The 239,685-nt window shown below is 41.0% G+C and overlaps 2 protein-coding genes and 1 non-coding gene across 8 annotated transcripts; 2 read left to right on the top strand and 1 right to left on the bottom strand.

Annotated features, from left to right (window-relative positions):
- Positions 1 to 9,610: 9,610 nt before the first annotated feature.
- mrpl53 (mitochondrial ribosomal protein L53) lies at positions 9,611 to 35,293 on the bottom strand. Its single transcript, XM_072571315.1, has 3 exons — positions 35,139 to 35,293; positions 24,818 to 24,930; positions 9,611 to 11,155 (listed from the first exon to the last, which is right to left on the bottom strand). The coding sequence occupies exons 1-3, from the start codon at positions 35,228 to 35,230 to the stop codon at positions 11,028 to 11,030; spliced, it is 333 nt and encodes a 110-aa protein (XP_072427416.1). The 5' UTR covers positions 35,231 to 35,293; the 3' UTR covers positions 9,611 to 11,027.
- Positions 35,294 to 35,501: 208 nt separating this feature from the next.
- On the top strand, positions 35,502 to 188,950 carry pag1 (phosphoprotein membrane anchor with glycosphingolipid microdomains 1). Of its 6 annotated transcripts, XM_072571317.1 has the most exons (8): positions 35,504 to 35,747; positions 115,046 to 115,084; positions 132,495 to 132,608; positions 146,984 to 147,195; positions 150,240 to 150,291; positions 155,752 to 155,845; positions 156,450 to 156,973; positions 185,005 to 188,950. In XM_072571317.1, the coding sequence occupies exons 4-8, from the start codon at positions 147,047 to 147,049 to the stop codon at positions 185,371 to 185,373; spliced, it is 1,188 nt and encodes a 395-aa protein (XP_072427418.1). In that variant the 5' UTR covers positions 35,504 to 35,747; positions 115,046 to 115,084; positions 132,495 to 132,608; positions 146,984 to 147,046; the 3' UTR covers positions 185,374 to 188,950. The 6 variants fall into 6 exon arrangements, with proteins under 6 accessions (XP_072427422.1, XP_072427417.1, XP_072427418.1 ...); XM_072571321.1 differs by lacking the exon at positions 132,495 to 132,608 and having other exon boundaries at positions 35,502 to 35,747; XM_072571319.1 differs by lacking the exon at positions 115,046 to 115,084.
- Positions 76,793 to 76,875, top strand: trnal-uaa (transfer RNA leucine (anticodon UAA)). The gene has a single exon. It is a non-coding gene; the product is annotated as a tRNA-Leu (tRNA).
- Positions 188,951 to 239,685: the final 50,735 nt, after the last annotated feature.

A 239,685-nucleotide genomic window follows, 5' to 3' on the forward strand; every position in this document is an offset into this window, starting at 1 on the left:
GATAGCGAGATGGAATTCCAGAGACTGGGGCCGAAGTCACAGAAAGCAAAGGAATTAAAATCAGAGCTGCACAAGAGGCTGGAGTTGGAGGAACACAGATATGTTAGAGGTTATGTAGGTAGGGAAGAGCAGGGCCACAGAGAAATTTATATCAGGAATGAGACATTTAGTCTTGGTAAAGGACGTTTACAACCAACAGAGACAGGGGACACTTTCTCACTGTACTCAAGGCTGAATGAAGATCTCACAGATGGGCAAACCTGTGTGGCCTCCAGTTTAGTTTATCATATTACAAAGTTAGAAATAGTTACATGTGCCCGTTTAATATGATATTGATTTATCTCATTGATTTTCCTCTTGTTTCTGAATTTGAACAATGATCCAAACTTCACATTATATAAATTATAATGTGAATACATGGGCTGCCTTTTAAATGAGGAATTAAATGACTCCCTGTTCAATTAGATGCAAAGTATTCTTGCCTCTTCAAAACGTCATATAATCTGACCAGTGCATATCCTTCAGTCATCACTACCATTGATCAAATTAACCGTCCTTTTGAGTCAGCTTGTTTGGGAGCCCTGCTGTGCAGAAATTAGCTACAACGCCTACTTACAGAATTGTTTGAACAATACCATGAAGCCCTGGGGCATCCAAATGACGTGAAGTCTAAGGACGGATATAACTGCAAATTGTTCATGGTTAGGTACAATGGTGGTGATTTTCAATTGTTGCATGCCTTGTACTCCAGTGTCAAGGGGACAGCTTGCAATTGAAAACAGGGGGAAGAGTGAAATATTCATCACCCATTGAACATCGGAGGCTTGTCCAATGTGATTTTTATGTTTTGAAAGAGAAGCTAATGCTCTTATTTGAAACAGGCAAGAGCCTGTAATCAATTGTCAGCAGCAAATGGCTCATCAACCTTTTGTTCATTTTGTGTATAAATACAACACCAGAAGATATCCTGACAAGATTATTGTAAACCGATAACTTTTCAAATTAACGCTCACAAATGTGTCTTAATATCACATCATAATTGAGTGGAAGTTGCACATTTTCAGTACAGGATTACCAAGTGCTCTTCATAGTACCTCTACACAATAAAACTAAAAGTTTAGAAATTTATTTTGGAAAACATTTAACAGAAGGTGATGCAAACTTCTTTAATAATACATGATTGGTCAACTGCCTGTGCCATTGCACACAGAAATAAAAAGCTGAAATGTCTGGAAAAAGATTGCATCAACTTTCTGAAATCCTGTGTGGGATATCACTGCACAGTTAAGCACCAGAGTAGACTATTAAAGTGGCACAAGTATTCCTGGTTTGTTTGAGGCAACTCACTTACAAAAAATTACAAGTACCAGATGAACATGTGCTCCCAGATAATGTGGCAATGAGGCAATTTGGTAACTTAATAAAGGAGCAGAACCCTCTCATTACTGAGCAACACTCAAATTATATTCAAACAAATTGTTAATTTCTGAGCAATCAACAGGTGGATCAATGCACCCTCTGTCTTTCAAAAATCAATTCCTGAATCCTTCACTTACTTGCACCAGTTGGTATCTATGCTGGAGCATTAGATTTGCAATCCTTCACAATCAGCTGTTCAAAATGTGCAATAATAAGTAATGAGATGTGGCTGGAAAAGTTGGCCATCTTGAGACAGTCATTTATCAGGACAGGGCACCCAATAATGACCTATGGGGTAGTACATGCTCTTCATCTTTTGGGTTGCCAGTAGGTCTGAAAGTGGGTGCTACAGGGCCACAATTTGGAATCCATCTGGGAAAGGTCTCCAGCAACCAGTGGCCCAAAGCGGGGATGCCAGCAATCAGAGATCCTGTACGGCGTGTGACAGCAGCCAGTAGTCAGAGCACAAGGGGGGGGGGGCCTTGTGCTGGTCTGCTGTGGAGAGCCCTTGGAAAGAGACTGTGATGTTTAACTTCTTGTTTTTTTCTTCTCTGAATTATGGTTACACTGTGTATAGCTGCAAATACATTTTTTTTCTTCATTTCTCTATACTGTAACTGAGGATTGTACCTAGATACTCTGTACTTAAGATGGCACCACGTGTTGGTGACATTGCTACACTGGAATTAATCTGGTTACTTAAGAAGCTGTCACTAGGTACCTTTGTACCGAACATGGTGCTGTAAGTGGCAACTAATAAACTTTTCACTGTACTAATTTCATAATTTGTGACATAAAGCTAATTCAGTTCAATTCAAGCTGCATTGGCAGGGGGTGATATATTAGCATGGATCAAGAATTGGTTAACAAGCAAGAAACAGAGTGGGAATAAATAGGTCTTTTTCTGCATGGCAGGCAGTAACTAGTGGTATACCACAAGATTAATGTTTGAATCCTAGCTATTCACAATATAGATGTAAATGATCTGGATGAGGGAACCAAATACAACATTTCCAAGTTTGCTGATGACACAAAACTGGGCAGGAATGTGAGTTATGTGGAGGATGTAAGGAGGCTTCAAAGTGATTTAGACACGTTGAGTGAGGGCAAATACAAGGCAGAGCCAGTATGACATGGCTAAATGTGAAGTTAGACACTTTGGTGTGAAAATAAAAAGGCAGAACACTATTTAAATAGTCATATATTATGAAGTGTGGATGTACAAAGGGATCTGGACAACCATCAATGAAAGGAGACAAGCACATGCAACAATCAATTCAGAAGGCAAATTGAACATTGGCCTTCCTTGAAAGTGGATTTGTTCAGTTGTAAGGGCTCTCATGAGACCATACCTGGAGTAAGCTGTGCAGCTGTGGTCTCCCTAAGAAAGGATCAACCTGTGTATAGGGACTTTTTCCAGAGGTTGACTTGACTGATACCTGGGATGGAATTACTCTCCTATTGGGAGAGATTGGTTTGAATGGGCTGTCACCACACAGCCTCAACATTGAATTCATCACATTTCCCCACCCCATCCCAGACCTTATCCTCCAACTCAGAATCGCTCTCCTGACCTGACCTTCCTGTTCATCTTTTCCCATCTATCTGTTCGACCCTTCCACTGACCTATTACAATCACCTCCTACCTGCATTCACCTATTGCCATTCCCCCTATCTTTCCCCAAGCCCCACCTCCCCTCCCTCTATTTATTTCTCAGCCCCCTTCCTCATCCCCAGTCCTGATGAAGGGTCCTGCCCAAAAGGTTGACTCTCCTGCCTCTCAGATGCTGCCTGACCTGTTGTGCTTTTTTAAGCACCACTCTCTATCTACTCTGGGGCTCTATTCAACAGAGTTTAGAAGGGTAAGAGGGGACCTGATTGAAACATGTAAAATTCGAACAGGACTGAAAGCAGCAAAGGTGCTTTTTTCTGGTTGGAAAGTGTAGAACAATTGGGGTATAGTCTCAGGATATGGGCTAGACCATTTAGGACTGAGATGAGGAAAAATGCCTTCACTCAAAAAGTAGTGAACTTATAGAATTCTCTACGGAAAGCTATGGAGGTTAGATCACTGAATACATTCAAGAAATAGAATTTTTTTTAGATTCCAAAGACATTAAGGGGTAAGGGAAGAAAGCAGGGATACAGCATTGAAATAGACGATCAACCATGATCACACTGAATGGTGGAACAAGCTCGACAGGCCAAATGGCCTACTCCTGCTCCTAACCTCCATGATGGGAAAAATAACTGGAAGTGTTTAACCTTATTTGGGCTTTCTGTGATTGTAGGCAAAAATAGAACTTTTACTCCAGTACTATCAGTACCAGGGAGTAAATCAACTCTATCCACCAATAGTCTGAACAACTATTGTCACTGTTCTGAAAAACATCACACTCCAATTACACTTTGTACAATAGTTATAGTCTTCATTTAGCCCATTCCCCTTTCTCCTGTTCAGAGATGCTTTAGGAACATTGAAAGTATAAGCAGGAAGTTTGGAGATCTTGCTCCTGACTTTGTGTTTTACTTTCCATTTGATTATTTAGCCATTTCTGTGTGAGATGCCTTTTCTGCAAGGCAGTGGCAGGCCTAACATCACTGCTATCGGCCTTTGCTCCTCATGTTCGGCTGACATCTCATCTCTTGGTTTTGTTCACTGCCGCTAATTGAACACTAAGCTTGCCTCCAGCCTTCAGTTCTGCCAAGTCTATTTAAAGGCAAGGCTAGAGGAGCAAAGCAGTTAAGGTTGAGACACAAAAAAAATCCATGTTGCTGATGCCAAGTTGAAAATGGTCCTTGAGGCGAATTTCAACTGGAACTCATGGGAAATAAGTTGGAGCTGGAGACAATTGCTAAGAAAAGAGATAAGGTTGTCAGAGTATTTTGGCAAACACCTCCAGATATCTACAAAAAAAAAGAGGTCAATGAGAAAATATTTACCACAGTATTTATGAATAATGTTGGAGACCTTCTTTCCAAATTTTCAGCCGTATATCAGAGTCGTGGGTGCACTGGGACATTGGACTAGGGATGTGGCTAATTCTGGAGATATTTGTGGAGGCGTCTCCTCTGGTATCCAGTACCATTATTGCTTGGATGTAAACTGAAATCAGAATGCTAATCCACAGTACAAATATCTTCATGGATATGAAGTTCCACATCATCTTCAAAGATTTACTGACCCATTTGTCAGTACAGCCATGCCTTCAAAACTTACAACTTTAATAATTTCCTCAGGCATCTCCTAATTCTTCTTTTCATTAGCATCTGCTGTCAGCCTTGTGAAATGATTCACTTCAATAAAAATAGATTATGGTTACTTTCCCCTGTAATTCCCCACTTTTTCTTTCAGTTTTAGCATTAAATGTTCATAAGAAAAATGAAAGATGATAACCAGATAATTTTTTAAAAAGTCCAAGTGTCATTTATTTTTCAAAAGGCCAACCAGATTGACTTTTTTAGGTAATCTTTCTGAAAATGCCAAAATATGATTCCCAGCCCCTCAACAAGGTTCCAATTACAAATACGAGGCAACTTTTCTTCCCCAATAATATTATGAATAGAATTAAAAGTCATGCAACACCAGGTTATAGTCTAACAGATTTACTTAGAACCACTAGCTTTCGGAGCACTGCTCCTTCATCAGGTGGTTTAAGTAGCAGCGCTTTGAAAGCTAGTGCTTCCAAATCAACCTGTTGGACTATAACTTGTTGTTGCGTGATTTTTAACTTTGTACACCCCAGTCCAGCACTGGCTCCTCCACATCATTGTGAATAGAGGCAGGGAATCATCTCTTTTTATGTTGTTGATTGACATGCCAGTTTTCTAGCACTATGCCAAAACAACAGAGGCTCCATCCTCCAGTGCCGTATCAGAGTGGAATTTTGACTGACACGCCAACTCTTCAGGCTAATTGTCGATAGATTCTATTTTTGGAAAGGAGGCGACATGGACTCGATACAATCTCAAAATGGTTTCTGGAAAGTCAGGTGACTTCAGTTTGCAGTTTCTGGATAGGGACAACATTCCTGGCAAGTTACTTAAAAATGCAAATGCAAAAATGCAAATTTCTAGGTGTGGACTGACTGCCCCATATCGCTTCAATGGAAAAGATTTAAAGAAACAACAACTCTTAGAATAGAAAATAAATTGAAATCAGTTGAAGGCTGGAATAGAATGACTGGTATGTACTGAAGAAAACCCAAGAAATGTTGGAATATTGCATGCAATTCTGGTCTCCTTCCTATCAGAAAGATGTTGTGAAACTTGGAAGGGTTCAGAAAAGATCTACAAGATGTTGCCAGGATTGGAGGATTTGAGCTATAGGGAGAGACTTAATAGACTGGGGCTGTTTTCCCCGGAGCGTCACAGGCTGAGGGGTGACCTTATAGAGGTTTACAAAATTATGAGGGGCATGGACAGGATAAATAGACAAAGTCTTTTCCCTGGGATTGGGGAGTCCAGAACTAGAGGGCATAGGTTTAGGGTGAAAGGGGAAAGATATAAAAGAGACCTAAGGGGCAACTTTTGCATGCAGAGGGTGGTACATGTATGGAATGAGCTGCCAGAGGATGTGGTGGCAGCTGGTACAATTACAACATTTAAGAGACATTTGGATGGGTATATGAATAGGAAGGGTTTTCAGGGATATGGGCCGGGTGCTGGCAGGTGGGACTAGATTGGGTTGGGATATCTGATTGGCATGGACAGGTTGGACCGAAGGGTCTGTTTCCATACTGTACATCTCTATGACTCTATAAATGGCCAGAGGATGTAGGGGGTGAAGGGGCACACAGGGCAAGAACTGAGGAGGCAGTGAGAGATGGGTATGTGTGGGGTTAAACAGTGGCAGTGTTAACATTTTTATTTTCTTTTATGATCTCACAGCAACAAATTGTGTGCCAATTTTGTCCCACCTTGGTGGGAACCACATGAAAACTCTCACAGTCAGAAGAATCTCATTGGCCTGTTGGGAGTTTGGTACCTACTCCTGAGCTATCCATCCTCGATCTGAAATCTGTATTCCTCTGTAAGATTATCTTCTAAAAGCCTGAAGATTGCATCACAACAGACCTATGTACAATACTTAATATGAAATTGCATCAGCAAACTCTAGAGTTTGATCATCAATGCCACCAAAATGTGGCCCTGGCTATTTGGCTTCAGAATTTTTTGTTTACTATTTGATTATTTAATATCACCGAGCTGGAAATTTGTGTTGCAGATGTTTCGTCCCCTGTCTAGGTGACATCCTCAGTGCTTGGGAGCCTCCTGTGAAGCGCTTCTGTGATGTTTCCTCCAGCATTTATAGTGATTTGTATCTACCGCTTCCAGCTGTCAGTTCCAGCTGTCCGCTGCAGTGGTCGGTATATTGGATCCAGGTCGATGTGCTTGTTGATTGAATCAGTGGATGAGTGCCATGCCTCTAGGAATTCCCTGGCTGTTCTCTGTTTGGCTTGTCAGATAATAGTAGTGTTGTCCCAGTCGAACTCATGTTGCTTGTCATCTGAGTGTGTGGCTACTAAGGATAGCTGGTCATGTCGTTTCGTGGCTAGTTGGTGTTCATGGATGCGGATCGTTAGCTGTCTTCCTGTTGTCCTATGTAGTGTTTTGTGCAGTCCTTGCATGGGATTTTGCTCATGCTGGGTATCGGGTCCTTCGTCCTGGTGAGTTGTTGTCTGAGAGTGGCTGTTGGTTTGTGTGCTGTTATGAGTCCTAGTGGTCGCAGTAGTCTGGCTGTCAGTTCAGAAATGTTTTTGATGTATGGTAGTGTGGCTAGTCTTTTTGGGTTGTGGTATGTCCTCATTCTGTTGTCTTTCCCTTAGGCATCTGTTGATGAAATTGCAGGGGTATCCGTTTTTGGCGAATACATTGTACAGGTGTTCTTCTTCCACTTTTTGCAGTTTTGGTGTACTGCAGTATATATAGGAAAGCCACACACATAGACCAAGTCCTAAACTACGAAAGCAACTACCCCAGCACACACAAAAGAAGTTGCATCAAGACACTGTTCAAAAGGGCCACAACACACTGCAGTACACCAAAACTGCAAAAAGAGGAAGAAAAACACCTGTACAATGTATTCGCCAAAAACGGACACCCCCATAATTTCATCAACATATGCCTAAGGGAACGACAACGGAATGAGGACATGCCACAACCCAAAGGACTAGCCACACTACCATACATCAAAAACATTTCTGAACTGACAGCCAGACTACTGTGACCACTAGGACTCATAACAGCACACAAACCAACAGCCACTCTCAGACAACTCACCAGGACGAAGGACCCGATACCCAGCATGAGCAAAACCCCATGCAAAATCCCATGCAAGGACTGCACAAAACACTACATAGGAGAAACAGGAAGACAGCTAATGATCCGCATCCATGAACACCAACTAGCCACGAAACGACATGACCAGCTATCCTTAGTAGCCACACACTCAGATGACAAGCAACATGAGTTCGACTGGGACAACACTACTATTATCTGACAAGCCAAACAGAGAACAGCCAGGGAATTCCTAGAGGCATGGCACTCATCCACTGATTCAATCAACAAGCACATCGACCTGGACCCAATATACTGGCCACTGCAGTGGACAGCTGGAACTGACAACCGGAAGCGGTAGATACAAATCACTATAAATGCCGGAGGAAACATCACAGAAGCGCTTCACAGGAGGCTCCCAAGCACTGAGGATGTCACCTGGACAGGGGACGAAACGTCTGCAACACAAATTTCCGGCTCGGTGAACAGAACCACAACAACGAGCACCCGAGCTACAAATCTTCTCCCAAACTATTTAATATCAAATCTGATATGACTTCTACATCTCTCATAATTGAATAGGTCAGTTCCTACTATGAGTCTTTAATTATTTTGTCTGTACGAAGAATAAGTTTTCCTACTATGATTACTACTGTTAAGTAGGGTAATAATGTTCAGCACTTGTATGTCGACATTCATTGAGAGAAGGGGGTGATGATAAACAATCAGAGGTAACACTCCATAATGGTACCGTAGGTTCACGATGGAAAGGGATAAGGTCCTTCAAATATTTCTTTTCCTCGCTTCCTAGAATCTAAGAAACAATTTTGCAGGAGAGCTTTAGATTCCTGAGGCATTGGAACTGGTTTTGGGGAAGATGAAACCTGCACACATTTGATGGATTTAACCACTGCAAAGTCAGGGAGTTTTGCTAATGCTGTTACTCAAAGTAACTTGGCAATGAATGAGAATCTTGTTACAGGTTCACAACCCAGCCTTTTCAGCTCTCTGCAATAAAGAATCCCACAAATTTACTACTCTCTGAAAGAAATTCTTCCTCATCTCTGGCCTAACTGGGTGACCCCTGAGATTACGCTCACTGGTCTAAGACTCTTCCTCAAGGAGAAAACAATCCCTCAGAATCTACCCTGCCAAACCCCCTAACAATCTTACGCATTTCATTATGGTATCCTTTCATTCTACTAAACTCCAATGAGTATAGGCCCAACTTATTCAACCTCCATACCCAGTATCACCTGCCCCTGGTGAAATGTCTCTGGACTGCCTCCAATGGCCAATACATCCTTACTCAGCTAATGGGACCAAAACTGCATAGTATTGTAATTGCAGCTTAGCCAGTACAAGTGAACAGCTTTAGCAAGACTTCCCCATTTATAAAATCCATTCCTTTTGAAATAAAGATCAATAGTCCACCTGCCTTCCTTATTACCCACAGAGGTTGATACAATCAGCATTTTCTCTAAAAGTTCCCAATCAGTGGCGAGAGACTAACTGAATTGCCACTGAACTACTAGCTCATTTCAGAGGGCAGTTAAGAGTCATCACTCATCGTAGGCCCAGAATTATATGAAGGCTAGAACAGGAAAGGATAGTGGATTTCCTTTCCCAAAAAGAAATTAGTGAAAAAGGTGGGCTTTTACAATGGTAGTAGCTTCATGGATACCATCAATTGCTCAATTGGCCAAATTCAAAGATGAGACAGGCTTAGTTCACCTTCTGGTGTGCCTAAGATGCAATCCATTAAATAATTTTGCTTTGCTACTACCTGTTAGAACATTAGCTAAGGAAACTTTCTCAAAAAACCTGACAACTACATTAGTCAATAATTTCAAATCTAATGTTGATCTTGCTTTTGTGTCCCTCTGTGCAGCCATAAAATTGTAAGCCTCACTCTGTCTAAACATCCTTTAATCTGTATGTCCTTGCATGTTATGATCGGCCTTAGGTACATGTGACAACAATAAATCAAATCATATGATCTGGTTACCAGGTACTAGCATTTGCATCAATGGAGCAATGATATTAACATACATCAAAAGCAGTCTTAGTCTGGGTCAATCCAGTACTTACAGAGAATATTCGCTTTTGGAAGCATAGCTACCCAACCTGAAGGAAGTCCTAGCAAAAGCTGCAAAATTGATAAACATTACAAAACTGGTACAAAATGGCCCTCATTTGAGTTCCATAATATTTGTTCCTGGACATTTCAGCCATATTCAGTTGGTTGCAGATATGTCTCTAAATCACAATGTTCTGGATCAAATTCCATTCAGGACTTGAACACAGAGGGAGCATTGCATTGATGGAAGTGTCATATTTGATGTAAGATGTTAAACTGAGGCATCATCTGCCTGGTTCATTTGAATATAAAAGATTCCACTCATTACTTACAAAAGGAGCAAAGAGTTATCTCCAGCATCCTGACCAATATTTATCTCTTAATCATAGTCACAAAAATGAATTGCTTGGTCGTTATCAGACTGTTGTTTGCGGGCATTTGGGGAGCACAAATCAACTATTACATTTCCTACACTATACTTTAAAAAGTAATCAATTGGTTACAAAACACTTTGCAACCATCTAGTGATTACGAAAAGCACTATACAAATGTAAGTTTTTTTTCCCTGTAAAATAATAGAAAATGAGTACGTCCAATTGTTCCAAGGAAGTTCAATGGTTGTTGCATAACAAGGTCTTTGGGAAATGATCCATGTACCCATGTTACTGCAGAAAAACTTTCATTGTAGTTCTCACATAGGTGAACATGGAAAACAAGTTCTTCTAGTTCTATTCATGAGAAGAAACACACCAAGTTTAAAAAAGCTAATAGTTTTTAGTATCTGAAGACAAATGGCTTAAACAGAAATAACTTTGTTGGCCTCAGTTATATTTCAAAATCACTGATACAGTCACAAAATGTCAGTACAACTCCTATGAGTGAAAAGTACCAATTAGTAAACGACAATATTGTTAAATTGACAGGATTTCAAGTGGTTAATGCAAGTATAATGTGCTATAAGGCAATAAATTAGGATTCACAATCACTTATTTTGATGTTACTGGCAGACTGCAACTCCCCATGTTACTGGGGAATATTTTTTGGTCTTACTTTTGAAAGAAATAATCTGTAAAATGCCATCTGGAAATGCAGCTGAATGATGAACTGAAAAGATGTTTTAAGATATTGATCAGTTCCATTTGCTACTTTTAAACTAAAATGGTCAAACATCAGTTAGCACTTGACCAGGCTTGATTTCCAAGCACGCTCATGAAGAAATGAATACATAACAGGAATATCCAATTTAATGTTAGTGGCTTTTTTTTGATGCCTTCTCATGTGCCTGAGGGTCCTTTGCAAAGCACCTCTCATCAAAAAATGACAGCATCTCCCTGCTTGTCAAGTTTGCTGCTTTCATGATCAATCTTTCTCCATCATCTGTAGAGAGAGAGAAAAAAATTATTTTTGTAAAAGTCAAAAAGTTATCATTACTACTTCAAAATAAACAAGCTGAACAGTGTTCATTCAAAAGAAACTGTGCATTCACATAATTTACTTAAATATGATCACAAGCATGCTTCAAACCTATGGAAAAAAATGAAATAATTTCATACATCGCCAAAATACAACTGGTACAATGATATATACTGCAAAACTGAACACTATACATGAATAATGCATATTTACTGTTGACTGCACCCTTAGGGTAGAAAAATGTTTAAAAATATCAAATTGTCTGTTCCTCATAAATTTCACAATTTTGTGTCAAGATGACACAACTCCCTCTAAATAATTTTTTTCTCTGCCATAGATCGCATAACAGATAAGACAGCTACAATGAGAGGTCACTAAACCTTAATTTGGTCTCACTAGCCACAGGCACACAATGATTTACAGAATTTCTAATGAGCTACCAAGAAGGGGTTTCTGCAATTAACAAATAATTTTAACTTCTGCATTCCAGACAGTTATAGATGACAAAAATCTAGGTGAGATTTTGAAAGTCAAAAGAATTTATTGTATGAATTATTATATTACATTTTAGAAGACTTTTTGAAATGCCATTAAACTATAAATGTGGATGCTGATTTCAGTACTAATGTCATGTTGTCCTGCTTCAGTCACAGGCATGCAGGTAACTAAGTGCTTATCACACTTATGTTAAACAGTTTTGTTTTGTTTCTGATATGACATTCTGCACTAGACCTTTACTTTGAACCAAACAACCATGCAATGGAGAAACAAGTGAAAGTTGATTGGGAACTTTTCACTGGTACTTTTTTAAACCTAGTTAAGAACAGGACTGAATGAGTCAACAATTTAAGCTCTATGCCTTTTCTTCTCACCTTCAACTGAGAAAACTACAGTATAGGACAATATGCGAGCTGGTAGTATGGAACAAATCCTCAATAAAAATACAAAGTTGAGTACGATTATGCATTTCTAATATTTTACATTTGTGTCAATAATATTGTGTCAATTCATCACAGCCACTGCAAAGACAAAAGAGTGCAAAAGTGCTATCAAAATGGCTGTGTGCAATAAGTGAAATAACACATAACCATGTACGACAATAGTGTACTTCCACGCCAAATCACCTTCAAACAAGATAGCCCAGTTACCATTCTTCTTAGAGAATAGAAAAGTAATTGTGATTATCTTAATCAACCTGCGTGGGCATGCTTTGACACACCACCAGGACAAGTGGGACACTACCACTCTGCTTCAGCTCAGCTATAACACATTGTTGAACATGAATTTCTTATGGTAAAGATTGTAGACTAGGAATGGGCCCTGAGAGAGTCAAGAAACACTGGAGAGTTCTGAAAGGAAGGAAAGTGGGATCCCCTCAGTGATTTGCTGTATAACCTATCACAAATGACCACGGTAATTTCAAATCTTCAAGTGTATTAAGCATAACTTATTTCCAATTTTAAGAAACACACACAGAATCCTGTGTCTTTAGTCGAAAATTAAGCAAATAAAATTTGTATAATATTTGTGTTTGAAAATCTTAGAAACTTAAATCCCAATTTATTTTTAAAATACTCTTTGAAAGAAGGCACGTTGAATGTTCTTGAAATCAAAGGGCAGCTTTTCAGTAAATAGGGGTGGGTGGTGGAGACTGGGAATGAGGTGGTGTGGTGTATTTTGGAATCCCTGGAAATGTTACCAAAGGGACATGTGCAACTATGCACACATTGCAGACAACTCTGGCCCAAAAATTACGAATGTAACAATATTGCTTGCAATGTCGAAAAATATTAGTAAAAGTTAATGATAAATAAACATACAAATTTGGTGACCTCAGAAATCTTCTTACATATTCGAGTCAAAGAGCTTATTTGACAAAATATTTTCTGAACTTTTGTTTTATGTGCTTTAACTCAAACAAATATGAATAGCATACTTTTCTTGCAAAAAAGACCAATTTGGGTTTGTAGTGATAGAATAAAACAGATTTGTATTACTTTCTGATTTACATTTGCAACTAAAAAAAATTAAATAGTGAACAGTAACGTTTATTTTTAAACCATCACTCTCAGAGTTTGTGTTGCTAAATTCAATACTCAGTATGACTAACCAATATAGAATAGCATCAACAAAGACAACAGGCTAAACTCTTAAAAGCAAAAAACCCTGGTGATCAAGCTTTATCATGCTCCGATAGGACTGCACCTTGAATACTATGCCAAGTTCTGGTCACTAAGAAACAAAATATATTGAAGTGTCACGGGCAGTGCAGAGCATTATTAGGCAATCTAAACTAATAGAGGATTTCCAGATTCTGACTTCAATTACACTGTAAATATTGTCATCACGTGGGATCCTGTCACCAGCTCAGGGCAACAACACAAGATCTCAAAGAACACAATCTATTTAAAGTTTTGTTCCTAGCCATAGCCATTTCCAAATTAACTTTCGAGCTTACTTGTAGGAGTACTTCACTCTGTCTCTATACACATGTGAAATATCCATTTAAGCACTCAGATATATTATGCTTCTTCACTCTCACTTGCTCTGCAAAATCATTCAAATATTTTATGCATTTATTTGTTGAGCCACATATTGAGCAGTGGCACTACTGAAATTAATTCTGTTTTTATGAAGTTACTTAAATACTATGGTTCTTGGTGCAGTTTTAATTTGCTGTTTGCATAAAGCAAAAATGCTTTTGCTGTGGCAAGCAGTTAAATGACAAAAGAAACATTCAATTTACCTTTAAAATCAGAAAGAAGAGCTGAAGAGCCTTTTTGATTGATAGGATATGGGCAGTAGGGGCAAATCGTAGCGTTTATTGATATTTCCTAATTACCCTCAAGAAGCTGGTGGCAAGCTGCCTACTTGAATAGTTGCATGCCAGGACAGTGAAGGAATACTCTCCAGTTGTCTGCAGTCATGCAGCTCCAATAACACTGAAGGAGCTCAATCATCAGCACCCTACCACCACCTTAAATATTCACTCCCTCCATCATTAGGACACAATGGCAACTTGCACACATTGGAAAGGATGCACTACAACAACTTCCCAAGCCTCCATCAATAGCATCTTCCCAAACGCATGTCTTCTACGACCAAGAAGAGCAACAGCAACAGGTGCAAGGGAGCTGTGCCATTTGCAAGCTCCTGTTTAATTCACACACCAAGCCGACTTGGAAATTTGGTGATTTCTTGGTGGATACATATATACCACACAGGCTACAACCAACCAACAAGGCAACTTAGTCTGGTATGCACATGATAGAAGCAAACTACAAATGGCCTATGAAAGCATAATTCACAACACTTTCTTTCTGCCTTTCAGTATTTGGAGACTGAGCACAAGCAATAATGCTTACCTACAAAGGGAAGGCTGCAAGCAACAACACATGCATAATGTTAATAACTCAGGAATCAAATGAAAATAATATGACTTTCTCATTTCAGACCACAAGAACTCCATTGTATAAATTGCTTGAGCAGATATTTATAATTTGTTAATATCACAAGATTACTGGGAGAGGTGGCTGAATTTAATTGGCTGGGGCAAGAACTCCAAAAGGAAAAACAATTCCTAATATAATCTGCAAAACTAACCTACGTTCAATGTTTCTAGTCCTCTACATCCAAAGGATCAATAGCCGCCATTTCCAGCAGGATATGACCACCAGACATATTGCCATCCCCTCTCTTATCGGCCTTCCGAAGGGACCACTCTCTCCAGGATACCTCCTCTACTCCCAACACCCACACTGCATCTTCCCATGCAATCACAGGTGTAACACTTGACCGTTTACTTTCTCCCTCATTATCCAAGGCCCTAGGGACACACATTCCAGGTGAAGCAATGATTTACCTCGACTTCACTCAATCTAGTCTACTGTATTCACTGCTCACAATGTTGTCTGCTCTACACTAGCAGGATGAAGTGCAGACCTGGCTACATTCTGTCCGCAAAAAGTGACCCTGAACCAACAATTCTGTCTCAGGTTTGCTGCAGTACTCCAGCAAAGCTGGAAGTATCTAAGTTTCCACTTGAGCACCCTGCAGCTTCAGGATTCAATACGGAACTCAATAATTTTAGGGCATGAGCATCTTTTCCCATGTCCTTACCCAACCCATACACTCCAGACCCTGTCATCACATGGGCTGCTACCACAACCATCCTGTTGCCTACTACTACAGGCTAATTCTCCCAAGTTGACCTTTATCCATTCCTTTGTCTGCCCAACTGTTGTTCTCTCTCTGGGCTCCATCTCTAGCTATTGTTTACTCCTCCCATCTACCGTCTCTCCACCTTCAGCTTACATACTGTGACAATGCTGTCACTTTAAGAGGTTATTTTGTCCTTTTTTTGGAGAGAGGTTGCAAGGCACAGGCAACGAACTGGCTACTGAAGACTACTTGAGTAAACAGGTAGGGAGGCCTGGGGCCTTGTTTATTAATGCAGACTGAATGGGTGTGGCCAGCTCATACAGATCAGGATTTCTGAGTAGCATCAGAAGCTACTGGGGTCTCAAAAAAATTGGAAGCTTCAGTAAATGTCTCCTGGCTGCTTCTGTCTCTGAATTTCCTCGATGTTTTCCTCCTGGATGGGAGAACTGCATATGAGAATCGGAAAGTGAAGTTTCCTTTTCAACCATGGAGTCTGTTTATGGGATATTATTATATTGGAATAGTTAATTAGTAACAGTTACTATATCAATTATTCTATTAAGTTTTGCAATAGAATTAGGTTATTCTAAATTTCTCTTTCTTTGGTTGAGTTTTAACAACAGCGTTTAAATAAATTGTGTTTTGCTTAATGGCAAGTAGCATTGACTAGTTGCATTGCATCTGGAACAGGCATTTTACATTTGCCTTTAAAATAAGAAAGGTTAGGGGCTAGGCTACCTTCTTAAAATATTTTGAGAGGGTCTGGTCTGGTCCAGTCCATAACAATACCAACCTGTTCCCAGCTACAATCAGTTCTGAAGAGGAGTCACTGGACCCCGAAACATTATCCTTGCTTTCTCTCCAGATGCTGCAAGACCTCCTGCAAGGTTCTAGCAATTTCTGTTTGCGTTTCTAATCTCCAACATCTACAGTTCTGTTTTTGTCCTTAGATCTCTGTTGCTCACCAGAATGGCCTGAAGGTTTGCCACTTCTACACTAATAGTAGACCAACCACTTCCCATCCAGTACCACCCTCTGCCTGTCTGCACATTTGCTCCCTGAGCAACTTCTCTTTTAACTCCCTTCACTTCCTCCAAGTTAAAGGTGTTGCTATGGGTACCCACATGGTTGCAGCATTGTCTATATTTTTGGAATATGTGCCTAATTTTTACTTAAGTATGTCAACAATCCTTTTTCTATTGCAGCAATGCTACCTCCTACACCCGCCCTGAGTCAGAAAATGTCATTTATTGACTTTGCTTTCATTTTCTCACCTTCACACGGTCTAGTTCAGATTTTCTTTCACACCCTCACCTTCTCAATCTTCATTTCTGGGGATAGGCTATCACAAAGTATCATCAGCCCACTGTCTCTCACTGCTAGCTCAAAACACTTTCTCACATCCTATATCATCTCAGGATTCCATTCATTCTCCCAATTCCTCACTCTCCATTTGGAAGGTTTTGATTACAGAACCTTCCAAACCAGCACAATGAATTTGTCTACCTTGCACCTCAAGTAAACATCCTGTCCCTACTATGACTGACATGGCCATCAACTGTGTCAGACCCATTTTTTGAAGTTCTACTTTCACCCTTCTCCATCATCCCTGATGCACAACAGAATTCTCCTTGCCCTAGTTTTCTAACCACTGGCTTCAGTATTCAATAGACCATCTTATGTCACTTCCACCAACTCCAGTGATGCCACCAAACATAATATGTCCTTCCCTCCCTTTTCAGTATTCCAAACAGACAATCCCTTCTGCAAAACCTCAGTCATCCTTAATGCCCCAATGTTTTCCCATTGCACCTTCTCATGCTGGCGCAGGAAATGCTTCACCTTATATGTCTTTTAGATCCACTTGCTCCATTGTCCACACCCAAGTTGTCCTTCCATTTTAATTTTCCACCTGGTTCTCAGGCTGGCATGTCTGTCTTCATCCTATTGCCCTATTTTACTGAAGTGCAGCACAAGCTCAAGAAACACTAAACTTTGATTAGGCACTGTGCAACCTTCTGCGCTCAATATTTGTTAATTTATCCACAGAATGTGGGCATCACAGTGGAGTGGGTTTGGAGTCACACGATTAGGTGAGACCAGGTAAGAATAGCAGATTTCTCTGTCAAAAGGACCTTAGTGAACCAGTTGAGATTTATAACAGTCGGTAGTGGTTACATGGTTGACATTAGGCCAGTTTTTTATTCCAAATTTTATTGAATTCAAATATCTTCTGCCAAGGTGGAATTCAGACTCGTGCTCCCAGAACATTAGTCTGGCATTCTAGATTATTAATCTAGCATTTTACAACGATTCTACACCTTGCCATTGAGTTCAAAAATATCAGAGCATAATCTCTATTTCCCCATTTTACTTCCTTTTCTTTGCATAGGTTAACCTTTAACATGTTTTCATGATTTTGCTTTCAGGTAGCAACTGTTCATTATTTTGTCTTTCATTTCTTCCGGGCACTTTTTTTTTTGTTTATTTGCTTCTCCTAATACCACTCCCTTTAGCTTTGCCCCATTAACTCTATTACCCAATGACAATTCTGAATTTACATCCTATCTGACCCTTTCTTTTGTTCTTTGTCCATTCTTTCTGATTTGACTGCATTGCTGAACACCAAGATGTGCACACAGTATACTGCAGATGCGCTACAAATTGAGATTTGTTGAAGGAGGCGGGAGAGAGGGATTGGAAACCTTAAAGGGGATGTGCATATCTGGACCAAGGTGGTTGGGTTGGCTCGGGGGGTGGGGAGCAGCATGATGAGAGACGGCTCCCTGGGTAGCTTTGCTGTCTCGCTGCACTGGGGATCCAGGTTCGCTTCCAGCCTTGGGTGACTGTTTGTGCAAAATTTGCACACGCTCTCCAGAGATCGCATGGGTTCCTGTCGGATCCTCCTTCGACTGGAACCTTTTAGTGTAGATGGTTTGAACGGAGCTGTTTTTGTTAGGTGTGTTCAGGAGGGTTTCATTACTCACTATGTAGACAGGCTGACGAGGGGAGAGGCCATTTTGGATCTGGTGCTCGGCAATGAGCTAGGACAGGTGTCAGATCTCGTAGTGGAAGAACACTTTGGTGACAGTGCCTCACATTTACTATAGCCATGGAGAGGGAAAGGAACAGCTACCGTGGGAAAATATTTAATTGGGGAAAAGGAAATTATGACACTGTCAGACAGGAGTTGGGAAGTACAGATTGGGAGCAATTGTTCCACAGAAAGGGCGCAACAGACATGTGGAGACTGTTTAAGGAGTCATTGTTGCGAGTGATGCACAAATTTGTTCCTCTGAGATAGGCAAGAAAGGGTAAGATTAAGGAGCCTTGGATTATGAGAACAGAAGAGCTTCTCGTCAAAAGGAAGAAGGCAGCTTACGTAAGGTGGAGGAAGTAAGTGTCTAGCACAGCTTTAAAGGATTACAGGTTTGCTAGAAAGGAACTCAGAAATGGACTGAGGAGAGCCAAGAGGGGACACGATAAAGGCTTGGCGGGAAGGATAAGGGAGAACCCAAAGGCAATTTAATCATAAATGAGGAACAAGAGAAAGATCAGGGAGAAGGTAGGTTCAGTCAGGGATAGCATAGGGAACTTGTGCGTGGAGTCTGAGCAGATAGGGGAAGCTCTAAATGAGTTTTTTTGATTTGGTTTTCACTAAAGAAAGGGACCTTGTTGTTAATGAGAACTTCGAGGAGCTGGGAAATAAGCTTGAACAGGTCAAGATTGATGAAGTTGATGCGTTGGAAATTTTGGCAAACATTAAGGTTGATAAGTCCCCAGGGCCAGACCAGATTTATCCTAGGCTGCTCCGGGAAGTGAGAAGGAGGTTGCTAAGCCACTGGTGAAGATCTTTGCTCCCTCACTCTCCACGGGATTTGTATCAGAGGATTTGAGGGAGATGAATGTTGTTCTTTAGGTAATAGGGAAATCCCTGGCAATTACAGACCAGTCAGTCTTACATCTGTGGTCAGCAAGGTTTTGGAAAGAATTCGGAGGGATAGGATTTATGACTATTTGGAAAAACATAGTGTGATTAAAGGCTTTGAGAGGGCCAGGTCATGCCTCACAAATCTTACTGAGTTCTTTGAGGAGGTGATGAGACAGATTGATGAAGGTCGAGCAGTGGATGTGGTGTATATAGAGTTCAGCAAGGCATTTGATAAGGTTCCCTGCCGTAGGCTCATTCATAAAGTCAGGAGATATGGGATCCAGGGAGATTTGGCTATCTGGATTCAAAATTGGTGGCCAACAGAAGGCAGGGAGTGATAGTAGATGGAAAGTATACTGCCTGGAGGTCAGCAGTGCCTGCAGGGCTCTGTTCTTGTGCTTCTGCTCTTTGTAGTTTTTTTATAAATGACTTGGATGAGAAGGTTGAGGGGTGGGCTAGTAAATTTGCCAATGAAGGTAGGAGGTACCGTTGATAGTATTGAGGGCTACTGCAGGCTGCAGTGCGACATAGACAGGATGCAGAGCTGGGCTGAGAAATTGCAGATGGAGTTAAACCTGGATAAATGCCAAGTGATGCATTTTGGAAGGTCGAACTTGAATGCTGAATATAGGATTAAAGACAGGATTCTTGGCAGTGTGGAGGAACAGCAGGATCTTGGTGTTCAAGTGCATAGATCCCTTAAAGTTACCACCCAAGTGGATAGGGTTGTTAAGAAAGCAATGATGGTTTGGCTTTCATTAACAGGGGACTCAAATTTACGAGCCGTTGGGTTTTATTGCAGCTCTACAAAACCCTGGTGAGACCACATTTGGAATATTGTGTCCAGTTCTCGTCGCCCTATTATAGGAAAGAAATGGAGGCTTTGGAGAGGGTGCAAAGAAGGTTTACCAGGATGTTGCCTGGACTGGAAGGCTTGTCTTATGAAGAGAGGTTGAATAAGCTCAGACTTTCTCTCTGGAGAGAAGGAGGAAGGGGGTGACCTGATCGAGGTATACAAGGTAATGAGAGGCAATAGAGTCGATAGCCAGACACTTTTCCCCAGGGCAGCAGTGACTGGTACGAGAGGTCATAGTTTTAAGGTGTTAGGAGTAGGGTGTAGAGGAGATGTCAGAGGAAGGTTCTTTACATAGACAGTTGTGAATGCATGGAATGCATTGCCAGCGGTGGAGGTGGAAGCAGAGTCATCAGGGATATGTAAGCGACTGCTGGATATGCACATGGATAGCAATGGATTGAGGGGTGCGTAGGTTAGGTTATTTTCTTTTAGGTTAGGAATAATCCTTGGCACAACATTGTGGGCCAAAGAGCCTGTTCCGTGCTGTACCTTTCTATGTTCTATCTTCCAATTTCATCCCGCAGTCCAAAGATATGCAGTAAAGGTGGACTGGACATGCTAAATTGCACAGAGTGTCCAGAGATGTAGAGGATAGGTGGATTAGCCATAGTAAAATTGCCCGCAGTATCTAAGGATGTGTAGACTAGGTAGAATTGCCATGGCAAATACTGGGTTACAGGAATAGGTTGGGGGGCTATCTATTTTTCTACTTCTCGCTACCATTGTCTCATGCTATGAACAGCTTCTAAAGCCTTTGCATTCATTCTTAAATAAGGTGCACAATACCTCCAATGTGATCTTGCCAATACACTGAAGCATTACCTCCCTATTTGTGTATTTAATTTCTTTCACAATAAACAACTGCATTCTATAATCTATAAAGATAACATATTAGCACGGACAGAAGACTGGCTGGCTGGCAGAAAGTAGAGAGTATGTACAAGTAATTTTCAGATTGGTATATGTGCCAACCAGGATTCTGCACGGGTCTGTAACAGGCTCTTAACTTTTCACAATTTATATCAATGACTCAGATGAGAGGACTGAAGACATGGCGACTAAATTTGCAGATAACACAAGTTAGGTAGGAAGCATATTATGAAAATAACATAATAAAGATGCAAATCAATAAAGACAGGTTAAGCTAGTGGGCAAAAATCTGGCAGATGGAGTAGAAAGTGGGAAAATGTAAAGTTGCTCACTTTGGTTGCAATAATTAAAAAAGTATTACTTCAATGGTGAACAACTACAGAATTCTGAGGTGCCAAGGGATTTAGATGTTCTAGTCCATGAGTCACAAAACATTAGTATGCAGGTATAGTGCATAATCATTAAAGCTAATAGGATGCTAGCCTTTATTACGAGGGGTATTTAACTTAAGACAGTTATGCTTCAGTTATACAGAACATTGGTGAGATCACATCTCGAATACTGTACACAGTTTTGGCTTCCTTATTTAAGGATGGATGCAGATGCACAGGATGCAGTTCAGAGGAGGATTACTATAATGATATCTAGAATAAGCAGGATTATTTTATGTGGGCAGTTTGGACAAGTTGGTTTGTTGCATTTCAGCTCAGAAGAGCTAACAGTAATTCCTTTGAAATTTATAAGACCCTGAATGGTCATGACAAGGTGGTCATGCAAAAGACCTGAGTGAGCTTAGAACAAGGGGACACAGTTTTAAAAGTTGACGCTGCACATTTAGGAGAGAAATGAGGATTTTTTTGCCTCTCAAAGGGCTGTGCAACTTTGGAACTCCCTCCTTCAGGTGGCAGGATCATTGAAATTTATGGATGAAATAGATAGATTCTCCCTCAGCAAGGGCATCAAAGGTTATCGGAAATAGACGGAATAAAAACTAATCAGCGATTATCTGTTTTGCTGCTGCTTTACACAACATCAACTGCCTTGATTTCTCCATCCCTCCACTCCAATCTCAGTCTCTCCAAACATGCAGCACTCCACTCTCTCCACTCCAATCCCTGTTTCACCACCAAACCCAATGACAAAAGTGGAGCTGTGTAGTCTGGAGGATGGACCTCTATGTTGCAGTGGTCAACTCTCCAATACCATGTCCTACCTGCCCATTGACTTCCAGTCCACCATGGCTCATTAAGCCATCATCACTCACACTGTCCATGATCTCATTGCACCAGTGATCTCCCCTCCAACTTTATAGTCCCCAGCCCTGCAATGTCCAGTTCTACCTGTTCCCCAAGATCCACAAGCCCAACTACCCCAGCTAATCCTTTGCCTCCACATGCTGCTACCCCACTGAACTCATTTCTTCCTATCTCAATTCCATTCTCTCCTTCTTGGTCCAGGCACTTCCTACCTACATCTGTGACACAAACCACACCCTCTACTTCTTTGGAGACCTCCAGTTCTCCAGTCCTCCTCTACTTTGCCGAATTAGTCATCACCATCAATAACTTTTCCTTCAACTTTTCTCATTTCCTCCAAATCCAGGGGGTGGTCATAGGTACTCACATGGGCCCTAGCTACATCTGCCTCTTTGTCGGTTACGTCAAACAGTCCATTCTTAGTATATACACAGATACTGTTCCCCAACTATTTCACTGTTACATTGATGACTGCATTGGGTGCTGCATCCTCCATTCAGGCTGAACTGATACAGTTCATCGACTAAGCCAACAACTTCTACCCTGCCTTCAAATTCACTTGGTCTATCTCAGACACCTCCCTTCCCTTTCTTCACCTCTCCGTTTCCATCTCTGGTGACAGTTTACGGACTGACATTAACGATAAACCCACAGACTTCCATAATTACCTGGACTACACCTCCTCCCACGCCATATCCTGCAAAAACTCCACCCCGTTTTTCGAATTCGTCCATCTCCGTTGCATCTGCTCTAATGAGGAAAAGTCCCACTCTCAAACATCCAATGTCCACCTATTTTAAACATGATCCTTTATCGCCCGTCATTCAGACGGCCCTCTATCTCACCTCCTCCACTACTCTAAACCAGCCCTCCCTGCACCTCCCACCACCACCAACCACAAAGACAGGTCTGCCTTGTTAGCTCTTGCCACTCCATAAGCCTCCGCATCCAATGTACTATCCTCGACTCCAATTAGACCCCAACACCAAGAACATTTTCCCCTCTCCAACCCTTTCTGCCTTTTTCATGGACCATTCCCTTTGTCACTCCTTTGTTCGAGCCACACTTCCCACCAACCACCCTCCACCCCCATACTTTCCCATGCAATGCAAAAGATGCAAAACCTGCCAGCACATCACGTCCCTCACCTCCATCCAGGGTCCCAAACAATCCTTCCAGATGAATACAGAGGTTCACCTGCATCTCCTCCAACATAGTTTACGGCATCCGGTGCTCCCGATGTGGTCTTCTCTACATCAGTGAGACCAAATGTAAACTAAGGGAACGTTTCGACGAGCTTCTCAGCTGGGTCCATAAGGGCCAGCCTGACAGCCTGGTCACTGCCCACTTCAATTCCCATCCCACTCCCTCTCTGACATTTCCATCCTCCGCCTCCATTATCACAGTGAATTAGAGGATCAACACCTTACCTCCCACCTGGGTAGCCTAGAGCCTGGAGGACTCAACATTGAGTTCTCCAATTTCAAATAACCTTCCAAACCATCCCCTGCCTCCACCCTTCCATTCCACCTACTAACCCTTCCTTCCAGCAACTAATTGGATTCATTCCTCACATCGACCAACCAGGTTGTACTGACAACCTGTGTCCACCTATCATTACCACACCACTCTGCCCCTGTCCCCACCCAAAACCATCCCGCCCCCAACCCCTTTACCCATATCTCCATATCCCCACCTCTGTTCCTGAAGAAAGGTTATACCCGAAACATGGATTTCTCCACCTCATGATGCTGCCTCGCTAGCTGTGTTCTTCCAGCCTCCTGCTTGTCTACTCTCACAAAATAGAACATTTTAAGTTGGGTTGAGATTATTGGCACAAAAATACTTTCTAATTTGACACAGTAAGTTGACCATTTTGTGAAATATTTCTTTTTCCTGAATGTTCGTGCTGTACTAATTCCCTTTGCATATGATACAAGTTATTTTGGCAGGAAAATTTCCTGTCAAACCATTATCAATGCTTTTGTTAACCGACAACCAAATGATGTTCTACTGAGGGAAAATGGATATTCCTTTTCTCATTATTCATCACATGCAAATAAATATTTGGCCTCGGCATTATACCTTACAAAGCATCAAAAACGTGGTAAGGTACAGAGTTTGGTGCATCACACTTACATAACCAGATAAAACTGATTCCAAACCAAAGAAGGAGACAAGTCTGAAAGACTGTCCTTAAAATTTTATTTTATGAGCAGTCTAAAGGGACAAGACACAAGAACAGAGGAATAGAGGTTCAAATAAGGACTTTTAGTGCTTAAGGCCTAGCCAGCTGCTTTAGTCAATAGCAGATGTTAATCAGTAGCTCAGACTGACAATCAGTTATGGAAAAATGATATGTAGGACATCAATCCCCAGATGGTAAAAGAGAGCTTGGATGAAAATTATGGAGTGCCTCTTTCAAAGCTGCATATTAAAGACCAAATCTGCAGACCCAAACAATTTACCATCTGGACTTCAAGGTAAGGAAATCTGGGTTTCCTTTTAATATTTTTGACCTTTAATAGACTCAAAGAGAGTTCAAAACTTACTGAATATGATTGATATAACAGGTTCTGTCTCATCATGCTTTATATCGGCTACAATCCGGCAATTGGAGTTTGTTAGACGTGCCTTTTCTGTTCCTATTGCAGCAAGAAATTCCCTATGAAATGTTGGAAATAAAAATTTAAGTGAACAAAAATTGTGCCAATAAAAACAAAACAGTCTTATCACACAATTTTTCCTGTTCAAGTGAGATATACACTTTCATAAAGTGGAATCATACATATACAAGGTGTCACATTTGCAAAACATTTCATTTTTTTCAAAAGAAATTGTTTCCCTTTGGCAGTTAGCAAAATTTTACTTTAATTCAGATTACTGGCCTCTGAAACACACTTAAGTGTTCATATAAATATGTGCAACAATGACCAATTGAGGATTTTAAAACATTCTTTCATTGGATGTACAGATTGTTGGATAGGGTCTTCATAAATTTCCCTTTTCCAATTGACCTTGAAAAAAAGTGACCTGCCTTCAACTGCTGCAGTCTTTGGAAGGTAAGTGCACACAGTGCTGTAAGGAAGGCAGTTCCAGGATGTTAACTCCATGACAGTGATAGAGCAGCAATACAACTCCAAATCAGGATGTTATGTGCTTGGAGGGGAACATGTAATTGATAGTGTTCCCATGTATCTGCTACTCCTATCCTTCTAAATGAAAGAATTCAAGGAATTTGGAAAGTGCTGCCTGGCTGAGTTGCTGCAGTAATTTAGATGGCGCACAATGCTGCCACAGTGCCTCAGTAGTGAAGGGATGAATGCCAAAAGTGGTAAGGAATGGGGAGGGGATGGGGTGCCAATCAAATGGGTGCTTTGTTCTCAATGGTGAGGAGTTCCTCAGGTACTGTTGTAACTGCACCCTTCAAGGCATGTGGAGGGTATTCCAACAGACTCCTGACTTGCTTTGCTTGCAAAACAGAAATTGCTGGAGAAATTCAGCAAGTCTAGCAGCATGTGTGTTGCTCTCCACAGGATTGATCCTGCTGTTTGTGGACAGGACACACATTGACAGATAGATGCTGTATTGGAACACCTTGACTAGGGGTGCAAATGGTTAGTGTGCCATAACGTCATACAGCATGGAAACAGACCCTTTGGTCCAACTCGTCCATGCTAAACTATTTCCATTCATCTCTGTTTCACCCATATCCCTCTAGTCCTTTCCTAATCTTGTACTTGCCCAAATGTCTTTTAAATGTTTTAATTGTACCTGCATCTACCACTTTCTCTAGCAGTTCATTCCATATATGAACCACCCTCTCTGTGAAAACGTTGCCCCTCTGGTTCCTTTTAAAACTTTCTCCTCTCCTCTCAAAATTATGCCCTCTATTTTTGAACTCCTGTACCACAGGGATACCTTTGAGATTCACCTTATCTATGCCCTTATGATTTTATAAACCTCAATACGTTCACCCCTCAATCTCCTCCGCTGCAGTGATAACTGTCCCAGCTTATCCAGCATCTCCTTAGAACTCAAACCTTCCAGTCCTGGTGACATCTTTGTAAATCTTTTCTGCACCCTCTCCAATTTAATATCATCCTTCCTACAGCAGGGCGACCAGAGCAATACATAGTACTCCCAAAGTGGCCTCACCAATGTCCTGTACAACTTCAATACAACACCCCAACTCCTATACTCAATGGTCTGACCAATGAAGGTAAGCATGCTAAATGCTTTCTTTACTACTTAGTTCATTGAAAGTTGCGTAATAGATGGACAACGTACCTGAGCCCCTAGATCTCTCTACAACACTCCCGAAGGCTCTATCATTAACTGTGTAAGTTGTGCCCTTGTTCACCTTACTGCCGATAAGTTGCAAGGACCATAGCCATTGCAGCATTCAGTCCCTTACCCGACTCTCATACTGAGTAAATTAGATTGGATTCGATTAGATTAATTCCCTACAGTATGGAAACAGGCCCTTCCACCCAACAAGTCCACACCGACCCTCTGAAGAGTAACTCACCCAGACCCATTCCCCACATTTACCCCTGACTATTGCACCTAACAATATAGGCAATTTAGCATGGCCAGTTCACCTGACCTGCACATCGTTGGATTGTGGGAGGAAACCGGAGCACCCGGAGGAAACCCACACAGACATAGGGAGAACGTGCAAACTCCACACAGACAGTCGTCCAAGGCTGAAATCCCTGTGCGGCAGCAGTGCTAACCACAGAGCCATCGCGCCGCCCCTTGAATTGGTTGAAGACTTCATCTGTGATGCTCTGGATATCAGAAGGACATCACCCACTCTTCTGAACAGGGTTGGTCTGAATTCACGGTCACAACAGCTTGTGGGATAAGCTGGATCATGAGATTGCAGATTACAGTTGAATACAATTCTGCATCTGATGGCCCACAGCCCCTCAGATTCCAGTTAAGGTATGTTTGAAAGCCATGCTATTTTGCCACACCACACAATAGAGGGTATCCTGAATGTAAAGATGGGGCTTTGTCTTCATAAGAACTGTGTGGTGGGCACTGTGATGATACTATGGCTGAGAGGTGTATTTTGTACTTGTTTGTTGAAAAGAGATTTAAGAGAGTTACTGATCTGTCTATTTGAATCCAATAAAGTAAACAGCTTGCGAGACCTTTAGGTTTTTTTGAAGTTGGAACAATAGAAGTAGCATGAGTGGGTGGAGTCAGGCTGTCAAGGAAGCAGGGTTTGAGGTTGTAACTTTGCTCATTTAACCACAATACACTGCAGCACCCAGGAACTACGAGCAGCAGAAGGAAAATACCTATACAGCGTATTCAAGAATAATGGGTACCTGATGAACACAGTCTATGGATTCTTAAACAAGAAGACACAACATGCCCAGAAACTCTAACCACACTATCGTACATCAAAGATATCTTAGAGATGACTACCAGACAATACTGACCCCTTGGCATCATGGTAGCGCACAAATCTACCTACACACTGAAACAACCTGATGAACATAAAGGACCCTACACCAACAACCAGCAAAACGAATATCATTTCCAAATTCTCTGCAAGGATTCCAACAAACATTACATTGGACAGACAGGCAGGTAACTAACCATCAGGATACACGAACACCACCTAGCTACCAAAAGACAAGACCAGTTAACACTAGTATCCTTACACACAGACGAATGAGGACACCACTTAAACTCGGACAATGCATCCATCCTAAAACATGCTAAATAGATACAGGCATGGGAATTCCTAGAGGCCCACCATTCAAACGGAACTCCATTAACAAATATGTTGATTTGGCCCCCATTTACTAACCTCTGAGAAAAAGAACCGGAAATGACACCACCCACCCTAACAGACCAAGACACATACATACAAAGTGGGACAGAACACTAGCGCTTCACCGGAGGCTCACTGATGATGTCACCTATTATGGTGATGAAATATCAGAGAACAAGCCTACCAGCTCAGCGAGCAAACTTACAACTTGAACCTCAACCTGAGCTACAAATCACAAAAATTGCAGAGTTTTAGTTTAGGTTTCAACAGTTGGGGTTTCAAAGTTGGTTATGGAAGGTGTCACATCTCTCTCTCAGCCACAGTAAAAAGCTGTAGTTAGAGTCAAAGATGTACAGCAAAGAAACAGACCCTTCAGTCCAACTCATCCATGCCAACCAGATAACCTAACGTAATCGAGTCCCATTTGTCAGCACTTGGTCCATATCCCTCTAAACCCTTCCTTTTAATATACTCATCCAGATGCCTTTTACATGTTGTAATTGTACCAGCTCCACCATATTCCCACCATTACATGCACCACCCTCTGCGTGAAAAAGCTGCACCTTTGGTCCCTTTTAAATTTTTCCCCACTCACCCTAAACCTATTCTAGTTCTCTAGTTTTGTACTCCCCCGTCCCCAGGGAAATGATCTTATCTACCTAGTCTATACATGCCCCTCATGATTTTATAAACCTCAAAAGGTCACGCCTCAGCCTCCGACACTTCAGGGAAACCCGCCTCAGCCTATTCAGCCTCTCCCTATAGCTCATATCCTCCAACCCTGGCAAAATTCCTTGTAAATCTTTTCTGAACCCTTTCAAGTTTCACAACATCCTTCCTACGGAAGAGAGACCAGAACTGCACACAATATTCCAAAAGTGGCCTAACCAATGTCCTGTACAGCTGCAACATGATCACTCTTCCTACCAGAATTTTTTTTTTGGTGTTCTTTTCTCCTGGACTGGACAAACACTACATGTGAGACAATTTATTTAACTGAATTTGCCTTTACCATGGCTGTGTTTATGGAGTGTTATTGTATTGGAACAGTTGCTGTTTAGTAGTTAAATTATTTATTATTCTGTTAAGTTTTCCACTAGAGTTAAAGTTGTTCTGATTCTTTTTTCTTTTGTTTGTATTTTAACTTTAAGGTAAAAATCAAGCGTGTTTTGCTTAAAACATAGTACTGTGACCAAATGAATTATGGTTGGAGGGTTCAAGGATGTTGCCAGGGTTGGAAGATTTGAGCTATAGGGAGAGGCTGAACAGGCTAGGGCGTTTTCCCTGGAGCATCGGAGGCTGAGGGGTGACCTTAAAGAGGTTTACAAAATCATGAGGGGCATGGATAGGATAAATAGACAAAGTCTTTTCCCTGGGGTCGGAGAGTCCAGAACTAGAGGGCATAGGTTTAGGGTGAGAGGGGAAAGATATAAAAGGGATCTAAGGAACAACTTTTCCATGCAGCAGGTGGTACGTGTATGGAATGAACTACCAGAGGAAGTGGTGGAGGCTAGTACAATTGCAACATTTAAAAGGCATTTGGCTGGGTATATGAATAGGAAGGGTTTTGAGGGATATGGGTCGGGTGCTGGCAGGTGGGATTGATTGGGTTGGGATATCTGGTTGGCATGGACGGGTTGGACTGAAGGGTCTGTTTCCGTGATGTACATCTCTATGACTCTAAATGAAACGCAGCAACTTACACTTGCCTTTAAATAAGAAAAGGAGGGGTTTTGTCTGGTACATCATATCACTCCTACTAATAATGTCATAGACATCTACTACAGATAAACTGGTAAAGGCAAGGTCATGTAAATTTTGCCATATTGTTAGTTTTCTGACCTCCTGATTGAAGCAAGTCTATTCTTTCAGACTTGATCGTTTAGTCAGTAGTAATGCCACCGAACCACACCTGATGATGTATTGAAATCCCCCAATGCTTCTGGATTTTGCGTTCCACTTTCAGTCCTATTGAACTGTTGGTATGACAGATATACCAAGGATGCTGTGATGATCGTCTTACAGTATCATAAGGTCTGAAATAGCTTGGAGACAAATGGAGAAATATAGAGTTAAAAATATTTAATTGGAGAGCCCAACCCTAGGTAAACTGGAATCAAAGACTGGCTGACAAAACTGTCACTGAACAATGGGCTACATTTAAAAAGATAGCTTGTGTACACCTGATGTACATTCTCAAGTGACAAAGGAACAGCAGCTAAAGACAGAGTTCCATGATGACAAGGCAGAGTGTAGAATGAAGCAGATAAAGGGTGTGTATGACAGGTGTCAGGTTGTTAATACAAATGAGAACCAAGCTAAATATAGAAAATTCAGAGGGGATTTAAGAAAGGAAAAACAAGGAATTCTGGGCGGCACAGTGACACAGTGGTTAGCACTGCTGCCTCACAGTGCCAGAGACCCGGATTCAATTCCCGAATGTGTGCAGTTTGCACATTCTCCCCGTGTCTGCATGGGTTTCCTCCGGGTGCTCCGGTTTCCTCCCACAGTCCAAAGATGTGCAGGTTAGGTGAATTGGCCATGCTAAATTGCCTGTAGTGTTGGGTAAATGTAGGCGAATGGGTGGGTTGCACTTCGGCGGGTCGGTGTGAACTTGTTGGGCCGAAGGGCCTGTTTCCACACTGTAAGTAATCTAATCTAGTAATCTAAAAAAACAAAGTCTGAAAGGAAAACTGCACTGACATAAAAAGGAATGCAAAGATTTTCTTTTGGCATTTCAATGATATGGGATAGTTAAAGGAGGAGCGGAGCCAATTTGGGACCAAAATGTGGATCTAGGATCAGATACTAATTAAGTACTTTGCATTCGTCTTTACCAAAAAAGAAGATATCACCGTGAATTAAGTGGTAGTTGAGATACCAGGTGCATTAAAAGTTGATGAAGAGGAGCTAAAAAAGATGACCGTAAAGACAAGTCACCTAGGATTGGATGGAATGTTTCCAGGAGCATTAAGAGAAGTAAATGCAAGAGCACATGAATTTGAAGCAGAATAAGCCAGTCAGCCCATCGAGCCTGTTCCGCTATGCAATAAGATGATCATGACTGCCCAATTACTCCACATTCCCGTCAAACACCGATAACCTTTCATCCCCTTGCTCATTAAGAATTTATCTATCATTGGCTTAAAAATAGGTGAGGGCTCTCCTTCTGCTTCCTTTGAGGAGCAGAGCTGCAAAGACAAATGATTCTCTGCAAGAAAGCATTTCTCCTTAGTGCCATCTTAAATGGTGACCAATTATTTGAAACAGCGATCCTGAATTCTAGATGATCGCACAAGAAGGAAATACCCTTTCGCATGTACCCTATCAAGATTCTGCAGGATTTTATATGTTTCAGTTAAGATGCCTCTTAAGTAAGGGTGAAAACTGTGCAATTCTCCTTAGATATTTATGGAGATGGAACCAGAGGATTGGAGAACTACAAAGGGCAGTTTAACTCTGTAGTGAGAAAATACTTAAAAACTTTGTATCTGTAATGAAATTAATAGCTACTTTGACAAGTGTAGTTTTATTAAGGAAAGACAATACAGACTTGTTAAATGTAAAGTGATCAGGTCTGATTGCATCTGTAGAGAGAGAAACCGAGTTAATATTGAGTTCAATGGGACTCTTCTTTGGAACTGAAGGGGTCAGGAAAAATTATGGGTTTTACGTTGCAAAACAAGGGGAAATGGGAGCAAATGAGACAGATGGGATAGATGTCCATACCAAAATGCAAAGGGAGTCCTAAACATCCTAAAGAAGCCATATTTGAATGAAGAGCAGATGTTAATAACATAAAATGGGTTAACTTTCCTGACATTCCTGATGAAGGACTTAAGCCCAAAATGTCGATTCTCCTGCTTCTTGGGTGCTACCTGACCTGCTGTGCTTTTCCAGCACCACAATTTTAAACTCTGCTCTCCAGCATCTGTAGACCTCACTTTCTGCTAACCTTCCTGACAGTAAATCCATATAAACAAGAAACTAATGAGATCAAAATGGAGTACAGAATTTATGATCTGAAGTTGTTAAAGTGAAATGTTGAATCTTGAAGGCTGTAAAATATCTAAGTGGAAAATGAGCTGCTACTCCTCCAGATTGTGTTGGGGTTCACTGGAATACTGTAATAGGGCCTAGGATAGAATTGGGAGCAAGATGGTATATTGAAATAGCAAGTGACTGGAAGGTCAGGGTCATACTTGCAAACAGAGCAGAGGCACTTGATAAAGCAGTTATCTGTATGGTGTTTGGTCTCAACAAAGTAGAAGAGTCAAATTGTGAGCAGTAGATACAATTGACTGAAAGTATAGCAATTGCCTGGACGTTACATGTGGAGCCTTGGACAATAAAGTTTTACACCTTCTACAATTACTGTGATTACATGACATGATGTCATTGAGTGAAGAGGGCTTGAGCATGAGAGAGGAGTGGACGGCCCCCTCAGAATGCTGACAGAAGAGGAGGGAAAGGAAGATAATTTTGGTGGTGACATCTCATGGCAGGAGGTGGTGGAGGATGATCCTTTGAATGCATGTCTGGTGGCCTGAAAGTGAAGACAAGGGCAACTGTGTTATTGCTCTCTATACTGGGATGGAGTGTAGCAGGCAAATGGTGAGGACAGAAGTATGGAAAATGGGTCACATGTGACTAAGAGTCTCACTAAACAGGATGGAGAAGAATCCTTCGTTCAGCATAAATTATACGTTAGTTTTAGTGGAATTTATATGATCGAGACAGATTCAAACATAAATCCATGTATTACAGTAGAGCTACCTTCAATCAGATCCAAAGTGGAATGACCAAAACATGATTCTTAAGCTTTAGACCTTTTAGAACTTGGCCTAAAGCTGCCAGAGTTATTTGAAAAGCTATAAGATTTAGGAGTAGAAGTAGTCTGTTCAGCTCTTCCCGTCTTCACCATTCAATGAAATCAGTATTTCACCATTTAAATACCATTCAGCTCCTCCATTCATCCTGCCAAAAGACACTACCTCACATTTCTCCACATTTAGTTCCATCTTCCAAGTTTTTGCCCACTTGCTTAACCTGTCTATACTCCTTTGCAGAATCTTTGCATCATCGTCATCACTTACCTTCCTACCTATCTTTGTGTCATGTGTAAAAATGGCTATAGTAAATTCATTTTCTTTATCCAGGTAAATAGTAATGGTCCCAGCCTTCATCACTAGTTACAGATTGCCAGCCTGAAAAGGCCCCCTTTATTCCAACTCTGTCTTCTATTAGTTAGCCAATCCTCTATCCGTGTTAATATACAACCTCCAATACTATGGTCTGTTATCTTATTAAACAGTGTAATGTGTGGCAATTTATCAAAAACTTCTAAAAATCTAAATATTTTACAACCACTGCTTCACACTTATCAATCAAACTTGTTATCTCTTCAAAGAATGCTACCAAATTCCTTGACGCTGATGTCTCATTCATGAAGCCAACCTTCTAGATAAGTCAGGAACATCTTTGGGAGCAATCAAATACACTTTAGAGTTGTTAGAAGTAGATGTGATTGTGTGTTAAAAGTGGATAAACATAATGGAAATGTCAATCTGTCAAGGAACTGGCAGAGTTAATGAATTATTTAAACAGCTTGCCATTCACACTTTTAAGAAACCTACAGTGTAAAAAGAATGTGACTGTTATTTCCCTGCCTGTTGGCATAAACCAGAGGACTGTTGCTGAAAGATTTGCACTGAATGATTCATTTCTCAATCTATAATCAGTTTAATTTCCTAACATTTCAATTTGATTGACAAGGACAAGTGTATATAAAATACTGAGGAAAGTAAAATATATTGAATTGGTTTTCAGCAACGTGACTTTTGAAACAGGAATTTATCAATAGGCACTTAGAACTTTACCTACTCCATCTCACATTGTGTACGGAGGTCTGCTCATGGTATATACTGGGTGAATCGGCATAGATGTAATGACAAAGTGTGATGAACAGAGTGACATCGGCGACCAAGCCGCCAAATCTTGGTAAATTCACTATTCATCTTCATTTTGCATGTGTGTGTCTTTTTACATTTTGGTTCAGTCCTCCATATTAGCTATACCAAACCTCACTTAATTTCAGATTACCCCTAAATTCCTCAACTGTAGTTCAATTTCTGATCTAAATGCTTTGCGTCACAAACAACGGTCCAAGCACATTTCCGTTCAGATCACCACTTCCATTCAGGCCAAAATTATTTCCTTAAATCCTACTGTTTTGCAGCCATCTTTCTTTTCATTTACCTACACAGATCTAATTCATCCCTGCTCTGGTCATAAGGCTCTTAGATTTAACCCAACATTTTTCTGAAAGGCCCTATATCACATCCACTGCAAACAGAATCACAAAAAGGCTACAGAACAGGAGATCATTCTGCCACTCATATCCATGGTGGCTCCCTGTAACAGCAGTAGACTTAGTGTCCTTTTCTTAACCCTGCAGTTTATCCTTTACAGATAATGCAAAAGGAGAGTTAAGGCTTCAGTTCAGTTTATAGTGCTTGTCAAAGCAAATGTTTCCAGCAGTTTCGTTTTTATTTCGGATTTCCAGTATATTGCTTCATTTAAAGAAAATTCCAACACGTGTACTGCTATTAACCTTCCACTGACACAATGAAAGCGACGTTAGAAACAGAAATTGCTGGAAAATCTCAGCAGGTCAGGCAGCACCCGCGAAGAGAAAGCAGAGTTAAAGTTGCAGATCCAGTGACCCTTCTTCAGAAATGGTGATAACTAAGAAAAGGATCACCGGACACGAAACGTTAACTCTGATTTCTCTCTACAGATGTTGCTACACCTGCTTAGTTTTTCCAGCAACTCCTGATTTTGATTCAGATTCCCAGCATCGGGAGTTGATCGGGTTTTTTTTAAATGAAAATGAAGGAGTTGTACTGATATTGATTTCCAATAGATCATTATGGAACCGCATTTTCAGTGCATTTGTTCCAAATACTTCATTCCCAGTTTATTGAGAAGTCAGCTTGTTTTTACCAAGGATGCAAACTATAGCGAACTAAGACTCAAAGTCACCGCAAATGGAGCTTTATTCTGAAGGCCTGTCCTACCTGGCGCCACGGACATTAGACTCGAAGGGACAGAACTGTACGATAATTTCTTTCACTGTTTTCAGGATGACGCTCCCCCTACCCGCCGCCATCTTAACTCCCAACGTCCGGGGAGGAGGGAAGGACAACAGGAGCCCGCGATGCGCTCTGGGAATTGTAGTCCCTTTCTCCTGCTTCACGTCAAAGTTGCGGCGAATGTCTGAGCTGCGTTCGGACAGGGCTCGGGACGTCATGACGTCAGCGCACACCCCCCACCCCCCCTCCCGCCACGGGAGCTCGTCTCCGTGTCAGAAAACGGAACCCTCCATGCAGGGCCGCGCCTGCGCGCTTCACCCCCTACTGGCCAGCTGTTTGTAGTGACTTGTGTCTCGCGCTGAGTGTGGGAGGAGCAAAGGTAGAGCCAAGGATCGCAGCAGTGTAGCTGCCGTGGAGAGCCTGGTGGGAACTAAATTATTGCAGCTCTGTGAATGCGTGATCTCTATTCTTCATACTGTATACATATAACAGTACGTTGCAAGTGACTGCTTTAGTTGCTTTTTGTGTTAAGCTCCAGCAACTCGAGTGAGAAGCAGCTGTGTGAATTAGCGGCTTCTTTCATCATTTTTCATGGTAAGTTTTTTTCTTGCAAAGTCTCCTTTGTAAACGTTTAGTTTCGCAGCCAGGTTTGTGAAATGTGGAAATTATTAATTGTGCACAACATCTATTAACTAGTAGCTAGAAAGTGTCATGGTTTGATGGTTGTACTCTTCACGCCGGGGATGTCCAGACTGTAATACTTTTGTCTCGTTGCCTTGAGCACAATGAGAAACTGACATTTGTAGAATAGCTCGAGGCTAAAAATGTTGGGCATTTGAAACATAAACCGTATAAAATATTAATTTGATAGCTTGATTTTTTAGTAAGTACAAAAATACAGTATATTCGCTTTTAGTAATGTATGAACTACCCAATTCACACGATTGTCTAAATAAATATTGTCGCGTTTTCCTTAGAAACGGTCAGTTGTCTATGTGACCTGGGTCCAAATCTGCTATAGTTTGTATAGTGTTGAATGTTACATGCACTGTAGAAACGTTTTATTTGCACTTGTTCTGAGGAGGTGTTTTCAAACATTAATTTAAACGTGTAATATTTAAAAAGAATACTTTCTTCACTGGTTTTTTACCAAAGGTAAAGATTTGGGATAAAGATTTCTTTGACCTCGTGTTAATTACCTGTCTTTATCTCATTCATAATGACTTTGGGATCATATGGTTGTGGAATGTGGCAAAACTGATCGTTTCACATGATTATGTGATAGGTATCACGTTATATGTTAATTAATTTGTTTTTGTGTAATAAAAACAAATGTTTGGCTGGAAATTGCATGTTTAACTGATTCCAGGAAATAAATGGCAAGTGATTTTGTAAAATCTGTCATTAACTAAAGATGGATTCAATGTTCCCAAATTATGTGGTTCAGTTTGGAAATTGTTTCCACAGTCAAGATCTAAATGCATTTTTTTCTCTTAAAATAGTTTTGAGTGAAATTGCTTGCAGATTCTGACTAAACATTTCCAATTGGCTGCATCATAGAATTAAAAAATATTGCATGCTCTTTCAAGTTATGGTGTGACAAAATGCTAACTACTGCATGCACACAATTAAAGTTCATTTATTTTGAATTATGTTGCACAGTAATAGGAGTAGGTCATTTAATCTATCAAGCCTAATCCGTTGTTCAACAAGATCATGCCTGATCTATCTGAACACTATTTTCCTGCGCTATGCCCATGTAGCTTGATATCTTTAATTTCTAGCATTTTTCCTTCATTTGAGGGATGTGGGCATCGCTGGATAATCAGCGCTAAATCAGCACTGACTCCTGATGAAGTGCTTTTGCCACACTCTTGACTCTAATCTCCAGCATCTGCAGTCCTCACTTTTGACTAATTGTCCATCCCTAGGTGCTCTTGAGAAGGTGGTCGTGAGTTGCTTTCTCAAACTGCTGCAGTCCACTGCTGTAGGTTGACCTACAATGTCGTCCGGAAGGGAATTCCAGGCTATTGACCTGGCAACAGTGAAAGAATGGTGATCTATTTCCAAGTCAGGATGGTGAATGGCTTGAAGGGCAACTTGCAGAAGGTCATGTCCCACATATCAGTGGTCCTAGCCCTTCTGGTGGAAGGGGTCATGGGTTTGAAAGGTGCTGTCTGAGGATCTTTGGTAAATCTCTGCCTTGCATCTTGTATATAGTACACACTGCTACTGCTGAGCATCGGTGGTGGAATGAGTGAATATTTGTGGATATGGTGCCAATCAAGCAGCTGTTATATCCAGGTTGGTGCCAAGCTTTTTGATTATTGTTGGAGCTGCACTTCCAGGAAAGTGGGGAATATTTCATCACACTCCTGGCTTGTACCTTATAGCTGATGGACAAGCTCTGGGGAGTTAGGAGTCGAGTTGCTTACAGAGTTGCAGTGTTCTTAGCTTCTGACCTACTCTTGTAGCCACTATGTTTGTGGTAAGTCCAGTTGACTTTCTGGTCAATGTTAACATCAAAGTTGTTGTTAGTGGGGGATTTAGTGATGGTAACATGAATGCCAAGGGTTAGATTGTCTCTTCTTGGTGATGGTTATAGCCTAGCATTTGTGTGGTGTGAATGTTACTTGTCACTTGTCACCCCAGCACTGGATATTGTCCAGATCTTATTGTATTTTGAACATGGACAGCTTTCAGTATCTGAAGAATTGCGAATGATGCTGAATATTGTGCGAGTATTCCCACTTCTGTCTTATGATGAAGGGAAGGTCATTGATGAAGCTGCTGAAGATGATTGAGCCTGGGGCAGTACTCTGAGGAGCTCCTACAGAGATGTCCTGGAGCTGGAATGATGATCTCCAAGAATCACGACCATCTTTCTATTTGCCAGGTCTGACTAACCATTGGAAAGTTTGGCCCTGGTACTCATTGATTCCAGTTTTACTTGATGCCACGCTTTGTTGAATATAGCTTTGATGTCAAGAGCTGTCACTCTCACCAAACTCTGGAATTTAGTTCTTTCATCCATGTTTGAACTCAGGTTATAATGAGGTCAGGAGCTGAGTGTCACTGAGCAGGTGCTGCTTGATAGCACTGATGACATCTTCCATCATTTTATTGATTATTGGGACACACCTGGGCAAGTTTCCATGTGCTGAGTAGATTCCAGTCTTGTAACTGTACTGGAAGAGCTTGGTTAGGGAAGCAGTAAGTTCTGAAGCACAAGTCTTCATTACTTTTTCCAAAATGTTGCCAATGTCCCTAGCTTTTTCAGTATTCAGTGCCTCCAACAATTTCTTGATATCACATGGAGTGAATTGAATTGTCTGAAGCCTGGTCTCTGTAATGCTTGGAGCCAATGGAGGAGACTGCAATGGATTATCCACTTGACACTCCTGGCTGAAGGTTGCTGTGAATGCTTCAGCCTTATATTTTGCACTGTTCTGTTGGGCTCCTTCATCACCTGAAAATGGGGAAATTTGTGGATCCTCCTCCTCCAGTGAGTTGTTTAGTTGTCCACCACCATTCATGACTGGATTTGGCAGAACTGCAGAGCAAGGATATGAGCCATTAGTTGTGAGATTATGTAGCTTTATCACTTGCTGTTTGAGTTTGGCAGGCATGTAGTCCCATTTTGGTAGCTTCACCAGGTTGACACCTCATTTTTAGGTATGCCTGGTACTGCTCCTGGCAAGCCTAACTACAATCTCCATTGAACCGCAGTTGATCCCCTGGCTTGATAGTAATGGTTGAGTGGGTATAATCTGGCCCATGACATGGCAGACTGTGCTGAAGCACAATTCTGCTGCTGGTTATGGCCCACAGTCCCTCATGGATGCCCAGTCTTTAGTTGCTAGATCTGTTTGAAGTCTGTCCCATTTAGTTCAGTGATAGTGCCATACAACCTGATTGACAAAGAGTACATCTTCAATGAGGAACTTTTGTCTCTACAAGAAATATGCGATGGTCCTTTTTACCGATATTGTCATGAACAGATGCATCTGCAGCTGGCATATTGCTGAAGATGAGATCAATATGCTGTTCCCTCTTGCTCATTCCCTCACCAGCTGCTGAAGACCTAATCTAGCAGCTATATCCTTTAGATCCTGACCAGCCCAATTAGTAGCGCTGCTGCTGAGCCACTGTTGGTATTGGATATTGAAATCCCCACCCAGAGTACTCAGAGTACCTCAGTGCTCCCTCCAACATATTGCTCAACGTGGAGGAGTACAGATTTATTGGCTGAGGGAGGATTGTTCGTGGTAATCAGCAGGTGGTTGCCTCACCCATGTTTAGCCTAAAGCCATGAAACTTCGTGGGGTCCGGAGTCAATGTTCAGGACTCTGACCACAACTTCCTCCTGACTGTATACCACTGTTCCACCACCTCTACTGGGTCTGTCTTCCTGGTGAGACAAGATATGTCAGGGATGGTGATAGTGGTTTTACCTCCTTCCCAAGATTCACAAGCCTGACCACCCTGGCCGACCCATTGTCTCAGCATGCTCCTGCCCCACTGAACTCATTTCTACCTACCTCGACACTGTCCTATGCCCCCTAGTCCAGGAACTCTCCACATATGTTTGAGACACCACCCACGCCCTCCACTTCCTCCAAGATTTTAGTTTCCTCAGCCCCCAACGCCTCATCTTCACCATGGATATCCAATCCCTCTACACCTCCATCCGCCATGACCAGGCCCTCCAAGACCTCCGTTTCTTCCTCTCCTGATGTCCCCAACAGTACCCTTCCACTGACACACACATTCGTTTGGCCGAACTGGTCCTCACCCTTAACAATTTCTCCTTCGAATCCTTTCACTTCCTCCACGCCAAAGGGGTAGTCATGGGCACATGTATGGGCCCCAGCTATGCTTGTCTCTTTGGCTAGGTAGAACAGTCGATCTTCCGTAATTATACCGGCACCAGTCCCCACCTCTTCCTCCGCTACATTGATGACTGCATTGGCGCCACCTCGTGCTCCCACGAGGAGGTTGAGCAATTCATCAACTTCACCAACGCATTCCACCTAACCTTAAATTTTCCTGGACCATCTCTGACACCTCCCTCCTCTTCCTGGACCTCTCCATCTCCATTAATGACGACCGACTTGACACTGATATTTTTTACAAACCCACCGACTCCCACAGCGACCTGGATTACACCTCTTCCCACCCTACCTCCTGCAAAAATGCCATCCCGTATTCCCAGTTCCTCCGTCTCTGCTGTATCTGCTCCCAGGAGGACCAGTTCCACCACAGAATACACTAGATGGCTTCCTTATTTAGAGACCACAATTACCCTTCCCACATGGTTAAAGATGCCCTTCATCGCATCTCATCCACGTCCTGCACCTCCGTCCTCAGACCCCACCTCTCCAACTGTAACAAGGACAGAACACCCGTGGTGCTCACCTTCCATCCTATCAATCTTCGCATAAACCAAATCATCTGCCAACATTTCCGCCACCTCCAAACAGACCCCACCACCAGGGATATATTTCCCTATGTGACTACCTGGTTAAGTACCCCCCCCCCCCCCCCACCCTCTCAACCTGGCACCTTCCCCTGCCACCGCAGGAATTGCAAAACCTGCGCCCACACCTCCTCCCTCACCTCCATCCAAGGCCCCATAGGAGCCTTCCACATCCATCAGAGTTTTACCTGCACATCTTCCGATATCATTTATTGTATCCGTTGCTCCCGATGTGGTCTCCTGTACATTGGGTAAACTGGACGTCTCCTAGCAGAGCACTTTCGGGAACATCTCTGGGACACCCCCATCAATCAACCACACCACCTTGTGGCCCAACATTTCAACTCCCCCTCCCACTCTGCCGAGGACATGGAGGTCCTGGGCCTCCTTCACCGCAGCTTCCTCACCACCAGATGCCTGGAGGAAGAACGCCTCATGTTCTGCCTCGGAACACTTCAACCCCAGGGCATCAATGTGCACTTCAACAGTTTCATCATTTCCCCATCCCCCATCTCACCCCCAGTTCCAAACTTCCAGCTCAGCACTGTCCCCATGACTTGTCCTACCTGCCTACCTTCTTTTTCACCTATCCACTCCACTCTCCCCTCCTCCTCCCCCCGACCTATCACTTCATCCCCTCCCCCACTCACCTATTGTATTCTATGCTACTTTCTCCCCACCCCCCACCCTCCTCTCACTTATCTCTCCACCCTTCAGGCTCTCTGCCTATATTCCTGATGAAGGGCTTTTGCCCGAAACGTTGATTTTACTGCTTCTTGGATGCTGCCTGAACTGCTGTGCTTTTCCTTCACCACTCTAATCTAGACTCTGGTTTGCAGCATCTGCAGTCATGTTTTTACAATGGTGATGGTGCCTGGGACATTGTCTATGAGATATGATTCCACAAACCTGACTATATCAGGCTGTTGCTTATCGAGTTTGTGAGTCACCTCCACTGATTTTTTTTTTTTGGCGCTAGGCCTCCGATGTTTGTAAAGAGGACTCTGCAGGGTCGATAAGGCTGCTTCTGCTGTTTGTCTTTTCTGGTGCCTCGGCCAATGCCAAGTGGTCCATCCTGATTTCATTTCTTAGAGACTTCGTAGGGATTGGTATAACTGAATGGCTTGCTGGTCCATTTCAGAGGGCTGTTGAATCACCCATACTGCTGTGAGTCTGGAGTCACATTTTAGGCCAGACCAGCTGAGAATGGCAGATTTCCTTTTCTAGAAGGACGTTATTTATCAATTTCTGTCTTGAATATATACAGTGAGCGAACTTCCACATCCCTTTGGTGCTGAGAAGTCTAAAGACTTGCCGTCCTCTGGGTGAAGAAATTCTTCATCTTTATCCTAAATGGTCTACCACCCATTCTGAGACTGTGTCCCAGGTTCCAGATCCTCCCTTGCTTGTCATCCAGGAGCAACATCCTGCATGAGCCATGTGAGAGTTTTGTACTATAATGTGTGCATCAGATGATATTTTAATGATGGAGAACTGGAAGTCAGTGATGTTTTGAGACTGTTCCCTCCGCCGCCCCCCCCCCCCCCCCCCACTACGACCCACCCTCCCATTCTGGCACTTTCCCCTGCCACCGCAGGAACTGTAAAACCTGCGGCCACACCTCCTCCCTCACCTCTATCCAAGGCCCTAAAGGAGCCTTCCACATCCATCAAAGTTTTACTTGCACATCCACTAATATCATTTATTGTATCCGTTGCTCCCAATGCGGTCTCCTCTACATTGGGGAGACTGGGCGCCTCCTAGCAGAGCGCTTTAGGGAACATCTCCGGGACACCCGCACCAATCAATCTCACCGCCCCGTGGTCCAACATTTCAACTCCCTCTCCCACTCTGCCAAGGACATGGAGGTCCTGGGCCTCCTTCACTGCCGCTCCCTCACCACCAGACGCCTGGAGGAAGAACGCCTCATCTTCCGCCTCGGAACACTTCAACCCCAGGGCATCAATGTGGACTTCAACAGTTTCCTCATTTCCCCTTCCCCCACCTCACCCGAGTTCTAAACTTCCAGCTCAGCACTGTCCCCATGACTTGTCCGGACTTGTCCTACCTGCCTATCTCCTTTTCAACTTTTCCACTCCACCCTCTCCTCCCCGACCTATCACCTTCATCCCCTCCCCCACTCACCTATTGTACTCTATGCTACTTTCTCCCCACCCCCACCCTCCTCTAGCTTATCTCTCCATGCTTCAGGCTCACTGCCTTTATTCCTGATGAAGGGCTTTTGCCCGAAACGTCGATTTTCGAAGCTCCTTGGATGCTGCCTGAACTGCTGTGCTCTTCCAGCACCACTAATCCAGAATCTGGTTTCCAGCATCTGCAGTCATTGTTTTTACCCTCTTTTGAGGTCCAGTCAAATCTTCCAATGAAGCATTTAGCCCAATTAACTTCCAAACGCATTGTGGTAGGGGTTTGAGGTTGGACTGGACCAGTACCATGCGAGAGTGTATTAGTGCCAGGTGCACCAAGAAAGCAAGTACTGTGAAAGCTGGAGATTTGAAATAAAACCAGAAAGTACTCGTGAAGAATCATTGGATTTGAAATTATATCTGTTTCTCTTTCTGCAGTTGCTGCAGATCTGCTGGGTTTCTCCAGCTCTGTTTTCTTCCAGGGACATCAGTAGTACATAAAAGCCTACGTTTAACAGACTGGTAGCCGCAGAAATGTTTGTGTGAAGTGTGGTCTAAAGGCTAGGTTTTTGAGAATTAAATATTGTAGAGAAGAGCACAGGAAAAAGTAGATTATGTGATACAAAAAAATTGATCAGATGTTGCCTTATCAATGATTTATCATTGGAATGACAAAGCTGAAAGGTGGCAATATTGAGAGGATGACTGTGAATATGAATAGAAGAGTTAACTAGTAGGGTGAGGTTTGGGCAAGAAGGGAGATTGTGATCTCTGGGAGAATGAGGAACATAGTTGAGATAGAAGGAGAAATCTTTCAGTGCAGAATCTGAGAGGAAATAATATATTTTTCTATTTTTTTTTAATAAACCTGGTGTGATATTTGGGCAGGTGATAAAGAGCAAGGATTTTAAAGTGAAATCCAATACTCAATGGAAGAAATAGGAAGGCAGAATAAGTTAGTGACTAAAATTAACACCAACACAGAACTGTTTGTGAGGGTCATCTATCTGAAGTTATAGTCGGGAGAGGAAGCTTCCTTAAGGGAATGGTCTCCTCCACCTGTCTGCTGTACCTCTGTTGAGATTGTGACATCAATGATCCATAACACATCTTGGCAAGGGCCTTGCTCACAAGTGAGTGTAGAAACTGGAGGTAGATGCATAAAGAGATATTGATCACCAATCCAGTAGCAGAATTCAAAGAGCCAAATCTGGAACCAGATTTATGGGAAGGAGGTTGGCAAGATTAAACCTTTGATAGATATGCAGTGCAGGAAGAAATTGGGGTATAATCATTTAAAGTTTTTGCTGGTAAACTGGCTGTCCTTGGTGAGACTTTTAGAAGATGCAAGAAAGGCACCAAAGGTAATTTTATGATTCTGTTCAATGCAATCAATGCCTGGGGAAGAAACAGGAGATGGAAGGAAGCAAAGGATCAAGGACTTCATTGGAGGACAGAGAAATAAATACAGACAAGATAACAGGTGGAATTAAAAAAGGAAAATATGGAAATAATAGGCTCAGATTCAAAAGGGAAGCCAAATAGTGCAATGGGGGAAAAGGTACAGTTGTTATGGTTTGAAATACATGAGGAAAGAAACTAGTCACCACATAGAGAAGGTGCAGACTTTGAATCAGAAGTCTGATAAACTTAATATTAGTAGTTGGGTGAATAGCAGATGTCATAAATGGATACCAAGAAAGTTGAGTGATGCCAGAGGCTATCCAACATTCAGGGTTTTGAAATATTAATCTCAAACAGTTTAAATACTTCCTCAGACCAAATTAAAGCAGCTGTTCTAGATTTCTAGGCTCATGCATGAAGACTAGACACCCACTGATGCCTAATTGATCTAATTAGTCTAAAATCAGGCAACTGCAAAGCGCTATTTCTCCAAACTCAAATTGAGGATCAAGCAATGCTTAAACAAAATCAGCTTAAGAGTTGTCTATTAATTTAAAGGTAAGCAATTTCTTTTAAAAATCAACTCTTCAGTCATGTTATGAAAGACTTCTGGGCAGGTAGGATTCAACCTGAAGCTTCTGGCCCAGGGGAGGGACGCTACCAACATGCCACAAGGCTCTAGAGAGAAGCAATTTGTAAGATTACTAATTAATTAAACAAAAACCTTTCCTTCTTAATCCAACTTAACCTTTTACATGGTTGCACTGTCCTCTATTAATGTCATTCTTTCATTACCCATATGGTGGAACTGCCCTTTCTTGGTTTCATATTTATCTTGTAAACTGTGAGAAAGAATAGCTTTTAATAGATTATTTTCCTGTTCCTATACTGCTGCCTGTAAGTGCCCCATAAATATGCATATTTCTCATCTAAGTTCTACCTCTTGGTTATGTCACCTGAAAACAGTTTCCACCTAAATGCTGATAAAACTCAATTCTATTTCACCACTTGATTGTTCCGCTGTCTATAAATTATCAGACTGCTTATCTAATATCTTGTACTAGCTGAGCTGAAAATTTCTCCAATTAATTATTGGAAAGAATGAAGCAATTGACTTCAGTCCTCATGACAGACTGTTCCCTATCCATTGGCTCCCTTTTTGTATTACTGCAACTATCTAAGGCTAAATCAAACTATTGTAACATTGGTGTTATATTTGATTCTGAGATGAGCTTTTGGCTAAATATTCTTGCCATTAATAAGTGTGCCTATCTACCTCTTTACCATTGGTGACTTCACCCTCATCTCAGCTCATCTCCTGCAGAAACCAGCATACTGCCTTTGATACTTCTATTCCAAAACCTTTCCCCACCAGCCTCCCAAGTTCTGCTCTCTGTATACTTTATCCAAAACTGTCCATCTGTCGTAACGCATCTACCAAGTCCTCTTCATCTATTCTTAATGAAATGTCGATTCTCCTGCTCCTTGGATGCTGCCTGACATGCTATGCTTTTCCAGCACCACACACTCTCCACTGATCTCCAGCATCTGTAATCCTCACTTTCTCCCCAATAACATTTGTGTTTACTGATCCTACACTGAGGGAATGCCTCAATTTTAAAATTCTTATCTTTGTTTTCAACTCTGTCAATGTCTCTCCTTTTCCTATCACTGTGATCTGTAAGCTAACAATTCTGGTCCTTGAGCATCTTCATTTTTAATTTCTCCACAATTTGCAGATGTACCTTCCATTGCCAAGGCCCTAGTCTCTGGAATTCCTTTCCTGGACCACTTTGTTTCTCTACTTTCCTCCTCTAAGATCCTCCTTTAAAAACTCTGGGCTGAATCTCATGTTTGTTTGGCCAAGAACGAGTTGTGTGGAATTTCTTGGACTGTTTTTCACCACCAGGCCCATCAAGTTTTTTTTACCATGTCTTACCAAACGCATTGCATTAATTACTTACCCTGCCCTAAGATATCTCCTGCATCAGATTACCGCTTCATTTTAGCAAACATCATTCCTACCATTCAGCAGATATTCACTATAAGACCTACACCCCTTGTGTCTATGCTATCTTTAAAAGGCTGCTGTGCATCTGGATGAGCACTGGTATTCTGAAGCTCCTCTTGGTCAAGGACAAAGTCGGGACACGGTAGAAAAGGAGAAGATGGCACTGTGCTTCTCTGATTAGGTCTTGGTGTCCTGGTGGATGGACTGGTGCAGAGGAGAGGTGTCCTATTCCCAGAGGGCATCACAGCACCAGATCCTTCCAGCCTGATCCCTGGTTATCGTCATCATCAGGGTGCGGAGGAAATGGCCAGCAGTGCCACTGAAGGTCAATGACCTTCTCCACTCCATCAGGGTAAGTGGCAGCTTCTCTCTGCTACCTTACATTCACTCTATCACTGCAACAGCACAAAAAGCCCCTGTTACTTCACTCACCTCTTCCCTTCTCTGTTGTTCCAGGAGAGGACAGCCTATAATAGGGTGGGGTGATCCTGTCTGGGGGCTGTTTGCCAACATTTGGATACTTACCCCTTACAAGGAGAGAATCCTGTCCGCCTAGGAGAATACTGAGATTGCTGTTGCAGGGATGCAGCAACATCTGTGTCCTGCCAAATGACTGAGTGTCACTACGCTTGTCACTGCATTGAATTAACCATGCTGTTAGTCTGATTCATTGTAGACTACTACTGACCACTGACCATGACACCACCTTTTCTCTTGTGACTTGGAGGCTTGGTCAATCTCTCCACTATCTCTGTGTAGGAATGCTGTCTCCCCAGAAATGCCCTCTAGAACCTCTGAGGACGAAATAACCGAGACTTCAGGAAGCGCTGGCAAAGTTGCCTCCTGCACTGCCCACCAGCCTCAGAGTGTGGCAGTGTGTGCTGGTGAGCAGTTTACAGTGACTGCTCCTCATCTCATTTGCAAGCAGGGGGAACATGGCATTAAACATTGTCCCTTCTTCTCTAATGTTTAGCTCCCTCGGTGCACAAAGGTGTAGCTGCCAATAGGGTGGCTGTTCCAGGAACATTCAACACAATGCTGAAGGATGACTAGGGAGTAGGCAGTCAGTGTGCATTGGACTGTGGCCCTTTGTGCTTCCGCACTTAAAGTCCTTCCCCCTTTTTCTATGCCTGCATTCTTCCTACCAAAGTTCAAACCTCGCACTTTTCAACATTGTATTGCATCTGCAATTTATTTGCGCACTCCCCTAGACTCAACACCACCTGTCCCTCTGGTAAAAACAATGACTGCAGATGCTGAAAATCAAATACTGGATTAGTGGTGCTGGAAGAGCACAGCAGTTCAGGCAGCATCCAACCGAGCAGCCACCTGTCCCTCTGCCTATCTTTGTGTCATCTACAAACTTAACCACAGTGCCCTTGGTTCCTTTGTCCAGTTTGTTAACGTATAACATGAGTAGTTATGGCCCCAATACTGACCCCTGTGGAACTCCACTAGCTACCAGCTGCCATCCTGAAAAAGACCTCTTTATCCCCACTCTCTGCCTTCTGTCATCAGCCAATCCTGTCAACATGCCCCTAAAACCATAAGCTCTCATGTTATTTAAGAATCTCCAGGGTGGTGCCCAAAGTCCTTCTGGAAATCCAAATAGATCATATTGACTGCTTCTCCTTTTCTAACATGCTCATTAAACAACTCCTCAAAGATTTCTAGCAGATTTTTCAGGGATGACTGCCCCTTGACAAAGCCGTGCTGACTCAGCCCTATTTTACCATGCAATTCCACGTGCTCCACGATCTCATCCTTAATCATAGATTCTAAAATCTTACCAACAACCGAGGTCAGGATAACCAGTCTGTAATATCCCGTCTTTGCCTCCCTCCCTCCCTTCCTAAACAGGGGTGTATATTTTCCATTGCCCAGCCCTCTGGGATCGTCCATGACTCCAGTGATTCCTGAAAGATCAACACCCATGCCTCTACAATCTCCTCAGCTATCTCCTTCAGAACTCTGGGGTGCAATCCATCTAGTCCAGGTTATTTATCTACCTTCGAGCCTTTCAGCTTCTCAGCACTTTCTCCTTAGTGATGGCCACTACGCTCACCTCTGTCCCCTGACTCTGTTCAAGTTTTTGTAATGCTGCGGTGTCTTTCACTGTGAAAACCGATGCAGAATACCTAATCGGTTCCCCTGCTGTTTCTTTGGCCCCATTACCACTTCAGTCTCACTTCCAGTGATACAATATCCATTTTTGCCTCTCTTACCTTTTTTAAAAAAAACTCTTACAATCTTCTTTTACATGACTAGTTAGCTTACCCTCATATTTCATCTTCTTCCACCTATTTTTTTTTTCAATTGTCCTCTGCTAGATTTTAAATATTGCCCAATCCTCTGACTTTCCACTAATCTCAGCATATCATATGCTTCTTCCCTCAGTTTGCTTCTGTTTTACAGGGGGATATGAAGATTATAGCATGAAAAAGGTTTTTAGACAGTAATTTGTTAATCTAATATTTATTACAAAAGTTGCTCAAATCAGTGCAGATATATCTCGGGATCCAGGAGTAAATGAGAGAATTTGATCATTTTTGCAAAATTTCACTGGAAGAAGCCACTGGGACATGTCAAATATCAACTGTGATTTCATTTTCCAACAAAACACAAGTCCTGGATAAGGCAGCAAATTACAGACAGATTAATCATCAGTATTTGAATGTATGCATGAGTTTTAATTATCGGATAAAGTTACTGACCAAATATGAGGAAATAATTAGTTGAGGAGCATTTGACTTTTCAAAGCTCATCATGGCAAGTTGTCAAGATTAATTGTATAAAGCACTTTGCAATTTGACCCTAAAAAATTACCATTAAAGTTGTTGTTAAAAATGCAGTGACATCACTACCCATTCCTGATAGAAATTAATCAGCCAAAATTATTTGGCTTGGCCAACATGTGAATGCAGTCACACAATATTGCTGACTCTCTTGGTGAGTTGAATAAGTTTGTACTATCTCACCAATGACTATTATCTACCAGTAGACCTTAAAATGCTGTTTGGGGATTGTATAAAGGATTGGTATGGGGAACAGTAACATTTGAGGCACAATATGAATATGGCTGCAATATCTAGAAATGGGACCTCCTGTCTGACAATGCAATGATTTGGATATTAGGCTCCAATAGTATTTCAAGATGGTTTGGAGGTGCACTGAAGAAGGAAGTTCTGAGAACAATGAGGAAGACTTTGGAATAGGTTCACTAGTAGGATTCATCTGAAGGTACTGATGAGAATAGACTTGGAGCATTCATGAGAACTAAGACTGCTGCCTAAGGAGAGCATGGAAGGAGTTCCCAGATTGAGAAGTGAAATAAGAGGGAATCTTGAGAAGAGGTTCTGGCTTTCAGAAGGATTGGGGAAATGGTTTCAGACATTTTTGGCAAGCTGGAATCTGACTGTATTCAGGGGAAAAAATGGACCAGCTTTAGAACATAGAACATAGAACAATACAGCACAGAACAGGCCCTTCGGCCCACGATGTTGTGCCGAACTTCTATCCTAGATTAAGCACCCATCCATGTACCTATCCAAATGCCGCTTAAAGGTCGCCAATGAATCTGACTCTACCACTCCCACGGGCAGCGCATTCCATGCCCCCACCACTCTCTGGGTAAAGAACCCACCCCTGACATCTCCCCTATACCTTCCACCCTTCACCTTAAATTTATGTCCCCTTGTAACACTCTGTTGTACCTGGGGAAAAAGTTTCTGAATGTCTACTCTATCTATTCCTCTGATCATCTTATAAACCTCTATCAAGTCACCCCTCATCCTTCGCCGTTCTAACGAGAAAAGGCCGAGAACTCTCAACCTATCCTCGTACGACCTACTCTCCATTCCAGGCAACATCCTGGTAAATCTTCTCTGCACCCTCTCCAAAGCTTCCACATCTTTCCTAAAGTGAGGCGACCAGAACTGCACACAGTACTCCAAATGAGGCCTAACCAAATTCCTGTACAGCTGCAACATCACCTCACGACTCTTGAATTCAATCCCTCTGCTAATGAACGATAATACTCCATAGGCCTTCTTACAAACTCTATCCACCTGAGTGGCAACCTTCAAAGATCCCACTATTCCTTTGGGAATAGTGGGACACAGCACACTTTCATACCAATCCTTCTCCAACTGCATCAATCTGCATTTAAATAGCACTTTTAATGTAATAAAGCACCACAGTATATTTCACAGAAGAATTATGAGGCAAAAGTTGACATTGAACTACACTCAGTAATATTAAGACTGATGAAGGAGGTTTGGAGGACCAACTACATTCCAAACTCTTTGCACCCTTTGCTGACCCACTTGCAAATCCTATTTTGTTCCGATCAAACTCTGCCCTACAGATTTGCGCATTACATGCTGGGTAATTTTGTCATATTCTTTCCTTAAAGTGTATGGAAGGAGAAGTATGAGCAAGGGATGCATATTTACTGATCTATACACCCACTATTTGTCAGGAGTGGAAACTTGATCAGTAACTGCACTAAGTGAAATATTGTTTATCATAGCTTTACTTAAGCACGTTACCTCAATACTCAAAGACTTCGCCCCAAAGCAGTGTCAGCTGTAGCTCAATTAGGAGCACTCTTACCTCTGAGTCAGAAGGTTGTGTGTTCAAGCTCTCTTCTGAGCTATGAGCAAAGAAAGTGAAGCTGATGTTCTGGTGCAGAAGCTGTACACCGTCCGAGATGCTGTATTTCAGTTAAGATATTAAACTGAGGCTCCATCTATTATGTCAAGTGGACGGACATGTCCCATGTCATTATTTCTAAGCAGAGTGGGTGGGTTACCTTTGGTTGCCTGGACAATGTGTATCCCTTGTCAACATTGCAAGTTATCTGGCCACTCTTTATTAACTTTGTGGCAGTTTGCACACTTTTGTTGCTATAAGACTAAACACTTTAAAACCACTTAGTTTGCACCAAAGACTTTGAGAAGCCCTTTGGTCACGAAAGATGCTATGTAATTGCAAATTTTCTTTCTATCTACTTTCACTCTTGGCCAGTTCTGGGATATTTATAAGAGTGGTATGATTTGGGATTTCAAGAATTTGATTTTTATCTTTGATTAATTGTCTAACAAAACAATTGCTACAACATGGTTTGAGTAGGGTGTCAATGGTGGATAGGTTGTTGGAGGGGATTCTGAGGGACAGGATTTACATGTAGTTGGAAGGGCAAGGACTGATTAGGAATTGTCAACATGGCTTTGTGCATGGAAAATTGTATCTCACTAACTTAAATGAGTTTCTTTAAGAAGTGAAAAAGAAGGTTGATGAAGGCAGAGCAGTAGACAATATCTATATGAACTTCGGCAAAAGTGTTTGGCAAGGTTCTGCATGGTGGACTAGTAAGTAAGGTTAGATCATATGAAGTCCAGGGGGACCTCACCAATTGGATACAAAATTGGCTTGAAAGTAGAAGACAAAGGTTGGTGGTGGAGGGTCGTTTTTCAGACTGGAGGCTTATGACCAGTTATGTGCCACAAGGATTGATGCTGGGTTCATTACTTTTCATCTTTTATATAAATGATTTGGATAGGAGTATAGGAGCCATGTTTAGTAAGTTTACAGGTGACACTAAAATAGGTGATGTAATGGACAATAAAGAAGATTATCTCAAGGTACAACGGGACCTAAGTCAGATGGGCCAAGGAGTGGCAGATGGAGTTTAATTTAGATAAATGTGAAGTGTTGCATTTTGGTAAGGCAGCCAGAGCAGAACTTATGTAGTTAATAGCAAGGTCCTGGCAAGTGTTGCTGAACACAGATACCTAGAGGTGCAGGTGCATAGTTTATTGAAAGTGGAGTCACAGGTAGACAGAGTAGTGAAAAAGGCATTTGGCATGCTTGCTTTCATTGGTTAGAACATTGAGTATAAGTTTGGGTTAGGGTTGTGTTTGTACAGGATATTGGTGAGGCCACTTTTCGAATATTGCGCACAATTCTGGTTGTCCTTCTATAGGAAAGATGTTAAACCTAAGAGTTTGGAGAAAAACAAGTTACAGGGATGTTGCCGGAACAGGTAAGTTTGAACTACAGGGCAAGACTGAATAGACTGCGGCTCTTTTCCCTGGATCATCGGAGGCTGAGGGGTGAAATTATGGAGGATTATAATATCATGAGCGGCATGGATAGGGTGAATAGCCAAGGTCTTTTCTGAGGGTAGGGGAGTCCGGAACTAGAGGATATAGGTAAGGTGAGAGGAGAAAGTTTTAAAAATGAAATGAGGGGCAACTTTTTCTTACAAGTATTGGTGCATGTGCGAAATGAACTTTCAGAGGATTGGTAGATGCAGGTACAGTTACAACACTTAAAAAGAAAAAAAAATTGGATAAATAAATGAATTGTAAAGATTTGAAGGGGTAAGGGCCAAACTGATGCAAGTGGAGCTAGGTCAGATTGGGATGTCTGGTTGGTGTGGGTGAATTGGACTGAAGGATCTGTTTCCATGCTATATGGCTGTATATACAACCTGGAAGTAGCTGTCAAGCAGTCAACTCCCTGATATTTACAAAATAATTAATAGAGCAAGGCTGCCACTTGGATTTGGAAGTTCCTGTTAATAATTGTGGTTTGAGAATCGTGCATATCCTTAAGAGGACTCCAGTGCAGATAAACTAATCCAGAAAAGGAATCATTTGGGTTCTAGAGTTGAACAGCCTAAAAGAGCCCCTTCAAGCCATCAAATTGAATTAGTTTTAACTTCAAGTGCATTTACAGGCCATTAATTAATTAAATAAGATCCTCACAGTGTGGAAGCAGGCCATTTAGCCCATTGAGTTCACATCAGCCCTCTGAAGAGCATTCCATCATCTGTGTAGTTTTGCTCTTTCATAGTTTGAAACTGAAGTACTTATTTTTAAACATTTTTCTTTTTATTGAGCAGTTTAAAATAATTGTTAGAATCGCACTACATAGCCGACATAAACTCATTGAACCTTCGACCAGCGTAATGTTTGAAATGGGTAGTGAGTGGCCTTCTGACTGGTTTAACTAAGACCTATATACTGTGCCAGATTCTGGGGATGGAGAAGAGCCAGACCAGCTGTGGAAATAAATATCTCACTGGAACATTCCATTAATCCAACACCCCTTCAGTTATTGTTCCCAGGGCAAGGTGCACTGCCTGTCATTTAGGTAAGCTTAAGTGCAAGTCTGGATGATTAGGCAGAATAAAAGAACAAAAATAGAAAATTGGAAAGAATAGTCAGCATACATTTCAAAGCGAAGGATCAAGCTTCACCAACTTTCTAACTATTTTGCAGTATTCAATAAAAAGGCCAGATGAGTGTAATGTACCAAGTGTAATATCTGTGAACTTTCAAAAGGCCTTCAATAAAGTGCTGCATGGAAGACTCATGGCTCTGGTCAAATTATATGGAGTCAAGAGAAATGTAGCAGAATGGATAGCAATCTGGTTACAGAAAATGAAAACAAATAAAATTTCAGAGTCGCTACTGTATCTAACAAGAAGTGAAAAGTAGTGTTCGACAATTACTGGTATTGGGGCGACCGATCACCGTTTGTAGAAATGATTTGAGTTCTTATGTCATCCTGATAATCATTTTATAGTGAATTAGAATAATTGAATTGTACATACAATATAGTACAAATCAAATAATTGACTCAATCAGCAACAGCGGTGTGTATAACTGACCACGCTAGCAGTTCATGAACAATGCATCAAACTACAGTATCAAATTTAGATCGATTGTTTAGCCATGCAATGCAGCATGTCAGCAGTTCAGAAATTAACATTTTATTGCAAAATACCAAGCGTACATTGCAAAAGGCAATTTTACAGAATCTGTACCAAATTTTTCAATATGCATGTTAAATCCATGGATAATTTTCCACAAATTCAATGCCATACTACTTTAGTGGATCCATTTCCCTGTGGGATACTTACAAATAATTTGCATAGACCTATACAGTTTATCCTTATTGTTTTACACATTCTCTAAATAATAACTGTACAACTGATTTTGAAATTATTTGTTCTAAACTGTATGACTGTCCTATTCCTGCAATCTATTGAATCATTATGCATGGGATTTGGAGGGTTTGGTGAGAGATGTAAATTGCTTAATATAAAATTACATAATTTAAGAGATGCATCAACTAAATAAAACAAAGTCATAAATATGTTGCAAAGAAAAACCCTAGGAAGAAACACAATTTCAGCACATCTATGAACTAATGTAAAATTGAATAACAGTGACACACAAAGCAAAATTAAAGCTCCCATCAGACTGTCCGTTGGAAGTATTTTCAGCAGGGATGATTAGCTGGAAACTGTGACCATACTTCCTACTCATTGCTATTGATTGGAAACATTACTTACGTGTGTTGAATTATGTGACTGGAATCTTGCTCACTAAAGATTAATTTGTGCATCATGAGAAGACCACCAATACTTAGTCTCCTGCCTTTAGCATGAGAATGAAACTAGAACACCAGTAGTTTCAGTATACTATCCCTCATTCCTCTGTTTAAGTTCATAGGGATTTATGACCATAAAAGTACTCTATACTTGAATGGTCTGTGATTTTTAGATCCATCAGAACCAACTGTCCACCTGTCAGTCATATTTCAATCATCATTTTGCATGAATTTCCAATGCACTGTTTACAATTGGTTAAGAAGTGACATAGATCTCAGAACTCAGGACTGATGGGGCGAGGGAATATAACCAAAACTGTTTTGATTTGATTTATTATTGTCACATTTACCAATATACAGTGAAAAGTATTGTTTTGCGCTAACCAGACAGATCATACCTTACATAAGTATATCAGGGTTACAGAACAATATGCACAATATAGTGTTACAGCTACAGAGAAGATGCAGAGAATGACCAACTCTTATATGAGGGGTCCATCCACAAGTCTGAAAAAGTGGGGAAGAAGCTGTTCTCAAATCTTGTATGTGTTTTCAAACTTTTATATCTTCTGCTTGATGGAAGAGGATGGAAGCGAGTATAACCGGGGTGGAAGGGGTCTTTGATTATGTTCCTGAGGCAGTATGAAGTACAGACTGAACTGCTGGAAGGAAGGCTAGTTTGCATAAAGTACTGGGCTGCGTTCACAACTCTCTGTAGTTTTTTTTGCAGACTTGGGCAGAGCAGTTGCCATACAAAGCTATAATACATTTAGATAGGATACTTTCTAGGGACAGCTATAAAGACTGCTGAGAATCATTGTGGACATGCTGAAGTTGCTCAGGTTTCTGAGAAGGTAGAGGAATGTGTGTGCTTTCTTGATTATAGTGTCAACATGGATGGACTAGGATAGATCATCAGTGATATTATGATTCCTTCTAATGTTCACACTGGACAAGTCAGCCCACAAAAACTGGTTTGATAGACAATTACTGTTCATTTTTACATTTTGTTTACTCTATGGTCAGTCACTGAACACATTCATGGCAGGCTGTCAATGTAATTTTAACACAAGAATATGAAATTCATTACACACAAAAGATCATTAACTATGTTACACTATGTAAGAAGAAGTTGAAATGATCTTATTACAAATCTCATAAACAAAGATTTAAACTTTTTACTCTCTGTAAAAACTTTACAGATACTCAAGCCTTGATGAAGGAAAATCCTGTCTGCACTTCAAAGTTCCTTGTTTAATTGGCATGGCAGTGAATAGTTTTTGGAACTTCGTTCTCCTATCTTCATTTGCAGCCCAAACACTTTGGGCTTTACATACACCCTCAGCTTCTAACGATTCTCTTTTGGAGTTTTCTTCCAAGCCACTCCGGCGTAGTCCATTAGCCTTAGTGGATTATGTTGCACTAACTACACGTTACACCTTTACTGAATTTGCATACTTCCTGACTTCCTGAATGGTTGTCTTTCTGTGATACTGAACCTTTATCGTGAGGTAACAGAATGTTTTATTCTTCTTCTACCTTTTGTTTCTAATGCACTGAACTGTTCACTTCAAACCATCACAGAACAAATCCAAAACAAAGGCAAACCTTTGTCTTCCCTTAACAGACACAATACAGAAAAAAATGGCAAATATCTACTACTACCACTTCAAAACCCAAATAACAAGATAATGAGCCATCAGCACATTGAAGAAAAATGAAACAGATTATAAGAGAACATCTGTAAAGTTGCAGAATGGACATATTGGCAAATAACATTCAATACAGATAAATGTAAGTTAATGTATTTTAGTAGGATATTCTGGGATATCACATTACCTGAAAGTTGGAAGTCTAGACAAAGGCCTTAGTCACTAAAAGTTGATTCACAGATTATTAAGGTTATTTGAAAAGTAAACCAACAACTAGGCTTCAGTTTTAAATCTGCAATGTTCCCTATATAACATGAGAACCTGGAAAGAGAAATTAGATGGTCAGTGGAAATAAATTGCATTGTGATATCTGGTGACGATACATACATAACTATTTGGGCAACACGATGGCTCAGTGGTTAGCACTGCTGCCTCACAGCACCAGGGACCTGGGTTCGATGCCAACCTCTGGCGACTATCTATGTGGAGATTGCACATTCTCCCAGTGTCTGTGTAGGTTTGCTCCAGTTTCCTCCCACAATCCAAAAAATGTGCATGTTAGGTGAATTGGCCATGCTAAATTGCCCAGAATGTTCAGGGATTGGGGGGAAGGGGTATATTGGGGACAATTATAGGGTAGGGGAAATGGGTCTGAGTGGGTTACTCTTCAGAGGGTTGGTGTGGACTTATTGGGCTGAAGGGCCTGTTTCCACATTGTAGGGATACAATTATTAAACAGCAGGAGAGTAATTGTAATTTGATTTTTTTCAAAATTATCTATATAGCAGGCTTGAGAAACAATTTTGAATTGTGGAATAAATGGAAGCACAGAAGTGGATACCCTTTGACTCTAACTTTTATATTATATACAGTGTATTCAAATGAGGTTCATGTAACTAGTGTATATGCATGTATTCAGCATGTAAGTACAGTAAGTATATTGTTTCTACTCCATGGAAATGGAACAGTTAATGATATAATGGACGATTTTTGAAATAAATGTAATGTTTATATGAAAATAGCAAATCAAGTAGCATCTGTGGAAAAAGTTTTAAGTTGCAGAATAATTGTCTTGCTTCACACCATGGCTGCAGTGTGTACCAAGCTGGTTATAAAAGGAAGCATACAATGCTGAAGAGGATTCAGAAGCAGAGAAATCTGGGGCTACATGTGTCCAAATCCCTGGGCTCTTGGGAGAAGCAGAGAAACTGGGTTATAAAATGCAAACATCTTGGGCCTTATTAATAAGGGCTTGAGTAGTAAAGTAAGGAAATTATGATAAACCTGGGTAAAATACTGATTTGGCCCCAACTGGAGTATTGTATCCAATTCTCAGCATCACACTTCAGGAAGGATGTAGAAATATTGGAGAGATGCAGAAAAATACCAGGCATAAGGAATTTAGGTTATTTTGATAGTTTGGAGAAGTTGGAGCTTTTCATGGAGGAGGTGAACAAAATAATTTGTGTACTGGTCAGTTGCATATAGGGAAGAACTGTTCCCATTGACAAAAGGATTGGTGACCAGAAGGCACAGATTTAAGCTAATTGTTGGTCTGGGTACACATCTATGACATCAAACTGAAAACATGCCCTCATTTGCATCACAGATTTGTGTCATAGTCAGAAAATAGAAAATGTAACCTCAACCTGTATCATAAAACTATCAGATAAATTTGTTACTTGCAATTATGAGATGTCTGGGATTATTTTGTTTGAGACCTAATACAGGTTGGTTTATTACAGTGTTATCTTTTGGGAAAGTGTTGTTAACTTTTGGTTCAGTGGGAGAGTCATGTGACATGCTGGCTTCTATCTCACAAGAAACCTGCTTGGTTTAATTGTTAAAGATCAGAAAAGTGTCAGGTTGTTTTAATGTGAGGGGGGTGCCAGATGATTACATTTGTTTCGAAATTCACAATGCGAAGACTAAGTCTCCTGAGATCCAGAAATATATTTTCAATATAATTTGGTATTTGGATGTGTCCCCTTTATTTCTTAGATGAAAAGCTGTTATGATCATAGCTTATTAATGTTTCTACTTGGAACCAAGATGAACATGTTTCTATTTGTCTCTGAAAAAGGAATTAAGGGGCCATTTTGAGATGAAATTGCAGGCTTCCCTATAAACTCAGAAATATTACAGAGAAAGGAAAACTACATTTTCCGATCATTTTATGGTCTGTGGCCAAGTGAAAGAAGGATAGTGGGGAAAAAAAAAGATTTCAGCCAGGTCACAACATTTTAGTAAAGGAGATGACGGATGTCTCATGAACCCGTGGAAGGCAGGTGGGAGCTCAAAACCAGTTTTGAAGTCCAAGTTTGTGAGAGTGGATGCTTTGCCCAGCTTGAGATAGACAGCAAACCATCAGGAAAACTTGCACGGTGAAAGATACTACCCCAGGAAAGAAGAACAGAATTAAATCATTTGATAACCATGAAGCACTTGGGTTGGTCAATGAGATGTTTACCCAACAGACTGAACACCATGACAAAATTGGAGTTTTCAGTTGTCAATCAAAGCAAAGGAGGCCAATTCTGTTGTAGCCTATGGAAAGAAAATAATATTTAGCTGAACTGTCACTTTGCATTTATCAAGTAACATATTAAAAATATGAAATATTGCCGCATGTTGTTCTTTTAGTTCAATAACTTATAAAAAGAAATTCACACTTTCAGGCATCAATGTCGATGGAGATCGTAACATACTTTTGAAATCTACCAGACAGATCCTATTTCAATTATTAAATATTTGGTAGATTATGTACGCATGAGTGAATGAATTAAAAACAACTAGATTTAGTTATTGAATAGTGAGGAGGAAAAGTTGGCAGCAGAAAATGTAGCAAACAAAATGTTTTTAAAAAACCACAGATTTGAGCAACCATCTTTTTATTTACTTGCATGAAAATCTACTCACAAAACAATGTTTAGTGCCTAAGAAGCCAAAATAAAAGTCAGCATTAAATGTTATTCTCATTACAGACAATTAAAACCAGTTACTAGTGTTGACATAGCATTATCACCCTGCATCCAGACTGTCTGAATTCTGGCTCTAAATCCTGCAGAGAGCTGGATTCTGTGCAGGCACCTGTTTCAAGTTTATGCTGTCAGTTTTCCATATGGATGCATATTATTGTATGCAGAGGCACCCTGTGATTTTAACATCTGGCAAGATGGAAGAGCTTGGTCAGGCTGAGTCACATTAGCAGCTTTGTTTTGCTGCTTTGATTTATGAAACGCTGAAATGTAATGGCTCCTGATGTTTGCAGGGCATACACTTTTTGTGGAGTTATTAGAGCATAGAGGAAAGACATTATTCAAGGGCCATAAAGAATTTCAACATTGAGAATTTTAAATTGGTCACATTGTGGGACAAAGGCCTGTGAAGGACGTTGAATAGTTGAAGTAGATATGGTTGCAGTTAATATATGGGCAGCAGTTTGATTTTTTTGTAGTTTTTTTTGTTGTTTTCATATTTTATTTTGGAATATTTGAAACAATATTATTGAGGAACGTGTCTTATGGCCAATTTTAACCTGGTTTATTCTTCTTTCCTGAGGAATATTTAGGTTGGTGTATGGCACCTGATTGAGATTCCATAAAATAAATGTAGCAAAAACAAAATAATTGCTGAAAAAGCTCAGCAGGTCTGGTAGCACCTGTGGAGAGAAATCAGTTAGCATTTCTGGTCCACTAACCCTTCCTCTGAATGGCCCTGAGGAAGGCTTATGTGACCCGAAACGTTAACTCTGATTTCTCTCCACAGATGCTGCCAGACCTGCTGAGCTTTTCCAGCAATTTGTTTTTTATTTCTGATTTGGAGCATCTGCAGGTTTTTTTTTCCAGTTTCTTTTATCATTCTCTGTTCTACTTTTTCCCCCCTCAATAAATTTGTTCAGGATTTTATAGCCTAAGCTTTCAGATTAGTTGATTTTATTGCACCACCTTTCAAAGTGGAGTGGATCATATCTGGATATTGGATATAGCTAGTAAATTAGTGATTTAAAGAATATCATTCAACCACTGAGATACTGAGGCAGTGAAGGCCAATCCATGCTTGTACAAATTGTCTTTAGCGCTCAATGCAAAGAAATTATTAGATTGTGTTCAGAATTGGATTTTACTTGTTTGTAGAATTTGACACCTGACTCTCTCAATCTGTGTAGCAATGTAAGTTATTGAAATAATAAGACGATATAGCTGGAACATTTAGTGGATCATCAACAGATCTTCCATAGGATGATGATGGACATAGATCATAGAACATTATAGCGCAATACAGGCCTTTTTGGCCCTCGATGGTTTCACAGGTTGGTGCAACAATCTGAAGCCCATCTAACCTACACTATTCCATTTTCCTCCATATGTCGATCCAATGACCATTTAAATGTCCTTAAAGTTGGCGAGTCTACTATTGTTGCAGACAGTGCGTTCCACGCCCCTACTACTGAGTAAAGAAACTACTGTGACATCTGTCCTTCAGCTATCACCCCTCAATTTAAAGCTATGCCCCCTCATGCTAGCCATCACCATCTGAGGAAAAAGGCTCCCACTGTCCATCCTATCTAACCCTCTGATGATCTTCTATGTCCTAGTAAAGTCACCTCTCAACCTTCTTCTCTCTAATGAAAACAGCCTCCAGTCCCTCAGCCTTTCCATGTAAGACCTTCCCTCCATACCAGGCAACCTTCTAGTAAATCTCCTCTGCACCCTTTCCAAAGCTTCCACATTCTTCCTACAGTGTGGTGACCAGCACTGTATGCAATACTCCAAGTGCGGCTACACCAGAGTTTTGTGCAGCTGCAGCATGACCTCATGGTTCTGATACATAGAGATGTACAGCACTTAAACAGACCCTTCGGTCTAACCCGTCCATGCCGACCAGATATCCCAACCCAATCTAGTCCCACCTGCCAGCACCCGGCTCATTTTCCTCCAAGCCCTTCCTATTCATATACCCATCCAAATGTCTTTTAAATGTTGAAATTGTACTAGTCTCCACCACTTCCTCTGGCAGCTCATTCCATACACTTACCACCCTCTGAAAAAGTTGCCCCATAGGTCTCTTTTATATCTTTCCCCTCTCACCCTAAACCGATGCCCTCTAGTTCTGGACTCCCCCACCCCAGGGCAATATTTGTCTATTTATCCTATCCATGCCGCTCATGATTTTATAAACCTCTATAAGGCCACCCCTCAGCCTCTGATGTTCCAGGGAAAACAGCCCCAGCCTGTTCAGCTTCTCCCTATAGCTCAAATCCTCCAACCCTAACGACATCCTTGTAAATCTTTTCTGAACATGTAAAGGTGTACATAAGGATGGAGCTATTTCCACTGCACCAAGATGATTTTTAATAAAACTTCTAAAAGCTATGCATGAGCTTGACTCAGTGACTAAGGAATGATTTATTCCTCTCTTGGGAAATTGACACAGATTTATCCTTTTAAAATTGTTGGAGGATACAGTTAAAATCTCTTCACAGGGAACAAGATGCTCGAATATGGAATGTCTTGCTACAGTTAACTTATTGAGGCTAGAACTCTCTTTTAAAGAAATACAAAGAATAGACAGACTTTTTTTAAGGAGTGAAACAGAAATTGAGGAGAGATTGGAGTAGTGAGACTAGTTCTGGAGTTGATGTGAACACAACTTATTGACCTTAAACTCAACCCAAGAGCTGTCTAATCAAATTGTAGCAATGTAGAAAGGGGCAGAGTTTGTGTGTTAAGAGTTAGGGTGGTGAGACCAAATCAGAGCTGAGCTGAGTTTTGCAATAGAAGTGCACAACAGAATGTCTCCTGTCTATGTCAAAGATTTATTTATGGTATGTCCTGTATGTTAGGTTAGTCCTATTAATAGAACCAAAGCAAGGCACTTCAGCCCCATTGGTTGCACACTCTGTGCCATACAGTACTTCCAGAATGCTTCTCACGTTGAGGAATTGTTAACTGGAGGAGCTTGAGCATTAATTTTCAGAACTTGCACAGCTCTAGCATTACTTTGATGCATTCTCAATGCTTAAAGCTCAGTGGATGACATGTTTCAGAAGGTGTTGACGCTGTCGCCTAAGCTATGCAGGTAAGGAGGGAATGGTGATGATGAGATGTGGTTGTGGACCATGATAATGCTAAGTTGAAAGAGATATGACAGATACTGGGGAGCAATGAGAGAAATTTAGAAACAGTTCATCAAAGGTAGAAGTCTCCAGATTATGACTGATGCCAAGTGCTACTAAGTTCAGAAATAGGAGAATAGTTCTAATTAATGCCTGGCTGGACAGATTGAACAGGAAGTAGGGCTTTAGATTAGTGAGGGCCTGGAACTGTCAGGCAGGTGGGATCGATGCAAGTTGGATGGGATGTACCTCCATGGGACCAGGAGCAATATCTTGGTATGAATGTTTGCAGGTGTTGTTGGAGATTTTTCGTTAGGTTCCCACAAACCTGCCAAGCTAAAAGAGGGTGAGCAGCAGAGGAAGAGGAAACAAACCAACAAAGGAATTTGGAGTGCTTAATTGTATATACTTCATTGCAAGATGCCTAGTAAATAAAGCCAGAAGTCACATGACACCAGGTTCTTATCTAACAAGTTTATTTGATATCACAAGTTTCTGAAGCACTGCTCCTTCGTCAGGTGAAGTGAAGACACACAGGCACAATTTATAGTCCGAGATTAAAAGATCATACAAATGATGAGTGGAATGTCAATAGGCTGAATAATAAGTCGAGAGTATGGTGCTAGAAAAGCACAGCTCGTCAGGCAGCATCCGAGGAGCAGGAAAATCGACGTTTCAGGCAAGAGCTCCTCATCAGGAATGAGGCTGGATCTTGCCTGAAGCATCAATTCTCCTGCTCCTCGGATGCTGCCTGACCTGCTGCGCTTTTCCAGCACCACACTCGACTCTAATCTCCAGCATCTGCAGTCCTCACTTCCACCTGAATAATAAGTCGCTGCAGGTGATCAAGAGTGTCTTCACTTCACCTGACAAAGGAGCAGCGTTCCAAAAGCTTGTGATTTCAAATAAACTTGGTGTCATGTGACTTCTGACGTTGTCCACCCAAGTCTAACAGTAGCACCTCTGCATCTAGTGAATAAAGTAAATGCACTCAGGGCATGGATCGCCTTTGGATGTGTAATATTACAGCTAAAGGCAAATGTTATGTGGGTCTTCACAATGGGAATGTTTTTTTTTACAAGAGCTAGAAAGTCTTACTACAGCTATGCAGGGCTTTTGTGAAAGCATACCTGGAGTATTGTGTGCTGCCTTTGTCTTATTACCTAAGAAAATATGTTCTCGCCAATGAGCGAATGCAGTGAAGGTTCACCAGACTGATTTCCGGGATGGCAGGTTTGCCAGATTCACTGGAGTTTAGTAGAGTGAGAGTGGAGCTCATTGATCACATTGAATGCAGGAATAATTTTTCCCATGGGCTCAGGGAACAGTAGTCTATTTCAGACTTAGATGAGAAATTTCCTCCCTCAGAGTGGTGAACCTGTGGAATTGTGGAGCCAAGTCGCTAAATATATTTGAGAATGAAAGGTGTCAGTGAGCAGGAGTATGGCAAGAAGATAGAGGATAAACTAGGATCATGTTGAATGGTGGAATGGGCTTGACAAGCCTAATGCCCTGCTTCTGCTCCTATTTTGTATATGACTATGCATGTGAAAGTGGTATGAGTGGGGCTAATATTGCTGATAGTAATTATGATTCCATTAGATCTTTTCTAGTTATGAAAAAAGACAAAGATGGAAGGCTAATTTTACACAGCTGTGATGGGATTTTGTGAAAATGACCTCTGAACAATTATATAAAAGTCCATCATTGTTAAAGGAGCAGGAGGGATTCACAAAGGAGATTGGGTAAGAACAAATAGGTTTCACAAAGAATACGGCTGAGGCTCCAAAATTTGATTTTCCCCTGGATGTCAGTTTTAATGTAACTGTCAGTTTTAATGTAATGAAGTATGTGTAATGAGTCAAGAAACTGTTTTTGCTTACATGTTGAAAATCTAAAATAATAGTGTGATAGGCAAGTGAATAGTCAATAAGTTATCAATTCAAACTTTCTAACCTTTCAACATATACCAAATAAAGGCCATATAATAGATAATTCATAATGCAATAAGTAATGGGTTGGGGCAATGTTGTCATTATAGTACCAAACATAACTCTGTGACCCAACCCAGTGTATTTTATCCCTCAAAATTACTTTGACATATTCAGTAGTAAGAACAATTTTTTTTTCAAAAATTACGTATTGCAGGATGTATTCATTTTCTCAGGATGTAAATAATGTACTATATTTTAAAACTGTGGTTACGATGAGATTTAATCTACTCCTTGCTGTGCAGTTAGAGGCAAACTATTCTGTTAAGTAAACCAGTTGCTTAAATAAGTTTGCTTGGTTCCAGTGATGATTGTGCACATCTAAATTGTGGCAATGCCTAAAATTGGAATGTTGCATGATTTGACTACATGAAGGATGTTATTATTGAATTATCATTTGCTAGATGCCAATGCAAATGAATAAACAGAATAAAATTAATGTGAGAAAAAGAACAAAGAAAGTTGCAGCATAGGAACAGGCCCTTCAGCCCTCCAAGCCAGCGCCAATCTAGATCCTCTATCTAAACCTGTCACCTATTTTCTAAGGATCTGTATCCCTTTGCTCCCTACCCATTCATATATCTGCCTAGATACATATCAAATGATGCTATTGTTCCCACCTTGACCACCTCCACTGGCAAAGTGTTTCAGGCCCCCACCACTCTCTGCGTAAAGAACTTTGCACGCATATCTCCCCAAACCTTTCCCCTCTCACTTTGAATTCATGACCCCTAGTAATTGAGTCCCCACTCTGGGTGCAAAAGCTTCTTGCTATCCACCCTGTCTATACCTCTCATAATTTTGTAGGCCTCAATCAGGTCACCCCTGAACCTCTGTCTTTCTAATGAAAATAATCCTAATCTATTCAACCTCTCTTCATAGCTAGTGCCCTCCATACCAGGCAACATCCTGGTGAACCTCTGTACTGTCTCCAGGGAATAAAATGTGCATTTTCTTCATTTAATATTTGCAAGAACTTGTGTTTTAAAGAGAGTCATTCAATCAACCATGTGCTCTTCAATGGGAATCATCCATTTGTCTGGGTCTTATGTTCTTTTACAAATATCTATCTGATTTCTTTTACACTACATTGTCATTTCATACAAAGTGGTTATTCAAGACATACTCAATTCTATGATTACCATTTGCAAGAAAATACTTCCACAGTTGCCTTTTCTCCACAAACTGGTAAAAAACCTCTATTTCTGCAGCCCCTCCATATTTCTCTGTAAGGGTTGGAGCAGAAATCGGTCATTCAATGAGACCATGGCTGATCTGTTTATCCTCAATTCCACTTACCTCCCTTTCCCTATAATCTTTGATTTCCTTCCTGATTTAAAAAGCTGTGTACCAGCACCTTGAATATACTTAATGACCTTACCTATCCAGTGCACTCTATGTAAAGAATTCACAGATTCACTACACTCTGAGATTGTGCCTTCCATTCCTGGATTCTTCCACAGGGAAAAACAAATTTTCTCCATTTACCCTACCAAGTCTGCTAAGAACTTGTATGTTTCAAAAAGGTCACTTCTCATTCTTCTGCACTGCAATAAGTACAGGCCCAACCTCCTCAACTATTCCTGATGAAGAGCTTTTGCCTGAAAGGTCGATTTTCCTGCTCCTCTGATGCTGCCTGACTTGCTGTGCTTTTCCAGCACTACTCTAATCTAGACTCCTCAACCACTCTTCATAAGACAGTCCTTTGATACATAGTGGAACTTCTTTAGATTGTCTCGAATTCCAGTCTTTCCTCTGATGAGGGGATGAAAACCCTTGACTACGTTCAAGGTGTGGACTGACTGGTGGCTTGTGCAGTTTTAGTAGGACTTCCCTATTTTTATGCACCACTTCCTTTGAAGTAACTATCAATGTTCCATTTGCCTTCCCTATTAACTGCTAAATTTGTAGTTAAGTTTTAATCAACTTGTTCACACCTTTGGAGCAGGTGGGAGTTGAACCCCACATCTGGTAGCTCAGAGTAGGAACACTATAATTACACTACAAGAGCCCTCAAAAAGGGTGTGATGATGGATATTTCATAATCAACCTGTTCAGATGTGTTATGATGCATGATCTGAACCAAGTGGGACCTGAACTTGGCTCAGAGGCAGGGATACTACCCATTGTGTCACAGGAGCCCTTGTGCTGAACTTGGTAGCATGCAATTCACACACAAGGACTCCCAAATCCCTCTGTTCTGTAGCTTTCTGTAGTCTTTCTCCATTTAAGTAATAGCTCCTTTTCTTGTTAAAATGCATAACTTCACATCTTCCCACATTGTTTCATTTGAAAAGTTTTTTTGCCACCTTGCTTAACCTGTCTGTATGCCCCTGCAGACTGTTTGTTATCCTGACTGCTTATTTTTGTGTTATATGGAAAACTGGCTGTAATCTATTCACTTGCCTCATCCAAGTCATAAATATATATTGTAATTTTTTGTGGCCCCAGCACTGATCCCTGTGGCACTCCACTAGTTGAAGGTGACCATCTTGAAAATATGCGCTGAAAAGGTGTTGCTGGAAAAGCGCAGCAGGTCAGGCAGCATCCAAGGAGCAGGAGAATCGACGTTTCGAGCATGAGCCCTTCTTCAGGAAGGCTCATGCCCGAAATGTCGATTCTCTTCCTTGGATGCTGCCTGACCTGCTGTGCTTTTCCAGCAACACATTTTCAGCTCTGATCTCCAACATCTGCAGTCCTCACTTTTTCCCATCCTGAAAATATCCCTGTTATACTAAATGTTTTCTATTAGTTAGCCAATCTTATTTCCATGCCAATATATTACCTTAAACATCATTGACTCATCTTAAGTCACCTAATATGCCTTAGCAAAAGCCTTCTGGAAAAACTAATACATTGCACCCAGTACTTCATTTTTATCTATCCTTTATGTTAACTCAAAGAACTGTAATAAATTTGACAAACATGATTTCCCCTTCGTGAAACCAAGCTGACGATGCATGATCACTTTATATTGTTCTAAATGTTCTGCTATTATCTTCTTTACAATTTTTCCAATAACCGAGGTTAAACTATAAGCATGTAGTTACTGCATATTAGCTCCTTCCCCTTTAAAATTAAAGGTGTTAGATTGGCAGATTTCCAGTCTTCTGGGATTTTTTCAGAATCCTGGAGGATTACTGTCACTGCATCCTCCAATCTCTATAACCACTCCCTTTAATAAGCTAGGATGTATCCCATCAGATTCATCTTCATAGCGTCATAGAGATGTATAGCATGAAACAGATCCTTCGGTCCAACCAGTCTATGCTGATCAGATATCCCAACCCAATCTAGTCCCACCTGTCAGCACCCGGCCCATATCCCTCCAAACCCTTCCTATTCATATACCCATCCAAATGCCTCTTAAATGTTGCAATTGTACCAGCCTCCACCACTTCCTCTGGCAGCTCACTCCATACACATACCACCCTCTGTGTGAAAAAGTTGCCCCTTAGGTCTCATTTATATCTTTCCCCTCTCACCCTAAACCTATACCTTCTAGTTCTGGACTCCCTGACCCCAGGGAAAATACTTTGTCTATTTACCCTATCCATGCCCCTCAATTTTATAAATCTCTATAAGGTCACCCCTCAACCTCCGCGCTCCAGGGAAAACAGCCCCAGCCTGTTCAGCCTCTCACTGTAGCTCAGATCGTCCAACTCTGGCAACATCCTTGTAAATATTTTCTGAACCCTTTCAAGTTTCACAACATCTTTCCGATAGGAAGGAGACCAGAATTGCACGCAATATTCCAACAGTTGCCTAACCAATGTCCTGTACAGCCGCAACATGACCTCCCAACTCCTGTACTCTATACTCTGACCAATAAAGAAAAGCATAGGAGAAAGTGGGGACAGCAGATGTTGGAGATCAGAGCTGAAAAATGTGTTGCTGGAAAAGCACAGCAGGTCAGGCAGCATCCAAGGAGCAGGAGAATCAACATTTCTGGCATAAGCCCTTCTTCAGGAATGAGGAAGGTGTGCCAAGCAGGCTAAGATAAAAGATAGGGAGGATTGCATTCCCAATGCCCCTCCCCCAAGTCCTTCCTCCCTACCTTTTTATCTTAGCCTGCTTGGCACACCTTCCTCATTCCTGAAGAAGGGCTTATGCCCGAAACTTCGATTCTCCTGCTCCTTGGATGCTGCCTGACCTGCGCTTTTCCAGCAACACATTTTTCAATAAAGAAAAGCATACCAAACACCACCTTCACTGTCCTATCTACCTGCAACTTCACTTTCAAGGAGCTATGAACCTGCACTCCAAGGCCTCTTTGTTCAGCAACACTCCCTAGGACCTTACCATAAAGTGTATAAGTCCTGCGAAGATTTGCTTTCCCAAAATGCAGCACCTCTCCATTATCTGAATGAAACTCCATCTGCCACTTCTCAGCCCATTGGCCCATCTGGTCCAGGTCCTGTTGTAATGTCATGGAGATGTAAAGCATGGAAACAGACCCTTCAGTCCAACTCATCCGTGCTGACCAGATATCCTAACCTAATCTAGTCCCATTGATAAGCATTTGGCCCATATCCCTCCAATCCCTTTCTATTCATATATCTATCCAGATTCCTTTTAAATGCTGCAATTGTACCACTGTGTCTGGCAGATCATTCCTCCACACACCACCCTCTGCGTGAAACAGTTACCCCTTAGTACCCTTTTATATTTTTTCCCCCCTCACCCTAAACCTATGCCCTCTGGTTCTGGATTCCCACACCCCAGATAAAAGACTTTGTCTATTTATCCTATCCATGCCCCTCATGATTTTATAAACCTTTATAAGGTCATCCCTCAGCCTCCGATGCTCCAAGGAAAACCTCCCAGCCTAATCATCCTCTCCCTATAGCTCAAATCCTCCAACCCTGCAGCATCCTTCTAAATCTTTTCTGAACCCTTTCAAGTATCACAACATCGTTCTGAAAGGAAGAAGACCTGAATTGCACACAATGTTCCAAAAGTGGTCCAACCAATGTCCTGTACAGCTGCAACATGACCTCCCTACTCCTATACTCAGTATTCTGACCAATAAAGACAATGTATAGGTCTTTAGCCCCCTATTGGTATTCTTTATACTTTTTCTATAGTGATGGTTATTGCATTTATTTCCTCTCATCTTTTTGCCCCTCTATTTAAGTTTTGTGAAATTTTATTACTGTCTGTGATTGTGAAGACTAATGGAAAGTTTTTAACTCATCTGCCATTCCTGGTTTCCCATTAATAGCTCCCCAGTCTCCTGCTTGAAGGGACTGGTTCAGTTAGGCTTCTCCTTTCCTTACCTAAATTTACCCAAAAATGACATAATTAGCAGCATTTATTGTCTATCCTGAATTGCTTTTGATGAAGTGATAGTGAGCTGCCTTTGTGAGCTGGTATAAGCAATGTGGTAAGAAAAGGGCCTATTATCTTTTTTGTGACACAATTAGTTCATATTTATAGACTGATCCAGCATTTTCAGCCTATTGCCCACATATTTTATTAAATTCCAGTTTATGGAAGCATCCATTTGTCAGTTCTTATAAACGGTAAGTCGAAAATGAGTAATTTACCACCTCAAGCTGTTTACTCGTGATAAATGGAATTTTGTGTATTAGAGAATCAATTGTCCATGGAATTTGGATAAAGACAATAATGTCATTGAGATTCTGATGATTCAAACTGCGAACGCTTATTTAATCAAGAAAATTAGTGCTTTTTAGCTACTTTCCAAGTATGGATGTCTTTTGGCATACAACAGCTTCTGTAGAAGTTTCAACAGTGGCCGTATGTTCTCCTCTGTCATTCTTGAAGATAATTCATTGATTTAAAAGCATATATTCTGTTGCTGCTATGTCTTAAAGCCTGATCTAATTTAATCTTTGTATTGTTTCTTAACACGTCCATGTTTCAGTTAGTCCAGCAGTTACTGTTAAAACCTGCCCAGTATCAATTTGTCTGAAAGCCTTGGCTCTCTGTTTTGCATGTGTTGTATATATTATTGCAAGTGCATTCACTTTGGGTAGTCACAAAGCAACTACTGTCTTCATTTTATTCAACTGAGTTAGTTCATTTTATGGACTGGGCAACATTTGCATGAGATTGCTTTCTGCTTTGTGTCTTCACACAGCTTTTAACTGCTAGTGATTGCTAGGACTTCACTGGCAGAGCAAATTAATGCCTCTACTGTGAAGTGGGGGTGAATAAGAAAAAAAATTGAATACCTCTCTGATTTTTCACATCACATAAACCTTTTTCAGTTTTCCTCTTTCTGTTTAGAGTATGCAGGAACGGCTTTATTGATGTCTTTAATACATATCAGCTCCATTTTCTTTTACACTTACCTGCAAACAAAAACTGTTTAACCTTTTGTAACAGTTATCTTAACCATGATTGTTGGGTTGTAATTACTTCGAGAGTAGACGACCTGGAGTTTGTTAATAACATGGGTTGAAATGCAAAATGTACAACAAACCCTGAAGTTGATTTTTAAAAAAAACTTGTTTTGCCCAATGATTTTCAATATCCAAATATCATCCTATCTATTCAATACAAACTTGTTGTGTCTCTATAACAACAAAGAACCGAAATCCTACTTCCTTCTCTACATATTGATTAGAACATAGTGGAGGATATTTTAAAATTGTTTTTACTTAAAGGCTATTTATTATAACGTTTGTATTACCTTCAATTGTGAGTGAGTGTGATTTTAGGCTTATAATGAAGCCCTGTAATTAGTGTTGCTTTTTATTCATTCACTGGATGATGCATTGCTGGCTAGGACCAGCCTTCATTGGCCATCCCAGAGGGCAGTTGCAAGTCAATTACATTGCTGTGGATCTGGAGTCACATGTAGGCCAGACCAGGTAATTTCCTTCCCTAGTGAACCAATGGGGTTTTTCCTGACAATCAATATTGGACTCATGGTGGTCATTAGACTCTTAATTCCAGATAATTATTGAATTCAAATTCCACTATCTGCCATGGTGGGATTCGAACTCTGTCCCCAGAACATTACTTGGGTCTCTGGATTTAAATCAGCAAAAGTGAGTACTGTTGATGCTGAAAATCAGACTCTAGATTAGAGGGGTGCTGGAAAAGCACAACCGATCAGGCAGCATCCAAGGAAAAGCACAGCCAGCAATAATACTGCTCGACCTTCTTCTCCCCATTGTCCATCATATTTTACTTGAACTGGATATCGGGGCTGGAATAGGGGTATCCCTGATGAGAACGTATTGAGGGTAAAACAAATGAGGATGGGAAGCTTAGAAAACAAATTTGCTTATTATTCTTGAAGCACAATACCCAATACCACTGGTGGAAATCTGCTGAGCACATAAGGACCAGGTAGGAAGTAGAAACATGTGTGTTGCAGATTTAAAAAAAAAACAAGCAGAGTATGCAGATGTTGAACAAGCTTTGGTTATGTTGCTTAGTTAAAAATGCAGGCAAAATCTCCTATCAAATGGCTGCAGCATATTCACTTTTATTGAGAACAATCATTTAGATCAGCAAAATGTTTCCAGTAATGATGGCTTATTACTCAGCATGGGAATGTGCAGAAAATGTTTTCCATTTAGGATGAAACTGTTGGCTTGTCTTTCCTCAGGGAGCGGAACACCCATCTCCAAGAAAATCTGTGGGACCATAATTTTATTGCTGGCTGGGCCAGCACTGATCAACTGTCCCGAGTTGCTCTTGAGAAGGCGGTGTTGAACTGGTGGCTGCCTTGAATGGCTGCAGTTCAGGCCATATTTAAAGGCTAAATCAAATTAAAATATAAAACCTACAGCATCAATGAACAATTGTGTGCTCTGGGTACAATAAGTAAAAACCATGTTTACTTTCCCATCACTGCCAACACGATGAGAATAGAAACGTTTACACTTTCTATTAATAGAGTCTTCTTGCAATTCTTTATCTCCAGTTTTTGGAGCTATTAAAAATGAATTTTAGTTTTATGTCCTTTTCAGATTAAATGTTGCTGTAAATAGAAACATGCAAGCTTCCAATTTTGTGTATGCTGACCATTAAGTTCCTGTGGTTAATGTGCATCTGGGAGTATGTGATGAACTGTTTGCATTGCTTCACAATGTGATATCAAACCTCCGCAACAAGCGATCTCTCTCTCTCTCTCTCTCTCTCTCTTTCTCTCTTTCTCTCTCACAATTCTGTCTCTCCTTAAATTGTGGTCTAGCCAGAAACAAAAAAAACACCAAGAGGGATCGATGTAAAACATAAATCAAAATAATATTCTGTATACTATGAGAGTTCATGGAGGTAAAGTAGAAGAGATGAATTGAGAAGTGTGTATTGAAAGAGGAAGTATTTCTGTCAGTATAAAAAGTTAAAAATAATGTCTTTATTGTGAGAACTGCTGACAACTGACTGAGTGGATTTTTTGAGCTGAATTGTCAGAGGAAATTAATTTGCATCAGCAGATATTTAGAATGGGTGACAGCGGGCTGGGCAAGCTTTTGATTTCTGATGTATTAACTTGCAGAATTGCAGAAGAAGAGCAGACAGACCATTGTGTCCGCACCAGCTCTTCAAATGAGCACAGAAACATAGGAACAGGAATAAGCCATTTGGCCCTCTTAAGCCTGGTCAGCCATTGAGTATGATCATGGCTGATAATCCAACCTAGTACCCTGTTCCTGCTTTCTGCTGCATACCTTTTTAATCCCTTTACCTCTCAGAATCAAATCTCTTCCTTCCTGAAAACATTTCAGTATTTTGGCCTCAACCACTTTGTAGCAAAGAATTCCACAGGCTCATCACTCTTTGGTGTAGAAACTTCTCGGCTCCGTCACTACTTCCAGCCCAGTTCTTTCTCCCCCATGATGCTCGCACTTATTACAGAGCATGTTTTGAAAATTTTTACAGAAGGCAAACTTCTGTGTAGCATTTGTTAATGCTGACCTACAGACAGAATAATTTTGGTTTGGAGGAGTGATCTGGGATGTCTTAACCTCTGAGTAATTTTAACAAAGGGGCAGGATGTACATGCATTTGGAAAGGCAAGGGCTGATGCCCGAAATGTCGATTCTCCTGTTCCTTGGATGCTGCCTGACCTGTTGCGCTTTTCCAGCAACACATTTTCAGCACTGATTAGGGGTGGTCAGCATGGCTTTGTGTGTTGGAAATCATGTCTCAAAAACTGAGTTTTTTTGAAGAAGTAACAAAGAAGATTATGGGCAGAGTGGTAGATGTGATCTATATGATCTTCAGTAAGGTGTTCAACACCATTCCCCATGGGAGACTGGTTAGCAAGGTTAGATCTCATGGAATACAGGGAGAACTAGCCATTTGGATACGCTTACTGGCTCAAAGGTAGAAGACCGAGGGGGGTGGTGGAGGGTTGTTTTTCAGACTGAAGGCCTGTGACCAGTGGAGTGCCATAAGGTTCAGTGCTGGGTCCACTACTTTTCATCATTTATACAAATGATTTGGACATGAGCTTAAGAGGTATAGTTAGTAAGTTTGCAGATGACACCAAAATTGGAGGTGTAGTGGACAGTGAAGAAGGTTACCTTAGATTACAACAGGCTCTTGATCAGGTGAGTCAGTGGGCTGAGGAGTGGCAAATGGAGTTTAATTTAGATAAATGTGCGGTACTGTATTTTGGGAAAGCAAATCTTAGCATGACTTAGACACCTTAATGGCAAGGTCTTCGGGAGTGTGGCTGAACAAAGAGACCTTGGAATGCAGGTAGATAGGACAGTGAAGGCAGCTTTTGGTATGCTTTCCTTTACTGGTCAGGGTATTGAATACAAGAGTTGGGAGGTCATGTTGCGGCTGTACAAGACATTGGTTAGGCCACTTTTGCAATATTGCGTGCAATTGTGGTCTCCTTCCTATCGGACCAATGTTGTGAAACCTGAAAGGTTTCAGAAAGATTTACAAGGCTGTTGCCAGGGTTGGAGGATTTGAGCTATAGGGAGAGGTTGAATAGTTTGGGGCTATTTTCCCTGGAGTGTCGAAGGCTGAGGAGTGACCTTATAGAGGTTTATAAAGGATGAGGGGCATGGATAGGATAAATAGACAAAATCTCTTCACTGGGGTCGGGGAGTCCAGAACTAGGGGCATAGGCTTAGGGTGAGAGGGGAAAGATATAAAAGGGAGCTGAGGAGCAACTTTTTCATGCTGCCAGAGGAAGTGGTAGAGTTTCGTACAATTGCCACATTTTAAAGGCATCTGGATGGGTATATGAATAGGAAGGGTTTGGAGGGATATGGGTCGGTTGCTGGCAGGTGGGACGAGATGGGGTTGGGATATCTGGTCGCTATGGATGAGTTGAACTGAAGGGTCTGTTTCCGTGCTGTGCATCTTACTCTATAACAAAATGGGATGGATCTGTCAGAATCCGAGGGAAGTTGATGTTTGCGATCGAGATTTGTTCGACTGCTTTGGTGGGACACCCTGCACTGTTTAGTGTTAGTCCTTTTTGTTTCACCTCCTGGGTCATCAGACTCTCGCCCCTATTTCAATTTCAGATTTCATTCCACATCACTGCCACAATTATTCACATAATCTATATTTCTCTTAGGCCTTTAATTTTTATGTTTCTGACCATTGTCTACTTTTAAAATCATTGGTACTACTACCTTTTTCTTACAGGCATTTGTCATCCCACTAATGATTCTGTTTGTGTTTTGATTCTGTTTAAATGTTTGTTCCTCTTTTCATTTGCTTTCTATTATGCGTCAGATTTCCGCCCAAAATATTAACCTGTCTATTCTCTCTGTATTTGCTGACTGACCTGCTGTAATATTTTCATGTTTCCTGGTTTAGTTCCAGCATTTCTTTGGTTGTTGCAATCCACTTCACTTATAATTTGACTTTTGTTTAATCTTCATGTAAAGACTTATTACAGTATCCCTATTGTATTCATTTACATTAACACCACAATATTATGTATGATCCGTGTCTCAATAAAGGCTTGTACAACACTTCTCTGAATCAGAGTTTTAAATTACAGTCCAGAAACTTGGTCTATAAATTTGGCTGCAAATTCAGTGAAATTGGGAAAGAATGATTGTTTTTTGGATGAGATATTAAATCAGGGTCATATCTGCTTGTTTTTTAAAATGCCATTCATTAGATGTGGGTGTCCTGGACTAAGCCAGCATCTATTGCCCTTCCTTAATGCCTTTGAAAGGGTGGAGAGAAAATTAGAATGCTACTTGAAAAAGAGCAGGGGTTTTTTCCTGTTCCATTACGGCATGGATTACGAATTACAGACAGATTCTGTACATCTGAGGCAGTTAGTTAACCCCACAAATATGTGATGTTCTGATAGAACAGTACTTGCCTGTGCTCTCACACTCTGTTTGATGGTCGTTCCGCTATAACATGACAGTTGTGTTCCTCTGAAACCTCGCGCTATAGAAAATCGCACTATGAGAAATCACGCTGTGGAAGATCACTAATAGAAAATCGCTATTCAGTGATTCAATAGAAAATCCCGTTCAGTGAAAAGTTTGCATTATCTAAACAAAGTCCACAATTCGCGAATTGCATTATAGCCAATTTACGTTGACAAAGCGTGCCGTATAGCAGAACAGCCTGTGTGTGTTGTACAGTGTTAAAAATTACACAACACCAGGTTATAGTCCAACAGGTGAATTTGCAAGCACGAGCTTTCACAACCACCTGATGAAGGAGCAGCACTTCGAAAGCTAGCACTTCCAAATAAACCTGTGCTGTGATTTTTATCTTTGCCCACCCCAGTCCAACACTGGCTCCTCCATATCATGATGTACAGTAACATCAATAAAGATAGAATCCAGACACACTGGAAGTCTGTAAAATCATAAACTTCAAAATGGTTTGTATTGCAATAAACTTCAGATATCTTACTTGAGGTCCCTGCCTCCTTACATCTAACCCCACTACTCTATCCAAGTAGCTGTGGTATATGTCATGCAATATAACAACACACGGTAAGATATTAAATGGCATCGTGTTTGCAGTACTTGGTTACTGTAAGATGCTGTCAAGTGTGTAGTAAAGGCTAGTCATGACAGCTAGTTAGTGGCAGCAAGTTCACACTAAAGGCTGAGAAGATGACAGCAACATGAGAGCTGTGAAAATTCCTTATTCCTAATCAGCTATCTATCAAACTGAGTTCAGAGCTCAAGTTGCAATTACAAAGCTAATGTGTTACAGCAACATCTGAGGACTTACAAACCTGTCTTAAGTATTGTGACTACACTACCTTATTCTGTTTAAAAACAAAACATATATAAGAGTCTGCTTTTAAGAGGCAGTCTTAAGTGTTTCTGAAACAACAGTTGTAAATCACGACTAGAAACAAATACAGCTTAAAAACACTTGTGTGTGAATTTTTTAAAAGGCTTGCCTGTCTCCAGTCATCAGACAGTTCCTCTATTGTGCTTTGCATGAAAACTCCAAAAAAATGTGTAAGATAGCTGGTAGTGTGGCTGGCTGGTAGTGTGGCCGAGCGGTCTAAGGCGCTGGATTTAAGCTCCAGTCTCTGACAGAGGCGTGGGTTCGAATCCCACCGCTGCCATTTCTTGTGGGCGGCACGGTGGCACAGTGGTTAGCACTGCTGCCTCACAGCGCCAGAGACCCGGGTTCAATTCCCACCTCAGGCGACTCTCTGTGTGGAGTTTGCACATTCTCCCCGTGTCTGCGTGGGTTTCCTCCGGGTGCTCCGGTTTCCTCCCACAGTCCAAAGATGTGCAGGTCAGGTGAATTGGCCATGCTAAATTGCCCGTAGTGTTAGGTAAGGGGTAGATGTAGGGGTATGGGTGGGTTGCGCTTCGGCGGGGCGGTGTGGACTTGTTGGACCGAAGGGCCTGTTTCCACACTGTAAGTAATCTAATCTAATAGCACTGAGATCTTTATCTTTGTGCCAAGGCTGTGTCTGTGAAGAATAGCAACAGGAAAAAACCTGAACATATGAAATAGACAAGGAGGAGACTTGTTCAGCTACTTGGCATGGTGACTCAGTGGTTAGCACGGCTGCTTCACAGTACCAAGGTCCCAGGTTCGATTCTAGCCTCAGATGACTCTGCAAACCGGCTACTCCGGTTTCCTCCCACAGTCCAAAGATGTGCAAGTCAGGTGAATTGGCCATGCCAAGTTGCCCATAGTGTTAGATACATTAGTCAGAGGGAAATGGGACTGGGTGGGTTACTCTTCGGAGGGTCAGTGTGGACTGGTTTAGCTACACTGTAGGGAATCTAATCTACTCAAACCACCTCCATCATTAAATCTCATCATAGCTGATCTGTTTCTGTTATGAATTCCATGTTCCTTCCTATTCCAGTAAACTTTCATTCCATTATCTAAAAGTGACCTATCCTAAAAATATTCAGTGATCCCAGCTTTACCAACCGTTTGAAGCGGAGTTCCAAAGTTGCATCACCCTCTGAGAAAAAAAAATGACTTTTCTACTCTCTCGCCTTCCCCCACCACAATTTATTTTACAACCCTGTCTACTTCCTTTGTTGTGTTGTTTGCAAGAACTCTGATCCCAGCATAGTTCAGGTATCGTCTGTCCCAATGCTCCAATGTCCCACGATCCCCAGCACTCCATGAACTGGAACCCAATTCTCCCACAGTCTTTGAACCACTTAATTGTCACTATATTTTTATATAACCAATACTAATTTGCTTGTGATTATATTAGGCTTTTTAATTTTGTGCCTCACTCCTCATGCTCTAGTTCTACCTGTGACATTGATAGCTCCATGAACCTTGATCACTAGGTCCTCCCCCTCCCCTCTCCAGCTCTGACCAGATATCCAGAGGACCATGTCAATCCCTTTACAGTACTGTACCCTACTGCTGCTGCATTCCTTGTTGCTGTCCTCACTTGAGGGCAACATGATAGCTCAGTGGTTAGCACTGCTGCCTCACAGCCCCAGGTCTCTGGTTCGATTCCAGTCTCCGGGTGACTGTGCAAACTACACACAGACATTCTCCCCCTGTCTGCGTGGGTTTCCTAAGGGTGCTCCAGTTTCCTCCCACAATCCAAAGGTGTGCAAGTTAGATGGATTGGCCATGGGAAATGCAGGGTTATGGGGATAGGGTAGGGAGGCAGACCTGGGTGAGAGGGTCAATGGGCTGAATCTACACTATAGCAATTCTATGAATGACTTCCTGTACAAAGAACAATACAGGAAAATGGGCCCTTCAGCGCTGCAAGTGTGCACTGACACATTTTTGCCCTTCCACACTAAAACTGTCTTCACTTACAGGATCCATAATCCTCTATTCCCTTCCTGTTTATGTATTCATCTAGGTGCTTCTTGAATGCTGCTTCCACCACCACTTCTGGCAGCACGTTCCAGGTACTCGCCATCCTTTATGTGCAAAACCTGCCTCGCAAATCTCTTTTAAACTTGCCCTCTCACACCTTGAACCTGAGTCCCTTAGTAATTGACCCCTTTACTCTTGGAGGGGGGAGGAGATCCTCATATTCTCCACTATATCCACACCATTCATAATCTTAAATCTCTGTCGTCAGTCGTCGTATCTACACTGTAGCCCCCATTCTCCTCATTCAAACAGGTGTTGGTAATCTGAAATTAAAACAGCAATTTCTAAAGAAACTCAGCAGATCTGACAGCATCTGTGGAGAGACAAGCAGGGTCAACATTTTGGGTCTAGTGACCCTCTTCAGAAAACCCAAACTTATTATCTTGCAGACTCTCTTTATTGCCTTTTTCTGCTCGGTGCCAGTTGTGCCTGACTGGACCTACCCAAGTTTACATAAATTATTATGCATAAAACTTCTGTTAGGTTTTATTTAAGACAGTAGATGCCAATTTCTCTATATATTGCCTATCAGTAGTTCAGTCTTTACATTCTGAAAAGTCTGCAAATCCCAACTATTAACAGTACTCTGAGTATGAGTGTAGAGCAACCTAGATGACCATCATTGCTGACGTGATTTGAAACTGCTGTATACAGTATTCCCATCTGGCAAAGTGGGAGCTAAAACTGTCTCTCCTTGAGTTGTGACTTTGGTTAATGCATTTGTTTCACAAGCTAGTAATTGCAGAACCACCTCGCAAATGAATGATGTGTAAGAATATGAAAGTGTAGCAAATTGAGGAAAGACTGGCAGTTTGAATCATTTATTTCCCTTCAGTCTTTACAATTTGCATGTTGAAATTGACTAATTAAGATAAGATGGGAAAGAAGCAAAAGATTCCTCTGAGCTGGCAATATGCCTGTCCATCATTCTGGTAAAGTCCAACATGAGACTTGCTACACTTATGTACAAAAGAAGTTTTAGCCACTTTGCATACATAAATAAGAAGATGTGTTCCTGGTTGATTCCTGAAGAAGGGCTTATGCCCGAAGCATCAATTCTCCTGCTCCTTGGATGCTGCCTGGCCTGCTGTGTTTTTCCAGCATGACGTTTTTCAACTGTGTTCCTGGTTGAGGCCTGCTCTTCAAAATTATCTTGCCCTGAGGGTGCCAGCACTTATTTCACTCAACAACTTCAGTTTTGCCTGTTACATGATAGAAACAATGTGTGATTTTTATGGTAGACTTGAATGTGGAGCATGAGTGTGTCTCCCAACACTATGTTCAGCTGGTGTGTTCCTATCATTCCGACAGCTGGTGAACCTTTTTTTGACCTCCACCATATGCTGCTGCTCAGGAAGTTGTTTTAAACCCTATATATGATAGTTGTGCAGCAAGAAATCTGCCTTTAGTTCTCTCTTCCCTTTCTTGAGGCTGTATCACTGAGATGAAGGGGAATGAATCATTTACTCTGCCATTCAGCGTGCTTGTATCTGTGCTCTGGTTTCCTGTATAACTATACTGTACAATATTAATCTTGTCCAGGATGAAAACATGATGATTTTGTTTGAAAAATCTTAGTGGTCAGAGTTGTAACTGCTTTGTTATGATGAAGATAAATCAAGGATCCTTTTGCTTCTGCAATGTGTTGTAAAATGGTACACAAGAACATAAGAACTAGGAGCAGGAGTAGGCCATCTGGCCTATCAAGCCTGCTCCGCCGTTCAATAAGATCATGGCTGATCTTTTCATGGGCTCAGCTCCACTGACCCACCCTCTGTGATAGCTGTTTTTGGTTGATTCCAAAACATTGCTGTAACATATGTAACATATGAACTTGAGAAAATACTGGTCTCATGTAAAAGTTGCTCCCCTCTCTCCAGGTTTTACCCAGAGTCCTCTGTCTTCTACTTGCCACTCTCCCTCCGTTCCTGACTAACCTGGTCACTGACACTATCCGTCTCTCTCATCCTCACAACTGCCCCTTATTTCTCCTGACCCTTTAGTCTCAGGCAGGAGAGTCTGGCAGAAGAGAAGCAAGACCGCTCAGGAGAGGGAAGTGATGAGCAGAAGAGAGCATCATGATGTGGAACAGGCTGGTGCTGATCAGGTTATGGTCACAGCATAAAAAGTGGTCAAACAGGAAGTCCTGAAGTGTGCTGTCATTCTTGGAAGGAATTTCAACTTTTAGAAATTATAACTCTGGTATAAGTCAACTCCAAAACTTGGGCCAAACATTTGGGTTTGAAAAATCAACTTTTCTTGATAACTACTGATAAAGAGTTAGATCGAAGGGTCTGTTTCTGTGCTGCACATCTCCATGACTCTCTGACTGATAACAGTAGTTATAGAGTCAGTGTGTCATGGAGATGTACAGCACGAAAACAGACCCTTCGATCTAACTCATCCATGCCGACCAGCTATCCTAACCCAATCTAGTTAAGTTTGCCAACACTTGGCCCATATCCTCTAACCACACCACCACACCTCCCCCCCCCCCCCCCCCCCCCGCCCCCCCATTTGTTTACCCATCTAAATCCCTTTTAAATGCTATAATTATACCAACCTTGAACCACTTCCTCTGGCAGCTCATTCCAAACTCTCACCACCCTCTGTGTGAAAATATTGCCCCTTAGGTCTGTCTCTCTTATATCCTTTTACCCTCATCCTAAACTTCTAGTTCTGGACTCGCCTACCCCAGGGAAAAGACATTGTCTATTTAGCCTATCCATGCCCCTCATGATTTCATAAACCTCTATAAGGGCACCCCTCAGCCTCCGATGCTCCAGGGAAAACTGGAGCTCCTATTCAGCCTCTCCCTATAGCTCAAATCCTCCAACCCTGGCAACTTCCCTGTAAATTTTTTCTGAACCCTTTCAAATTTCGAACATCTTTCCGATAGTAGGGAGACCAGAATTACATACAATATTCCAAAAGTGGCCTAAATGGAAAATGCTGTAACTATTCAGATCACACAATGCCTAGGGGGAGAAACATTGTTAATTGTGTAAGATTAATTACCTCTTGTCATTAAAGCTAATTCTTCTTCCTTGTCCTCATCCTTTATGCTGGAGTGGCACGGTGGCTCAGTGGTTACCACCACTGCCTCTCAGTAGCAGGGACTTGAGTTTGATTCCAGCCTTGGGCGACTGTCTGTGTGGAGTTTGCACATTCTCGCTGTGCCTGTGTGGGTTTCCTCTGAGTGCTCCAGTTTCCTCCCACAATCCAAAGATTTGTTGGTTGGGGGTGGGGGAGGGTGAATTGGCTGTGCTAAATTGCCCATAGTGTTCAGGAATGTACAGATTAGGTGCATTACTGGAGGTATGTGTAGAGGAATGGGTCTGGGTGGGAGACTCTTGAGTGCCGGTGTGGACTTGTTGGGCCGAAGGGCCTGTTTCCACACTAGGGATTCTAATAATCTTTTTCGGTCTGAATAATGTGCTCTTTCAAAAGTTCAAGCTGTGTGTAAGTCAGAACCACATTAGTCGCTTGTGATTCTTAAATAAGAGGGTCAGTAAAACTACATTAGTGTTATGTTATTATTGATTCTGTGGGTTTGTTTTTATATCTTGAGTGATTTGAATATGACTGTTAACTGTTAAAGTCAAGCTCCTTTCCATTTTAACTGTCGTCACTTTATATTTATATTTTTTTTTGCTTTAACTATCTTACAGATTTATATGATAGATTATGATTGCTTTGAAATGTTCTATGTTCCTCAGATCGTTTGTTTTTGTCACATGTAATTCTTAGGTATAGTTTTGTAGAGTTATCCAGCACGGAAACAGACCCTTCGATCCAACCAGTTCATGTTGACCACAATTCCAAACTAAACTAGTCCCACCTGCCTGCGCTTGGCCCATATCACTGAGAAGGGTTACACCGGAAACATCGACTTAGAGTGATAGATGTACAGCATGGAAACAGACCCTTTGGTCCAACCCGTCCATGCTGACCAGATATCCCAACCTGCCAGCACCCGGCCCATATCCCGCCAAACCCTTCCTATTCATATACCCATCCAAATGCCTTTTAAATGTTGCAATTGTACCAGCCTCCACCACTTCCTCTGGCAGCTCATTCCAGACATGTACCACCCTCTGTGTGAAAAAGTCACCGCTTAGGTCTCTTTTATATCTTTCCTCTCTCACTCTAAACCTATGCCTTCTAGTCTGGATTCCCCGACCGCAGGGAAAAGACTGCACCTCCTGATGCTGCCTGGTTTGCTGTGTTCTTCCAGCCTCCTGCCTGTCTACCATATCACTTCAAATCTTTCTTATTCATGTACCTATACAAATGTCTTTTAAACGTTGTAACTGTACCCACATCCACCACTTCCTCTGGAAGTTCATTCCACACATGAACCACAATCTGTGTAAACAAATTGCCTCTCATGTCTCTTTTTTTAATTCCTCCTCTTCTCGCCTTAAATATATGCCCTTTAGTCTTTAAATCCCCACCCTAAGGAAAAGGCACCTGCCATTCATATTTATGCCTGTCGTGATTTTATAAACCTCTATAGGGTCACCCCTTAACCACCTACGCTCCAGTGGAAAGATGCCCCAGCCTATCCAACCTCTCAAACCCACTATTTCTGGCAACATTCTAGTAAATCTGTTCATAGAAACATAGAAAATCGATGAAGTTAAGATCATTCAGCCCTTCAAACCTGCACCACCATTTAGTATGATCATGACTGATCATGCAACTTTGAAATCCCATTCTTGCTTTCTCTCCGTTCCCCTTGATTCCTTTAGCCGCAAGGGCCGTGCCCAGCTCCCTCTTGAATATATCTAACAAAGTGGCCCCAACAGCTTCCTGTGGGAGAGAATTCCACAGGTGTGCAACTCTTGATGAAGAAATTCTTCCTCATCTCAATCCTGAATAGCTTACCCCTTTATTCTTAGACTGTGACCTTTTAGTTTTGGACTTCCCCAACATCAGAAACATTCTTCCTGCATCCAGCCTATCCAGTCCCATCAGGATTTTCTCTTGAGATTCCCCGCCTTCTTCTAAATTCCAGCGAGAACAAACCCAGTTGATCAAGTCTTTCCTCAAAAGTCAGTCCTGCCATCCCGGGAGTCAGTTTGGTGAATCTTCACTGGACTGCCTCATAGAATGTCCTTCCTCAGACTAGGAGACCAAAGTGGTGCATAATACTCAAGATTAGGCCTGCCTCAGTCCCCTGATAACTCCAACAAGAATTCTGAACCCTCTCCAGCTTAATAATATCCCTCCTAGAACAGGGAGGCCAGAACAGGACACAGTACTTCATGTTGTTGTGACATTCAAAATTTATGGGGCAATTGTACATTTCAGAAATCAGCTTGTAATTATGTGAATAAATAATAAAGTCATGCTTGAATTTTGAGAACAGACATCAATCTTTGCCAAGTCTCTAAAGGAATGCTATAAAAGCAATGGGGGGAGTTTTGTTCAGAGTTTGTAAAGATTGAGGTGGGTGTTTGCCATCAATCAGTTATAGCAATTTTGCCTTGGAGTCAGAAGGTGTGGGTTGCAAAGACCTGAACACACAATCTCATCAGCAACACAGCTTTGCACTATTGTCTGTTGTATAATCAAAGAAGATATTAAATCAAGGCTCCGTCTGCTCTTATAAAATTTTGCAGAGCTCTGGAGAAAGAGAGGACCAATCAGAAGACCAGTGCTTTCAAAGACCTGGCTCAATTGTGTGTGCTGATTGAATTCATAAAATTGTGAACAGTTTTTAATTTAAAGTAGTGATGGATTGTTTTCAGTAATGGGCAAGAATAAGAAAGATAATCTTTCAGGGACTTCACAGCAAGTTTAAAATGTGTTCACATAGGGAATGGTTAGAGCAATTTTGTGCAGAAGACATTGCCGGCTCTTCAGAGGCATGAATATCACATCATTTTGGCCACGCGTTCTTTTAATGGTGAACACATTACACAGTTACAGACAAATGCATTTTACATTTTTTATTTAGACAGCTACCGCCACTCAATGTGAAACACTCTAATGTTGCACTTTTACCAAGACTTAGGTTCATCCTAGAATTCTCAGATTCAGCATATTCTGGTGTAACATCTGGACTTTTGAATTTTTATATTTTCACTTTTGAACAATTGTGGGCAGCATTTAACCTTGACCAGCTGATTGCCTTGAATACTGACACATAATGAGGTGCAGTAGACTCGACCTGTTCTCTAAGCCAGAATATTGTTGGGTACTGCTTGTCCTTTGTCATGACTTGCTGTGATAGAGCTGCTCACCGTTGGCTGGGTTTGCCAGATTCTGACGTGAAGGAGTTATTCTGGTTGAGCTGATTGTGATGACAACCCCTCTCCCTCTGATGAAGTCAATATTCCTGCTGATCGAGCAGAAGGAACCTCAACGCAATGATTAAAAAGCACCTGCATTCTGTCTTATTGATTTACTAACATTCGAAAAAGAATTTAAAAAACACATGCCTCATAGTATTGCGATTACAGACTCTAAAATGGTGTTGCTTACACATGATTTATTAATTCAAAATATACTTGGCCACATTGGAGTTTCAATTATCCACATATGACGTGAGGCTAATGTGTCAAACAATAGATGAGAATGTGGTAATCCCCATATTAAATCCCAAATGATGATGAATCTGTAATATCTTTTTCAAGCAGCTATATGATCTCCCTTTAACAGAGAGACATTAAAGGATTAAACAGAAGAGTGGGCTTAAACTTGGTGGCACATGGAGGGAAAGTCCATACTGAACGGGATGCTCAAATTTCAGCATTAAAATGCCTTGTGAATTTACTAACATCTGGCGCTCACAGAGGCTAAATTATAGATTATTAGAATGTATGTTTGTGTGAGTGCATGTGTGAATTCTGAGCTGCTGCTATGAACATTTTATGTCTCTGTTATATCCTATGTAAATACAACCTCACTCATTCACTCGTTGAAAATTGAGAAGTGCAGCTACCTGTCTCTGATTCATTGCTTTGCCTCTTTTGGCATTTCAGCAACACATTTCAGTTGCAGTCATTAAAGCAGTCTGGGTGAACATCAGGAAAAGCAATTCTGATCTGTCAGAAGATCCAGTGTAATTGATCGAATCCCTTTGAGTACAGTGCTGGTGTTTGTTCAGCCTCTACTGATTGAAGCACGCAGGTGCAAAATCATTAAACTGATGGATTTGGAGATAGAGAAGATGAATCATTGTACTGTTTCACCCACAGAGTGTGAACAGGAAGAAATGGCTTTGCATGAGGAGGAAAGACTAGATTTATTGCGATAGCGTTGCTAAAGAGAAATGAGGTATGTCTGGTGTGAACCTTTGTACAGTGTAAACATACACTGTCAAGGTGGTTTCTCAATTATTTGGTAATGTAGAATAAAATTATAATTTAGGAAGCACACCAATTCCCATACTTATTCTGATGCAAGAACTGAGATCATAATTTATTTTACCTATGTATGCTGTCAGAAGAAGGAGAAAATTAAGTGGCGCTCCGTATACTTTAGGTTTATAGTATGAAAATGCATGTACACATTATTTTATCAGAAAAAGTACTTGGATTATACAGTAAATCTCAAACACTCTTTCCATTTCTTAATGATTTTTTTTGTTGAAAACTGTTGAATTTGAGTTGCTAATATTCCTAAAATAATCGTGTCATTTCAGATGAACAGCATTAAAAATGTTGAAATAATGGGTTTTATTCAAATATTGACATTTGTTAGGATCCTGGGAAAAAAAGCTGAAATTTGAGAAGTTCTCAGAATTCAACTTACATTGGATCTGATCTTTATTTCCAATTTAGGACTGGAGGGGATAATGGATCCTGTCGAGGACTCTATCTATGTGGCAGCTACATTTCTTATTAAAAGTACAAAACGTGCTTATGCCATCTTCTAATTGCTTGCCTTTTAATTTGCTTAAATATTCTCCTTTGTATCAACTATAGTGCAGAAATTCTTCATGTTTCTAATTATGTAAAAAAAAGGATTTAAAAATAAAACATGGACAGAAAATGGTTATGGGTAATCAGTTTTTGTTCAGTACTGAGCAAAAGTTACTTCACCATATTCTTACTGGACCACAAGGTCTCTCTCTCTCTCTCTCTCTCTCTCTCTCTCTCTCTCTCTCTCTCTCTCTCTCTCTCTCTCTCTCTCTCTCTCTCTCTCTCTCTCTCTCTCTCTCTCTCTCTCTCTCTCTCTCTCCCCTCTCTGAGAGGAAGACGACTAGTGTGGTTTAACTTGAGGGTGACCATGCCTCAGGGGAGCTAAGAGGCTGAAAAGGAGAGTTCTTCATGTCACCCTCAGTTGGTGAGGGAATTGAACTCATGATTTTCGGCAGCGTTCTGCATCGCAAGCCAGCCGTCCAGCTAGTGGACCTCACTGACCTGCTAGTCAATCTGCTGGACAGCTGGTTTGTGATGCTAAAAGAATGAGTTTAATTCACGTACAGACAGAAAGTACCATGAAGGACCCTCCATAGAACAACTTTACATTTACATTACAGTTTTGAGCATTTCTCTAAAACAAGATTTTGAGCATTTGTGTGAAGTAGCTAGAAAGAGGACACTTTAAAAGAACAGATTAGTCATTAATGAGAATCTTGTGCAGCATTCCACAGCTGCAGAGTAATATAAAGAAGAATTGTAACTGTGGACTTTGCAAACCATAGTGTTATGACCTCAGCTGACAAGTTAGACAACAGACAGAAATCTGACATGACAGAACATATTTTGTTTTCTTTGGTTTTAACAAGGTAGTCTCTAACTGAACAGTAAGCACGCAATTCTGAAGATTTGATTTTAACGATGAAACAGAAGTTTATTATATAAAAGAAATGGAGATAAAATGGAAACACATGGTAAATTATAATCCCATTAATCCCAAAAGCACACCTTCACACCACTCACGCTTGAGAAAATTCCCTTCACTTTCACATCTATAAGCTTTAATTAACTGTGGCTTTAGTTTCCCATCTTAAGAATCTGCTTAACTCTTCCTTGAATCTTCATACAGGTTAGCTCAGATTTTCTCAGCTTTGTTTGGCTCCTTCAGGGTTGTAACCAGACATCGGGTCTGGAATTTACAAACTTAACTGTTCTGTTTCTTTAAAATTAGAAATCACACGACCCCAGGTTACAGTCCAACAGGTTTAATTGGAAGCACTAGCTTTTGGAGCGCTCATCAACCACCTGATGAAGGAGCAGCGCTCCGATAGCTAGTGCTTCCGATTAAACCTGTTGGACTATAATCTGGTGTCGTGTGATTTTTTTAAATTTTGTATGCCCCAGTTCAACACTGGCATCTCCAAATCAGTTCTATTTCTTAGCCATCTTCAGTTCTGCTTTAATTCTTAATCATCTCCTTTTGTCAGAAGCAACCCTCTAGCTTCAGCCAAACATTCTGTAAAATTATCAATCTTAAACCCCAGAAGTTTTATTCTAAGCTATGGGTATTTTTCCCCCAGTCAACGGGAGTAGGTCAATCTCTCATATTGTAAACTGAGAGCCGAATGCACAACTGTTTATTTGTTCACTCATAAACTCTTGCAATGAAAACTCATGCCTCTCAGCAGGTATTGAAGCTACATCTCCATGAATTGTTTGTATGCAGTTGATTAGGGCTGGCAGCCTTTCACAATGTGTGAAATGCAGGATAAGTGAGGTGCCAACCTTTTGGAAAGCAATCTGTTGTCAGGCAGTGATAGCAGTCTCTGAGAGAAGTGTTTTGAGCAGCAGCGCCTCAATGGTTAAAAGCCTCTCAGACTCTCATTTTCATTAAAAACAGTCTCTTGCTGTGCACTCTCCTTGGTGACCTCACTGAATTGCTGACCAGTCAGGGACATAATGCCTGAGCTGTTAAATCCAGAACTGAGGATTAGAGTTCTTAATTGAGAAAGAATTGCAGGTCAAGATTTTAAGGTGTTTATTGTTACAAGTGAACAAATGATTTGTGAAAACAAACATAGACTAATAATAATGAGTGGGTAACACACCAAACTAAAGCAAAGATAATTTCCCATTAATTATGTCGCTGAAATACGATGCATTTTACTTGTTACCATGCTCCCAGCAGATATGAAACATAGAGATATATAGCATGGAAGCAGACCCTTCAAACCCATCCATGCTGACCAGATCTCCCAAATTAATCTAATTCCATTTGCCAGCTTTTGGCTGATATCCCTCTAGTCACTTCCTATTCATAACCCAGATGCCTTTTAAATGCTGTAATTGCAACAGCCTACCATTTCCTCTGACAGCTCATTCCATATACGCACTGCCCTCTGCATGAAAATGTTGCCCCTTAGGTCCCTTTTAAATTTTTCCCTTTTCAACTTCTACCTATGCCCTCTAGTTCTGTACTTACCCATCCCAGAGCAAAGAACTTGACTATTCACTCTATTTGTCCCTAATGATTTTATAAACTATGGCCTCTGACACTCCAGGGAAAATAGCTGCAGCCTATTCAGCTCTCCCTCTAGCTCAAACCCTCCAACCCTGGTAATATCCTTGTAAATCTTTTCTGAACCCTTTCAAGTTTAACAACATCTTTCCTATAGTAGGAAGACCAGAATTGAACGTAGTATTTCAAAAGTGGCCTGACTAATGTCCTGTGCAGCAGCAACATGACCTCCCAACTCTGATACAAAATGCACTGACCAATAAAGGAAAGCATATCAAATGCCGCCTTCAGTATCCTGTCTACCTGCGGCTCCACTTTCGAGGAACTGTGAACCTGCACTCCAAGGTCTCTGTGCAGCAACACTCAGCAGGACCTTGTACTTAAGTGTATAAGTCCTTTCCTGATTTGCCCTACCAAAATGTAGCACCTCACATTTATCTAAATTAAACTCCATCTGCCATTTCTTGGCCCATTGGCCCATCTGATCAAGATCCCATTGTACTCTGAGGTAACCTTCTTTGCTGTCCACAACACCTCCAAATTTAGTGTCATCTATAAACTTTCTAAGCTCCTCCTATATAAATGATTTGGATATGAATATAAATATTGAAAAGCAGTGGACCCAGCACTGATCCTTGTGGCACATCGCTGGTTACAGTCCTCCATTCTAAAATGCAACCCTCCACCACCTTCCTCTGCAACCTACCGTTGAGCTAATTCTATGTGCAATGGCTAGTTCTTCCTGTATTCCATGTGATTTTAATGTCATTAACCAGTCCACTGTGAAGAACCTTGTCAAATGCCTTACTGAAGTCCATCGCTTTGCCTTCATCAATCCTCTTCATCACTTCTTCAAAAACTTAATTAACTTAATGAGACATGATTTCCACACACAACGCCATGCTGACTATCTGTAATCAGTCCTTGCCTTTCCAAATACGTGTAAAACCTGTCCCTCTGAATTCCCTCCAGCAAATTGCCCATCACCGATGTCAGGCTCATCGATCTATAGTTCCCTGATTTCTTTTTCTTGCCATCTTTCTTAAATAAATCCACCACATTAGCCTACTTCCATTCTTCCAGCACCTCACCTGTGGCTATCAATGATACAAATATCTCAGCAACCACTTCCCTAGCTTCCTAGAAAGTTCTAGGGTACACCTGAATTAGGTCCTGGGGGTTTAATCCACCTTTTATGCATCTAGCACCACCACCTCTTGAAAAGTGTTCATATTACAGATGTCACCATTTATTTCACCAAATTGTCTAGCTTCCATATTCTTCTCCATAGTAAATGCTGATGCAAAATACTTGTTTTGTATCTCCCCATCTCCTGTGGTTCCAAACTTAGGCAGCCTTGCTGATCTTTCAGGGGCCCTATTCTCTCCCTAGATCCCTTTTGTCTTTACTGTATTTGTCGAATCCCTTTTGATTTTCCTTAATCCTGTGTGCCAAGGCTATCTCATATCCCATTTTTGCCCTCCTGATTTCCTTCTTAAGTATACTCCTATTGCCCTTACACTCCTTTAGGGATTCACTTGATCGCTGCTGTCTATACTTGCTTTTTCTTGACCAGGACCTCAATTTCTCCAGCATTCTGTACACCTACCAGCCTTGCCTGAGCAGAAACATACCGTCACCGGATTCGCGTTACCTCTTTTTGTTTTGAAGGCTTCCTAGTTTCCATCTATTCCTTTACCTGCGAATATCTCTTGAAAATTAAGCTCAGTGCTCCTCTCAGTTCCTCAGTAGGGTGAGTTGTCCAGTGTCTTTGAAAGTAATAAGCTCAGTTTTCTGAATATCTGCAAATCAATTTTCAGCACCCAGGCCCATTCTGGCAATTCCTTGAGCTTTAAATCTCTAAGTCCCTTCTCTTCAAACAGTGAACCAATTCTCACCAATATCCTGCTTGGTGGCTATGATAGAAAGATTTTCCGCTACTTTTCACAGTTGAAGTTCCATTTCCTTGTCTCAGTCTCAATATCTGTGTCCAGAAAACTAGTTGCCTCTTTTGTTTCATGGTATGAAAACACTAACTTCATTTTCTACTGAGTTGGTTACAGATTACATGCATCTGCAGATTTGGTACGATCTTACAAGCCCCACCCTTGTCCCTCTATCAAAGAGACATTTTAAAACGTAACCATCTTAAAGTATCACATTCGTAATACTTATCACTGACTCTCTAACTAGAACAAATAGCCTTTCACTAGTTACCATGTAAAAAGTATTGCCATTTTAGCAATATTTGTTTAAATCTTCCTTCTGTTTCTATGCTCCTGTGATCCTAGTCAGAGTATAAGTATAGCAAGTTACTAGTGTATATAGTGCCTTACATAAGTGATTTGCAATGTTTGAAATATTCTTTGTTGAAAGCAAATACTGTCCAGACTGAAATCTGAAATACAAACAGAAAATGCTGGATAAACTTGCAGTTTTGACAGCAGGTTTCTCTTCCACAGATGCCTACTAGACATGCTGAGTTTGTAAAGCATGTTTTGTTTTTATTTAAGTATTTTTAATTACAGTTCTAAGGGAATACAGATGCATGATTTTTGTATAGCAAAATATAGGAACAATGAGAGAAATCACCCATGAAAGCTTTTTGGTAATGTTTAAGAAATAAATGCTAGTCAGGGGACCAGAACATATTCTAGCTCTTGACATCTGTTAGGAGATTGTTTATGTCTGTCTGAGACCAGATTGAGCCAGTTTGATGCCTCCTTGTAAAGATGGTACTAGGTCAGTATTGCAGTGAAACATTAAAGGAAATAAAAGCAGACTGGTATATGCTGATGGCAGCCTAAGGTGTTTTACAGTTAATTAAATATTTCTGAAGTGCAGTCATGTTGTAATGTTGATATGTTGAGTATGCCAAATCCTTTTACTCCACAATGTTCTGACTCAGTGGTGGGAGTGCTACCATTAAGTCAAAGTTGAACTTGTAGACCCTGTAACTTTAATCGTGCCAATGTATTCCAATATTGTGTTTCAGTTGCCAAATTGAAAGCAGACCATAGACTACTGGCTTGTGTGCATCACTTCCAATCCTTATTCAGTTCAAGTAACACTCTAGACAATTTGCATATCATGTGCACTCAATGAACAGTTGAGTTTCTGGGAGTAACGATATAGCCAAAAAGTAGGGAATCAATTTTTACATGAGTAGCAGTTTCAAGGAGTTGATATTCACTGTCTCCCATTATCTTGTTGTCAGAGTTACCAGCTCAGAGATTGTTTCTGCTAATAGTGCTGCCAAGAATGACATAAAAGGGATGTAGTGTGCACCAGTGAAGCAATGATCTTGACCATGTGTATTGATGATATGCAGTTATGAGGAGTTGAACAGCTGTCTTCAATGATGTGCTATTCTGTAATTCCATCCATGAGCAGATTTGCATCAGGTTGAATTTGACTTCTGTGGTACATGAATGGTAAATACAAAGGGTTTTAGACTTTTGACCGAGAATTGCGAGTTGCCTTTTACAACATTAGCCAATACTCAAGGACAGGTCTGACGAGCAGTCAAAAGGGAAGAACTGCAGGTGCTGAAAACCTGCAATAATGAAAGGAAGGGCTGGAAATATTTACATATCTGGCAGCGTCTGTGGCAAGTAAAATAGTTGGAGTTTCAACCAGATGGCCTTTCATCAAATAAAAGATCATCAACTGTAATGCCAAGTGAGATTTTGCTGGGGTAGTGGAAGTCCTGTTGTCAGGTGGTCATCACCTTTTGGGAAGGAAGTCAGACTTTCCCATGCTGTTGTCAGGAGGGAGCAAATAAGAGCCAACACTCTAGGAGGCAGCTAGTTAAGGAAGACATGAGGGGCAAATTTGTTATACAGAGGGTGGTTCGCGTGTGGAATGAAATTCGCGAGGAACTGATGGATGTGAGTAGAAGAATGGGAAAGGTTTGGAGGGATTTGGGCCTGGAGCAGGCAGGTGGGACTAGTTTAGTTTAGGATTATGATCGGCATGGACTGGTTGGACCGAAATGTCTGTTTCCATGCTGTATGATCCTATGACTCTGTTTTTGAATCCTGCTGTTATTTCTAAAGTTGCATTTATCAAAATATTAAAATTAAAAATGAATTTAATTATTTTGCATCTTAGACTTGTTGAAGTAACATAGTTATGTTTGTTCACACTCAAAATTCAGTTCAGAATTCAAAATAAGCAAGAATCTAATTGCTGTCCATATGAAAATGCTGTCACGGTTCTGTAACTTCTTTCTGTTTATCTTTTATTCTTTTTCTGATCTATTTCAAAATTAATCAATCTGAAAATGAAGCTATATATTTAAGAGTACAATTAAGAATGTGTGGACATCAAAAGCACGCATCAACTGAAGCTGCAAATAAATCACTGACAAAAAGAAACATTTTAATGAGGTTTTATTTACACAATGTAAGTGGTGTGAATGCTGACTGGATTGAAAGACAAAAATAAAATTTAATTCAGTTAGAAATAAAGAGCCTAATTCAGTTAATGTAGTTTTGGTAGAATACCTCTTCTATGACATGTAAATGATGAACTGTAAATTTGCCATTTAGCTCTCCTTTTTTAGTTTATTGAATGTTACAGTTTCGAAATATGTAGCAGCAAAGCTTTACTTTTAAACAAGATCAAAGGTTAGCTTATTTGACATTTATTGCTGTCATGCTTTCTCGTGCTCATTGCTCTCGTGCTTTCTCTCTCTCGGTCTCTCTGTCTCTCTCTCTCTTCTTTCTTCCCCCCCCCCCCCCCCCCCCCCCCCCCATCTGTCAAAGCAACTTATTTTTATGTATCATTACTGGTGAACAACCTAAGATGGCTGCTATTGCCATGTGACCTTTGGGAAAAGCCAAGTGGTTTTCTATTTAAGGCACTGGCACTTCTAAACCAGCCCTTTTCCTACCTGTGGTTCTTTGCTGCTGTTCTGGTCAATTCCAAATCTACACAATCACCGTGACTCATTATGAAACTTTATCTCATGGTTGAGGCTGTAGTGAAACATAAATTCATTGAGCTTTGTCTTTTGTCTTCTGATCTGCAAAGGATATCCACCTAAAGGGATTCTGTTCTGTCCTGTGAAGTTTATTAGTTTGTTTTGTTTCACTACTATCTGTACCTATAGTTTTCATGCTTCTTCTTGAGCTAATGTATTAATTAGCATGTTTCTTTCAAACAGGGCTGCGGCGTGTTGTTTTGTGCTTTACATACTTGACCTAAGACACAGTTAATTTTCCTTCTCAGGTGCCAGCATGATGGTGTATCAATTTTTTTTAAAAAAATCTCCTTTCAAAAACAGACTTTGATGAAGATGGCTGCCAAAGGGTCTAGGTATCTTTTACAACTTCAAACAGAATAACTATCTTATTGAAACTTCCAGATAGATTTTTGAAAAAAGAAAAATTTGGTCATGGGTGTAATACCGGAGGCTGGTATCCCATCACCCATTATTACAGTCCTTGACATTAATCCTGCTCCTTCTTTGTGAACAAAATCTCTGACACTCCTGATTAGAGCTGTCGGCCAGGTCTCCCTGACGGATCAGACTAACAGCCCCAATCAGGGAACTCCAGTATGAGGTCCACCTGGCTGACCTTGTTTAAATCACTACATTCATCCCCCTCTGAGTTCGAGGTCATAAGCTGGTTCTTTTTTTTTGTAGGCCCTCCTAGGGCATTTTAGTACTGAGTCAGGTTTTTCCAACTCTGCCTCTGATATGGCTGGTGTGTCATGCACAGTAGCTCACCTCTTGTGCCTAGAGCATCTCAGACGAAACTCATTCTTCTTCGGGTGGCAAAGGTGTGAAAGCAGCAACATCTGCCAAGACCATCTCAGATTCCAAAGTATCTTCAACACTCGACAGAGAAGGAGACTCCTGGGTTCTGGAAAGGCTGTTGATGAGCTGGGCATGTTTTGCTCCCAAAGTTTGCAGCTTTTATCTGCTCCACAATGCTGGTTCAGGACTGTTGCATCTACCTGAACCACACCTTTCATCAACCATGCCCCTTACCCATGCAGCGCCATTCTCATAATTCCTGCGTCAAACTTCATCCTCTGAAGTAAACTGTCCCTCTTACTTAGTGGAGTCTTCTGTCTGGTGTTCCTGATGCCATATCACCCTCACCCAGGTCTGGGAAGATCTGATTTAACCTGGTGTGGCACCTTCTCCCCATTAGCAACTCTGCTGGAGCTAGCCCTATAGTTAAATGAAGGATGGTCCTATAATTAAATAGGAGCTGAGACCATTTAGTGTCTAGTGAAGCTCTGGGCTGTTTCTTTAATCCTGCCCTTATTATGGCAGGATTAATAACTCTGGCAAAAGGTGTCTTCTCTCAGTCCAGGCCCAACATTGCTGTGGCTTCTAGAAGCCTGGTATGGTGGAATTGGCTTGACACCTGTCGAGATGATCTCCTGGTGTGGTGGTCATGTCCAAGAGGCGTGGTCTTGTCCCAGCTTGGAAGTCTTTGACAGTTTCCAGGTGTTCCAGCAGCCCAACGTGAAGGTCTAGTCCCGGCATAGACATCTCATCTTGGTGTGGTGATGTGGTCACAGTCCATGTTTCCAGTGTACCTTGAGCCCAAGAGCCATTAATTAAACTGTGATGAATTTTTATTTCTTTTACTTTTTTTTTACTTCTGTCATTAATTCAGGCGCTGTGGTATGGTGACTTGTAAAACCTTTCACTTTTTTTTTGTAAAAATTCACATAATAAATTTCTGTACTGTCCTGTTCTATGATGGATGGTATGGATCTGTCGTTATATGTCAAATGCCATTTGACTTTAGGAAATAGTCCAATTCCCTGCTGGTAAATGGTGGCCCATTCTGTGATTAACTTTTCTGGTAGTTCGTGTATTGCAAAATAAATGCATGCAGTTTTTTTTCTATCATCGTCCTCATGTTTGATGAATGAACTCTATGCAAGTCCAGCCAATTTGAGTGGGTGTCCACAATGGCTAGTAACATTGAGCCCATGAAAGGACCTACACAGCCAGCATGTGACCAAGTCCAAGGTTCACCTGGCCTTTCCCAGAAATGTGGGGAGCTGCTGGAGGTAGTGTTTGTCCTTGTTGGCACTCTGGGCACTGCCCCACTAATGCAGCTATGCTTATATCCAATCCTAGCCCCGGACATAACTTCTTGCCAACATCTTCATTTTGGGAATCCCTGGATGACCCTGATGGACTTTAGTCAGTATCTGGCAGCACACCTTTGCTTGGGACAATCAATCTTGCTTCCCAAAAATAATATGCTGTCCTCTACCACTAAACCATCCACTAACTTGATCAAATTTTTTGAGGAGGGGACAAAGATAATTGACAAAAAAGCCATTGATGCTGTCTACATGGACTTCAGCAAAAGTTTGACAAGGTCCCTCATGGAAGACTGTACATAATGTGTGATCACTTGGCATCAGGGGTGAACTGTCAGATACAGAACTGACTTAGTCATAGGAGACAGAGGATAGCGGAGGAAGGATGCTTTTCGGAATGGAGGGTTGTGATTAGTGGTGTTCCACAGGGATCAGTGTTGGGACTTCTGCCATTCCTGATCTACATAAATGATTTGGAGGAAAAGGTAGCTGGTCTAATTAGTAAGTTTGCGGACAATACAAAGTGAGGAGGATTGTCAGAGGATACAACAAGCTACAAATCAGTTGGAGGCATGGGTAGAAAAATTACAGATGGAGCTTAATCCAGACAAATATGAGGTATTTCATTTTGGAAGGTCAAATACAGATGGAAAATGTACAGTTAATGGCAGAAACCTTGGGGATATTGATATGCAGAGAGATTTGGGTGTGCAGGTCCATAGATCACTGAAGGTGACAGTGCAGGTAGATAAGGTAGTAAAAAAGGTCAATGTATGCTTGCCTTCGTTGGATGGGGCATTGAGTATAAGGATAGATAGATTATGCTGCAGCTTTATAGAACTTTAGTTAGGCTGCGTTTGGAATATTGTGTATAGTTCTGGTCACCACACTACCAGAATGATTGGATGCTTTGGAGAGGGTATAGAAAATGTTTACCAGGATCTTGCCTGGTGTGAGGGATTTTAGCTATGAAGAAAGTTTGGATAGACTGGGTTTGTTCTCATTGGAACAAATCAAGTTGAGGGGTGACCTATTAGAAGTTTATATGATAATGTGAATGGCATGGATAGAGTGGAAAGTATGAGACGTTTTCCCAAGATAGAGAGGTCAAGTACTAGGGGACACATGTTCAAAGGTGCAGGGGAGGAAGTTTTGCACACAGGGTGGTGAGTGCCTGGAATGCAATGCCAGAGGAGATGGTGGAAGCAGACATAATAGCAGCATTCAAGAAGCACCTGGAAGGATACATGAATTGGAAGGATACGGTTCCTGTAAGTGATGACAATTTTAACATGGAACGGCAAGATTTGTCGGCATACTCTTGGAGGACTGAAGGGCCTGTTCCTGTGCTGTATTGTTCTTTGTACTGTGTTCCAGTCTCTCTGGGTCCAAAAAGGTTTCAATTCTGGTTGGCCCTTCGCTTTCCCACATCACTACCAGCTGCTTCAGTTTTACTAGAATAGGACCTTTCTGTCTCCAAAGTGTGGCATTATCAGGTGTGTCTGAAAAATGTAAAACCATTACAGACTTTTCAAGTGACACACCAATGGTGGTACTATCTGCTGGTGGGAGGCAGCATTTGCTACTTAGCCTCCCGGATGGTGTTCCAACTTCTAATTATACGCACTTGGAGCTCACTGCTGAATTCAGCTCAAAGCTATGGGAGGCAGTGTCTTGCCCTCTTTTTAAACAGACCTAGCAGGTGTTTATGGTCTGTTATTAGTACAAATTTATGTCTGTAAAGATATTGATGGAACGTCCTGATTCCAAATATGACTGTCCAATCTTCCTTCTCTATCTGGGCACATATTATGTTCTGCATTAGCCAAAAGTCCTGGATTCGTATGCTATTAGGTGATCCCCTCCAGTCAGCCACCGATGAGTTAATTCTACCCTGATGCCGTACGGGGAGGCGTTGCATGTCAACATTGGATCTTACTTGGGGTCATAGTGTGCCAACTCCTTAGTGGATGAAAGCTGTTTCTTCACTTCCCTGAAAGCGATAGCTTGGCTTTGCGACCATTTCCAAGGCTGACCCTCTTCAAAGAGTTGATGATAAGGTGCCAGGATAGAGGCCAGGTTATGTATGAACTTTCCATAATAATTCACCAGCCCAAGAAATGAACGTAAGCTCCGGTACAGACATGGAGCGAGGGCACCTTAGATTGCCCTCACTTTATCTTCCAGCGGGTGTAGCCCATTCTCGTTGACTCTTGGTAGGTCACCTGGGGTGCCTGGATCACAAATATTTCCCTAATACACCCACTTGGGGAAACTTCTAAGGACAATGTCCAAGTTCTTAAGTGCTCCTTATTGGTCTTCCCTGTTATTAGCATGTCACCTAGCTAAATGGCAGCCTCGAGTGGACTTTGTAAAATGTTCTCCATCGTCCACTGAAAAAATGCACAGACTGACGATACTCCAAATGCAGTCTCGTATATTGGTACAAACCTTTTATTGGGTATTAATTGTAGCAGGCTTTTTGGGAATCCTCATCGAATTGCAATTGCAGGTACACGTGGCTCGTGTCCAGCTTTGTGAAGGACAGCCCCTTGCCAGCTTTGCATACATATCCTCCATGCGAGGCATTTATCTAGACGTGTAAAGCAGTTTACCACTTGTTTAAAATTCCCACTGAGGCGAACTGACCTGTCTGGCTTCACAATCTGTACAACTGGTGTTGCCCATTCCACAAACTGGACTGGTTTGATTATTCCTTTCCTTTCCAGCCTCCTGATTACTGCCTCTATTTTTGCTCATAAGGCAAATGACACTGGGCGGGCCTGCAGAATCATTGAATTGCTTCCTGGTCAACATGCAACATTGTCTTGGCACCTTTGATAGTTCTTCGACCTTCTTGAAAAGCTTCCAGGAAGCCATTTTCTAAAGGAAACATGTGAAGCCAATCTAGGTAAATCTTTCTCGACCAATTTTGTCCTGTCAAACTTGGGCCCAAGCCTTTCAACACAGTCAGTGGTAACTGAACCAGCTGCTTCTCTTATGAGGGTGTAGCTGAATTTGGACTTTTTGATCTGTAAAGGTTCCCCAGGATAGGTTCTACTAAAAAGTGGACGCAGGAACAATTCCTGTGGCAAATCACTGGTCACAGGCCTCCAGTCCTAAAAACAACCTCCACTACCACCCTCTGTCTCTTACCATAAAGCCAATTTAGTATCTAATTGACAAGGTCACCCTGAATCCAATGTGATCCAACTTCACTAATTAGTCTGCCATGTAGAACCTTATCAAAGGTTTTAGTAAAGTCCAAGTAAACAACTGTTCTGCCCTGAACTATCTTTTTGGTTACTTCCTCAAAAAACTCAACCAAGTTTGAGAGGCACGATTTCCTATGCACAAAGCCATGCTGATTATCCCTAATTGTTCCTTGCCCCTCCAAATGCATGCAAATCCTATCTTTCAGAATCACTTCCAACAACTTACCCACCACTAATGTCAGATTTACAGGCCTGTAGTTCTCAGGCTTCTCCTGACCCATCTTTCTAAAATAAAGGCACTACAGTAGCCACTTTCCAGTCCTCCAGCACCTCACCCATGGTCATAGATGATGCAAATATTTCTGCTAGGGGCCCTGGAAATTCCACCCTGATTTTCTCTCAACGTCATTGGATATACTCAAATCCCCTCTGAATCTCCTGCCCCTTACCCCAAAACTATGCCCCCTTGTGATTAACCCCTCAGCCAAGGGACTGGCCTGTTCACTCTGTTCTCTATTTACTCTGTCCATACCCCTCATAATCTTATACACCTCAACCATGTCACCCCTCAGTCTTCTCTGCTCTAAAGAAAACAATCCAAGCCTCTCTAGTCTTACCTCTTATCTCAATTTCTCCATCCCTGGCAACAGCATGGTGAACCTCCTCTGTACCCCCTCTAAGTGCTATCACATCCTTCCTGTAGTGAGGTGACCAGAACTACACACTGTACTGTGATCTAATCAATGCTCTGTTTAACTCCAACATTACCTCCTTGCTCCTAGACTCTATGCCATGACTGATGAAAACAACTGTCTCCTATTCCTCCTTAACCATCTTATTTAATTGCTCTGATTTCAGGGATTGGTGAATAATTGTCTCAAGACCCCTCTGTTCCTTAAAGTTACCCAGTGTCCTGCCATTCATTAAATACTCCCTCCTTTTGTTTCTTCTTCCAAAGTGTATCACTTCGCACTTATCAGGGTTAAATACCATCTACTACTGGTCTGCCCACCTGACCAGCCAATCTATATCTTTCCTGTAACCTACAACCATCATCTTCTTTGCTATTAACAACTCTACCAATCTTGGTATTATCGACAAATTTGCTTAACACTATTTTCCCCCCCCCCTCCATTTTCATCTACATCATTTATGTATATAACAAACAATAAGGGTCCCACTACTGATCCTTGTGGTACACTGCTAGACACTAGCCTCTAGTCATTCAAACAGGCTTCTACCACTACCCTTTGTGTCCTTTACTAAACATGTTTTTGATCCATCTCGCCAAGTTTCCCTCCATTCCATGTGCTTTAACCATTTCAATCAGTCTCCTCTGTGAGACCTTGTCAAAAGTCTTGCTAAAATCAATAGAAAGTACATCAACTGAACTTTCTTCATCCACACACTTCATCACATTTTCAGAAAATTCTAACAAATTAGTTAGACATTACCTCCCTCTGACAAGGCCATGCTGAATATCCCTGATTAACCTGTGCCTTTCCAAGTGGGTATTAATTCGCTCCTTCAGAATGTTTTCCAATAGTTTCCTTACCACTGACGTGAAACTCACTAGTTTATAATTTCCTGGTTCATCATTACTCCCCTTCTTGAAAAATGGAACCACATTTGCCATTCTCCAGTCCTCTGCACTTTATCCTGTGGCCAGAGAGGAATTAAAAATTTGTCATTGCCCTTGCAATTTCCTGCCTTGCCTCCCACAGCAGATGCAATTCATCTGGGCCATGGGACTTTTGTGTTTTTAAGCCCAAAAAAACCTCTCGAGACCTCCCCATTTCCTATGTCAAACTGTGCAAGTTCCCCAAAGTCCTTTTTCCTGAATTCTGTACCTTCGTTCTCCTTTTCCAGAGTGAAGACTGAAGTGAAATATTCATTCAACACCCTTTTCAATATCTTGCAACTTCACACACAGATTGCCCCCTTGTCCTTAATGGGCCTTTCTCTTTCCCTGGTTAATCTCTTTCCTTTAATGTACAGGTAGTTCTTCTATAACGCAACGGTTGTGTTGTTATGCAACCCTGCATTATAGAAAAATCACACTTTACAAACAAAGCTTAAAGTGTTGCTGATATAATCATGCTATAGCCAACACATGTTTTAGAAGTTTGTGCTTTAGAAACAGTATCCCCAATTCATCAATTGTGTTAATAAAATGCGCGTTATAGCAGAATGACTTGTATTTATAAAATATCTTAGGATTCACTCGTCCTATTAACAAGTCCTTTCACATGGGGACTTCCAAGATATTATCTCTCTTCATTGCAGTAATTGATGCTTGAATTAAAAGTGCTACACCACCAACCTTTTTACACCCTTCTCTATCTCACCTAAAGATCCTATATCATGGAATATTGAGTTGCCAGTCCAGCCCTTCCCTCAACCATGTTTCTGTGATTGCACTAGGAACATAGTTCTATGTTTTAATCCATGCTATCCATTCATTCATCAATTTTACCTATTACACTCCTAACATTAAAGACCATCCAGCCTTGTCTTATTGTCTTGATACTCTGCATAGCTGAACTCACTGTGACTTGCTTCCTTTGCTGTAGCATTGTGTCTGTTTCTTCAATATTCTGTGTCCCCTCCTGCTGCCAGACGATTTTAAACTTCTCCGAACAGCACAATCAAATCTACCTGCAAGGAAGTTGATCCCAGCATGGTTCAGGTGCAGGCCATCCCATTTGTACATGCTCCATCTGCCCCAGAAACAGTCCCAGTGATCCAAAAATCTAAAGCCCTCCCCCTTGCACCAATTCTTGAGCTATCCATCAACCGTGACTGCCTCTCTAAATGTGCTATCCACGTAATTCTCAGCCTCATGTCTTTACACACTGCTTGAGCTCCAATACTCTGACCTCCAGCCTCTGCTCTTGGGAGTACTTCCTATACCTGTGGCCATCTAGGACATTGGCAGTGTCCAGGACTCCCCACATATGTCACGTGACACATTCTACTTGGCTAGCCTCTCCTAACATCTCTTAAATTTACGATCAATGCCTTGGACTAGAAGTTATTAGACTTATTTTGTTAGACTTCCTACTCTGTGTCACTAAGGTCATGAAAATGTTAACTTATAACTGAGCTCCTGCTGCTCTAAATCCACAGGATAAGAAAGTGTAATTGTCATGTGCCCAGTACTCACCAACTTGGAGCCTTTCTCACCTTCTGACGTCAACCAAAGCCACACTGAAGATTCCCGCTGTGTTCCTGCAGCTTCCCAGATACTGTGTTCCCGCCTCCCAGCTATTGCTGCTCTGAGCTAGGTGCCCTGTAAAGACACACATCAATACTAAATAATGAAGCATCTAAAGAAGGGAGGAAATGAACACAATAACTATAACTAGAGAGTAGTATTAGGATACTTAATGGAGTTAAATGTCGTTAAGTTCCCGGAACCGAGGGCTTGCATCTTAGGATTTTAAAGGAAATAAGGTCCAGAGATAGTGGATACACCAGTAGTAACCTTCTGGAAATCTAGATTCTGGAAAATTCCCAGAAGGTTAGAAATTAGCGTCTTATTCAAAAAAGCTGGGGGAGATAAAACAGGTTGGTTAGTTTAACATCTGTTGTTAGCAAAGTGTTAGAGTTTATTATAAAGGATGGAATAGGAAAGCATTTAAAAATATGTAATGTGGTCAAGCAGAGTTAGTGTGGCTTCACGAAGGGAAAAGCATGACTAACATTTTTTTTACAGTCCCTGTGAGGAGGTATAATGTAGGTTAGATAAAAGGGACCCAGTAGATATAACATATTTGGATTTCTAAAAGGTGTTCAATAAGGTTTCACACATAAAACTATTAAATAAGATAAAAGCCCATTAGTATTAGGATAGTAGATTGGCATTGATACAGTTTTGGCTAATTAATAGAAAACAACACCGGGATAAAGTGGCAACCTGTAACTAATGAGAGAGCCACAGTGATCAGTGCTGGGGCTACAGTTATTTGCAGTATGTATTAATGATTTGGATGAGGAAAGTCAGTGTTCTTTGCCCAAGTTTACAGTCATCAGAAAAATAGTTGGGAAGGTATGTGGTGAGGATGATACAATGCACAACATGGGGCTTAAGACTGGTTAAATGAGTTGACAAATATAATGGTGTTGGAAAACATGAAGTAATGTGCTTTGACAGAAAGAATAGAAGTGATTTGTTATCCAAATAGACTGCAGGAGGCTGCAGCACAGAGGTGTTTGTCAATCCTTGTGCATGAGTCGTGAAAAGCTAGTATCTGGCTCAACAGATAATAAGGAAGTCATGATGAAGAGCGTATGTTCGCAATATTGATTCTCCTCCTCGGATGCTGCCTGACCCCCTGTGCTTTTCCAGTGCCACACTTTTTGACTCTGATCTCCAGCATCTGCAGTCCTCACTTCCTTTTAGGTAATAAGGAAGGCAGATGGACTGTTGGCCTTTCTTTCAAAATGAATGGACTATTAAAATAGAGAGGGCGTGCCAAAACTTTACAAGACAATAATTAGACCACACCTGGAATACCGTTAACACTATTGATCCTGTTATTATAGAAAAGATACTGGCATTGGAGACCATCCAGAACACATTCACTACATTGATTCAGAGTATGGAGGGTTTTTCTTATGAGGAGAGGCTGAGTAGATTGGGCTTGTATTCGCTGAGTTTAGAAGAATGAGAGGAGATCGTATTGAAACTTAGGATTCTTAATAGGACTGATCAGGCAGATGCAGAGAGGTTGCTCCCCTTGTGGGAGAGTCTAGAACCAGAGTGACAGCTGAGAATTTTTGAGAGTAGTCAGTCTGCTGGAGTTCATTATCACAGAGGGCTGCTGAGGCTGGGTTATGAAGTATATTAACAAGACTGAGATGGACAGGTTTTTAATGATTAAGGGAATCAAGGGTTATGGAGAAAAGCAATGAAGCAGAGTTGACAACTGTCAGATTGCAGTGATCTCGTTGAATGGTGAAGTAGACTCCATGGGCTGAATGGTCTGCTTCTGCTCCTATCTTTTGTGATTGACCCACAACACCTACCCATGCAATCTCAGGAGGCATATCATTTATCCTTTTCCTCCTCCCTCCTCATCGTGCAGTATGTCAAAGACTCCTTCCAAGTGAAGTTGCAATTTACCAGCATTTCTTTTAATCTTTGACAACCACCTGATGAAGGAGCGTCGCTCCGAAAGCTAGTGCTTCCAATTAAACCTGTTGGACTATAACCTGGTGTTGTGATTTTTAACTTAATAAAAGTGAAGTACTGTACTTGCAAGAGATCTGAAATAAAAACAGAAAGTATACAGAGAATCTCAGGCTGGTAGCATCCACGGAGAAAGAAGTGAAGTTACTGTTTTGAGTCCGATGACTCTTCTGAAGTATTAACACTACCCTGGACCTAACTCTCTTCTCCTGAAACACACTCTCTTCATTTTTTGTTCTATGATACCCAGAATCTGTAGTGTCCCTCATTCTTCCTTTTTATTCCCTATCGTTTTCATCCAGCATCCGTTTACAAAACATATTACATCACTTTTCCACTTCTCATCTCTGAAGAAAAATTATATTGGACTCAAAACATATTAATCCTTTATTCCTTCACAGATACTGCTACACCTGAGTTTCACCAGCACTTTGTGTTTATTTCCCTTTTCGAAAATCTGCAGTACTTTGCATTTGTGTGACGCTGCTTCTCTCCATCTCTGTCTCTGTGACTGTCTCTTTCTCACTCTTTTCTTTCCTTCTCACTCTTTTCTTTCTCTCTTTCTTTTCTTTTCTCTCTATTCCTTGATTTCCCTCTTCCCCCCCCCCCCCTCAACCGTTTTGGCTGTTTGATCTATCTTCTGCTGAAGACACATAAATTGAGAATCCATCGTCAGTCCCTCACTGTACATCAGTCTCTTGTCTGACATACTCATTTCCTTGGTGGGCATGCACAATTTTTCCCCTGTCATTACCAGGACCCACTCAATTGTACACCCCAGTGGCTCTCTGATGAAACAACATAAACTATTTCTTCATATTATTGTAAGGATACTCAGTCTTTTGTGAATTCCACTTGGTCCACAAAGTTAACTTTATTAACCTTCTCCAATTTCTATTGTTTGTGCTCCATCTCTCTCTGCCACATTTTAGACTAGATTCCCTACAGTGTGGAAACAGGTCCTTTGGCCCAACGAGTCCACACTGACCCCTCCGAAGAGTAACCCACCCAGAACCATTTCCACCAACATGCAAACTGCACACCATGCGCCCCCAATCACCCCTCTCTTCTCTCTTTTTTTTATTTCCCCCCCCCCCACCCCCCGCCAACAAAATCCGCTGCATCATCTCTTAATAATTTAATTATAGTAGAAGTAAGAGAGCCAGTTGAAAATATCAGTGAATTGTTAACGGTCAGAATGTTGGTAGATTCTTCCAGAATGTAAAATTGATCTGCATTTACATTGTGGAATACATATAAATTATTGCTATAGCCTGAACATGTCAGATGTCTTGGTACAACTAACACTTGTGTTATTCTGGGGTGATTGTGAGAGTTTTGAAAATGATCTGTGGATGGTTCAGCAATTTTACTAATATTGTGTGAGGAAGACTGTTCCTGAAGGCATCAAAGGCAATTAAAACCTGACAATGAGCAGTCACAGATTATTGCTTGAATCTTAATGCAAAGGCTTCTCACTTAGATGTTTGTCAGTATCCATAGAGCCTTTCTGATTTGCAGCTTCTCCACGTGCAGTTGTGTGGGAAAGTGATTAAGCAAGTATTGTATTAGGAAGTTCATGTGGAGTGGGGAAAAACAGAGTTCATGCTCATTAGTCAAAGAAAATTCTTGAGCGAATCATCTTCTGCAGTGGTTTTAGAAAATTGTTATGCTGTGCTTCAGCCAGATGTTTGAACTATTCCAAGGGATCTCTAGGGAAACAGTTTGCTTCCTTCAGCGACTATTATGGTATGGAAAATTACTTTAGTCTCAGTTCATTACATTCTATAATCCTATTTGTTTAATGTTATTAGACAGCTGCATCAGTCAGATATTATATTTGTTCTTACTGCATAACTTATGATTTTCATAGTCAATGTTTACCAAGCAGACAAGTGGATACATAACTGTAATTTATCTGGGTAGTGATAATCAGATAAAACCAATTGATGAACTTGTGCGTTGAATGAAACTATGTTTTACACTGTGGTGTTCTGCAGTGGCTTCGAAATGTGTGACACGTTTGTTTAATTGCAACTACTAATGCACATCACACATGCAGATCTACTTCATAATGGATTTTTCACAAGTCACAATGCATTCCTTTGTGGTTTGGTCTAATTAGTGACTGAGGGAATTTTACGCTGCTACAATATGTTCAAAGTCTTGGGTGATGAGGGGAGAAAAGTGATCAATTGTTTCGGTATATATGTTGACCCAGCTACTTAAGGTAGCTTATTTGTGCTGCAGTGAAATGTTTTGCATTCAATCTCAGACCAATAATTATGGTTTCTGTGGTCTCCAAAGTAGCTCCTCATCATGCAATATTTTAGGATGAGTTCTCATGCTGTAAGTTATTACATACTGTAAAAAATGAATGTATATATCCTATGATGTGAATTATAGTAGCAATGATATTAAAGGACCCACACATTGACATCGTCCATCGTGTCAAAATGAATTGAGACCTGGAACATCAAGAGCATCATTAGCAACCCTAGCAGCAAAAGACCTGAATATCGCACTGCTGTCATACCAGTGATCTCCAGTCTTTTGATGCCATGGCTCTGAATTAGAGACAGTGGGCAGGAGAATACCAACTCTCTATGATTGGTTTTGCCATAAAAAAAACAAACCAGGTGACCACCTCAGTGAGCTCCACTTTTGAATAAAGAAATGCCTCGTGACCCTTTGACCCATCCTAACCCAGAACCACAGTTAGTAGTATGTGCTGCTTGACCCTAGAAACAATGCATGAGGCCAAAGGGAAATTCTATTGCAGCCTTTATCAGTCATTGACCCATGTCCCAAAGGGAGACAAGCTGATTCTTGGCGACTTCAATGTCGAAGTTGTGAGGAAAACTGACCTCTGCAAAGCAGTGATTGGCAATGAAGGCGTTGGGAAACCAATAACCATTGCAATGCTCCTCCCGATGAAACGCCCAGAGTATAGTCTGGTCAAAACGAACAATTGTTTCATCAGGAGGACAAGTGCAAGATGACATGACAGCACGCTCACCGGAGACATTGGCAACCCCAGGGCATCAATGTGGACTTCAACAGTTTCCTCATTTCCCCTTCTCCCACCTCGCCCTAGTTCCAAACTTCCAGCTCAGCACTGTCCCCATGACTTTTCTGGACTTGTTCTACCTGCCTATCTCCTTTTCCACCTATCCACTCCACCCTCTTCTCACTGACCTATCACCTTCACCCCTCCCCCACTCACCTATTGTACTCTATGCTACTTTCTCCCCACTCCCACCCTCCTCTAGCTTATCTCTCCACACTTCAGGCTCACTGCCTTTATTCCTGATGAAGGGCTTTTGCCCGAAACATCGATTTTGAAGCTCCTTGGATGCTGCCTGAACTGCAGTGCTCTTCCAGCACCACTGATCCAGAATCTGGTTTCCAGCATCTGCAGTCATTGTTTTTACCCGATTAACTACATCATGATCTGAGCATGGGACTGCAAACATGTTCACATCACCATGTTATGACAAAAGCTAATGACTGGACTGACCATCTGGTCTACTTTATAGAATGTAGAACATTACGGTGCAGTACAGGCCCTTCGGCCCTCGATGTTACGCCGAACTTTCTCCATCTCCTTAGGCCAAATGTAGCAGTGGTGCCAGAAAATTCAAAGCTGACGGGTTTGAGGACTGTGTGAAGAAAGACCTACACAGTCAGTGCCTCACATCCAATCTGATGATGCACAATGAGCAGGACTGCAGAATGTCCAAAGCATCTGGTCTGCCCTTAAATCCACTAAAAACAGCACTTGCAAAGAGACTGTAGGTTTCTGTACAAAGAAGCTGGTTTGATGAGAATAACCAGGAGACCAGAAGCTGCGTAATCACAGTTGAAAGGTGTTCCTGAATTGGAAGCATGACCAAACTGTGAAGGAAAGAAGTACGTTGACAGAAAAATGAAGACCAAGCTCTAACGAAAGCCCATGGTTAAAGAAAAGAAAATATTTGGAAAAAACGCAGGAAACATTGCAACTCACTGACAGCCATGACATGCTTGGATCCTTCAGGATGTGGAGCTGCTGGTTTTGGACTGGGGTGGACAAAGTTAAAAATCACACAACACCAGGTTATAATCCAACAGTTTATTTGTAAATACTGTTGGAGTGCTCTGAAACCTTATACTTCCAAATAAAGCTGTTGGACTATAACATGGTGTTGAGAGTTTTAACTTTGGATACTTCAGTGCAGTCATGACCATCTACAGTCCAAGTACATAAGGACCTACTATTCAAAGTAAGAATGGAGTGGTGCTCAACAGTGTCAGGGAGTCAATCAGTGCTTGTTGTTAGGAGCACTTTGAGAATTTTCTCAACTGAGATTCACCTCAATGTAAGTGCCCTTATTCTCATCCCACAGCATGCTATTTGCCACCACCTCAGCACAACCCCAGCCCAACATGGGACGTTCCCTCCTGATAGTGGACAACCAACGTGAATACAGGTGCAGATGGAATCCCCACCAAAATGCCACAATAGAAAACATTCTTTGCCTCAAACCCAGTACCAAACTCGTGGTCTACCAAGCAATCATGTTACCTGACCTTGTGTGTGCATTGGAGATGTGGACAAAACCTCAAATCCTGAGAGAAATACCACCAGCAATGCCTCTGTAAAATCCTGCAAATGTAAAGGCAGGTAGTCACTTTAATATCAGTCTCCTCTCTTAGGCCACATATCCAGCAGCAAGGCACTGATTAGTATCTACAACTGCTTTGAGGCAAATTGCCTTACAGAAGACTTCCAAAACAAACTCTTTACTCTAAGCTCTGTTACAGCAAGCTGTTATCTGGATCATAGAAATGGTTACTGTCACCCAAACTGGAGAAAAAAGCATCCACACATGTACCATTAAGCTTGAGCACTTCCAACAGGTCTATGTAGATGCATAATATTCATGATTTGGAGATGCCGGTGTTGGACTGGGGTGTACAAAGTTAAAAATCACACAGCTCTAGGTTATAGTCCAACAGGTTTAATTGGAAGCACTAGCTTTTGGAGCGCCACTCCTTCATCAGGTGGTTCCATAATATTCATGTCATTGCTATCAGTCTGACACTGCTGTTGAAGTTGCCGATATGTTATGGACCAGATCAAACCCCCTGCAAATATATCAAGGGGATTGCCTACACCCTAACATTTATCTTACATAAATTGCTGTGTATCAATGTAATTTGATTGATTTCACTATTTGGCTTTAAGCAAAACTCACTTTATTCTTACCGTATATTTTTTTAAAAGTACAAACAAAAGAAAGAAAAAATGCTCTGCCTAACTTTATTGGAAAACCTAACAGAATACTAGATTATTTAACTACTAAACAGTATCTCATCCAATATCATAATACTCCATGAACACACCCTTGGGAAAGGCAAAGTCGGGAAACCGAGAGGGAGAGCTTCTGCAGCCAACTTGCAAGCTCTAACAGTTGTTGAATGCTAAACTAAAACCCTGTTTCTGTGGGAGCCTGACTCCACCCATTCAGGTTGCTTCTATTGTTCCAATTTTTAAAAAAAACCAAGGCCTCACAAGCTGTTTACTTTATTGGCTTGGAGATGACAGCTTAGTACCCATGGCTCTTCAAAAACAAACAGGAAGAAACACAACTCTAAAAGCCATAGTTTTGTCACCTATACAACAGTAATTGGATTATGTCTTACAAAAGATGTATTTGAAGATATTTCCAAGTGATAATATGGAATGGGATTAAATACTCTTTTAATAAGTAAAATATTCGCAGCCTGGAAGTAACATGATCAAAATTCTGCAAATAAATTTCCCCAACACTAAGTTGACTTCACATCTTCAGCAATTTATTGCAATTATATTAAACTTAATTCAATCTTAAAATCATTTAAAATTAATCTAACATAGAGAGGGCTGTCATTATAGCTACCAATGTCTCAGCAAATATCATCTTTGAAATATTTAGGCATCTTCATCCAGTGTATTCATCGTCGAATATTTATAAATTTCTCACACCCATAATTTTCATCACTTCTCCTAAATATTCAATGGTATTTAATGAAATTTAATTGTGTAGTACTTTTACAAAAATATACCCAGCATTCCATTAAATCTGCCCAATATTAAACAATCATCATGCTAAAAATGTTAATTTAAATGTTTCCTTACAGTCACTGTGTCTTTTCAAACTTAATGTTGCTGTTTCCTTTATCATACATTACCCCATAGCAGGTGATTGGCAGAAGTTGGAACGGCTTGCAGGAAATAGTCAGTATGCAGGTTAAATGGATAAAGAATTTGATTCTTGACATGCACAGCAACCAGGATATGGTCCTGTCTGGTGTTGATCATAGAGTCCTGAAAGTATTATTTTCATGCAGTGAGTTTTGCTAATCAAATGTATTTTGTTTTTTCCTTTTGGCTCAGATTTAAAATTAATCATTGAACTAGTAGCTTTTCAATCCTGTCAGTCAAATGCAATAAAAACTTTATGACAATGGAGAGAGGTCAGAAGTGGCAAGGGAATATGAAATTTAATAACTATTTCAAGAAATGTATTGAAAAATAATGAAGTATTTTTTTCTCAATCATTTTTAAACAATCAGAAAAACACGATTGACGTTCAGACTGGAAATCCATTTAAACTATAATGTGTGCTTTTAAGTAAGATATTTATTAAGGCCAGTCCAAGATATTTATGTGCTTTATAACCACAGTGGCTGCTGAAATTCTGTGACTTTGAAAACTGGCCATTTACACAATGAGATTTGAGAATCAGAAAAACTTAGAAAAATAATTTCTCAGAGTAATCACATCAGCAGTTGAGAGTCTACAGTGAAGCATGTTATGAAATGTCTGCAAAAGCATAAATCTATTGGCAAAACTACTTTTTTTTTGCACCATGCATTCTCCAGTTCTTGAATTATGTTAGATTGAAATTTGTATTTAATACAATGTACAAAGAATTAGTCAACCATTGCTGTAGTATAGAAAACCAGCATAAAATAGGAATCAGCCTTGGTGTGTAATATAGCAGTCAGGATGCATTGTGGGGATAATAAATCTAATACATTTTATGACTTTGTCTCCAATTTAAAGTTTGGTTGGCCAGTGTAGGAGATGTCCTATATTATGAGAATTGTAATCAAACTCTATGTATCAAATTTTAAACTGCTTTAATTATTGTAACCATTAGTTGCACTTAATGTATATCTTACCTCATGGTGATAGTGGAAGAGCTTTGTCCAACTAATTGACTTGCAGGTAGTGTTAAGTAGCTTATTGGGTAAAAGCAATGGAATTTTCACTTATAGCAATCTTTCAGGTTTTTCAAATTAATGTACCACAATTCCACATCAAGTATTCTTGCATTAGGTGTAGCATGTGTTTATATCTTTTGTAAAAAGGCTGCTTTTTTAATTCAAACAAAGAAGCACTTTCTTCTCTCATCAATGTATTTCCTTTTCATTTAGCATGCTAGCAACTCCCATGACCTGAATGAACAATTATCTGAATGTGTTAAATTGTGAACAATTTTGTGTCCTAAACTTTAAAGCCAGTAAATTGAATTAAATCATGCAGTCATTTTACAGCTCCTGGGTAGAGAGTTGATGCATTGATCACAATTTGGTTGTTCACATTGAAGTCCCAAAACTGGGTGGAAATGCACATCCGAAACTCAGGAGAGGTGGGAATCCCACTTGACTAGTCATCCTTAAACCAGGCTAATTTTGGGGACAAATAAAAATCGAAGAATTTCAGATGCTGGGAATCAAAAATAAAATCAACAATTGCTGGCGAACTTTGGAAAAAAGGTGTCTGGACCCGAAACCTTAACTCTGCTTTCTCTCCACAGATGCACCTGACTTTTGAGTTTTTCCAACAGTCTCTAGTTTTGGGTGACACTAGTTCAAATCCCAGCGTGATGGCTGGTAAAACGTAAATTCAATGAGTAAATCTGACATTGAAAGCTAATCTCAGCGTTGGTGATCGTGAAACCAGCCTCAATTGTCTCAATGCTTATACTCTTCAGAAAAGAATCTGCTATCCTTACCTGGTATGGCTCCTTTCAGACTACATCCTCACTATAGATGCAGGTCCTCCAAAATTTGCACCGATGCAGTATGTTTCAGGGACATCGAGAATTCATTCCATAGCTTTCTAATGGACTAGAACAAGGAAGGCAACCGCCTATCTCCATATCAAGTCAAGGTACAGGGGGCACCCATCCAAGTTACTAGAAGGAAACTAAATAAGTGGACCAGCATTGGAGGTGTTCACTGGGGTATATAAGTTTGTCCCCACGCGTACTTGTGTAATGCCTGATGAAAAAAAATGTTGAAGTATGAATTGAAATGAGTTATACAATTATTTCAAAACACCACTTGATTACACAAAAATTAAATCCAGTGAGGTTTGATCTGTAAAGTTGAGATACTTGAGACCACCTGTTATGATGGCCTTTGCGCATTCAGTTGCCATCACAGGGAAATGAAGGCTCCTGAAAATCAATCAGTGACCCATGCCTCTGAAAGAGTGATTTTTGGTTCTTCATCCTCTCCACTTGTGCTTCATGAAAGTCTGCTGATCAAAGAGTTGCCTATCTCCCTACCAGACATGTCAGTCTTTCATTGTTCGATCCCTCTGTAATGCCTTCATCAAGTGACGCTATTATATTTTTTGATGTAACTTTTTCTCCTTCTGTAGACATGGCTCACACAGTGACCTTCCCGACTGCAGCACTTTTCCCCTCTGTACCACTGGGTTGGACAATGTGAAGCAAACAACATACAGGAGTATTGTAAGACCTTCCCTAAATCTACTGAGGCACCAGAATACCATCTATAAGATTTTGGTGGACTGCTCAGTTATAGCCATGTGGCAGTGGTTATGTCTGTTCTTTGTCTCTGAGTCAGAGTTGCATACAGGAGTCAGAAGCCATGATCAAGTATATCTCCCCTGCCCACAGAATCTAGTAATGAGCATGGCCTGAAAGGCTGAGGTGATTGTGACTCTGTCTGTCTGTCTGTATGTCTGTCTGAGGATGTATTAATCATGAAAACTTCTGGAAACCTCAGACCACCGACATGAAGTGCTCTTGGTGCTCACGCACAATCTCTACATTGAGTGAGTGAAAGCCCTTTAATTCATAAGGCCACCTAGTTACTGTGAGGGAGTTTTGATGGCCACATGTGTGATTTCAATGACCTGCTGCACTGGTAAAAACTCGGTCTTGGACTTGCAGCTGATAGCCCTCCTAACCTAACAGGCCTGACCTGTTGTGGATTTGATAGGTAGACCAGTCTGCTGGTACACTCAATGCAGGGATCGGCTACTGACTGGAAAGCTCACCTAGATCTGCAGACAATCCTTGGAAAGAACTGTAGGCCAAGAATTGGCATGCCAATGCCACCTTTAAAGTAAGTCATTGGTTTGTTGCTACTTCTCAGTGCCCTTAACTCCTGTTCCATTATTCTACTTAATTCCATCACTAAACTAAAACAAAATGTTGTAGGTGGTGCTGGAAATCTGAAACTAAAAGAGAAATTACTGAGGAATCTCGGGAGGTCTGGCAGCATTGTGGACAGAAAACAGTTAGCATTTAAAGTCCAGTGATTCCTCTTCTGAATGTTGTGAAGAGGAGAGGTCGCTGGGCTCTTTCTGTTTATTTTACTAATCCTGTCATTACCCAACCAAATAGGTGTGGTCTGGAAACACACACTCCTGGACTATTCATCGAAGCTAAGCCTCTGTTGGTACACCTATAGAGCCAGCTACAGCCTTCTGTGAACAGGATGTCCTTATCCCAATGTGTCCTTCCTGTCCAGACTCCAAGGCCTTTCTCTGGCCACTAAAATACCCTGACTGCTGCAAAGTTGCAGCACGTAGCAACCAGCCCGTCTCTGGGCCACCTCGTCCTCATTGGATGAGAAGACCGATTCCAAACCTTAATCGCAGATGAGGCCTTCACTCCCTTGTTACTCTGACAGCTTTTGTTCTGCCTCCTTTTTGGATCTGGGAGAGATCTCTCCAGCAGCAGCAATTCAAATTGGGACTACCCTCTGCTGAGCCATTAAACCTGATAACTGGGCTTGGTTGAGAAGACGTGTGGCAAATACATTAACAGACCTACCATTTATCCATCATGACTGCTGACTGATTTCTCACCTAATTACACTTGGTGAATTGGCATGGTCTTTGACTGACCTTGTGTCTTTGCTAATATTGCAAATACCTGATAAAAGACTTCTTTAGCAGCACCTTATTTATGTGAAGTGCCTTCCTGTCTCCATTCGGTCAACTAGTGACCTGCTCCCTTTGCGAAAACAGGCTGATGGTGGAATAGGCTGGGGTGTCAGGTTCACGTTGCATTATTAACTGCCCTACCTTCAATGAAGTGTGGTGAACTTCTGCTGGTAAACTCTGAATTTACAAGTGCAAAGATAGTTGTGGTGAACCACTCTGATGGTTTGTCTGCTATGTAATCTTTATTTTTAGAATGCTTGCTAATTAGTTTATTTTTGTTAACCCACAGCTCCTATGAATTGATCTCCCAGTCAAGAGCCATACTGAGGTATGTCTGAGGAATTATATGCTTGTTGAAACCAGTTGACCTTTTTGGAAGTAACAATTCAACACTCTCCCAACCCCTGCCCCCACCTGTAGCTTCCATTAGCTTGTCCCTAAAAATAACGCAAATGACAAACCTGTATCATTTTTTTATTGCCAAGAATACACAACTCATTGAAGAGTGTATCATTCTTCACTTGAAGTTCAAGAAGGTGATGCTGTCACCGATTTCAAGTGGTAACAGTTTCAGCATGGTGTTTCAATTAGGATGGACTCCCACTTTAAATTCCAGTGGTGAAGCTCAAAGAAGCAAGTGCAATTATTACAATTAAAAAATGCAATCATATCAAGCGAATCATTTTAACTCCTCAAGCAAGGAAAGAAGAAACAATGTGTTCAGTGTAGCATCTTCCTAAAGATGAACCAAGAGCGAAAATAGAATCCCTGTGGATGAAATATTCATTTAGGTGTACAGAATTTACCAGGGCAGCAACATAACAGCTGCCTCTGCTTCAGTTCATGGATGTTTTGCAGTGTGTTTTGATCCAAAGCTGTTAACTCTACAGATATCCACTTTCATATAAAAATCCTTTTCACATCTGCTTGTGGGAACATATTGTATAGTCATTCCATGGGAACAGCTCATTAAATTATACTGTTCACAAGCACATGATTTATCTGTCTCATCCTAAGCATACTAAAATTGAAATTGCTAGTTTTGGAGGTCAGTTAATTTTCTTCCTTTGGCAGAGATAAGATGCTGTTTGAAACATGAAGTGTTGCTGGGTTACTTGTAATGGGTAGATTGACTGCAATACCTCCTACTAATTTGTTTCATCAGCTGCACTTAAATCTTCCTTTATCTATCTCCTCCTCTTGTCACTATGATTGTGACTATGTTCATGAAGGGACACCAATATGACTCTACTAACCATAAAATAGATTTCTGCTGTCTGCCAGCAACAAAGGAAATAATTGCAAGGTGAGTGTTAACTGCACCCCCCCCAGTCTCTGAAGTCTTTTAGAGTATGTGTGCATTTTCCCTATTTTGAGATGCACTGGAAACATGATCTTCTCATTTCCAGCAGATTTGGAGGAACTTTCAAAGGTTTTTTGTACTTTTACAGTGCATTGCTATACCTGATGCAGTTTTTTTAAAAAACTTATAGGAGTGTCAGACTCACTGTAACCCATTAAACCATGACCAAATCTGGCTAAACTCAAAACTTTATCATCATCGTCTGCCTACTCCAATTGACAGACTCACTGTGAACCTCGCCCAACCAAAGAACCACAACCCTATTTTAATGAAAAACAAGTCTGTGTCATTGCATCAAATCTCTTCTCCATTTTCCTCACAGCAGATAATCTACAGGGCAGGCAGGAAACAGTACAGCCTACGCTACCTTTTACCCAAAACCAAAGCCACTGCAACTTCAGCTGTAGAGATTTAGTATGCAGATGATGTTTCACTTAGAAACTGAGCCCGAGAGGGGATTGTTGACTTTGTGTCAGCATACGCAACAATAAGTCTTTCATGAAACACCGGAAAAATAAGTTTCAATTTCCAAATAGCTGCCGCAATACAGTACCTCGTTCCACTTTGATCAAAATCAATATATCTTGAGAGACTTCACTTGAAGTCGTCGGACATAGACAAGAAAATTCATCATTCTCTCTCTCTAACGTGCCAGCATAGCCTTTGACCAACTATGGAAAGGAGTATTTGAATCAGAATTTCAATTCCAAGATCATGGTCCTGGTTTAATGGGTTACAGTGATCCAGACACTCTTAAAACACTTGTCCGTTATCGCAATGCACTGTAAAAGTACAAACTTTGAAAGTTCCTCCAAAACTGCGAGAAAGAAACGCAGTCCGACAGCACTGCAAATGCCAATTTGCCCAACATTGAGATGCCAGTCACACAAAAACCAGTTCCATAGGTGAGACATGTTTGAAACTAAACTCATGAAGCAGCTGGTTTACTTGGACGTTAGTAGCAGGCAGAAATTCCCAGGACCATAGAGGAAATGTTTTAGAGATGTCCTCAAAGCATCCCTGAAAAGGTCATACATATCCTTGCTTACTCATATGGCCTTGCTTTGTGATCTACCTAAACGGGAGAAGGCTCAAAATTAGATTAGATTACTTAGTGTGGAAACAGGCCATTGGGCCCAACAAGTCCACACTGACCCGCAAGCCACCCTGACCCATTCCTTACCCCTTCACCTAACAATATGGCCAATTTACCTAACTTGCACATTTTTGGACTGTGGGAGGAAACCGGAGCACCCGGAGGAAACCCACGCAGGCACAGGGAGAATGTGCAAACTCCACACAGTTGCTCGCCTGAGGTGGGAATTGAACCCAGGTCTCTGGCTCTGTGAGGCAGCAGTGCTAACCACTATGCCACTGTGCCGCCAACTAATATGTCCAGAAAATGCATCAGGAGCATTAAGAGGAACAGTTGCAGAATCTGAGAGAGCACACAAAGGTTACGGGCCAAGTGCTGAAAAATGGGATTTGTTTGGATGGGTTGGTACAAATTCAATGGGCTGAAGGACATCCTCTGTGATATTTGACTCTGAGACTCCAAGTGCAAAATTCTTTATCACTTGCTCTGCACGTGGTAGAATCTACATATTGTATTTTGGAATTGTTATCTCGGAACACACAAAACCAGAGTTGAACCATCTTCCCAACAATCCGTAGAGACTGGTGAAGATGGAGACGAGGGATTTTGTCCTTTTTCATCTGGCCCTGGCAATCACTTCATTTAATGTGGCTTTTGGGATTTTCTATCACAAATCTAACCCAACAATGAGTCAAAAGTTAGCAGAATGATCCTTTTGTAGTCAGAAATTCCTTCCTCTTTATTGCTTAAGCCTGCATCATCACTTCCTCTCCAACTTTATCTTCTCCACAAGTGGCACTTGGATTGTTATATTCTCGCATTTGAAATTAATAAGTAAATCCTAGGAGTAGAAATGAACAAGATGACAATTATCACAGTATCACCTTTTGCATGACCAATCTGCTGTAAGCCCAATTTTCTACCCTTACCTGAGTATCTGTACAGATATTGGTTTCAGATACTTGCCAAATCCCTTCTTAACATTTTTAGCTTTTACTTGGCATTAGTAATGACAGAAAAACTGTGATGACGTGGAGGTGTCGGTGTTGGACTGGGGTGGACAACACGTAGACCTAGGCCCAATATACTGGCCAGTACAGCAAACAACGGGAACAAGCAACTGGAAGCAGTGGGAAAGGAACCAAATAAATTTCAGAAGACGCCGTACAGCAGCACTTCACAGGAGGCTCCAAAGCACTGAAGATGTCACCTAGTCAGGGGAGAAAAAGCCTCCAAATCAACTTCTCAGCTCAGCGAACATATCCAAAACCAGCATACATCAAGAAATTGATGGAATACTTTTCACTTTCTTGGAGATGGTAGGTACATTTCCAGCAGCATTCCTGAATCTTTACAATATCCAGGACAAATCATTTTGCTTGATTGGCACTACCTTTTAATTATCATTCCCTCTAAGTTGTTTCCACCCTGAGGGTCTGTTGATGCTGATGCCATTTGAGGATTGATTTCCAATTTGAGTTCGCTGCTGTGCACAAACCTGCACTAAGAGGCAATGTGGCTTCATCGTACAGTTCCTTTACCACCAACACACTGCTGCTACTGCTGCCTAGTCTAATTATTGCAGTATGTCAGGCAGCATCCGAGGAGCAGGAGAATCGACGTTTCGGGCATAAGCCCTTCTTCAGGAATGGGCTTATGCCCGAAACGTCGATTCTTCTGCTCCTCGGATGCTGCCTGGCCTGCTGTATTTTTCCAGCATCACATTTTTCAACTCTGGTCTCTAGCATCTGAAGTCCTCACTTTCTCCTAATTATTGCAGTAACTCACCATGATGGTTCCTTTGGCAGCACCATCTGAACCCTGGATTTCTACCACCTGGAAAACAAAGATATTTGAGAACACCATTCTCTGCAAGTTCCGATCCAAGTTACGCACATTCTGACGCGATAACAATCTCAGTGCTTTTTCAGTGTCATTGGATCAAAGTCGAATAGTTCCTTTCCTGGCAGCATTGTGGGTGTCCCTACACCAAAAGGACTGCAGCAGGCCAAGAAGGCAACTCGCCACCAACGTCTCCAGTGCAATTCGGGAAAAGCAACTAATGCTGCTGTAGCCACTGACATTCACTGCATTTTAAAATGCAACCTCTCTGCGCCATGAGTTGTCCTCAAGATTGGTATTTATCTTAATGGGTCATTATAGGTTAGTGCATCATAAACTCAAGCCCTGTTATTTGCGGAGGCAAAATATGAACTTTTTAAACATACATACACACTCGCAATTTGCCAATTTCAGACCAAGGTTGAGAGAAAGCAGAGACCAAGTTTCTGTTCTAAATAAAAAAATATTTATTATAATTAATTAGAACATAGAACAGTACAGCAGTGGAGCAGGCCCCCTTCAGCCCAACCATGACACTATTCCAAACTAATCCTATCTGCCTGCACATTGGTATCCCTCTATTCTCTGTTCATTCATGTGTCTGTCTAAATGTCTTTTAAATACTGCTATTGTAGCTGCTTCTAGTACCTCTCCTGGCACTGCTATCAGGCACCCAACACCCCCAGTAACTTACCTCATACATCTCCCTTTTGAACCTTCCTCCTGGCATCTTAAACCTTTGCCCCCTGGTATATGACATTTTGCCCCCCCTGGGAAAAAGACTGACTACCCAAATTTTGTAATTTCTGCCTTTCATAATTTTACATACTTCTATCAGGTCGTCCCTCAGCCTCTTATGCTCTAGTGAAAACAACCCAAGTTTGTCCAACCTCCAATCCAAACAACATCCTGATAAACCTCTTTTGCCAAAGCCTCCACATCCTTACAGAATTGCACACAATACTGCAAATGTGGCCTAACTAAAGTTTTATGCAGCTGCAACATGACTTAGCATATAGCTACAAGTAAACAGATGTAAACTATTGGTTTATAACATTGCTAATCAAAATTCTTACCTTCTTATAAACATGCACAAACACAGACAAACAAATAGGAGAAAAGAGATTATTGGCATAGGTAGAGAAAAACTGGAAAGTCACTTCTTTGGTCTTTTGCTTCACAATTCCGATGTTCAGATGATCCTACTTTGGCTTGCCTGGCCCTAGGTTTTCAACACCTTTCTTTGGAAGCTTCTGCTGGTTTGTAGGAAGTACAGAACGAGTGATTCACTTGGAAAATGTCTCCAATTTACCAATTCAAAAGTCACAGCCCACAGCAACAGCTGCAGGCAAGGTAACTGGTTCTTGTCAAGTTTAAACATTTCTCTACTGCAGAGAACAGTCTGGGGAGAACAACAGCTTATTCATTTGTATCTTTGTGTGTCTGTGTCACTGAAACTTGTTTGCAGATCTAATCTGCTTAGTTAACTGAGAACCAATCAATTTCAGTTTATAAAACAGCTCCTTGGATTCTTGGTCGCCTGTACGTTGCAGGAACTCGGAGCCATTAAAAGAATAGAGCTCATAGTGATGCTCATTTTCTTGCTGTGAAAATGTGCAGCCATTCTGATAAATCTATTTCCTTTCTAAAGAAAATAGATTTTTCTCCTGGCAATCCACTATTTTTAAAGACACTGAAATAAAAGATATGGTTCTCAGAAACCATCAATTAAAAATCATAAGGCCACAAGACCTGAAAAAAAGGAACTAAATTACTTTTAATTTTAAAAGACTCCCACAGTCCAGAGATGTGCAGGTTAGGTGGATTAGCCATACTAAATTGCCCATAGTGTCCAGGGATGTGCAGGCTAGGTGGATTAGCCATTGGAAGTGCAAGAATACAGGGATAGGGTGGAGGGGGTGGGATGAGATGCTCTTTGGAGGAATGGTGTAGACTAGATGGGCCAAATGGCCTGCTTCCACACTGTAGGGATTTGATGATTGTTAAATTCTACCCCCACCATCTCTGTCTGTAGTTGGAGGTGAATCATGGGATATCTGGTCGGCATGGACGAGTTAGCCCAAGGGTCTGTTTCCGTACTGCACATATCTATGACTCTAATACTGTAACAAGTAAATGTGTTGCTGTGATTCCATTGAGAGGTCTATTTTAAGCAATCTCAAAACTACACACAATGAAACTCTGAATATTTGTAAATTAAGTGGTCTTCTTCAATGTAATCTATAATGAATTTAGAAACTGATTGCATTCCATTGCTACAATAAGGCATGTTACTCAGAGGCTGGAGTTCTATTTCACGGAATAGTATTGCAGGTTCGGGATTAGTCAATAGGTAGAAGTCTTGGATCAACATTCCATCTCAGACATTATAGGTAAAAGTACACCGCAATATAGTTTTTTTTAAAAAAGCTGGATTTTAAAAATGACTTGAATCAGAAATGTTACCATCACACATCTCTACCAGCCTTAACTGAGACAAGAGTGGTAACTACAGTGTGATTAATCCTGCTGAGACTTTACCAAATTCATGAATTTATTATTTTATATTTTTAAAATTCTTGCTTCAAAAATCCAGCTGCTGAGGTGTAAGTATTTTTCTGTAGTTTGGTTTTTCTTGAGCAGTATTTCAAATTTAAGCCATCTGTTCATTCTCATTGCTTCTCCCAATCACGTACGATAGAATCCAACAACTCCCCTTCACAGCAAATGTGATTAAATATCCCATGGCTTCAGAGCTTGTCCCTCTCATGGAGGTCACTAATGCTGGTTGGAGTATATCTGCAAGTTGTGAGAATTCACTTCAATCAAATCAATGGTTATATTTTTAATGAAAATATGAATAAGAGTGGATCACCTTTACCTACGTGAAGGGTGGTCGATAATTAGCGGAAGCATTTTAACTTGGTACAAGTGCATTCACCATCACTTCGAAAACTTTTCTTTACTTCCAAGTCCAGTCCTCCTTCAATTTCACATGCCCCATGAAGTTTTGATTCTTTATCTGGCCTTTCCTTGCCCTGCTCCAATTTCTCCATCACGTCTGATCTGGCAGTCACCTTCTCTTCCAATGCTTCCACTATGTCTTCTGTTTTCTCTCTGCTAAGATTACCTGAGTGGATGACAATGCTTTTCATCGTGCCTGTCTGGCATTCTGCAATTAACCCTTCTCCTCATGACTAGAACTATGAAAGAGTCCCCTAGTCCTCACTTTACACCATGCCAATCCTTGTGTTTATTTAAGGTCAAGATAAATATATTGATTCTTGATCAGTTGGGAAATCAAGCAGTGTGGGAAACTGGATGTGAGGAATGCCAGATCAGCCAAGATCCTATTAAACACCACAGCAGGCCCGAAGGACCAAACAGCTTACTACTGTTCCTATTCCTTATTGTCTTACGGTCAGTCATGACTTTTGATGAATCATCTAATGTTGGTAAGGTTTGGGGAAGTCAGGAGGTGAATTACCCTCCGAACTGTTGTTAATCGCAGTCTGGTGGCCATCAGGATGTTGTTGGAAGGGGATTCAGTAATGGTACTTGCATTCAAGTTCAAGGTGAGTTGGTTTGATTCCGCCTTAATTGCTAGGTAATTTTGTTGTGTGAATGTTACTTGTTGCCTATTAGCCCTAACCTGATTGTTCCCATGCCTTGCTCTATGTGATCTTAACTGTGGTTTCCATGTCATTATACGGTAGTTACTAGTAATAGTTCTTTGCTATTCAGAGCTTCTCCCACCTTTTATTTTACTTGCCCCACAATAACCCCAAATTGTCCTTCATCGTCATTTTTATCATTCATTGTGAGCTTTCATAATTTTTTTCCTTTCATTCTTTGCTCCCCTTCTTTCCCTAGCTCTGCATTTTATTCCAAACTGGTTGATATGGCTTCCAGTTTGAAAACAGGCTGACAACCTGGAAATGTTAATCCTGTTTCTTTTTCCCTATGCACTGCTAGACCTTTTGAGTATTTCCAGCACATTCTGTATGTTCCTGACTTCTGGCATTGTTAATATTCTGCCTATCTTTTATCAGGTTATTGACCCACCGTTCTCAGGCTGTGGTCTGTGGCCTGTGATCCTTGTTTGATTAATAAATGAGCTTAGTTAATAAATCACCATTCATTAATGCATATGAAAAGCTTAGCTCACTGCATGATGATCCTTTATTGTTAAATTGTGAGAAAGAGATTCTGCATTTTACTAACACAGTAGTCCAGTGGCCAGCCTTGATGCTTTTAAAAGGTAGTTTTCATGGGAGGGTGAAGTTAGTCCAGTACTCAGTACAAATTGATAGTGATGAGAGGTTGCCTCCCAGTAGACATGATACTATGCTTGAGTTAGACTCAAATCTGGCTCTAAGTACCTATTGATATATATTTTTATTGATACTCTGTCAAAAAACATGACAGTGTAGCTTCATCTAGAATCATCAGACACAAGATTACTGAAAGAGAAATTGCAATCTTGTTGTACATGTAGTAAAAAAAATGACTCCACATATTTCCAAATGAACAGTAAATCTGTCAAGACTGACTAATGTCTTCAATGTTCAGAAAATGTAGATGGAAATTGCTTGGAGTGTACCTGAGGTTTTCTGATTTTTATTTGCATTGTACTAGGTACCTCTAAAGGTAGCATTTGTCAAAATATACCTGTTCAATAAACTTGTTTTTTTTGTGGTTCTTTCAGTGGGTTTTCAGTTTTGGATGACACTGAATTTTTAAATCAGCCTTCTGTGTGCAATATCTTCTGCCTTTGAAGATGTGGTATTTGAGAACTTGTAAACAAAGCAATCATCTCAGCAAATAAAGCTTCTCTCATTAGGTTAGCTTGATCAAAAACATTTATAAGTTTTAGAAAATAATTGCATTCCGAAGCAGTGCTGTGTAAATGCTATGGCAATTCCCAAACAGGCAACACCTTGGCTCATTACCGGTATTGACATTCTTCATCACATGAATCACCTTCTCCTCCAAAAAGGGATTTCGGCTTATATGGAGTCCATGCCCTTGTGAGGGGATGTGAGAATAAAAAACATGCTTTACCTTTTTTCAGATTGTAAGCAATGACACATCACTATTCGCGGATAGTAAAACAAAATCTTACAAATAACTGTAGCCAAAGGGCATTGAATAAACGGAAGATTGCAACTATACTCAATTAGTGGTTGCATTCCCATGATTTACGAGTAATCTGGGTAGCATTGAGTTCCAACCAGTCTCACGAGTCGTGTATTTTCACTAAACTACCAATTACTCATCGCATTTACAGTTGGTTGTGTCTTCTTCAGAGTTGATACTTAATTGTAGCTGACTTTCAGAACAGCACAGAGACGGGCCCTTCAGCCCATCAAGACCACGTTGCCACATGAAACCTTTCTAAACTTAGAAACCTTTTTCCTTTACCTAGTTCCTCTATTCCCATCTATTCCTGTATCTGTTAAGATGTCTCTTAGACATTGCTATTGTATACACCTGTACCACCTACTCCGGCAACCCATTCCAGGTACTTGCCACCCTCTGTGTGTTTTAAAAAAAAGACTTGCCTCTCACATCTCCTTTAAATTTTCCTCATTTTACTTTAAACCTATGCCCCCTGGTGATTTGATATTTCTACTCTGGGAAAAAGACTCCAGCTATCCATTCTATCCATTGCTTCTCATAATTTAGTAAATTTCAATCAGGTCGCCCTTCTTCCTTCAATGCTCAGCTGAAAACAAACCAAGTTTGTCCAATCTCTCTTCATAGTTAACACCCACCAAACCAAGCAACATCTTGGTAAACTGTTTCTGTACCCTCTCCAAAGCACCCACATCAAAAGTAGAACCAAATTAATTTTTAGACCATATTTTCAATGAATGTATCTGGGTTATTGCTATGTAAATTTCATAGTTGTCTGGATATGCAGTAATTTCTAGAATTTAATACCACTGGGTTGGAGCTATGATGTTTCGCTCCAGGAAGTTATCAAGTTCAAGAGTTCATTTAGGCTTAAGAGTTTGGCTGCCAGCAAATTTTCAGTACACTATTGTTAGTCTTGCAAATTATTTAACAGAGTTCTCTAATTTAAATAGATAAAACAGAAACAAAAGTCTCAATGTTAGATAAGGGTTGTTGCAACTCAGTAACATACCAGCTTCCATTGTCTAGCAGAATGAGGGAGACCATTCATTGTGTTAATAATAGAGATTCCACTATGCATAATTGATTTTCATTTTAATGTTGCAACTTTACAGAGACACTACATACGTTTATATAAAATGTTAAACTTAATGAGCGAACCAATATGACACCCATCAATATATGGTATGTTTTGAATTGAATTTTAAATCGTAACGATAGTTACATTTTATACTTTAGGCTTGATGGTAATAGTAAAGTGAGGGTCCATCAATAGACACATGTTGAGAATTCTTTTTCTTATTGGTGACAACCTTTGTGAATAGAAAGTAACTCCCAAGACACTGGAAACTGAGAGGCAGCTTGATGGTGGACTGCATAGGAATATTTTTAGGACGTATTTGATCTACAAGGATGTGTAATGTATGCTGGATAGTCAGTCAGCAAAATATAGAAGGCTGTGTGAGAAACGGGGTTATAATGGTAGGGGGCTTCAACTTCACTAATGTTAACTGTGATCGCCTTAGTATGAAAGGATTAGTCAGGATGGAATTTTTAAAGTGCAGCTAGGAGAGCTTTTTGTGCCAAAATGTTAATAGTCCTGCTAGAGATGGGGCAGTGTTGGACCTAATCTGAGGGAATGAAACCAGTCAAGTGTTTGAAGTTTCAGTGGGTGAGCATTTTGAGGGTAGTGACCATAGTTCTGTATGTTTCAAAGTCATTATGGCCCGTGCAGCAGTCTGAATGGAGGGAAGGCTGATTTCAATATCACTAAACAGAATCTGCCAAACGTAAACTGGGAAGTCGTCATTTGGGAAATGAGAGTCTTTATAAAAGAAGTAGTATAGTAAGAATTCAGGTCCAGTATGTTCCTCTGAGTGTAGGGCCAGGGCAGCAAGTCCAGGGAGCCCCTAGAAGTCAAAGGATATCTAAAGTTTGAAAAAGGAAAAGAAGCAAGCATATATCATGTACAGAACATATTAAAAAAAAAGGGGGAGGCACATCAAAAGTAGAGTGTAATGTGGCACGATGTGCCTTGAGAGGAGTTTGTTCAGTCGTGGTTCTTTGAAAGAGGGTTGTTGTCAATCTGGTACCAAGGTGTCTACTCTGCAGAAAGCTGAGTAAATAGCTTTGGGTTTTTGACAAAAGAAGCAGGAGTGGATGAAATCACACAGGCCTAAAGTTTTTGTCTTTGCTTTCAGTTATTGAAAATGGAGTTTTTGAAGTTTAAGCTGCTAGATACAGCTCTCTCTCTCTCTCTCTCTCTCTCTCTCTCTCTCTCTCTCTCTCTCTCTCTCTCTCTCTCTCTCTCTCTCCTTCTCTCTCTCTCCTTCTCTCTCTTTCTCTCTTTCTTTCTCTCTCTTTCTCTCTCTTTCTTTCTCTCTTTTTGTTAGAGGGAGATCCTGTCTGACTAATTGAATTGAGTTTTTCTTTTAAAAGGTGACTAAATATAATAAGGGTAATGCAGTTGATGTGGTTTACATGGACTTCAGTAAGGCCTTTGACAAGATCTCACATAAAGACTGGTCTAAAAAGTAAGAACCCATGGGATCCAAGGCAAGTTGACAAACTGGCAAAACTGGCTGACAAATAGGAGCAAAGGGTAATGATGGAGGCTTATTTTTGTCATTGGAAGCCTGTGACCAGGGTGGTACCACATAGATCAGTGCTCGGACCCTTGCTGTTAGTTATGTACATAAACACCTTGGGTATGAATGCAGAGCAATCTTGATTATCCGAACATTAATTATCCAAATTTCGTATTATCCGAACAAGATTTCAATGTACATGCATTTCAATTGAAGTAGGAAAATTCTATTCCTCATCCATTTAGTGCATTATTTTGTAAATTTGAACAAGAGTGTAGATGCAAATATGCTTTAATAAATAATTAACTTCAAATATGTACTCAAGACATGATGTTAGAGTTAAGTTTTACACATTTTATAAAAAGGCTCTCTGATACTTATTCTCCCCGAGGACAAAGGTTTGTGACTGTGAAGGCATGAGAACAACATATGTGCAAACCTGACCTGTATGCTCAAACAGCAACATCCCCTCTCAACATTGACTCGCTTCATTTTTGCAAACCCAACAATGTTTTTCTTCAGCTCATTCTCCAGAGAGTTAAGTCAAAAAGGCGTTTGCATTTCTTGTTTCCATTGCTTTTTCCTCCTGTTATCCCATGAAGGCTCCTTTATTACCAAACAACAAGTAGTTCAATATCTTTCAGCTGACAAGAATATTTAACGTCACTTTTTTTGTCGGGGGAGAGTGAGTTAGCACACATGAAAATGAACAGGAGGAAAACCTATGAGAGGGAACGTGAGGAAAACATTACCCACCGAACAAAAAATTGATGAGAGGATGGAAACTGAAGTCAGGGATAAAAATCTTCCCCCTCTCTCATGTTGCCCCTGTATTTTGCACCTCTCTCTCTCTGAGCTTGGCAGTTGCTGAGGAGGGAGGGACAACATTTGGTGAGTCTGGATGGCGGGACGCTGCTGAAAAGAAAGATGCTGGCTGCTGTCGAGGACTGGGATAAAACCAAGGATAACATCAGCGAAAAGTTTCACCGACTTCAGTTGAACTCTAGCCAAAAAGCGATTTTATTTGTAAAATGTCATGAATTTTTAAGTAGTATCCAGTGTTTGTGCACATTTTATTGATTGAATGAAATAAAAACTCTGTAAACATGCTTTTTTTTCATGTAATTATGTTCAGTATGGCTTCCTTTGGTTACGATCAGATCAGTTATCCAAACAATCAGTTATCCAAACAAAAAACTACCCGCCAGTCTGGTTCGGATAATCAAGGTTGTTCTGTAATTGGTAAGTTTACAGATGACATGTAAGCCGGGGGTAATGTTGACAATGAGGAGGATGGTCTCTGGCTGCGCTGTGACATTGATCAGCTGGTTAATTGGGCAGAGCAATGGTAGATATAATTTAACTCTGAGCGCAAAGTGATTCCTTTTTGGGAGATCTAATAAAAGTAGGATATGCACAAAGATTGGATAGGTTTCTAAGGAGCATTGAGGAACAAAGGGACCTTGGTATCCAAGTCCATAGATCCCTGAGAGTGTCAGCATATATAGACAAGGTAGTGAAGAAGACATACAGAATGTTTGCCTTCATTAGCCAGTGCATAGAATATAGGTGGAGTGAGGAGGGTTTATGGCAGCTTTATGAAACATTTTTTGGGCTGCAGATGGAATATTGTGTGCAGTTCTGTTCGCCACACTATGCAAAGGACGCAGTTGCACTGGAGAAGGTACAGAGGAGATACACCACGATGTTGCCTGGGATGAAAAGTCTCAATTATGAGGAGAGATGATAGGTTAGGTTTGTTTTCCCTGGAACAGAGGAAGCTGAGGTAAGGATCTGATTTGAGGTATGCAAAATTATGAGAAGAGTATAGATAGAGTAGGTCATGGGAACCTATTCACCGTGGCCGTGGGCATAAGTTTAAGGTAAGGAGCAAGTAGTTTAGAAGAGATCGGAGGAAAAAAAATGTTTTGCCCAGAGGGTGGTAGATATTTGAAACATGTTGCCAGAGAGTGTGGCAGAGGCAGATAGTCTCTCAACATTTAAGAAGCATCTGGTTGAGTATTTAAAATGCCTGGGCATTGCAGGTTATGGACCAAGTGCAGGTAAGTGGGGTTAGTGTAGTTTGGTTGGTAAGACATGGTGGGTAAAGGGCCTGACAATTAAAACGTCTGAATTAAAATTTTCACGTCTTCTTAAAAACTCCATTGGCTCCATCTAGTGGCAGTAATATGTTATTTAATTCTCTTGCATATCTAAGATGAAAAGAGGAATATGGATGTGTGGCCATACATCTATTTTTGCCCAGCACAAATAAAACCACAATTCACTCTTCATATCAGCTATTTGCATCTCAGTCACAAACCTTCAAAACAAAAGAACTCTAAACTCAATCCATTAACACTATGGGTCACTATCCATACTTGAATGTTCCCCTTGTTTCTTAATGATCAATTCTGAAAACCAAGTTAAAGTCAAATTCTTATCTGGTAGTTGAGCAGTTTTGGCCTGATATTTTCTGAGTTGTATTCAATTGAGCTAACACAATAAATAAAAAGCAAAAGCAGAAATTACCAGAGAAACTCAGCAGGTCTGTGAAGAAAGCAGAGCTAACCATTTGGGTCTGGTGATACTTCATCAGAATGTGATGCTGTGTTTCTCCACCAATTCTTGTTTGTTTCAGATCGTCAACAAATCTTTGTTTTGATTTAATATATTTTAGCATTTTATTTAAATCATTCATTTTCACTTCACAGTAACCTGGCACATTATGTTAATCTACAAAAAATACCAAAAAAACGTGTGGATGCTGTAAATCAGGAATGAAAACCTAAGTTGCTGGAAAATCTTAGCAGGTCTGGCAGCATCTATGAAGAAAAATCAGAGTTAACGTTTCGGGTCTGGAAACCCTTCCTCAGAACTGACCCAAAACATTGACTCTTGTTTTTCTTCACAGATGCTGCCAGACCTGCTGAGCTTTTCCAGCAACTTCTGTTTTTTGTTCCTGACGTTAATCTAGAAACTATCACAATCCCTTTCTGTTTCAATCTTAGCCATTTCTGTGCCATGGTATGTTTTGCAACTACTGTTCCTGTCATTGTGTCTATTTATGTGTAGACACTGCAATAGTTGTTCTGTTCAAGTTATGTGATGTTCATACATGTCATCAGAAATTACTGATCTGGTTAAAACAGCAAGCTGTTTAAAATGTTTAAAGCAGGCAATGTTATTTTGAATCTTAGAATGTTTTATAAATCCATATAATGTAAGCAGTTAGATAAGGAAAAGTGTATGTTTATTAATCATCATAAGAAAAATTTAGGGTTGGGCCAGATAACTTCGGTTAAATTAATACTTTGCACTTATTTATATAGAAAAGAAGCAGGTGATGTGAATTTTATGGCAAAGTTATAACCATTATGGTAAAAAAGGCAGACTAAAAGGGTTAATGTTGTGTAAGGCTCTGAAAGGGTTAATACTCAGGAATGGCTTAAGCTGTACCCATTATGGTGTCATTTGGACTAGCATCTCAAAGGAGTAAGATCTACTATCCAGGACCATCTTTTGTTTCTATTACAATGTCCGTCATATTAACATAACATTTACTTAATTTCTACCTTGCAACAAACTAGATCTTGATTTACTTTGATTACATTTCATTTATTGTAGTTATGTGTACCCAAGAACAGTGAGAAGCTTTGATTTGCGAGCAGTACAGGCAGATCATAGCAAACAAGGACATATAGATCATAAGGTATTTAGACAGAGCGAGGAATACAGGTTAGAACTGCACGGGAGGTGCACAAAGCAAGATCAACATTAGCAACATCAACGTTATTGAAATTAGAGAGTTCATTCTCTTTTTGTGTGTGTGTGTGTGTGTTCGTTCAAGCGTGTATCTTCTGCGTGATGGAAGCGATTTAGGAGAGCATTACCTGGGTGGGAGGGGTCTTTAATGATGTTGGCAGTCTTTCTGCAGCAATGACAAATGTAAATGGAGTCAATGGATGGGAGGTTGGCTTTGGTAATGGTCCTGAAGAAGGCCTAATGCCCGAAACATCGATTCTCCTGCTCCTTGGATATTGCCTGGCCTGTTGCGCTTTTCCAGCACCACGCTTTTCAACTTTGGTAATGGTCTGGATTGTGCACACAATGTTCTGCAGAACAGTTGCTATACTATGCCATTATGTACCCTGACCATTTGCTTTTTATGGTGCATCTATAGAGGTTGGTGAGGGTCCTTATGGACATGCCAAATTTCCTCAGATGCCTGTGGAAGAAGAGGCTTTGTTGCACTGCCTTGACAGTATAGAAGATAAAAGGCTCTTGTTAGACTCATCGCACCCAGCAGATCCCCATCTACAAGAGGATGGTGGCACTAAATCTGCCTCATGGTAAGCAGCAGCACAGAAGATCCGACAACATTGTGGTCAGCAGTGAGGATTGTTCACAGAACAGTTAGTAGGACTGATAGTTCATAGAACACCTGCTCCAGATAAAATGCATTCCAGGTTGCTGATGGATGTGAAGGCAAAAATAGAGCCCATTGGTCACCCTGTAATTGGGCATGTGGTAACTATAGCAACTGTAATGAAGTCATAGAATGAGTTCCCTGATTGGAGGCTGTTAATCTGGAATCAGGGAGCCCTGACTGACAAATAAGAACGGGAGTGTCAGATGTCCTGTTCACTCTGAGGGCTTGCTATGACAGAGCTGGATCAGTGTCACGGACTCTCCATGTGAAAATAAATGGTAACTTGATGGTGGCATACTGGCCTCTGCAGATTTATTTCAGTAAGGTAGTGCTTCTGTTGCTTGTTGAGTAATCCAGTGTTTTAAAGATCCTAATTCAGCAGGTCAAATCTGTCCCTGCAGATGCAGGATTTTGATTCAGCTAATTAAGAATTTTGTAGTAAACTGTTAAGAGAAATAGTGACTATGAAACAATTGAATTTTCATCAAATCTATTTAATTCAAGTCCTTAGGAAAGTTAGCTACTACCTGCCAGCTTTCTTATCTCGTTTATTTGTGCCTTCCAAATCGCGGCAATATATTTGACTTTTAATTGGATTCTGAAATTACCTCACATATTCCTCACTTATAGGGATAAGAAATAAATGCTAGCTTTAGAATTGACTTGTGATGCACTGGTAATGTCTCTACCTCTGGTCCTTAAGGCCTGGATTCAATTCCCACTTGCTTCAGAGATGTTTGTAATATACCTGAATGGGTATATACAATTATTTAAGGAGGGAAAGCACTGAGAATTAAGGGGAAAAAACAGCACCATTGCTACAAAGATATCAGGTGGTGAAGCAAATGGAAATTCCAACTTTAGGAGAACGGTCGCTGGACTAAAAAAGTTAATTCTGCTTTCTCTCCACAGATACTGCCAGAGCTGCTGAGTTTCTCAACAGTTTCTGTTTTTGATATAAAATGTTGCTCAGCCTTCATTTGCCATTGTTTAACGTGTACTGCTCATCTGTAATGATGCTTTGGTCTCCTGCTTAGACTGTGTAACATCACTACACAAGAACAGTCTTAATAAAGATGTATTTTGCAACTACTGCCATTTGTATCACTGAAGTCATCAGACTAATTCTGAGTTGAGATATGTTAAAAAGCTAGGTGTATTAGTCCTCACTTGAAACCTTTTGTTACTAATTAGTGAATAGGAAGATTAGTTTTGATTTGCAAATCACTTGTGTAAATGTTTCACCTGACCAGGTTTTTTTAATTTATTCATTCACAGGATGTGGGTGTTGCTGGCTAGGCCAAAATTTATTGGCATTCACTAATTGGCCAGAGGAAATTTAAGAATCAACCACGTTACTGTGAGCCTGGAGTCACATATAGATCAGACCAGGTAAGGATGGCAGAGTCCCTCCCTAAAGGACATGAATGAACCACATGGGTTTTTCCAACAATCGACGATAGATTCATGGTCATCAACAGACTCTTAATTCCAGACTTTTTAAAAAAAAATTGAATTCAAATTCCTCCATGTGTGAGCGTGGGTCCCCATTTCTGAGGAAGGGTCACCAGACCTGAAACATTGACTCTGATTTTTCTTCACAGATGCTGAGCTTTTCCAGCAACTTTAGTCTTTGTCCCCAGAACATTACCTGGGTCTCTGGATTACAGTGCAGCAATGATATCACTGAGCCATCACTTCCCCCAAGTCAGCTTTGCTGTGCTGAATTATATTTTAAAAATTCTTTTGGCAAGGCTTGCTGGGAACAGAGGGTTTGAGATATAAAAATAGACTGGAAAGGCTTGGACTTCTTTCACTGGAGCGTAGGAGGTTGAGGGATGACATTGTGGAGGTTTAGAAAATCATTAGCATAGATAAGATGAATGACAAGGGTCTATTCCCTGGGATGGAGAGTTCAAGACTAGGGAGCATACTTTTAAGATGAGAAGAGAAATATTTAAAAAGGAAATGGGACCAACCTTAACACAGACAGTTACCTCGTTGATTGTAACCCTACTGCGAATCCTCTTGCAAGGATGCCTGCCTTGAAGAAGTTTTCCTCTTCTCTCTACAAGAATCTCAGGGAGTCCCTCTCCCACTGCAACTCCCAGGTCATTTCCTCTGCCCTGAAGCTCTCCTCCCCCACTCACCCATTGTACTCTATGCTACTGTCTCCCCACCCCCACCCTCCTCTAGCTTATCTCTCCGCGCTTCAGGCTCACTGCCTTTATTCCTGATGAAGGGCTTTTGCCCGAAATGTCGATTTCGCTGCTCGTTGGATGCTGCCTGAACTGCTGTGCTCTTCCAGCACCACTAATCCAGAATTTGGTTTCCAGCATCTGCCGTCATTGTTTTTACCTCGTTAACACAGACAGTGGTTTGTGTGGAATTAACTGTCAGAGGAAGTGGTGGGTGTGGGTACAGATACAACATTTTATAAGATATTTGGATAAGTACATGAATAGGAAAAGTTTGGTGGAATATGGGCCAAGTACAGACAGGAGGGACTAGTTTAGTTTGGGAGCATGGACAGGTTGCACCGAAGGGTTTCCATTCTTTGTGACAAACAAATAGTGTGATTCCATGTGCAAACACTGGGGGGCAGTAATTCTTCTCGGTACAGAGTGTAGAAAGCTTTTTTTTGCTGTATGCAGTTTACCAGACTTTTAAAATCCGTTGTTTTTCGCCAATTTGAAATACTTATCCGGGAGGTAATGCAAAGCTACAGTACCTTCAAAATTTACTTATGCTTTTAGAGGTCATGAATAGCTAACACTGAATCTCTAACGTTCCTTACAAAATGTAATTAGGATCATTAAAATCATTAGTACCTCAATATACAAACAATTATATAATGTGCCTTTCAGCACTAACTGTCATGATATATGCTGCCATTGCCAATTCAAGTATGTAATAATGACAGCTTGCAAATGTAAATGCATTGCAAGACTGCAGCAACAGAGGTGTGAATTTTTTTGTGAAAAGTACCTTTGACCACAGGAAGCCCTAACTACTTTTAAACCATCACAATGCAACTGGTGAAGTATTTTAAAAGTATAGACACTATTGCGATGGAGAAAACATGATAGCCAAGTTTGCATGCAGCAAGATCCAGGAAACAGCATAATTATGATTAGATTTTATTTGTGATACGAGTTGTGAGGGATAATTCCCCTGTGTCATGGAATCACCTGTAAAGGCAGATATGTGACCGCATTTTACCATCTCATCACCACTAAAAATGCGCACACACTCTCAGCAGCTGAACTGGAGTGTTGAATCTGTTAAATGTTAGATTTAACATCACACAAGATGAGTCATGTGCAACACGTTATTCCGTTTAAAATCAGTATGGCAATAGCTGCTGGCAGTAACACACACTCACAAATACATCGTGTTTAACTGGGTTAGTGGTGCATCTAGCCGACAGCAGTAAGTGGAAGTTAATGATTTTCTTTTAAATAATGCTCCAAAAGGGATAATCAAAACACCAAAGTTTGAATGATGTGGAACAAAATAGAGATTTCCTATTTGGAAAAGAGAACCTTAATCCAAAATTTCTCTTGATCTGAATTAGTACTTCCCAAGAGTGATTTGAATACAGCTTTTTTTATTGTGGATCTGAAGCTGTGATGTTTTCCAGGTTTTCTGCTTGTAGCCAAAATCTGACTAACATTGAAGAATACTATTCAGGGCTATTTGTGAAAGAACTGTAGGAGTGAAATCCCGAATTCAGAGATTTGGACTGATAAACTTGCATTGTGTTCTATTTATAACTGCATTTCACAAATTAGAATGAGTAAATACAAGAATTTCTGTCATTACATTCCACAAATCCCAAACTTCCTCCAACCAACTGACTGTCTCCTGTCCTTTTGAAAAGGGACAAGCTCTCAATACCTCCCTGTTCAGCTTTCCAACTAGCGCATCACTACTGCCAGTGTTGCGGTGCTCAGGCACTCTCTCTGTTATCGGTCTTGAATCCTGTAGTACTTCCTACAAAAGTATGATGTGGAGATGCTGGTATTAGGCTGAGGGGGACAAAATCAAAAGTCACATGACACCAGGTTACAGTCTTCACCTGACGAAGGGGTTACGCTCCGAAAGCTTGTGATTTCAAATAAACGTGATCAACTGTAACCTGGTATTGTGTGACTTCTGACTTCATGAGAAGCTCATGGCTTACTTAAGTGTCTAAAATAGACCCCATCTGTGAAGCAGCTATCTATCACCTTTCCGAGTTTGATCACCATTTTCAATCCTTATCTACCTACCCCATGTCTTGGGCTCATAGAATCTCTACAGTGCAGAAAGAGGCCGTTTGGCCCATCGAGTCTGCATCGATATTCCAAAGAGCATCTCATCCTATCCAGGTAACACCACGTTTTCCATAGCTAACCTCCTAACCTGCACATCCCTGGACGCTACAGGGCAATGTAACATGCCCAGTCCCCACCTAACCTGCAAGGAGGTAAAGAGAGATGATGGAGGGTTGTTTCTGTAATTAGAAACCTGTGACCAGCAGAATCACGGAGATCAGTGCTGGGACCCCTTGCTGTTTGTTCTGTACATTAATAACTTAGATGTGAATGGAGAAGGTATAATAAGTTTGCAAATGACATGAAAATTGGGGATGTTGTTGATAGTGAAGTAGGTGGTCTCTGGCTACAGTCTGATCTTGATCAGCTGGTAAATTGGGCAGAACAATGGTAAATGGAATTTACTCCCAGTAAGTGCGAAGTATTTTGGAAGGCCTGATAAGGGAAGGATATACACAGTGAACAGCAGATCTCCAGGAAGTACTGAGGAACAAAGGACTTTGCTGTACAGGTTCATAGATCCCTGAAGGTGTTGGCATTGGTCAGTAGACAGGATAGTAAAGAAGGCATATGGGATGGTTTCCTTCATTTGCTGGGGTGTAGAATATAGGAGGAGCAAGGAATTCCTGTAACAACTTAATAAATCATTTGTTAGGCCACAGATGGAACACTGTGCAGTTCTGATTGCTGCACTATTGGAAAGACACGAAAGCATTGGAAAGGTTCCAGAGGAGGTTCACCAGGATATTGTCTGGAATGAAAAGTTTCCGTTATGAGGAGAGGCTGGGTTTGTTGCTCCTGAAGAGAGATCTGATTGACTTATACAAAATTATGAGGGACCTAAACAGAGTAGATCATGAGAATCTCTTTCTCGTGGTGGATGTGTTTCGACCAGAGGGCATAGGTTTGAATTGATGAGCAAGCAGCTTAGCGGAGATCTGAGAAAGAAAAATCACTCAGAGAATGGTAGACATTTGGAATGTGCTACCAGAGAGACTGGTGGAAGCAGGTAATCTCTCTACATTTAAGAAGCGTTTGGACAAGCACTTACGATGTCAGGACATAATAGGTCTGAGTGCAGGCAAATGGAATTAGTGTGGTTTGATGTTTGTTGGTTGCATAGACATAGTGGGCCAAAGAGCCTGTTTCTATGACTCTACTATTATCTATTTGGAGAGAAACTTCAAGATACTTCAGTGCAGAGGAATTGGGGTTCTTTATGCATGTGTTGCAGAAAGCAAGTGTGCGGAGAGAGCAGGTAGTAAGGAGGGTAAATGGAATTTTGGCATTTATTGTTAACAGAGTGGAATGTAAAAGAAGGGATGTGTTATTGCAACTGAACAAGACATTGGTGGAACTGCAGTTGATGTTCTGTGTTCAGTTTCCTTCCACTTACTTGAAGGATGGAATCGCTTTGGAGGCAGCTCAGAAAAAGTTCCCTAGATTAATTTCAAAGATGAAAGATTTGACTTTCGGAGGAGAGATTGAACAGTTTAAGCTTATACTTACTAGAGTTTAGAAGAATGAAAGCTGATCTAATTAAGGTATCAAAGTATTCAAGAGAATTGCCAAAGTGGACTTGGAGTGAAAGTTTATCCTTGTGTCTCCTTTAATTAGAATTGTTTTAAAGGGTTATTGGTTTGGGCAGAGTTGAGGCTGGGATGAGATTACCCATGATGGTCTTAAATGGCAGAGCAGGCTCGAGGGGCTGAATGGCCTACTGTTGTTCAGAGTTCTTTTGTTCTCACCTGAATCTGAAGTCACCATGTCAACACCAGAAAATGATTTCTTTTGTGGATCTGTAAAGAAGATTTCTAAGATTATTTTTTGTTTTTATGAAAACCATAAGACACAATGAAATCATGGCTGATGTGATAATCCTCAACTCCGTTTCCCTGCCTTTGTCCTCATTAACCTTGATCCCTTTACTGATGAAAAGTTGGTTTATCTCGGCCTTGATGACCCAACCATGACAGCCCTCTGTGGTAAAGAATTCTATAAATTCATTACCTTCTGAGAAAAGAAGATCTTACTTCTCTCTGACTTAAATGAGGAACCCCATATTCTGAGCTTATGCTTCTGGTCCTATACTCTTCCATAAGCGGGAAACAACATTTCTACATCTACCCAGTTAAGCCCCTGAGAATCTTCTATGTTTCAATAAGGCCTCATTTTATTTCTTTCGATAGCATGGGTGAGCTGCTGAATGCAGAAGAATGGGATTGTGGGAGATATAGCAGTTTGGATCAGTAATTGACTTGCTGAAAGAAGACAGAGGGTGGTGGTTGATGGGAAATGTTCATCCTAGAGTCCAGTTACCAGTGGTGTACTGCTGCAAGGGTCAGTGTTGGGTCCACTGCTGTTCGTTATTGTTCTAAATGACCTGGATGAGGGTGTAGAAGGGTGGGTTAGTAAATTTGCAGACGACATTAAGGTCGGTGGAGTTGTGGATAGTGATGAAGGATGTAGTAGGTTACAGAGAGACAGAGCTGGGCTGAGAGGTGGCAAATGGAGTTTAATGCGGACAAGTGTGAGGTGATTCACTTTGGTCGGAGTAAACGGAATGCAAAGTACTGGGCTAATGGTAAGATTCTTGGTAGTGTAGATGAGCAGAGAGATCTCAGTGTCCAGGTACACCGATCCTTGAAAGTTGCCACCCAGGTTGACAGGGTTGTTAAGAAGGCATACAGTGTTTTAGCTTTTATTAATAGAGGGATCACGTTCCAGAACCATGAGGTTATGCTACAGCTGTACAAAACACTGGTGCGGCTGCACTTGGAGTATTGTGTACAGTTCTGGTCACTGCATTATAAGAAGGATGTGGAAACTTTGGAAAGGGTGCAGAAGAGATTTACTAGGATGTTGCCTGGTATGGAGGGAAGGTCTTACGAGGAAAGGCTGAGGGACTTGAGGCTGTTTTCGTTAGAGAGAAGAAGGTTGAGAGGTGACTTAATAGAGACATGTAAGATAATCAGAGGGTTAGATGGGGGGACAGGAAGAGCCTTTTTCCAAGTATGGTGACGGCGAGCACGAGGGAGCATAGCTTTAAATTGAGGGGTGATTGATTTAGGACAGATGTCAGAGGTAGTTTCTTTACTCGGAGAGTAGTAAGGGTATGGAATGCTTTGCCTGCATTGGTAGTAGATTCACCAACTTTAAGTACATTTAAGTCGTCATTGGACAAGCATATGGATGTACATGGAACAGTGTAGGTTAGATGGGCTTAATTGGTATGACAGGTTGGCGCAACACTGAGGGCCGAAGGGCCTATACTGCACTGTAATGTTCTGTGTTCTATGTTACTGCCATAAGTTCATAAGATATAGCAGCAGAATTAGGCCAATCAGCCCATCGAGTCTGCCCTGCCATTCAATCATGCAATTATTCTCCTCAACCCCATTTTCTTGCCTTCTTTCCATATCCCTTCAACCTGTTACCAACTAAAGATCTGTCTAACTCCTCCTTAAATTTATTCACTGTCCCAGCATCCAACGCACTTTGGGGTAGTGAGTTCCACAGATTCACAACCCTTTGGCAGAAGTAATTTCTTATCAACTCTCTTTTAGATTTGCTACCCCTTATCCTGTCTTTATTTTGAATTCATAAATGACAGTGCCACAATGCGACCTGAAATCACAGTCCATTCTACTGGAAATGTTCAACTTTCTCAAGCAAAGTGAACTCTGTAATGCTTTAAGTGTTCGGGATGCCCACAAGTTGTCAGCAAAGCTTTTGTTGCACATGATATCTGCAGGAAAAATGTAATATAAAATATGGCTTAATGTACATTGACTTTTAACATTAATTTGAAGTATCCTTCAGAAGGATGATTTATTGTTAAGTTAACATGAATCAAGTGATAGATGTATTGTTGCATTTTGGAGAGTAATTCCTTTATTCCATTAAATCGAGCAAATTTGGAGCATGGGATCTCCCAGTCTGAGCAAGTCACAACAGTGAGTGCAACTTATTCAAAGTAACCAATTACTTAATGAAAACCTTTTTATTATAGTTTAACCAGCGTGTACTTGCTGGAGTAAAATCAGATGCTGCAGTACTGGGCTGTTAGGATTGCTTTGGAAGGATAAATTAAAATCAGCCAATGGCATTTATCATCCTTAATGACCACGTGGATCTAATAATGCAATCAGTTTAGGCATTTTTGTTGTCAACAACAGTTTTAAGTAGGTCAGTGGCATGCAGATTGCTGCCTCCTAATACTCCTCTATGGATTGTGTTGTATGTATGGCTGCAGAAACTTCATGAAAGATTTATTGTGGTGCCTTATGTATTTTATATTTTAAGTATGTTTAAAATACAATTGGTGTATGAATGTGACTAGTGTTCTCAAATGTTTACACATTACTTGGCGTCTGATTTGCCAGTCATGCAATATGACACAACAAGAATACACATTCAAGCAGAATTAACTCGATGTAATCCAAGGGCTGTTGGTCATTGGAAAGCCACAGGGGCCCCCAACCTTGAAGCTGAAAGGAGGCATAATTACTACTTATAGAGTAACAGCACAGAAACAGACCCTCCTGTCCAAATTGTCCATTCCAACCAAGTTTCCCTAACTAAACTAGCTTCTTCCCTTTATCTCCCTCTCCCTGACTTGTGTTATAATATTCGGTAGGGCTTCACACTATATTTTTCACTGAAAATGTGCATTCTTTCAAGTGCTTAACAGATCAAAATGAAAGCAAAACTTACTGTGCATGCTCAAAATCTGAAAATAAAAGAATGCTGGAGAAACTCAGCAGGTCTGACAGGATCTTTTGGAGAGAGAATAGGAACTTAGAAACATAGGAAATAAGTGCAGGAGTAGGCCCTTCGAGCCTGCATCACCATTGAATATGGTCATGGCTGGTCATGCAAACTCAGTATCCCACTTTCCCACTTTCTCTCTATTCCCCTTGACCCCTTTAACCACAGGGGTCACGTCCAGCTCCCTCTTGAATATGTCTAATAAAATGGCTCTAACAGCTTCCTGTGAGAGAGGATTCCACAGGTTCACAACGTTGAGTGAAAAAGTTCTACCTCGTCTCAGTCCTGAGTGGCTGACCCTTTATTCTAGACTGTGAACCTTAGTTCTGGACTTGCCCAACACCGAGAACATTCTTTCCACAATTAGGGGTAATCAGAGTTAATGTTTCGAGTGCAGGTTGACTCTCCTTCAGAACTGAATGATGCTGGAAAAATTTTTTAAAATACTTTTGATACAGACAGAGGTTAAGTACAAAACGCAAAGGAGTTCTTAATGGTGGAGAAAGAGAAAAAGTGATGTAAAGTGAGTGTAAATTAAAAGTGTGAAAGGGAATGATTGGTTCCTTGCTAGTAACAGCAAAGTAAAGAAGACCCAACCAAGACAAGGGGTCATGCTGGAGTGAATTTAAGAAAAATGGAGAATAGGCATAATACGATCAGGTTGTGAAGTTTTAAAATTCAATATCGGGACCTGTAAGCCAAAAATGAGGTGTTATTCTTCAAATTTGCATTGTGCTTAATTGAAACATTGTAGCGGGTTCAGGTTAGAAATGTTAGCATGTGAGCAAGATAGTTTAACGAAAAGGCAAGCAACTAGGGGTGGGGCGTGGGATAACGATCATTCCTACAGACACAGTGGTGATGTTCCTCAAAGCTGTCACTTTGTCTGCATTTGGTCTCGCCAGTGTAAAAGAGGTCACCCCAGGTTTAGCAGCATCTCTGGAAAGAACTCCGAGTTAACGTTTCAGGTCAAGTGACCTTTCCTCGTAACCAGACCCCGCTGAGCTTACGCAGCAACTTCTGTTTTTGTTTCTGATTTACAGCATCCGCAGTTCTTTCCGTTTTTAAAAGACGTCATGTGAGGAGCAAATGCAATAGACTAGATTGAAAGAAGTACAGGTGAAATGCTGCTTCACCTGGATGATGTTTTTGGGGCTTTGAAGGAGGTGAGGAAGGAGGAGGTGAATGGGCAAGTGAAGTTTCTCAATTGCACTGCTGCCTGTTGCATGGAAAGGTGCCAAGGAGGAGTGAGGAAGCTTTAGGACTGACGGAAAAGTGGACCAGGGTGTCACAGAGGGAACCGTCCCTGAGGAATGCCCACAGTGGAGTGGAAGATGTGTTTAGTGGTAGCATCCTGCTGGAAGTGGTGGAAATGGCAGAGGATGATCCTTTTGAATATTAGTGGAATGGAAAATAAGTACAAAGGGAACCCTGTTGTGGTTCTGAGAAAGAGGAGGGGTAAAGGTACACGTGTGGGTGATGGGTTAGACATTACTAAAGGCCCTGCCAAACGCAATAGGGCCGGAGTGGGTAGGATGAGGAAAAAGGAAGTCTTGCCAGAGATGGCATCATCAGTACAAATGTGAATTCAGAAATTGGAATATGTTTAGAGAGATATAAAATAACCCCAGTGCTTTCATCTGCAAAATTATTTGAATTTTAATTGTTTTTTATTTTGGTAATTTAAACTCTGATTCCAGCACATTTAAAAGCTGCTTGCAATGAGAGTATATTATTGGAGCAGGAGAGGGGAATGAAGACAAATTCTTTCATCGTTTGCCAAGGAAGAAAGTTTTGAACTTCTGCTTGTTCATATCCCATTGTCAGAACATCTTTGACCAAACTCTCCGCTTAACAAATCTGCGATGTTGTGAACCCACTAAAACAGTTACCAGAACAGCTGTCTTGGAACTTAAAGGTCGGAGGTAACTTCAGTTCTTTTGCAAAACATTCAGCCTTTGCTTTCTTCATTAGAAGCACATTCCTTTTGAAGGAAAACACAAGCTGGCACTAGGGTATTTTCAGTTTCAGAAGAGATTTATTTGCATAGCTAAAATAAGGGGAATTAATTCCAAATCCACCATAAATAATCCTACATAATAGCTTCGAACTGAAACTGCTTGTATTTGGAAGAATCTGTTGTTTATGACTCCTCATGCAAGATGTAATATGATCTGCATAATACGACAGATCAGTGCACCACTAATTCACTCCTATTTATCCTGTGTCAGATACAATGTAGGAATAGATCACTAAAAGTTAAAGGAGATGTTGCATTCTTTAGCAATGAAGCAGAGTGTTCAATCTAGAAAACATTTTGTTTTTTTTTAAAAAAGAATTGGTTAAGCAACGCTCAGACATTGCACCACAAGTTAATCTCTGAAACATTGATATAACAGCATTCTTACTAAAGTGAATCATTGACTCCCTTTCTTAAAGAACATGAGAATTAGGAGCAGCAGCATGTAATTCAGGCCCTCGAGCCTGCTCTGCCATTTGATGGCTGATCATGAAATCATGGCTGATTTCATTTTGGCCTCAACTCCACCTTCCTGCCCCCTCTCCATAACCCTTGAACCCATAATTAAGTAAAAATCTCTCTCTTTCCTCCTTCAATTTATTCAATATCCCAGCATCCATTGCACTCTAAGGTAATGAATTCCACATATTCCCAAGCCTTTGAGAGAAGTAATTTCTCCTCATCCCTGCTTTAAGGAAAAGGGCAGCAGACTTTATACTATGACTCTTGTTCAAGGGGGTTGTCCCACATGAGGACACATCCTTTCTACGCCTACTTTGTCAATTCACTTTTACATCTTATATACCTCAATTAGGTCTACTCTCAATCTAACAAATGTCAGAGAATTAGGCCTAAACATTTTACCAAATATCAGAGTTGGGCTAAACTGCACAGTTTGTCTTCATAAGACAATGTTATCCTCCTTACCAGCCAACAATTCTTGTATCATCTGCAAATTTACTGATCAACCCTTCTGCATTAATTCAAAATCATTTCTATATACTACAAAGAGCAAGGGTCCCAATACTCACCTATGGAATCCCACTGTACACCGGTGTCCAGTCACAAAACACCCCTCAAACATCACCCTCTGCTTCCTGCCAGTCAGACAATTTTGGATCCATCAGCCAAATGTCCTTTGATCCCATGGCCTTGTACCTTTGCTTACCAGTCTTCCATGAGACATTGTCAAAGGCCTTGCTGGAATCCAAGTGCCGTCACTGCACAACTGGTCACTTCTGCAAAAAAGATCAATCAAGTTGGTCAGCCATGACCCAACAAAACCAGACTGACAGTCCCTGATTAATCTCTGCCTCTCCATGCGAGGATTAATTCTGTCCCTCGGTGTTGTTTCTAATAGTTCCCGCATCACTGAGGTTAGGCTGACTGGCCTGCAGTTTCCTGGTTTATTGCTTGCTCCCTTTCTTGAATAACAGTATCATATTTGCTGTCCTTCAATTCTCTGGCAGCTCACCTGTAGCCAGGGTTTCTGGTAAGATGGTGGCAGAGTACAGCATCTGAACCTGGGACTTTTCCACTTATCTCTTCATATCTTTTTACACTTTTTTTTTTACATTTTCTACTTTTCATGAATATTTTACTTCCCTCTTGGACACAGTCGTGGAAAGCACATTGGTAGCAGCAGGTAGGCCCAGAATGCAGACTGGTAGTGGTCAGTGAGTGGACCCACAGCACGGACTGGTGGTGGTCAGTGTGTAGGCCCAGAGCACGGACTGGTGGTGGTCAGTGAGTGGACCCAGATCATGGACTGGTGGTGGTCAGTGTGTAGGCCCAGAGCGCGGACTGGTGGTGGTCAGTGAGTGGACCCAGATCATGGACTGGTGGTGGTCAGTGAGTGGACCCAGAGCGCGGACTGGTGGTGGTCAGTGAGTGGACCCAGAGCGCGGACTGGTGGTGGTCAGTGAGTGGACCCAGGGCGCGGACTGGTGGTGGTCAGTGAGTGGACCCAGATCACGGACTGGTGGTGGTCAGTGAGTGGACCCACAGCACGGACTGGTGGTGGTCAGTGAGTGGACACAGTGCAGACTTGTGATGCCATCAGGGGCAACTGTGGGTTCCCACCAGCTTCTGCACTGTTGAGGTGATCCTAATGCAAACTCATGAAGGTAGCAGAAGAGGTGGGTTTGGGCCCAGTAGGAGACCCGGTGACATCAGCAGCAGAGATGTTGGCCTGAAGCAGACTCATGGCCATGGCAGAGTCTGGTTTGGGCCATGTGGTATCCGGCACATTCGGTAATGTGTGCATTGGTGAGGTCCAGCATGGACTTATAGTGGCAGGACATCGGTGGAAGCAAGATGTCACTGAAGGGAGGCAACTTTCACAACAGCAGCAGCATGGTGAAGGGGATTTGTGCCTGACTACCAGGCCCCGTAGCCCATAGAGGGGCACTTAACAAGAAGGACTGTAAAGTTGGACACTATTTATTTAACCTTCTGCCTCTGTAATCTATGTTTTCGGGTTTTTTTTGTCTTTTAATGTGGCAATACTATACACCACATTACACTGTATTTTGTAATATAATACATGTGGCAATAAATGAATCAAATGATTGCTGGCGCCTGTTTCCTCCCTCGCTTTTTTTTATCAGAATGGGATACATTTCATCCAGCCCTTCTTAATAGTTTTGTGATTCATTCACGAGGACTCCCGGATCTCTCTGTACAAAAGCACTGTTGTTTCTTTTCATTCAGGTAATAAGTTGTCTGTCCCTTCAAATTAAATGGATAACCTCACAGCTATCCAAGTTAAAACTCATAGAATCATAGAATTCTTACAGTGCAGAAAGAGGCTATTTGGTCCATCAGATCTGAACCGACCCTCTAAAGAGCATCCCACACAGACGCACCTCCCTTAACTGCATCCTCCTAACCCTGTGTGGGGTCATTACCATGGTTGCCATTTGTCTAACCTGTACATTCCTGGACACTATGGGGCAATTGGCACAGCCAATCCCTGAGTTCAATTCCAGCCTTGGGTAATGTATGTGTGGAGTTTGCACATTCTCTCCGCGTCTGTGTGGGTTTCTGCAGAGTGCTCTGGTTTCCTCCACAGTCCGGCTGCCAAACTTTGACCCGTTTGCCTCACCTTTCCACATATATAGTTCATGATTCATTGTATGATATTTGCATCACTTGCCTTTTCTCATTGTTTGACTCTAATGAAAATGTGTCAATTGATAGGATATTGTTAACAACATGTATCTGTATCATGATTATTTTTGGAAAGGGCGCTTTGCAAGGCGAAGGAAACTGGAGCAGGAAACAAATGTACTTGCAATGAACACAAGTTGCTACATTAGAGTGACTGAATCTACAATACTTTCAGATACTTCAATACTTTCAGAGAGTCTTAGGGTACTACAGCATGGAAACATACCTCGTGCATGCCGACCAGATATTTGACCTCGTCCCATTTGCCAGCATTTGGCTCACATCTCTCTAAAACCTTCCTATTCATATACTCATTCAGATGCTTTTAAATATTATAATTGTACCAGCCTCCACCACTTCCTCTGCCAGCTCGTTCCATACATGCACCACCCTCTGTGTGAAAACGTTACTGCTCAGGTCGCTTTTAACTCTTTCCCTTCTCAGCATAAACAATATCTATTGTGTGGGTTCCTTCAAGCATGAAATGATCTGGCATGGATTAGGATGTGCATCTTTCTAGTCTAACTGGAAGAGCCTGGTTGAGTGGCTGATATGAACTTAATTGCATCATTGCAACTATTTACAAGTTACATAAATACAACCAACATTGTTATAAAGACAGTTCAAAGAATACCACCCCCAGGTATGACCCCCTACAAGCTCCCTCGTTCTTCTGTCAACGTTCTCATGACATCGTCGCAGTGGGTGGTGTTTGTGGTACATATTCGAGAATTAACCCCTTCAGATCCTTTTCAATACATGGTCGTGAGCAGCAAGAACCCTGACTGATTGCGTTCCCTCTCTAACTCCAGGAATTCAGGCTGGTGGAGACTACTTATCCAGTTTGAGAATGTAATAAAGCTCCTGGTGCAATAGCCTTTTCCCTCGGTCTTTCTTTGAAACCCCTCTCATCAAACCTTGGGAGTGCAAAACTCACCAGAAGTACTCGTCGCCACAAGTGGACAACTAGAAAAGCAAATTCAATTGACCATACCTGATCCAGGAAGACAGTCCAGAACTTGTGTGCAAAATTACTTTGGCTGCAGACAAACATTTGGATAATCTGTGAATAATTCGCTTTCCTGAATCTGAGTGTTAGTTGCCCAAAATATCCTTTTGAGGTTCTGAGTGCGTATATAATTCTTCAATAAAAATCATTGTAAATATTTGCACAGTTTAAATAATCTGTGAATAGTCTTTGTGACAGGATGCTTTGTTTGGCTAGGTTTACCAGATTTATTACTGGCTGATTTGTTTCTGATACTGAGGTATATGCAGTATGATTGGCAATGTCACCTTCAAAATTCAAACTTTGAGTGTGAGGGAGTGATTGAAGGAAAGTAATTAGTCCACCCCTCCTTAATTGTGTTGTAACAATTTTTAAGCACTGAAGATTCTTCATTGTGTATGTAAGAAAAGGTTACTCTTTTACTAGCCACCTGTCAATAATGCAGTTAATCAGGATTGTTTTGTGTTTTGTATTACAGGTACCACAGAACTCTTTCTACCCTGATGTGGTTGAACAACAGAAATTTGTTTCCTTTTCCCTAATGGCTCCAAATTCTGTTGATATTGTTGGTCGTGTGCCAGGGGTATTTGAAAGTGGACAACACCCAGTCATTCTCTGGGTTCTGCTTGCCATGGTCTGTGCTGTTTTGCTCCTGACCATTCTTGTTTTTCTATGCAGTAACTGCGACAGGTAAGAATGACACTTCACAGGGAAAATGGCTTGTGGTATCGTACTCTGTCATGTCACAAAGTGATGACAGTAACTGTCAAGCTATTATATTTCAAATGATCCCACACCAATTATAGTAACTGACGTGGAATTCTTTTGTTGTTCAAAAGAAATTTTTCAATTTTTTCCAATGCAATTAAAATGTGTGGCTCTCTGGATATCCAACATTCTCTAATCTGATGAGTTTTCATGGAACAGAAGCAGATTTTTTTTTTGAAGAGGGGAATATGACAGGCATTGTAATAATGAGGCAGTATGAGTATCAAGATGAATGAGCAAAGCAGGTTTGTGAAACATGGTAACTTGGCAATGGATCAAAATAAAGATGAACTTATCTTCAAATGAATAATAGGGATAATGCTTTGTGCCGTTTCAAGATTAAAATACTGAAATTCTGAAGTGGAGTTAATCTTTTTGTTCCTTCAGAATTTTTAAAACTACCTTTTGGATTTGTCTCAGTCTGGATTTCTGCCACGCTGAGGTTACAGTACATTTCTGGGTCTGATGCAGTAATGCATTACTCTTGGTGTCTTCCCCTATTTAAACACCTATTGTAGAATTTAGATCATAGTGAATTGAGGTAGTGGGCCAGAAATTCTGCCAGTTACTCCTCTTGCATCTATACCAGGCACCAGAGGACAATAGTGCTTTTGGAGTGGTGCTGCATCGTCAATGTGCAAGACGGGGAACAGCAAAATTTGATGTGTAAAGTCAAAATTGCAGTATGGCCTGATCATCAAATAGTTACTAAATAAAATGTTATCATATGCCTATGCTTTTTAATTAAGTTATACATTGAGCTTTTTCCCCAAAGGAATGTTTTGCTATTGTATTTCCTCCCTCAATTACGGTACAAAATAGCTTCTCCAGGAGCTGATATGCAACTATGTGACTGCAATGGGGAATGATGTTTGCAGAATGTGCTTCACTAGTTAAAGTCATAGAGATGTACAGCACGGAAACAGACCCTTTGGTCCAACTCGTCTGTGCCGACCAGATATCCCAACCCAATCTAGTCCCACCTGCCAGCACCCGGCCCATATCACTCCAAACCCTTCCTATTCATATACCCATGCAGATGCCTTTTTAAATGTTGAAATTGTACCAGCATCCACTACTTCCTTTGGCAGATCATTCCATACACATACCACCTTTTGCATGAAAAGGTTGCCCCTTAGGTCTCCTCTTTATCTTTTCCCTCTCACCCTAAACCTATGCCCTCTTGTTCTGGACTCCCCCACCCCAGGGAAATCCATGCTCTGATCAAGATCCTGTTGTAATCTGAGGTAACCTACTTTGCTGTCAACTACACCTCCAATTTTGGTGTCATCTGCAAGCTTACTAACTGTGTACCTCTTATGCTCACGTCCAAATCATTTATATAAATGATGAAAAGTAGAGGGCCCAGCACCGATCCTTGTGACATTCCACTGGTCACAGGCCTCCAGTCTGAAAAACAACCCTCCGCTACCACCCTCTGGCTTCTACCTTTGAGCCAGATCTGTATACAAATGGCTAGTTCTCCCTGTATTCCATGAGATCTAACCTTGCTAACCAGGGTCCCATGGGAAACCTTGTTGAATGCTTTACTGAAGTCCATATAGTCCATTCTGTCCTCATCAATCCTCTTTGTTACTTCTTCAAAAATCTCAATCAAGTTTGTGAAACATGATTTCCCACACACAAAGCCATGTCGACTATCCCTAATCAGTCCTTGCCTTTCCAAATACATGTACAAAGGGCTATGAAACTTAAGAAATAGAGCTGTTCCAGATATTAGTCAACATGTTTTGATAGAAAGAAAGCCAAAACATTTTGATTTTTAATGATTTCCTAAGAATATTCATTGCAGAATGAGCACGTGATCCAAATTTTAAGATGTTTGCTAAATTACAGGCAGCAATTATAACACTCAACAAGAAAGGGATGTCATCTACTATTTCGAGTGCAACTTATTTGCGTTATATGGAACCTTACCTGAAAAGAAATTGAAATCCTATGGATGTAGTAACCTACATGGATTAACACTAGGCAATATATTCAGTAACATTATGTGATAAGAGTTTGCCTCTAGCATGGTGTAATACCTGATGCATCAATGCTTATGTTATCTCTCATAACATTACCATAATATGCAGGTCCATTTTTTTAATTGAAGAATCCAATAGACATTTATTGCAACTAACTATTACATACAAGCATCAGCAGATGATTCACCTATATTTGTTCATGTGTTTCTAATGATGGAGGGTAAATAATGTGACATCAATCAACTCCTCAGCTTTGCAATACCTTGTAGCTATTCAAGTGAAACTAGAGTGCTTCAGGTTGTGAACATATTCATAAACTGCAGTAATACTGCTGTGTAACAATCAGGAAGTACTCTTAGAACAGAATCAGAAATACAATATCACCCTTTCATGGTTTCTTATCACTGTCATTCACGTGATAAGTTGCAACTTCATATTTTCTGTCCCGAAACTGAATTGGCAAATCAGTTCAGGCATCAAGCTGGATTATAGAGTATATCTCAACCTTTAAAATACTACTTTTACCTCTGCTCACAATTTATATCAGGAAATTTAGATAAGAAAACCTCTACTAATAGGTATCAAAATATAACTCAAGGTGTGATGGCCTCATGACTCACAGTGATTACAAAGTTTGCTGCAAGAGACAATTCCTGAGGATGATTTTTGGAGCAATGTTGACAGCTGCTTTTCTATTCTGTGGACTTGTGTTTTCAAGGCCATAAAGTTTTATTGCTGATTGGTTTAGGATCATTAATATAGCTAATGCATTCAAGTTGTACTTTGTGCTTTCTAATATAACATTCAAACAAGCAAATTTCAATTTAATGTGTGACACTTGTAAACATCACAGGTCAATGAGGAATGAAGGATGACTGCTGTTTTATTTTTTAAAATACAAGTTTTGTCTTGTTCAAATGCATGAAACACACATTTATAACTGATCTAATGATGCATATGCCTTTCCATTACCAGACACCTGAACATTGCCGAACAGAATGGAGACAATGAAAATCTAATGAGTGTGGTATGTGTCGTACAATTAGTAGCTCTGTATCAAAATCCAGCAATGTACTGTATAACAATATGGTGTCTTTAAAACAAATAAAAATAAGTATACCACTCTGACATCCTTTCACTTGTAAATGTTAACATACATTTTCCTAGGTGATTTTAGCTATTTTAATCAGAATAGAGAATTCTCCAAAAGCGTTTTCATTTCTCGTGATTTCATTGTTTCATGGAGCAATGCAGCTGACACCCCTTTTCATTAATACCACAGTTTGCGTCTGCGCTGTTTTATAAGAAAGTCAAAGTCAGTGTCTATATCCTTTCAGAATTTTGTATACCCAAAAATAGTTGAGCATTATCGTGTGTAGAAATGATATTCAACTTTTTAAGCAGTGAAAGGACTGACTGAGGATTCATTTCCATGAGGGGTTGATAACAGAAACTGCTTAATACCAGTGCCAGTTTTCTATTTCAAGAATACTCGAAATTGCTCTTCCGGTCAGTGTCCTTTTGTGCCCAGTCTTTCCTTTCCTCCTTATAGAACTATACTGCATGGAAGCAAACCCTTCGGTCCAATTAGCCCACGCTGATCATAATCCCATACTAGATCAGTCCCATCTACCTCCTCTTGGCCCATATCCCTCCAAACATTTCTTATTCATGTGCTTACCTAAATGTCTTTTAAACATTGTAACTGTACCTGCATTCACCACTTCCTCTGGAAGTTCATTCCACACACGAACCACTCTGTGTAAAAAAAAAAATGCCCCTCATGTCTTTTTAAAATCTTTCTCTTCTTGCCTTTAAAAATGTCCCTTTAGTCTTCAAAACCCCACTCTAGGGAAACAAACACCTGCCATTCATCTTATCTGTAATCCTCATGATTTTATAAATCTCACCCTCTAACAGTCACCCTCTATCTCCTATGTTGTAGTGAAAAAGGTCCAAGCCTGTCACACACTCCTTCAACCTCAAACCATTCCCGGCAGCATCCTGGCAAATCATCTCTCTCCTACCCCTTTCTTGCCTGTCTACCTTTCCTTCCTTCCTCTCCTTTCTGCTGTAACATTTGTAACACTTGTAAAGCAAAGGTTGTGGGTTCTAGGCCTGCTCCAGAAACTTGAACAAAAATCTCAGCTGATGCTTTAGATTGGTAGAAAGGAATAGTTGAATTGTTAGAGATGACACATGTCCTATAAGATATTAAACTGAGAACCAAAGCCTTTTCTGTATGCTTATTTGAATGTAAAGGTCTCCTGGACACTAATTTGAAGAAGGCCAGGGCAGGTCTCCATGGTGTCTTAGTTAACATGAAAAAACAGATTATCTGGTCATTGACGCATTGGTGTTTGTGTAAACTTGCTGTGTACAATTTGGCTCTAACATTTTCTACTTTGCAAAGGTGACTATACTTTAAAAGTACTTCTTTGGCTGTAATGTGCTGTGAGATATTCTAAGCAGTGCTCTTCATAGTGCGTACCCAAGTGTGATAAATTGACACAATTAACTTTGTGTGGGTGCAGATGGCTACAAGTGCAAAAAGCTGGAGTGACATTGGGAAAAGGCATAGATTGGTTAGCAGAACAGTGATCACAACAAAGAGAGAATCTGTCATTGGAGCTCTAGCAAGCAGTGGAAAGAGAAAACTCGGAGTGGAAGAGGTGTATGTGTGATTGGAGCAGGAGAAAGTGTGGGATGGAACAAATCTGTGGATGATGGAGCATATCAGTGGATGGCGGAGCAAGATCACATGACAGGAGCTATGACTATATTTGGAAAGTGCACAGAAAAAATGGCAAGAAGTCAGACAACACCTTGGAGCCTCAAAGGACCTGGTTTTCGAAGGAAAGAACACGCCAAATTCATCAGTCAAGAGTTGTCTTGAGACATGTTCGATAATCAGAGGGTTGGATAGGTTGGACAGTGAGAGCCTTTTTCCTCGAATGGCGATGGCTAGCACAAAGGGACATAGCTTTAAATTGAGGGATGATAGATAAAGAACAGATGTCACAGGTAGTTTCTTTACTCAGAAAATAGTAGGAGCATGGAACGCACTGCCTACAACAGTAATAGACTTGCCAACTTTAAGGGCATTTAAATGGCCATTGGATAGGCATATAGATGAGAAGAATAGTGTAGGTTAGATGGGCTTCAGATTGGTTTCACAGGTTGGTGCAACATAGAGGGCCGAAGGGTCTGTACTGTGGTTTAATGTTCTATGTCAGTCAACCTGGGCAACACTCCGGGTAAGTGCCACAGCAGTCAGTCAGCTTGTGAGGAGAGAGGCCACATGGCTGAATGTAATGGGACTAATGGGGTGTACAGTTGGAGTGAAGTTTGCACATTCTCCCCATGTCTGCATGGGTTCCCTCCGGGTGCTCTGGTTTCCTCCCACAGTCCAAGGTTAAGTGGATTGACCATGCTAAATTGCTAGAGATTAGAGTCGAGAGTGTGGTGCTGGAAAAGCACAGCAGGTCAGGCAGCATCCGAGGAGCTGGAGAATTTTCCAGCACCACACTCTCAACTCATGCTAAGTTGCCCATAGTGTCTGAGATGTGTAGGCTAAGTGGGTTAACCATGGGAAATGTAGGGTTACAGGATTAGGGTAAGGAGGTGAATGTGGTTGGCATGCACTTTGTAGAATTGGTGTGGGCTTGATGGAACAAATGGCCTGCTTCCACACTGTAGGGATTCAATGATTTATCATTGACCAAGCCATTTATAGCATCTTGTGAACTGTAGATTAATTGAAGTTGGCTTGGTTAATAGATGACAGTTAAGAGAACTGGGTAAATATGTTTTCATCCACTCTTTAGCATGACTTTTACAGTTGTTTAAGATCTAGATTCAGGATTTCAAGCTATAAACAATTCCCCCCCCTTACACCTTTCCTAACTCCTGAAAGTGCAGTGTTTTTTCAGAAAGGAAAAGTAACACTCCAAATCTATGCTGTGTTAGGAAAGACAGAATGGGATATATGAAGAGAAATAGAATGCAGTCAGTAAGTGGAGAGTTACAATGGGGCATATAGGAGGAGGAGGAGAGAGGTGGATTGGAACCAGGTGACGTGTGGAGGTGGATGAGAACTTGAAGGAGAGGGAGGACGAGAATGAAGAAAGCAGCATTCCCTCCAAGATGCCAGTTTCTGAGCCATGCAGCAATCTAGAACACTCCACAAGCTGGAATAAACTGGCAGCTTACAACAGTATAGAAATACAATGAATTGTAATATACAAGTTGCCCATAAATAACACACGGTGGTCAGAGGAATTTGAAACTCATCTAGTGCAAAAGGATTAGGTGAAACATTGGTTCTTGGGTCATGAAGAGAACTTTAGAAACTTGAACCCTTTCTTTCAGAGCATCCCTTTCCTTCTCCCAGACCCTTTTCCACTTCCATCAAGCAACAAGGAGAGAAAAGATCCTGGTGAGATTGTAGCATTTGGTCTGAAAGTCTTTTGCCTGGCAGCCAACTGTGCCAGAATATTGGCAACCTCAGGCACGCCCATTAAAACTTGGTTGTTCCAAGGTGGACAACCTTTTCACTCCAATTTTACTATAGAGCCACATAAGATATTCCTAAAATGTACACCACTATGGAAATAATCCTCCAGTCGGAACATCTGATCTGCTCACTGCTTTCTGGACATGTCTTCAAAAGATTTTCATTTACATTTGAGTTTTTGTCCTCCAGTAAACTGTTATCAGAGTAGTGCACAATTCTGCTTGTCTTGACTGAGGTGGGAGCACAGTACTAATGGAGTTGGGTATCAATTCCTGCTATTGAAACCCTGTAGCATTGTATGTGCTTTTACATTCCCATGAGCTCAATGGGATGTCTATGTACACTCACCATTATTAAGGAGGGCCTTAGATAGCAACCTCTGACATCTGCATAGGTGCAGTTAAGCACGAAAATTGAAAATGTTTCATCTGAGTTTCTGTACTGCTCTATAGGCTTTGCTCTAGCAGTACCATGCCAAGTGATTCTATTCCAAAATACTCTGAATGGGGTGAGTTAGTGATACTATGTGATGGATACTGATTCAAAAATATTTAGGACTTGTCCATACAAATGTAGGTGAATTTCCAATGGTGTGATTAAATTTTACTTGCTGCTAATCAACCTCTCTGGCCTTGGACATTTGGTTTTACAAAATGTGGAGTCTCCATAGCTTCACATTTCAATTGGAGGTTTCTTAAAATATTTTATTTTTTTCTGTCTTTAATCTCATTCTCAATCCCATCTTTATTTTCCCCTCATTATTTAGAATTCTGTGAACTTCTAGGTTTGGATTCTGTGTATTTCGATGAGAATACTTCCATCCGACTGGTTGGAGAGACATTCTGTTCGCCTCGTTTACACAGGCTCCTGTTTCCTACAGGCTTTGCAGTATTGCTTTGAATGTCCGAAAACTGTTAAGTCACAGTGAGAGAGCTCAACTAAGTGCGATGAATATCATGTGCTGTTCAGTTGCTGCTAAAATTGAAATTCCAGCAAATGCATATAATTTTTCAAAAGTTTTTTTTTAAATCTTGTCTCCCTCTTAATTTCTTCTGTTATTTAGCATGGGTACCATATTTTTCCAACCAAAATGGTGACCAAGTGATCTGTGTTTGGTATTTGGTGGAAAAAAAACTTCTTGCCAGTTATGAGGAACAAAAGAGGAAACAAATGATTCCATTCTCATTCTCTCTCTCTCTCTCTCTCTCTCCTTTTTCTCTCTTGTGTCACAGATTTAATTTTAAACTCTTTGTGTAAAATTACAAGTATGTATATCCTGGTGAATTGTGTGACTACACTGCTACTTCAGAGTTTTATTTTCATAGCAATTCTTCCTTGATCCTATTTGGTGTGATCATGCTGATTTGCATCCCAAAACTCTCTATTTTTACATTTATGTCCGACTCTCTTCAATTGCTTTGATTAGCAGTAGCCTGTTATTCTCCGTTTTAAATTTAACAACCTTGCTATTTCCAAAAGGGAGTTTCTAACTTTTATCACCCTTTGTGTTTAGAAACATTTACTAATTGTGAAAATGGTGACAGTTTCTTCTTTAAAGTTTTCCTTTTGTGGTTAAACGGTTTGTTTGATGAAACTTAATCTTACAAAATATTAATTTCCTATGAACAGCTCCACATATGCATCAATTAAAATAACCACATAACAGACAAGACCATAAATATACAACGTTTATATGGAAGTCAACTATCTAAGTTTTTGTGTTGCAAGATGTTTTCTTTCGTGCTTTATTTTGGGGGAATCTCTTTCAATTTTTTACAATTATAGTATGAAGATGAAATTAATTGTCTAAGGAAAAGCACCAGAGGAACTGCAAGAGTCAAGTTATTTTTGACATAGCTAATTTCAAAGCAGTTATTTTTGCTTGTTCAAAGTAATGTCTTAATGCAGATCTTAAATGTACTTCTTCATAAAATCAAGATCATGTTCCAATTTTGCTGATGTATTTTACAGCCTTCAGAGAAAAAGACCAACAGCTATTCAGTTACAAATTTTGGGAATGAGGTGCCAGTAAATGGACATGCTGACAGCCTTGCAAATGGAGACAGTAAGTGAGCAATTAGCATTTAGGTACATAGTGGCATTTAAAGTAATATTCCCTTTATTTGCTTTAAATAATCATAATGTGATCATGCTTGGTAATATTCCATTAGGTAGTATTTACAGTCAGTTCCGCTGTAACACAATAGTTCTGTTCTCATGCAATCCCATGTTATATGAAAATCGCGTAATAACAGCACCATTTAAACTAATTGGGCCGGAATCGCGTTATATCCAATACACGTTTTAAACGTACACACTATAGAAACAGTGTCCCCAGTTCGTCATTCGTGTTACAGCAAATTCGCATTAATGAAATGCATGTTATAGCAGAAAGACCTGTATTCCTTAAATAGTTCATAAGACCTAATAAATGCTCTTTTTGTAGAAATGTCACTTGTGTATTTGTTAAACAGTTGGGTCATTGCCATTTTCTGTTACTCTGATCACATTATATGAAAAGCATCACAGTGAAAAACCACCATCGTCACATTTCTTTCATGCTGTTAGATTTTGGAACAATTGTCACCAAAATGCAAATAATTCTACATGTCTCATAGCAACATTATCTTTTAAAATGGAATGATGAATAAATCATTTTATTTTGACAGTTCTTTCAGATGAGATTCCAAATAGTCATTCTTCTGAAAATGCAGGGCTTCCGATTTTGGTAAACCAACAAGAAAGCTCCTGTAGGACTTCAAAATGTCCCCAGAGTAGAGAACTGCCACAAATACCTGGGAATGATTCCATACCAAGCAATGAATCGACAACAGTGACTGAAAGAGAGACTGCTCATGGAGCATATGAGCCCTACGAAGTGCTAAAGGACAGTTCTTCGCAAGATATAATTGTTGAAGACTCTCTCTATGAAACTGTGAAGGAGCTAAAAGATGAATCTGGTAGCGTGGAAAATGAAATTTATTCTCGATCTGAAAATGTGGATTTGAATATTGTGGTACAGTGCCAAAATCCCAAACTTGCTGATGCTACTCCAGAATATGCAACAGTAAGCAAGGTGAAAATGAATCAGAGCACTTCAACAGAAGAGATGATGATTGGTGAAGATGAATCACCACCGCTTCCAGTAAAGGAACTGAGTGAAAATGAGAATGTGGATGGTAAAAGTACAGAGGTGAGCTATTTGATATTACTCCTTCATATCTGTTCTTCGAAATACTAAATCTCTCTCATTGGGTCAAGAAGGATCTACCAGATGGGGTTGAAATAACTCCACAGAGGCTGATATCCTGTCACCCTTTTATTTACACATGGACACTGGTCCAGCTCCCTCAGAGGCAGCTTTCAGAGAGAATAGAACCTGGTTCACTCCTGTTGATATGTCAGCCAGGGCTCCCTGATTGGGGCTGCTAATCTGATCCAATGAGAGAACCCATATTCTATGAGGCCCACCTGGATGACCATGTTATAATCACTACAGGGGTCTCTTCAACTTTAGTCAACAGTGTTGTTGACATTTTTACTTTTATATATGATTTTATATTTTAAAAAATGCATTGTTTGTGAACCTTTTTTCTGTATAATCTTCAAAGTACTTCATTTTCTCTATACCATTGCTGTGTTTCTTGCCCATTGATACCTATACTATTAAAAAAGACTTCTACCATGCCTTTCATAGGAAATTATTTTCTGAAACATAATTTAAAAGAACTTAAGTTCACTTTCAAATGAAAATGTAAACATTTTTGATTGACAAGCTCCTATCCAATAGAAGTCGAACTCTTTGTATTAAACAGCAATTAATCTTTAATCCTAGATCTTTAATTCACTATTTTACTTGTTTATGATCACCCTGATGGAAGGATGGATATTTTGCTAGTGGCAGTTTCTAATAAAGTGACTGGCAGGTCTCAGCTGATGTTGCTTACAATGAATTGCAGGGATATGGCCCAAGAATAGGTAGGTGGGACTAGTTTAGTTTAGGATTATGTTCAGCATGGACTGGTTGGACTGAAGGGTCTCTTTTCGTGCTGTATTACTCTAAGAGTCTAACTGGTTACTTTTGCCAGCACTGCAATGACCTCTGGAAGCATTGAGAATTAAGCCATGTGGGTGGGTTCATATCTGAACCCAAATCTTGGACATTTCCTCCTCCCGCCCCCTACCCCATCCTCTCCTCCTTTCATTATCTGAAGCAGACAATGTCCTCATCCTTCCCCAAACACCGGTAGCAGCAAAGTATCATTCGATGGGACATTATTCCAATTTTGCATGCTCCCATAGACTTTCTTACTTTTCAAACTGAGAAATAAGGGAGAACTTAGTATTATATGCTCCTGAAGGGCCACTGTTTGTATCTTTTGCAGCTTATCATGTGAAAAATCACTAAATAGACTAATCAGGAAACTCCTGATGAAGGACTTTTGGCTGAAATGTCGATTCTCCTGCTCCTTGGATACTACCTGACCTGCTGTGCTTTTCCAGCACCACATTCTTGACTCCAATATCCAGCATCTGCAGTCCTCACATTTGCCATTCTATTGTGATGCTCACAGTGGGCAGGGAAGAACGTGAACACATGATCTGATCAGAGTTAAAAATCTCTCAACACCAGGTTATAGTCCAATAGGTTTAATTGGAAGCACTAGCTTTTGGAGCGCTGCTCCTTCATCAGGTGGTTATGGACAATCACCTGATGAAGGGGCAGCGCTCCGAAAACTAGTGCTTCCAAGTAAACCTGTTGGCCCATAACCTGGTGTTGTGTGATTTTTAACTTTGGACACCCCAGTCCAACACTGGCGTCTCCAAATCATGACCTGATCAGATCATTGAACTTCTTACTCAATCTTCCACCACTCTATTCACATGTATGAAAACAAGTTTATTGCACCCTGTATGTCTGTACGTTACAGATTTACAATATGTGCCTTTAAGAGGGAGTTGTTCTGTCCTGGTCCCCTTGAAGACGGGTCATGTCGATCTGGTGACAAGATGTCTGCTCCATGAAAAGCAGAGTAAAACACTTTGTTTTGTTTTTAAAACACTAGACTAAAGAAGCATCAGTGGGTGAGGTCAGGCTCCCATAGACTCAGTGTTTTATTTTTGCTTTCAGGTGTTGAAGTTGGTGTTTTTGGAGTTGAGGCTGCTAGATCTCTCTAAAGACAAGAGGGCATTCTCTCTTTGTTGCTCAATTCATTCTGTTAGTGTTCCTTCTCTTGGTCTGGAGGAGGCAGCAAGTGAGAAATCTGTTTTGCTAAATTTACCTTTGCCAAAGGTGTGTTTATGGAATGCTATTATGTTGGAACAATTGATGAGTAGTAGTTAAATAATATATTATTTTGTTAAGTATTCTGATAGAGTTAAAGTTATGCCAATTTTTATTTTTGTTTGTATTTTAACTGGGATGTAAGAATAAAATGTGTTTTGCTTAAAGCCGAGTAGTTTGACCAGTCAAATCACATCTGGAACATAGCGCCTTACATTAGCCTTGAATAAGATAAAAGTTAGTGTCTAAGATATCACCTTGATATGTTCTGAGGGGGTTTGTTCTGGTCCATAACACAGATGGGGGCTATATAGTTGGAAGGGGTTAAGCTGGTTCCTCCTTCCTTTAGTTTCATCAAGAAGGAACTGCACTACCTCATAAGAAATGCAAAACCTTCACCTTACTGCATTATCCTGTGTGTTGGTCTTATTGTTACTGATATGACTTGCCCAACCGTACGCAAGTGAGATGGGAAGGGTTGGAGGCTATTGATATGCTAGAGACTAAGAAGCTGCTCCTCTGCCTTATCAGAAGACAATATTTTCTCTTCCATTGTAACCCCATTGGTTTGGTTTTGGCTTTTTCCTGATCACATTAGAAAATCAGGCAAAGAAACATCTATTTTGTTTTTGGATACATCCTAATTAGAATGGCTGGATTCCAGCATGTTTTGATTGAGAAAATAATAATATTTTCAGGGTTTTCTGTTGATCAGCCAAGCAGAAAATTCAAGGCCTGTGTGTTGGACTCTGCAACATGTTACCAAGGAGACCACAGCATTGAGCTATCCAACATTATAACTGAAATTAACTCTGCAACATTTACCTAGCTACCTGTCATGCACAATCAGTGATATCTGAAGGGAAATTCCTAACATAACATTCAACAAACATTTAGTGCAAATATAAAATGCACCTTCAGGTAAAAGAAAACTGAGAACAGCCATCCTCTCAATGGATTTCAGAAATGAAAATTGATTGATCTTCAATATATTGTTTGTGCAGTTTTCTTTGAGCTCATATTTGGCAGTTCAAGCTTTTGTTTGTTCCAGATAATTGGATTAAACAATTACCCACATCTTTAGGTATATTCTGTGCTGGAGTTTCCTGGACAGATGCCTCCTTTCATGAACTTTTCCAAGTGTCCTTGAGTCCAGCAGTGGAGAGAATGTGTGTGAAAAACCCGCTTCCAAGATGAAAAACATCTTGGCAGTCAGTTTGCTGTCAATTATTAACACTATAATGGGGAAGGTATATTATCTCCGATAAAGGGGTAAAGCTTAGAAGGGGCAGAAAATGATCATGGAGGTTTAAACAGACCCCCAAACTGCTACAGTAGTGCTGGGGAAGGCTTTAATCAAGAAGTTAATGATACAGCTATGGGTGACTTTAGTCTGCGTACAGTTGGGCAAATCATATCAGTAACAATAAGGCAGATCAGGAATTTCTGAAGTTTGCAAGAGATATTTTATTTGGATCAATATGTTGAGGGACCAATTAGAGGATAGGTCATCCTTGACTGGGTATTCTGTAATGAAGGAATAATTGACAACCTAACTGTGTGGGGCCCCTCAGGGAAGAGTGACCATAATATGAGAGAATTTTTCATTAAAATGGAAAGTGATGTAGTGGTCGGGATTAGGGTCCTGAATCTAAAGAGTAAACGGCGATGGTATAAGGCACAGGGGTTACTTAAAGGAATGAAGATGAATAGGCAATGGCAAACATTTAACGAGTGTAAGAAGGAACTGCAACAAGTATTCATTCCTGTCTGGCATAAAAGTAAAATGGGAAAAATGGTCTGATCACTGCTAACAAGTGGAATCAGGGATAGTTTTCGATCCAAATAAATGGCACATAGATTGGCCAAAAAGAGCAGCTGACCAGAGGATTGGGAGCAGTTTAGATTTCAGCAAAGGAGGACAAAGGGATTGGTTAAGAGGGGAAAAACTGGGAAAGCTAATTTGGGGAACGAAGAGGTGACAGACCAATTAAATACATATTTTGGTTTAGTCTCCATAAAGGATGTAATAAACCATTTCCCAAAAATGATGGAGAACATAGGTGTAGTGAGAGAGAAGAACTGAGGAAGTTAGTACAGGTGTACAATCCTTTATCCGAAATGCTCAAGTCCAGCTGGTTTTTTGGGAATTCAGAATTTTTTGAATTTTAGAATAAGTGGCAGTTTGATGATGAAAGTTTTTAAAAGCTTTCCGAAGAATAGACTTACTGAGAGTAAAACAGGCTTTGAAACAAAATTTGAGGCCTGCCAGTGCTGGGTCAAGCCCCCACACATCGCATCTGAGTGACCCGCATCAAGTGGGTGTGGACTTGGGTTAACTGTTTGCACGCCAAACAACCTTGTTAATGAGAGAAAAAAAAATCACAAAAATCCTTTGGACTTTGGAGCTTTTCAGATTTTGGGATTTCAGATAAAGGGTTGTCTACCTGTATTAGTAAGAAAATTATCTTGAGGAATTTGGGATTAAAAGCTAACAAATCTCCACACCACAGAGTACGTAAGGAAGTGGCCCTAGAAATAGCAGTCCACTCATCAAGATTCTATGACTCTGGAGCAGCTTCTATGGATTGAGGGTAGCTAATGTAACCTCAAAATTAAAACAGGAGAGAAAACAAGGAATTATAGATCGGTTCACCTGACCTCTGTAGTAGGGAAAATGCTGAGCTCCTTATAGAAGATTTAATAGCAGAGCACTTTGAAAACAGTGACAGGATTGGACAGAGTCAATGTAGATGTGTGGAAGAGAAATCATGCTTGATAAATCTGTTGGAATTTCTCGAGGAAATAACTAGTAGAATTGACAAGGTGGAGCCCGTAGATGTAACTTGGAGATAGTGAGGACTGTTGATACTGGAAAGTCAGAGTCGATAAAATATGGAGCTGGATAAAGCACAGCAGGTCAGGCAGCATCAGAGGAACCGTCATCAGGACTCCATGAAAGCTCCTGCCTGAAATGTTGACTCTCCTACTCTTCTGCTGCTGCTTGACCTGTTGTGCTTTTTCCAGCTCCATGTTTTATCAACTCAGAGCCAGTTGATGTAGTTTACTTGGTCTTTCAGTAGGTATTTGATAAGGCCCCATCTAAGATATTAACATGTAAAGTTAATGGGTATGGGATTGGGTTAGTGTGCGGATACAGAAGTGTTTGGCAGACAGGAAACCAAGAGTTGGAATAAATTGATGATAATTTTCTGAGTGGCAGCTCATGACCAGTGTCGGAAAGATGTTCCTGATGACCAGGAATCCTGAACTAGGGATCATAGTCTAGGCCATTTAGGACTGAGATGAGGAGAAATTTCTTCACTTGGAGAGTGGCGAGCTTATGGAATTCGCTACAACGGAAAGCAATGACGCCAAAACTTTAAAGGTATTCATGAAGAAGATGGATACAGTTATTGGTACTAAACAGATCAAATGTAATGGGCCAAAAGGAAGAACAGGGTACTGAGTAGGATGATCAGCCAATGGTAGAGAGATTTGAAGGGCTGAATGGCTGCCTCCTATTCCCATTTTCTATGTTCCTGTATCTATGTTTCTATGCGGTGTTCAGCGATTTTAGTATCTGACAGAACAGCGAGGCACTTTGACAGCTCCAGTGAAAAGGTAAGTACGCAAAATAAATGTGGGGTTAAACTGCCAGCTGGTTCAAAATGAGTTGTCAGATTGGTGAGGGGCTGGGGCTCGTGTGCCAGGTGGGTAGGATTCTAGGTGGGTAAAGTTGGCAGCATATCTGGTCAGTGAGATGCCAGTTGGGTGGCTTGCTCAGTATGTGAATGATTGCTTAGGATGGGAGGATGTAAGACAGCAGAGAGATTGGGTTCGGATCTTGGAGTTGGGGGCGGGGTGGGGGGGAGTGGAGGGGAGGAGAAACGTGGTGACTATTCATTCGAGGTTGGGTCTGGGGTGAGGTGAAGGAGGAGTCCAAGGCCCTTAGGTGGGAAGGGTTGACTTGTCCAGGATCTGCCAAACTTGCAGGCTAAGTAATGTTCAGTTCTTGAGGGGGAGTCTGTGAGGCCGGTGATGATGTGAGTCCATTCAAGGCCTAATTAGGAGTAAGGTTTGATAAGTGGTGGTGGGTCTAAGGGGTTCAGGTGTTACAGGGGTGGGATGGTCAGTTTGGGATAGGGTGAGCTCGGTGTTAGAACAGATGTTAGTGGGCGGCACGGTGGCACAGTGGTTAGCACTGCTGCCTCACAGCGCCAGAGACCCGGGTTTAATTCCCGCCTCAGGCGACTGACTGTGTGGAGTTTGCACGTTCTCCCCGTGTCTGTGTGGGTTTCCTCCGGGTGCTCCGGTTTCCTCCCACAGTCCAAAGATGTGCAGGTCAGGTGAATTGGCCATGCTAAATTGCCTGTAGTGTTAGGTAAGGGGTAAATGTAGGGGTATGGGTGGGTTGCGCTTCGGCGGGTCTGTGTGGACTTGTTGGGCCAAAGGGCCTGTTTCCACACTGTAAGTAATCTGATCTAATCCAGATCAGGAGATAGGGGCTAGTGGTGATGTAAAGGACATTCGTGAATCAGATGGGTTTTTCCATGGCCATCATTAGACATTTAATTTCCAGATTTTCATTTAAATTCAAATTTAAATTCACCATCTGCCATGACCCTAGAACATCATCTGGCTGTCTGAATTAATAATTTAGTGATAATACCACTCGGCCATCAGTTCCTATTAATCTTAATCATTACTGTTAATCTTAAATGGAGATGAGTCCCTCCAAATTCCCTCAAGTTTTAAAGAATTCTTGGAGGGTTCCAGGTTCAGGGGAATTGGCCATTGGAATTTTACATTTCCCAGACAATTTCCACAGAGTCAGTTGCTTCAAGAATTCCTCATGTTCTTGATGTACAACTCCCATTCTGGGCTGCAGAAATGACTGTGTCCATCAGAACGTTCACTCTGAGACAATTTTGACCATCATGCCTCCACATTTACGCAACAGTGCAACATGCTACAGTCACTTAGCTAATGTTTTTATTGTTAAATATCCAAACTTCAAACTGATTGTTTCACATTTTTCCCAGTCCCAAGTAATCCTTCAACATACACAGCTGGAATATTGGAGTTTTAAAGAGGTAATTCCACAGAATGGGAATCTTTGTGCCTAGAAGCTCGAACTGGAGCACAGGTCATTCATCCCTGGAAATTCATATTGACATTTATGTTCCACAAGTATAACATTCAGATCACTATTGTCACTCTCTTGTTTCTGTCTTCCTCCATCTTTTTCTTCATTCTCCCATCTGAAATAACTGCACAGAGGCTGGTATCCTGTCACCAAGTCACCTTTGATTTATTTGTGCACAGTATACTGGCTGTCACCAGCCAGCTCAGAGTCAGTCCCTGAAGTGGAATCCCCTGTTTATATCTGTCAGCCAGAGCTCTCTGGCCCAGGTTAATATCCCTAATAAAGGATCTCATGGTATGGAAATTACTTTGGCAGTTGTGTTGTAAGCATGCCTGGGGATCATATTACAGGGCTCCAGTAGCAGATAATGATAGTGAATTGTGATAGGTTAATTGAATCATTGGTAGATGAGCGAATGCTGAAGACAATGGTGCTGTAATGTGATAGGTTAAGTGTAATATAGGGAACCAGTGTGGCAGACAATGATTAGTGTAGAAAGACAAAGCAAGATGGCTTGATTGTCTATGCTAATATTATCCGATAAGCACGGGACCAACAATTGTGTAAACTGCAGATGAACAAAATGAATCTTGGCAGTCTGCAAAAATATTTTGCTGGCTGCCACAGCTTTGATTTTGCAAGATTGAAGTTTAATTTTGTGAAGGATTTTCTGCGTCTCTTGGTAATTTTTTATATAACATTGAGTGATTCTTCCACAACAATGGTCGGTAGATCCACCTGGTTCCAGTCACTACATTACACTATCCAATCTAATTGTCAACGTTAACATCATTTCCAGATCAGTCACCAATCTTAGAAATGAATTTCACAGCCTCACAATTTGTGAAGAAATTTCTCTTGCTCACTCTTCTAGATCTCTTACGTAAATTTAATCTACTTGGCTCTCAATCTAGATTCCTCAGTTGCTGGAACCAGTCTGCTTTCTACCCTAACCTATCATTTCAAGATGTGAAACCCACTCCACATTGTATCTAGAATCTATATTCTTTAAAATCCCAATCTTTCAAATAATCCAATTAAAAAAGGCTTCTTTGTAATTGATTTCTTACTGTAATTTCATGCACAATTTACTGCTTAAAAGCTAATTATACATTGCCAAATTATAACAAAACACCACCTATGACCTAGTTCATCTGGAAAGTTTAATATACATGGGAGACTTTATGGTTATGGCATTTCCTATAATGCTGTAATAAGGGCCTTGTATAAATAAATTGTGGAAATGTGTTCTGAGCTGTCTGATCGTTTGTTTTGATAGTCTGAACTATCTTTGATTTACAACATACTGCAAAGTATCTTTAACTAATTTGGAATTGTCTGATTATTAAAAGTGTACGGGTAAAATCACCATAGTCCCAGAGGAGGAGAGACAACTGGTGGGGCTTTAACTTGAGAGTCAGCACACTTCAGGCAAGGGGAGAGGATAACCATGAGGTCCTTCATGGTGTCCGATTTGGGAATTGAACCCACGCTGTTGGCGTTGCTATGCATTACAAACCAGCCATCAAAATTAGCTGACCCTATTACTGCTGGGAATAAATGTTGTGTGGGTTGGGCACTAATGCCTCACTTCTGGTGCTGTATATATATCTAAAGTGGAATGATGGGATTAACATTATCTTTGGCACCATGTAAGAGAAAGGAAATGTGAAATGGATACTGGGCAGACTCCATTTCATTCTTTCACAGTCAAAATAACCCTACCTCAACTTGATGCTAAACCAGTAATCCCATTCAAAGATGTCAAAGGATAGCTAGAATTGGAAATCGAAAAGTCACACTGAGGCAGTGAGGAGTTCTTTTTTGAGATTAGGATAATATCCTGTCTTCAAGAATGCAATATCTGACCTTTTTCTGATACTAATGGTGATTGTTACCAAGAATATTTTTCCTTCAAATAAAGCAAATTTCACACAAGTCATTTTTTTTATATAGTCTTGACGAACATCTTAAATGGAATAAATTGAGATTGAGGGTAGGTTTGACTTTAAATTGGCATTTTAAGAAACAAATTTTGTCTTTTTACAATAAGAATTTTCAAATAACTGAAGGAACCCTTGTTTGATAAATTTGCAGGGTTTCTGTCTGTTAAATCAAAGGAGATTTAACTTGGAAGCAGTGAGATCCTGACAAGGTTGAACATGGGGAAAATCAATGAACAAATAAATGCCTTTAGCCCCTGTTCACTTTGATGACTCTGAAAGCATTTATTGAGTGGTGCAATATATTTTAACTATGTTAACTGCTGCCTTCCTGCACATTTACTGTATTGAAGATTTTGCCATTATTTTTTTCTGTAAGTGCAAATCTGCCAATGCTTCAGAAGGTGTTTACTGAGCTCTGATAAATATTATTGTTCTCAAAGCTAAAAGCAGTAGGCCTTGTGAAATCATCCATCTCAGCTTTACCTATATTAATTATATTGAATGGGTCATAATTTTACAGGTTTTTCATGGTGACTCATATTCAAAAGCCTTTTTCTTACCATAGCATAAAATCAAATTGAAGAATTAGATTGCCCTTGGTTGTTAACCTGCATATTCCATTTGTTTGCTTTCAGTCTGAGACCCTTCAAACAAAAATACTGACTCAACCTGATGGTATCTTTATGAAGAACAGTATGCTACCACCATTGTGCTTCTTGTTACCACTTAACATCAACTTCATGATTTAACTGATAGATAATTGGGTACTTTTGTATTCATTGCCAGATCAGAAAGGTTAGAAAGGCCATGTGGCGTGTTTAAAACACTCCAGATCCACAAAATGTACTTGTTCGGGGCCAGCTAACTAACTTATGCATCCTAAAACCATTTATGTCTGTATGGGCAAATTGGGACCTTGGATTGGAAATGTTGCAGCCATTTTAGAGCTGCATTCATCCAGGCAAGCAGAAAGTATTCTATCACACTGTTGACATGTGCATTGCAGATATTAGACAGGCTTTGGGAAGTCATGAGGTGAATTACTCTCAGCCAAATTCCTTCTGATCTGGTCTTGTAGCCACAGTATTGGTATGGCTGATCCAGTTAAGTTCCACGTCAACATTAATATTCAGAATGTAGATGGTTTGGGTTTGAGTCATGGTACTACCATTTAACCATCAAGGTGAGATGGTTAGATTCTCTCTTATTGGATGTGGTCATTGTCTCAAATGAATGTTGCCACTTGTCAGGTCAAGCCCGAATGTTATACAGATCTTGTTACATATTGACATGAGCAGTTTTGGTATCTAAGAAGATGGTATGTAGTTATTGAGGGAGAGACAAAAAATATTTTGAAGGAACTGGATTAAACTTTTGGAAAAAAAAGACATTTGGAAAGATCTTTGGTGGGAGTAATGGGGTTAAAGAGACAGCCTTCTGTGCCAACATTTCTATAATTCTAAGAAATTGGTCCATTATCTCATCTGAGCTCTGGGATTGGTTTTTGATTTGATTTGATTTATTCAGGTCACGTGTACTGAGATACAGTGAAAAGTATTATGTTGCATGCTAACCAGACAAATCATACCTTATGTAGGTACATCAAGGTAATAGAACAGAATGCAGAATATAGAGTTACAGCTACAGAGAAAGATAAACTTTAATACATGAGAGGTCTGTTCAAATATCTGTTAACAGCAAGGAAGAAGCTGTTCTGAAATTGGTTGGTACATATTTTCAAAATTTTGTATCTTCTACCTGATGGAAGAGGGTGGAAGCAGGTATAACCAGGGTGGGAAAGGTCTTTGATTATTATGGCTGCTTTCCTGAGGTAGTGGGAAGTATAGATGAAGTCAATAGAAGGAAGGCTACTTTTCATGATGGACTGGGTTATATTTATAAGTCTCTGCAATTTCTTGTGGTCTTCAGCAGAGCAATTGCCATACCAAGCTGTGATGCATCCAGATATAATGCCTTCTATGGTGCATCTAGAAAAATTGAGAAGAGTCACCATGGTCATACTGAGTTTCCTGCTACTGAGAAAGGAGAGGCATTGGTGTACTTTCTTGATATAGATGGATCAGGATAGATCATTGTTAATATTTATGACCATCTTCTCCTCAGCACTTTTGATACAGACAGGGGCATGTCCTCCATTCCACTTCCTGAAGTCGATGACCAGAACCTGCATTGTGCTGACATTGAGGGAAAGATTACACCATGTTAATAAGCTCTTTATCTCTTGCCTGTAATCTGTCTCATTGTTTAGGATCTGACCTTCTGCGGTGCTCTCATCAGCAAATTTGTAGATGGAGTTAGAACTGAATTTGGCCACATAATTGCGAGTGTATAAGGAGCATATTAAGGGTTTTGTATTTTGCCTTTATGGGGCACCGGTTTTGAGGAATATTGTGGAGGAGGTATTGTTGCCTATCCTCACTGATTGCAGTCTGCAGGTCAGGAATTCAGAAAAGATTTACCAGGATGCTGCTGGGAATAGAAGGTTTGAGTTATTGAGAGAGAGGCTGGGATTTTTTTCACTGGAGCATTGGAGGTTGAGGGGTGACCATATAGCGGTTTATAAAATCATAAGGGGTAATGATAAGCTGAATGGCAAATGTCTTTTCCCAATGGTAGGGGATTTCAAGACTAGGGATGTATTTTTAAAGTGAGAGGCAAAAGATTTAAAAAGGACACGAGAGGCAAAGTTTTTAAAATGTGAGTGCTTTGAACGAACTTCCAGAGGAAGTGGTAGATGACAGGACAGTTACAACACTTAAAAGACATTTGGATAAATACATGAATAAGAAATGTTTTGAGGGATATAGACCAATGCACAGGTGAGACTAGTTTAGTTTGGAATTATGGTCAACATGGACTGGTTGGACCAAAGGGTCTGTTTCTGTACTGTATGACTCTATTAGTCAAGGATCCAGTTGCAGAAGGGAGAGCAGAATCCTGGGTTTCAGAGATTGGAGATGAATTTTGTTGAAATTATGATGTTGAAAGCGGAGCTAAAGTCAATGAATGTGAGCCTGACGTAGGTGTCCTTGTTATCCAGAAGTTCCAGGAATGAGCATGGAGCCAGGGAGATGGTGTCTGCTATAGACCTGTTGTGATGGGAGGTGAATTGTAGCAGATTGAGGTAGTCGAGGAGGCTGGGGTTGATGCCATTGCTAATCTCTTGGAGAACCTCATAATGATGGATGTCAGAGCCACTGGGCAGCAGTCATTCAGGCCTGTTGCCTGATTGTTATTTGGATCCGGGATGAAATTGACCTTTTTGAAGCAGGTGGGAACCTCCCTGTAGTGTTTTGAATGAGGTCAGACAGGTCAATCTCACAGCATATGAATTCCCTGATGAAGGCTGATAACCTTGTCCAATCAGGGAATCCTGGCTGACAGAGATGAACAGGAGTGTCAGGGATTCTGCTCCAACTAGGAGCAGTCTCTGGATCAGTGTCATGTACTATGCACATGTAAATACAGGATTAGTGGTGCTGGAAGAGCACAGCAGTTCAGGCAGCATCCAATGAGCAGCGAAATCGACGTTTTGGGCAAAAGCCCTTCATCAGGAATAGACTTGGTAATGGGATGCAGGTCTTCATGTTGTAATATGGAGAGGTTGTCCATATTAGAGGAGGAAGTGCTGGATGTCTTGAAGTGCACATGTGAATAAATCCCCAGGACCTGATCAAGTGTACCCTAGAACTCTGTGGGAAGCTAAGGAAGTGATTGCTGGGCCACTCGCTGAGATATTTTTATCATTGACAGTCACAGGTGAGGTGCTGGAAGACTAGAGGTTGGCGAATGTAGTGCCACTCCTTAAGCAAGGTGATAATGTCAAGCCAGGGAACAATAGACTGCTGAGCCTGACGTTGGTGGTGGGCAAGTTGATGGATGGAATCCTGAGGGACAGGATATACATGTATTTGAAAAGGGAAGGACTGATTAGGGATGTTCAACATGGCTTTGTGCATGGGAAACCATGTCTGACAAACTTGATTGAGCTTTTTGAAGAAGTAACAAAAAGGATTGATGAGGGCAGAGCTGTAGATGTGATCTTTGTGGACTTCAGTCAGGCATTCGACAAGGTTCCTCATGGGAGATTGGCTAGCAAGGTTAGATCTCATGGAATACAGGGAGAACTAGCCACTTGGATACAGAACTGGCTCAAAGGTAGAAGACAGAGGGTGGTGGTGGTGGAGGGTTTTTTTCAGACTGGAGGCCTGTGACCAGTGGAGTGCCACAAGGATCGGTGCTGAGTCCACTACTTTTCATCATTTATAGAAATGATTTGGATGTGAGTGTAAGAAGTACAGTTAGTAAGTTTGCAGATGACACCAAAATTAGAGGTGTAGTGGACAGCGAAGGAGGTTACCTCAGGTTACAATGGGATCTTGATCAGATGTACCAATGGGATGAGAATGGCAGATGGAGTTTAAATTAGATAAAAACGAGCTGCTGCATTTTGGGAAATCAAATCTTAGCAGGGCTTATACACCTTAACGGTAAGGTCCCTGGGAATGTTGCTGAGACCTTGGAATGCAGGTTCATAGCTCCTTGAAAGTGGAGTCCCAGGTAGATAGGATAGTAAAGAAGGCGTTTGGTATGCTTTCTTTTATTGGTCAGAGTATTGAGTACAGGGATTGGGAGGTCATGTTGCAGCTGTACAGGAATTTGGTTAGGCCGCTGTTGGAATATTGCATGCAATTCTGGTCTCCTTCCTATTGGAAAGATGTTGTGAAACCTTAAAGGGTTCAGAAAAGATTTACAAGGATGTTGCCAGGATTGGAGGATTTGAGCTATACGGAGAGGCTGAATAGGCTAGGGCTGTTTTCCCTTGAGCGTTGGAGGCTGAGGGGTGACCTTATAGAGGTTTATAAAATCATAAGGGGCAAGGATAGAATTAATTAACAAAGTCTTTTTCCTGGGGTGGGGAAGTCGAGAACTAGAGGGCATAGGTTTAGGGTGAGAGGGGAAAGATATATAAAAAAGACCCGAGGGACAACGTTTTCACGCAGAGGGTGGTACGTGTATGCAATAGCTGCCAGAGGAAGTGGTGGAGGCTAGTACAATTGCAACATTTAAAAGGGATCTGGATGGGTATATGAACAGGAAGGGTTTGGAGGGATAAGGGCCAGGTGCTGGCAGGTGGGCCTAGATTAGGTTGGGATATCTGGTCAGCATGGACAAGTTGGACCAAAGGATTTGCTGTACATCTCAATGACTCTCTGACTCTGTGTCTGCAAATACTCCCATTAGCTGGTCCATTAGGATCTTGTGGTCAAATTGCCCAGATCTCTAAATGTGTTGAAAAAGATGATGCTGTGTATCTTCCGTCTCAATACTTAAATAAACCCTTTGAGCATATTTTAAAACATACCACCAGGTGTTATGCCCTGCAGAAGATCCATTTTTGACTCCTCAACGGTTGATTTTTCCAGCAATCTCCACATATTCTCAAACTCCCGGGAATTACCAGAAATGTTTACTTGCATTCTCGATGCTTCTTCAATAGCGAACTTTACTGTGTTGCTTGCTAGAGACTAGTGTTCAGTATTACATGTGCTGCTTTTTATAAACCTATAAACCAAACTGAAAAGGAAAAGGCAGCTTGACTGTACAAATTCGCAAGAGACTAGGAAATAACATCAGTTTATTGTAGAAATGACTCCTCAGCTTCAGTAACAGACTTGAAGTGTTTTCAAACATCATTATTAGAGCACTTTTTCTCAGCCCCTTGATGGCCCCGTGCTGTTTCTCCTGAGATGTTGTGTATTTCTCTATAATGTGCATTTTGGCCAGCTCCCAAGTGAAATAATTGTAGTGAGTTGACTATATGAGTAAACTGCCACTTTTCTAAATGTGTTGACCTTCCACCTAACCCATCTGTCTGTCCACTCGAGCATGTTGCCAGTTTATGTCCTAGTCCCCAATCCCAGTAATGCCCCTTGTCAAAGCAGGACTGAGATGATACTTGACAGCACGTTTTTCAAATGTAGCTGGTGGCTGTTCACATGATTTTAACTGTTAGTGGCAGGCAGATCTGCATCACTATCCATTCTTGATGTTTTTATTATTTTGTTTGCCCAAGTGACTGTATTTTACATGGCATTTACTTTCCCGAACATTTCCTTTTATAATTGGTTTATTGTAACAATGCTTAAATTTGCTAATCGTTTCCTTAGGTTAACATTAGCCTTCCTGATCTAACGTGCAAACTTCATTGTAAACTAGCTGACTGACTTTCAGTGAGTAAAGATTTTGAAGAAATGAAACCAAACATTAGGGTTGTTCGTTTAAATGGTTGCAGCAGGGAGCACCATTGCTGCTCTTTCTTGGCATAGGTGTTCATCTTCCCCATAGACAGCAATATTCTTTACACAATGCACTCCCTGGTGTGAACACATTGTCTGTAAAATGGACAGAGTTGGATTAGAATATTTCTGTCATTTTGATTGTGTGGACCTTATAACTTGAACTGTACATGAAAATGTCTTGTTAATGAAAACTGCATGTTCTATTCATTTTCCCAGCTACTACATTCACAAAACTCTGCTTGCAAGAAAACATATTGGGATTCATTTGTATTTCCTCCAATTGCTCTCTTATTGATTAAAACTGAATGAAAATTCATTGGTCAGATATTTTATACATTTATATCTCAAATTCTGTACTCTATTGTACATTAAATGTAATCCTACAAGAGCTGACTCAAAGTGGCATTTTTGGCCTCCTGATAAATAATGAAGTTGAACAGTATGTTTGCAAAGGCAGCTATCACTATTACCACTGAGTTTGATATCTGGGGCAGGTGATATAGTGGATGTTAAATATTGATATTATTCGTTTTAATCAGTCTTCATCTCATAGTAGGTATTTGTCCCTTTTCATAATCGGTTTCATGTATTCTGGACTTTTAGCTACCAAACTGTAGCCTCAATGGATATTTGAAATCCTTTTAAAATACTCTGAGGTGATAAAGTATTATTTCCTCCTGATGATTTGTCTTTCAAGTGTCACCCTTGTTACGTTTCTGTTAGAAATCAAGCCCTGCTATTCCTGGAGTCATCACAAAAGTTAAGGATCTTAGAACACATGCAGAATTCCCCAATTTACCTGGCTTATAAATACCCATGTTGACAGAAACTCATTCAATACGAATTAATATTTATTGCCAATAGATAGATTCTAGCCACAGATAAACACTATGAATCATCAACATATAACACTAACTCCTTTTATAAACACCCCCTGTACTCATACCCAGAAAGATAGGAAAAGAAACCTGAGTGCTATGGGGCAGAGGGAAAGGCTGAAAAGGTGGTTGAGTGGTCCCTGTCCACCAGCTTTGCTGAGGTCATCCTATTCATTGAGGAGAAAGTGAGGACTGCAGATGCTGGAGATCAGAGCTGAAAATGTGTTGCTGGAAAAGCGCAGCAGGTCAGGCAGCATCCAAGGAGCAGGAGAATCGACGTTTTGGGCATGAGCCCTTCTTCAGGAATCTGAGGGAGGAAGAGAGCTTCTTCAAGGAAGGCATCCTTGCAAGAGGATTCGCAGTAGGTTAAAATCTTCTAGGAGAAAGTGAGGACTGGAGATCAGAGCTGAAAATGTGTTGCTGGAAAAGCTTGATTCCTGAAGAAGGGCTCATGCCTGAAACATCGATTCTCTTGCTCCTTGCTCGTTGGATGCTGCCTGAACTGCTGTGCTCTTCCAGCACCACTAATCCAGTAGTTGCTGTCTGACCCGCTGTGCTTTTCCAGCAACACATTTTCAGCTCTAATCCTACTGGTTTGTCAGAATTTCCTTCTCCAGGTACTTTCACTTGCTTGCAGGAGTGACAGGAAACTGATTCACACTAACAAAGTCTCTGGCTTACAGGTTAATGAAACACAGCTTACAGCAACTTCTGAGCGAAAATAAACTGGTTGACTTTCTGCAGGCTCGAGATGTTTTTAACAGCAAAGAAAAGAGTCAGTTCCAATCCTTTTGGAGATGCAATGGCTTCATCCTAATCATTCACACCCTCAAGCTATTTAGGAGCCAATCACATAGTTGTTGGCAGGCAGAAGGCCTTTGCTATTAATGTTTGTGCACATCCCTTGACTCCAGCTGGTCTGTAACTAGGCTTTTCCTACCGCTTGAAAAAAAACAGCTGTGTAAACAATACTTCCAATGAGTGTCAGGTAAAAGTGCTGCAATCCCTTCAACAATCCTTCAACTTTAAATCAGTCCTTTTTCCTCATTGCAGTCCACAATCAAAAATAAAGGAAAATAGAAGATGTTGTCTTCCCATCCTGTATTAGTTAAAGTGGAGTAATCTAACCCAATAATTGTTCTGAAGAATAATCAAAGTATTGCAACAAACAATTGAGGCTCTACTTTTTTAACCTTTAAAATATCATGCTTTATTTCTCTTCATCATCCATAAATCTACCAGCCAGCTCAATATTTAGATAAAACCTTTTTCGCAAAACTTCAGATCAGAGTACAGGAGTTGAAGGTCATGTTGTCGCTGTACAGGACATTAGTTAGACCACTGTTGGAATATTGCATGCAATTCTGGTCTCCTTCCTATGAGAAAAATGTTGTGAAACTTGAAAGGGTTCAGAAAAGATTTATAAGGATGTTGCCAGGGTCGGAGGATCTGAGCTACAGGGAGAGGCTGACTAGAACTTTCAAACAAGCACCAAGACAGGGCTTGGCTGGTGGTGAGAAGGGCTCTGCTGGTGAGATCCTTCATGCACGCCTGGACTCTGTGCCCCATTGCACGCTGCCCTCGAAGTGGCTGTTGAGGGGATGAGACTGTCACACACCACCTTCTGGAATATCCCTATGCAAAGGAGAGGACTGCAGTGGTGTTTATTGAGGTTCGTCCCGAGCAGCTCCGCGATGCGGGACTCTATGCTCTATGGCCTGTTCCCTGGGACGCACACTGAGGCAAACATCAACTGTGCCTGGAGGATCATCAGCTCGGTCAAAGATGCTCTTTGGTCTGCCTGAAACCTATTGATCTTCCAGCTGAAGGAGTTGACCCCGACTGAGGATTGCAGACTGACACATTCCAAGGTCCAGGGCTACGTGTTGAGGGGTGAGCTGAAACCTGGGGCAGCTGCCGCCAAGGCGCAGTGGGGAAAGACCACCGTGTAAGGTCTGTCTGCCAAAGAAGAACAGGGGGCCCACCCAGAAATTGGGCTCCGCTGACGCCTCAGCTAAATATCTGGATGGTCAACATGCAGACTTGTATGTACAAATGATTAAGTCCGATCTCCGTATATCAAGAAATGCAATGTACACATATGAACGGCATCACCAATTGTATAGATGTCAAATATTTTTGTGAATAAAGTATTTTTTTTTAAAAACTGGACTCACCACATAAGCATTGTGGCTACAAGAGCAGGTCAGAGACTAGGGATATTGTGGCGAGTAACTCACCACCTGACCCTGCAAGGTCTGTCCACCATCTGGAAGGCACAAGTCAGGAGTGTGATGGAATGTTCCCTGCTTACCTGGATGGGTGCAGCTCCAACAACCCTCAAGAAGCTTGACACCATCCAGGACAAAAGAACCTGCTTGATTGGCACCACATCTACAAACATTCAACTCCGTCACTAATGATGCTCAATAGCAGCAGTGTGTACTACCTACAAGATGTACTGCAGAAGTTCATCAAAGATTCTTAGATAGCACCTTCCAAACCCACGACTGTTTCCATCTAGAAGGACAAGGGCAGCAGGTACTTGGGAACACCATCACTTGCAAGTACCCTTCCAAGCCACTCACCACCCTGACTTGGAATTATACCACTATTCCTTCACAGTCGTTGAGTCAAAATCCTGGAATTCCCTCCCTACCGGCATTGTGGGTCAACACACAGCAAGTGGACTGCAGCGATTCAAGAAGGCAGCTCACCCCCACCTTCTCAACAACAAGTAGGAATGTGCTGTCAATGGCCAGCCAGCCATGCCCAAGTCCCATAAATGATTTTTAAAAAGATTTCACACCAATCTACTAGCACAAATTTAGACATCCATGAGTTACTGTGGGCCATTATCAGCAATAGAACTGTTTTCAACCAAAATGTATAAACTTCTGGCCCAACACAACATGATTCATTGAAGATTGCATGAGTGCATGTCCAGAGGCACCAGGCATAACTAAAGATGAGTGAACTCCAGAACTACCTATACCCTCCAGTCCGGCTAATTCAGAACAACATTAGCAGAGTAGTGTATAAATGTGGTGTGGCATTTTAGGCTGTGTTAAGAACTTATGAGGGAACACTTTTTTTCCTTAGTTATTTGCCAACTAAATGCTTAGTCTAGGCTGATTTTAGTATGTTAGAGTAAAAGTCTTTTCTTTAAATTGCTCGCTGAGAAACTTGTATCTATTTTCAAAAGTTATCGGTCTTCAGAGATTGACCTGATGCCTTTCTTTTGGATGATATTGCAAAGGGGGAGTGAGAGGGCTCCTGGGGTGGAGACTTCTGAAATGGCCATGCGTGAACATCAAGACTTTTCTTGGCAGGGGATGCTGTAGTTGTGATGGAATAGATAAAGAAAGAAACAAGCGAGGGTAGCGGGATAATTATTGATCATCATTAATATCACATTTTTAAGTATTAATTCCCAGCAACTTCATGAAACTCAGAGGGTTAAATGAGAGACTCCATTTTCAAAAAACTAAAGATGGATCTTTGCAAATCAGTCAGCAGGCTTTGGGCCAATTTGTATTTCATGGGTATTCCTTTCTTGCTACAATTCACTGGATGAACTGTACTAATATCGGTCTGTGTCATCCATGCATTTGTGTTTAGCAAAACCTGGCACAGTCACACGATTTAGAAAAGAGAATTGGAAGGAATCCAAGTAATTAAATTCTGGAATCAATTGTGCAGGACAAAATAGGAAACATTTGGAAATGTGACTTAATTCTATCACTTCAGTTGGGTTTACAAATGGGAAGCCATGTTAGAGAAATTCACTTAAACTTTCAGCTAGAGTAACGAAGATGTGGTTAAGGGCAAGAACACATAATGTGCTTGCATTTCTGTGAAGATTTTCTGAAGATTCTGTGGCAAAAATGAAACCAGTTTAACTTTTTGTAGGAATTACTTTAATTCCATCACAATAAATAAGTAGTTTAAAAAAGCCAAAATTAGTGTTGTAAGGACAATTCCTGTCAGTGGACAGAAAACCACTTTAGGGAGAATTAACATACAAACAACTTGAATTGTCCAGTTGCTTGAGATGATGAATAGATCCTTTTAAATTTAACTGACAATTACTTAAACCCACAAAGCAATGGCGACTATTCTGTGGTTATTTAATAAGGCTAAGCCAGTCAAAACAATGCATCAAGCCAATTTAACTTTTAGAAAGACTATTTCTAGAAAAAAAACAGACGAGACACAGTATACATGGAAAGAATTACTTGTATTGTAACATCTACAATATGATATATAATTTAGAATGAAGGTTGTCAACTATTTTTGATATCTCTTGTGTCTAATCTGTACAAGACTGGATTTTATGAGACGCATCAATCTCTGCCCCCAGATGGAAACGACTTGGGGAACTTGGGATGTCCACATCCCTGTCAGCACAGCAGTTTAATGCTGGGAATTACTGGCATGGCCAGGATGAGGCACTTAAGTCACTATAAATTTTAATTGGCCTGTGAAGTGCTTTCCTTGCCCCAAGAGTGAGCCTCCCCACTCCCCCATAAAAATCTCAGATGGGTAGTGGGGAGAGCATTAGGTGGAGGAGAGGCCCCTGGCTGGATTTTACATGCTCCTTGCCTTCAAAGCTGCTTGTCAGGGTTTGTAAAATCCAGCTGCAATTTATTAGTTCTATTTAGTACCCTTTTGTTAATTCAATTTGCTTTTAACTTGCTACTGTTTCTCTAGGTGTTATTTAGAACTCTCTTTACATGCAAGTTGCTTCAGCACGTTCCCTGGGGCTGATTAAGAGCTTTGAATCTCTGAATTGTTGATCTATAGTTCTTTACCTTTAGCAAGCTACCTTTCTCCCCATTAGCCACTAGTTTTGATTGCTATTTTAAGGCTGGGTTAGTACTACATAATTTGACAGAGCCCAGCAGGAATCTCAAATGCACATCATGTCGGTAAGATGTTCATGTTCAATAGTGCATTAACCATGAGTTATTTCTTAAAATCCATGAGTTGGCATTTTTGCATGATGTTCAAGGAGCAACTATTGAGTGTCCTTGATAAGTACGTACCTATCAGGCAGGGAGGAAAGGGTCGTGTGAGGGAGCCGTGGTTTAATAAGGAGTTGGAATCCCTTGTTAAACGGAAGAGGGCGGCCTTTGTAAAGAAGAGGCGTGAAGGTTCAATAGGGGCAATTGAGAGTTATAAGGTAGCCCGGAAGGACCTGAAGAGAGAGCTAAGAGCAGCAAGGAGGGGACATGAAAGGTCCTTAGTTGGTAGGATTAGGGAAAACCCTAAGGCTTTCTATAGGTATGTTAGGAATAAAAGAATGACTAGGGAAGGAATAGGTCCAATCAAGGATAGTAATGGGAAGTTGCGTGTGGAGGCTGAAGAGATTGGGGAGGCGCTGAATGAATACTTTTCGTCAGTATTCACTCAGGAACAGGACATTGTTGTCGATATAAATACTGAGGCACGAATAAGTAGAATGGATGGCTTTGAGATATGTAGAGAAGAGGTGTTGGAAATTCTGGCAAGGGTGAAAATAGATAAGTCCCCTGGGCCTGATGGTATTTATCCTAGGATTCTCTGGGAAGCAAGGGAGGAGATTGCAGAGCCATTGGCCTTGATTTTTGTGTCCTCTTTGTCGACAGGAGTAGTGCCAGAGGACTGGAGGCTAGCAAACGTGGTTCCCTTGTTCAAGAAGGGGAGTAGGGATAATCCTAGTAACTATAGGCCAGTGAGTCTCACTTCTGTTGTGGGCAAAGTCTTAGAGAGAATTGTAAGGGATAGGATTTATGCACATCTGGATAAGAGTGATGTGATCAAGGATAGTCAGCATGGTTTTGTGAAGGGCAGGTCGTGCCTCACAAACGTTATTGAATTCTTTGAGAAGGTGACTAAGGAGGTAGATGAGGGGAAAGCGGTAGATGTGGTATATATGGATTTTAGTAAGGCGTTTGATAAGGTCCCCCATGGTAGGCTACTGCAGAAAATACAGAGATATGGCATTGAAGGTGAGTTGGAGGTTTGGATTAGGAATTGGCTCTCTGGAAGAAGACAGAGGGTAGTAGTTGATGGCAAAGGTTCATCTTGGAGTGCCGTCACTAGCGGTGTTCCGCAAGGATCTGTTTTGGGACCATTTCTGTTTGTCATTTTTATAAATGACCTGGAGGAAGGGTTAGAAGGTTGGGTGAGCAAGTTTGCGGATGATACGAAAGTCGGAGGAGTTGTAGACAGTGAGGAAGGATATGGCAGGTTACAGCGGGATATAGAGAAGCTGCAGAGCTGGGCAGAAAGGTGGCAAATGGAGTTCAATGTAGCTAAGTGTGAAGTGATTCACTTTGGTAAGAGTAATAAAAAGATGGATTACTGGGCTAATGGTAGACTACTTGGTAGTGTGGAAGAGCAGAGGGATCTTGGTGTCCATGTACACAGATCTCTGAAAGTTGCCACCCAGGTAAATAGTGCAGTGAAGAAGGCATATGGCGTACTGGCTTTTATTGGTAGAGGAATTGAGTTCCGGAGTCCTGAGGTCATGCTGCAGTTGTATAAGACTCTGGTGCGGCCGCATCTGGAATATTGTGTGCAGTTTTGGTCGCCATACTATAGGAAGGATGTGGAGGCACTGGAACGGGTGCAGAGGAAGTTTACCAGGATGTTGCCTGGTATGGTAGGAAAATCCTATGAGGAAAGGCTGAGGCACTTGGGGTTGTTTTCATTGGAGAAAAGAAGGTTTAGGGGTGATTTGATAGAGGTGTACAAGATGATTAGGGGGTTAGATCGGGTTGACAGTGAGAACCTTTTTCCACGTATGGAGTCAGCTATTACAAGGGGGCATAGCTTTAAATTAAGGGGGGGTAGATATAGGACTGATGTTAGGGGTAGGTTCTTCACTCAGCGAGTTGTAAGTTCATGGAATGCCCTGCCAGTAGCAGTAGTGGACTCTCCCTCTTTATGGGTATTTAAGCGGGCATTGGATAGGTATATGCAGGATAGTGGCTTAGTGTAGGTTAGGGGTGCTTTGATCGGCGCAACATCGAGGGCCAAAGGGCCTGTACTGCGCTGTAATGTTCTATGTTCTATGTCTCATTTGTTTTTGTTCAGTTGTGATATGGTGCATTTATGTGACATTTTAATAACTGGGCCTGTTGTGAAGCTAATAACCATATGATCAGAGGTCACTTGTCATCATTTTCAAGAATAAACATTTCAGGTTATTCATAGGCAATCAGACTTTAGATTCTGAGCCAGCAATGCCTTAAATAATAAAGATCAGCTGCAGATTGGTAACTAGTGATAATGGAGAAAGTGAGCACTGCAGATGCTGGAGATCAGAGTTGAGAGTGTGGTGCTGGAAAAGCACAGCAGGTCAGGCAGCATCCGAGAAGGAAAATCATTCCTGATGAAGGGCTTATGCCCGAAACGTAAATTTCCTGCTTCTCGAATGCTGCCTTACCTGCTGTGCTTTTCCAGCACCACACTCTCACCTAGAGATAATGGCTCAAATAGTCACTGGCATAGCAGAGACTCGAGCTTTATATCAGAACCATATGGAATAACTGACACGAGGGAATTGCCTGGGAATTTTACAACACTAATGGACAAGTCACTTGCATCTGGAACTCTCTGAAAGTTGGAGGGTTCTGACTGACTTCAATTTAATAGGGATTCAGGAAATATTAAAACCTTAAAAACCTGCTCTCACTCCGAGTGACTGTTAAACTGATTGAAATAAAGTCATACGGAGGTCCCCAACCCCTGAGACCTCAGTTTTTTTCTCCCGTCTGAAACCTGCCCCTCCTGACCCAACCCTTCCAGCCCCACTGCCGTCTCCCTGTCAACACCTCACTGGACCTAGAACCACCACCTCTCCTCCATTCTTACCTATCTTTGCTGGAGCTAACACCCAACCCCTCTCCACCCTGGGTCCATCCCCTACCCAGATCTGACACCCTCATCTCCTCACCAGACTCGGCAGCAATCTTCACCACACCCCTGCTCCCCACTCCCCCAGCCTCCACACAATCTGAGCAAGTTTCCATCGACTATACTGGCCTGGCTAGACGTGACCAACATCACCAAGCTGACCTGATGTGACACTGCTGGTCATGACCTCCACTCTGCCCATTCTCACATTCCGATCACTTAATCTGCATCACCCTTTCTCCCCGAGTACTCCAACCCCTCAGTATTGCATAAGTGCTGTCCCTTCCATCAGCTGTGATGAAGAGTCATCTAAACTCAGTGTTAGCTTGATCTTGCTTCAAGGATAATGCCTCACCTGCAATTTCACAGCATTTTTTGTTTGCTGTCTGTAATTTCTATTGTGTTCTAATATGATCTCAGCTGATAGTACTATTGGACAAGTCAGATCCAAGGATGAAGTCTGGCCTGATAGATCTCTTATTTAAGTTAATGTGGTAGTCATTTTTTTTTAAACCCTGGTCGTATGGGCCTGCAGAATTTCTTTAACAACAGAAGTTTTTTTATACAAAGAACAAAAATAAAAGAAAAGAAACCACGTTTTCTAGATTTACAATTTTCTTTTTCCTATTTACATTCTTAAAATGTCAAGCAAAGCAAAGTTTCAATCTATTTTCGAACATCATCAGTTTACATTGATTCAAATCCAGAAAGATTATTCATCTAGATCACATATTTCCAGTCAGGAAGTTGCACAAAATAATTTTTTGACCAGGGAGACTGTCCTTTCTCTCTGTACTCTTTTTTTTTTATTAGGAGAGAAACTATATTTGCTTCTGACCACACACAGGACTATGCAAAACTAACAAAATGTTTAGTTTCTGAGTTTACTAAGCTGAATCAATTCTTATTTTGAACCAAAACAAGCTAATGGCCTTCAATCCTCATGTTTCTTGTCGTAAACAACATAGAACAAGCAATCTTCCAGGGGTTCCCTGCAAATTGACACATATAGAGGAATCTTGATTATTCTTAGGACACGGGCGGGGAGTATTTCGTTCGGTTAATCGAATTTTGGATAATCGAGTGCTGGATAACATAGTTTAGCCAAGTATCGGGACCTTGCAATCTTGCAGGATAATCCAATATGTGGATAATCAAATGCCAGATAATCGAGGTTCCTCTGTATACTAGATTGAGCCCCATTCCAGAAAGATGGTCAAAAGTGTTTTTTTAAAACACTTTAGTAAAATAACCAACCCCATGTGTCACTATTTCAAAATTCTAGCTCTTAAAAATGTTATAAATAATCTGACACTATTTTTCCCAGCTCTGTTGCAGCATTTGCTTTGTCAGATAATCCACAGCCGGTCATGCTTCAGATTAGCCACTGACTGCGATGTCATTCCTCCAACTATTTTGAGTGATTCAAATATTCTGAGGTTTACTGTTTTGTTCTTCAAGTACTTCCAACTCATTTTGAACCTTCTGGTTTCATACCCTGGTTTCTTTAAATTTGATCAAAGTTTTAGACTTTTTTGATCCTGTATACTTTCCTTCTTCATAACCTGCTCTAATAACTGTCCAGCGTTTTGATTGAGTAGTTTTTGTGGAAAAAACTATGGACTCTTCCTCTTGCTGCTTCAGTGATTATTTGGTTTCCTGTATGTCTTATTTGAGTTCTTTCACTGGACCATCAATGCTGACATTTACTTCTGAAAGGGCCATCTCCTGATTGATTGACAGCTCCTAGTGGGTACAGTGTGTCTCCACTTGTTTCTGAATGTCTACCGTTTTCTCTAGCATTACATTTGGTGTGTGAGTTGTTCCAGATCTCCCAGCATTCTTTTAATTTGAGCGATGGTACAGAGCTTGTGGTTCATCTTGCTTTTATTCTTTCCTTCCAGCTCTTCGTTCACCTTTCTTAGCTGAGTAGAGGTATAATCTAAAGACTTCATCATCTCTGAGATGATATTCTCAAATTTATCCTGTACTAGCCTTTTCCCATTTTTCTCTTCACAGCAAAGTGCTAAGATTTTATCTCCGCTAATTTAGAAGAAAGTCAGATGTTCTATTCCACTTTTTGCAAGTTATTCCTTGAATAGTCTGCTATAGTTTCTGTTGAGTCTCTGAAATCTGATTGATTTAAATGAATTGTGACTATGAGAAATTATGGCATGCTATTTCAGCAGTGTCTGTGATGTGGAACATCTGCTACGTCCAGGTGAAATGACCGTACTTGCACTCCAGCACAATTGATCCTGCACAGGAAATTCTGTGGACATTTTCATGATATTCCTTTGACTTTTCTTTGCAGAGTCGCAACATTGTTTGCACACCACATATTATCTGGTCTAATAATCAGTCTCGTGTCAGGTTGATTAACTCTGTGGGTTAGTTTATTTAAAACAGTGCAACTCAAGCTATGAATCAGGCATTACAGTAATGCAACTGATTTCTCTGCATGTAGCTTGCAAAATCTATAGCAGATTGACTGTCAGGCAGAGTCGCAACATTGTTTGCACACCACATATAAAATCCTGAAAGGTGCCTCTTAAAGGCAAAGTAAACCCAGAACAGCGATGTCATCTTTCAGATGAAATGTTAACCAATGGCCCCAATTACCTGGTCAGGTGGGTGTAAACGTTCCCATGGCATTATTTTGAAAAACAGCTGGTGGATTATTCTCAAAAACAAAAAAAAACAGAAGTTGCTGGAAAAGCTTAACTGGTCAGGCAACATCTGTGTTAATGTTTCAGGTAAAGTGACCCTTCCTCAGAACAGCTGAATTATCCTGTTTTTCTTGGCCAAAATGTATTCCTCAATCGACCTCTCACAATATTGAAATGTCGAACAGGTTATCTGGACATTAATACATTGCTGTTTTGCTGTGCACCAATTAGCAACAATTCTTACATTGTACTCGTGATAACACTTCAAAAGTAATTAACTGACTAAAGCATTTTGAAAGGTTCAGTAGATATGGGAAGTGCTGTATAAGTAAGTACAAGTTGTTTTATGTACAATTTTCCAAAATCTGTAATTTACATTTGAATGAATCAGTAAGTTCTGCTTCCACTGTCCTCTTGAGATGTTTTATCCATAGATTTATCAGGTTGCTAACTGAGGTAATGTTTTCAATATTATCAATTTGTAATTTCACTTTTTAAAAAAAAACGTTTTTGTGAAATTTGGCAGTTGGCGTGCAGGCAAATACTCTTCTTCGTTTTACATAATATATTCCTATTTTAATAACTGCATGCTCACAAATACAGTTTGACTGTACATTGATCTCACATGATCCTCTATATAGCAGCAACCATGCAGAGCAACATGCAGATTAAAAGTTGTTTTTTAAAAACTATAACTATATACATGATCAACGTGATCATGACAAATAATGTCTTAACTCTTTAAACACCATCTCCGGCCAATTTTTCGTTAACTCTAATATTGCACTATGAATGTTTGGATAGAACAATGGATGATCCCATTATCCTATTGAGATAATCAGATAAACTAAGATTTAGAGAAATTTATAATCTAATAGTAGCCTCAAGTGAAAGAATACTTTGTACTAGTTCAGAGTTTGGAGAAACTTGTGTTTGATCAGTCAGCATTAGAGTATAATGTTTTAGTTTTGAACTTTTAATACAATAGATCCAAAATCTATAAGTACACTTTTGGTATAGTTTGTTTTGTACATCTAAAACTCTAAAGCTGGGTAACTGTTTCTTTCCAGATTGCAGCCATGTACTCCACTGTGAATAAACCTGCAAAACAGTGGTCCCAAGCAGAGGCAGAACAGGAAGGTGGATATGCCAGCATCGATGAGGTGACTCCTCAACGGCGTCCATCTACAGCCAGTCATCTGTATGCATCTGTTGCTGACTATGAAAGAGAACCTAAGGTTGCAGATCAAAATCCATCTGTAAATGTGGGAGAGGAGACTGATCCAGGATATGAGCCCATCAGAGCTCTGAAAGAGGAATCTACAGACAAGGAGACTGAATCCAATGAAAATGAATCCCAGTGCACAGAAGGAGAGCATGACTACGAAAGCATCCGAGAATTGGAACAGAAACAAAATATGAACAATCCTAATGTTTAACTGCAGGTCATTTAGCACTTCTGAGACACACATTCCAGCCATTTACTTTAAAATTATTTGCCTGACATTTCTCATACTGCATATCTTATAAACAATGAGTTCAAGGAGGAAATATTTCCTACTGTTGCGCCTATACATTATTAAAAAGTGCTTTTGTCTTTGTTGAATTAGTTTTGGGGAGAGGAAGAATAATTCCTGGATGTCTAAGTCACTTGGTAATTTTCTTTTCTGAGAGTCTGTTTGTAGGAACACAGTAACCGATCAAAGAGCAGAAATAAATGGCTACAGTCAGCACAGCTGTGTTCTTTGCAAAATGCAGTAGGATGAACTTTGTACTTATATTTGGTGAACAGAAAAATAAGTATTTTCATAAATTAAAGAAGTGAGTGAACAGCAAAATAAAGTGTTCCTCTTTTAATGTATGTTCATTAGTAAATAGCAACATAGGAATACTTCTATACATAACCAAATGAAGAGAAAGTTAAAATTTAGATGATTATGTTCTAAATAAATTAGAATTAAGTGTATCATTCAAGAGGCTTACCACAGTGACTGTGTCTCATTGAGATTTTGTTCCTACTTTGTCCCTGGGAGCCATTTAGTGGGGACTATATGAACGCACCTATAGTTGGTTTCTCTAATTGGTACCAGTATCTTACTGTAACAGGAAAAACAATTATGAAGGAGTTCACTGCCTTCCATTAAGTGTAAACGTCATTTTGACTCTCCAAACAAAAAATCAAGAATATGTAGTATTGGAAAGTGAGCACAAGACAAGATGTCTTAACCTATTCATGCACCAGCAATGAAACTTCTAAACCATACTTCCAGCTCAAATAATAGAAAAGGACTAACTCCCCAGGTCAGGGCTACTCAACACAGAATATTTGTTAGGGTTGGGTAGTAAATAAAATTCTCTTCTAGATCTCAAATCCAGCTCCAGAAGCCTTTTAATTTCAGGCTTTGCCGATAAGCTTCATTAGCAAGTAAACTATTGGATCACTCGTCTGAAGAAAAACTGCATTTAAATGTTGATATATTGCAAATATTTAAAAAGAAACTCTGTCATGCTATGTGTCAGTTTGAATGTACAGATCCTCCAAACAAATTCTCACCATTATCTCCTAAAGATGTCAGTGATGCAGCTGTACTTTAATTCCATTGGAATGATATGGTCAGCCCTTGTTCAGGCTGAAATATGTAAATAGGCATGAACCCGTTGACAAACGAGTTAGACATCTTTGTATGGATCTAATTTGGTTATTCCCTGCCTAAGCTAATGCTCTGGGCGACCTGGGTTTTAAAATCCATCACAGCAGCTGACATAACTTGAATTCAGTTCTCCAATGCCAATGAAACTAGCAATTGTTGTAAAAACCCATCCAATTCACTTGTCCTTTCATCTTTACCTGGTCTGGTCAACATGCAACTCCAGAGACATAGTAATGTGGTTGACTCTAAACTGCCCTCTGAAATGCCCAGCAAGTTACTTAGTTCAAAAGTAAATATGGATGGGCAACGAATGCTGTCTTTGCCAGTGGTGCCCATATCCTATGAAGGAATAGAGAAAATAAATTGTAAAATGTTGAGGATCATCTATTGTCCTTGTGGCAGACACTCTAGCAGTTACAGCCAACCTGAAAATGCTCTATTCTGCCCTGACCATTAACCAATTCTCTATTTATGTGAATATATCACTTTACAATTCATGAACCAATTTTATAATCTTGAATACCTTTTGAAAATTCAATCTACTGTACATTTCTCTGTCTATCCTGTTAGTCACATCCTCAAAACGTACTCCAATTTGTGAAAACACTACTTCCCATACAAAAAAAACCTCTTTGACTCTGTCAGATCATACAATGGATTCTAAGTGTTTTTTTAGGATTCCATTAGATTCCAGCATTTTCCTGACTGTACTAAAGCAATGTTGGGTTACTCATTCTGACAAAATGGTAAAGTCCAGCTAGACACCAAAGTCGATATTCATCCCATTACATTGTAAAACTTGCGCAACAATGCAATAAACTGCTTACTGTAGATTGGTGCTTGCTGTGCGCAAATAGGCCCATAGGCATGAGCCTCAATATTAGGATCATATATAGAATCTTCAGTTGTTTCAATTTCAACATTTTTGAAGTCTGTATTGTAATATCTTTTTTAAACTCACAAGGGTGCCATTAGCATTGATAGCACATTTAGATATTCATACCACTGGTGGTTCTTAGAAAGTTACATTTCAGAATTGTAGATTAAATTTGTATGCTGTGACAATGTATAATGCACAATTAGGATGCACATGGAGACGTGATGTGTCAATCATTTTAGCAGAGTCCATTCTCTACTGCTGATATTGAAAATATATCTTTCAGTTGCAGAAACATATAGAGCAGTGAAAGAGCCAAGGTAGGTTGTTTGGAATAAATGATTGATTTGTTATAAAATATGTTAAAATAGATACTTGCCAGAGCACAGCAAGTAATGAAATAGAATTGATCTAATCGATTCAACTCTGTCAACGGAACTTGATGCAAGATGCCTGTAGTTTGGAAGCCTACCTACCAACTGCACCTGTTGTATTGCAGTATTTGTGAACCTCTGTTATTTATGTCAACAACAATATAAGGTACTTATTACATGAAGTTCAACAACTTTTATATTCACTTTAAAAACACTTTTGTACTTTTTAAAATTACAATATATATTGGCAAATAGTTTATTTTACTGAGGACTAAAAGGATAAATTTCTAAATCTTTTCTTTTTGTAAAATAAACAGTTTTTATTTTGTTTTACATGTTTAATAAATTCAGTGTGCATACTTAGTAAAGTAGAATGGTTTTAATTAAAGTGTTTTCAACAAACATTTTCTCAGCTGGGTAGTAAAGGGCTCCTGCATCATTTTCATTGCAGCAATGCCTCGTGGAAGTGATTTCTCATATCTGAATGTGCCCTACATCATGCCAAGCTTTTGGGAACTAAAAACTAGTGAGCATTTTTATTATATTAAGACAAAGCTTTTGTTTTGAATATTTTGTATATTACTGTTTATGCTGAAGTTCTTCATCACAAAATCTCTCCTTAATTTGAGCGAAATTTGGATCTCTGTCATCAAGACTTAGATGGAATCATGGTGATTTTTTAAATTAGGGGAAGAAACTACTGCCAAATACTAACCTCATGTCCTTGTCACTTTCCCTTCTCTGTAAATATACAGCTAACATGTATTGGAGCCTTTGTTTAGATTTACTGTCAGAAGTCTGATGATTAATAATAAAATTTGTCCCATGACTATAGCCATGGGACCATGCTATGATTCTTCAGTACAAGAAGCTGATCGTATTATTTTGATTAATTATACATTTTATTCAAGCAGGAATCAGGTTACATTGTACAGTGACCCCCCTTCTAGTTTACCTGGTCTTTTCTCTTGTTATTTACAGCCTTGATGTTATGCATTTGGTCCATGACTGTAATTTCTTGTATCAAAAGAAAATGTGGGAATTGATGGATTGTGTTCAAATGTGTGAACAATTGGTAACACTGTTAAATAAAGAAGACATTTGTTTAGGTCTATTTTTTGTAATGCACTAATTCCTTTTGATCCTCATTTGATACCTTTTAAAAGTCATATTTTCAGTACTAACTGCAAAACCTACATTGTGCTACAAAGAAGTACTACAACTGCAGTGATTTAACAAAACAAGCTTTCAGACTTGAGCAAAATAATTTTTCTTCATTGCAGTTTTAATATTCTGAGACTGTGTAGCCTGGTTCCACAGCTCCCAGCCAGGGAAAGCATGCTATCTGCATCAACCTATCTATATTTTTAAGAATTTTGTATATTTCCATGATATTGCCTCTCCTTCTATTCCATTTATATTCTATTCTATTCTATTCCAGACAATAGAGGCCCAGTCCATCCATCCCAGGAATCAGTCTGGTAGACCTGTGTTGCATTCCCTCTCTGCTTCCCAAGCCATTGTGAATCCCATTCCAAATTTAAAGAGTTTGATCCCTCAGAGTGAGGGGGATGAAGGAGAGTGCTCTTGGGTACCTGTTAGAGCGGGAGTACAGCTGTGTTGAAGCTTGGGTAGAGTTGTCTCATGACCATAGCTGCCTTTGGGGTTCCAACACCAGAATATGGGAAGGCCTACTCAGTCAGAGGTATATTCTTCCTTAGGCAAGGGGACCAGAATTGCACACGATATTCCAGCCACATCTAACCAATGTTTGATATAATTGACACTAACATTCCATTTTCTTGCTGTGCCTGCATCTTCTGGGGACTTATTCCCCGAAAGCAGTAGCCAGTTGTTGCGCAATTAATCATTGATCAAAAATGGCAAAGTTCCAAACTTGTTACAGTGTGTGACAAGCAGGCTCTGCCTATGACACATAATTTCTTCCCCAATTCTTCATGCTCCCTCTTGTCCTTCTGTCCCTGTGGCCCTGATGACCTTTCAGCCTCCTTCTCCTTTCAGTTCAGCCCTTTTATGTAATTATTCATATCCAAACTTTACCCCCCAGAGCCTGTGTCTTTGTAAATTCCCATGCTTTTGTTGGCCCTATACTGTGAGGCTGGAGTTACCATGATTTATTTGACCTTTTCGGAGTTCCTGGTCTCTTCCAAATCACTCAGATTCCACTGTACTATACACAATTATCATTTATAATTGTCATGGCTCTCTCTGAGACTCAGTACAATGAAGACAGAAATTGTCTACTTTCCCCAGGATTGCATTGGCTGACCCTTAATAAGCTCCCAGACCATTATTTACCTAACCCCCTGTCTGATTGTGGACTCCCCATCCCAGACTGACTGGGCAGGATGATCTGCTTATCTCTCCTTTATTCCTGATGAAGGGCTTTTGCCTGAAACGTCGATTTCGCTGCTCGTTGGATGCTGCCTGAACTGCTGTGCTCTTCCAGCACCACTAATCCAGAATTTGGTTTCCAGCTTCTGCAGTTATTGTTTTAACCCATTTGATCACAGCCCACCCTCCCAGACTGATGTCTCACCAGCACCCATCCTGACCTACCTGTAATCCCAAGATAACTTTGTTCTTGACCTCCGGGTCTGATTGTGGCTCGATCCACAATCTGCAAGGGTGTCTGAAAGGACCAAGCACCTGACTGTAGCTAACTCCCTGCAGTGTAAATGGTTGCAAATGTGGTTCCCTCTCGCCTCTCTAAGGAATGCTCCCCCTTTGAGTTTCACACATGGTCATTCACACCACATGAGGTTTGTCTGCTGCATAAGCTGCTAATGCAATGTAGCTCTGACAGTGACATAGCACAATACTGCCTCTCTCTCGATGCTAAAAAGCACTGCAAACCACAGACACCTGCAACTGAGCCCTAAAGACAATGTGTGCTGAGAAAGGAATGCATCTGAAACAAAACTGGCTGCCTGTAAGTCAGTGCTGACGTCAGTAAGTGTTCAGAAAGCAATGCAAAGTAGACAGTGGCTAGCAGCTTCCAAGTTAGCACTAAAGTGAGTGAGTGCTAAGAAGGGAAGCTAAGAGCCATTAGAACATGAAGCTATGTGAGCAGAAAAGCATTCTGTATAAACACATGAGATGCACAGCTATACTTCCCAATAAAGCAACGTGGTGGAAGCACGCAATTGCAAAGTGTCACGCTGAGACCTAAATAAATTATTGAAGATCTGAAATAGTGTTTGAGTAGCTCCAAGAACAGGTGTGTTAGTGTGCTGAGGCTGGTGGTTTGCTAATGCTGATTTGTGTGGATGAAGGGTTAAGGAGGATGGGGACCTAGAAACTGTCAGAGACAGCTGGAGAAGTAGTTACATAATGGCTGGGATGAGCATTCTGTGAGCTGCACCACCAGGTGCCCATTCCTGGCAGGAATTTGACACGTACAGTTTCTGGGGCAGAGAAGGGGAAAATTGGGAGCGGCATTGAAATAAGGTGAGCTGGGATTTTAATGAGTTACCAAGATGGGAGTGGCAGAGTAGGCAGCATCCAGAGTCAACCTGGGACTCACCCTTTCCATCCACTTCTCTTTTTTTTCCCTCCCTTTTCCCATTCTTCTCTCTTAGTTTTTTTTAAAAACTTACCTTGTGGACAGCACATTGGAGTTTAGCAGCAGCTGAGGGCCCGAGATGGACGGTTAGACAGCATGGAGCAGAGTGGGATGGCCAGATATTGGTGTGCTGGATTGGGGTGGGATGGCCAGATATCGGTGTGCTGGAGCTGAGTGGTACAGCCAGATATCAGTGTGCTGGAGCTGAGCAGAACGGACAGATATCGGTGGGCCGGAGTGGAGTGGGATGGCCAGATATTGGTGGACCGGATTGGAGCGGGACGGATAGTAGTCAGCTGACCCAGAGAGGAGTGGAGTCACTAATGGGGTAGGGACAGCTGACGGTCAGGAGACCAGGGACCGGTACAGTCAGCCTGTCACAGGGGGGTCAGGAGACTAGGGCCCAGTACAGTCAGCCTGTCACAGGAGGCGGTCAGAGGACCGGGGCCTGGTGCAGTCAGCCTGTCACAGGGGGCGTCAGGAGACCAGGGCCCGGTAGAGTCAGCCTGTCACAGGGGGCGTCAGGAGACCAGGGCCCGGTACAGTCAGCCTGTCACAGGGGGCGTCAGGAGACCAGGGCCCGGTACAGTCAGCCTGTCACAGGGGGCGTCAGGGGCCCAGTACAGGCAGCCTCTCACAGGGAGTGGTCAGGGGACCGGGGACTGGTACAGTCAGCCTGTCACACGGAGTGGTCAGGGGCCTGGTGCCCCGCCTGTCCTAGGGAGTGGTCAGGGGCCTGGGGCCCGGTGCAGTCAGCCTGTCACAGAGAGTGATCAGGGGCCTGGGGCCTTGTGCAGTCAGCCTGTCACAGGGAGTAGTCAGGGGCTTTGGGCCAGGTGCAGTCATCCTGTCATGGGGGCATCAGGGGACCAGCGCTCGGTGCAGTCACCCTGTCACAGGAGGCGGTCAGCGGACTGGGGCCCAGTGCAGTCACCCCGTCACAGGGGGCGGTCAGGGGCCTGGGGCCCGGTGCAGTCTGCCTGTCATGGGGCGGTCAGGGGACCAGGGACCCTGGTACAGTCACCCTGTCACAGGGGGCGGTCAGGGGCCTGGGGCCCGGTGCAGTCACCCTGTCATGGGGGTGGTCAGGAGACCAGGGACCGGTGCAGTCACCCCGTCACAGGGGGCGGTCAGGGGCTTGTGAACGCAGTCGAGGGTCAGCCCAGTGCAGGGACAGAGTACGACTGCGTGTGGAAAGCTGCCAGCGTGTAGTGACTGCAGGTTATAGAAGGACCCTAATGTTTATCATTTACCTTTGTTTCTTAATTGCCTAATTTATACTCTGCAGAACTGTAACGTAGGAAAAATATTGTTTACGTTAAGAATCTGAGTGTTTCCATTCTTACCATATTGCCCTGCCCTCCCCTTTCTTATCACTGCTCACTGCAGGGGATGAAAATTCCCCTAACCTTCCATTGAATGGTTAATACAGAATGTAGAATTCCAGATATCTGATTATAAAACTGTTCCGTTCAATTGACTCTTGCATAGGCTTAAATATTGGAGTCCTGAAACATTTTAGTTACATTTTTAACATTAATGTTATGCCAATTTTTCACTCTGTGTGAATGATGAGTTGCAAAAAGTAGTCTCCTTCCATAAGAAATTAATCAATCAACCATTACACTAAAAGTTTTCTGACTTCCTCTGTTTCCAATAATATTTTTGATGTCCACATTGATAATATGCTTATTTGAAAATGCCATGTTGTAATTATAGGTTACGTCTCTGTAAAGTGCTGCCACACTATCCCTGGTGACAGGGTGCACTTACATTATGAGAATTCTTAATGGGAAATTTCCAATATAAATCTGGACATAAAAGATTATTGCATAAAATGTTCACTGGAAACCTCTGAGATTTAATATATTGTGCATCAATTATTTGTGCATTAATTATATGTTAAATAAAAATAAAGACAGGGATAATCAGTTAGGTTAGTTCCAGAATTGACTCCTCTTAAATATGAAGAGGAAGTTTGGTATTAAGTTAAATTGGAAACAATGTCTTACATTTTGAGCCTTTTCTAGATAAATCAAATATTACACAAAAAATCGGAACAGAATGTCAGAATGAATTGTTGTAATTTTAAAATGCAGTACTCTGACCCAGTTATTCCCAGTTCCTTTAATATTGTGTCACCTGGAGGCTACATTTGACCTCAACTCTCGAGGGAGGAAACATTGATAACCTTGAAAACAGGACCAGCGCTTGCCTCGCAAGATTACCCCTCCCTTGCTCAATATGTTGCACAGCATGTCAACTTTATATTGTCTGCTCAATACTATGATTTAATGCAAATCCAGCACCAACTGTGCTACCAGTTGTTCCATGCCTCAAAAAGGGGTCAAAACTGAGAGGTTAGCGTGAATTACAACGCTACTGATAAAAGAACTGATAAAACCACTATGTTCTTCTTAAAGTGCAATGCATTATGTCTGGTTAAGGTGATGAATGTCCTTGTACAATTCACTGAATTGGGCACAAAACAGACACTATCAACCTTCCATACCAACCTTCTGAAGAGCATCCCACCCCACCCCATCCTATCCCTGCAATTCCCACGGTTCACCCACTTTAACTACATATCTCTGGACACTATGGGCAATTTAACATGGCCATTCCATTTAACCTGTACATCTCTGGACAGTGGGAGGAAACCAGAGCACCTGGAAGAAACCCATGCAGGCGAAGGCAGAAGGTGCAAACCCCAAACAGACAGCCACCTGGGAGTGGAATCAAACGGGTTTTGAGGAAGCACCGCTAGCCACAGTGCTGCCCTGTTCTGCATGCACGGAGGTCATGGGACCAGATAGCTATAGAGATCCATGCTGAGGGTCAAGCACCCAAGGACCTGAATGCAGTTCTGCAAAAATGTTTAATGATCTGAAATGAATGGTCATGTTCAAGACCCTTAAGGAATCTATGTGTTCCAGTGAGAGCGCCTCTCATTCTTTGAAATTCCAGTGAGTACAGTCCCAACCCATTTAACCCTTACTTGTAAGAAAATCTCTTCACACCAGGGATCATCAACGTAAAAGTTCTCTGAACTGTCTCCAGTGAAATAATATATTTCCTTAAATAAGGGGATCCAAACTGCTCACAGTACTCCACATGCGCTCTCGCCAACATATTGCACATTTGCAGTAAGTCTTCCCTACTCTTATATTCCAATCCCCTTGAAATAGGAGCAACATTCCATCAGCCTTCCTGATTACCTGCTGCAGCTGTGTGCTAGCTCTCTGTAGGTCTTGCTCAGACTGTTTCAGTATCTGAGGAGTCATGAATAGCACTGAGCATCCATGCTGAAAATTGAAGTCCCTTTGAAACTGCATCTTTCTATTTTCCCTGTGCAACAGGAGACTTGATAATGGCTGCATATAAAGTCTGCAGTAACTAGTCTTCCCCAAACACAAACACATTTCTAGTAAATAAAGGCAAAAGGACTTGTACAAGAAAGGTCACCGGGATCACGACATTCCATTGAACTGACAACAAGGACTTATCTGCTACTATATGCATCCAGTGAGATGTGGCAGTGTTTGGCAAAAAGGAAGTTTGTTCTTAGAAAGAATGACAACTAACCTTCAGATGAAGTGGACAAAGGAACAATGGTTATCCTGATGTAGCTGCTCTGTGTCCATTGAGTTGAAGGATTTAAACAGGCCATTGACACTGCATAAACTACCAGCACATAGGAATAAGGTCCATTGACAAGTGTTCAGGGTCAGAGGGCAAACCTCATCTGGTTGATCTTGTTAGGTTCATTTCCTAGTCAGGGTGATGCCCATGTCAGATGGAAGATAGACCAGAAGAGATACAGCGGGTGCCAAGGAAAAGAGTTCCCTGACAGTTTAGTTGAGTTAGCACAGTGGCTCACTGGTTAGCACTACTACCTCACAGTGCCAGGGACCTCTGGGTTTGATTCCACCCTCAGGTGACTGTGTTGAGTTTGCACATTCTCCCTGTGTCTGCGTTGGTTTCCTCCCATAGTCCAAAGATGTGCAGGTGAGATGACTTGGCCATGCTACAGTGTCCAGGAATGTGCAGACCAGATGGATTAGCCATGGGAAACGCAGGGCTAATAGAGTAGGGGGGCTTGGGTCTAGGTGGGATGCTCTTAGGAGGGTCAGTGTGGACACGATGGGCCAAATGGCCTGCTTCCACACTGCAGGGATTCTATGATTCTTTCAGAGAGCAGGATTCTGCCTTCACAATTTCAATGACATCAATTCATTCCTGCCAGCTGGCCGATCACCCTATGGTACCAGTGAATTATCTTCAAATTGTTGGAAACTGTATAATCTTCTTTGTCTGATTAATTAATGTATCATCTCTACCTTTTGAAAATTCCTTAAAATGGTTGACTGCCTATATTTAGGTAACTGTGATAATGAACCCCAAAACCTAACAAATGGTATCAGGAGTAGGATCCACAGGAGTCAAGGTATAATTAGATTAAAATTTAAGAAGCAGCAGTCTTAGATTATAGCTGAGTATATGTTGAGTAATTCTTAATTGAAACAGGAAGTTACAATGGCATTCAGATATTCGATAATGCAACTGATAGACAGTTTAACAGAAAAGATAAGAGCGTCGATACCAGGAGTTGTACTGGAAATTGTAGAAGTGTGTGATGGAAATTGCAACTGTGTTCTTGATAAACCTTTTCGAGAGGTTCTGAAAGGAATAAATGTGATTGAAACAATCTGGCATGTCAGCTTACAGCTGGATATGGAACAAAAAAAATCTACAGGAGTTTTTTTTATTAGATTACTTAGAGTGTGGAAACAGGCCCTTTGGCCTAACAGGTCCACACCAACCCTCCGAAAAGCAACCCACCCAGACCCATTCCCCTACATTTACCCCTTCACCTAACACTAGGGGCAATTTAGCATGGCCAACTCACCTAGCCTGCACATTTTTGGACTGTGGGAGGAAACCTGAGCACCCGGAGGAAACCCACACAGACACAGGGAGAATGTGCAAACTCCACACCTGAGGCGAGAATTGAACCTGGGTCTCGGGCGCTGTGAGGCAGCAGTGCTAACCACTGTGCCACCATAAGTTGGTGCAACGGGATGGTGATGGCTGACAGGATTTGCTGCTTTCCAATATAATACAGTGTGCAGCTGTAAATGAGGCAAAGAAAAACTACTATTAACCCCGGCATTCAAACTGGACATTGATTTGCAGACAGAAAATGTCAAATTCAGTCAGAAGCTAGGGCATGACTTCTCCTATAATGGTTAGCTAAACTGAAAGAGCATCAGCTACAACTAGGCTATGAACATTCAATAGCTGTGGCTACTGTCTCTAAGATTAGGGTTGGTAAAGTTTGGCTGTGTTGGATTTTAGTTGAGAATACTCCCTGTACTGCTCTGTCTCTCCGATGTTGTGAGTCAAACCTGCATGCAATATCACCTAGAACAGAGCAAGGACAGGAGAAGAAGGGATGGGTGAAATACTCTCCAGGGTAGTCACCAACTTGCACAAATTCCTTATCTTCAATCCCTCACCCCCAGTGAAACTAAAGAGACGCTCACTGGAAATCAGACCTGAGAGATTTACAATAGTTACAATGAGACCACACCTTATATTCAAACAAGTCATTACTAAAATTGTTTGCAATAATCAAAGATTCAAAATTAGTTTGAGGAAGACATTGAAAAGTATGGAAGAACTTGACAAGAATATGAAGTGTTGTGACGTCCTTTACTAACCGTGAAAATTTGCAATTTATTCCCATAATGTGTAGATCAGCTGAAGTTGGCAGATATCCAAATTGAATGCAGCATTTGAAAAGTGTTTGAAGGATAAAAATGGTAAACAAAGAAGATAGGAAAATTGTTATGCTCAGTATGCTTGTTTTTTTTTAAACTTAGTCTTACAAAAAGTACTAAAACGATTTTGAGATATTTGGAAAATTTGAGCAAAGTTAAGGAAAAGGCAAGTTAAAAAAATTCTGAAATAATCAGGCTGGGTTTTGTTTCAAGATACGTGGAATTAAGATATGATGTCATTTGGTGAACTTTTCTCATATCTGCAGATAACTCTTTCTACTGCCTGTGTTTTTTTAAACCTAATCACTTAACTATATTGCTAGATGTGTGGTTTAGGACATTACAAAATATTGCATTTCTAAATTTATAGATGGGACTGGGCATTATTAACCCATTGGGGTTCTAACCACAACAGAGTTTGATTTTTGTTTTAAATAGGTTTCAGGCAGTGATACCACAGCCAAGCACCCAGCACTGGGGAGGTGATGACCTGGTGGTATTATAACTGCTAATCCAGAGACCTAGGTAATGTTGTGAGGACATTGGTTTGAATCCTGCCACAGCAGATAGTGGAGTTTGAATTCAATTTTTAAAAATCTGGAATTAAGAGTCTAGTGATGACTGTGAATCCATCTTTGATTGTTGGGGGAAACCCATCTGGTTCACTAATGTGCTTTAGGGAAGGAAACTGCCATCCTTACCTGGTCTGGCCTATATGTGACTCCAGTCCCACAGCAAAGTGTCTGACTTTTAATTGCCCTCTGGGTAATTAGGGATGGGAAATAAATGGTCAGTGATGCTCTCGTCCAGTTAATGAATTAAAAATAAAGAACTTAGTACATGCATTAGATTTGGTCTAAAGTCTTTGCCTTCCAGAAACATGACCTTGATTTGTCAAGCCATTTGTTGTCTTCTGAGGCAAAGTGTTTTGAGAATGGGAGAAGCCTAAATTGGATGTGATCACTTGTATCTCTGATATAAAAGCATTATTTAAAAATACCACCTGGACAGAATTATTTTCAAAATCAAGATTGACAAAATAACTTGATGCAAATTGCTATTTCAAGAATTCAAAGGGAAATTTACATTAAGTTTAACAGGAGAAGTAAATTTAGAAGTTTAAATTTTATTTTAAATCAAAAGTCAATGGGAACAGCCTAAGTAGCATTAAGTTACATCAATAAAAATAAATAAGTTAAAAAGTAAAGTAAAAGGAATTTGGGGTTGAGACAATTGAAGATTGGGAATGTGGATGGAAAATACTTAACAATCCACAGGGTAGGTACAAGCGAATAGGGGGCTGGAGAATTTTTTTAAGTCCATATGTAATATCTTAGAAAGCCTGACTAGAAAGGAACATCATTTATTCTTGAACATCAAAATGGAGGCACTATTTGTGGCATGCATAGGCTAGTCCCAACCTAGACCAGAGACTTCTGCAGACCCAAACCTAGGTCTGATTTATCTATTTCCACATTAACATGTTCAGAAACGTGTCTTGTGCAGGTGAAACTTGCACCATATCTTCTAGCTGAGAGGTAGGGACACGACCATTACACCACAAAAGCCCTCCTGGGTCTGTTCTTTTTGACTCTAGCAATGTTATCACGGACAACCAAATGATGTTCCCAGCAAAAACTGAATGATTTTTTTCTTGTCTTTCCTGCATAAGCAGGGGACCTCAGAAAATTGGCTGCTATCACAAAAACTAGCCTTCTCTAAGTATAATCAAGTTTCTAGTAAATAAAGACAAAGGGAAGATACAAGGAAGGTCTCAAGAGTCACTAGGTTCACTAAGATTATGACGTTCCATTGAACTGACATCAAATATATTTATCTGACTTCATCCACTGTCAACGTCCTGGGGATTATCATTGACCAGAAACTCAATTGGATCACCACATAAACATAGTGGCTACAAGAGCAGGTCAGAGGTGCAGAACATTGTGGATAGTAACTCATCTCCTGACTACCCAAAGCCTGTCCACAATGTACAAGGCACAAGTCAGGAGTGTGATGTAATACTCCCCACTATATTGAGACAAGACTATTAGATGAACTTTATTGTTGTATTTTTATTTCTAGCTTTATCTTCTGTGGTTTGGTTTATTTTCTGTGCTTTAGGTTGGCTCCAGAGAGTGGCGACACTAAACAAGACTTTTCACTGTACTGTAATAAGTACAAGTGACAATAAATCAAATCAGATCAAAATGCTTCAGCGTTGTCTTTTGCACTGATGTGTTGGATTATTATTTGGACAAATTCTGTATCTGGGGAATACCTCAGGGATGAAAATGTGGCAAAAAAGCAAAATCCAGGATGGGTTGTTTCCCCACAGAAAGGGCTGAAAAACATCATAAGTTGTTCACAGGTTTGTGCAATTAGAGACATAGAGCTGTACAGCACGGAAACAGACCCTTCGATCCAACTCGTCCATGCCGAGCAGATATCCCAACCCAATCTAGTCCCATTTGCCAACACTCGGCCCATATCCCTCTATACCCTTCCTACTCATATACCCATCCAGATGCCTTTTAAATGTTGCAATTGTACCAGCCTCCACAATTCCTTTGACAGCTCATTCCATACACACACCACCGTCTATGTAAAAACATTGCCCCTTAGGTCCCTTTTATATCTTTCCCCTCTCACCCTAAACCTATGCCCTCTAGTTCTGGACTCCCCCACCCCAGGGAAAAGACTTTGTCTATTTATCCTATCCATGCCCCTCATGATTTTTTATAAACCTCAATAAGGTCACCCCTCAGCCTCTGATACTCCAGGGAAAATGGCCCCAGGCTATTCAGCCTCTTCCTATAGCGCAATCCTCCAACCCGCTAACACCCTTGTAAATCGTTTGTGAACCCTTTCAAGTTTCACAACATCGTTCCAATAAAAAGGAGACCAGAATTGCACACAACATTCCAAATGTAGTCTAACCAATGTCCTGTACAGCTGCGACATTAATAAGAGGCCTTGGTACGCTTTTCCTGTCTAGATGCTCTCTGTTGTGCTGCTTTCAGCATATGACCTATGTGAAGATGCTGTCACTTTAAAAGTAATTTTGTTGTGTTTTGTTTTAAGAGGAAGTGTAAGGCAGAGGTGCTGAACTGGCTACTTGAAGACGAGTTTGGTAAACAGCCTCTGAGGCCTTTAGGTTGTTTTTAAAGTTGGAACAATGGCAGCAGCCGAAATGGGTGTGGCCAGCTGGGTTTTGATTTATCAGTAACATCAAAAGCTGTTTGGGATCTCAAAAGATTGGAGGCATCATGAGTGTTTCTGGATGGCTACACTCTCTGAATTTTCTCTTGATTTTTTTTCCTCCTGGGTTGGAGAACTGCATGTAAGAAACTGTGTCTGAATCTGCTTTTCTGCCAAGGTGTGTGTTTAAGAGGATGTTACTGTATTGGAACAATTAATTAGTAATAGGTACTGTATCTATTATTCAGTTAAGTTTTCCAATAGTTAAGTTATTCTAAGTCCCTTTCTTTTGTGTGTATTTTAACTGTAGTGTTTACATAGATTGTGTTTTGCTTAACGTTGAATAGTTTGACCAATTGCATTGCATCTGGAACGCACACTTCATATCCACTTTTACAATAAGAAAAAATTAGGGTCTGGGCTAAATTCTTGAAATATTTTGAGGGTGTCTGGTCTGGTCCATAGCACCTAGGGTAACCTGACAAGAAAATGGGATAAGATTGGCTTTTTAAGCCAATATTTTTGTTGGTCTTCAAGTCACCATTCTATTTAATGGCTTTGCATGACCTCCAGTTGAAGGAGAAATGCAAGGTTTAAAATGAAAATACTTCAGCTTTCTGAACGTGTTCATTTCCATACCATTGTTTAAAATATCTCTGAGTGAAAAACTTGAGACAAAATAGTTTGTACAACCTTTCAGAATTTCTTTGTGCATTCTTACCACAAATGTAGCATTGAAACAGCTTTACGTTGCAGCTAATTTTGTGAAGCGTATGGGAACGTTCATTGTGTCTCCAAAGAGGAGCCTTTCAGTCCCATTTCAGATGGACTCTCATCTTCAGATTCAGGCTGCATTTGCACTAAAAGCATTTTCTTTGGATGCTGTAATTATGACATAATTTCATCATTAAGCACAACAAACAAATTGTGATTTGTAACATTGGTTATTTGAGAATATATCATGCATGAAATGAAAGTATCATTTTTGAATCTGTTTTATTTTGCAAACAGACAATCAAGTGGACATTTGGGTTTTAACAGAATTAAATGTTTCAAGCTTGATTCCTGAGTTTTGGCTGACATTTGTATTACATTTCATAACAAGCAGCTCTTACTAGACAATAATTTAAAAGGCTAATTTCATTTCAGGATGGGAAATGGAAGAAGCCTTGGTTATGCTCATTTAATGCCTGGTTTCATCATAAGCTAAAGCTAAAGAAAGCATGAACCCAGTTTTCCTCAAAAACAGCAGTCTTTGAAAGTATTATGAGACCAAGACCATAATCTTCTTGATGGCTAAAATACCCCTGGGAGCTAATATAGACCAGTGATAGATGGACAATATTGAATAATCTGAGATTTTAAAGATCATGAGGCTCAGCATAAGAAAATTTAAGATGAGTAGAAATCTCTCACTCAAAGGGTTGTGAATCTTGGGAATTCTCTACCCAGAGGGTAGGGAATGTTTCAGTATTGAACATGTTTAAGGCTGGGATTGACAGATTCTTGGTCTCTCATGGAATCAGGGATATGGAGAAAGGGTGGAAAATTAAAGTAGAATCCCTACAGTGTGAAAGTCAGCCATTCAAGTCCATGCGGACTCTCTGAAGGCATCCCACCTACCCTATATTTACCACGAGCAATCCATCTAACCTGTACAACTTTGGACTGATGGAGGAAACCCATACAGGCACAGGAAGAATGTGCAAATTCAAGCAATCAGTCACCTGAGGCTGAAACTGAACCTGGGTCCCTGATGCTGTGAGGCAGCAGCGCTAACCAATGAGCCACTGTGCTGCCCCAGAAGAAGCTTAAGGTCAACCATGATCCTATTGAAGGGCAAAGCAGGTTTAATGTAATGGTTGGTATGGTCTTCTCCTGCTCCTCTTCCTTATATTCTTATAGTTTATTATTAAGATTAAAGGTAATAAAAACAATTAGGAGCAGCTCAGTAGCTGGTGAGCTATACTGGTGGCTGATTTACAGGGTTGGCAATGGTCTTAAGTCAAGGAGAGGGTGGTGTGATTGCAATGGCCTCATTTCAAAAAAAATGAGACAAACTTTTAAAAATTACTGTAAAAGTCTCATATCTGTTTTCCTCAAAAATAAACCAACATAGATTGCCAGTTCATTTATAAAGCTCAACAGTGGCTTATTTAATCCCCGAGATCTGAGCTTTTTACAACTATATGAATGCAAATGAAAATGTTTTACAAATAAATCTTTTATAAACCCTTATCTGTTATCCAAGTCAGGTTGAGCCTACAACCTGAAGGTGAGAAGAGAGGAGACCCAATGCCACATGGTCTTCTCAGAGGGCAACATTGAAGCAGGTCTCACAGCTACTGGAGCTTGGGCAGGAAGGGAAGGATCCAAAGTTAGGTGGTTTGGCCATACTAAATTGCCCCTAGTGTCCAGGGATATGCAGGCTAGGTGGGTTAGCAAGGGGAAATGGAAGATTACAGGGATAATATGGGATGCTCTTTGGAGGGTCGGTGTGGACTCGATGGACTGAATAGCCGGCTTCCACAATGTAAGGATTCAATGAAGAGTGTTCCCGTTATGATGTTGTGATTCTATGGCAGCATCTATGGGGTTTGCACATGTAGGAGGGTTTTAATATGCTGTTAAGAAAATAGTATATTTTTACCTCCACAGAGATGGCTGGTGTCTGCTTCTTACTCCTATGTCTGCCTGTCAATGGTGTTATGAAAGTGCAGGTATGTACTGTACCTTGAAGTGAGAGAGGAAGTTGGCAAGGACTGACTGAAGGCTCAGAGTGTGCTGAACAATTTACAAATGTAACATTTAGTTGAAGCAAATATATGGAGTTGCATTGCCATGGAACAAAAACAAATTCAAATTCAGCCAATCAGTTTAAATTATGCCCCAGGTACCAAATTCCAATTGAATTTGAATTTACTGCTTGGAATGACATTAAACTGATGAAATGATGCAATATTTTGGGTTATGAAACCAGACATTTTGAACAACTGGGGGAGAACATCAAAGAGCATCCACACATACAGACTGCTGGCCGAATAGCTCTCTTCAAGGTACCTGTCCATAAGAAAAGTTGTGCTGAAGAAAAGGCGACCAAAGAAAATACAAAGGAGAATCTACAGAGGAAAATCTATGAAGGAGAATCGACAAAGCTGGCTGGTTTTTTTTGATATGGGATTATTTTCTTGTAAATCTTAATCGGGGTTTGTTATTCGGACTAGGACTGCAGAATGGGAGGTAAAAGATAGGTTTAAGAGAAAAGAGTTGTAAATATTTGTTGTTTAAAAGTTCTTTTTTGAACTTAAAGAATAAAATTATTAATTTTTACTTTAAATAGTGAGATCTAGGATAGTTCTTTGTCTCTTGAAATTTAACAGATTCCGACACAAGGTGAGCTTTGCTGTGTGTCAGGTTTAAATTAGCAGAGGGGTTTACCCCATGTCGTGACAATGGTGTAATGATCTTAACAAGGTCAGCCAGGTGGACCTCATAGATTACGAAAGCTGGCTCTGAGGAAGCCGGACCAGTGTTAAGTACTATGCACTTGTAAGTAAACGGTGACCTGGTGATGGGATACTGGCCTCTGTGGAGTTACTTAAAATAGACCAGTGCCGGAACAGAGGTTAGGAGACCCAAGGGAGTTTGGAGGGCCCAGAAAAGTGTGAGGAACCTCAGAGTGCAATTGGAATGACGGTAGTAAGGCTCAGAGAGCATTCAGGCACAGCGCCATTGGAGGAGTAAGCATGTGAGGTGGAACGAAAGAAAAATTGGAGGCTTTATTAACCTGATCACAGATGGAAAGTAAACTTTTGCTGAATTTTCCATGGTTTGAACCAGAAGTGATGTGATTCTGAGCAAGATTACTGCTGATTTACTTGCATCAGTGCAAGTGCCACTAACTGGAACTACAGTATGTTTAACTCCGTCTAAAACTGGTTTTGTAATTCATTTGAATCTTTTTGTTTCTATTTCATAAGAGTACCTACCAAGCACTTCTTAGGATCCGATCTTAATACCCACTGAGATAAGGTGGGGGGAGGGGAAATGAGAAAGCTGGAGAAATCTGCATTCATCCCTTGTGGTTGGAGGGTTCCTAGGCGGAAGATGAGGCGCTCTTCCTCCAGGCATCGTGTTGCCATGGTCTGGCGATGGCGGAGGCCAAGGACCTGCATGTCCTTGGCGGAGTGGGAGGGGAAGTTAAAGTGTTCAGCCACGGAGCGGTTGGGTTGGTTGGTGCGGGTGTCCCAGAGATGTTCTCTGAAATGTTCCGCAAGTAGGCAGCCTGTCTCCCCAATGTAGAGGAGGCCACATTGGGTGCAGCGGATGCAGTAAATGATGTGTGTGGAGGTACAGGTGAATTTGTGATGGATATGGAAGGATCCCTTGGGGCCTTGGAGGGAAGTGAGGGGGGAGGTGTGGGCGCAAGTTTTGCATTTCTTGCGGTTGCAGGGGAAGGTGCTGGGAGTGGAGGTTGGGTTGGTGGGGGGTGTGGACCTGACGAGGGAGTCGCGGAGGGAGTGGTCTTTCCGGAACGCTGATAGGGGAGGGGAGGGAAGTATATCCTTGGTGGTGGGGTCCGTTTGGAGGTGGCGGAAATGACGAAGGATGATATGATGCATCTGGAGGTTGGTGGGGTGGTAGGTGAGGACCAGTGGGGTTTTGTCCTGATGGCGATTTGAGGGGTGGGGTTCAAGGGCGGAGGAGCGGAAAATGGAGAAGATGCGGTGGAGAGTATCGTCAACTACGTCTGAGGGGAAATTGCGGTCTTTGAAGGAGGCCATCTGGTATGCTCGGTATTGGAATTGGTCCTCCTGGGAGCAGATGCGGCGGAGGCGAAGGAATTGGGAATATGGGATGGCGTTTTTACAGGGGGCAGGGTGGGAGGAGGTGTAATCTAGGTAGCTGTGGGAGTCGGTCAGTTTATCTAGGCAGCTGTGGGATCTTTTCTGAACCCTTTCAAGTTACACAACGTCACTGACCCACTTAGAATGCAATGCTCCACTTCAGTGCTACACTTTGGAGCACACCAGCTTGTTACATTGTCATAAAATACCGAGGGAACTGTGGATGCTGAAATTCAGAAACAAAAACACAAATTGCTGCAAAAGTTCAGCACCCAGCTCAGAACTGTTCCAAAGAACGGTCACTGGTGCCAAAGCATTCATGCTGCTTTCTCTCGGCAGATGCTGACAGACCTGTTGAGCGTTTCCAGCAATTTCTGTTTTTGCTCCTTACATTGTAATGTTACTGCGAGGCTGTAAGGAAAGGCAACCATCAAATTGCCTTGGAGGATGGTCAACTTCAGGACTCTTCATTTGCTCATTTTGTGCTTAACTGGCCGCTCTCAGCATCTCTGTCTTGCCTTCCCTTTTTGTATTTAGCTTCTTAATTCATTACTTAAAGACTCAGTACTGCTGTCTTACCTTCTTATTATGGTCACAAAGCCAGGCAGCTGGGCATGATAGTGCCATTGGAGGGTGTGGATTACTGCAGGGGCCACATGGATGAGGAGGAGGAGGTTATTGAGGGTCACCATTACCCTGGCTTCAGTGAGAGGCTGTACAGTGCAACAGTTGGCCGTAGACAGGGTCTCAGGGATTAATGTTAAGAGATAATGATTTAACTGAAAGAGTTGGGTGGGAATGTGTGAAAACTCAATATTGATGAGTTTGACCGAGAATGCGAAGAAGGAAGGAACATGGAGGTTTGATGGGGTCTGGCTCCTAGATTACCAGCCTGCAAGCTACCACGTGTGACCTACATTCCCTTCCATCCTCATCCACATCATAAATGTGGAAAGGAAATGGAAAATGTCTCCGACAGCACAGAGTGGGAGGAGTGTTTCTTTTCTGTCTGAACAGGCAGAATAGGCTCTTTTTGTGAGTGGTGTGAGGTCTTTAAAGGTGCAATTGCATTAATTGGACACTTTCTCAGTCTATATTGAAGATATCTGTAATCACCAACACAGTATGTGGTATACATGTAGTGTTCAACTGTATAGAATACAAATCCTGGCCACAAGCAATCTTCACCGTGTCATTGGTTATTGCTGAATAGTCATAATCATAGTCATCTCTGTGAAGCAGAAGTAATCACAGGTGACCGTAAATTCACAAAGACAAACATAAGCTGCACAAGGGTATGGAGCTTATCTCCTCTCGCCTGGAGGTGTAAATATTCACCGACATATAATGCTGCCTTTCTTGGGTGATGTGAAGATGGAGTTGGAGGTAGAGGTGGTGGGGCAAGGTGTCAATAATTATACAATACTTACAATCTCTAGATCAATTTGCATGACATGGCTTATGCTCCATTCATCACATAAGATCTCTATGTCACACATCCATGTAGAAATATTCCATGGTCCTCCTTATCTTAATCCTCCACTGTATAGTGGACTACGCTAAACCATCATTTGTGAGTAATGCACATACCAACTACTCATATTAGGAAGAATGTATTCTGTTTCTGAAAACCTCCACACAGGTTCTTTGGAACCATGACCAATGGATCCTGCAACAGTAGGAATCATCATTGCCGTGGTTATGAGGGCTATGAAGGCACAGAGGAATAGAAGAGGAATGAATACATCAACAGGACCTGTACCAACCTCCAGCAGATGCCAAACAACCTCCACATGAAGAAGTCACAACTGAAAGTTCCCTCTGAAAGCAGAAGAGGTGCAGGAAGCCCAGAATCTACTGTCCTTGACACCATTTTCTCCAGATGACAGTTGTGCTAATGAACTATGTTATCTACTAGTGACTTGTAACCTGTGACCTGAAATGGTGATTGGACATCCCATCCTGGTTGCAGTTGAGGTGACAGCTGCATTAAGTTTTACATAACCAATTGCTTCCAAAGATCCTGTGTGGAACCCCTCAAACCTCAGCCCACAAATGTATCAAGACAATGATCACTGTAACTTTTGCCAGATCACACCTCTTCATTTAATTTCTCTGTGATGAAGACAGTATTGCTGCCTGGGCAGAAGGCTTTACCAACATAGCTGACATACCCCAGCTACAGGGTGTTATAGACTGTACACACATTGAGTTAAAATCATGACACAGCTGACTTCAATGGAAAGGGTTTCGTTTTATCAATGTACAAGTGATCTGTAATCAGAATGCAACCATGGCTGATAACTCTGTTAAGCAACCCTCTGAATGTAGGTACATACTGCTGGAGGTGTTCTGTCTAACTGGAGCAGATAACGAGGGAATGTGAGGAATGCTGAAAAGCTGAGAGAGTGGCAGCAGGAGGATAATGAGGACATTACGCAGTAGGAACATCACCTTTGAAATAGTAGAGCACTGCAGCATCATGCATAAAAAGCCAGACAGAACCTAATTGATACCCTGTTCCAATAGATGTGATCATCCATTGACTGTAAATTTGTTGTTGCTCCAAAGGAAAGCAACACCCGTTGATTCTCAGTAGCAAAGGCAACCTTCTATTATTTGTTTTTTTTTCTCATGTTATTCATGTTTTCAACCATTTGAAGGCTTTCTATGAAGCTCCAACACTGAATAACGACAAGATGTTCTGCTACCTCGCGTGTTAGGGGAAAAGTGGTGCTTACTTAGATGGTTCCAAGATGGTGTAGCTTCAATCTTATAGCTGCAGTTATAATGACAGTTTATCACTCAGGATAAACAGTATGGAAACAGGCCCTTCAGCCCAACACCGACCCTCTAAAGAGTAACCCACCCACACCCTATATTTACCCTTGATTAATACACCTAACCAACACATCCCTAAACAGCTAATTCACCTAACCTGCAATCTTTGGGCTGTGGGAGGAAACCCACACAGACACGCGGAGAATGTACAAACGCCACACAGACAGTCACCTGAGGCTGGAATCGAACCCGGGTCCCTGGTGCTGTGAGGCAGCAGTGCTAACCACTGAGCCACCGCGCCACCCCCATTTGCATCTACAATGAAATGGCACCTGTGCCCACTCAGGAGCTTTTCCTTTGTTTCCCCTTCCCACTACATGTGCTGTGAAGGGTATTTGATGACTGGCAACAATTGATCTAGTGAACAGCTGGGCTTTAAATGGAATGCTGCCACAGGAAATCCCAGGAATGGTCAGTATTGCCACTGGCAAGTGCATGATAGCACGAACATGGTCCCAAAGAGGTGAGCAGTGCAAAATTGTGTGAGATAGACCTCACAGCCAGCAAAGCTCCAAGAAACTGCCCCAAAAATTGATAAGTAGGCAATTTTTAGTAAAATTCCCTCCAACATTTAAATGCTGAAACAAACAATAAAATGCAGTCATGCCAGTTTCTAAAACAATCTTGGTTTTCTAGTTATTTTTGCTGCTTATAGACCAGGCAAATAATTGTGAAGTCATCGTTCAGCAAGGTAAATCAACTCATGGTCAGATCCTTTAAGATGAAATACAGGCCGTTACAATCTCTTTCTATTATTCTTGCAAATGGCACTAAGAAGCTGTCGTGGAGAGAAGGCAACTCAATTTTGGGAGAAATTAATTTGTTAACTATGTTAAAAAAAAATGTCATGCATGAACTGGCACTCTTGGTAAACCAGCAACAATTATATTCCTGAAATATCAGATGTGTACTTTATTATTGTGATCTCCACAATGTCAGTGCAGTTGGTTGAGGGTGCGAGTGAAAAAGCTGTCTGCCAGTAAGTTCTATTTAAAGCAAGTTGTGTTATTATTTAAGTGAGCTATGCTGTAAGTAAAGTATAACAGTGATGTGTATTCCCCCTGCATTATGTTTCTATTGCTTAGTGTGTGCTTTTACATCGATGATATGGATCTCTTGATCAACACTCTTGGTCCCAAAGGTACCAGTTAATAAAAAGCTTGCTGATATTTGGAATTTTTGAGAATCAGTTCAGTAAATAAACACTATTTCCCCAGCCTCTTTAAACAATCTTAGACAGTAACTACAATTCATTATTTGAATTCCTGCAGTTTTAAACCAATACTGTCAGAGAAGCTATCTCTTCCAAAATGAACTGGCAAGCCCGAACATATTACACTTTATCCCAACATTGCCAGATTGTTTATGTAAAATAATACATCTGAGATCACAACAGTTCCATTACACAACAATTAAATATTACGAGGCATTAAATGACGTTGAAGTGGAAGATCAGCCAGCAGCTGATGAATGGTAGGGTGAGCTCAAAGGGCTGACTGACCGACTCCTGCTTCCATTTCTTATGTTTGTTTGAATTGCTCTATGGCTGGTCCCACTCAATTTCTGGTCAATGTCAACCTTCAGGCTGTTGATAGTGGGGGAATTAAGCAATGGTAGTGACATTGAATATCTTGGGACAATGTTTAGATATTTTCATTTTGGAGATGGTCATTATCTGCCATTTAGACTCAGAGAATCATAGAACACCTACAGTGGGGAAGCAGGCTGTTTTACCCATCAGGTCCACAGGAGGCACATCCCACATAAGGGAAACCGGAGCACCTGGAGGAAACCTACACAGACATAAGGAGAACGTGCAAACTCCACACAGACCAAGGCTTGAATCGTACCTGGGTCCCTGGTGCGAGCTACTGAGTCACTGTGCCGCCCCTTGTGTGGCAAGAATGTCATTTGCAATTTATCTGCCCAAACCTGAACATTGTTCATGTCTTACTGCATATGGTCACAGATGTCTCATTATTTGAGGAGCTGTAAATGGTACTGAACATTGTGTGATCTCAGCAAATATCCTTATTTCTAATGTTATGATGGAGGGAAAGTCATTAATGATTGGGCCTAGGACAGGACTCTGAGGAACATCTGCAAGGATACCCCAGGAATGAGATGGTTGACCTTCAACCAACAGAATCTTCTTTCTTTGTGCTAGCTTTGACTCCAATCAATGAGGAGCTTAGTCCTGATTCCCAGTGACTTCAATTTCGCTAGTACTCATTCATGTCACACGGTATCAAATTCTGTCTTAGTATCAAGGATAGTCACTGCCATTTAATCTCTAGGATTTAGCTCTTTTGCCCATGTTTGAACCAAGACTAATGAGGTCAGGGGTTGAGTGGCCTGGCAGAGTTGCAACTGAGCATCAAAGAGGTGGATTTTCCAAATTCATTCATGAGATGTGGATGTCACCCATTAGGTCATGTTGTCCATTCTTAATTGTCCAGACAGCTTTTAAGAGTCATAGAAATACAGAAACTGGGAGCATTCAGCCCTTTGAGATTGCTCCACTATTCAAAATGTCCATGGCTGATCCTCTATCTCAATGGCACATTACCACTTTCACCCGATACCCCTTAATGCCTTTAAAATCTCAAAATGTAGCTATTTCTTTCTTGAATGTATTCAATGAGTTGGCCTCCGTAGCCTTTTTTCAAATTAGATTAGATTACTTACAGTGTGGAAACAGGCCATTCGGCCCAACAAGTCCACACCGCCCCGCCGAAGCGCAACCCACCCATACCCATACCCCTACATCTACCCCTTACCTAAGGCTACGGACAATTTCCCATGGCCAATTCACCTGCCCTGCACATCTTTGTGACTGTGGGAGGAAACCGGAGCACCCGGAGGAAACCCACGCAGACACGGGGAGAATGTGCAAACTCCACACAGTCAGTCGCCTGAGGCGGGAATTGAACCCGGGTCGCTGGCGCTGTGAGGCAGCAGTGCTAACCACTGTAGTAAAGGATTCCAGAGGTTTACTACATTTTGAGTGAAGAAATGCTCCCTCATTGAAATGTTTCCTAAATGGTTTATCCCATATCCTGAGATTGAAATCCTCAGTTTTAGATTCCCCAACCAGGGAAACATCTGCCCTGTATCTAGTCTATCCAATCTGTTCGAGCTTTATAGTTTCAATCATATATTTCCCCTCTCGTTCCTCTAAACTCTTGTAAATACAGGGGACAGGTTAAATCAATCGTTCCTGAAAGGATAGTTTTGCCATTTCAAGTCTTAGCCTCGTGAACCTCCACAGCACTCCCTCTGTGGTAAGTATATTCTTTCTTAGATGAGGAGACCAAAACGACACACAATATTCTCAGTATGGTCTCACTAAGAACCTGTATCACCAAGTATTCAATGGGTATTTAAGAAACAACCTAATAGCTGTGGGTCTGGAACCAATATTTAGGCCAGTCCAGGTAAGAGTAACAGATTTCTTTCCCTGGCAGACATTAATGAACCTGATAGGTTTTCTGCAATAATCGCTGATAGTTTAATTGTCACCATTATTGATATTAGCTTACTGTCCTGACCTACCTTTTCTAACTCTCCTTTTGTGGATGAGATTTTACTTTGAATCATAGTTGGGATAACAAACACTAGAAAATATTTTAAACTTTTGCCAATAACTGATTAAACTGCATTATTTTTTCATAATTTACTATTGTTAACAAAATTGTAGGAAAGCCTTGTGTACTTCCTGTAAACAAAATTTTGTTATTAAGATTGAAAAATGTATAACAATAATGTGGACTACCTAACAAAGCACTTTACTGCACAAATGTTATAATGCAATTGTGGAATGCACCATTTTTGCAATAAATGGTTCAATGAGAATTGAGAAAATTCAGCAAATCTCTCCATGTATCAAGGAACATTGTTGTAATCCTGCTATGCTTGCTTGGAAAACGTGAACTGTACAATGCATGTGTAATATTGCTTCATTGGAGCAAACTGATGAACCAAGCTGGTGAAATTATACCTGTGGTTTCTCAGGTTTTGCTTTGTTTTCACAAGTCTGAACAACTCATCTCAGCCTCAAAACGCCTCTTCACCAAACTTCAATTTGTTTTATTTGTATTATTATGGCGAGGTGAAGAGAGATCACATACCCACTTGGTCAGTTCACGTTTATCTTTTTGAGCAGGTAGCCATTGCAGTTCACTTAAACTAACAGGTTACAACATCAGAAATGAAGGAAGCCAATTCCAAGGTTACCTTGAGTAAAAAGCAAGGTAAGTGATGGCCTAGGCAGCATCCAAGGAGCAGGAGAATCAACGTTTCGGGCATGAGCCCTTCCCCATTCCTGAAGAAGGGCTCATGCCCGAAACGTCGATTCTCCTGCTCCTTGGATGCTGCCTGACCTGCTGCGCTTTTCCAGCAACACATTTTCAGCTCTGATCTCCAGCATCTGCAGCCCTCACTTTCTCCTAAGTGATGGCCTGGCATATTGTCACTGGACTGTTAATCCAGAGACCCAGGCAAAGTCTAGGGGACCTGGGTTTGAATGCTGTCACAGCAGATGGTGGAATTTGAAATCAATAAATTTGGAGTTAGAAGTCTAATGATGACTGCAAAGTCCATCTGGTTCACTAATGACCTTTAGGGAAGGAAACGGCCATCCTTGCCTGGTCTGACTTACTGTGTGACTCCAGACCCACAGCAATGTTGTTGATTCTTAACTACCCTCTGGGCAATTAGGGATGGCTAATAAATGCTGACCTAGCCAGTGATACCCATATCCTGTGAATTAACTTTTTAAAAAGTGGGATTTCATGAAGATTTTTGGTACCTGGAAAAAGTGTGGCAAAATACAATAACAACGCACACACACAGGAACAGATGATGTTCTTACACAGATCCAACTCTTTAACTTCAGTTTTGAAGAAGAGTCACTGGACCTGAAACATTAACTCTGATTTCCCTCCATAGATGCTACCAGACCTGCTGAGTTTTTCCAGCAATTTCTGTTTTTGTTTCAAATTTCCAGTATCTGCAGTTCTTTTTGTGTTTTTATTTAGTTGCTGTCTGGTTTTCTCTGTAATGGCAACACTGTCAATATCCTAGAAGTCTTAATAACTCACTGTTGTCATTCCAAGTTACTTTTCATTTCTGAGCTGGAGGTTGAAAGAGAAAAGAGCTTGTGTATCTCTTAACACCCATGTTGCTTTCTCTGCCTGCCACTCAATCAAAGCAAGCTACTGAAATAGTGTGCTTCTAATTAAATCTGTTGGACTATAACCTGGTGTTGTGTGATTTTTAACTTTGTACACCCCAGTCCAACACTGGCATCTCCAAATACTGAAATATAGTTCATTTGTGTATTCCCACTCTTGCTCATTATCTTTTTCAAACTGAACACTCTGCACACTTTAGCTTTTCATCTTCAAGATGTAAAGTTATCATGTGAACATGAATAAAACAAAAAATGCAAATTTCTTGATGCATTTCTGTGTTTCAAGGCATCTTGATTAAAATGCTATTCTGAGGCAGCTGGATTTGTATATTGAATGTGAGTTGCCTGTGTTTGCCACGTGATCATAACAATCAGCAGTATCCTTTTCTAAAGTCTCAGATTATAAAGTCATAGAGTCTTATAGCACAGAGACAGACCCTTTGGCCCAAACTGGTCCATGCCAACCAAAATGTCCACCTATGTTAACCCCATTTCCTTGACTTGGCCCATATCCTTCTAAACCTTTCCTATCCATGTATTTGTCCAAATGCCTTTGTTAATATAACCACCTCAACAACCTCTACAGGCAGCTCATTCTATATGCATACCACCCTCAAGTCAAATGAAGAAAGTTGAATATTGAAAGTGCCTTTTCAATACGTTAGTAAGAATATATTTAATTTATGTTGCCATTTCAATAAACCGCCTTGCTCCCATGTTTAAATTTCCATCTTTGGAAAATGGTGGAATGTTCCAACAAAACTAGAGAAGCAACACCCAGATTTCAGTTTCAGCACTTTACAGCTTTTGGGACTCTATATTGAGTTCCACAACTTCAGTATTTACCTCTGCTTACATTCACAAACGTCCAGTCGCTCCGCCACTAATGCACAGTAGCAGCAGTATGTACCGGTTACAAGATGCACTGCAGAAATTCACCAAAGCTCCTTAAACAGAACCTTCCAAACTTACAATCATGACCATTTCAAAGGACAAAAGTAGCAATAGAATTTCTCAAATTTCTACATTCTTGTTACGTTTCTGTCTTCCAATTTATTTTTTTTTAAATTCTGCAATCTGTCAGAGAAATACTACCTCCTGCAGGTTCCCCTCCAGGCCATTTACTATCTTGATTTGGAAATATATTGTTTTTTCTTCAGTGTTGCCAAGACAAAATACTAGAACTCTCTCTCTAACTGCATTGTGGGTCTACGTACACCAAATTGACTGCAGCAATTCTAGGAGGCAGATCATCACCACATTAATTACTGAAAGGAAATTAATGCTGGTCCAGCCAACAAAACTCACATCCCCTAGATGAATTTTAAAAAAGAGCCATATTATGGCCACCACTCATATAGTAACAACTAAACCAGTAATTATATTCTTCACCTCCTGGAACAGATTTTTAATTTCAAGTCTAAGAATGAAATGAAGTGGTTTAAAATCGTATAGAATTTTTAAACAAAATAAATGATAATCACCTTGGATGGGAGAAGCCTTTAAATCTTGCATTTTTCATTTTTAAAATTAATTTGGTAATATAAAATCAAGCAATTATAAATGATGACTTATTTTGTAAAAATTCAAAAGATATATATTAAAGTTTCAGGGCATTGGTAACATTGTAGCTATGATCAAGACAAGAATGTTATTATTTAATACATTTGTAAATTTATTATGTTTATTACTGACGTCAGTATTTTCAGTAATAAAGTTTATTTGGGTAGAATGAACTATCTCTGGGATATTGTCAGTATTATTCCTATGCTAATATGTAAAGAGAGTTTTCTCAAAATTCTATATTCTTTACTACGTTTGAGTCTTCCAATTTATTTTTTAAATTCTGTAATTTGTCATTATTGTAGCTTCTACATTTTTAAAAACTAGTCAGAGGAGGAAAGCTCTTTTAATGTAAGTAAAACGTATTCACAAGAAGAATCATATTTTATGGTATTAGTTGTGGCACAGTAGTTAACACTTACCTTGAAGTCAACAGAGGTTGTGCTTTCATTGTCCCATGCCAGACACTTGAACAGAAAAATGTGGCTGAACTTTCAGGATGGATACTGAGACAATATTAGGTGAAAGTGGGTACTGCAGATGCTGGAGATTACAATCAAGGTTCGAGTGATGCTGGAAAAGCACAGCAGGTAAGGCAGCATCCGAGGAGCAGGAAAATTGACATTTCGGGTAAAAGCCCTTCATGATTCCTGTTTTGTCAGAAGTGCCATCTCTCGTTTGAGATTTTGCCCCCTGAATAATTGTTAAAGGTCCCATAGACCATTAAAAAAAAATCAGGAAAACTTTGAAGAAGACTAATGATTTACCTTTCATGTATCCTAAAAGATTATTTTCTCACTAATAAGTTATTTCCTATTTCATTACACAACTTCAACAATGAAAAGTAATTTAACAAATCTTTGCAAATATGCACACTTGACATTATATTAAATGGCTTTGTTAAAGTACCTCCATGAAGCAAATTTCACAGCTGGTTTATGAAGGCTACCTAATCTCCTCATATGTGGTGCTGTACTGTCAGGTTTTGGACTGTTTGATCCAGTCTGGCACTCACAAAAAGTCAGAAATTAATACTTCAGACACTATGTTTGGATCAGAAATCACCAGTCGGCAGCTTAATCAATGCTCTTAAAGTAGAGCCCTAAATACAGGTTTTGTATCATATGTTCCATGTTCTCCATTTCTGGTAAATGTTCACCTCATTTGACTTACATCGTAGTTGTTCATAGTAATTCAAAAGAAACTCTGCAAAATTCACTATTTCACTCCTGAATGTATTCCTTCTTTAAATGGAACCACTTTATATTTTCACACTGCTTCTCCGACGACCCAGAAATCCATTATAAATCAACAGGTAAAAAATGTAGATTCTAACCTTAACTCCTTCTGATCAATGATACAATTTATTATTATATCATATGATACCATAACACCCTTCAGCATTATAAGAGATCTTCATTTCAACAGAAGTTCCGAAAATACTTCCACTTCCTATCAAATCTATCATTTTGAATAGAACAGGAAATCAGAATTACTGTGACCTAACCCTACTTACTCAGGCATTTTTATTTTTATTTTTTGAATCATGAGGTTATATTTCACTTCTTCTTTATGTACAGGATGTGTGTTTAAACTAAGCTATAGATACTAGAATAAAAACATCTTCCCATTGCCTTAGCCCTACCACAATCCTGTCCCAAACCATGAGTATTGGATCATTACCCAATCACATTCCCATCTCAGCAGTAGCAGTGCAACAGGGATGCCATTGCAGTAAGTCACACACAACCTCAAGACGCAAGGACATTTTATAATGGTGGGTTTAAGCCAGCTGAGTTAAACATTTAAGGTGGGCTGCTATCTTCATTGTTTTCTCCCATACTGGTAGGCCCAGAATGAGACATTCATTATTAGACATTTAGCTCTGTGATTAAATATTTAGAAATGCTTTTATTATTTTCTTTTTTGGCATAATACATTTGCTAGGAGAGAGCACTTGAATGACTTCAATATTTGCACAGTACATGCTACATTTCCTGTCTCACATTCAGTCTTTCTTAGTAGGATACTCCTTGACATATAAAGAAAAATATTGCATTTCTCAGTTGTTTGGACAACTCCTTCCCATATTTTTTATAAATATATAAAGGAATATCCATTAATGAATAATGCATCAAAGCTATTATAAAGAGGTGAGTGTGGCACATATTGAACAAGCTGAGCAAATATCAGAAAAGCTACTGGTTGAAATAATGCATTTTTAAAAAATGGATCACTATACGCACTTAGAAGTTATAGCGAGAATTCAAAGATTTTCCTGTGCATAGTATAAAGCCTAAATAATAACTTGCTTCAACATTTTCCAGTTTGCAAACATGAACAGGAATCCCTTTACATTTACAATTTACAATGTGGTGCAGTTGTCAGGTTAATGCTGGATTTTGATCTGACCATAGATGAATAATTCTCCTCAGGAGACCTGGTGTAAAGCAGATGATTTAAAATCTTTGTTTTGGAAGCACAATGAAGAAAGCATTACTTTTATTGTGGAGTAGAAATTAATGCACATTTCACCCATTTCTTGGGTGTAAAATAACTTAATTGATCATAAAATGATCTATTCAATCAGTAGGGATGTGGAGTATTTGCTATTTAAACTGTTAGAGTTGTTACCTCTCAAGATACAGTTGAATTATTTGAGTCTCATAGCAAAAGGAAACAAAATCCAAGTTTGCATTGGAGCGTGAACAATGTTACCATTTTAATCTTTTTGACTGACTGCACCATAAAAATATACATGCAATATTGCATTGTATAATGATTTATTAGCTGGTTTAACACAATTGTATTTAAGACTATTTCATGCAATTATAAAGATGTTACAGATCTCTCAGCTAGTCTGGGCTGCTGGAAGTAATTGAGTTATTGCAAGGAGTTGAAGATTGATAACCAACCTGTATGGACACATACAAATGGACCTTCCTTAGGCATCAAGATATAAGCGGGACTCAAGTGAGGAGCTTCTGACTGCACTACAAACTCCTAAACTTGCCTGACAAACCTCCAAATAGCAATCTCCATCATGGGGAATATGAAATGGAAGGCAGATGATTTCCCAGAATGAGCCCTGAGGGTGTGTTACACTCAAGGTATTGTTGTTGACGAAAGATCAGGGAGCATTTTAACAAGAAGAGTTGATTAATCCAGATATTCATTTGGGTAGCCTGCTTGATACTGGACAATTATTAAAAACAAGTGAGTTGGATACCAAGATTTGCTAATCCTAGCCCTAAACCTAACCCTAAGCTCCCTTACCAAGTTAAGAATCCTTGTTTGAGTATTATATGAAGAATGACATAGCAGCAGAGCTTATAATTCAACTGTGAAAGCAAAGCTGATTCCTGACTGCAGCAATAAATGCCATGATGGATTTAGAGTCATAGAGTCATATAGATGTAACAGTATGGAAACAGACCCTTTGGTCCAACTTGTCCATGCCAACCAGATACCCCAACCAAATCTAGTTGCACCTGACAGCACCTGGCCCATATCCTTCCAAACCCTTCCTATTATTATACCTATCTATATGCCTTTTAAATGTTGCAATTGTGCTCGCCTCCACCACTTCCTCTGGCAGCTCATTCCATACATGTACAACTCTCTACGTGAAAATGTTTCCTCTTTAGGTCTCTTTTATATCTTTCCCATCTCACTCTAAACCTATGCTCTCTATTTCTGGACTCCCCCATCACAGGGAAGGGACTTTGTCTATTTATCCTATCCATGCCTCTCATTATGTTATAAACATTTAAAGGGTCACACCTCAGCGTCCGACACTCCAGAGAAAATAGCCCCAGCCTATTCAACCCCGCCCTATAGCTCAAATCCTCCAACCCTAGCAATATCCTCGTAAATCTTTTCTGAACCCTTTCAGGTTTCACAACATCTTTCCAATAGGAAGGAGACCAGAATTGCACGCAATATTGCAAAAGTGGCCTAACTAATGTCTTGTAAAGCTGTAACATGACCTCCCAACTCCTCTACTCAATACTCTGACCAATGAAGGGAAGCATACCAAACACTTTTTTCACTATCCTATCTACCTGCAACTCCACTTTCGAGAAGCTATGAACCTGCATTCCAAGGTCTCTTTGTTCAGCAACACTCCCTAGGATCTTACCATTAAGTGTATAAGTCCTGCTAAGATTTGCTTTCCCAAAATGTGGCATCTCGCATTTGTCTAAATTTAACTCCATCTGCCACTTCTCAGCCCATTGACTCATCTGATCAAAATCCCATTGTAATCTGAGGTAACCTTCTTCACTCTCCACTACACCTCCAATTTTGGTGTCATCAGCAAACTTACTACCTATACCTCTTATGCTCCCATCTAAATCATTTGTAAAAATGCCAAAAAATAGTAGATTCAGCACTGATTCTTGTGGCACTCCATTGGTCACAGGCCTCCAGTCTGAAAAACAACCCTCTACCACCATCCTCTGTCTTCTACCTTTGAGCCAGTTCTGTACCCAAATGGCTAGCTCTCCCTCTATTCCATGAGATCTAACCTTGCTAATCAGTCTCCCATGGGGAACCTTGTCGAACGCCTTACTGAAGTCCATATGGATCACGTGTACTGCTCTGCCCTCATCAATCCTCTTTGTTACTTCTTCAAAAAACTCAATAAAGTTTGTGAGACATGATTTCCCATGCACAAAATCATGTTGACTATCTCTAATCAGTCCTTGCCTGTCCCTCAGGACTCCCTCCAACAACTTGCCCACCACCGACGTCAGGCTCACTGGTCAACAGTTCCCTGGCTTATCCTTACCACCCTTCTTAGACAGTGGCACCACATTAGCTAACCTTCAGTCTTCCAGCACCTCACCTGTGACTATCGACGATACAATATCTGAGCAAGAGGCCCAGCAATCACTTCCTTTAGCTTCCCACAGAGTTCTAGGGTACATCTGATTAGGTCCTGGGGATTTATCCATTTTTATATGTATCAAGATATCCAGCACTTCCTCCTCTGTAATACCGACATTTTTCAAGAGGTCATCAACTATTTCCCTACATTCTATATCTTCCATGTCCTTTTTCACAATGTTTGAATGCAACCAAAAAAGAAAATCTACAGCTTAGTCCAAAAAGGACATGCAGGGTAACTTTTTTACACAGAGAGTGGTTTGTATGTGGAATGAACTGCCAGAGAAGTAGTGGATGTTCTATCAACAAACACATCGACCTGGACCCAATATACTGGCCACTGCAGCGGACAGGTGGAACTGACAACCGGAAGCGGCAGAGACAGGCCACTATAAATGCCGGAGGAAACATCACAGAAGCGCTTCACAGGAGGCTCCCAAGCACTGAGGATATCACCCAGACAGGGGACGAAACGTTTGCAACACAAATTCCCAGCTCGGCGAACAGAACCACAACAACAAGCACCCGAGCTACAAATCTTCTCCCAAACTTTGAACAAAAGGGTTAAATTATGCAAGAGGTTGCATAGATTTGACTGGTATCCCACTGAATGTAGAAAATTAAAGGGGACATGATTGTGGTTTAAAATATGACCAAAGAAGTTGAAAGGACTGACAGAGGGAAACTAGATCTGGAGGATGCAGTGTGGAGATGGGAGTGGGAGAGGAGGAGGTGATGGTATCTCGAACTGTGAGCATAATCCTATTCAGGGATGATGTCAAAAAGAAGGGTCAGAAAATTAGAAATTAGGAACTGTCTGTCCCAGAAAGCAGAAGGTTTATGGGTTGCCAGCACTTCACCCATGATGACAGGCAGCTCGCTAACTGAAACATGGGAAATTTAGTAACTTCCTTCAGAGCCCTTCAGCTGAAAATGTGCACTTAAAGTGGGAAGGCAGGAAATATGGTGGGACTTACAATTCCTCACTTCTGGCCTACAAATATATATTGGCGCTTAGAATTAGTTCGCAATACGCAAAGTCAGTAAGGGTTTGTGACAGAGGCAAACCTGAAAGCATTACTCCATGAGGAAATGCGTCCAATTTGATGAGTGCCTTTGTGCTGCCACAGATCCTCGTGCATAATTAAACTGGGGAATGGGGGAGGGAGTTACATTTTGACTCCATGTGCCAGTATAAAACAGGTGATAATGAGCCAGCAGTCTATTAAACATATCGTCCAGCTGCTGACACACTATCACATAGAGCCGAGATCTGCTCTCTGGAGTGAGGAGAAAAAGTACTATAGGATCGAAAATGCAAATGACTAAACATGAGTGATTGATAAGGCAGCTGGCTGCAGTCTACTGGTGACTTCATTATCAGATCAGCACTTGAAAATTCAGGAAATTTCTCAGCTTTTTTATTTTCTGGAATGGGTAAGCTGAGCCCATTAGCAGACTTGTTTTTGTTGGCTAGGGCTGGTCAGACAGACTCTCAGAAGTTCATCTTGCCATAAATGTAACCATTTAACTTGGTAATAGCCAGTAGTTTAAAAGCGATTAGTAAGTGGAACTGTTTATCACAATAAGCAATGTCTCTACAACATTGGCCTGACACAGACATATTCCAGAAACAGGAATCACTGCTATCTTCTAGCTCCTCACCAATCTGAAAACATTGATTTGACATCTGTGTTCAATTGGACCATAATTTATTCTGGCAGGGCATCAAAAACATGTGTGATTGGTTAGACTTGCCCATACAACTCAGTTTTTAACATATTTTTGCATGGCTGGTTGTGGTATAGCAAGAAAAATTGGGCATCTGGAAGTTAAGAGCAAAGAGGAAGTAACAGTGCATTTCCTTAACCTACTAGACTAGAGCGCTGTAAAGTGAACTGCAAAAACTGAACAGGAAATGCACATAAGAGCAAATAAGGGTGAATTCTATGTGAATTCTGATACAGGAAGGGAACTCAAGGGCAGATTCTAACGTTTTGCCAGAGGTGGGGGTGTGGATTCACATGCAAGTAGTGGTGAAGGTTAACTCCCAAAAATATTGGTGATTTTCAGACAGAAACAATGATCTTGCTCACTTTCACATTTTACCCCATGCGTTGAGAGGCATGTGGGAAACCCCCAAGGAAATATTGATTCAGCTGTGTAAATATTTAAAGTTAATTCTACCATTAACCCAGAATTCTGGTTTTGACAATTCTAGCTCTTGGTGGGTAAGAGTGCGGCAGTAACTCATTGACCAATGAAGCTGACAGGTTGGGAAATCTTTAAAATGTGCAGCTTTGCTGCTTTGTGAAATGCTTGTGCCCACAGCACTTGTTTCGAGGGCATATTTTCATTGGTTTATGGGGATTTTCATCTGTTTGGAAGGCCTTTCATTTATAATTGACTTTGTCCATTTTGTTCTAAATTTTATGCTTTCACTGCAGCATGGGGAATGTTTATATAATCTACCTCTGACAAAGAACAAGAGGACTACTCACACCAACACTAACAGCACCAACAGAAGGAAAATTATGAAAGTAACAAATTCCTTCTCCATAGCTACCTGCAAGTCCACAGGATGGAAGGGGTAGATACTGAGCTCCTGCTCACTCAAGTGGATCAACTTCCTAAACATGATGGAGCAACACAGCAGTAGGAAGATTAGGCTTTCAAGGCAGGTTATAGCTGACATCAGTAACCTCTTGGAACAAGATCTTTTTCCAAAAGGTCCAGACATTGTCAATGGCCATCAATCTCAATTCAGCCCAAAATATTTTCATCTCCAACTCCTGCAAGGAATCTGGCTGTTAAACCTGCCACATTTCACAATCTGTTGCCTTCAGTGACAGACTGGTACAGAAAAGATTTACAAAGATGTTGCCAGGTTGAAGGGTTTGAGCTATAGGGAGAGGCTAAATAGGCTGGGACCGTTTTCCCTGGAGCATCGGAGGTTGAAGGGTGACCTAACAGAGGTTTATCAAATCACAAGAGGCATGGATAGGGTAAATAGACAAGGTATTTTCCCCACAATAGGGGAATCCAAAACTAGACAGCATAGGTTTAAGGTGACAGGGGAAAGATATAAAAGGAAACTATGGACAACGTTTTCATGCAGAGGGTGGGGCATGAATGGAATGAGCTGCCACAGGAGTGTTGAAGGCTGATACAAGTACAACATTTAAAAAACATCTGGATGAGTACATAAATAGGAAGGGTTTAGAGGGATATGGGCCAAATGCTGGCAAATGGGACCAGTTTAATTTAGGTCTGGTTGGAGTGGACGAGTTGGACTGAAGGCTCTGTTTCAGTGCTGGGTAACTCTATGACTCTATGATTCAATATCACCCTTGTCAAAGCTTGACTCTGCTGAAGCTAGTCAGATACAAAGTCTTACAATTGCTGCAGTGGCTGCATTCCCAAAGGTACAGAGTCAATACATGTGGCATCCACTCCAACAATATTCAGTTGCTATGTGACCACTGGAAAGCTTTTGTCTCTATCTGTGTGAGGTGTCATGCAAGATGCCATGTCCTGAAGATTGTATCATCAGTGTGAGGGCAAATTCACCTGTAGGAGACAGAAGTTCAGTGAGTTTATCAGAGAATTTGGTTCAAAGTAACAATTCAACTAGTAAATTTTCATTAAGTTCATTTTTGGAGTAAAATTCAGATTCTGATCTCAATCTAATTTCCTTTGAGTAAGTTACAATAGCCTAGTTAAACAGTCTGATAGTGGCCGTAATTAATCACTCACCTGAAATCCTTTGATTACCATAGCAGGACATTAAGCTAAAACGTGACTTTTCATGGTTATTTCTCGGAAACAAATGTTTAAAATGCCCAGTCAGTCAGGCACACGATTGCTATGAGGGAGACATCACCTGAGTGAAGCAGAGACTGACTAAATAAATCTGGAAACTTTGTTCAAAGTGGGAATTTAGTGCTGAGGTAGAAAGAGACACTTTTAATAAGGTTAATTATGAGAAGTAAAGTGCAGAGTGGGCATTTTTGGTGAAGGGCGGAGAGGAGGAGCTGTTTCCTTCTATCTTTCTCAGTGTGTTCTAGTTGGTAAGAAGCTGCTATTAGGGACTGTCTTTAAATTGCTGTGAACTAGAAAAGTGCATTATTTTTAAAGAGATAGCTATAATTGTAATTCACCAAGAAAAAGGAATAAGAGAAATTCAGGGCTATTACAACTAAGTAGCATGTGCAATCTAAAGCAGAATAAAGTTGACATCAGAAAGCAAAGATACAGCAGCTTAACCCAGGCAAATGGAATGTCTGGCCTGTCATATTTGAGAATTCATAGATCTTACCAGTGGCTTGCATGACCAAATGTGTAGGAAGTGTTACCAGCTGCACAGACTTGAGTTCCAGTTTTTGGAGATCCAGTGGAGGTTGGAGTCACTGTAGTGTATCCGCAAAGCTGAGAGTTATATGGAGAGCACAATTAGAAATATGGATATTAGAATATGGACAGCACATTTCCCCTTAAGGATGTGGGCCCTAAACTAAATGAGTAGCCACCAGGCAGCCCAAGAGAAACAGGGAGGTATTGCAGGAGTTCCCTGGGGTCCCAACCAAAAAAAAATCAATATTTCATTTTGGATGATGATGAGGGTGATGGTTGTAATAGGCAGACAGACAAATACAGCAGGCCAACTAAGGACATTTTGTGAACTCAAAGCCGAAACCTGACAGAGGCAAGTCAGGGCATGTCACAGTTGATCTCTTTTCTGACTCTATATAGGAAAAGGGCTCTTGGAGAATGAAAAAAAAACTCCATAATAGGGGAATCACCATTGCAGAAGGAGAACAACAACTCTGAGTCAGGGCCTTGGAGAGAATGACACTGAGTCGGGGGTTCAGAGAAGACAGCAGGAACATGAGAGCAGCACTCATAGGAAGGAGGAGCCTGAGCTCGGAGCTCAGAGAAGATGAACATCGTTGTGGAAAGAAGACCCTGAGCTCAGAGCTTCCAGAAGAGGAAGGTATCCATATTGAATGACTGAAGCTTGGCCAGCTCCTTCACCAGTGTGGGTAATTCCTAGATCTCAGTAATAAGCCTGAGTCATCCCTGTAGTAGATTCACAGAAATCATGATTCGGCCAGCTCTTCTGAATAGAGTAGAGTTGCACTAAATTTAAGTATCTTTATGGTGTTTACTTCAGTCAATCAAGTAAGGTTTTGGCTCCTTAAGGAAGTGCGTTAAGGAGAGTGGGAAGAAGAAAGGACAATGGACTTGTTATTATGGAGAATATTAAAGGACTAGTATATCTGTGGCTGTAGATATCACTACAGGATGGTATGTTGCCTCCTTGAGTCAGGTTCAAGGATGTCAGAGTAGTTGCAGGACATACTTCTGAAAAGGTGAACAGCCAGAGATCTACATTGGTACCAATGACTTAACTAGGAAGGGGGTGTGTGGTCCTGCAGTTTGAATTTAGGGAAGTATGTAGAAAATTAGCAATTAGCAAAATCGAAAGCATGACCTCAAATGCATGTTCTGAGGAAGTGTTATATCAGACTCAAAACAGTAACTCTGTTTCTCTTTCCATAGATGGTTGAAAGACCTGTGGAATTTCTTCAGCACTTTTTATGTTTACTTCAAATGTGGGACTCTCAAAGTTACTCCTAATGCCTCGTGCAAGTGAGTACAGAAATAGATGATTAGGCAGATGAATGCATGGCTGGAAAAATGTTGCAGGAAGGAGACGTTTTGATTCTTCAGACATGGGATCAGATGCCAAGGAAGATGGCATTGGTACAAGTCAGACACATTGCACCTGAACTGATCTGGTACTGGGTTCCTTGCAGACGGTTTTGCTAGTGCTGTTGGGAGAGGTGTGGGAACCAAGAGAAAATATTAGGCAAGAATAGTGGTGTTCAGACAAGATTTCCAGATACAAATAGCATTAGCATACAGAAAAGGCTAAGTCAGAGTAAGTAATAGAATCTAAACCGGTGTTACCGTGCATGTATGTGAATGCACAAAGAATAATAAAGTTACAGGCATAAATTCCCATGTGGAAATATGAAGTTGTGGCCTACCTCAAAGAACAGCAAGAGTAGGTGTTAATTATTCTTGGGCACAAGGCATTCAGAAAAGGTAGAAAAGGAAGACTAGGTGAAGGAGTGGCAGTATTGTTTAAGGACAGCCATACAGTACTAGAAAAATAGGTTGTTTCAGAGGGTTCAAAGAAAAAATTAATATGACTACAGCTGCAGAATAAAAAGGGTGCAATTATATTGATCAGTGTACTCTATAGATGACCAATTCGTGGAAAGGATTTAGAGGAACAAATCTTCCAGGAAATTACAGAGATGACAGCATAATAGGCTAGTTATAATGGAGGACATTAATTACCCGAATATAAACTGGGTTACTGATAGTGTAAGTGGTAGTAAGGGGCAAGGATTCCTAGTTGCGTTCAGGAGAATTTCCTACAACAGTCTGTATCCAGCCCAACAGGAAAAATTGTCCTGTTTACCTGGCTTTCGGAAATGAGGTGGACCATATGGATCAAATTTCTTTATTTTAAATCATTCTAGGGATGTGGATGTCACTGGCTGGGACAACATTCATTGCTTATTCCTAATTGCCCAGAGGGCAGTTAAGTGTCAACCACCTTCTGGAGTCATATACAGACCAGACCAGGTAAGGATGGCAGATTTCCTTCCCTAAAGGACATTAGTGAACCAGTCGGGCTTTTCTGACAATTAGGAACAGTTTCACGGTCATCATTGGACTCTTAATTCCCGACAAGAGTGTGATGCTGGGAAATGACAGCAGGTCAGGTAGCATCCAAGGAGCAGGAGAATCAGCATTTCGGTCAAAAGCCCTTCATCAGAAAATCTTAATTCCGGATATCAGTGAGAAAGTATTTATGACACAGTGATCAGTGATCATAAGGTTCAGGATGATAGTGGAGAATGACACCAGTCAATCCAGCATGGGAACAATGGGCGACACAGTGGCTCATTGGTTAGTACTGTAACCTCGCAGTGCCAGGGACCTGGGTTCAATTCCCACCTCAGGAGACTGTGTTTGTGGAGTTTGCATATTCTCCCTGTGTCTGTGTGGGCTTCCTCTGGCTGCTCCGATTTCCTCCCACAATCCAAAGATGTGCCAGTCAGGTGAATTGGTTATGCTCAATTGTCCATCGTGGTATGTGCATTAATCAGGGGTAAATACTGGGTGGGGGAATGGGTCGGTGTGGACTTGTCGAGCCAAAGGGCTGTTTCCATACTGTAGGGAATCAAATCTAATCTAATCAACTGGAGTCGATCCAACCTCACTGGAGCAAGATGAAGCTGGGCAGGGTAGACTGGAACAAAGGTTAGGTGGAACCACTGTAGCTGACTGATTGGCTACCTTTAAAATGCAACTGTCTGTGTGGAGTTTGTACATTCTCCCCGTGCCTGCATGGGTTTCCTCTGGGTGTTCCAGTTTCCTCCCACAGTCCAAAGGTGTACAGTTTAGGTGAATTGGCCGTGCTAAATTGCCTACATCGTTCGGGGATGTGGAGGTTAGATGCATTAGTCAGGGGTAAATATAAGGTAGGGGAATGAGTCTGGGTGGATTACATTTTGGAGGGTTGGTGTGGACTTGTTGGGCCAAAGGGCCTGTTCCCACACAGTAGGGGTTCTAATTCTAATTCAAATGAGTCAGGTCAACTCAGCTGGTGGGGAGGCTTCTAGAAACAACTATTTGGGATAGTTAGTAGTTACATAGAAAAAGGTGGGTTGAATAGGAAGGACCAGCATAGATTTCCCAAGGATAAATTGTGTTTAACTAACTTAGTGGAGGTTATTTGAAGAGGTAACAGAAAGGGTAAATGAGAATGATGCTTTGATGTGGTGCACAAGGACTTCTAAAATGCACTTGAATAATGTCATACATCAAACTTGTGAGAAAGGTTATAGATCATGGAATAAAAGGAGTAGTAACAAAGTATATACAAATTTGGCTGAGTAATAGGAAACAGAGAACAATGGACAATGGATATTTTTCTAGCTGGAGGAAAGTTTGTAGTGAAGTTCCTCATAGTTCAGAATTGGAACCCATAAATACATTATCCAGATCTTGGCATGCAGGGGACCATTTCAAAGTTGGCACATGATATGAAAGTTGGAAGAAGTGTAAACTGTAAGGAAGACAGGAGAACTTCAAAAGGACATTTACAAGCTGGTGGGTTGGGTGGAAAGGTAGCAGATGACGTTCAATGAAGGGAAATATGAGATGATGGTAGGAGGAACACAAATAGAAAATATAACAGGGAGCATGAAGACAGAGACCAATATGTATATTGACGTAGATTGTTGAAGGTGACAGGACAGGTAGAGAGGGCAGATAGTAAAACATACAGTATCTTGGGCTGTATTAGTAGCGGTAGAGAGTACAAGATCAAGCAGAGGATACTGAACTTGCATCAGGCACTTATTTGACCTCAGCTGGAGTATTTTATATTGTTTCAGTTGCCATACTATAGGAAGGAGAGAGTGCAGAACAGGCTTACAAAGAATGTTACCAAAGATGAAAAACTTCAGTTATGAGAATAGATCGGAGAGACTGGCACTGTTCTCACTGGAGAGAAAGAAGGCTAGGTGGAGACCTGATAGAAGTTTTCAAAATTGCGGGGGTGCTGAATAAATATGGAGAAACTGTTTCAACAGATCATTAATGAGAGGGCACAGATTTAAAGTAATTTGCAAAAGAAGCATGTGTGTGTTGAGAAAAAACCTTTTCACACAAGGAGTGGTTGGCGAGTGGAATGCAATGCCTGGAAATATGGTATAGACATGTTAAATTGAGGTTCTCAAGAAATTTAATTAAATAGAAATAGTGTGCAAGGGTTTGGCATAAAGGCAGGACAATGGCACTTCATCATGATGCTCAATTGGAGAGCCAATGCAAATTTAGCGGGCTGAATGGCTTTCTTTTATGCACTAACAATTTTGTGATTCCTTCATTTTACACCACTCCCAATGCGCTTGCATTTCCACATAGATGGAGCAGAAATTTCGTGAAGACCAGGTCTTCCTTCTGAGGATTACAGCTGTATGGAGCCCTACCACTGAGATGTACAAAAGGAGCCACACGTCACAGAGACAACCATGAGAAAGCCATTGAGTTGCTGCCAGTGCAATTCAGATGCATGGACAAGTTTGGAGGTGCCATTGAAGGTGGTACCAAGAGGTATCAAAAATAGGAATAGTCTGCCATGCTTTGTTCAACATGGGACTGCATAAAGAGGATGATGCAAACAGATGACATTGTCCAATCAGGTAGACGAATCCGATGTGACCAGGATGATTTTAGTCACTCACCTGGCTGTCCAAGAAACCAATAACAAGTTCATACAGGCATGCAAGACCCAATCTGAATGTGTGAGGAAGTCTCAAGTGACAATCCAGTACTAAACCCATCTGCAAGGACAAATTTCCTCAGCCATACATCCTTCCAACAAATTCACGCCCTTCACCATTCTTCCACTCTGCTCATACCATTCTCCCCAAGGCTAATGTCCATTTGAAATTCACGATGCAACAGTGGGAATGGAGGAGAAAGGAGAAATTAAATGAAGTGCTTGATTCACGGACGTTTCCACAGAAATAACAGTATTAACATTATCATAGATGCACAGGTGAATCTCATTGTGCAATTACAAAGTCTCCTTCTTCTCATTTGGATTACTTCTGTATGATGCTGTCCCTGTGACTTCAACAGAATTAGGGGCTAATTCCCACTGTTCTGACACATGAAATACGCAGAACATCCAAACACTGGCTTTCAGAGCCGTTGAAGGAAGAGTAGACACCATCGTGTGACCAGGAGAGAATATATGGGGCTCTGGCTAAGGCAGTGAGAGATGGAGGGCGCAAAGGTTGAGAGTTTTGAGGCCTCAATTCTACTTTCCCAACCTCTGTATTCTTATAGCCCATGTCCCTGCTAGCCCCATCAGACTGTACTTATTCAGCAGCAAAGTGATAGAAGGTGCAATATTGTTAATGGTATCATGACCAGTGTGTATTTACCAATAACCTGATCACCCATGCTCAGTTTGCAGAGGCACTTAACTCTGGGAGTGAATACAGCTTTGGTACAAGTATGAGCAGTAGAGCTGAATTCTAAAGGTGAGATGAGAGTGACCACTCTTGACATCATGGTACCATCTGACCATTTGTGGCATTAAGGAATCTGACCAAGATTGAAGTCAATGCAAATTGAGGGAAAATTCTTCACCAGTTAGATTCATACATAAGTAAAAAAAAAATGCTTGTAGTTATTGGAGATCAATCATCTTAGATCTGGAATAGTGATGCAGGCTTTCCTCAGGATTTGTGGGCGGCACGGTGACACAGTGGTTAGCACTGTTGCCTCACAGTGCCAGAGACCCGGGTTCAATTCCCGCCTCAGGTGACTGACTGTGTGGAGTTTGCACATTCTCCCTGTGTCTGCGTGGGTTTCCTCCGGGTGCTCCGGTTTCCTCCCACAATCCAAAAAATGTGCAGGTTAGGTGAATTGGCCATGCTAAATTGCCCGTAGTGTTAGGTGAAGGGGTAAATGTAGGGAAATGGGTCTGGGTGGGTTACGCTTCGGCGGGTCGGTGTGGACTTGTTGGGCCGAAGGGCCTGTTTCCACACTGTAAGTAATCTAATCTAATTCTGTGTTAGACCAAACCATCTTGGTTGCTTCATCAATGACATTCTGTTTATCATAATTTCAGAAATGTTGATGTTTGCTTGCGAATAATTGCTGCATTCAAAACTGTTCACAACTCCTCAGATACTGGAGTAGTCAATATCCATATGCAGAAGGAGCTAGTTAACATTTAAACATTAGTTAATAGTGTAAAGAACAATTGTTCCACACAAAAGTTAAGCAACGACCATCTCAAGCAACAGAGTATCACCTCCCTCTGATATTTATCATCATTTTTTAATGAAAAATCATGGACACACACTGCACCTGGTTCAGCTCAACAAAGTGGGTGACAGCCATTATCTGGTTAATTTTTCAGGGCAACGTTTTAAAAAGAGCTGAAAACTCACACAACACCAGGTTATAGTGCAACAGGTTTATTTGGAAGAAAACTTGGCAGTTAACTTTTCACCATCATTGAACATGGCACATCTCCATAGTAATACCTCCACTTGCCAACCAATCAGGTTTTCCCGTGCCAATATAAATGTTGTTTCTCTTATCCCTTGGCATTTCTTGTTTATGTCCAGCTAAGTGTTTTTGTTTTTCAGCGATACTCATGATTTTGCCTCTCTGCAATGCCAAAGGAGGTCAACTGATATGACTTAACAAATGGTTTGCAAGTTTTAAACATCTGTGACTCTTCCTACATTCCATTAGACAGTTGGCCAAGATTGAAGAAAGTGTTTTCAGTGTGCATTTAGCTTACTATCAACTGAGTCCAAACTTTGATTTTAAACATTGCCAGTTAAGTAATACCCACAGTTGTCTAGCCATCTCTAACCAACTGGAAACTTGTTAGGCGGGCTGGGTGAGGCAGGCCAGAGGTATTTTTAAACACATCAAGAATTACAATCAAAGTGCTGATGCAGAGAAAAACCGTGAGAAAAGAACTAACCGCATGAATTTTAGTTGTAGCCCTTTGATAATCTTGACTTTTGTTTTTATAAATTTAGAGGATGAGAGTGCCACTGGCTAGGACAGCATTTATTGCCCATCCCTAATTGCCCAGAGGGCAGTTATGAGTCAACCATATTGCTGTGGGTCTGGAGTCACGTGTAGGTCAGATCGGGTGAGGATGACAGTTTCCGTCCCTGGAGGACATTAGGACTAGATGGATTTTTCTAACATTCAACATCATTAGACTCTGAATTCTAGATTTTTTTTATTGAATTCAAATTCCACCATCTGCTGTGGTGATGTGACTGTGCCATATCATCTATATTAAGCAGAGTTGGTTACTGATAATATTGCTTCTCGATTACACAATATAAAAATCCTGAAGTTCAAATTTGCAATGAATAGTGGCTGAGGCAGTGGAGATATTGAAATGCCTCGATTGTTCCTTGATGTTTTCCCAACGTGTTCAGTTTAGAAACTAATGTCTGGATCCATGTATTCCTGCAAATACAACATACACAACTTCCAACAAAAACAGAAATTACTGGAAAGACTCTAGCATCTGTGGAGAGAAATCAGAGTTAACCTTTTGAATCTAGCGACCCTTCTTGCTGACTGATGGTAGCTAGGAAAAGGTTGGTATCTGTGCAGAAGATAGGGTGGAAGGAGGAGGGAGGAGTGAATGACAATTGGAGATCGAGCCCAAACAGAGAGAAAAGCAGTTGGATAGGACTGGGTAAAGGTCAGCCTGAAAGCTGCTAATGGGGATCATTTGTAACTGACAATGGGTTAATTGGTGGTGGCAGTCCATGTGATGTTAAGACCTGGTGTTGGGGTAAGGGCTTCGAAGAAGGTGGTTAATCCCTAAGATTGTTGAACTCGATATTAAGTCCAGAAGGCTGCAGAGACCTCACATGGAAAATGAAGTGATTAGATTACTTACAGTGTGGAAACAGGCCCTTCGGCCCAACAATACCACACCGCCCCGCCGAAGCATAACCCACCCATACCCCTACACCTACATCTACCCCTTACCTAACACTACGGGCAATTTAGCAATTCACCTGACCTGCACATCTTTGGACTGTGGGAGGAAACCGGAGCACCCGGAGGAAACCCACGCAGACATGGGGAGAATGTGCAAACTCCACACAGTCAGTCGCCTGAGGCGGGAATTGAACCCGGGTCTCCGGCGCTGTGAGGCAGCAGTGCTAACCACTGTGTCACCGTGCCGCCCACAAATCCTGAGGAAAGCCTGCATCACTATCCCAGATCTGAGATGATTGATCTCCAATAACTACAAGTGCTGTTCTTTCAGCTTGCACTGAGCTTCTGTAAGCTGCATTTCCCTCAGATGCGGGCAGCATTGATTGTAACCTAGTAGCCATCAAGCTACTGACTGAACGGGATGGATAGGTGGCTCAGTAGTTAGCACTGCTGCCTCTACAATGCCAGGGACCTAGGTTCGATTCCAGCCTGGGGCGACCATCTGTGTGAAGTTTCCAAATTCACCCCGTGTCTGCATGGGCTTTGTCCAGGTCCTGTGGTTTCTTCCTACAGTCCAAAGATATGCAGGTTAGGTGAATTGGCCATGCTATAGTGCTCAGGGATGTCCAGGTTTGGTGCATGAGTCAGGGGAAATGTAGAGTAATAGGGTTGGGGAATGTGTCTGGGTGGGATACCCTTCAGATGCACGGTGTGTACTTGCTGGGCCAAATGACACTGTTGGGATTCTATTGATTCATATGAGCAACCGGGGCAATCCCTTCATAGAAAGGGATTTCACATACAAAATGTCCAACTGGTTTGTAACCACAAAAGACATTGCATGCAGGTGGATGCCCTGTATCCTGGTAGCTGCCCAAAGCTAGTTCAAGCTCAGATAATCAAAGGTGCTGCAAATCTTTTTGGCATCTGAAAAACTAAAGAACTAAAGCAGAAACTGAAAACCTGATCAGCGGATCCAGACACTCTATACAGTCAACACAGGAATTCTTGGAGATCATCAGAAATATTCACATAGACAAGGAAGAAATTTTGGTCTCATTCAATGTAACGGCACCGTTCACCTCTATCAACAAAACCCTAGCCAGAGAAACAATAGCCAACCTACTGGACATACAGAATAGACAACAAGACAGTGAACCTATCAACAAAGACTGCATACTCAAACTACTGGACCTGTGCCTCACAACACACTTCACATTCAACAATCAAATATATGAACAAATCAACGGCACACCCATGGGCTCACCCACCTCTGGACTCATAGCAGAAGCTGTAATGCAAAGATTAGAATAAACAGTCTTACTGCAAATTCAACCGAAACTCTGGGTCAGATACGTGGACGACACCTTTGTAATCATTAAAAACACAGAAATAGAGAACACACACCGGATCATCAACGCCACACTCACAGGAATCCAATTCACTAGAGAGGAAGAAAAGGATAACCAACTCCCTTTCCTAGACGTGATGGTACAGAGAACACCGAATGGAAAATTCACCACAAAGGTACACAGGACCCAGTCCTGAACTACGAAAGCAACCACCCCAACACACACAAAAGAAGTTGCATCAAGACACTGTTCAAAAGAGCCACAACACACTGCAGTACACCAAAACTGCAAAAACAGGAAGAAGAACACCTCGACAATGTATTCGCCAAAAACGGATACCCCCGCAATTTCATCAACAGATGCCTAAGGGAAAGACAACGGAATGAGGACATGCCACAACCCAAAGGACTAGCCACACTACCATACATCAAAAACATTTCTGAACTGACAGCCAGACTACTACGACCACTAGGATTCATAACAGCACACAAACTAACAGCCACTCTCAGACAACAACTCACCGGGACAAAGGACCCAATACCCAGCATGAGCAAAACCAACGAGGTATAAAAAATCCCATGCAAGGACTGCACAAAACACTATGTAGGACAAACAGGAAGACAGCTAACAATCCACATCCATGAACACCAACTAGCCATGAAACGACATGACCAGCTTTCCTTAGAAGCCACAGATGCAGATGACAAGCAACATGAGTTTGACTGGGACAACACTACTATTATAGGACAAGCCAAACAGAGAACAGCCAGGGAATTCCTAGAGGCATGGCACTCATCCACAGATTCAATCAATAAGCACATTGACCTGGACGCAATATACCGGCCACTGCAGCGGACAGCTGGAACTGACAACCGGAAGTGGCAGATTCAAATCACTATAAATGCTGGAGAAAAGATCACAGAAGCGCTTCACAGGAGGCTCCCAAGCACTGAGGATGTCACCTAGACAGGGGACGAAACGTCTGCAACACAAATTCCCAGCTTGGCGAACACAACCACAACAACGAGCACCCGAGCTACAAACCTTCGCACAAACTTTGAATACCAATATTTTGAGTACCAATTAACTGCACGAAAGTAAGACGTTGAGACATTTACTAAACACACAAATTATTTGAAAGTGATGCAAACACAATTAAGTATGACATATTTAACAGAGACAATATACAAGTCCTTTAGGATTCACTACTTAAAATAAATCAGTCTACTAGCTATAAGCTGATTAATAAGGTACACTATTTCTGCTAAAGTTTCCCTCAAAGGCCTTTGTTACAACAGAAAAATAATACCAGGTCAAAAAATACTGCAGCAACAGGGAGTTTCCTCATTAGCTATTTCTCAATGAATAGCCTAAAAAGAGTTCATTTTGCTGACCACAGATTTCTCACTAAATATATCGAATTCTCCTTTAGATTTAAAAGTCAAAACTGTTTTTTAATGTGATGAATCCTAGAAAGTAATAAGTGTAATTTTGACTTTGGGTATAAGCAAAAGTGGTGCATCATCAGATTAGAAAGATAGGGAAGTGATTGCTGGGCCTCTTGCTGAGATACATGCACCATCAATAGTCACAGGTGAGGTGCCAGAGGATTGGAGATTGGCTAATGTGGTGCCACTCTTTAAGAAGGGTGGTAAGGACAAGCCAGGGAACTATAGACCAGTGAGCCTGATATTGGTGGTGGGCAAGTTGTTGGAGGGAATCCTGAGGGACAGGATGTACATGTATTTGGAAAGGCAAGGACTGATTAGGGATAGTCAACATGGCTTTGTGCATGGGAAATCATGTCTCACAAACTTGATTGAGATTTTTGAAGAAGTAACAAAGAGGATTGATGAGGGCAGGGCAATAGATGTGATCTAAATGGACTTCAGTAAGGTGTTCGACAAGGTTCCCCATGGGAGATTGGTTGGCAAGGTTAGATCTCATGGAATATAGGGAGAACTCGCCATTTAGATACAGAACCAGCTCAAAGGAGAGAAGACAGAGGGTGGAGGTGGAGGGTTGTTTTTTCAGACTGGAGGCCTGTGACCAGTGGAGTGCCACAAGGATCGGTGCTGGGTCCTCGACTTTTTGTCATTTATATAAATGATTTGGATGCGAGCATAAGAGGTATAATTAGTAGGTCTGCAGATGACACCAAAATTGGAGGTGTAGTGGACAGCAAAGAAGGTTACCTTAGATTACAACAGGATCTTGATCAGATGGGCCAATGGGCTGAGAAGTGGCAGATGGAGTTTAATTCAGATAAATGCAGGGTGCTGCATTTTGGGAAAGCAAATCTTAGCAGTGCTTACACACTTAATGGTAAGGTCCTTGGGAACGTTGCTGAACTAAGAGACTTTGGAGTGCAAGTTCATAGCTCCTTGAAAGTGGAGTCACAGGTAGATAGTATAGCGAAGGAGACATTTGGCACGCTTTCTTTTATTGGTCAGAGTATTGAGTACAGTATTTGGGAGGTCATGTTGCAGCTGTACAGGACATTGATTAGGCCACTGTTGGAATATTGCGTGCTATTCTGGTCTCCTTCCTATCGGAAAGTTGTTGTGAAACTTGAAAGGGTTCAGAAAAGATTTACAAGAATGTGCCAGGATTGGAGGATTTGAGCTATAGGGAGAGGCTGAACAGGCTGGGGCTGTTTTCCCTGGAGTGTCAAAGGCTGAGGGGTGACCTTATAGAGGTTTACAAAATTATGAGGGGCATGGATAGGGTAAATAGGCAAAGTCTTTTCCCTGGGGTCAGGGAGTCCAGAACTAGAGGGCATAGGTTTTGGTGAGAGGGGAAAGATATAAAAGAGACCTAAGCGGCAACCTTTTCACACAGAGGGTGATACATGTATTGAATGAGCTGCCAGAGGACGTGGTGGAGGCTGGTACAATTACAACATTTAAGAGGCATTTGGATGGGTATATGAATAGGAAGGGTTTTCAGGGATATGGGCTGGATGCTGGCAGGTGGGACTAGATAGGGTTGGGATATCTTGTCAGCATGGATAGGTTGGACTGAAGGGTCTGTTTCCATGCTGTATGTCTCTATGACCCTATGACTCTACTAACCAAAAAGAGTCCATTTTGCTGACCATAGATTTCTCACTAAATATGTTGAAATCTCCACTAGATTTATAAGTCAAAACTGTTTTTAATGTGATGAATCCTACAAAGTAATAAGTGTCATTTTGATTAGATTACTTACAGAGTGGAAACAGCCCTACAAGTCCACACCGACCCTCCGAAGAGCAACCCACCCAGACCCATTCCCCTAAACCTAACACTACAGGCAATTTAGCATGGCCAACTCACTTAACCAGAACATCTTTAGACGTGAAAGGAAACCGGAGCAGCCCCACGCAGACAGGGGTGAATGTGCAAACTCCACACAGACAGTTGCCTGAGGTGGAATTTGAAGCTGGGTCTCTGGTGCTGTGAGGCAGCAGTGCTAACCACTGTGCCAACCTGCCACCCATATTTTGACTTTGGGGATAAGCAGAAGTGGTGCAATATCAGATTAGTTGTCCATGAAATCTCCTCTGAAATCTTTCTACTGCTGTTGCAGAACATTAACTAACTACTAAGCCAAAGCAAGTTTTGTTTTGTTCATGGGATGTGAGTCTTGCTGTACTTCCCATCCCTGTATTGGTCTTGAGAAGGTTGTGTCGAAGTGTTACAAGGGGCAAGCAAGTCTCAATCGTCACTAGTACAGCCATGTCCAATATGAGACACACAGATTTCTCTTTGGTCCAAGCTGGTGGTGAGCTCTTTTCCCTGGGTTAAAAAAAATTGCCCTTTATTTTCAGTTAACTTATCTCAGAACAACAGTTCTGAGCATCACTGACTTAGTCTCATTATATAAAACATACCATTTACATTTGTATATGGTAATGACATTAACACACGGAACTATCCTAAAGCAATACAATGTCCACTTGTCTGTCCCTGTGACATTATTTCCCTTTCCCATGGTACCTTCCCATGCAAGCACAGGCAATGCTATACCTGCCCTGTTATCTCATTCTTTCTCATTGTGCAAGGCCCACTCCTTCCAGGTGAAGCATGTGCATACATGCATTTCTTTCAGTTTAGCAAACTGTGCTTGCTGCTCATTTTGTGGTTTCCTTTGTTAAATGCAGATTGGGTCATCACTTAGCGGAACACCTCTGTTTAGTTTTTAGGCATGACCCCAAGTTTCCTCTCGCTTGTGATTTTAATTCTCTGCTTGACTCTAATTCTGACCTTATTTGATTAGGCATCAACACTGAGTTCAACCAGTTCAAATCATACCTTCTGTTCCCATTTCTTTCTTGAGGCCAGTTACTAACTCTGGATGGTAGCTTTTGGTAATGACACTACATTTGCACATTAGCAATTCCACCAGGTGTGGGGAGGCATGGTGGTTCAGTGGCTAGCACTGCTGCCTCACTGTGCCAGAGACCCAGGTTTGACTCCAGCCTCGGGTGACTGTCTGTGTTTCGGGTTTCCTCTGGGTGCTCTGGTTTCCTCCCACAATCCAAGGATGTGCAGTTTAGGTGAATTGGCCATGCAAAATTGCCCATAGTGTTCAGGGATGTGTAGGCTAGACGCATTAGTTGGGGTAAATATAGGATAATGTGATAGGACAATGGGTCAGAGTGGGTTGCTCTTCGGAGGGTCAGTGTAGACTTGTTGAGCCAAAGGACCTGTTTGCATACTGGAGGGATTCTCAAACAGAAACATCTTTTATTTCCTTACTTGTCCCATTCTTAATTTTTTTAAAATCCAGCAAAGAACTGCAGATGTTGGAGATCTGAAACAAACAAAAACAGAAATTTCTGGAGAAACTCAGCAGGTCTCACAGCATCTGTGGAATGCAGATAGAGTTAATACTAACTCTGTTGTTCTTCACAGACCTGCCGAGATTCTGCAGTTATTTCTGTTTTTTGTTTGTCCCAAATCCTTTTTTTGCCCTGCACTATTACCTCTGCTGTTGTTTAATCTCTTTGACCTTTCATCCCATTTGAACATTGCCTTGTGTTGTTTTCTTCCCCATCTTTCATGCTCTGCTCCTGTGTTTGCTTTAAACTTGTTTCATCTTTGATTTGGTTCATTATTGTCACATGTACCAAAATACAATGAGAAGCATTGTTTGTGATCTATCCATATAAATCAGATCATATATTTGTACATCAGGGTAATAGAACAGAATGCAGAATGTGGTGTTACAGCTACAAAGAAAGTATAGAGAGAGATCAACTATAATATATGAAAGGTCTCTTCATAAGTCTCATAATTAGTGGGGAAGAAGCTGTTCTTGAATCTGATAGTTTGTGTTTCAAACCTTTGGATCTTCTGCATGATGACAAAGGTTGGAAGAGGTGGGAAGGGTCTTTGATTATTTTGGCTGCTTTCCTGAGATAGCCGGAAATGTAGACAGAGTCAATGGAAGGAAGACTGGTTTGCATGGTGGACTGGCGGCATTCATAACTCTCTGTAATTTCTTGTGGTCTTGGGCAGAGCAATTGCCATACCAAGCGTGATGCATTGGATTGGATGCTTTTTATGGTGCATTCATAAAAATTGATAAGACTCACAATGGATATGCTGAATTTCCTTAACTTTCTGAGAAGGTTATCACAATGCTGGTTTCTTTTTTCTAAAAGCTGTTTTTTTTTCAAGGATACTATGCCCTTCATTTTGTCAGAGGGCTAATAAACCACTCTCAGTGCTGATTAGTCTGGTTTGGAACAGATTAAAGGGTATTGAGTGGTCTTTTTGATTTTATGTAAACAGATGAGACTTCAGGCCAAAGTGGTCATGTTTTAGAAGTGACCTGTATAATGAAAGGGGAGTGGTCAGCTCTCTAGCTGAACTGTTCAATTCGATCTAGAACTGGTTGGGAGTTCAACAGTAAGCTGTATGGAAACAGACTCTCTTTCTGCCCTTCTAACTTCAACCTGTTCCTTTTTTTTAATACTCTTTTTCAAGACGTTTTGCTTATTGGGACTGTA

The sequence above is a fragment of the Chiloscyllium punctatum genome, chromosome 5, assembly GCF_047496795.1.
Source record: "Chiloscyllium punctatum isolate Juve2018m chromosome 5, sChiPun1.3, whole genome shotgun sequence".
In the NCBI taxonomy this organism is placed as follows: Eukaryota; Metazoa; Chordata; class Chondrichthyes; order Orectolobiformes; family Hemiscylliidae; genus Chiloscyllium; species Chiloscyllium punctatum.

Bases quoted from the DNA above. Each gene is read 5' to 3' on its own strand.
- mrpl53 (XM_072571315.1), bottom strand. From the start codon at position 35,230: ATGGCGGCGGGTAGGGGGAGCGTCATCCTGAAAACAGTGAAAGAAATT. The intron at 24,931-35,138 runs GTAGGACAGGCC...AACATTTCATAG, and splicing joins TCTAATGTCCGTGGCGCCAG to GGAATTTCTTGCTGCAATAG. The intron at 11,156-24,817 runs GTAAGTTTTGAA...CTCTCTCTACAG, and splicing joins TGTTATATCAATCATATTCA to ATGATGGAGAAAGATTGATC.
- pag1 (XM_072571316.1), top strand. The intron at 150,292-155,751 runs GTATGTGTCGTA...TGTATTTTACAG, and splicing joins ATGAAAATCTAATGAGTGTG to CCTTCAGAGAAAAAGACCAA. The intron at 155,846-156,449 runs GTAAGTGAGCAA...TTATTTTGACAG, and splicing joins CAGCCTTGCAAATGGAGACA to TTCTTTCAGATGAGATTCCA.